Source organism: Ammospiza caudacuta, chromosome 1 (assembly GCF_027887145.1).
Source record: "Ammospiza caudacuta isolate bAmmCau1 chromosome 1, bAmmCau1.pri, whole genome shotgun sequence".
NCBI lineage: Eukaryota > Metazoa > Chordata > Aves > Passeriformes > Passerellidae > Ammospiza > Ammospiza caudacuta.
Genome location: NC_080593.1, coordinates 9363136 through 9602619, shown reverse-complemented (window position 1 = coordinate 9602619; position 239484 = coordinate 9363136). Strand labels below are relative to the sequence as shown.

The 239484-nt window shown below is 41.7% G+C and overlaps 3 protein-coding genes across 4 annotated transcripts; 1 reads left to right on the top strand and 2 right to left on the bottom strand.

The window, feature by feature from the left end:
* Positions 1-50216: 50216 nt before the first annotated feature.
* On the bottom strand, positions 50217-108932 carry DNAJB6 (DnaJ heat shock protein family (Hsp40) member B6). Of its 2 annotated transcripts, XM_058815370.1 has the most exons (10): positions 108817-108932; positions 99602-99710; positions 98796-98905; positions 96075-96134; positions 95601-95711; positions 84084-84218; positions 83175-83319; positions 81721-81791; positions 59754-59957; positions 50217-51824 (listed from the first exon to the last, which is right to left on the bottom strand). In XM_058815370.1, the coding sequence occupies exons 2-10, from the start codon at positions 99664-99666 to the stop codon at positions 51742-51744; spliced, it is 984 nt and encodes a 327-aa protein (XP_058671353.1). In that variant the 5' UTR covers positions 99667-99710; positions 108817-108932; the 3' UTR covers positions 50217-51741. The 2 variants fall into 2 exon arrangements, with proteins under 2 accessions (XP_058671353.1, XP_058671345.1); XM_058815362.1 differs by lacking the exon at positions 50217-51824 and having other exon boundaries at positions 59632-59957.
* A 9608-nt stretch (positions 108933-118540) lies between these two features.
* On the bottom strand, positions 118541-189179 carry UBE3C (ubiquitin protein ligase E3C). The gene is made up of 23 exons (XM_058805555.1): positions 188936-189179; positions 178221-178274; positions 175424-175498; positions 174634-174780; positions 173851-173966; positions 172267-172424; positions 170100-170253; positions 169105-169325; positions 168671-168825; positions 166710-166897; positions 159504-159590; positions 158727-158884; positions 157948-158180; positions 154086-154190; positions 152955-153042; positions 149586-149683; positions 146196-146328; positions 145161-145408; positions 132977-133189; positions 125215-125403; positions 125052-125118; positions 124088-124218; positions 118541-121016 (listed from the first exon to the last, which is right to left on the bottom strand). Exons 1-23 carry the CDS (start codon positions 188999-189001, stop codon positions 120846-120848), a joined length of 3255 nt encoding a protein of 1084 aa, XP_058661538.1. The 5' UTR covers positions 189002-189179; the 3' UTR covers positions 118541-120845.
* A 44715-nt stretch (positions 189180-233894) lies between these two features.
* On the top strand, positions 233895-237429 carry MNX1 (motor neuron and pancreas homeobox 1). Its single transcript, XM_058816657.1, has 3 exons — positions 233895-234532; positions 236418-236578; positions 236661-237429. Exons 1-3 carry the CDS (start codon positions 233929-233931, stop codon positions 236994-236996), a joined length of 1101 nt encoding a protein of 366 aa, XP_058672640.1. The 5' UTR covers positions 233895-233928; the 3' UTR covers positions 236997-237429.
* Positions 237430-239484: the final 2055 nt, after the last annotated feature.

Here is a 239484-nt window from a genome sequence, read left to right as displayed (position 1 = left end):
GAGTCTTGTCTGCCCACTCAGTGCCAGACTGAAAAACAACTAAAGAAAACATAAAAAGCAAACCAGACAACTGAGCATGTGCTCTCCACCATGTTCCCAGGAGTCTCAGTAACTGAGTATACACCACACATCTCAGGGAGGAGAGTGCCCGTCTACAGCATTCTTCTCCATGATGTACTTTTACAACACTAAAGTTGCTAACAGAAGAAACAGCAACGTGCGAAAGTAAAGTTTAGACACAATCAATGTGGATGAGTCACTTTTGGTTTTTTATTTCTGCTGCACTAGCTTTCAGAAAAAGTCTATGGTTTTTTTCTGGGTAGTGATTTCCTCTCTCATGCTGTGCTGGTGTACCCAGTGCTGTGCCATGGCTCTGCCTAAAGGCCCCAAGGTCTGTCCCTGTAGCACAAACCTCAGTCCTTGTCCTGTAATCAGCCCTGCCTGGGCAGAGCATCAGTACATGCAGAGCTCTGCTGAGTTTTGGGAGCTCTGCATGGATGAGACAATCTTCCCACACAGATCAAGGACTGAGAGTGGGGCTTAAGAGAGAAAATAATAAGCAAGAGGATAAAACCCACTGTGAAATACTGGGTAATTTTTTAAAATGTAATTTAGCAGGTGTTTAGTGATTACCCTGAAAATAAGGCACAAACACTTTCATGACTCATATTTGTGCTTCAGTTGAATTCTCTCTTCCATGCTACAGCTGTAATTTAAAACATTTGCTTCATCCTGAGAGGAAAAATGAAGATGTTTGAAACAAAGCACTGCTGCAGAACTTACACCCGTAGGGTACACACAGAAACTACACCACCAGCAAAGGTTGAATTCTAATCATGGCTCCTCCTTGGGGGAGAGCTGCATTCACCTTCTTATTTTGAATTCCTTTCTCCTTTTACACTAAATACTTAGACCTGGTCAGCTACAAATAGTGAATATTACAGTATAAATAGCTAATATTACAGATCAACATTTTGATGTTATGGGGACTGCATCACATTTTTGTCCTGATCTCGTGATGCTCTACAATGGCAAGTCTGTCCTAAGGTTTTCATCATGTGAAAGGTAAATGTTGATTATATAAATTAATAACTGGAGGGGTAGGGTGACCCACGACTTCTTGACAGCAAATTGGTAGTGAAATTATAACTGTTCCTTTGTGTTTAACATGACTTGCTAAATTAAGTGGTTGGGGTTTTCTGTGATTTCACAGTGACTCTGCAGAGCACCACACAGGTTATCCCTGCTTTAGCCAGTGTTCCTGAACCTAATCCATGTGCTTCTCTTTAAAGCACTTTCTACATACTCAAGTGCTATAAAGAGCAACAGGTCCCCAGAAAGTATCTGACCCCACTGCTGAAGGTTGGCTGGTTTATGCCAGTTGTGGTCTAGGACATGGCACTGCTTATCAGTATTGCAGAAATGAGTTGCAATCAAGAGAAAATGCCACTTCCAAGAAATTCCTTTTGAACCTCTCCTCTTCCCTTCTTAGATGATTACTTCATCTTTCCTCCTCTCTTATTAGAAGACAGCATTAGAAGACAGCATTTCTCACCATCCAGCACATAGTATGAAGAAATCCCTGGCAGGAAGGTGTGGGGAAAGCAAGTGTTGGGAAGTGATTTTTTAGAGGCAGAACGTCAGATAAGTTATACAATGAGTCTATCAGTTTATATAGGTATTCCCTGGTGGAAGAGATACCTAATAAAGGGCTTTCAATCTTTGTTGACAAAAGCTTGAACAAGATTGAATGGCTGGAAGTTAGACAAATCCAACCTTGAAACAAGATGTAACTTTCTGGCTGACAGGGTAATTAAACACTAAAAGATTACCAGTAAAGGTGAGGGTCTCATGACTGACTGGAGGTTGCAAGCAATACCACACACCTTCCTAAAAGATGTGGTTTCAATATAACCCAAGAGCAAGCCTGGGCTCAGAGGATCCCCTCCCCCTCTCCCTCTCGTGCTCAACTGATCAGAAGGAGATGACTGGGCATTTGGAGATTGGGGGTTTTTTTTATTTATTTGACTGTTTGGGGGTTGTGGTTTGCTTTCAAAATTACAAACTTGCTGTAACTGACACAAAGGCACCAAAGATCTGGCTTCTAACCAGACAGAGACAAATGTTCCTAGATAGTATGTATGTATTTCTGGCTTAAATGCACAGAACCATATTGATTAGAGCTGGAAATAATTTCTCAGGTCTCTCAAAGATGGGAGAAAGCACTACTTTTACTAATTGTGATCAATTAGGCATATCCCATTTAATAAACTTCCATCATCACTGAGGCTTCACAGATACCTGGCACTACAGCTTGTTCTATCTGTGTTATGCCGGTGGCATGCAACTGCTACCCCCAAAGACTTAAATTCTTTAATCTAACTAAAAACTTCATTTAAACCATGAAAATATTTGTGTATCAACTAAAGCTGAATAGACCATATTATACAGGAGATCAAACTACAGGATCTTATGGTGTTTTCCTAGTTTAGAAGAATTACTCTTAAAAAGTCAAGGATTGTTGTTTTCCTTTATCACAATACGAGTTTTGATACAATGCCAACAAAATTACTATATATGCACAGGGATATTCAAACCTGCCACCTTTGCCAGTGGCTTTAAGTTCAAGATCTGATTTAAAAGCTCAAACAATACACAATGTAGCAGCCCACTGCATCACACAGGGATTGCTGAAGGTAAACTGGAGCTTTTGCTTGCAAATAAGCTGAGTAATGTTTTAACTATTACACTCCAATTATCTATGCTGCTTTTATTCACACAACCTGTTACCATATCAACATCTCTGCAACACAGGCACTTATTCTCTATGAAACATCCATAATTCTGGTACCATAGTCCTTTCTCCAGGAGGAACCTATCCATCATGGTACCTTTTCTTCCCAGGCCATACATAACAGTGGCTGTTTTTAATCTAGTAGAATTATGGCATGCGGGATCCACATCCAAAGTGCTGTTACTCCTCTTATCTCACTGTTTTATTTCAGTTTTGGATAAATGGCAACATCTTGACTGATTCTATTTGATCACAGAGCATGGACAAAACAGTGGGACATGTCACTATGGTAATCATGGCAAACACACTGATTTCTGGAGATATATTAGACATCTCACTGCTGGCTGGCTGCAGTTTCACAACTCAGCTGCCAGCTGTCTTGGAAAGCTGAAGCAGCTACCAAGCTGCTGTTGAAGCAGATTCTGTGGCTCCACTTGCCATGATCCTACCAACAGCTGCTGCTCAAATAGTGGGGAGGCCAGTAACCAGTTGCTTTGGAGTACCTGTTCCTGGCTCATTCAGAAAAAGGCTCTTTCCAGTCTCGTAAACAAGTTTTGTGTGAAAGAGGATTGTGTGGCAGACAGCAGAGTAGCAGGGATGAGATGTTTCACAGAATCTTTTAGGCTGCAAAAGACCTTTAAGATCATTGAGTCCAACCCTTAACCCAGCACTGCCAAGTCCACCACTGAATCAGTCCTTAAGTGCCACATCTACACATCTTTTAAATACCTCTAGGGATGGTGATTCCACCACTTCCTTGCTTGTTCCAGTGCTTGACAACCCTTGAAGAGAAAATGTTTCTCTTAATACCTGGTCAAATCCTCCCCCGGTGCAAGTTGAGGCTGTGTCCTCCTGTCCTGTTGCTTATTCCTTAGGAGGACAGACTGACCCCACCTGGCTGCACCCTTCCTTCAGGCAGTTGTAAAGAGTGATAAGGTCTCTCCTGAGCTTCCATTTATCCAGGCTAAACAACCTCAGTACCCTCAGCTGCTACTCATAATATTTGTGCTCCAGACCCTTTTCCAGCTTTGTTGCCCTTCTCTGGACAATGTCTATCTTGTAGTGAGGAGCCCAAAACAGAATCCAGGGTTAGAAGTGCAGCCTCACCAGTGACCAGGACAGGGGGACAATCAGTGCCCTGGTCCTGCTGGCCACACCATTTCTGATTCAGGCCAGGATGCCTTTGGCTTTCTTGGCCACCTGGGCACACCTGGCTCATGTTCAGCTGCTGTCAACCAACCAGCACCCCCAGGTCCTTTCCCCAGGGCCACTTTCCAGCCACTCTGTCCCCAGCCTGTAGCACTGTCTGGGGTTGTTGTGACCCCAATGCAGGACCCAGGACTTGGCCTTGTTGAACCTCAAACCTCTGGTCTTTGTCCATCAGTCCAGTCTGTCCAGATCCCTCTGCAGACCCTTCCCGCCCTCCAGCAGATCAACTCTCACCCAACTTGGTGTCACCTGCAAATGGACTGAGGGCACACTTAATCCACTCACCTAGATCACTGATAAAGATATTAAGCAGAATTGACCCCAGTACTGAGCCCTGGGAGCACACTTGTGACCTGCCACCAGTTGGATGTAATTCCATTCCCCACCACTCTCTGGGCCTGGCCATCCAGCCAGTTTTTATCCCGTAAACAGAGCACCTATTCCAGATTTAAGCAGACAGTTTCTGGAGGAGAATGCTATCAGAAATGGTGTCAAAGGCTTTACTACAGTCCAGGCAAACATCTCCAGCCTTTCCCTCACCACTTAGGTCACCTTGTCATAGGAGGAGATGAGCTTGGTCAAGCTAGGCCTGCATTTCTCAAACCCTTACCAGCTGGACCTGATCCCTTGGCTGCTCTGTACAGAGATCTTTTGAAACAGATATAAAGTGAGTTTCCTGAAGAGCCTGGATTACCATAACACACTGACAAATTCCTCATTTTGGCCCTGTGAACCCAACACACCTACTCCCAGGACATGGGCTTGTCTCAGTCCAAGGAAGATAGAATTAAATAGATCAAGCAAATTATGTGCCAAATAATGTTTATCTCCAGTGCCTGGGCTCATTAGATCTGCTGTAAATTTCTCCTCTCTAAATATCTAACATATGATGAAATAAATGCTGTCACTGTGGAGAGAAGTGTTTGGATCCATGGTAGATTGCATCACATTGCCTGTTCTTTCTCACAGGACAATTACTCTGCAAACAGTACCAAATCTGACTGTCTGGCTCTAATAACCATAAAGTATTATGGCACCAGCAGCCTCTGAGTCACTCATCTGTTTCTTCCCAATCTCTATCTCCCAATATCCACTATTCAAACAATAAAATGTGAGAACATATTTGCATATTATGACAATTTCTAAATGAGGCCTTATCAGATTGACTAATGCTCTGGCTGAGCTTATATGCTTTGTACTGAAGAAGTTTTTCACCTAATGCTTTATCAAAAAGATGCACAAGTCATATCCCACAGAACATTTACAGTTTGCATGTTACAAAATACATTGCAGAGTTTTGTACAGGGATTTTTCCCTCTGGTCCAAAACACAGCCTTCAACGATGCATTTAAAGGATCGAACATCAGCAAGAAAAGAGTCATACTGTGCCATTAACCTGAACAATTCTGAACAATCACTGCAAAATTCCTTGTATTTTTGGTGCACATCCATGGGACATCTAGAGCAAAGTGCCTCTTATGGCTCTGAATTCCCAGAGCCAAGCTGCTTTGCTGTTCATTCCAGAGTGGCTGTCAACAGTGTTCTTATTTTGCTGGGGACATTTTCTCAAGTAGTATCAGCATATACAATGTTCATTCTCCCACACCAGCTCCTCTTCTTCCCAGTCACATGAAAGGGTGCCCCATTCTTCATGAAAGGGCTACCAATAGAGAGGTTCATCCAGTCATTACCCAGCCCACACTTTGGTCCTATTTCCTCAGATGTTCCACTGGTCAGCTTAGTGTTGTATCAAGAGGTAAAACTCCCTTAAGTGGTGATAAACAAGGTACACTCACAGGTACATGGCATAAAAAAACAGAGGTGAAGAAAATCCTTGCTGTCAAGACAAGTGAACAAAAAGAGCAGTTGCCCACAATTTTGTTCACTTTCAAGGTCTGGCAGTGAGCCCACAGATCTCCTAGGAGGGGGATTTTCACTGAAATCCTGGCCTTTAGCAAACCTGATGGGGAACATTAGAGAGAGCAAAGAGGTTATGTTTTGAAAAACTCCCAGCAATCCCACAGAGGTGAGCCCAAATGGGATGCATCCATGCCTGGGAAGCCAGAAGGAGGCCCAGGGGTAGATTAAAAAGAACTCACCATATCCTTGTTCATACTAATAACAAGAGCTGCCTGTCTTAGGGTTTGCTAACAGACTGTTCCCAGTGCCCTTGACCTGAAACTCACTTTACTTTTGACATTTCCTGAGCAGCTGGCATTAAACAGAGGGTTTCTTTATCTGGGCTGCAATACTCTACTTTATCCTTTGTTGATTCTCATCAACTTCATCACACTATACAATGTTTGTGGATTAATGTAAACTCTATGAAGATTACTGATAGCATAAACTGGTTGAAATTACTTCAGAAAAAAAATGTTTTAAATTACAGAAGGATCTTTGTGAAGAATATGTTTGTACTAAAGCACTATTTTAAAGCTATTATTGATAAAAATGCAAAGCTTTTTTGTTTATACAATCCAAACAGAAAAGGAGCATTAGAAAGTTTGCATTTTTTAAAGCAAATTGAAAGAAGCCTTTTGTTTCTAAAAGAAAGAAACTTCCACTGGAACAATAACAACAATAACATTTCAAATTTAGAGGAAAATATAACTTTGTTATTTTCCAATAAAATACAATTGATTTTTTTTTTCAATCAGATGCCACAGGAATGAAGAAAAAAAAAGTTTAATATTTTTCCTTTGTTTCTCCTAGCTGCTCCTGCTTTCTGAAGATTCCCTCTTGCTCAACCCTGGCCACACATCAACCTCCCTCTCATCATGCACCAAAATGTTCCCTTTCCTCATTCAGCTCTTTCTTTAAGAGCTGCTTCTTTTGTGAAAGCTTCCTGCATCATTTTTCTCCCTGTTGGTGACTCCAGACCTTCTCACACTTGAACTATTGTCCAGCATGTATTGTATTCATTTGAGTCAGGTTGTTAGGTCCATACCCCAAGGGCCTCCAGCCCCTCCTTCACCCCTCAGCGCACAAACACAGCAAAGGGAATTATAAAATCTTAATCAGGAGAACTCAGCAAGGTTCCTCCTGAGGAGCTGCCTGCAAAATGTCCTGGGGAAGGTGCAAAGCTTGCTGGAGTTGAGGTGCTTCTGCCCTGAAGGTTCAGGCACTGTTTTGGTGAAGTTTGGACCGATGGAGGAAGGCAAAAGCTGTGCTGCAAACATCATTACAAGAGCTCTCCACAACCTGACAGCACACTTACAGAAAGAGCTTGGCTGCTGCTGCTTGAATTTCTTGTGATTCCTCAATAGAAAGCATGGGAGAGATGCTAAGGCCATTTAAAGCACTAGAAATATGGATTTGTTTAAATTGCTTATGTGCTTAAGAAGTTGTTTGCAGGCTCTCTGCTGACTATTTAAGCTACCCCAAATCTCATGGTACGTGCAGCATGTATTTGAATGGGTGTGGGAAAAATCATCTTCCAATGCCTTAAAATATTGTATACAAAAACGAAGATCAATAAATGAACAGTGTAAGCCACAGTTATTTGGTTCACAAAAATCATGACCTACATTCCCTGCAAGTGCAAACTGTTAACATATCTTTTGTTTTAGTGCATGTTGCAGGGAACAACTGACACAAAAAAAAATTTAAAAATGAACAAAATTAATACATCCATATATACAAATTTTAGTACTGTGTTTTCAGTTAAACATACCTCAGATATTTCTCAACTTTAAACCCCATGGGTTCTCTAATTCTATAGTCTGGATTTTTTTTTTTAAATGGAATTTGATGAAAGCTCTTTCAAAACTGGGTGGGGTAGACAATGCTGTTTTGCCTTAATAATTTTCTTCAATAGAAAACATTTTAATAATAGAAAATAATAAAACATAAGGCCCCTTACAGCTGAAGCTCTTAGGGACTGCCTGATGGCCAGAGCTCACCATAACTGTTTTCTTCTTCTGTATGCAGTGTTTTATAGACTTTCTTATTTTTTAAGTGCTCATTGGTTTTTACACAACAGAACATTTTGTTTAACAGTCCTAGAAACAAGGCATCACTCTACTCTGAATCACAGGAGGGTTGGATACATTTTGTCTTCATCTCAGAGCTCTTACTGGAGAATTTACTTCGCCCAGAGGAAGAACCACGAACCAATCAGGATCTGAGGTACAAAAGGCATAAAATTCCACAATACAAAATACGTAGAAATTCATCTAATTGCTCAGTAATTTCCTTGCTGAGTAAACTGTTTAGTGTGGAATTCTCTGAAAAACAGGTCTCTGAGGAGAAGCAGGGGTATCTCATCTCTCACATCAGTGATAAACCTTCAAGGTACAAAGAGACCTCTGCTGAGGTCAATATTTGGACAGCTAAGGATGCCCACTCTCAGCTGAGTCTGGCCAAAATTACACAATGTGATTCAAAACAAGAATCAGGTTCATTATTTTTGCTAGAAGTAAGAATTCTTCAAGTCACATTTGTCCATGCAGGCTTGACACAGAAAAGGTTGAAATGATTTGTCACTAGCTTGAAAAAAAACCCCCAACCAAGACTAAACTCTGCATGAGCACAAGAGAGGTGTCTCTTCTGACATCAGTATTCATTAGGTAAAGGAAAATATTATCATTTCTGTAGCATAACACCCACTTTACTTGTTATTCAAAGAAGATTAGGGGAAATAAATGCTTTGTAGTAACCTGTGTGTTCAGGTATGAAGCACCAGAGGCTTTGTTCAAGCGGGGCCAGGGGGTTCCAGCTGGGGAGCAATCTGTGGGGAACAAGGTCCAGTTTTGCTGGAAGTGAAGCAGACATGTTACAGCTGTGGCACTCGCTGGGAATCTCCACAGCCAAGGGATCCTGGCACCATTTCCAGAGACCTGAGCCACTCAACCACAGCGATGGAAGGGCTTGGGTCACGTCTGGGCAAAGGCATCCTTCAGGAGGCCAGAAAAGCCAGCCTGGCAGCGGCGTTCATCACGCACCGAGGGGACAATTTCCTCTCCAAATGTCAGAAAATGCCACTTCTGGTGTTTGTATCCTATTTTGTCTCCGAACCAAAGAGGGGGGAAAAATAATACCCCAGCAGGTCATGGAGTTCAGTGAAAAATCCTACAAGCTTTTCCTGAACAAATAACAGATAGTGACCTCTGGCCCTGCCTTTGCATAAGAATTGCCATCGGCTTCGGGAGCCACTGCTGCGGCGGGGGACGCGCAAACGGCAGATTCTGATTTAAAACTGATTTCCCCCACACACCCGCCCCGATTTTTTTTAAACTAATTTTTTTTAAGACCCTAGAAGAAAAGGGGGGTGGGGGACGAGGTGGGGGGGGAGGCCTGGCAGCTCATCTGCATTACAGATCAGGCCCTCTTTGAGCAAACCAAGCATCCATAATTCATTACATGTTTCCTGCAGGGCCTGGAGACGGCAGAGCCTCCCTAGCAACAGAGCCATGGCAACAGCGCGTGCCACCCGGCCAATCCGCGCGTGCCTTACAGCCACTGCCGGGCCAATCAGGAAGCGCGACACAAAGGGAGGGCGGGTTGGGAGGGGATTGCGTGTTTGGGAAGTGTGTCCATGCAATCCTTGACTGTTGTGAGGGGATTGCGTGTTTGGGAAGTGTGTCCCTACAATCCTTGACTGTTGTGAGGGGATTGTGTGTTTGGGAAGTGTGTCCATGCAATCCTTGACTGTTGTGAGGGGATTGTGTGTTTGGGAAGTGTGTCCATACAATCCTTGACTGTTGTGAGGGGATTGCATGTTTGGGAAGTGTGTCCATGCAATCCTCGACTGTTGTGAAGGGATTGCGTGGTTTGGGAAGTGTGTCCATGCAATCCTCGACTGTTGTGAGGGGATTGTGTGTTTGGGAAGTGTGTCCATGCAATCCTAGACTGTTGTGAGGGGATTGTGTGTTTGGGAAGTGTGTCCATGCAATCCTTGACTGTTGTGAGGGGATTGCGTGGTTTGGGAAGTGTGTCCATGCAATCCTTGACTGTTGTGAGGGGATTGCGTGTTTGGGAAGTGTGTCCCTACAATCCTTGACTGTTGTGAGAGGATTGCGTGGTTTGGGAAGTGTGTCCATGCAATCCTTGACTGTTGTGAGGGAATTGTGTGTTTGGGAAGTGTGTCCATACAATCCTTGACTGTTGTCAGGGGATTGTGTAGTTTGGGAAGTGTGTCTCTACAATCCTTGACTGTTGTGAGGGAATTGTGTGTTTGGGAAGTGTGTCTGTACAATCCTGAACTGTTGTGAGGGGATTGTGTGGTTTGGGAATGTGTCTGTACAATCCTTGACTGTGAGTGCTGCATGACACTGAGGGAAACTTGAGGGGTTCGGGCACTAGGAAGCAGATTATTTATCTCCTTGTTTGTTTATTTTTAGGAATCTCAGGATTTTTTAATTTGGTCTTCGCGATGCAGAAATGCTGCTTGAGAGTGTGCTGTATTGCTCCGTGAATGACGCATCACTTTTAGAGAATCAGCTTAAAAATCAGATTATTTCTCCCTCCACTGCACCCTCCAGCAGTAATCATTGCGTTGCGGCTTTGCCCTTCCAAGCCCATGGCTTGTCTTATCACACGACACAGTCATTGCTCTCAGGTGACATACGGGAGAACAAAGCAGAAATACAAGTGACAGAACAGTGGCGGAAACAACCCAAAAATTTGCTGTAGTAGAAGTTGTACCTGGAAACAAAAAGTGCTGAAAGCATTGAGCCACATTGTGTGCAATTCCTTTGTGGAGTTCTGTGAACTCTTGTTGTACTACTGCCACACACGAAAAATGTGTAATTTCCCTTCTTTGAGGGGGAGGAAAGGGATTGAGCTTTGTTTCGATTAAATAAGAGCAGTGAAGGCAGAAAAGCTCACTGAAGGCACACGATGGTACCTTACTGCAACCATCCCGTTCTGTAAAGTATCATTTCTCTCAGAATGGCGTAAGGAAATCGTTGCCTTTGAATATTTGTATTTAACATACATTTTAAAAGAAACGCTTGATGTCCATGTGGGTAGAGAGGTTTGTAAATCCTGGTATAAAACTGTATCTTTTATCTTCAGGGAAAATGAAAAGCAATCATTTATCCAAACCTGAGCACTGCACTTGAAGCTGAGATACTGTGGGTTATCTAAGTAAGCGCTTCACCCCTCAACCTAAAAGCTGATCTCACATTCCACTCTAATGCATATGTTGCTCAGATAGTGAGAGCAGAGATCAGAAGATTTGCTATGGATGCTTCAAAGTACATTTTGGGACCCAGTGCCCTGTATTGAACTTCAAGAGATGATGCATAAATTGAATAAAGCCGTGAAGGCTGCCAGGGGAAGATTGAAAAATACATTCCAATCTCCCCTCATATATTTTATAAAATGTTGCAAACTACCTGCCTTTTCAAGGCCATGCCTTCTGAGATGCCAGAGATGAAAAAATACTGTATCACTAACTTTTTTGATCTAATAAATGGCTGAGAACTCTTCTTTATCTTTCCTTTCTTTCAACAAATTAGTATGACTAATTACTATTTTTTCTGTTCAGAAGTGGCAGCTTCCCCCTTGTTTGAAGAGAAGCTGTGTTAGGATTTTCACAGTAGCATTTTGCAGCAGACAAACCTGAGATCAAAATATTTATTTTAGCTTAAAAAACCCCAATAACAAATAGTCTGAAAACATAATTAATGACCATAATTTTTTTCTCATGTCAAGAACGATCAATTTACCAATTTTATATTTTGCTTGTAATTAGACACAAATGAAGATTTGAACATCAGGCCTGTGACTGTTCATTAAAATCATTTAATGAATCTTGTGGTCTGCATAGTTAAAAATCAGAAATTGCCTTCCAAGATGGTGAAGTTGTCCCATACCTTTATCCTTAACTTTGACAGGTTCTGTGTGGGACGGAAGGCATGCTCAGTGTGAAAGGCACAGTGCTCTCTAATGAGCTGTTACAATCACACAACTTAAGCTAATGAATTTCTTATCCTCTTATGTGGATAAAAGTTCCTTTTAGAAGTCAAAAGATCTCTGCATTTTAAGTGGATTTGTATTTGCATTTGAGGAGGGAGAGGAGGAAAGGATACTGCAATGAGGGAAATTCATTGTATTCTTCTTAACAAACAGCACTGTGTGGCAATAACGAAACCATCCCGATTCATAAAGAATCTTCACATGCTCCATTTGAAGTGTGGAATGCTGCAGGGCAGAGACATGGATCCACAGGCACAGGTGGAAATAGGAACTCACGCTTGAATGAGTCAAGTGAGTCCGTGCAGGAGAGAGGACCCTGTCCCCCTCACATCCTTGAATGACTCTGTGTGTGGGGAGGAAGGCTCAGTGCTGGCAGAGGACCCCCACCTGTGTCACTGCAGCACAGTGTGTGGAATAATCTGTCACTTCATGTGCAAAGGCTAAAATCTTCATTTGTAAAGAGGTTTTCTGATGCACCGATGAACAACATCAGTCCCGAGCTTCACAGTAGTGAGATGCTGTAAAGTAACAATACTGCACACTTAGACAGGGATCTGGAGGCATTTTGTAACCATTTACTGCTCACACCTCACAGCATCACAGAGATATTTCACCTAGACCATAAAAACTGTGTTGTTCCACATTTAAGTGCTGCTGCTCCTATAGAAACTCTGTGTAATGTCAAGAGCTGGAAGGAAAAGTCCTGAATTATTTCAGTGCAGACTCTGATGTGCAGGCTGCAGTCTGAAGGCCAGGGGTGCCTTAAGAAAGGAAGGCAGGAAGGAAGGCAGGCAAGGCAGGGAGGGAAGGAAGGGAGGAAATGAAGGGGAAGGGGAAGGGGAAGGGGAAGGGGGGAAAGAAAGAAGAAAGGAAAGAAAGCCTTGACTACAATTTTGTAGTCAAGGCTGTACATGGTCTTGGAGTGTTTCAAAAGGAATTTTCAATCTCGCCAATGAGTTCACATGGAGATTCTGCACATATGTTAACTCATGCTGCTGAATTAGTGTCTCTGCTCAGAAAGTGGAGAATTGTTTTCTCTACTCTTGTCTTAGGAGTACATAGAGAGCACATCTCTTTTGAGCAGTTTGCTGTTTGTGTAATTTAAAAGTAAAGGCTGAAATTGTAGGGTACCTTAACAAGGTAAAAGTATTTACTAGTTACATCTTAGGTCCAAATTCTTGTTCCAAAGTAAGCAGCTAAACCATGCTTATTTCCCTGGGATCTGCTTTGGAAGCAACAAAATCTTGCTCAGTGAGTTCAGTGGGAACTGCAATCCCTATCTGAACAAAATATGACCCAAAGACTTGAAAGAACAGATGATACCTATGAAAAGATAGCTCTCGACTCTAAATTCCGCATTAGCTCCTTAAAGATCTGTCCAGAGACTAATGTAAGGACAGAAGCCCAGTCATGGCCTGACCCAAAGCCCATAAAATTCAGCCAGAACATATAAGTTATTTCAAAAGATTGAGATCAGGCTCTGAAGGAGGCAACTACAACAATTCAAACCCCAAACAAGTAGGATAGGTGATTTCGTTTACTGTTTCCTGTCTGACAACACAGAACCTGAATTTTCCAGTGTATTTCATGTGATCCTTGCTTTCTTAAAGCACTTCATGGAAGCTCAGTGTTTCCCCAAATTTCAGGCTGATGTATAGGTAGAGGTCAGTGGATTTGCTGTGGATTTGCAAAGAGTGTCACCAAAACCTCCAAGTGGCACGAAACCTGTACTTCAGCACTTCACTTTTATTTGGATTTTAAAGCTTTGCTCAGCTAATCCTAATGTGTCCCAGGCAGCCTGGAAATCCCCAGGAAAAAAAAAACCCTAGGGACTCCCCTTTTGCTATTGTCTCTTTCCAAAAGGGGCCCAGGTAGTGACTTGTGAGTTCCCTGTACACAAAGCAGAGAGAGGAAAAAAGAACTAATCTCCCCTGCCCCCCGTGTGCGAGAGAAAGCCGGGGCTCAGCAGCATGTGTGCGTCCCAGCGAGAGCGGGGCTGGGGCACAGGATGACCTCCGGCTGCCTATCCGCCACAGAGGGACCATGGCATTGACACAGCCTGACTGCTCTCCTTCGGAGGGGACAGATTGAGAGGAAGTGACCCTTGGTGCCCCCCTTCTGCAGGGGACCTTGTGAAATAAGTGTTACTCTTCTCTTCCTTCCTTCCTTCCTCAGGCAGCTCAAAGAATTTAACGATGAGAAATCACTCCCTTTTACTTCATCATTCAAAGAGCAAGCAATGAAGAGACTTTTCCTTGAAAGGGATGAGGAGGAAGTGTAGAGGAGCTAGTCTTAACTATTTACTTCTGTCTTGGGAAATCCAAAACTGGTCCACAGGGTTCACGGATGACAGGGCAGCAGACAGCAGCAGCAGGAGCTCTGGGTGAGGCTGTGGGAGTCTGTCAGGGGTTGTTTTCTAAGGGGACTCATAAAATGATCCCTGCGGCCCCATTCCCAAGAACCAGGAACATCAGGATGTTCAGAGCTGTTTAACACAACTCCCCGATGGCATCTGGTTAATTCCAAGTGAAAGCCAGATCTGGGAGGACAAGAAGGATTCTGGGGACTGTGAAAAGGAAAAGACTGATTTGGGGGAAAGGAGGCAGAAATGGTTAGGCCCATGTCACAGCTGTGTGATCAATCTCTGCCCATTCTTCAGCACATGCCCATGTGCTGAAGTTCACAATGCCAAACTTAGAAACCAAGGCCAGTCCTGGGTAGGTTTGAGCATCAGGGTCCTCTGAGGGGCAGCTGGGAGTATTCAGCCTGAAGACTAGGGGGGCCTTATAGCTTTCTACAGCAGGAGAGCTTGTAGCCAGATGGGGGTTGGTCTCTCCTCCCAAGCAAAAAGTGGTAGGACAAGAGGAAATGGCCTCAAGTTGTGCCAGGGGAGGTTTAGATTGAATATTAGGAAAAATTTTCTTCAATGAAAGGGTTATCGGGCATTGGCACGGGCTGCCCAGGGATGTGGTGGAGTCATCATCCCTGTAGGTGTTTATAAGACATGTACATGGTTTAGTGGTGGACTTGGCAGTGCTGGGCAAATGGTTGGGCTTGATGGTGTGAGGGTCTTTTCCAACCTAAACAGTTCTGAGATTCTATGGTAAACATTTCATGTGCAGCTCTGGTACACATCTCCTGGCTGTTGAGGGACAGTAGGTAAAGCACATGGACTCGGTCTCTTCCCTCCCTCTTCAAAAGAGTTTTAAATGTCTCTCAGATGCACTTGGGGTAAGTTGGGGAGGGAGGGAATGACCTTTGGATTCTCCCTCCAGAGGGAACCTGAGAAAATGACCTTTTGGCCCTCAGCTCTGCAGGGGCTCGGGAGAGGTCGGGAGGAATGACTCTTGGTCCAATCTTGCTCACCACAGGGGCTAGGGGAAGGCAAAAGAGAAAGAACTCCAAGAATATGTGATCACGGGAATTTCTGTCGTCTTCTGAAAAAGAGGCATGTTTACTTCATAGCCCCTGCAAGAAAAATAACCTGACAGTGAGAAACAAGCAGGTCCATTTAAAGCAAGAAAAAGCCTCAACTTGGTGACCTAGAAATCAATGCCAAAAGTAAAAGCTGATAAATAAATAAATAAGTAAATAAAATAATCACGGATGTCGTGCAAAAATCAAGGGGTGCCCTCTGAAGAGGTGTAATCAAGGCTCTGAGCCTTCAGTTATAATGGTTTTGATTAAAGAAAGCTGTGCAGAAGTAATCCATTTTATTTTTAAATGGCCTGATTTTTCCTCACTACTCTCTTGGAGGCTGAACCTAGAACAATTTGGAGGAGGACATGAAGTGTTCAGTGAAAAACAAGAAAAAAGGTATGCATTTAATAAAAAAGAAAACTGACATCTGCTTAAGTTACTTTTGGGGTTTGATGGCACACATTAAAATTCACTGAAAATAGCAGTGCTCTAATAATATAAAAACATGAAATCATGGCTGATCAAGCCACACAGTTCTGCACTTTTTCCCCAAAATCTGCAATATAATTACAAGCACAATTGTCACCCAGAGCTGGGCATGGGGCTCATCATGTGCTGTGTACCTGGGGGTTTATTTACTCTTTTTACTCTTCCCAGCATAAAAAACTTTAAAACTTCCTTCCCACAAACTTTATATTTATTCACAATTTTGAACTCTTTGCTTGTTTCCATTATAGCTGAAAACTTCTTCAAGTTTGAAAATCTTCTGTTCTTATATAGGGTCAAACATATTTTCTTTGCTTGGTAAATAAAGACAAATAGTAGAAAAGAACGTCAGAAGAATCCCAGCTTGGGAGGGAGGGGAGGGAAGTTTACATTTTCTTCCTCAAGAAGGTCAGATGTTTATTCAAGCCTATCTGAGCCCTTTGAACAGAGCCTGGGCTGTGCTGGAAATCTCCTGAGAGCTGCTCTCCTTAGAGAATGGAAGGGAGGGCTGCCTTCAGAAGGGCTGGCCACAGAGTGCTCTGCTGGCTTCAGAGTCTGGCAGTGCCAAAGGTGCACTGAAACAAAGGGTGCAGAAACAAACTTTTGAAATACTGTCAATACTCAGCTCTTTCACACTTTATTTCTTTTATTGTTAAAATAAGCTGCATTAACTATTAAAGCCTGAAAAAGCAAAGGGAATCCAAAACTTCTACCAAGTGTGAAACTTTGGTTTGCTAAGTTACATGTTTTAGTGGAAACCCAGGCCACATCTTCATTTGCCTGTGGTCAAATTTTTGGGAAGATAAAGCAACTTTGATTACTGTTGGTTTTCTTTTGACACCTCTTAATGCTTCAGGCTTACAACAGTGTTATTTTCACATTGGAAGTTTGACATACAGACTAATGTACACAGAAAGAAAAACATCATTGTGTAACTTGGCCTATAAAAGCTTCAACAGCACGTTTACAGCACAGCAGAGCTGTTTAGAGCTGAAAATATTAATGGTCCTTCATGGGAGGATGACTGTAAACACAAGAACAGACAAGATGCTGATGTCCTCTTTGCAAAGGTGGGCAAGAGCATTAGACAGTGCCTGCAGCCTCAGCTTCCTCTGCCAGGACCAGGGGCTGGAAGTACTTCTCTCCTAATAAAATACAGGAGTCCAAACAGACCTGCAAAATACAATTTTTGTAGAGGCTTAGAAATTATCTTTGGCCACAATGAACGGGCAAAAGCTTATTGTGTCCTCCAATCCCCAGTCATAATTAACATTTGATTTCTAAAAGCAATCTTGTATGTTCTTTGCAGGAACAGCATGAGTTCTCTATTCAGAGGAAATCAAAGTTGTATGATGTTTACATTTCAGCAGCATGCTTCAGAGAACAAATTTAGTCATTCAAGCAGAGCTACTTTTAAATAATATTAAGATAACAAGGAAGTCATGGAACAGAGGACCAAATGAAGTTACATTTCTCACCTGTTAAAATTACTTTTATAATAGGCTGTCTGCTGCCTTAGCTTCTGAGGTCTGCAGGTAAAACAAGGGTCTAAACCAAAAGTTACAAAGCCAATTTGTGAGGAATAATGTCATGGCGCTCGTGGCCTTGCCTGTATGTGGACCATCCCTTTCCCAAAGTGAGACTCATCCTCTGCAGCTCTCTGGGAGCATCCAGTACAGCAGCCATGTAGCACTTTTTCTGCTGGGAGATCATTTTACATCTTGTAAAAAAGCCTTTTACCAGGTACTACTTATGCATTGGTGTGCTGCCCAGTCTGAGGGACAGTAATGGGAAGGCAAACCAGATGTCATTTGTAAAGCCTGTGGTACCCTAAGGTTGCCTTGGTTATCTCTACATAATGCAGAACCATCCTGTGTAGGCACATCTTTGTGTTGCTCTTCAGGAGAAAATTTACTCCATAATGATGAGGAAAAGCTGAACAAAACTTGATTTATCCAGAAATAATGTCCTTTTTTGTCCTCTTGAAGTCACAGTTTTTTATGTGGTAGCAAGAGACCTCTTTCACAAGGTGTAGCCAGGAGAAGAACAGTCGGCTCTAAGAAACAGTCACTTGAAATAAACTAGAATTCACCACATAATTTTCTACATCAATGTGGTGTACAAATGCACTGGACAGATCCCCATGTTCATTAAGCAGGGAGAAATTTCTTGGGGTGTCACCTACATAGCTCAGACTTGGCTTCAACAAATGGTTTTTCTCCTGGTTTGTGTCCCATGCTTGTTTAGTTCAACTTTACAGGTTATTCAGGAATCCCTGGAGCTCACATTCCCTGTGGATGAAATGTAAATCCACTGAGTTTTTGCTACTGATGATGAAAAATGTGTTTAGTACATTATTATTAAGTGATAAAAAGCAATGTGTGATGGAAATCCATGTCTTTTACACCATTAAGATTCTTCTGTTAATATTGTTGAGCAGTGGTTGTAAATCTGTGTGCATTTGTGTGAACAGGATGAAAAATAATAAAAAGATGACTGGAATCACAGAAGTGCAGGGATTCTAATACAATCAGAATTCTTGTAAAGGGATTGGCTGCCATGGCCCTGGCATGTGTTTTTTGCCAAAATACCACTGAGCAGTGCATGTTTGCTGGGTAGGTATTGTAACACATCCCAACACAAAGCAGGGAGGGGGCATTCCGTGACACATCCTGATTAATTGGTTAACAGCAGCCTCCTCGTACTCATTACAGCTATTCAGCCATATCAGTTTTGAAATCTGAAGGCACAATTTTATCTGAGAGTCCATATGGCTTATTAGGAAACTGTGCATATAGAAAACTACCACTATCCTGAACCAAGATAATATTTATCTAATAGACCATAACAACTCAGAGACAGTCAATATGGTCTCTCATTTGAGCATGCATTTTGATATGCATTCTACCTATGCAAACACAAGTCATTTACATTGCAAGCTATCTGTCTGGTAAATCCATGTTTAGGTAATTCTTATAGCAGTGGGCCTTTTCTACAAGAGAGATTATGAAGATGACTTGAATGTATTGTAGTCCATGGACTAATTTGGAAATTACTGAGTATTTGTCTGATAGATTGTAATGGACTCTGATGGAGCTGTTGGCTTTTATCAGCTAAACCCATATTTTGGTATGTAAGCAAATTTGAAAAAGCAAAATATTTGCAGAATAATCAACCAGGCTGCTCTGTTTGACTTGCAGCATCCTGCCTGCTTTGAGCCACCAGGTTGATGGAGAGAGGGACTATCTGCTACCAGGGTACAGACCTGGCAGAAATGAGCCATTACTGTAAATTCTCTTGTGTCCCTTCAACTCTGAGCAGCCTGAGAGTGTGGAGAGCAGATTGCTGCAGGCTAATGGCCGAGGAGAAAGTGAAGAGGTAACCCTGCTCACTTAATCCCATACAGCTCTGCAGAGAATATCCTATGGTGAAGCCATACTTGCCCTGAGAATCCTGAGCAGATCCCTGGCTGAATGTTTAGAAAGCCTTTAACAGGTTAATTAAATAGCCTTAATCATCCTCACACTCTCTGTTTTCTGTTCTACTTTCCTTCCATTGGAAAAGCAAAGGAAATAAAAAGAAAAATGGAGAGAAGGCAGAGGGTAGTGGAATATGGAAAATATTGTTTAGGTATTGTTTAGGTTTCATTTCAGTTTGGATACTGTTCAAAGTGAAGGATCAGAAAATTTTCAAAGAACACGGGGTTTTGTGAAAAATACACTCAAAGAGATTTTTTTCTTTTAAGACAGCATTTTTGGCAAATCCCAGCCAAGAAAATTAAGTCTTCCTGAGGAAGGATTGCTAAAATCACAGTGGCCCCTCAGCATAAGCTCTGAGAGGCCATAATAAGAGGGATGAAGGTGTCTCTCCTCTTCACTGAATGTAGAGGGACCCCACGTGGCTGGTGCAGACTATGTGCCTGCTTCCTAAATTACTCCAGTTCGGGGAGTTGCAACCTGCTTAAATTCTGCTTTTTCACCACATTGTCTCGTTGAAGAATAAAGGAGAAGCACTCAGGCAGCACCAGCCTTTCCCACAATTTTCTATAAGCTACCCCAGTGGCTCTCCTCATATATCAGTGGGCACAATCTCTTTGATTAAATTGATTTCAGTCATGTTTATACCATCTCCAAATCATTTGGTGGCATTTCCAGAAGAGGCAGGAGGTGCTGACATCAGATGGAGTAGAGAGGGAGTTACTCTGTGTTGGAGCCACACAGAGAATAAGTGATGCTGTGTGCTACAGCTTTGGTAGGTCTTCTTGCAACTGTGCAGAGAGTTGCAGTTATCATTATGAGACATTTATGAAGTCTTAACTAAAATTCTGATAAAAAATGTAAACTGAAATGCGAATTTTTATCAGATCTCATTTTTCTGGAGGAGTGTCAGTAAAATAGCCATTGACATGGTGCCAATAAGACAGTATAATGAGAGGTAGTATTTAATTTCCTTGAAAATTAATTTAGATTTGATTTTTGAGGCTGTGTCATCAGCTGTTAAGCTGCTAGAACAGGCTTCAAGACCTACTAGATTGACTACAAAACCCAAACCTTTCCTTTTAGCTAAATAAGTAATCTGTATTCCTCTGTAGCTATTAAAAAACAAGTTGCTGTGTGACAGAAATGAAGGTGTCGTGAAGAAATGAAGATTCTGAGCATAGAGCTTGCACAAATCACTGCACAGGTTTGTCTTAGTTTTTAAGAACAAAAGGATTAAAAGGAGATATACTGAAAAGGAATGTGCTGATTTCTGCCCTGCCAAGTCTTGCCCATCTTCCAAAGTGAATGAGGGGAGATGAGCCTTTCCCCAGTATCCCTCACTGCTGCTGATGCAGCACAAGGCTATCTGGGAAGCTCTAGGCTGGTCCCTGTGTACTCGGCATGGTAAATAAGCATGCTGCATTTCATTTCCATTGAAACAGCAACACAGATTCAACGGTGCATCTTCCTGAGGCTTCCTACATACTTTTGTATTTCATCTGTCACCTCCAGTCTCAGTTCTTGCTCTTCCTCACTTCCTACTGCCATCAAACCCCAGTGATGGTTGTGCCTGATGTTCTCAACAATATTTCTGTCTCAACCCATCTCTGACTCTCTCCTGGCCTTCAGCCATATGTGTAGCTTTTTACTCACCAAACTAAATTGATGCATACTTCTAACCATAGAATGATTCTAAGCACAACCATCACATCTCTTTTAAGGAGAAGGGATTTGAGACAAACAGTTACTGAGTTCAGGAAAATAATGTTTGTTGTCAGTGAGGATGTCCCATGTTTGAAGGATATCTTTAACTGCTTTGCAGAATCAGAGTTCCAGTCAGTCACCTATGTGCCTCAGTTTCCCCTCAGTTTCCTCAGAGGAGCTGCCATTTACTCACATTACTGATGTGTGGTGAGCTCCTACTGACTGTGTGTTCATGATGTGCTTGGAAAAATGCCACTCACTTTTCCAAAGGTCTGAATTGCCTCTCTTTCATTTTAGCTGGTTTTGTTTGTAGCCTCCAATGTTCTTTCCCTGTAGATTGTGTCTATGTGATTTCTTTATGGGTAAAAATTCAAATGCATCAGGAAAGTTCCTGAATAACAAAATGCAGCACTCCAGCCACCTGGAGTTTTACTCTATTTGTATGCCCACTCCTGCTCCAGTAACTCTTTCAGAGGTTCCCACTCACAGCTGCAGCTGAGTGGGCATGTCTAAAGGTGATAGATTGAGAATGTATGTTCAAGTACATGTATAAGTGTATATATATAGATTTCTATTCCTCCTTTGTTTCTTCCTCCTGTTCACTGACGTTAAAGTCACACACTTGCAATTTAAACCCCACCATACATTGTTGTTTTGTAAAATAATAAAAATATTGCTCACCTTCATCCCTTCCCTTTCACAGAATTTCACATCATCATTTCCCTCACTCCTGGTTGACAAGAGACTCTCACAAAGCCAGTGATCCTCTTCTTTGACCATATCCTTGTCATCCCTGCAGACGTATTATCTGCACCAGCGTTTCCATGTAGGTCTAAGCTGACAGTTGACTAGGAAGGCTTCAGATCCAAATCAGACTTTCTGACACAACTGATATGTTCCTCACAGGACTCTGTGGAGTGTCATGGCTTGTACTGCATTACATTTACCTGAAAAATTCAGAATCTGATCAATACTGTAAAGCTCTCAAAGTTGAAGGCACTCACAGTGGTGAGGGGGGGAACCGTGATTCTGGGCTTACGTTTTTACATCTGTTCACTTCAACCACCCTTGTGCTGCTTTTGTGTTCACTTTCTTTGAATATTCATGTGATTGAATTCTGTGTCCATTAACATTCACAGAAAGTGAACCTCAGAGCTGCACATATATTTGCAGAAGCAGTGGTTTACATTTGCACACTTAGGTATTCATAGCTAAAAGCACTCACTCGAGGAACAAAATCACTACCATTTACCCAGCCAGTCCCATGCAAAACTGTTTATTACTCACAAAGAACTGATTTTTGATCCTGCTATAGAATTTTTTTTGCTTGCTTTTAGAAAAAATTGTGAATGTAAATCACTACTTTCCATACATTTGTGCAAGTAGAAGAAAAGCTTAGACAGATTATGTATTAGGAACTATTTGTTTAGAATTTGGATACTCCTGCCACAAAAGCGTGACCTCTAGTAGATCTTGGTGGTATAGAAGCTATGACACACAGCTGAGCAGATACAGGCTTTTCAGTAGAGATGCTACACATCCACCTGACACAGTTAATTAAAATGTCACTTGTATAGGAGGAAAGGGAGATGAATGTGAGCCAAACAGCTGAGCAGAGAATTTTGTTTTGCCTTTGAGCAATTCACTGTAATTTTGTTTAAACACAGGATGCGGGGGGGGGGGGGGGGGGGGGGGCAGGGGGGGAGTTTTATTGTATTGATCAATAAAAAGCTACAAAATTTACCCTAAAAAAACACTGGCATATTCAAACTATTTTCTTCACAACTTAGACTTATTGGTCCCAAACTTTCCAGCTTGTTCTGCACAGTGGCCTGACACACTCTCATCCCTGCCAAGACCCCTTGTGATTTCAGTGGAAGTTATAACAATCTTGCCAATCTTGTTTAACATCCAAGGCTTCACTAAGTGACAGCATGGGGTTGAGCCATACTCCATCAGGGTACGGGAAGTACCATGTGGATTGTTGAAAATGTATCCTAAATGCAAACACTGAGTTGGCACAAATGCCAGGAGTATTTGATGTTCTCTGTTGATGGCAGAAAGCTGGAAGGTGTTCCCAACAGAGAAGAGCTGATACGGGGAACAAGGAGGGGTTGCATGGTGCATTGGACTGAAGTGATGGAAACAGGGTAAAATCCATTCAAGGTGCAAAATATTCAAAGATATATTTGAACTAACACCCAAAAAATAGCTCCCCATAAGATGGGAGCTCATCAATGGAAATGAGTGAAAGGTCATGAGCTGATTGTGTGCAGCTGTGAGCCACCAGCCCTAGGGCAGGTCTGAGAAGTAGCTCTGCCTTCAGCTGTACCAGGAGTGAAATTCCTAGGAGAGCTAAGGACATATCAAGGTAAGAGTCATGGTCTTCTGGGCTGGTCTAATGGCTCACTCCTGCCTTAAAAACAGATGTGAGTCTTGTGCCCTTTTCCTACACTCAGAGATAGCTCCCACTATCTCCTGTGCACCATCTCTGTTCTCCTCAATCCCTTCTCATGGTCTTCTGCTGCCTGTCAGTCCAATCTCCTGCAATTTTTTGGTAACCAAGGAACAAAAAATGGTGTTTTTCTGAGTGAATGAGCTGCATCCATTTGCAGAGGGATTCAGAGAGCCACACACCTACCACATGGTTAATGGCAAGAGTGTGTAACAGACAGCAGAGATGGGGGAAAGGGAAAGGAGTAGGCACTGATTCTACTGGGAAGTGGCTGTCAGGTCAGTTTATCCCATTTTGGGAAAACTCTTGCCGTAGTGGGTTTGAGTAAGGCTTTATCTGAGAGGAGGTCATCCAAAGCATTGCACATATGTGATGGTCACACCAAGATGGGTCTTTTGGTGGTGTCTTTGCAGCACAGCCAGAGAAAGGAGGTTCAGACTGCCTCACTGCCCTCCAGAAATACTCTTGGGACAGTCAGGGTTGGGAGTTGCCTGCCCAAGTTGGAAAATATATTGTGCCAGTTGGCAGCCTCAGTGAGAGGCTTTTTCCCAGATCTCCAGTTTGTGATAGCAATTTGTCAATGAAAAGCAGATTCCAGAGTGTGCCATGCCAGCACACAAGTGCTGCAAACACCATTACATGGTCCTCTTTGTAAGCCTGGTAGGGTTTTTTGCCCTCAGCTGAAAACCTGGTCCAGAACCTGCCTCCTCAACTCAGTAGAAATGTAGTGATTTTCAGCTAAGTGTATTTAAGACCAGGGTATGCAGGGGGATCAAGTAAACTCAATGGCAAAACAAGAGAAGGCAATTAGCAGGATATATGGCCAAGCTCTTAATTACCACATTGAAAGCAAATGGTCACAAGGATACAAATACAAAAGACAAATATGCTCAGGGATAGCAACGAGCCTCCAGCTCCTAGACACCCAAGAGCCTTTTCAGCTACCAGACCTGGGAATCAGGAGCTGCTGGAGACACCCTATCTTCCAAATTTCTCCCCCATTTCCATTTATCCTTCTATTCCTGGTGCTGCGCCAGTTTCAGGAGCAGGTGAGCTGTTTTCATCCAATAATCCTTTCCTGGACATTCCTTCAGCATCAGATACTTTCACCATACAGAATCTCACCTCTCTTTGTCACAGAGGCTTTGACACATATTGCACAAATGATGTCTGTCTCAGGATCCAGATCTGGACTATGAGAGGGATCCTTTCATCCTTTCCCATGCCAGCACTTTGCAGGAGCTGTGCCACGCAGTGCTCTCTCCTCCTGCAGATATTCCTTCACTGCTGTGCCCAGGAATGCAGGTCCCAGCATCCTGGAAGTGGTGTCTGAAAGGATCCAGCACAGTGATGAGGAGTGCCAGGGAACACATCCAACCAGTGCAGGAGCATGAGGAGGCTGGGGAAAACATGAAGGATGAGGTGTTTTCTGCTTTTCAGAAAGAGAACTGGGAAATAGGTCTGGGAAATAGAGCAGGAGGTGTGAGAACTGGATGATTTATGTGTATGTACACACGAGAAAATGAGAAGCAAAGTTTCAAACTGACAATTCATTTGGGTTTTTTATTGATTATAAATTGAATCTGCAAGCTATAATTAATAACCTGAGCCTGAACCATACCTGTTATAGAGAGTTGCTAACACATCTCTATAAAATGTCTAGCAAGGCAGTAGCTAAACATAAATTCTGTGAAGCTTATGATTCCCAGCATGTTACCAACTTCCTATAAAAGCAGTCTGTTTTTATAAAGCATGGCAGCAGGCATGGTCATGAAATGCTGCTTGGAAACATCTCTTCTAGCAACTATTTTCAGTGTTGCTACACTTTTTGTGTAGCCTTTGTAAGGTTTCTGTGGCCCATTTTACTTTTTTCCTCTTTGTTCTTGAATAAAATAAATGCAATAGTCATATAAGTAAGTATATTCAAAGATCAATAATGTTATTTTAATGCCTGTGTTTATGTCATAATTTACACTGTTTCCTTTGGACACAGCTATTTATACCCACAGCTGAAAATTCAGCTTTGGGCTTGGGGCTGTGTGATTTGGGCTGAAGGGGCATTGCAAATTTTGACTTTGTGGATGGGGCCTTTTTGTATATACATATATAGACAAAATTCTTTTGCCTTGACAGGCCTAAAAAGGGGGCAAAAGCACCCAAAGGCTTTTAGCTCTTCTCTTACACATGACTCCAACAATAATATAATAATTTTCATTTTAAAGTGCACTAATGCCATTTTAATCATTTTTTGAGCAACTAATGTAATACAAAGGAAAGGATGAAATGGAATATTTGTGGCTGCAGAGACAGATATCATTATTCAAGGGTAGAAGCATGTGAAAGGGTAAAGGGGGTTTAAAGAGATATTCTTTTGTTGTACTTAACACTGATAAATGACATACAAGTCAGGATAACAGGGCAGAGCTCCTGTCAGGGAGACAGTGATAAATGTGGAGGCTGGGACAGAAAGGTCCACTAAACAGAAATCTGTATATGACACGTTGTACATTTGATAGACTTGTCTGCATGGTCTGAGCCACAAAGTGTTCCTCTTGGCTCAAATTATGGCCCTTGAGCACATCTTATACAACCACTGAGCTCATGTTTGTTTTCCCATTTCTGTGTGGCAGCAAAGATCAATTCCCCTTCATCAGTGCAACACACGGGGCTAAAACCAGTGAGGGGAAAATGTTCTTATACAAATATAATTGATATCTCTTTCAGGCAAATCATTGTATAATATGAAACAAAAAGCAAACAGACCCTTTTATTATTTAAAAATAGCCCATCATCATCCTTTTAATCAAAAGATTTATTTAAGAGAAAACAAAATCTCCTCTTATTTGTTTATGAATGAAACAGAAGGTCTGTGATTTGTGCATTAGGCTTCCTACATCCCATGCAACATGACCTGCACTTCTTGAATGTCCTCAGCATCAAAAATGAAGACAGAGGAGTGGAAACATCAGAAAAGGCATTTATGTCCTCCTGAAGAAACTTTAACAGTTCACAAAGAAAAACAATCCAAGACTTCACTCATGTAACATTCACTGTGCCCTCCTAAGAGGTGACCAAGGCTTGTGCTTTCAATAGGACAAGCATGCATGAAGGACTCCATGTGATACCAGGTACAAAAACAAGGAAGATTGAATGAAAGCAATTCTGCAAGACTGGTGGAGGATTAGAGACCAATGGTCAGTCACTTTTGGGTCCCTTTAGGGACATTTTGACTGCCATGTTCTGCCAGTCCCGTTGAGCGCTGTGAGTCTGGTGGTGCAGTGGAGAATTGCCAGGTTCTAGGTGGGAACACTTGCTCTGTTACAGCAGGTTGAGGATGTATCATGGCTTGGGTGGCGCTGCCACAGCAGTTGTGGGGACCAGGATCACAGGAGCATAGAATGGTTTGAGCTGGAGGGGACCCTGAAGACCACCTAGTTCTGAAGCCCTTGCCATGGGCTGGGCCACCTTCCACTCAGACCAGGGTGTTCAGAGGCCCATACAACCCAGCCTCAAATACTCCCAGAGGTGGGGAATCCACACCTTCCCTGGGCAAGTTGTGCCAGTGCCTCACCACCATCACTGTAAAGAATTTCTTCCTATTACCTCTTTTTAACCTACTCTCTCAGTCTGAAGCTGTTCCCCCTTGTTCTGTCACTTCATGTCCTTGTCAGAAGTCCCTCTCCAGCTCTCTTGTAGCCCTTTAGGAACTGGAAGGTGCTCTGAGGACTCCCTGGAGTCTTCTTTTCTCCAGACTGATCAACCCCAGCTGTCTCAGCCTGTCTCCATGGGAGAGGTGCTCCAACCCTCTGATCATCTTCATCACCCTCCCCTGCACTTGCTCCATCAGGTCCATGTGCTGACACAGTTCAACAAAGATGAGTCACAAGGGCAGTGTTGAAACCTGAATTTCAAAGTTATCCTGCTCCATATCTGCAAGTGTCACCACTTTTGTCCCTTGCCATCTCCAGCAGTCCCAGGGAGTAGAGAGGCACATCTGTGCCCCAGGCCATGTTCACATCTTCCTTACTGAATTTAGGGCTGGAAAAAGAGATGGGAAAGAGCTCTCCTTTCCAGCACTGTGCAGAGGAAACAGGGACAGCAGCACAGGTATCTGTGTTCACTATTCTGCTGAGAACTCCCTTGTTCCAAAGTCTTCTGGGACTGTAGGAGGGATCAGCAACATTGCTGTCAAAAATGTTTTATAGGGAAAAAATATTGGAGGCCTTCCACTAAAGTGGCTTCACTTTCCAAGCACTCACTAAGTTCAGGAACAGGTTGTCCAAACTGTTCTGCAGAGCAGAGAGGGTAGAAACCATCTCTGCAGCCATACATTGAGTTGAAATTCCAGGGCAGGATTCCCATGAAGGTGGCCAATCTCAAGACCCTCTAATCAGTTTTTAGTGTGGGAGGTGTAAGAGCCACAGATTTTAACACAGTGAGGCCAGGCAGATGGGTGCCCACACAGAAACTGTGGGTTTGGGGGTAACCATAAGAAACAAGACCCTTTAATAAATCCTGCCATATTTCAGACCCCGGCTTTACAGGAGCTGTGTTTAAATTTAATCAGCTGCCCCTTCAAAGCATCCCTTTTCATAACACACTGCTCTGACACCACAGCTGGCACAGTCCAAACAGATTGACTTGGAGAGGGAAGAGGGAGAAAGGAGGAAAATAATGTGTTGTTCCCCACATGCTGTTTTCTGTCTTAATTTGCTACCTCTTGCAGTGTGGGTGAGAATTGGCATCCTCATACAGAAATCTCCTGTTAGTCCCTGGAATCAAAGAGAGCATTAAATAACAGACCTCACCTCCATGGTTTTAAAACTATATTACAAGAGTTTCTCTGTTTAAAATGTATTTCTACTACCGAGACTAAATATTTATTTCAGGCCAGAAAATTTTGCATGTTAGAATAGAAAGAGAGAATATGCTGCATTTTCCCATTTTTGACTATTACATTACTTTTTTTGTTATTAAAATAGTAAAAAAGGAAGAATTTGTCAACTGTTAGCTGTTGTATATCTTGTCTTTTTCCATTTTAATCCAGTAAATTTTTGACAGGAACTGAAATAAGCTCTTCAGGGATTTTTTGAAGAAGCAAAGTCTATTCAATCGTAATGTAAAATGCAAATTAAATATTTGTTCAGTGTTTAGTCATTCCTCAGAGACTAAAAGAAATTCTTCATCACGACCTCTATACTGACCTTCACATCAAATTAGAAAGTTATAGTGTTTATGTGGAACCATACACACTGTCCCTGTTTTAAAGAAGAAATGAATATTTTACAGCAATTGCAATTTGTTTCAAGGATCATTTTCTGAGATCTCTGCTTGCTGAAGACTACAATTTACCTTTTTACAATTTCATTTAATGATCTGACATTTGAGACACTTCCTAATTAATTCTGTCGCTGCCTAAGCCAGCTGTGATAAATATAACCTGTGCATACAGGATTACATTGTGGCTTTCAGAAAATACACCCAGTGAGAAAAGGTGAAGCTTCCATGATAGGACATTTGTGTTATCCACACTGGAAACAGTGAAACTCTGGAGTAGCCCCTGCACTGAGGAGCTGGTGTGAAAGGCTGCACAAAGTAAGGATGAGAGCAGAGACTGCTTTGTGCTTTCATGGTTTAAGTTGTTTTTTAGCACACAGAACCAGCTGTTTCAGAGTTCGGCATTTGTAAGATGCTTCTTTATCAGTAGTTCTGGAATGGAGCTCAGATGCAGTCAGCCTGAGGCAATCCAGCAGGAACATGGGGTGTGTAATCCCCTTGGAAAACCAGAGGGAATGTCCTGAGCTGGCCAGAGCGTGGGCTGCAGCTCATGGCTGGGTCAGCTGAGGGATGCTGTGGTTAAAGAAGTCAAGCTACAAAAATGGTCTTTGCAAGCCAGCAATGGAGTCATTTTTAAAATGGCTTTGCAAGCAGCAGCTGTGCCAGCTGATGACACAATCCAGAGTGACCACTGGGCCACCAGGCTGAGCAGATTCTTTGTTCTGTGTACCTTTGTTCTGTGTACCAAGTCATGGACCTTGCTTATCAATCAGAAAATAAAACAGCATTTTTAAATCTGACAAACGCTCCTGGATACTGCCCAAAAATTATGCACAGCATGTGCAAACTTCTTCTTTATATCTTTACTTCCAAGTAAATATTTCAAACATTTTTTCTATTTTTGATCAGTGAATTAAAGCAAGGATGTGAAAGGAAAGTTTTTCATGCCACAAAAGTTGGGAGTTTTCCATTAAAGAGCAAAAATAGCTAGAATAAGATTATAACAGATCTTGAGCTGTTCATTATTTGTAATATAACAGATCCTGCTGTGGAGGAAATAGTAATTGCAACAACTGGAATAAGTCTAATACTTCCAAATTTCTGTTTCTATGGTGACTTCAATAAATATTCTTTTCAAGATAAATTTAGGTACTCAGGAACATAAATGCTTCCTGCCTTCTGTTTCAGACAAAAATAGAATCATGTTTGCACAAAGATATGTTTTAGATACGTTTGGCATATTTTCACCAGATTGCCACTTTCTTGGTGACTATTATTTTTTTCTGGAAAAGTAGCAGATAGCCATAAATATTACTTCATTTAGATTCGAGAAACGTGATTGCAATAGCAGGAGTAGACCTGGTGTGGAAAAGGGAAAATCTGCAACTTCCAGGGCCCCAGAATGAGATAATTTCACTTCTGTTGTGGCTATCACTCACAAAACCCTCAGCAGCAGGAGGAGCAGCCTGGCCATCAGAGATTGTTTGGCTGCCTAAATGTGTCTGGTGGCTGCAGACTCGAGCTGTGGCTGTTCCCCAGTCAATCTTGGGTTCTTTTCTTGTGCCAGCACAGGTGCCTGCAAGCCGGGCTTTGCCAGAGCAGGAATTCCAGCATTGTTTCCCCATTGTTAAAGTTGAGAGCTTTAACTCTGGTCTAAAGTGACACAAACATTTTTCCTTTCTTCTTTTCCTCCTATGCCTATAGAACCAATAACTTTATGTCATGTTAGTTCTCTGATTTTAAACCAGAAGTAATCTGTAACTGGAAAAATAACAACCGTGTTTGGAGTGTTCCATCCGAGGGGGAGCAGGAGAGACGGGGCTGGAAGTGCTGGAGCAGGTTGCAGCTGAGTTTGGTTTTATAGTGGAGGTTTCCCTCCAGTGGCTTCTCCAAAAAGTGCAGCGTTGAAGAAGCAGCTGGGGTTTTATGCTGAAATAAGACTGAATGAAATGAGGTGCTCTCACATCTCCCAAAGCTCACCCCATGCTCTGTTACCCTAGGAAAAAGCCAATGAATGAGGTAAACTGATGTCTACATTCACGGGTCCTAGGGGAGGTCACAATATCCAACCTACAGGAAATTTAGGCCTGTGCTTCTGTTGAATGAAAAAGTTATTACCCTCCTTAATTTATCCTAATGATGTACTTTGGTTTTCTCTAATAACAAACTCCTGAATGTAGTTCATACCTCAAAGAGCTTATAATCAAAAATAAAAAAAATACACAGGAAATAAAAGAAATCATTCACAACTACATTTATCCTGTATAATAAAATATTTGTATAATGTACTATGTCAAAGATGAGGGGCTTTTTCTTAAACCTTATGGCAAAGTATAATTAAAGTAAGAGCTCTGAAGGCAGATGATGATGTCATGTTGTGGCTGTTTGCAAGATGTCTCTCCCAAGCCCTAGGGCCTATGGAAGAAAGTATCCAGGTTGTTGTTGGAAAGTGAACCAGGAATGATGGCACTCTGGCAGGGAGAAGGGCCTTGACAGGCAGAGGAAGCTGAGGCAGAAGGGTGGGAGCTGGCCAGGCTGTGCCCAGACAGCCAAGGCAAGAGGCTGATGTCCAGTGTCTGAGAAAGAGGTGTCAGTGTGGAAAAAGAAAGGTGAGAGGCAATCCAGGCTGGAGAATCACTGGAATTTTGTAGGCCATGGGTAGGAGCAGGGTAAGATTGAATTTCTCAGGGGTAACAGAAAGAAACCTGCAAGGATCTTAAAGTGTGCAAATGGGGTGCCTGGAGGAGTGGTTTACCTGTGGGCAGTGCTGGGAAGGGTTGGCTGATAGAGAAGTCAGAAATGAAGAAGCATTGAGATTTCAGTAATCACAGCTCAGCCAAATCCCAGCTCATACAATGGCTGGGCTGGGAGCCTGAGTGACAGGCACAACAGCCTTATCGCCTGCCATGATTAGGAAAGGATGTTGAAAGGAGGAAACACTGTGAGGAAAGATTAAAAACTGAACAAAAAGCAACTTACCAATCACAAAGGTGTGCCAGGGTTTTAGTCTGGACAGCAAAGGTAGGATCCAAATCCTGCTTAGGACACAGAATCCGAGGGATCTGCCAGGGTGGCTGTGCATAGGGCCCTGTTACATTCACTGTCAGGGTGAGCTCTGCAGCCCAGAGGGGATCATGTGGCCAAAGGCAGGTCAGAACTTCAGGATGGTCTCCAATATTCCTGAGTCAATAGATTGCCCTGACCAGAGCTCCACTGTCTGCTGTAGGTGCTCCAAGGACACAGCTACCTATGGGTACTTTCCACCCTAGGAACCCAGTAATCCAGATGTTGTCAGCATTGGGAGGACACTGGGATGAAAACCAGTGATGCCCCAGAGAAGATTGGAAAGAGAGCAAATGGAGGTAAAACAGGAGAATCAGTAAGGGACAATGTTTAGTTCTAAAATTTTATGTAGCCTGAGTGAGAAGGTTTTGAGTCCTAGGTGGAGTTCTTTGAAAGGCAGTTTTTGGGTTTTTTCTCACTTTTAATCTATTTATTAGATTTTAAATAGACACTTTAATCTAGAGACACTGTTTTCACATCACTGGCCAGGTGAGAGAAATTTTGACCACAGTTTAGCAAAGCACAGCACACTACATGCAACTTAAAGACTGGTCCCTCTGGAAGCCAGGAAACAATTCACACATTTGAATGCATCTAAAGACTTGTTTTTAATCATAATCAGAGAAAATTACTCATTTAAATACTACCAGGGATTATAAATCTCTTCTCTACGCTCACTGACTTTTACAGCACTTGATTTTTTATCATTTAACATTAAAATATAAGTGTTATGATTTTTATTTTTGGATGTGCTTTCACTTTGCTCTAGAGCTGCTTAATTCTCTGCCATATCTGGAATGACATTTGCCATTATTGGATGTCAGCCAATAAGTTTGTGAAAGTTTTTCTGGTTCCCTGGAAACCTTCCCTAACATCCCACCCTGCCCAGAGTTTAGACAATGACACATCTCAGTGTCACATACTTCCCATGCCTCAGTTCTGAAGGGATTTTTTCCCTTTGCATATGAAGAAGAGCTGACATAGCCTAGATTGGCTTTTGAGACATTCTTGGAATAGTCAAGATGCTCAGTGTTTAAGAGCAATATTTATTTTACAGTTCACAGCCAAGGGCAGCTGGCCTGGCTCAGAACCCGTTGACTCCACGGGGAATTGGCTCTGGCTGAAAGAAGCTGCTCCCTGCCTGCCAACAGATACATGGCCAACCAAAAGTGTAAACCTGAGAACTGGAGGATTTGTGCTACCACTTAATAAAAAATATGACTTTATACAGATTACACGAAGAGAACAGTGCTTGGGCTGCAATTTTAGGAGGATTTCCTTTCCCCAAGAATTAGAGAGTGTAAGAGCCCTGAAATGCAGATCTGAGCCCCAGTCTATTGCACCCTGGAAGGAGAGACACATATCAGTAGCATTGAGTACCAGACTCCAACCTGAGAGACCCAAGCAAGGGATAAGCAGCTTCTGTGGCAATATTTCCAGAGGAGCAGTCAGAACAAAAGGAATTAAAATCAGAATACGAGTTGGTGTACTTCAGGGAAAAAAAATCAACCCACAATATGATTACTGATCTATAATAATATTCCTCAGGTTTTCTCCACATAGTCAAGTCTTCCTGCACTTCCTCTGACTGTCAGAGAGATTTCCAGCAGAGTTCCCAATTCCCAGCAGATTTCCCAATTCCCAGCAGATTTCCCAATTTCTAAGCTTTTTGCTCTGTCTCCTGTTTGCAGAGCATCTGTTTCTTCCAAAATAAGGACTTTTTCCTGCTGCTGCTATCCCTTTTACACATCAAATAACCTGGGTAGAACAATAACAACCAGATGTGATATATGATATATCATAATCTGTAACAGCAACATCTCTCTCCAGCCCAGGAGGGTTATTTCATTCATCAGGTGCAACGAGTGTTCAAGCAGTTTATGACACATACTGCTTCACACAATCTAAATGCACCTATGTCATTATATCAGATAAATCTTCCTAAGCAAGGATCTGTGCTATCACACACACGCAAAAATGGTATCTGTGCTACTCCAAGGGCTCAAGTTTTGCCAAATGAATTCAATTGGGATTTAGGTTAATGGTTTTAAATACAATTATTCTACACTAAAAGTGAGTTTAGGCTTTCTAATATTAATTCTGCTCCTGTGCTGGGTCGGTAGGAAGGTTCTGAGGCCATGCAAAGAGTAAGTAACTCCCATGGGACCCCTGGCAGACAGACTTTGGGGGTGTCCTGCTAACAGCATGATTTTATTCCAAGTCTATGAAATCTGTAAAGTGTATTTAGTAATAAAACCTGCACAGATTAGAAGTAAAGAGAAGAGAAAACATGAGACTTAACAATATTGTGGTTTCCAGGCAGGGGTCAAGGTCAAAGAGCATTTTCATAGTGAAATTAGCAGCCATGATTTCCATGTGCCCATTTCGTGTTCCCAGCTATACATGATGCTGAAAGTGCCACATATACATCACCATCAGACTGGTGAGAGTTTCTGGCAACACTCCAAAAGTAGGCTATAATGAGCAAATGACTGCTGGGAACTTGCAAATTTCTGGTTTCCTTCTAAGATTTTAAAGTATGAATGGGTTTTCCAGGGAGGGAGGGAGCTACCAGTAAAATATTTCCCTGGCATCAAAATTATTAATCTGAAATAATTCAAGGATGACAGTAGTCGTCTGCAAAATCCCAGGTAGAAGAATTTTTAAAACAGGAAAACTAGGAGTAGTAGGGGTTAGAATCACTTTAATAACAATATGGAACAATACAGATATGTTTATTTTGAAAGGTTATCATTAGTGCCAGTCATAATAAATGCCTGGAGGTAAACATGTAAACTTGTAAAGATATGGAATCTATCGTAATCACATATTGAGCAATGAGCAATGGATTCTTTGATACAGTTTGCCTCAATCCAGCCCTATCTAGACCAATAGCATCCTTCAAAATTATTTGATAACATAATATTCATATCCTGAGGCAATTGTTTCTACAAGTGTTGAGGTTAAAAAGATGTGATGTAAATTCAAACCGGATTGATAGCTTCAGAATAAATTCCTATTTTAACTTGGACGAGTTACTTAGATTTATAAGCAGAACTTGAGCACTCCAATGCCTAAAAAGCACTGTTGCAAGTCAAACACCTTAAGGAAGGGCATCAGGATAAGGTAAACTGTCCTCACAAAGTGTTATAGGGGAAGGGGCTAAAACCACAACTTCCATATGAAGGTCTCCTATGGAGAGGACTCCACTGATGCCAGATGTTAAGGTCAAGATTTCCCACATTTATGAAATCGTGGAATTGCTGTCTGAGATATACCCAGTTACTCTTCTCCCTACAGCTGCAGAGCCTTGTGGGCAGCAGATGATGCTGCTGAAACCTTCAGGCAGCTGAGGGAGGTGAACTTGCAGCTACTCCACCCCAGCAGGAGGTTTCACCCCCTGAGCATAAATCCAGACCCCCTTCAGGCACGGGGCCTTTGCAGGGCTGGCTCTGAGGGTGAGAATGGGCACGGAGCACCTTGGTGGTGACCCCCAGCAGGAGCTCAGGCTGCTGCCCAGACTTGGTGGCTGTGTGAATGCAGAACACACAGTTTTCTTTAACACAGAGTGTTAAAGGAAATCTCCAAGGAGAACCTGGTGAGGCCCCAGGCTTTGGACACTGTCAGATTTAGCCAAGGAGGGTTGGTGGCTGAAGGCTAGGCAGGTAGACTTTGAGCTTTGGCTTTGGAATTACTTTTTTATCTCTTTCTTGCCCTGCCCATAGGAAGGAGATAACAGGTTTTTCTCCAGCTGTTGATAAAGTGGCAAAGAAAATTTAAAAAAAAAAAAAAAAGGAAAAAAGAAAGAGAAAGGGAGACAGTTATATAAAGCTAGACAGACAGAGACACATTACCTCAACAGCACCAGAATCTGGGCTGAAAAAGAGAGAGAAAATTGTGTTTGTCCTGGAATTAATAACTTTGAGAAGAGCAAGTTGAAAGCCCAGTAGACTACAAATTAAAACCCTATCTGTTCACTCTTTGGGGGAAAACTGATTAAAGGACTGACTCACAGAGGGACAGTGAAGGACCAGTCACTGAACACCCAGGTCTGAAGATGGGCAGGTGAAGATGCTCAGTAACACAGCCCTGGCACAGCTCACTGTCCAATGACAGCAGAAGCCATACAGCAAGAAAGACAAGGGATGCACCAACTTCTCTGTGTCCCTGGAAGGTGCCACCAGCCCAGCCTGAGAAGTTGCAGAGATGAAGAAAAGAGGGCTGGAGCTGGGCTGAGCCTAGAGGAGATGGTCCCTGGAAGCACCTTGTGAAGAAGGAGAGGACCAGAGCAAGGGGGGCATTTGTGCCAGAGCAGGAGTGCAGAGCAGCAATGTAACCAATGCCCTCCCCTCAACGCTTGGACCCAAGGACACACGTGAGCACAGGCACAGTCTCAAATTGAGGGCTTAGTGAAAAAGTGCTGGCTTTCAATAAGGAATAATTTCTATCACTGCAGTGATAATTTGCCCAATTTCTGCTGCTGTAAAGCAGTGATGGTGTCTGTGGGACACGGAGGTGCCCAGGGTTGAGCCTGGGGCTCTGCACAGAGCTCAGGTCATGTTCTCCCAGCAGAGCTGAGCCAGAGGGCTCTGCTCAGGCCATGCCTGGTGTCTGTGGAAGCCTGAGCAGGTTCAAATAGCTGAACACTGATGTGTCTGGGATCAGGAGCCCAGGTCAGAGAGGATTAGGAGGAAGGATTTGTGGCTGCTTCCAGTTCTCCTGCTGAAACAGCATCTGGGAGCCTTTGTCACCAACTGTGTCCTGTCCTCACAGCCAGGCCAGCTCACTCTGGTGTTCAGCAGCATGTAATGTAGGTCCTAAGAGATTTACCCAAAGATGTCAGATGTTTCACACTGCCTTTGGTCACTGTGCAAAGCACTTTTCAATGGTTAAAGTGGACCTGGAAGGACGACACAGGTGCTGGTCCTGCTGGAAAGACATCACTTTTGGGGTAATATTATGTATTTTTTTTCCTCCAGTCTTTGCAACTGCTGGAAATGATAAAAAAATCCAAACCCAAAACTCCACTTTCTGTTTAAGTTGCTGTAAAAATCCAGTCCCTGGGTGCTTTGATAGGAGATAGCCTAATCCTCTTCTTGCTTGAGTAGTCTCTCCAATTTCTGCTGTAGAGCTGACAAGTCCCTTTGGGGTTTATGGTGAGGGATTTTTTTTTTAGTCCATTTTTTTTCCTTCTTTTGCTCTACTGATTTTACCTCAAGGGAAATCACTGAGGTTTTGAGGTTTTTTACAAGCAATAGCTTGTTATTTATTTAGCTAAGATATCTAATTCCATTAAAGATAGCTGCTTTAAGGGTCTTTTTAAACATTCCTCCTTTTGCCCTGGATTCTTGAGATTTTGCAGCGTCTTTTTACCACACTAGTTGGCTTGGATAATTAGAGTTCCATTACATTTGTCTAATAAGAAGGAAAATGTATTTAAACCCTTAAGAGAGGAGAGTCCCAAGCTTTGTTTCACTCCAGTGGGACTCATCATGCTGGGGCGGGGCTGAGGAAGAGCCAGAAGACAGGTGGGTACTTTGCCTCTGCACTAACCCTTGCCCCCAAAATGCGTGTGCCTACAAAAGGGCAGGTCACAAATACAGAAGATAAACAACTGAAGGAGTTTAATAACTTAATTGGTAATGGATGTGCTGAAATTTTCCTATAAATCCTACAAAGATGGTGTTTTCCTGTAGCACTGCTCCGTGTCACATCCCAGAGTGGTGGACATCATGGCACAGGGACAGCTGGACAAAGAGCTACAGGCTCAATCATGCCAAAGGGCAGGAATGTGCTGCTCCTCCAAATACCATTTCAGCTGCTCAGTTTTGTTTTCTCTTGACAAACAAGGGATAAATTAATTACATTCTATTGCAGATAGCTGGGGATGGAAGTGAAATAAAGCCCCTTATCTCTGGGAAAGCCCTCGGATGTGACTGTGGCTGTACAAATACTTGCACTGCAAATACAATTACTCAGAATGAGAGGGGATGCCAGGAGAGCCACGGGCAGAGGGTGGAGCAGGGCACTTCGCAGACCTCACCCATCTCCCTCTCTGGTGTGTGTAGATTTCAGGGACAGGGAGAAATGTGCTGTCTCAATGTTGGCTCTAAGGAGAAATACCCTACAGAGCTTAATTTCATCTTTATAAGCTGAAACAAGGCTATTTATTGTGTATTATTCCACATTGTTTCCCTGTCTGTTTGCCTTGTGAAGCAGTATTTTTGGTTTCCTGGACTGAAAAATTAATGAGCTAAATGCACTGAATGAAGTGCAATAAATTTACAGGGGGAACAGAGAGGCTGACTGGAAACCACTCTAAGATTGGCTCAAGAAATCAGGAGCAGAGTCAGGAACTGCATGAAAATCCTCTGAGTCCCAGTCTCCTAACCCTGAACCCCACCTTGTAAAGGACAGGGTTCTGTTTGTAATGAGGCCATGCATCACACATTAAGCCACTTCCTGCCTCAGGTTTCATTTTCATATCTATACGGGCAAATTCCTCCAGAAAAAAAAAATGGTTCTCCCAAAATAATATGCTCAGCAACCCCAAATGCTCAGGAATTGCAGAAAACCAGAAAGACTCAAAAGAAAGAAACACTTTTTTTTAACAAAGCTGATAAATGAGGCTAATATGCTGGGAAATTCAGCTGTATCAAAAAGGAGGTTGAGGTAGCAGCTTACAAAGCAGAAAGCACTTGGCTGATGCCAAAAAGCTGTTTCAGTATCAGTTTCCTTTTGACAAGAGTCAGGAACAAGCAACCTCTTCCCAGGGGGAAGGCAGACCTCTGCTTTATTTATGAAATCAGGAACCTGACTAGAGTACTTCAAGCTTTGTGGAGCAAAGCTCCTTACAGGCTCATAAATGGTGTCAGGATTTGGGGGTTACCGTGGGGGTTGGAGTTCACTCATCACAGCAAAGTGCTCCACATTTGGGGCCATACAAATCAGCTGGTGAAGGCTGATTTAGGGTAAAGGGCCTTGATGGGATGGGATTTCTTCCCCACTGCACTTGGAATGATGCATCAAGATTTAATTCACTGAATATCAGCATATATTAGTGCAAATAGCACAGCAGCTGGCAGGACTAAATTAAGGAATGGTTAGCTCCATTCAGAAAAGCATTGTGCACTCCACAAGGTTTAATTTAAATAGGAAGACCTTTGGGGGATCTTTTATGAGGATACATCCTGATAATGTCATCAAATTATGACTGGATTCTGAGGTTGCAACATGGTATTTCTGTTACTTGGTTTCTCTATTTTCTGATCAAAATAAAATATCCCTTAAGAGTGAAATTCAGGGTAATGATGCACATAACAACACTTGATGTTACATGCATGAAGCCTTAAGTAATTCCAGAATCTGTGTTGGTATAATTAATGTTTAACACCTCTATAAGCTCACATGTCATTATTCCAGTAAAGGTCTTTATCACTAGAAATGCAGTGTTAAACACACAGTGCTGAGTCCTGCACCAGGTGAGCACACAAGTCCACACACAAATACATCCCCTCCAAAAAGGGGCAGCAAAGTGGGAAAAGCTGCACCTGCAGAAAATGCATCCATGTGACAGAAATCCCAGACAGAAGGCGAGGGTCTGATATAAAAAGCATGGTATTTATTTTAAATTAATCTTCAAAGTGTAAGAATACAGCTGTGTCCTGGGGCTCTAATTTCAGATAAGGAAACAAAACTGTACACTCCCTTTGACAGCTCTCTATCTCTTATCCAGCTCTTGCAAGTGGAAGAAATAAAATACACCAAAATCCCCTTAACAACAGTGTAATTATGTTTATCAAAGTCTGTGTAATTATAGCTACCCTGGAAGCTGTATTTATGCCATTTTCCCCACTAAAACCCATTCCTTGTAGCTAACTCAGGACAACCCCTGCATTTAGTCCTGGCCAGAGATGCTCCTACCTGTGCAAAGACCCTGCAGCCAGACAGGCAGATGTGTAGAAGCTGCTGTTTGAGGCACTGAGTGAACTGAAGTGCCTTCTGTATGGGATGATGCTTAAAAGAGATGAGTATTCCAGTTGTGGATGGGTGTTTCCCTATGAAATACACTCATGAGATCATAACTTAAATGCAGGCATCATTAAGTGAAATTACATGGTCCCATGTAATGTAGCAAATCAGATTTTCATCATATTCTCCTCTTGACCATAAAACCATAAACAAAGACCACAAAACAAAGGAGTTCCACTGAGAAATCCAAGATCAGGCTTAGATCCCTCCAATGTTTGGCACTGCCTGAACATAAACTCAGAGGCCTGAAAAATAAAAGCTCTGCCCAAAGATATTCAGAAAACTGCCAATTCCATTGCTTTAAGATTGATAAAGGCAATTCCAGTTTGCTTCAGCTCCCTAGCTGCTAGGACAGTATCCATCTTCTTGGCCTAATAAAAGTAGATAAAAACATCCCAAAAGATGCTTGAGGTCCATATACATGTGGATGTGTATGCTTGAATATTTATTTCTGTGAAGAAAGAAACAACTTTAAGGTATTCACTTCAGCTTGAGCAGAAATTGGCCCCAAAGCAGAGCAAGCAGGCTGGCAGGAAGGAGTAGAAAAACCAATCCAAAATACAACTTGACCTGACAGAAAATTGGCTTTTTAAAATTAATGGTCCAACTCTTCCTGTCTGACGTACCTGCTTCCTCTAGAAGCATTCATCTTTGTCAAAATACCTTAATGAAAATATCTTAAATGTTTTTCTGAACAGCTCAGTTCTGTATAGAGAAATAATTTGGTGCCTGTGTCATTAGTCCTTTGTGCAGCAGTATTAGGTGTATGTTCAGTTTTGAGCCTTTCCTTACAAATGTGCAGGTGAAACCTCTTTGGATGTGGAGATTTTTTACCAGTAATTTTACAAAAAAAATTTTTTGCAGGTAAAAAACTAGTAAAAAATTTTCCCCTTATGCATTGTAGGACAGAAGTTGTTGACTGATTTGTTGATTCCTGTAAGGTGAAAATTCCCACCCTACAGGAAGGGCTTCTGTAAGAAGCTTCTCCTGGGTCCAGCAGAGCCAATGCCCCATGGTTCCAGGATGGACATGCCACTGGCCAAGGCTGGAATTCCAGTTAGGAATCATAGCAATGCCTCTGGGATAGCATATTCTAGAAGAGAAAAAAGAGTTACTGGGCAGATGTAATTGTGCCCCGAGAAGAGTGGGGTGAGAATATGTAAGAACAACTCTGCAGACACCAAGGTCGCTGGAAAAGGAGAGTGGGGTGAGAATATATGAGAACAACTCTGCAGACACCAAGGTGGCTGGAAAAGGAGGGGCAGGAGGTGCTCCAGGCACCAATGGAGGTTCCTGTGCAGCCCTGGTGAGGCCATGGTGAGCACAGCCCCTGCATCCCACAGGGATTGAGCCCTGGTGAGGCCGTGGTGAGCGCAGCCCCTGCAGCCCTTGGGAATTTAGCCCTGGTGAGGCCATGGTGAGCACAGCCCCTGCAGCCCATGGGGATTTGGCCATGGTGAGGCCATGGTGAGCATGGTGAGCACAGCCCCTGCAGCCCACGGGGATTTAGGCCTGGTGAGGCCATGGTGAGCACAGCCCCTGCAGCCCATGGGGATTTGGCCATGGTGAGGCCATGGTGAGGATGGGCCCTGCATCCCATGGGGATTTGGCCATGGTGAGGCCATAGTGAGCACAGCCCCTGCAGCCCACGGGGATTTAGGCCTGGTGAGGCCATGGTGAGGATGGGCCCTGCAGCCCATGGGGATTTAGGCCTGGTGAGGCCATGGTGAGCACAGCCCCTGCAGCCCATGGGGATTTGGCCATGGTGAGGCCATGGTGAGCACAGCCCCTACAGCCCATGGGGATTTAGGCCTGGTGAGGCCATGGTGAGCACAGCCCCTGCAGCCCATGGTGATTTGGCCATGGTGAGGCCATGGTGAGCACAGCCCCTGCAGCCCATGGGGATTCAGGGGGTGCAGGGGTCCAGGGGAGACCCATGCCTGGAAAGAAGACTGTGAGCCCATGGAAGGCCCCTGCTGGACCAGGCTCCTGGCAGGACTTGTGACCTTGTGGGGGACCCACACTGGTGCAGGCTGTGCCTGAAGGAATGACCCCATGGAAGAGTGACCCCAGAGCTGGAGCAGTTTGTGGAAAAGTGTCTCCCTTGGGAGAGACCCCACAATGGAGCAGGGGAAGGACCTCTCTCCCTGAGCAGCAGCAGAAACCTTGTGGATGAAGGGACTGTAACCCCATTCCCCAACTCCTGAGAGCTGGCAGGGGGAAGAGAGAGCCCAGGAAGAAGGAGTGCAGGGGGGGAGGGCATTAAGGGAGGGAGGAGACCAGGTGTTTTTAAGATTTATTTGACTTCTCATTATCCTGCTCTAATTCTGATGCGTAAATTCAATTAACATCCTCAAGTCAAGCCTGTTCTGCCTGGCTGTTAATCTGTGTGTGATCTTTCCCTGTCCTTATCTCAACTCCTGAACCCTTCCTTGTATTTTCTCTCTGCTGTCCAGTGGAGGGATGGGACAGAGTGGCTTTGGTGCATGCCTGGCATCCAGCCAGGGTCAACCCACCACACCATGGCTATTTTTAATTTTTAAAATATCCAGACTGATGCAGGTGATTTCTTAGTTCATTTGCCCTATGAAAGGTAAAAAGTGTTCCCAAATAGGTGAGACCTTTATTTGTTTGTCCTTCAAGAAGGACAAGACATTTTCAGCATTGGCATTAGCAAGGAGAGGGCCCACTTCTGCTCTGGCTGGGGGAGAGCTGGCCCAGGACAGCCAAGGCCAACCAGCTGGCAGCAGAGATTGCTGAAAAGGAGCAAGAATGAAACAAAAAACAGAAACAGCCTCACTGATCTCCTCAGACATTTCTGGGTAATGTCTTGCACAGCTCTTAGGGAAGAGGTTCTCCCTCCCTCCCTACAGTTACATTGGCCCATTTTTGTTATCAGTACTGTGGGATTTTAGTAATAAATCCTCAGTGCTGACCATCATCTCTGCCATGATGAAGGGAAGTGACAGCAGGTCCCAGGTCAGCTTTCCCCTTTCCCCTCCTCCTTCCACCATTTCCAGCATCCACAACACTGGCAGTCCTTTCCCTGCCAGCCTGCTCAACTCCACACCTACACAACTGCTCCCTGCACAGGCACCAAGCCCTTAAAATGATAACAGATGTTTTCCTTAAACATCTGTTTAAAACATATTTTAAAACATTTTTAATGAAAGCTGAGGTTAAAAAAAAATATAAGTGCTCTGCAGCACTAGACACACAGCCTTCATGCTCCAAAGGTAAAAGTCTTATTTCAGGAAAGCAAGCACACTGATGGCAAAACACAGACCACTATCAATTGATGCTCCCATAAATCACATTTATTTTCCAAATAATAGGAAGATTCATTGTTTTCTGCCAAGAAGTGTCACCTGGTAATAGGAGCCAGTCAAAGCAACAGTAATTTTCATGCCATAAAAACAGTATCAAGACCATTCACTGAGTAGGATGAATGCTATTGACTGTGAGGAAAAAATACCCTATAAAAACAGGAGACAAAAGCAAAGAAATTAAGTAATGATGTATCAGATGTGTAATGAAAGGCCTGTTAACATTTCCATTATTCAATTTCCTTCCCTGGATCCCTCCTCTGAAGCATTTATGACCCCACTAGGAAACCTTCTCCTCAAACCAGGGCTGTAAGGGGTTAATGGTGTGAGATCAGCACTTAGAGAAGAGCAGTTCAAACCACAGTACAAAAATGAAGGGAAAGGTCCTGCCCTGGCCTCTGTTTATTGACACAGCAAAAGCCCCAGAGCATTTCACTGAATTGACTTTTTCTGCTGCAAAAAGACACAGGGCTGAAGGGAGGGGACTGCAGAAGAGCTGTGGGCAGGACAAGGCACAGGGCTCTCGGAGGGAAGGGATAACCCATGCTTATCCCAAATTTGTCCCCTGCATGAGGGGCTGGAAACTCCAGGGCCCCTCCACTGAGTCCACTTGTAGTCAAAACAAATAGCACAACAAGAAAAACTGAGCATACATATCAGTGTACATTCATTAATCTCGACATTTACCTAAACTTCTACCAAAAATTGCATTTCCACTATGACCAGATACTTCCAGACTGCCTGGCTGAGGGGCTGTTTGTTTGTGCAGCTTTGGCAAATTTATGGCCATTTCAGCTGGAAGCCAAGCACCTGGCTGAAGGTCTCACCAGACCAGTGGTGGAGAGGGACCAAGACCCACTGGTTTGCACCACTGCCATCATCCCCATTCCACAGGCATGATTCATACTCAGACTTCTGCAATGTCCTGCAGGAATGTCCTTTGTCCTTGTGAATGACCACACAGGGACAGAAATGCAAAGCCTACCTTGGGCACTTCTGCCTGGGTGCAGGTGTCTGTCCCTGTCTGGATTAAACTAAGAACATGGGCCTGTTCTGTAACCTCCTGGCTTTCCAAATGGTACCTTCATAGTCTCACTTCTCTGCAGCAACAGGTGATGGCAGCATCACCCCCTTCTAGTCAGTGCCAGCAGAAGGTACTCCTAAAATAAAGGCCATCTCAGAACCTTTCCCCTCTGCCAAGAGAGAGTCCCATCCTGATGATTGGAGTTTCTGAGCACATGTAACTCTTTCTAGCAAGAGACTTTTCTGGGTGGAAAATAGATTCTGAGGCAGCTCATTGTTAGCAACTTAACCACATTGTTAAATGACAGACCAAAACCTATCTGCTAAACTAGCCTAGGAAAAACTTACTAATTCCTGCATGAACCAGTGGTGGTTTCATAATTGGGCTGGTGGAAACACCTATAGCTCTCTGCCTTTCTCAGCTGACACATCACAATAAAACATGATATGAGGTGACTCATTACCATCATGTTCTATCACATCCATCTCATCATGCAACCTCAGACTTGCATTACATGAGCAGAATAATGTTTTCCTAAGAAACCATGATAGAAAAATCTGTGGTTCCAAGGGAAGTAATTTTACTGATTAAAGAAAATGCCACCACCAAACCTGAATCCTGCTGAGAAAAACAGGGGCTCAGGTGCACCCAAAAACCTCCTCCCTGTACATCCCAGCAGGGCTGTCTGCTGCAGCAGAGGCACAGCAGGCAGGGGTCACCCATCACCTGAGTCTGTGTCTGCACTCAGAGCAAAAACATATTGAGCAAAATTGCATTTACAGCAGACCTGGATCTGACCCAGAGCTGCAGAGCCAGACACACTCTGGGCTTTGACAGGTCCTGACACAACCTTTTGGGGGCTCAGCTCAATGAGCTGGTTTTGCCTTTGCACTTTAGCTATCACTGTTTGCTGTCCTGTGCCCTCCCATCTCTCTGGGTGTTCCTTCCCTGACGTTTCCTCATAACTATTTCCCCAGACATTTAAGATTTCCCAGATGACGTGGATGACCCAAAAACCCAGTAAGTGAACGCTTGCACACAGCTGTCCCTGCACAAAATATGCTGATGGGAACAGGGAAACTCACAGCCCAGATTGCTTGGAAGGAAGGAAATACCTTCTACATATTGAACAAGAAGGGGTTGGCAGTGCAAAAGCCATTGCATTGCCACGGGCAGTGCTGCAGAAATCGGGGACATGTGGAGTGGCACCACCCAGGACTCCCAGCACTGCCTGCAGGGATGTGTCACTCCAGGAGCACAGTGCCTTCCCAAGGTCACTGGAGCCATCTCCCTGGCTGGCAGGGATCCCTCAGGCAGTGCCAGCTTTGTGTGGGAGCAGGCAGCCTGGCAGTGGCCACAGACCCCAGCCTGGGCGCTGGCCGGGCAGAGGCACAGACAGCGAACGCTTGGAGGAGCAATGAGTGGAGGCAGGAGCTGAGCCTGAGCCAGGAGGAGCACGTCCCAAATGCTGCCAAGGAATGTCCCATGACGTGATTCCAGCTGAGGGGGAGGGAAGGTGTGTTGGGACCAGGCTCTGGAGATACCATCACTGCCATGAGCTCATGCATTCGCACCCAGAGCCTGTGAGAGCCTGGTGAGACTGAGGGCAGCAGAGCCTGGCCCCAGCTCTGCCCTTCCTGCATCCCAGGCTGTGCATGGCCCACTTCTCTTCCTGTCAGTGGAGTATTAGCAATCTGATAGCATGCTACTCGTGCTTGTCCAGATGGTCAGCACAATTTATGGAGCTGAGCCACTGTTTAACCATCTTTCCCCATTCTGAGAGGGTGACCAAAGGCAGGAAATGCTTTCTGCAAGGAATGGCTCAATGTGCTGAACCTCTTGAGCCATAAAAGAGTTAACCGAAGGCTGGCATGAGTGTAAAATCACGAGTGCCATGGAAAAGGTGAGTGAGGACAGGTGGTGGGCAGTGGCTCTTCCCATGAAGGGATGGAGGAGGGGGAGGAAGCCAAAGGAAGATGTAGGAGAGAATTTTAAAGCACAGCACCTATCTCATTACCCAGTGGAGTCACATGAGGAGTGCCTTGTCACAGGACAATGAGTGTTGAGCAGCTTTCTATGTTAATAAGTCAACGGGGGAAAAAAATACTGGGTAACAAAAAGGCCATTTCTGGATCCAGGAGCCTCTGCCCCCCAAAGTGCCACGGCTGGGAAAACACTTTGGTGAGGTATAACACGCTCAGCCTGTTCGTGTGCTTTCCCCTAAGCAGCCACCATTAGTCACTATCAAAGACAGGACAGTGGGCCAGGCAGCTGACAGACAGATCCTTTTCATGGGCACAAAGGGTGACTCACAGCCCAGGGAAGGCTCCAGCGCGGGCACCTCCTCCCCTGGCGTCCCGCAGCGTGAAACCCGCGCTGTCACAGCATGGCAGGTTGGAGCTTGTGTCTGCTGCCAGGATCAAGCCAACCACCTGTGGTGAATGTCCCTTCCAGGTAGTGTGGGAACTGTTTTTTTAGTGCTTCAAAACCTCTCCTCAGTGCTCCTTCCCCTCCTTGGCTCTGAGTGTGCAGTCTGTTACAGAGGCTGCAAACCCTCTCCTGGTCTGACCTGGCAATATGCAACAGCGCTGCTCATCTAAACATATTGAACTGTCCAAAAATGCCCCACATCTGAACTCAAAAAATCAGGCAGAAACACATATTTTATAGGTTTAACCCCATTACATTTGAGGGGTGTATGTGCATAAAAGCTTTGGTGTGATCCATGATTTTGCCATCTCGGTTTTCATCTCAAAAGCCTGGAAGTAAGCTTTGGTTTTTAAGTTAATTTTCCCAGCTGTAATCTCTAACACTAAAATAATGTAAAAAAAAACCATCTGCCATAGAAGACTTCATTAAATTTCAACCACCAGCAGCCTAAAGAACAAGCAAATTGCTCAGCATTGACCAAAGGATGAGCACTACCCAAACAAGGGATGGAAAAAATGACATCTGCTGTTTCAGTAGAAAGGTGCATGTGTGTGCCAATGGAAACAGACACTGAAGAGATGCAATCAGACATCCAACCACTGCAGTGAGGTCCCTTTCCCTCCTTGAAGACATCCTAGAAAATCCATGATTGCTTCCAGGCAGGTATTGAGGCGTTTCCCTGAAATCAAAGCATTCAGACTCATTATCAGCACAAGTGTTGTAATCTCCCTCTCACACTCACTTCTTACTTTTTGGGCTGGTTTTGCAGTGACAACAGGAGGCCTTCAGGAAGAGGCAGGATCCTGCCTATGTCAAGTCTGGGATACTTGAAACTGTAGTTCAGGATATGCCAAATGACATGGTCAGTCTCTTTTTGTCATGGTGAAAGCAGAACCTGCCCCATGCTTGGAAATGTCATCTCATGTCAGCTCAGCCACTTTGTAAATGCTTCACCCACTGTCAGGAGTTAACAGCTGGTGGCTAAGAGGGCACCAACAAGGTACATAACAAATCTGACACTTCCTAACACCCCACCTAATCCTTTTTGGCTACAAGAGCTTGTGAAGAGACAAAGTGTGCTGACACAGGGCAGGTCAGTCGATCATAGCTCCAAAGATGAACTTTTACTGAGATCTGTATGTGGCTCTAAGTGCCCTCTTAATTCTCATCAACGGGGAGAAAAGTTCCCTTGCCTAGAGTTTTTAGTGCAACAGGTAGCAATGAGAAAAATTTTGCAATGAGTGGTAAAAAATCTCTTAAGAACAACTTCCCCCTTGGAAAGAAGAGAATTAAATATAGCTAATCATGGGCAAATGTGCCACCCCCACCCTCCCATCAATGTGTGAGTTACAGAGCAGCAAGGTGTTCTGTGGGCAAGGAAACGTGAGAGAGCCCTAAAATGTAAGCTCAGTTTGGACATAAATGAGAACTCTACAAGATAACCAGGTTCTGAAATGCAGGAAGGACTAACCTGTGCATCCAGGGAATCCTGTGCAACTAGCACACAAAACAAAAGGGAAAAAATGGAAATTAATAGAATTCTTCACAGGTAGAAAAAAACAATGACATTTGATATAGTAACAAGCTAATCCCACCACTTGATAGGCACCAGTTTGGTGGCACATGGTGGGGAACATTCCTGAAGAGCAAGTGGGTACAGGTCACACATTTCAAATGTGGTTGGGAAAACATGCTTACCTGATGATTATTGCACATTTTCTAGATATTTGACTCATCACCTTTTCAGTGTGTTATTTCAAGAAATACATACAAAGGCTCATGAGGTAGTTTGAAAATTGGGGAAAAGTGAAGTCTCTGTAAATGCAGCCAAGCCGACAGAAGGAAACAGAGCTTTGTGTTACCTCTAGGAGCAGGATGTACAGGTCTGCAAGCTGCTCGTGAAGGTGGCACCAGCACGGAGTAGCTGAAAACTTGAAAAATACTTTTTTATCGTTCTGACACCTACACACTCTGAGAGCATTTATTTCAGGTCAAAGTCTTGCCAAATCTTGGTTCAAAGAGTAGACAGTGAACATCTCTGAAAGGTGTGGAAAAACAACTGAATTTAAACCATTTTCACAGTGGCAGCTTCCAAGTGAAGAGCAGGAACATTTATCTATTTGTTTGCAATTGTGTCCCCTCCATTGCAAAACTGGGGCTTTTCCAGTGTTATCTTTTTAAGGAACACCTTTCTGTGTATCCCTCCTGTTACTCAACTGTTATCTACCCTAGTAAATGTATTTTCTTATGGATATATTTCAGGTCTTGGAGCCCAGGTATCTGCTCCATAAAGAATCATTTTGCAATTCATCTTATACATCACATCAGGCTCTGTATTTAAACTAGCTCTGTTTCTGTTCTCACCTCTTCCACAGAAGTACTGTGGGATGGGCAGGAATCATTTCCCAACTTTCACAATACATTTATTCACAGCCATTCTTGGGCCAGCATCATCTGTTATCAGTTGTGGTGTCTCACACCCACCTGCATTTTTTCCTACCCTGACACATATTTAAGTGTCCACATCATCAGGCAGCCTTCACCTGTGGCAGATGGATGCACTGGGACACTGAACCATGTGCCTGCTCCTACAGACACAGCACAGCTCCAGGCTGTCCTGGAAGCAGCACAGCCATGAACACAGTGCTACAGCCACGCTACACTTGAGCAGCTCCCCTTCAGCTAAAATCCAGAAATAATTGGGCTGAGAAAGGAGGAATAAGGCTCAATGGCCATGGGCTCACATCTCTTAATTTCCAGGCAAGCTCGGACAGATTCTGGGTAGTTATGGGAGAGATGACGCGCGTGCTTCCCTCCTCTGGGGACTCTGTTTCCCAGGAGTTTCTCCCAGGGGTGTAGGAGGCCACCTGTGAGCAGGGCAGCACCCTTCCAGTGGGGTGAGGATGCCTCTGTTGAGACAGGCTTTTCCTCACTAATTCAGAGCCTGCCTGCAGCTCTCCTAATTAATGCTGTGCCTGCCTCCATCGAGCCTGACACAGAGATTGAGTCAGGGAAATATTTATGCACCAAACCCCTGTCTGCTCTAACTCTTCAAGGCACATTCCTGATCTGGAGCCACTCTGTCCCATTATGTGAGGCTGCTCCCAGCACAGGGACAGCCCTGGGGAGACCAGCCCTGTGCTGGTGTCACCTCTCCCTTCCTCCACCTCTGCTGCTTTTCCAAAGCATGCACTGTGTCCCCAACAAAAAATGAGCAATAACAGCTTTAAACTAACATCTGTATGGGGGCATTTCTCCTGGAATATGGAAAGCAACCTAACCAGGATGCAGTTCAATGTTGTGCATTATCCAGGATGAATATTCCTTGCATGGCAAATGTGCAAGCTCTGCTTGAAGTAACACACACTCCTCATAGTGATGTTTCCAGCCAGAATGAACCCTCATTTTCCAGTATCAGCCATTTGACACAGGGACTGTATTGACTTGCTCATGGATTTAACAAAAGGAATTACCTGGAATGCTTGTGGGCGTTGTGTGAATGAGGACTGTCCCCCTACGCTTACAGCCTGAACTTTAATGGGAGTGAACCAGACAACTGATGCCAGTCTACAGCACAGTGCAAGAGGACAAAGCATAAAGGCAGATTTTCTTTATTTTTAAATATTAGTAACACTGCACAAAAAAAAAAAAAGTGGTACTTAAGTGACAGAAAACCAGTACTCAGTCCTTATTTAATTTTAACCATAATTTACAGACCTTAAGAGAGTTCACAAATGGTTATTGTGTGTTATATGGTGCCTGCAGAGGGTTACATTGGGTAATTGAAGCTAAACCATTCAGATACCAGAGACACCAGAATTTGTTATATCAAACCATGCCAGAATGCAGACTTTGGCTTTTCTGTTTAGCTCCTCTCTTACACCATCATTATGTGCATTCCTGCATCTTTGAAACGTTAGGATGAGTGAGTTTCTCCAGGAACGGTGGACTTTCAATATTGCCAGGTTTAAGGCTATTACATCAACAACATATTGGCAAGAGGGAGACAAAAGAAACAAAACAAAACCATAAGCTGCTAACTCCTACCTGGAGGTTAAAAAAGGAGACAGCACACTGACAAGAAACATGCAGGTGAATGCTTAAGGCAACAACAGAGGGGCTCTGTACACACTAAAAGGTTAAGAGAAGCAATGTGTCATGCACATGAGACGAGTATGGGAAGCAAGGAAGTCATCTTGCCAGGAAATATGTATTTCTTTTAAATCTAAGACATCTTTTCAAGCCAAAAAATGAAATAGTCCTGCAATAAAACTGATGCAAAATGCTTTCATACATAAAGGTATAAGTTCTTTGCAGAACAAGTTGATAAAATCAAAAACGGATGCTGAAAAAATGTTTGTTATCTAAAACCTACTCAGGAGAAACAAAGAGCAGTTTTAAAGTAGCACTTGGATCATTTGTCTCTAGGTTCTGAAAATAAACTTTTAAAACAAGGAATGATTTCACTAAATGATTCATCAGGAGTCAACTAAGACTAAAGAAATCAGTAGGAGTGCTTACAGGAGACCATCATTACTTAAAATCAGAAAATATAACTTCATGATGCAATTTAATATGAGGGAACATTTTCATAGGGACAGAACTGCCCAGCCTGGGGGAAAAAACCCAAAAACCCAACCATAAAAGTCACTTATTAATCTTACATAAATTACCCTATAAGAGCTCATGTCTCAGTCCCACTCCCAACATGAGTGAACAGGACTCTTCTTTCAACAGGCCTGATTTGATGCCAGTGATCAAACAAGCAGGTATTTGCCTTTTATATCCTACAAGACAAATAACAAACACTAGACTAGAGTTGCCTTAGTCCAAGGGAAGGAAGAGGTAAGAAATTCTGTAACTCTTTCCAATCTTCCAACATGACACAGTCTAACCACGACCTGCCTCGTCTGAATTCCCCAACCTGAACGGGCAAGAAAGCCACTCCGTGAAACTAAAAGGAATAACATAGTGCAATTTTAGTACAGTTTTAAACATGAGTCACTTCCTTGGTAGCAGTGTGAACAATCAAAAAATATACACAAAAAAGAGGTGTGCTCGAAGGTACATGAAGTTGTTGTCATTATTTTAAAGGTATTGGCATAGCAGAGAAGTCCATTTTAGTAACTCGCTTTGGTTGACTTCTTCTTCTTCAGTTCCTCTCTCTGCTTCTGCTTCCTCCTCTTGCTGCCTTCTTTGTATCCTGAGGAAACATGGCTTGTAAAACACTTTTCACAGCATTCACAGACTTTTCTCTCTAGCAAAGCACATGTTCTCTGAATGGTTTAAAGAATATTAAAGAAAAGGTCTGGCTTCCTAATATGTTGTTTGTTTTTTTTTTTTAAATTGCCATTTCCACTATATCCCCCATTCTACTGTATCCCTTACATAGGATAGAAAGAAAATACTACCAATCTTTGAAGTTTTAAAAGATCTGGAGAACTTTCAAAATACTTCAAAGCCATTCAGGAAAAGCTTCAAAATTAGAGCACATGCAAAACCAGAATAATTTTCAAAAAGGAAGCAATAAATAAGACTTATGCAGCAGGAGCAATTTAAGTACTGGCATTTCCTGCTCACAGTAGTCAGAGTTACCACTATATTTGCATTTCCATTTTAAGACTAGGGAATGCCAAGAATCCTGAGTAAATAAGAAGGTGCTCAGTGTTTACCAATATATATTTTATATGCTGGTCATCAGCCTGCTCATGCTTAACTATGCACCACAGGTTATATTCAACTGCAGCCCCAATGGTGCATGAAAGCATTGAGTTCAAGCAACAATTATTTGCTACAGGTTCAGTAGGCACAAGCTTCCAGCCATGTGATCATCATTCCAATGGTTTATTACCCCCACAGAGATGTGTGTAAATCAGGTCTTGCTCAGCATCACACCTTTTCCTCCAAACTTGCAGTAAAATCAACTTGCTGGCAGACTTGCACGGGCAGTGAACTGTGTGAACCACCACATCTACCTGGGTGCACTCATAAATCTAAACTGAGAGCCAGTAAACATTTCCCTCAGACAATCACTCTGTGATGTTTTGAGGCAGCTGGAGGGATCTTTCAGCTCAGTGGTGCTCTGTCACTGGAAATCAGCACAGTCCAGTGGCCAGGGCAGGCACAGAGCAGAGCAGCCCCTGCAATCCGGCCGAGAGGCAGGGCTGGGAGTCAGAGGAATGGCTCTGTGGAAAGGCACAGCTCTGCCTCTATGGAAATCTATTTTTCTCCTCTGTCCTGTCAATAGGCAGGCAGAGATGGCCCCAAGGGAGCAGTTTCACCAGTGCACCTGGTTCTTCATCAATTTTTCAATAGCAAAATTAAGATAGGAAAAGGAAGTGGTGGGAGGCCGGGGGAGTACAAAGCCACACTGTGGCTGCAGTTTGCTCCTCACCAGAGCTCCTCCCAAGCACAGTTAGAGATGTGCCCACAGCAGAGCTGAAGTTCTTCAGTTTAAGTTTAAGACTTGGGGAGAAGCACAAGCTAAGTCTTTTGGCTAAAACCATTTGAGACATTACCAAAAGCTTAGAGGAAATACACTCATTGTAGCAACGGGAAACTGTTCTAGGTTATCACTCTAGCTCCTGTGCTGTACCCACAGTATGACTTCATCTTTTGTAATTACCTGAGTCAAGGGGTAGGATATTTATTTAGAAATTGTGCCATGAGCGATCAGCCTGCACAAAGTTAGAGTAGAAACCAATTTTCTTGCTTAAGGAAGAGAGGAACTGGTGGTGCTTAGCAGAATTGCAGATGACACTGGGTTTTCCCTGCACTCTGTCACCCCCTGAGCTAAACTCCTGTCCCTGTTCACTGTATGAACATCTCCTCACCAGGAACTCCATCCAGGAAGTTTCCTTCCACGTCAGCCCCTTGGTCACCTGCCCATCACCAAAAATAGGATCCTTTTGCATTCAGTTCACTGAGTAAGGCACCCATCCCTGAGGGACTCAAGCATTTCCCTGCTTTCCCACAAAGGAGGAGGAAAAGATGTCCTGATTCCTGAGAATCAATCATCTGGGGATGTTATTCAGAGGATTCCTCCCTTTACTGGAAGGAAAACCAGATTCATACCAGCTGATCAGAACTAGCTCACGTAATAACTATGAAACAATAACACAGATATTCGGGAAAGGATCATTAAACCCTAGCAGGTACTAGCTTCATAATTTGTTTCATTTTTCATTCTCAAAACAGTGTCAGTATTTCTAAAAGGTTTCCACAATCAGGCATGATAGCATTTGATGCTGCTATTTTATATCATAATACTATTTTTTTGTCCATTTCCTTCAAATGCTTGAGATTTTGAAAGCAATTCTAGCAACTGTTTCTTAAAAATACTGAGTCAATGTAAATTATGACTTGAAGTGAATACCACATAATTTATTGTCTTATAAATGAAACAACTCAAATGTTAAAATATCGTGGTATGAAGATATTTAGGCATTTGACAACATGGCCTCCTACCAGCCTCTGGCTTGATAAGGCTGAAAAGTGGAAATCTTTCAAGCGTTATCACTGACACACAGAAAGAGATTGCCCAAAGTAGGAGATAACACACAAACACAGAGTATTCCTCAAGAGAAAACTGCCAGGGCTTTTCTGTTTTGAGCCTGCTGTGATAAATAATTTCACTGTCTGCCATTTCCTTTTCTACCCCCACCTAAGAAGAGAGGATAGGTCAAACTTTGCCAGTCTGTTCCTCCAGTGATGCTGGGTGATAACAGCCAAAAACTTGATCCAAACAAGTGAAGCAGCTCCTAACATAAATAAGAATTGCACACTAAAGATGTAACCCTTCAGTGTCTATTTCACTCCAATACTTCAACCAGCACTAATTAAAAGTATATTTAGCTGCCTTGGTTACAAGACCAGCCCCAAAGTCATGAGACAATAAAATCTGAATTAGAAAGCAGCGGCCCCGTGACTGATCAGTCTGCAGTGAGCCTGGAGAGTCGCCAGCATCCCAAAGTGTCCATAGAAACTTCCCATAGTAAGTGCCAGGCTGAACTGGCTCCAGCCAAACTGTGCTGGCCTTGGAGAAGGCTGCTCACATTTCCACCCTCAGCAGCAATCTTTAGCCACCCAAACTCTAGAAATGCCTCACGGGGCAGAGGGAGAACAGGTCGCCAAGAGCTTCACCAAGCTGTGACGTTTGGAAAACAGAGTCACTCAAATGCAGATAGAAATCTCCCTAAGTTGGGATTTCTTGCTTTTGTCAGCTGCCAGGGGCAGAGATGGGTGAAGCAAGAATCCACACCATTTGGAATTACACCTGCTTTACTGCTTGGATAATTCTTGTCTAAAACAAACAGCATCAGCTAACCCACTCCTTCCATGTCATCCCCTTCTCTTCGGCTTCAGGAAGAGCCATGAGGAGCATATTCAGGAGCTATTCCAGCTTTCATGAAGCTGCTGAAGGCTGAAAACAACTTCCAGAAACACTTAGGTGCAACTCCTTCAACCATCACTCAGCAAGGACCCAAACAAACTGGGAAACTTCTCTGCTGTGTCCCAGATTGACTTTCCTTCTGGCTTTCTACTTCCCTGCCATCTGCACCTCCCAAAGTCACAAGTTGGTTCAGTCACTGGCTGTGAAACTCATCACATTCCTGGGTGGCAGCTGCAAGGGAGGCAAGCACATTGGGAGGCACAAGTGTCCTGGGCAAGACACTCCTACCCAGTGCATTTCTGGTATCCTGCTTCTTCCTGCCCTGCCCGACATCTGCCTGCCCTACCAGGATGCACAGAGTGGCCACGGGTCTGCCCCACCTTCCTTGTGCCAGCACAGAGCAGCGTAGGAGTGAGCAGAAGGAAACAAGGTGTTCAGTCACAGCTGACAATCAACACCCAGCATTGCTGCTGCTTGACCCACACCAGTGAGCAATAAAGGCACAATTTTTATAGATGATTTGCCAGGGTGAAGACTTTGGAGGAGCCTCCTTCCAATTTCAGAGTGAAACATTGAGGCTGGGGTTGGGAGAGATTCACAATTTCTGCTTAAGTTCCAAAGAAAATGTTCTCCAAGATCTACCAACTTTTTGCTAAGATTGTGGCCTCCTTTCAAAGCATGGAAGCAGCCAAAGCCCCAACACCCATAGAGCTTTAAAAGGGCAGTGAGGAACTTTCAAGCTGGGTTCTTGTAGTGCTCTTTCTAATTTTCTGATCTTAGAAATCTCTCTCTAGTCAAAACAATAAACTGCTATTTCAAAGGCAGCTGGCTTACTTCTGAATTGCAGCCACCCTCTGTTATTTTATACTGACCAGACTCACACAGGCCATTGTAAAAATTCACCCCAGATCAGAGCTTGAGTATAATTTCATGTGTGACTCAATTTGCAATTACAACTTTGCACTTTCACATCCCCTCCCCTCAGCCTGAGCCACTGCCCAGCACCCAGCACAACCTGACCTACTAATTCCTCTCCTCACCCACAGCTCCTGCCTGTGCCACTGAGCATCCTGGAGAGGGAGCCTTCAGTCAAGGCCTGGGGTGGCAAAACATCCCACCCTGTCTAGGTATGCTGCTCCACTGTTCAATTATCCACACTGTCAAATCCAAGGGGTGAGTTCTCCAGTTTCACTGGCCAACCTGGTGATGTAACCCCAGCTTTGATGTTTTAGGGGACTGAAAAGCTTTAGCAGCTTGCAGGGGCCTTCCTCTTCCTGCTTACTCACCACACCATTTTCTTTACCAATTCTGCCTAGAACTGCCACAAGAACAAACTAAGCCAGATACCACCTGTTTGACTCCTGTTAATTAGGGTAACACAGGCACTGAATGGATTTCCAAGGTTTTACTCCCAAATGGCAAGCAAAAGCTTGCAAGGCTCTGCAGCCATGGAAACCTTTCCACACACAGCCCAGCTGCCTTTGATGGGTAACAAGATAATGGATGGGTAACAAGATGATTTTGCACCAGCAGCCAAAACACCTTGAGTGAAGGCAGCTCTGGGCTAAACGTGGGGGCAGCCAGGCAGTCTCCAAATCCATCAGCCAGTCTCCAAATCCATCAGCCAGTCTCCAAATCCACCAGGCAGGCTCCAATTCCACCAGCCAGCCTTCCCAGCCCTGCCCCACACGGGTACAGCTGTTATCCCATCCCACTTGCACAGTTACAGCCAGGGGATGTGGGGCAAAGGGAGGGAAAACTCCATCTCTGCACCTCCTCATGTAATAGAATTCCACAAAAATCAGTGGCTTTGCTTTCCTTTCTCTTTCCTGTACATGCCCAAAAGGAAGTTTGTGATGGAATTATAAAGTAATTAGTTTGGATAACAAAGCACATCACTGTTACTGGTTAGTAAAGTGTAATTCAGGAAACTGCACATTGGTAAAAGGAAGAGAGACTGAATTAAAGATGAAATGAACTACAAACAGCTCAACTTTCCAGCAGAGGAAACCATGCCAGGAAAGGATCAAGATTAGTTAAGCTAGTTCTTTTAGAGTGGTTTCCTCTTCACAGATGCCAGCAGATGAAAATGTAGCAAAAAAAGAATTATTAATGTTGTAAGTTGTAGGTTAATGCAAGCTATTTCTTTGAAAAGGAAGAGCAAACCTTGCAATATTATCTTCCAAATAATGAAAGTTGTATCATATTTTTTTTGCTATTTAAACAATTAAACATTTCAATCATTCTTGCTGGATAAAGGTGAAAACTCTCAAATCCAAAGCAGTGGTTTTTAAGGGGTAGTTGCCACTACCTCTGGCATTAAGAGCTGGCATCCCCAGGTCTCTGCTGGCATTAGCACCACTTTGCACAGTCAGCTGTATATCACACTATCAAGGAGCACATCAATTGCAGTGTCTGAATTCTTATTTCAAAAATTCCTTTTTGGAGCTAGAGAACTGTTTGATATATGCAGCAACTTCAGAGCACGAGAGGTGAAGTTTTATTCTAAAAGGCCATTATGAAACCGAGAACAGTTTCCAGAGCAATTTCTACTAAAACACAAAGCATCCATGGTAGATAGAGAATTAAATTAAACCCTCAATTTTTTTGTTAAATACCCAGTGTGATAACTGGCAATCCTGACTAAGGAGAGGATTCATCTCACCTCTGGATATTGCCAGTCTAAAGGAGCTGGCCAGCCTTTCCTCTTGGGCACTAGAGAGATGCCACTTCCAGAGGGATTCCCACCACATAGTCAAGATTAAACCTATCCCCTTCTCCTTCATTTAAATTTCCTACAGACTTACAAATCAAAACTCAAACAGTCCCATTCTTAAAGCTGGGAAAAGAAAACCACTTCACTGCAGGTGAATCATCAATGACTGAGGGTCCACTTGAGATGCTCCAACTGGGACAACATCTAAAACTGCTGCGTGGCCCTGCTGTCAAGAACTCCACACTGGTGGTGGCAAAAACAACTGATCCAAGGTGGAACTGCACCTGGATTGAGGCCATTGAACTCAACTGTTCCCCAGTGAGCTGGGAGGGCTTTGGAGCAAGGCAGAAAGGATGCCATTCTCTCCCGCCGCCGGCCCGTGTAAGCACGGCAGTGATCGGTGAGGAGCCAAGCGAGCCGAGCGCTCTCTGGAATCACAGAGCTGTGCTGGTGAAGCTGCTGGCTGGGCAAGGCACTCTGCAGAGGTGAACACCCATGAAGGGAAATGGCATTTCTGGCCAGGGCTCGTGCACACACTCCCCAGGGAGGGATTGAGACACTCACGTAGGTTTTTATGACTGACTCGACCAGTCCTTCAGCAGCCCTGTCCATCAGAGGAACAGCAGGCAAAATATTTAAAGCAACAGTAAAATCTTAGTCTTACTGCAATCAAGTTTTCACCCTGAGTCTGTTTTGGCAACTCACAATCTACTGGTAAAAGAGAGCATTTTGTGATTGCACTAATACTTCTGGAAATTAATTTTAATTGCAAACTTGTGCGTCTTGGAGCATAAATAAATTCACAGCAGAAAGACCTAAGCAATCTTAAAAATTGCTCCAAAAATTGCACAGTGCGTGTCAAACTCAGCTGCTCCTTGGAATCCATTGCAAAATATTGTGATTGCAGAGACCCTTGTGTGTCCAAAGGCAGAGCCAAGGTTTTGTTTTGCCAGCCACAGACACAGGAGACCAAACCTGTAGCCCTGGCATGGGAGGCTTCAGCCCAGAGGTTATATTTGGGCCTCTGTAACTTTTTGCTTTTTTTAAAAAAAAAAAGAAAATACTCAACTTGGTCATCTTTAAAGACACAAACAGCAACTTGTCAGGAAGATATTAATCTAAATTGTTCTATTTTTTCAATGTGCCATCTATCATAATATCCTTAGGCCTTCCATACAAAAGACATTGTTGGGTTTAAAGGCTCATAAACACATTGGAAGTTGGTATAGCACTGGGAGTACATGAGCACCTGTTTTGAGATACAGTGCATATTTTTCATGTGCTGTGTTTACCCTGGGAAGCCTCATAGGCTCACACTTCCCAGCACTTCCCCTGATTTCACACTACTGAAAAGGGTCCTTGCTTTGGGCATCCAAGCAGAAAGGCATCTTTCACGTATCAGAAAAACCTGTGCTTGCAGTCCTGGATGATCTCTGACCACAGGTTCCAATTAAATCAAGTAATTACGAGGACTTCATTGTCCAAGATAGCCTCTGGACTACATTGCCAAAAAATTACAGACTGGAAATATATCAAAGGACTAATTACTTCCAAAAATAACCCGGACAATTGCCACGTTGCCACGTTTGCCTGAACCTTCTCAGCCTCCTCTATTAGGATCTAGTTGACTAAAACTGCAGCTTCCAGAAATAGTATCAACTTGCTGAACTTCTCCTTAGACAAGGAAGCCAAGCACAATTTAAGTAAATGAATGTGCAAAGTACTGTGATGAGTTAACCTCTAAAATGCCTTCACTTTTAACAACAAAGAGCACAGGCACTTCAGCAGCACAACAGTATTTGCCCTGGATCCTTAAATATCTCAGGGCGTTAGTGAATCTAGGCTAAATGGAAGATCAGAGCTAAAGCAGGATGAAGGCAAACAAGCTGCTGTTTATTATCTACCAGGGCACTAACATTAAGTCAACACACAGCACCAACTTCTTGCATGGCTTTTTGCATTTGGCTTTTGACTATGTGATGGGTCCTTCTCTGCACCTTGCTCACCAACATGCTTGTGCACACCTGATAAATAAATAGGGGTCTCGAAGCTGCTCATAACCCGGCTCTTGTCCTGCTCTTCCAGCTCATCACTACTGTAATGTGCGAAGCGGGCCGAGCTGCCAGACTTGTGGGGCTTCAGCAGGCGCAGGTTGCTGGGCTGGGAGGGCAGCGCGTGTTGTCCTCTCCGTCTGCACTCCTCGGCAAAGGCTTCTTCATCTGCCTCCCCTGCAAAAAGCAACAGAGGCAAGAAAGGTGAGCTGCACCCAGAGTGAATACATTTAGCCTGGAATAAAAGCCCTCAGAAATGGGCTGGGGTCACAAAGCTCATGTTTTTGATGTGGTTGGTCACGGACAATCCTGGGTGTCTGCGGACTGGGGAGTGTCTGGAGCAGAAAGCTCCATCAGTGGCACCCAAAAAAGTCCACTAGATATGGTGACTTGGGGGCCACTGTTCCCTTTTCCCAAAGGGCAGGGTGAGGGAGCTGAGCACATGGCCCTGGACAGGATTTCTGTGCAGAGCTTGTCATCCCATCCCACCTCACCTGGACTGTCCTGCTCAAGGAAAAGGTAAAAGGAAAGGAGAGATCAAGCTGGCTACAGGGGTGGTGGGACAAGAATTAAGCCAGCATGGGTTCAGAGGGGCCAGATGTTGGACATCACAGCTGGAAGGATGGTGGAGATGTGTGATGGAACACATGAGGACAAGAAATCATGTTGAAGCTGTGAGAGGTAAACACAGCCCAGGAGCAAGGCAGGCACACACAGCACAGGCCAATGCACACAATGGAAATAAAACCCAATGTTTGCAAAAAGTGGCATGAAAGATGAGATACTCCTGTCATACTCATGCTGTGTTGCAGATGATACTTTCCTTTGCTGCAGAAACTGTAACAGCACCACTGCTGCAAAGCAGAGAAATCAACTACATAACACACAAAAAACCCAGCAAAACCACACACTGGAAAACAAACAGATCCCAAAAAGTCAACAAAAGATGCTCAGCAGGGAAAATAAGGGGGCAGGGGAGAAAGACTTGGAACAAAGGTGTGTACCACATTTGTCTCTTAAAGGCTTTTTAAAGTTTCATTAGTTCAATTACTTAAGTACTTCTAATAGAGCTGATGAAATATGGCATCATTTTATTTTCATCAAAAGTGGTGTGTCATATTCTGGAAGTTTTTCCTGGGATGTGGCCGGCATCAGCTGCTCAGGGAGGGGCGTGTGCTCCCAGCTAATGCGTGTGCTCTTAGTTCATGGCTGGAAAATGCTTTGAAGATGAAGGAGGCTCCACGTACGCAGGACGGGACAGAGCAGGAACCCCCACTTTGAGTGTGCCCCTCCCAAACACAACGGGCTGCATTGTCTTTACCTTGTAATCCTACACCGGGAGATGCTTCTGAGGGCATGAGGAAAAGGAGACAAGGTGTGTTTAAAAAGTCATTTCACAGTGCATTTCACAGAGGCCCTGCAGCAGAGGAGGACTCGAGCACACCATGGGCTGCGCTGGGGTGTCAGCAGAGGAGGCTCCTTCCCGAGTGGTCAAATGCCCATCCCCACCCCAACACTGCTGCTTTTGTACCCTGGAGTCCCCCACACTCCAAAGGCACAAGCAAACACCACAGAAACACCAGTGATGGCAGGACAAGGATTCTGCATTTAGTCTCTGTCTGCCTGCATCAGGCCAGTGTAAAACCCTGTGTAAGGTTCTCCTTGCAGTAGGAGAGGGCTGTGTAAGGCTCTCCTTGAAGCAGGAGAGGCTGCCAGGGTGGCACCAGGACTTCAGCAATGAGAGGCAGGGAGCAAGGAAAAGCTCAAGGAAGGCCAGATGCAGAATTGCCATCATTACCCATAAGAGGTTACAGGATTTTACACACTGTACAAACAGCACTGAAGAAGGTATCAGGCTGATGATACCTATGAAGATAAGCCCATAAAATGCCAAGACTAAGAAAAGAAAGCACATGGAACCTGTTTACATCAGCTGCACATACAAAAGCCAGTCAAGAGAGTTCACTTCCTAACAAATTACAGTGCACCAGAAATAGGAGATCCCTCCTCTCCCATGGAAACACAGTGCATGGATTTCTTTTTCATGTGCAAAGTTCTGCTTAATGTATGTTTAAAATTTATATTCACAGATAGATGCAGGAATGGGAAACATGCTGAGGCCACCCTTGAGGCTCTGGGTGTGTTTGTGCATCACAGAGCCATCCCAGCCAGGCACACTCACACAGCTCCTCGGCTCTGGGCTCAGGGAACCAGCACAACCTCTGCAATCACAGAACTCTCCAGCTGGAAGGAGCCTTTAAAGCTCAGCTGGTCCAACCCTCCTGTAATAAACAGGGACATCTCCCACTAGATCAGGGTGTCTCAGGGCCCCATCCAACCTGACCTTGAATGTTTCCAGGGATGAGACACCTACCAGCTCCCTGGACAGCCTGTGCCAGTGTTTTACCACCCCCACTGTAAACATTTCATTGTTGTGTCTAAGTCAGCCCTCCTTCAGTTTAAAACCATTACCCTGGGTCCTGTCACTACAGGTCCTACTAAAAGGTCTGTTCTCATCTTTCTTATTAGCTCTCTTAAAGAAATTGAAAGGATTAAATCCATCCTGATCATCTAACAGAGTCCTTCAGTCTTCTATATCCCCCAAGCAAAGGCAAATTTTAGTTCAACAAAATTGCCCGAACTTTTCCCTCCTTATGAGTTGTGAGAGAGCAGGATGGCACCAGAAATTAGTTAAATAGTGCAACATCACATCAGCTGTGATTTAAACGCTGAATTGACTGCAGTGCTATGCATGGCATGAGCTGTCACATCTTCCTCTGATCATCCACCTTTAGCACACCTGGCACAGCAAAACTAAAGTGGGATTTGCATCACCTGTTCTCTCCTGTTCTACATACTTGAAACGTTGAGCCAGACAGAACCACTGCAAATAGAAAACTTGACCAGAATTTACTTGGGAGAAGTCAGCCACAAAGGACATCACCGCCAAAAAAGTGCTTAAATTCTGCAGGAGCTTTGTCAGCAGTGATGTTTGTCCTGGAAATGGCTTTTAGGAAGAGAGCAGGTATTGGGGATGGGGGCTGGGTGTGGAACTCCTGAGTTCTGATCAGGAATGTCCACCCAAGGAGCTGGGTGTGGAATTCCTGAGTTCTGATCAGGAATATCCACCCAAGGAGCACGAGAACCTTCCAGGAGTGCTCAGGTTTCAAACAGCCCTCAGCTCCCCCAGCACCTCCTTCTTGCCATCCCCTGCTCCTCCACACCCACGTGAGAGCCTGGGCAGCCGGGCTGTGACCCCAACAGGGACTCAGGTTAAAAATAACCCTTTTGCCAGCTTATTTTTAGCCCAGCTCAGGGCCTGCAGCCAGCTCAGTGCAGCTGCCCCAGCTGGGGCAGGGAAGGGGGAAATTGTTGAGGACAGCTGGAATCAGCATCCAGGTTACAGTGTTAAGCAAAGGATCTTATTCTACTAATGCAAATAATAATTAAAAACCTAGCAGTTGCTTCACTTGCAAAACCAGTTTGGAGAAGTTACATTTCTAAGAGTTAGTTCTGAAAATTACTGATTTGGCAGTACCAGTAACATTTAAAAACAATAATTAAGATTTGGGTTTGTGCTGCAGCAGAGAACTGCAGCTTCCAGGGAAGAAAAAACCAAACAGGAGCTGCAGCATCCTAAAAAGCTGTGTTGGGGCTAACAGCTAGCAAGAAGGGCTGGGGAATGACTCCTCACAGCAAAGAGGAGCAGTGGAAAACAGGGCTCCTTGGAGCTGGGATAAACCAGCAGAGGGCAATCTCGGCTGTCCCAGCGGAACAGGCGATGCCAGCCCGCACTTGGGCGGTCACACGGGGATTTTACAAACCTGTCACAAACCTGCACCAGGTGGGGGCCTAGGGGAGCCCCAGCTACACCAAAGGCTCTATGCGTGATCCTGGCCATTGTCTTAGCACAGTCTGGTGACTTATCTCAATAGAGCAGTGTCCTAGGGTGACTTTATGATGCTTGAATCCCCAATTGTCTGTTCTGTTTATGCTGTATTATATTCTATAATGCTATATTATATTCTATCTGCTATATTATATTCTGAGGATGACACACAGGAATATAAACAGTGGCAGAGACATGCAGATGAGTGTGACGGTGTTCACAGGGGTCTTAGGATGAGGGAAGAGATGAGCATCTGGCTCCATGTTTCAGAAGGTTTATTATTTTATGATATATATTATATTAAAACTATACTAAAGAATAGAAGAAAGGATTTCCTCAGAAGGCTGGCTAAGAATAGAATAAGAAAGAATGATAACAAAGGTTTGTGGCTCTGCTCTCTGTCTGAGCCAGCTGACTGTGATTGGCCATTAATTAAAAACAACCAACATAGGCCAATCACAGATGCACCTGTTGCATTCCACAGCAGCAGATAACCATTGTTTACATTTTGTTCCTGAGGCGTCTCAGCTTCTCAGGAGGAAAAATCCTAAGGAAAGGATTTTTCATAGAAGATGTCTGTGACAGGTGAGTTGGGACAAGTGAGTCCCAGAGCCCTTCACAGTCCTGCACAGGCCACCATTATTGTTTTGTGTTACATTTAAGTAATGTCCCTGTATGTCCAGGAATTGAACTGAAATCCTAGCAGTAATTAATGGCAAGACATTAATGACAGAAGTATGCTGAACAAACCAGGGTAAACATCCTGAGGAGATGGAGCTGCTGATTTGCATTTACCAGCTCACTTCCCACACTGCTGCCTGCTGTGCTCTTACACACCACACCACAGAAATACAATTGGAATTGGGGTTTTCCCCTCTGTTACGAAATAAAAAGCAGGTGCAGCAGTTGGCTCAGGAAAGGAACACTCCCCTGAGGCCACAGGCACCAGAGAGCCCCTGGTGCCCCAGGCAGCATCAGGAGATGCAGCTGGTGAGGGACATGGGGCTGTGTCCAGTGACACCACAGCTCCCAGCTGAGCTCCTGCCCCCGGGTATTGGCTTGCAGGAAGCTTCCTCCACCCAAATCTTCTTTAAAGGTTGGCCTGCAATGTGTCTTTCTAATCCTTCAAGACTCTAAAGTTAAGGGGCAGTGTAAACCCAGAGCAAGGCATCATATTGCTGCTTCAGCCAGTCTGAGGCTCCCCTGAGCTGGTCCTGATGCAAGCTGACACCACAAAGAGTGCAGAAAGCTGGGGAGGAAGCTTTTCTTGAATTTCTCTCCCCCTCTTGTTACAAGGGTTTGGAATTTACCCCGTGCTCACAGAGAACCTGGAGTTTCTGATGACTCAGCCACATCCGCTGCTGCTGCAGAGAGCTGAACTGCAATGGAAGGAGCAATCAAAAGTGAAAGGGAGAGATCCCCACTTAAACACATTTATCTGAAGTCGATTGCACTGTGATCTTTGTGATCTGTTGATAAGATTTTTCTGCCAATGTACTTTTCCATTGTTACAGCAGGTCTGGTATTAATATTTACCTTGGCAGAAGCTACCAGTGTTCTTCCTAGACTGAAGTCCACCAGTTGCTGGGAAATCTCAGGATTTAAGGAACCAGCTCAACCTGAGAACTCATCTAATAGATCTGTCCACAGGCCTGGATTACCCTGGGCTGAAAAAATCCTGGAGAACAACTGGATCTTCTGTTTCTTGTGAAATCTAATGTATGATAGCACAGAGAAGACAGAGGAGACCAAGTGACTCTACCAAAACACAGAATTTAGGGGACCACACCTTGAAAGTTGTTTTCATAAAGTTGCCAAATCATCAGGTTTTTTTAATTCCTGTTGGAAACTACAGATGCTCATTATAAAACACCCAGCCCAGGGTATTTTCCAAAACCACGTGCACACACACACCCCTCACCTCTCCTGAAACTGTAGACAACGTGCTCAGCCAAGAAAATACTCCCTCACCATTACTAGAGGCTATGTTGAGCAAGTTCTTCTGATTAATTGGTCTTAAACCTGTTTCTAAATGCCAGGAAACACGAACACAGTGACGCTCAGCAGGCGTTATAAAACCCTCCTTCAGCCTGGGCTCTCTTGGGTTTGTCAGATTCGACAGAAACCAAAATTTGCATTGAGCCCTCTTTGGTAAACGTCTGAGTTTGACAGTGACAGCCCTTAAAAATCTCCCTCGTGCTATTTGATGTGATGCTTCCAAGAAAAAGCAGCCATTTTAAAACCCTCTGATTTAAAAGATGCACATAGTTTTGAAAGCTGAAAGAGCCTGAAGTCACTCAGAAACTATCCAGGGAATGCTGGAGCAGCTGCCCCATCTGCACCATCACTTTTGTAAACTGTAGAGGGAGTTTATTTCAACAGTGACGTTTATCAGCCAAAGCACAGGGCAAACAACAAGGTTTTGAGTCAGCTCACAACAGATCAGTGTCTTTCACCAGTTATTGGCAATCATTTTCCTTCCAGAGCAAATGCACTGGGTGTTACAGAGAACACAAGGTGATTCAGGGTTTCCTGGTGTCTGTCTGAGACTCCTGTCCTGCAGAATTCATGGAAATATTTATCCAAAGTGGTGCCTGGAGTGCTCAGCTGGGTAGGAACTGAAGATGCCAGCAGCTCCCAATCCCTGCCCTGCAGAATCCTGCTCCAGTGTCCCACTCCCTTCTCTCACATCCTGCACTGGCTCTGACAGCTCAGCTCTCTCAGCAGCGATGGCACTGCACTCTGATGTGGGTTATGTCTCCCTGCTCCAACCCAAATACACTGCACTCTGATGTGGGTTATGTCTCCCTGCTCCAACCCAAAAACTCATATTAAATTTGTAATTAGGGGATTTGGGCTGGCCTTTCCCAGGCCAGGACCAGCACTGCTATCTCGCCTGCCATGCAAGCCAGGCATTTCCTGCCAGGGAGGAAGAAAATCCAGAAGTGGCAGGAGACAGCAGGGGAGGTGGTGGCAAAGTCCTGGGAAGTGCTGGAAAAACAAGGGTGTGGGATTTGGGAAAAGGAACAGGCTGATGGAGTGCTATTTCTGTGCTGGAGAGGCCTGGCTGCAGCACCTCCAGTGCCCAGGAAAGGGCAGGGCTCAGTGCAGATTTCTGCTCCATGCTCAGAGCCACCCTCTGCCCTCCTGGCTTTAACAGCTGGCAATGGACCTGCTCCTTTCATTTCTGCCCTCCTATTCATCTCCAGTGCCAGCTCCCACTGCTGCTGCCCAGCTGTGGCACAGACCAGAGCAGGGAAAGCCCCACACTGGTTCTCTCACCCTCCCTGCCCTGCAGCAGCTCCCTTAGACAGTTGCAACTTTAGATTTTCCTTTTTTTCTTTAGGTGGATTTCACCTGCCACCCCACCCACACCCAAGAACCCCATGATATCCTGCACCCAGCTCAGCATGTACCAACATGAATCCTGCATTCCCAGCACATCACAAGCTACTCAAGCCTCATTTCACCACAAAGATTCCCCAGTCTGCAACAAACTGGTAAAATAAAGTGAGTTTTCAGCACACACCAACAGTGCTGCTTTGGAAGGAAATGTGGTCATGCTGTTCCCCATGGTGGCCATCAGGGATCAATGGCTGCAGCCACTCCTGTTGGACCAGGAGCTCTGGAGCCTGGCCCAAAGAGAGGGAGCTGCTGGGAGAGCCTGGAGTTACCTCCTCCTGCCAAAACTTCCTCACCAGAACCTTTGAAAGCCCAATGAACTGGTCCTGCATTGTTTCTGAAGCAGGAGAGAAGGCACAGGCTGAGCACACCCAGCTTTCTGCAGCTATTTTCCTTCTGTTAAAGCACACCAGGGGCATCCATATGGATAATCCAGTTGCTCTTATCTTAAAGATCTGGGATGTTGGAAATGCAAATGGCAGGAGGTAACAACATGAATCCTCACGTTTCCAGCAAGCAGAGAGATAACCCAATTTGCATGCTCAAAGGGAATTTTATTAATTTTAAAAGACTTTATCAAGCAGGGGCCTTTTATTCAATTCTGCATGAATTTTGAAAGGAAGCAAAGAATGAGGAATGAGCTGCACAGCTTGACATATATAAATACAAATTAGCAAGATTTCAAGCTCAGAGCTTGACCAAATGGACCTGATTTTTAAACAGCAATCAAGATTACTTAAAAGATTATATTTTCTACACTCTTCAGGGTCATGTCAGAGGTCTACCCCAGTTTCCTGCAAGTCTCATTGCACAGCACTACAATGAAGTGCCCAAACCCCTTTAACATCCTGTACCAGGGGCTCCTGCTCTTGGGGTTTCTCTCTCCAACACAACTCATGGCTGAGGTGGATTTCAGAACACTGTACCTCTGTCTGTCTCTTACATGGCTCCTCTTCCTCCAGAATTGTATCACTGACATCAAGTTCTTTGATTTGGTTTGATACTGCAAGGGCAGACAGTGGGACAAGGGGGACATGGCTTTAAACCATTGAAAGGGGCAGGTTTGGATTAGATATTTGGAACAAATCTTTACTCTGGGGGTGGTGAGGCCCTGGCACAGGTTGCCCAGAAAAGCTGTGGATGCCCCATCCCTGGCAGTGTTCAAGGCAGGTTGCACAGGGCTCTGAGCACCCTGGGATGGTGGAAGGTGTCCCTGCCCACGGCAGGGGATCAGAACTGGCTGAACTTTAAGATCCCTTCCAACTCAAACTGTCCTGAAACAAAGAGGGGTTTTTTATCTCAGCTCTACTTCGACCTCAGACAAAAATCCCCGTGGGTTTCATCTCTGCCATGAGGAAGCCTCGCAGCCCAAGTTTCACTTTGAAATTGTATTTGAAGTGCAAACCAAAATCCTACTGAGGAAAAAAAAAAAAAAAAGAAACCAGTTCTCATAATGAAACTTAATATTCATTACTAGAGGAAAACAAAGAAATAAAAATTCCACAGTGCAACTGCATGCAGCCCTGCCAGGTCCTCCATGGTGCACCCAGACATGAGGTGCCTCCCACCAGTGTTTCCTCTGCCCCTGTGCCCAAGCAGAGCCCCTTGGACCTTCACATCTCTCACATTTGTTCTCCAGAACCTCCCAGTTCCACATGAAACAGCTCCTTCACTGCCCCCAAAGACAAAACTTTGCTTCTTGTCTTCAGCCCTTCTAGGAGTTTCCACCACCAGGTCAAGCAAAATTGGCTTCTAATTAAAAAGCTCTTCAAACAGCAAAAGCAGAGGAAAAGTACTCTTCTACTTTTGCAACAGATCTTTATAACTCTTAAAAACTAATGAGTTGAAGTGTCAAGACGTCATCTTATATTCCCATTAGTGGCCCTCACTAAAGGAGCAACTTCAGAACAGTTCTGAGCATGCCCTAATTTGCAAATTGTACAGCTGTGTTACATATTTTTCCATTGATTATCAGCTTTAAGCCTGTCTTCAAAACCTTAATGCACAGCAAACCCAGATTACCGTAAAAGAAAAAAAAGATACATCAAGAAAAAGCCATGCAGTTAAATTTAAAAAGAAAAGAATCTCATGAGTGACTTCAGAAAAATGTGATAAATGACTTCCCCAGCTGTTTTGTCAACACTTCCATAGTAATTTGGCAAAAGCACAAAATCACTGAGTTTATACTTTCATCAGATGGCTATTAGTGCTGTTGAAATATCACAGACACGAGACAGTGAGTGCAGCCCCACGTTTCATATTGCACTGTCCACACTCCCTTTGCAAGGTCTCATCCTTTCAGGTTCATCACTTGAAAAATATTCTCCCTTCTACCCCGAGGTTTAAATATGACACTGTGGCTCTGACACTAAGGGTTGCACGTATTAATTACAAAAAAATAAGAGATACCTGCCCTCTCCAATTATACCCCCAACATGCAATTTATTCCTCATCCATCTATCCCTGTATGACTACAGCAAGCAAATCCCATCTTCCAGTGTGAGCACACATCCCTGATTTACAGAGCTCCAGAGACCATCATCTTTTAAATGACCCTGAAAGCATCACATGCTCACAGTAACAGGACTTCTCTTCTGAGGCTCAGGAGGTTTCAAAGTACTTCATGAACTTTTGCCACAAAACCCAGTTCCCAATGACAGGAACACTAAGTTGTTAGCTGCTGTTCCACTTTTGATATAAAAATGACAAGCCTGAATTTTTTTAAAAAATAGTGTTTCAAGTTGACACTCAATGGTAGTTTTGATGAATACTATATTTAATTATGAAACCTGTACAACTGGCCTTAGAAGAGCCTCCCAGGCTTCACCAACTTGTGTTGTTTGGCATCTCCAATCCATCTCAAAAGTTTCCAAACATTCTTCTTTCCCACCCATAGTCAAGATCTATGCCTTAAACCCACCACAGTTTAGAAATATCATTTTTCAAATCCTATCAATAACAATGTTTATAAATGCAATGTATACACACATATACATGCAGGTATTTAAACAGATAAAAATATTGTTTCATGTACTGTAAAAAAAATTGTTCCATGTATGCTTCTCAAAATGAACTTCTGACCCAAACAACCAATAAACAGAGCACAGAAATGAAGATTTTCTCAACTGAAAAAAACCCAAACACCAACCAGGAACATGACTACCACCCAACACTAACAATACTTACAATTCTCTTTTGTGCCTGGAAACAGAATCATCAGTTTATACATTCCTTCTGCAGAGATCCAGGGGGAGCAGACAAGATTTCACCAAGAGAGCTTTGTGAGTTTTGGAAAGAGGAGAGTTTGAAGAGTGGCATTGGTACCTCTGGGTGCACCCAGCAAGGCCATGAACCTTCCAAGAAAGCCACCCCAGGGCTGCTCCCGTTCTGTGAGGCTGCAGTGGCACCATCCCACCTTCTCCTCTTCTCACACACCTCCAGAGCTGTGGGATGAAGCACCAACGACAGGAGCAACCACAATCTCTGGGGCCAAAGTAAAAAAGGGGGCTCCAGTATTTAAGAACTTTCCATAATGGCAGAGAGGCTGGAGTGCTCCACATTCCAGAAGGGTGGAATGCACACTGCAGAGCCCACTGGTTCTTGTGGAGATGTGGATGTCACCTGGGGAGGGCTGCACCCACCAAAACTGCACAACTCAACACCTGAAGTTGCCATAACCAGCTTCTGCTCAAAATCACCCAGCATAAAGATGTACCCTCATCTCCTGTAATTCTGTAATGGCACTGAAAGCTTTATGGAAGAATGTTTGAGTGACTATTTGTCAGTGGGATCGACATATCATGGTATAAATATTTGAAAAACTATAAAAACAAGTATCAAAGCTGCTGTGGTTTGAGCTGTGTAACTACAATTTTGTAGCAGCTCAAAGTGCAGCATCCAGCAAAGCTGCTCCACCTCCTCCCTGAACATCAGCAAACTCAGAATCTTCTCAGAAACATTTGCCAAGAGCTTTACTGAGTGTGAAGGTGTCAAACTCAATTTACACAAAAGCATTTCTGCTCAGCCTTGTGACCCAGGGTGGGTCCCTTTGCAGGGCTGAAATGTCCTGCAGACAGCACCGTGACAGAGAGAGCAACTCTGGAACAGATCCACAACAGGTAAGGCTGATGTTCACCTACATTTGGTATCATGCAAGTCAGTGACTGACAGAAATAGCCCCAGATTTTGCACATTTGAGAACACTTTGTCACTTTCCAATTGAAATTCTGACCTTGCTTGAACTGCTGGTATTGGATACAGCCTGGTATCTCTACAGAAACAATCTCCATTTACAGTAATATTTAAAAATACTAAATAAAAGAATCATGAACTGTTTTTCTAAGGAGAAAGTTGCTTAGACAAGACTGAATAGTGGACTGGAAACAGAATTGGAGCCAAAAGGGCAGCAAAGTTGCCTTCCAGGAGATGGAATCTGTTTGCAAAAGCCTTCAAAGCACTGAATTCAATTGAAAATAAATCAACAAATAAAACCACACTGTTGTGACAGCAATAAATAGACACTGATGACAGTTCAGTTAAGACCTGAGTGTCCACCTCTACTCCAGTTTTAACTGAAAATCTAGAGGACCTAGATTTTAAAAGATTAGCCAGAATAGTCACAAAAATAGAAAACCCAAGAGGCTTTGACCTCTGTTAACGATCTATCATCTAACCTCCATGAAAGCTGCACTCCAAGTTGCCAGCTTGGCTCTGAGCCCCTTCCAGGCCCAAACCCAACAGCAGAGACACTGACAATTTGGGTAATTTTGCCACCACACCCAGAAAACACAACAGCAATCTGAATCTAGAGCCCAGCATGAACCAAGGGCTCGTTTCTGGTTTCAGGAGGAGCTGGGAGGCGCAAGGCAAAATTCCCCCCCACAAACAGCTCTCATAAAAGAACTTTCCACTACTGGAAACTATTCTGTGCAGGGCAGCAAGCACCTCCCCTGAACAGAGCAGCACGGGCATGCACTTGGCTTTGTGATTTATTCCACAAAAAGGGTTACCAGGGATGGAGTCATCACCTTCTATAAACATTTTGAGGGCAAAACCACACATGTGATCCCAGAGCAAGTGCTAGAGGAGGGGGAAGAGTGGAAACCACGTAAGAGTAATCAGTTAATGTTATGTTCTCAACTTGGTTGATCAAGAAGAGCAGGGAGGTTTGAACACCTGTGTCTTCTCAGAAAAATGTTTTATTTCCCTGAGCTGAGTTTCTTGGTTTGAGGAGTGATTACAAGAAGCATCTTCTCAATTAGTCACTGCATTAGAAGCCACTTAAAAGTCACTTTCTGTTCTATGACACTTTTCGAGACAGAGTTATAGCTATTAATAAATAAATTATTAATGGCTACAAAACTGCCATGAGAAAGCTTCAGGACAAATTACTCTACTTTCTTTCAACCTTTAACCAAACAGATTTTCTTCCCATTCTTTCAGGCTAATACTTTCAATATAGATCAAAAGTAGGTCAATAGCAATAGATCCTCCAATTTAGATACTATATAGGAGCAGCTGACATTGATACGTAACACCTCTAAAATATGAATATGCATAGTAAAGTACACATAATTTTCTTTTTATTTAACAGTGGTAAAAACCAATCATCTACTTGTAATTTTCTATCTGCTTCTCAAAAGGGTGTTTAGTCTCCAAAGACCAGGCAGTGACTAACAGAGGACTTGATTTGTACAGTAAACAAAACTGCATTTTCCATCTCTGGAAAAGGTTCTACACAGAATACAACTCAAATCTTTGAAGGTCCTTGGAAAATACAGATAAAATTGATGGAATTGTTTTGCTTCGACAAGTTCCAGTTCTAGTACATTTAAAAACAGTTGCTTTAAACAATTTTTAACAGTTTAGAAGCTGTTTACTGCTAACAAACATTCAAGGTGTGCACTGGCTACACACTTTGCAAACTACAGAAATGTTTTTGTCTGCGCCTCCTTTTAGGCCAGAAGAAGGCAGAGCAGTACAGCACGTACACTTGTTTGCTTTTCCATTAACAAGATTCCTTGTGTCACTACAGCTGGCTCTGGCCATGCTGGTGACTAGAAAAAGTCTTACACTTTTTATTACTTGCTCAGAAAGGAGACTGCACAAGGGCTATTTTCAGGCCTGAATATTTACATCTCAAAATATGGTTCATTTGACCATTGAAGAGTAACATTCTGGAGTTGCAGTGCTCTTCAAGCAGGATACCTTTCCCAGAAAATTTGGGAGGACTTCAAGAGACACCAGGATTTTACCACAAAATAGCTTACCTTTCAGTTTTGTTACAAACTTGTTTGTTCCTTATGTGACCCAAATGCTGATGAATTTTAATTCTAGGAAGTTGCCTTTCCTCAAGTCCTCCTTAGAAATGAACCTAACAAATGCAGCTCTGGGTACATACAAAACCCAAAGTATCACCCACAGAGAGGTTTTTCACACACAGCCCTATAGGACACTTCCCTGGCTACTCTGTAGAAATATCTGTCTGACACAATGCAGTTTTAGGCATTGAGCACAATACCAAAGGTGATTCCATTAACAAAAAGCCAGCTCTTTTCATCACAGTCACTTAAAATTCAAAACACATGTATTGTTACCCACTTGAGATTTAACACACAGTAAAAACAAAAAACTTTAGATCATTAAAACATTGCCAGCATTCAAGAAAATGAACAGTTTACTCTGAAATGTGGATCTCTGCTGTATCATTACACAGATTAACAAGAGACATCCTGATCTTCAACTGAGGAGCTGGAATTAGGCTGCCTCAAGGTGTGCAGCCAGTAGCTGGTGAAAAGACAGGACATACACAAGTATTGCAAATTCATTGTATTGCAAATTCCAAATCTAACTCCCTGGCACAGTCATCACTGACCTGCCCTGGTTCCTCCTCCTCCTCCTCACTTAACATCCAATTCATCCACAACAATAAAGCCACTTACCTGAACAGATCCAGGATGTCTTCTCCCACACGAAGTCCACTCTTGGCACCTACACATCCCAAACTGGATGCTTTAGGGCAATAGTCATCAGGCTGCCCCAGGTGCACGTGGTGTTGGCTCCTCTCTCTCTTCCCAGCTCCCCGGCTTCCTCAGCACCTCCCAAGAGACAAAGCAGCCCCCACATCACAGAATCATCCCCCAGCCTGAAAACCACAGTAAGGGAACATGACCTGTGCATCAATGTCAGCCCACCAGGAGGGCAGGAGCCAAGTACAGCCCATGGAGGGGGGCTGGAAGGAGCGCTGTGCTCCAAGGGGCATCTCACTCTGTGCCCCAGGCTCCCAGAGCTTCCACTACTTCTCTGTAAAGCCCAAGCAATCTCTTCTCACTAGGAGATATTTTTCAGAAAGCTGGTCTTTAAGACATGAAAGCCAGAGAAACTACTGCTCTTGGCAGCTTCTTCCAACAGTTAATCATCCATGTGTTAAAAATGTGTGTTTATCTTCTCATTTGAATTTGTCTAGCCTGATACAAATATTTATACTCTTCTTCCAAACAAGGCGACCTTTGATATGCTCAGTTTTTTCTAACTGTTGTACACATTTTTTAGAATCAAAGTGGAATTTGGCACAGCATCCTCAGGCTGCAGAAGCAGCTCCCTTGCTTGTGCTGGCAGGGGAACAGCCTCCAGAGCAGGGCTGAGCCTGGGCAGCCAGAGAACAGGCAGGGTTCACTGGAGGAGGAGACACAGACAAACACCCACCACTTCTGCATTCACTGTGATAACTCGTGATCATGTTTTCCTGATGAGAAAGGCAAAAGCCAAATGAGGAGAAAAGTCCTTGAAATTTATGTCAACAGCACAAAACAAGCTACATTGTTTTCCTGCTTCTCCCTTACTGGTTTCAAGGACCTTAAGACTCATCTTCTCAGGGGTACACCATCCAATCCCAGAAAAGACAGAAGGAGCACTAGAGGTGTTTAATAAAAGAAACATCTTGGTGGTTGTCCTAACTCTCAAGGTGAATGTCCCCAAAAGGAAAATCTTCCACCTCTTTGCAATAACTCAGGAGCTCAGTCAAAAACCAAGGGCAGGAGGCTTGTGAATGCTACTCCTGCTTGCAGGCAGGACCAGATACAGCCAAAATAGCTCCAAGTGAATTTCTAGCTCTCTACTGCTCTCCTGGACAGCCAGCTCCCACCTGGTGTAGAAGAGATGAATAATGCCCTTTCATTATCCAAGTGCAGTACATTTGGTGATAAGGACCTGCCTGTATTTCCACAGGCACCCAGCAGTAAGAAACGAGATTAGCAGAGAAATTCTCAGGGGTGTCTGAGTGAATACTCAACAGCAGATGCCCAAGTAACTCAAAGCACCAAAGCGCCTTCTCACAAGAGGCAGTGATATTACACAAAGCCTGGCCAAAGTCCTCAGGAGACAGAAGACCTTGTCCTCTAGCCTTGGCCAGAAAAAGTGAGTTTTCTCCATTTTCCTTCAGAAATACTTACACAGAGAAGTTCAAACCAATTTTAAAACATCCACAGTCTAGCTCCCCCTGGAAGGAGAATGACAGTGACTGATACTGCAGAATGCTTTTACACAAAAGCAAAGCACAGTATTTCCATTGCTGAGTATGACAAATATCACAACAGGATGACAAATGCAGATTTAGTTTCTGTGAAGAGTAAAAGGCAGCCTCCAACTACATGTCTAGGAGAAAACTTTGCCAGAGGTGCTATGGTGACAGTTATGCAAATGTGTGATGAATTAGCAAGTTAATCTTACTCTATATATCAGTTACAAAGATTAACACAGGCTTGACATGTATTTCTGGAGGGAAACCAAAAGATGGATGAGGCTGCCCAGTTTCTCTATCAGATGTCTCAAAGCCTCTGCAGCCTTATGACTTTTTTTATTATTGGGAGGTAAATTCCCCTCCTGCACCACAATTCAATCAAGCTTGTGACTGGAACCAAGACAGAAGATTCCAGAGCTACTGCTTTGCATTTTCAGCTGGTTTAGTAACACCTTCGAGCAACTCCGTTACAGACACAGCCAAGTAATTCTCTTTTCTGGCTATCACTAATCTGTGTTCTTCAACATGAATACTCTGGCCAGTCACCAGGCTCTCTCATTCCAGTAACTTAAATAAATTCACAATTAAGAAACAATGCAGGAAATGTCAAATTTGACTTTTAACTTCAAAAAGAAGGAGGAACTGAAGCGTTCTCAATGTCCTGTAACAGAGCAGCAAGCTCACGTGAGCTTTTCCAAATGAGGTGTTACTATTTCATCTCTCTAACATTCAGGTGAATGAAAGGATTCAGCTTTACTTTCACTGCTGGTAAACTAGCAGGTACAGAGTTTTGTTTGTTTATATTTTCATGAAATTCACTTGAAGTTGGTTGCATTGCAAAGAAGAGCTAGACAAGCCCTCATTTGAGATTCAGAGGTAAAGATAAGCTATGGGCCAAAGCCAAATTTTAAGTTATTACCAGAAGCCTCTAAAAATATTTTTTCTTGACTGTCAGTTTTAAGTCAGGTTCAAAAATTACCTCTTTTTAGTGAGTTTAAAATTAACTCAATATGCTGCAAAGTTAATTTCATTGTAAAAGCCAGAGAAACTAAAGAGAATTTTATTTAATCGTGTCCTGATAAAATATTTTACTTATCTTCTCAATTAAACATACTTTAATCCCCACCACAGCATTTTGAATCTGACAACATCTGAAAGTCTTCCTTTATTCTTTCAGAAGGCAATTAGCAGTCAGGCCATCAGTGCAATCTACCTCACACCAGGACAGCCCAGCTTTCAGGCATGGGCACTATCACCTCCAAACTCCTCCTATCTTTTGGCCACAGCAGCATGACAGAGCATAAAGTACTCATGTGGGGTTTTGATTAACTTTCTACCAGCTGTTGTAAGTGAGATAACACCTAATGCAGCACTGAGTCTGCCACAACAGAGTATTCAGAGAAGTTTCAGTGAGTTTAAATCAGCACAGCTTGCAGAGGTTCATGGTTATGGCTCTGATCATCACAGGATTTTCATTCTTTAGTGATTTTTTTTAATCTGACAGCAGCATCTCAAACATAAGGTTTACTATTTTGTGAATGCATGACCTATATAGCAGAGAATGAACCAACCATCTTCAGCTTTAACCTTTCAGGAGTGCACTTCACTCAACAACCAACTCTAGCCAAGATATATTTTTCAAAACCAAGTAGGAAATCCACTAGAATTACAAACTCAAAGGTACAGTTTGTAACACTAACAAAGCCAACATTCTTCATTCCAGCCCTGGTGCAATGTAAGGACCATTTCAGCATTTCAGGTGGAAGGTAAGAAGTTCTGTACCACAACGACCACTTTAAGACAAACAATAACAAGAAAACCCAAACTGTCTTTGTTGAGGCAAATCAAGTCTGTGGTCATAGCTCAATCATAAACTAAACAAGCCCTGAGGGAACAGACAGTGCTAACAGACTTTCTTCTGTTAAAAAAGAGAAAGTTTCAAAGTTTGGTTACTGCTGACTGCCAGATTACTGATGTCCATATTGCCACTAGCCCATGAGAATACCATGACTTAAAAATAAGCCTTAATAACCAGAACATCCAAAAATCACAACCAAAGAGGCACATTTTCAAAAAATACTAAGAAACACTTCCACAAAAAGGTTAACAAGTATTATAGGTACTAGGCCCTTTTTTCAAAGGTTCTCTGACTACAAGCATCAAACAGCTGTAGCATTCATTATGCAGCACAACCATCTTCAGAAGCACTATCCTGTTACAGCCACAGATTAAACTCAGGCAAAGGAGCTCACTGCTCAAACAGAACAGAAGCAGATTCAGGAACTCACATTTCCAAAAATAAAAACTAAAATCTAACTTTATCACTGGACTATCCCACAGAGGGTCTGAACAGCTCAGTACAAAAGACAAATCTCCAGTTACACCTAATGCCAAAACACTGAAGGAGTCAAGGAAACAGGATAACCAAACACAAGCAGTGAGAAGAGATACAAACCCTCTGGGCTTAGAGATGATGGGTTTTTAAATCTTTTACAATCTTGTTTTCAGCATTCTAACTCAGCTCATCAATTATTCACAAGTTGATACAGGATCCACCTGACAAATGCTACGCACACACTCTCTGCAGAGCAGCTCTGTCACCTCCAGCACCAACCAAGCCCTCTGATCCCCAGCAGAGAAGGTCTTGTGAGAACTGAGCCCTGCAGGAGTGCAGCCACTGAACAGTGTGAAGCATTCCAACACAAAATCCCAAACTCCTTCAGGAAAGCCAAGTGGAAGGGGCAGGTGCCATGCAATCTCTAGAGAAACTGGGGTTAGTGTGCTGCACTGGGATTACTGCCATGCATGAGGGACTGCAAAGAGGGTGCACCAGGAGAAAGCATCACAAAGTTCTTGTATCCACCAATGAACTTTGAAGCAGAGCATGAAGGACTAAATGACTTAGCAGGTTCAAAAACTCCATCTTGGTTTTTCCAAACCACTGTTTTTCCAGGAAGCTTAATTTAAATGGGATGGTGTCCCTAAAAATTCAAAACTAATCCCTCATGTATGAAAAGATGGCACTTTTAATCCAATAGCACCTGGTTTTGAAAGCTACCTCATCCCACTGTATATTTGTACTTAGCATTTGCTATCGGGAACTTTTTCTGTTGTTAATTATTTTGTATTATTTTGGCCAAAATTGAAGTGTAAGGAAATGTGCTGCCCTTGATGATCTATCACTTCTAATAAACAGGTCTTGTACATCTATGCAAATTATGGATTAGAAAGGAACAACATTAAATTTTTTTCAAAGCAACCTAACAAGTGGGTTTTCAGGAGAAAACAACTAAATTCAACAAAAAAATTCTGAATAAAACATGGAATGTGAGTTTATTTTGTGGTTTAAAAAGGGAGCTGAATGCAAGAAGTTGCATTAAAAAATGTTGGATGTGACATTATTTCAAAAAACACTGAAAGAAATGGAGACCGTTAGGTTTAGGTCAAGTGAACAATGACAATTTTTTAAGCCTGGAACTGGAATTGCTGGTCCAATGATATAGTTGGATGAAGACCACACATCCAGTTCAACTACCAGCCCATGGAAATCCTGGTGTGTGGGTATCTCACTCCTGCAGGAATCTACTGCCAAATTCTGCCTTCTGCTGACTCATTCCCTGTGTTTTGCCAGTTTCTACCAAGGAAATGCAGCACTGCCACTTCAATGCTGCATTTTGGCCACCTCTGACAAGCAGCTTCAGGGATCTGAAGGCAGAACAGAGACTATCCAAAAAACTGGATCCTGAGCACATTTAGTGTTAAAAAATTCACTTCAGAACCCTGGTGTGACCTGTTGGTGTGTAACACTGTGAGAGGGATCACACTTTCCTAGGTAAGAAGATAAACTTGTGGGTACAAATCTGATACCCTAACTGTGTTCCTAACCTGAGCAAGGCAATTGAAATGTTAAAGATAACTTGGAATAAAACTAGAAGGCAAAGTTTGGCACTTTAATATAAAATCTATGGGTATCCAGAGGAAGGCATTCAAACTCAACTCCAGATTGTCCTAATTTTATTTAACTTGGTTAATCAATTTTAAAGCACTTTTTACAATTTACATAATTTAAAGGAGCACACTGCATCCTATAAATATAAATTAACATTTTTAATAACTCAAGACATCACAACAAAGCCAAATTTTGAAATAAATGTCATGTTTAGTTATCTGGATCAAGAAGTAACATACATGGGGAGGGGGGAAAAAACAGCATTAACAAGAAAACACTGTTTAGTTCTAAACTAAGTTTGTGCTTCTACATCAAAAACACAACACTGAAGTGACAGGAACTCTGCAAAGAACTTGAAAAGGTATATAACTGCTTTAGTCCCAAAACCAATATATATATTTATTTTTTCTTCTACATGTTATTTTTTTTCAGTTCTATCAAATTAGTATTAATGGTAGAGGGACAAAAGTACAATATACTAACTTAACTGCAAATACAAATTCTGTTGTAGCAGTTTGTTAGCTTGGTTTGGCTTAAGTTGAAATGGTTTTCCTGCATCAAAAACAAGAGCATATCTTTTCAATGTATTTAATAATCAACACATTTGTTAGTACAAAGCAGATGGTGTTCAGCAAGAAGGCATTAGGTGATCATTTGAAAACACCATGCTTTTTTTTTTTTTTTTTTTTCCTTTTTTTAAACCACTAAGCCACCCTGAAGAGTTTTGTGCAGGCCAGATGTTCACAGCTGGTGCACAGATGAAAGCTGCACATCCATGATCTATGCATGGAACTATCCAGAACCTGGCAGGTGTTAACATACACCATTAGTTACCTGCATGCTTTCTCTGTGACACACCAAAACCAAATCATCTTCCACTGAACTTTGAAAATCTGGTCTTAGCTACAAATGAACACTTTATTTCACTCCATTAATTTGACAAAGGGTATTAATCCATCTTTTGATTTTTGGTTGAGGACTAAAAATAAGAGTGAGATATCATAATCCTAACAATTTTGTCCAAATCTTCAAAGCAATTACTTGTTCTCAAAACAGAAAAAAAAATCATAATTCTCAGTCTTTTTGTAATTATTAAATGTCAAATAAATACATTTATCAAATGTATATTTATATTTACTACAGATTACTTTTTAAGCAAATCTCAGAATAACTTTAGAAAACTTTTTAAAACAGAACTGCTTTCGGCCTAGACTTAAAATAATTACATATTAGGGCAAAAGATGGAGTTAGAGTCAGCCTCTGAATGCTTCTTAAAAATAGGTGCTTCAAATACAGGTTTAGAAATTAAATTAAAAATAATGTTTTCAGTCACACTGAAGAAAACATCTGCAAAGAAAAAAGGCCCTCATCCTTAAGATTGAAGAAAAAGATGGTAAGGGGGAAAAAAAAAAAAAAAGCACCATTTTCCCAAGTTGCCCAAATCACACACAGACACAGGAAGGTTACAAATGCCATTCATGAAAGAATGCACCACAAACATCAGCATTTATTCATTTTGAATTTTTTTTTTAGCAAATGACAAAAGACTCAGCTCACTGGCTTCACTTTTGTTTACCTTTTGCTTACATTACACATTTAAACATTTGTCAAAACTTACTAAAGTTGTCTGCATTCATGCACAACTAGAAAACATCCTTAATTTATTTAAACCAGAAATGCATTACCAGAAATGTATTAACATTGTTCACTACTAAACATTAAAAAAAAAAAAAGTTGAAATTATTAAAAAGGTTATCCTGGAACTGTTAACTTCACAGCAGACTTGAACTACTAATTGGCTCACATTTCAAATTGGAAAAAGCAAGATTCATGCTAGTGTTAGTGTACATCTCGCCCTAGCACTACTGAAGGATCATGGTTCACCTTGATCACAGATAAGAAAAGAAAAGTGCATACAGAAGTTTACAACAATTTAAAGGACAAAAAATGGTCCAATTGATGTGGTCCCAACGATTAACTCAAAAGTCTATGACAAATACGAGCTTCTGTGAGCTACTTATACTACTTAAGATTGAGTACGGATATACAGAAAGTTGAATTCGTTTGAAATCTTCAAAAAATGTTCCTGTCAATCCTCAAATGGTGGCTGTTAGAGCTTAAAATTTCTGTTAAATGCGTGCGTTGAATTACTTGTTATCCAAGCGTAGCAGCTGCTCCTTACCATTTATTGTTAGCGACCTTAACTGGCCATCTTCTTCAACTTCTACTCTCTCATGTCCATTCTCAACAATCCTGCAGGACAAAAACACCATGAGCAGTTCAGAACACACACCAGACCTCAGGTTTAGATAACAAACTGTAAGGGAGCAGCACCTGCTTAATGCAACTGTACTTGGCAAGCTTTGGTATTTACCAGCACTGGAGCTGGCACCAGCACCCAGCTCATTTCCCCACTGCTTAGTCAGGAAAATTGCCTTCTGCAAGCTGGAATCCTCCAGGATGTGGAGTTCACACTTACAGCTGCCACCTCATACATTGTCACAGCTGTGCTCTCACTACACACTGTTATCTAGGCCTAAATGCCTTGAGAGATCAACTGCACAATCTTGACACTGCATTTAGGCCCTACCCATTTGTTAAATGTGTGTTATTCTAGACCAATCACAATTTTGTACACAAGACAGTCTAAAATCCATTTTTAATTTGATCAGAGCAAGTAATCTGTAGACTTACTATACATCAACTTTATGACCAGCCTGCATGTTACAAAATTCAAGTATCCCTGATTGAAAGAGAGATTATTAAACAGCTTTTGAGTTTTCAATTTTTCTGGCATGCACTCAGAAAAATATTATGACCACACCAGCATGTGATCCAGAGGCTGTTTGTGTTATTAAGTGGTCAAGATGATAGGAGCTCTCCAGTACAGGAGTTCATAGAAGAACCTTGCACTTACAAGTATGGGACCCAAGTTAACAAACAAAAACAATTTATCCTCCTTCACTTTTCTGTAATTTTATATTAAGTAATGAAATTACTTAATTGTTCAGTACTCCTACATTGATTATAATATTCCATGTAGGTTTTTCTATAGTTAACTAAGACTTGGGTTTGCAAAATGCAAGGATTTGCCCATCACAAGCACAACACTGTGTACAGAACTTGAAAATTCACTTTCCAACAAACAGGCACATTTTTTCTCCAAAGCAGGCTTCAGTTTCTTATTTCATTTAACAGACAGAAAAAAATTACTAGAAAGACTTCACTCAAACATTGCCTAGGAAAGCACACTAAGCAGATGCTAGAGAAAATTCTTTCATAACATCTGCAAAACTAAAATTCTTCCCAATTTCTAGTCTAGTCAAGAAAATTCTTTCATAACACCTGCAAAACTAAAATTCTTCCCAATTTCTAGAATAAAAGGTGCAGCCCTACACAGGAGGTTCTGAAGCCTAAAAGAGCTCCAACTACAGCATTAAGTAACTCAACAATGCCAAGAAGAGACAGAGAACCCAATAATCCAAGTAATATGATGAACATAACAACAAAAGTAAAACATAAAAACATGTATCACTATTTGTGTGTGTGCAAAGATACAATATATTTATATGAATGTAACTATAGGTATTTTAATCTCTACATATAGTTTCATATAAATATATTTACATCACTTACCTCTTTGTAGTAATTTTTCTGCCATTAACTATTTTAGTTGAGGTTGATACTGATTTGAAGTTTCCCATTCCACTGCCACCAAATGACGTAGAGGAGAATGATGAAGTAAGGCCTCCATGTCCCAGGGAGCCAAATGAAGTAAAACCTATTGAAAAGGAAGGCATTTGAATAAAATGTAATTTTGCATGGCTGTGGGATCCAAATTTACCATCCATTCAGACTTCATCCTACTTTCAGCTGGTTTCATCACACAGCATCAGTGACTAGATGGCATTAACACCAGCCTGAGAATAAAACCATGGCTCCAGCCCCATCCATTCTCTCATATGGACTCACAGTTCCAGTTCCAAATGCACAGCATTGTCCAAAAACCATATGCCAATTCCTCCCTGAAAAGGCATTCAACCTTTACCCACACTGCACTCAGGGGAAAGCCAGCAACCCTAATGAATGTGATCATCAGCTTTAGTGCAGATGCTGGGATGCCCCAAGCTGGCAGACAGAACAAGTCCTGTAGCAGCAGCACCCCAACCAATGCCCAGACTCCCAGCACTCTAAGCAGCACCACGGGGTTTAGGCACATGTTTTTCAGGACCTGTAATTGAAGCCATCACACCCCGAAAGCAAACAGAACAAAAGAATTCTAAAGCCATGAAGAAACTGTAGCACCAAAATAAAGAAAACAGAAAGTTCTACTTGTTAGAGATCTGTTCACTCTATATGAACTTTCAGGTAGCCCAAATACTCTAACAGTGGCTTAATTTTCATTTACACCTTACAGACACCATCTTAATTAAAAAAAAAAAAAAAAATTAGTCACAGAATTGCCTGAATGGAGAAGCCAGCTTGTTGTATTGCAATCCTTTGTGAGCCAAAATTGCATTCATTCTTAAATGTTATGATATTTACCTGTGTCAAATGGAGAGAAAGCACTTCCAAAAGCAGGGAATCCACCAAAGGCAGAGAAAAATGATCCACCACCACCTCTGCTTCTGTTTCCCCTCTGACCCCGCCTGCCACCAAAGAAGTCCTCAAAAGGGTCTTCTACAAAACAGAAGAAAACATTTAAGAGTCAATATTACTGAGTGATTCTGTATTTAATCATTAGGGATTATTTATTTTTAAAAAAATTGTTAACAGGTAAGATTCTTCCTTTGAAACATTTGAGGCTACTGAACTAAGACTCCCCCAATAATTGCTATGCTCCTTCTGGTCTAAATTCTGCTTGCTTCTGGACCTAAAAATAATTTTTATATATATAAAGTAGCTGACTTTCTTATTTTACCTGTTTTAACATTAAAAACTAGTAATCCTAATGAAAAATATAGCATTCAGGTACCTGAACTTTCTAGCTTCTTTGTATTCATGATTTATTGTGGATCACCATGATCTAAAAAGTAACTTCCAGGTAGGTTGTATTAATTATTGAAATCTAAAAACAGCAGCCAGGGATTGATGACTCATAACCCTAAAGTGTTCCAAGTGTTTAATTTAGCACTTGCCACATTAGATACTCCAAACACGAATTCTGCTGCACATTTAGCAGCAAAGCATGGAGGTTTACACACAGTGTCCCAAGGAGGCATTCAGTCTGTACCAAGCAGGAGGGAGAGGGCAAAAATAGAGAAAGGGGGTAATGGATAAAATGTTATTTTAAATTCTAGTTCCACTCTTATGTCATTGAGAACAGCTATTGTTCCATCCCCACCAGGAAGACAATAGTCTCTTTCCAAAAAGGGAAAAAAAAAATGGGGGAGGTGTCAGGCCATGGGGTACAACCAGCACCTATACAAGCAGTCTTTATTTACTAGAATTACCAGAAAACTGCTTTTCTCTAATTCTTTTGAGACAGAGAACAAAAGAAAAGAAATGAAATCATAAACCAAAAAGTCAATAAACATAATACTTGCATTAAAACCAGAAAAGTTTAGGAACTACTCTCTTCATCAATCACAACTCTTCCAGAATGAGTGTTATTGGGAACACCCATGATTTTACCAAGTTCTTCAGTATTGAAAGTTCAGAATAAACTTCTAATGAAAACTGCAGAACCTGGTGATAGCAGCAATAGAGGTATAAAAGCAAGGAAAGACTTGTGACTGCCTGACTGTTCAGAACTACAGCTGACAACATGAAGGTCAGAAATGCAGTATTTGTTCCACTTCTGGTACCTCCACAAAAATCCAAGCTGATTTATGATAAATCACCAAGTTAATACAATATGCATTATACATCATTAAGTAATCAGTATGATAATAAAAATATGTAAGTTACCATCTGTTTTTGTGCAATTACTTAAATATGAAACATCACAATGTATTTATGCTGAACAAGGGCAGCTGCTAAAAAAAAACCCTACCCCCTCCCAACCTCCACAGTTATTGAGTAAAACAACACAGGACCTAACATTTATCTCACATACACTGGCAAGCAAGTGGCAAGATTTTTTCTACCTCAGACATTTTTTGTTTTGTAGCTTCTTTTTTTCCATGTAAAGCAATTTTTCCTCAATATAAAGATGACTTATTAGTACCTTTATAGAAGTCAACCAACACTTAAGCATGGAAATATGGGAATTATTATCATTTCCAAAACAAGCACTATGTCCATACTTAAAACAGGCCAGTTTTGTCAGTCTAGCATATCAACCAGCAAGTACAAGCAGAGCAGTTAATTGTTCTGTAGCCCAATTTATTCTCACAGGAATGACTCATAGGTTAGTTATGAAGGTCATTCACTCACGTGCACAAATGATCTATACACTGTACTACTCCCACTGTTAAGCTTTCTATTTATAATCCAAATTTTCTCGTTACCTGGAGTTTGAATAAAAACAAAACAACCTATCATGTAAGCTCTGTGGTTTTAATCTCTCACAGTGTGAGAGAGATTCTGCAAGTTATTTAAGGGAAGATCGTGGACTCTCCTAGAGATCCCTGATATCAACCCAGCTGCTCAGTGGATTATTGCCACACCAAAGCCTAACCAAGACCTGGCCATGCCTTATCAGCCTGCCCAGCAAAGGAAGAGGTCAGACTTGGTATCAGCACGTGTTCAGACGCCAGGTGATTGCTGTCAGCAGCCTGGGAACAATTCTCCAGAGCTCTTCCTGTAATTCTCTCAAGTGAGACACAGCAAGCACTGCAGAATGCTCAGCAAGATGGATTATGCTGAGGCAGGAAAAGGGGCAGGACTTGTCAGAGAAACTACTCCTTATGATTCTGACAGCCAAGTACAGTAGGCAGAAGAAAAAAAATACCAAGAACACAGAGAGAAGGCAGCAGGAGGCTGCTGCACTATCATTTGTTGTATCTACCACAAACACACATTAATATAGCAAACTCACCCTGTTTATGCTTTTACTCCCCAAATCAGGATGATTAATGGCATCACTCAGCAAAATAGTAACATTTCAGCCCCCTAAGTCTATTTTAGCAGAGCTTTTCCATCCCTGATAACTGATAACCTTTTCACAAAAAAAGGCCTTTTCCAAACAGTTCAAATGCAGGGTGTTGGGGTTTTCTTAATGATTCCTCTTACTACAGTCACTTTGGTACTTCCAGTCCATTTTTTACTGAATGTGAGCAGTGTATCAGATTAAGAAAACTAAGCAGCAAAAAGAAAAGAAAAAAAAATACAAAAATAGAAGTCATGGCCTTTCTAAAAAGGGGAAAATACTATATAAATACAACTTCCAAGCTTCAGAAAATCAAAATGTTAAACCAGTGATACTTAAGAGTATTACCAACCACTGTCTGGAGATAAATTCAGTATATTATAATCTAGGTATTACCAGAAGCTTATGGGAGGACAGAGTATTACACTCAGTTTCCCTAAAAATGTTGGAGTATACTTCTAATGCAGAATTTGTGGTGCTGTAAGAACAGCAAAGATCAAGAGAGAACAAAAGGTGAGAAACTTCAAGGAAGTCAATGAGAAAGACTTCTTATCTATCAACAACAGCAGATGACATGAAACTTTTTGGAAAAAGGGAAATGGTTAAGCAAAGAACTCATGGTAGCCCATTACCAGAACACCAGGCAAAATGAAGGACTTCAGGACTCTTGCTATAACTAGGTAGTAAAACAGAAGTTACAGAGGCCAAAAAGTTAATGTGGAGATTGGAACCCCCGGCAACAGAAGATTGTACACTAACAAACCTGTCTGAAAATAACTGCATTGGAGGTAATGTTTTCAGGAAAATTTAATTTCTTTAGAAAAATCATTCCCAATTCAAATGCAACAACTGTCTTGATCCTCTGGGTAAAACATTAAACCTGCTCCCTGAAAACCATGGAATATTACCTTGCTTTTCTGTAGTCACAAGAAAAGCATTTCACCTCTAAACAGGTCAAATAGCAACAACTACTGTAACAAATATCACACTGCAGCTCAAAATAAGGCAGGTGGTGATCTCCACTCTGAGAGGTCCCCAGCTGTAACACAGAAACAGGATTTTTTTCCCTTTCAGCTCATGGCAGAATACTACTTAAAAGATGTGATTGTTTTCCCTTCCTGCCTTGTGATCATAGAACCAAATAAGTTGTACTAATTCACTGATCCAAAACACTGAGTTGTTACTTTCTGTTGCACCCATGAGCTAATCTCTTTCAGCACTGGAAACACTCATGTATTAGAAAAAAAATGGGCAGGAAAGCACCACACAACAGGGGAGGGGGGGAAGGAGTCAAACACCACACTTTGAAGCAGTCCACAATGCAGCTAAAACTCAAAATTCATTATATCAATCTAAGGCATTAGCTGCAATTACAATACATGATAAACTGCAAGTGTCACATTTCCTATGGCAGTCACCACTGCCAAGACCCCTGCATCCTGGCTGCTGCTTGGGGAACTGCACCAGGAATTGATCTGCTGAAAAGAGCATCTCCACATGAAAGCAAGTTCAGCCACATCAACTCTTTGCTAGAGTTCACATGTGGCTGTAAAAGCAACTGTGCTGGTTATGAGACAGGCAGCAGCACAAGTGCCCAAGGGTCACAGGCAGCACAGGAGGATTCTTTCAGGCACAGAACGATGGCACATTCCACTGCAATGCCATCATTCACCTCCAAAAATCAAAGGTGTTGAGATAAATGGTGAGCTGTCAGCAAATGCTCTCCCATGCATGTACTGTCACAGTCAGAGATGTTGATAATCCTCTCAGGACAGTGTGCAAAGGGAATTACCCTGTCCAAGCAGGGCCACTGCTCTGGCCTCACTCACTGCAGCACCTCCCCAGCCAGTGAACCTTCTTTGCTTTATTCTCCACCACTGCTCTGCCAAAACACAGCCCCTGAGCTGAGTGCTCCTGTGGCAGATGCAGGAGGGTGGCACTGGCAACAGAATTCCTGGAGTAGGTGTTTTCTACCTCGTATCCTACCTGAAAAAAGTTTCAAATATGCATATTTGCAGTAAACACACATAGAACCTCATGCTACAGCTCTGGAGAGCACTCAGGCACTAAAAAATACACTATGAGAACTGGAGGGGCCACCTGTAAGCACTTTGAGTGCTCCTGTGGCAGATGCAGGAGGGTGGCACTGGCACAACACAGGATAATGGAACAGAATAAAGGATGCTGTGCAGCCCCTATGGAAGGGCACAGCCAAACCCACTGGCATTGAGCATGGCTGCAGTGTTGCAGTAAGCAAAGGCTGCCTGCCCCGTCCTTTCCTTCTATCAAAAGCATCCTGTAATGGCTTTATACATCCTGCCAGAAGAGACTCTCAAATGCAGGGCTGAACAATGTTTACAGACACAATACCCAGAATACAACAGAATTCCTGGAGTAGGTGTTTTCTACCTTGTATCCTACCTGAAAAAAGTTTCAAATATGCATATTTGCAGTAAACACACATAGAACCTCATGCTACAGCTCTAGAGAGCACTCAGGCACTAAAAAATACACTATGAGAACTGGAGGGGCCACCTGTAAGCACTTTTGCATGGAAATATTTTCTTCCTTACAAAGTAAGCACACTGTTGATGCCCCTTACTAAGGAGAGACACCAAGATGTTGTTCCAAGCATGGTTGCTTCATGTTCCTCATGTTTCAGCATGATCTTTGTAAATTTGTCTTTGGTCTTTCCATAAATTAGATGTGAAACAGATGTTTGTCCCACTCATATAATAAATCACAGAAGAAGCATTTGGAAGTCCTTCTAGTGATTTATAGCAGAGATCTTGGGATTCACTGGTTTTTAGAAAAGGAGACCTAAACATCACCTTTGAATGCCATCTATATGGTAACTACAGAGATGCTGGAGTACGCTAATCAGCATTTCATACTTATCAAATGAATGCTCAAATGTTCAGGCACACCTTAAAAATGGAGGCAACTTCCATTACCTTCCATTCCTTATGACCTGCTCTCCTTAAGATATTCAGCATTTGTGCTCTGACCAATTTAACCAGCTACCTGTCCAAGAAAAGCAAATCAAAACATTTTCTTGGGGACTAACAACCTCTACTGGACTGGGATTCCCAAGACAAACTTTGGCTAGTATGCTATCAATCAGTTTCTCAATCTATCTAATGGGACTTTAGACAAAGATTAAAGTTTTAAGATACACATAAAAATTTGAAGTAAGGCCTCCTCCTTTCAGCAGGGCTAATTATGTATTAGTTTGGCCATGGAGCCACAGCACTACCTACTCCTGTCTGATAATACTGTCTGGGTGAGACAACTCCTGTGTTTCAAAAACCCTCTTTGAACCTATCAAGTTATTTCTGAAAAATTCATAGTGAGATATGGACCATTCAGTGGATAATTATGATCTAAGACTGGTGGTTATAAAATAAAACTGCACATTCATACCAAAGCAATGAATGCACATGCAAATCTGTGAGCACTTCAGAAATTGCACCAAAAGCAGCAAATTTACATCAACAAAAAGATTAATTACCAAAAAGACACTGCTGTTCAAGATAGCTTTAAATGAAAGCCACCTCCATTTTCAGTTTTAATAACCCATTTTACTAACAAATACATTTTGCATTAGAACATTTACACAATCAATTATCAGAAATGTGACAGCATGTGAATTAAAACCATGATCTGATTCTTATGTGAATATTTTGCCACAGCAGGACAACTTTCTGTCCTTGAGACAAGTACTTTGATGAAGCTGTCCCATTCAGGAAAAACATCCTGAAACACCTATAACAAAGAGTTTGCAATGATTACTGCACATAAAATTTCCTCTCTCTTGTCAAGTTAAGACTCTTTTGCCTGGATACTAAAAGTAACTCACTGTACTTTTCCAGAACAGTTCTGCTTTTCTTTATGTAATCAATATTACAGCAGTCAATCTGAAGTAATTCTGACCTTTGATGGAACCAAAGTACATACCAGAAAACCAGCTAGCTGACATTCTCTGTGACAAATATTTGTATCTAACTAGTTGTATGAAGCTTTTAAGTCTCATTTTATCTTTCATTTCCAAGAGTAATTTTAAAATATCACATAAACCAGGTAACCAGAACTCTCAAGGGAAAACTCCACAGAGTCCCTATGGGCATATAATGCATCAAAGTACATTGTGAATTCTACTTCACAATCTAAAAAAAAATTAATTTTATTACCATCTCCAAATGTATGTTTAGAAACCACAGCAAAACTGTCAAGACTACAGTGATGTTTAAAGAGATCCCACAAACAGACTTCTCTTGGGACATCAAAGTCCAGAGGGGAAATCCACCAGGACCAATTTATCATGTCACATTAGAAACACATTCTGCCAGGGAGAGAAGCCTGGCTCCTTGTGGGATTCATTTAACTACACACCCAGGCACTGGAAGCAGTTTGAAATGCCCCAAACAATCCTGTCAAGCTTGTAGACACTGCTGCTGGAGGATATTGTTCTGCTGTAGGCCCTGAGTTGTTTTTCCTAGCCCATACACAAATTACTCAGGCATCATTGATGCATCTGGAGTCAGCTGAGATGGTTTAGGGTGTGTATGCAGCTTCTAGTCTAGAAAAAAAAAAGAATTAACTCCTTAAGGAGTTTCTGTTGGGTAATGTTCTGATCTTGTTATATACCAATTCCATCTCCCACAGTAACTCCTCACTGGTAACACCTTCCAACACAGAACTTACTCTCAAAGTGCAAATCTGAGTGCACTTTGTGCAAAGCCTCTAAACCAAAACCAAATCAATTCTTTAACAGCCCAGAAACACAGCCCAGCCTACACCAAAGCACATCAATTTCTGTTTCTCAGCCTGAAGCAGCAGTCACTCATCAATACACTTCCATTACCAGTGGTAACACTGGGATCCTTCCCTCCTGTGAACTGTTAAATTACAGAAGAAAAAAGATCCTTGAAAATTTACAAGTAAAATACAAATAAAACACAACAAGGAACACAAACCAAATCAAGGCAAGCATCACATATAAATGGAGTAGGATATAGCTGAAATATAAAAGTTTAAGAATACTGACAGGAAAAACCAACCCTACATTAAGAGTAAACAGAGAGGCAGAGGTGTATGGCACAGACTGAACAGCAGATCACTGCTATACCAAGGCAGTACTTTGCAATGCAAAGTGTAGTGCTGCACAGGAAGCACCAACTTTTCTTCCTGTCACAAGGATCAGCATCCATCCATATGTCAGAGGCTAAAAACTATCCCTAGGACAGCTCACCAGGAATACACACTCTGCTGCAACCATGTGCCACAAAAAGCAAGCCCACAAATCTCAGAGTAAGAGCTCAGCATCTGTCATAGCACCAGATGAAGTTTTAAAACGTACTTGCCTTCATGCACCCCTAGATTTACAAAGAATTTGCCTGAGAAAAAACAATGAAAATAATCTGTGACTGTCTCCAGTGCAACACACAGCACATTAGCTCTGCTCCATTTGGAAGTGTTCAGAGCTGCCTCCAACAGCATTACAGATTTTCATTCGGAAAGTCTGAAGGGAGACATCATTTAAAAATCTACATTCTCCTTTTTCCTACAGATGAATAAAGATGTCTCTGTTTATAAAGAAAACTTTCTGTAACTGCAAGAGCAGTGCAGTATAGTTCAGTACAGTTTAACAGACTCAATTCATAGCACCATTTCAGAAATTTTTCACATCCATAAATTTACAGGAATTATGCATATGAATGCTGCTCTTTACATACTCAATGACAATCAGGATATAGAGAGTCCCACCTGCATTCTGTGGGCTTCACTACATGCCACTTCAAACTGCATAAAAAGTACAAATGTTTTAAAGTATTTATTCAATTTCATCTTTGATTCCAGCAGTACACATTTTTAGAAAACATGACCTCAGTACTTATTTAGTGGCTTAGAATATCAATTATAACCTGAGTAGCTCCTCCAGAAGTTACTAATTCCACAGAAAACTCATCAACAAGTTGGTAACTCCTCATTTTAAGAAGGTAAATTCTGTTATTATTCAGGACAGAACTGTTCCATTAGTGTTCCAACACAGCATCACCTGTAAGGGCTGCAGTTCACCAATACAAATATTTCTGCTATACATGCAATTCTACTGCTTGCTTTTGGAATTACAAAATGCACTACATTCAGATGAAAGCACACATATTTTTATGTTGTACTATCTTGAAATATTCATATATGTGCAAAGACCAATTCAAGTACTTTTTACAGAAATTTGTGAAAAAAAATGTTTGTAGTCACAATTACCCATGTTAGAGAATGTCTTAAACATCTTAAAGAAAAAAAAAAAAAAGTGCTCACTTTGAAACCTTCCAACTAGAAACATTTCAAGAGCTTATGCTCAAAATCCAAAGCTTAACTGAGGCTTTTAGGCCTCTGGTCACTGACACTGCAACTATCCACAAAAAGCAGAGAGGCAGCTTAGCAACAATTAGTTTCCATTAACTGGAGTGCACACAACACTGCTGCCACTGCCAGAACCTTGGCAAGAGGCAGAGCCTGTGCTCAGTGCTCTTCTCTTCCAGCTGACAAAAACAGTGATGAATACATGAAGTAGATAACCTGCTTCTGAATAAATAAATAAATAAACCTGTGTGGTAAGCAGGGGAGAATGTCCCTCTAGGTCACTAATGCAGAGGTATGTTGCTAAGCCCACTGGTGCCCAAGGGAAGATGGGGCAACAGAACATGCAGTTACCTCAAACAGATGCTGGAAGGTAAAATACTTCTGACTAACAGGAATTAAAATCCCAGCCTCTACAGGAGGGGCTCACTGCAGCTGCAGTACCCCATGGAACACTGGCAGCAGTGGTCCCTCCATTGGATAAGCTGGAGAGCTCTGTGCACTGTGCTCTACAGCCTTCCTTCCAAGGAACCCAAAAGGCAGGGCCTCAGCTTTCTTCAAGCCTATCATTTAACAGCAGAACTAAACTTCATGGCTTTAAGGTTAATCATGAATACTGACATTTTCAGAGACAGCAAGTGAAGAGTCTTTTGCTAGTGTTGATGAAGTAAATCTAATCAAAATCAAACAGAGCCTATGTCAGTCTCCCACTAGTAGCATCTCACCTGTACAATTTACTATAAAGATACTTGATTGAGAACCAACTGTTTTGTTTAATAGATCTTCAATCAAAAAATAAACAAAAGAACTGAACACTCTCTCCCAGCTCCTCCACAGTAGCTTCCTACTCAACATCTTGCTCAGATTTTTCCAGGTTTTCTACCACACAATCAAGTGAGTTTGACAAGGACCTCCAGAGCTCATCCAGTCCAACCCCCTGCTCAAACAGGATCACGTGCAGGGGGATTTCCAGGACTACTCCATATGCCTTCTGGCTATCTCCAAACATGGAGATTCTACAACCTCTCTGGACAATCTGCTCCAACACTGTTGCCCTCCCAGTACAGTTGTGCTACCTTAAGTTCAGGCAGAGACTCCTGGGCTTCCATTGGTGGTGATTGCCTCTGACCTCTCCATTCCCTTCCCAATGCACTGATGAGACTCTTACCCTGAGCTTTCTCTATAGTGAACAATTCCAGCAATTCCCCAACTTGCTCTTCAGGTGAGAGAAGCTCCTGTAATAATCTGGGTGGCCTTTCACTGGACTCTATCCAGTAGCTCTGTTTTTTTACTGTGGAGCCCAGAAGCGGACCCAATACTCCAGATGTGTCCTAACCAGTTGAGATCACACATCTAAATTGAAATGCTTGTCTTGTACTTCCTAAAATTCTTATTCTGCTGCAGACAGTGAAGAAGTTGCATCTACCCAGTTCAGAGCCCACTCCACTCATCAGTATTTTGCTAGAAGCTTCCTCCAATCTTCCCTTTCCTACTTTCAGCTGATTTCACACTGGATCCAACTGCCCAATTCAGCTGCCTGTCTTCCACCAGATCCTCCTCTAGCTGCTCATCTAATTCATCAACTACCATTCTACTGCATTCAACCTCAAGCCCTTCAACCCCCTTTCTAATCCTTCATTAGTCATCTAACAGCTGATGATCCTGAAATAGCAAACCAAAGAAAGATATAATTAAAATCTGAAAGGCACTACCCCCTTAATGCTGCCAAAGAAAATAAATTACTTTTAAAAATATTAAAACATTTACAAACATTATTACAGAGCTAAATCAATATCTACATACTGAACAGGAAGAAAGCCTGGTTTTTCAAGTACACTTCTTGCAGTTTTCAGTATGGAACTTTCTCACAGTAAATACTGAACACAGGATCAGTTCTGCTTTATAGGTCAGCATTTTGCTGAGCTGAACATACACAGAGAGATTGCATAAGAATCCCAGCACCTCTGAAAAGACCTTCACTAGAGCAAGCAAGAAGACCTTCAGCATGAGGGCAAAAAGATTCCTCTGACAACTTTTATCACATATTGCTTCCTTTAATGAATGCTTCCTAAATGAAGAATACAAACCTCAAGAACCATTTTATCTGAGTCTCTAAAGGCTCTATACCCCAAGCAAACAGGTGACATGAATTTGGGAGAATTTTTAGATTATGTATGCAACTGTTCCTATTCTGACAGAAGAAAATCAGTCCTGCTAGGACACAAGTTCACAGTGAGAGTTATGGTGTAACAGTTATAATTAAGCTGTCCCATTCAGAAGCTCTCAAAGTTTTAATTTATTTACCGACCAAAAGAGAGAAATAACAGACTAAGTTAGCCTGCTTAAATTCTTGAGAGGAAATTCCAGTAAGCACTTTTTCTGTTGAATATTATTTCAACTTAGAGACATTGCAGACATCATTTCATGTTTGGCAAACCAGGCCTTCCAGCAAAACATTAACTGGCAAGCCATACCTAGTTTTGTACAATAAAATTAACCAAGAAACAGGTATGAAACAAAAAGTTCAAATACAATACAAAATACCAGTTGTCTGCCCCATTTTCAGAACTATTTCTATTAAAACTACATTAGCTCTGTTTGTTTTTTAAGACTAAAGTTTAAGCCTCACTTTAGACACACGTTACTGAAACCAGGGGATCACTTACCAAAGAAGTCAAATGAAAAGGGGTCCCTTCCACCAAAAAACTCCCTGAAGACATCATCTGGGTTGCGGAATGTAAATCCAAAATCAAATGGACTATCATGATGATTTCCACCTGCAAATAAACAAAAAAAAAAAGAAAAAAAGTTAAATTTCAGTTATCTTCACATATTCTTACTAATAAGAAAGTTGAGGCCTATAGGGTATCATCTAAAGATATAAACAGTTTCCAAAATTTCTCTTTCAGATATAATTTAACTTAAATACACACGTTACTTCATCACTTTCCATAACAGTTTCTCTGTTTTCAAATAACAGCAATACCTTTTATAATAACCAGAAAAACTGTAAAACAATTGACATCTTGATTTTTTAAAGACTGAATTTTAGGCCCTAGTACAGGCATTTCCAGATTCCTGTCTTGCAAAGAAAGCTACAGAAAATAGAGAAAGCAAAAAACTGCTGATTGTCAACATACCTCCACCTCCATTTATTAGGCCTTCTTTTCCATATCTGTCATAGATGTCACGTTTTTTAGCTACAAAGAGAAGTTGTACATCATGTCAGTAAACAGGTTTGTTGGTTTTGTGAAAAAATAAAACCACTTAACCAGCATTCTCAGTTAAGCATCTTCTCAAAGCTAGTTTATTTAGGGAAGTTCTCATCTATAACTGCTGAGCATCTTCAATTTAGTTCAAAAAGAACAGCTACTGAACTTCAAAATTAAGACCAGTAAGCTGTAGAAGGTCCAGTCCTGATGTATGAGAAAAAGTTTGGTTTAAGGACAAACCTCATGCAGAAATTTGCCTTTAAGAAGAATATGGCAGATTTCTTCTTTGGACAGCTACCATGAAAAGCTTTAAGGCTGTGAAGGATCTCTGGACCTCAACCTGCTCCTCCACACAAGTCTAACTGTGAAGTTGGTCACATCTTGCCTGAATAAAGCTGTGATCACATCAATTTCTGAGATAAGATTCTACAGGCTCTCTGGAGAGCAGTCCCAGTGCTCAAGCACTCCCTTCCTCCTCTCCCACTTGCCAATCTTGAGCATTGCCTCTTTTCCTTTTCTTGCACAAGACCAAGCCCATTGTGGGGGAGTTAAGAGAACAAAGACCAGTGTTTATAAGAGTGACTGCAAAACCCCTAAAATTAATTATAACCATTTTTGCTGGCTTAATTGTGGGATATGGAATGGAGAATGATGTTCCAAAATGCCAAGGAAGGATGTGACTCAAACTGCTTGCTCTCTATTATTTCAGAAGGCATGGAATGACTATTAATTTCACTGTAAACCAGACAGTATTCATGAGAAAGGAGAGAAAAATGAACTCCACATTATTGCACAAGATCAGATGGCACTTTGGTACTGGAAGGGAACCTGAAGACCTTAAAGAGGCAGACAGACAGCTCACTTTGCCTGCACTGTTGTGGAAGTATCAGTCAAAAACCAATCAGGGCATTTGATTTTATTCTCTTAATATTATTATGCTTTTCCCAGTGGAATCTCTTCAGTGAAAGATGTTTTTAAAATTTAAACAGCATCACTGAAAGAACATGCAGTTACCTCAAACAGATATTGGAAAGTAAAATACTTCTGACTAACAGGAATTAAAATTTTATATAATGGTTATCATCTCAAATAATAGGAGCTTGCAATAGTTTCACAAATCCCTAAAGCTTGATACATTATCTGTACTGCCTTTCTAGACAGCAGTTTTTAAAGAAAGGAATTTAACCTACCCATCCAATTATGAAGAAGAAAGCAGCAAGGCAGATAAACTGTCATGGGCAGGAAACAGCAAGGGGGCCCTGAGGGCTCACAAAACCCAAAATTCATCTTGAAAAATGTTCCATTTTTGAAACCACAAGGTTTCCCACAAGGGAAGTGTGTTCAATGATCACCCAATTTCAGTATTTTTTTTGCTTATGTAATCCCTTACAAAACTATTCTTCTGCCAAAAATCTGTCATCATTCAAGCCTGTAATGGTGTCAGAAAATTTCATTAAGTTTGCAGAACATTTGACTGCCTCTCAACCACTGGGCTGAAGATTCTGCTATCCCTGCTGCACAAATGATTGTTAAGACATCAGTAACTTAAGATTTGGCATAGATCCAAAAACTGGCAGCACTTTTAGAAGCTGTTCTAAAATTCTAGCACTGTACTGTTTCCAAAGAACTTAGAGATCTGTTTAACAACCAGACCAGTATCCTATTTTTATCCTGCTCAAAAAAATTAGCTTAAGAAGGATAAAGCACTCTAAAAGACAAGCATACAATGAACTAATGATAAATTAAGTTCTTCTTCTCCCCTGTTAATTAACTATCAAAACCAAGCAAAGAAACACAGTGTACAAGACTGCAGCTCACTAAATCAGGCTGAACTCTGAGAGGTAATCTAGATGCTGCTAGAGCTTTAAATATAGCTTTCCCATGCTCACTGTCTCAGGTGAAATCAAGGACACTTCAGAAATAGCATATAGACAGCTGCAGTCAATTACAGAGGAAAATAATCAAAGTAGCTTAAATCACTTTGTTATGATTCAGGCTGCTTTTGTCAGAACACTGGCAAAAGTTAAGGATACTCTTCAAGCAAAAAGACATGGGTGAACTGTAAACTGCATTCCTGCACTACATGGGTCAGGCTAAACACCTCTTTCAGAACAATTCAAAATAAACATTATCTTTAGTATCACAGTTGACTGAAATTACAGAACTCACTCAAATGAAATCCAAACTTTCAGTAAGGTTTACAGTATGCTTGGGTTTTCTCAAGACTAGTTTACTGTTACAGAAACTAGAAGCTGTAGGCCCAACAGTGGATACTTCAGAGTTGGTCTGGCCTGATTTTAGAGGATAAACACAATATCCCTATACTGACTGTAACACTGGCCTCACCTGCTAAGACAAAGTTAATCTTGGGATTCACAGAAGGCTACAGAAATTTCTAGCAGACATTGAATTTCAGTTTCTAGTAGTTTGGTTATGTATTTAGGGAGATCCTGAAATTTTTGTTTCAAAATTTCTGCTTATTCTGTCTCATCTGCAAGCATCTTTCTCTTTCCTTGCCTTTGAAAAGGAAGCAGTCAAGTTGGCTGATGAACCAAAACTACAATATCCCTTCAAAGCACCATATATGAACATTTTCAGCCTGATCCCCAGAACAGACAGGCAGTTCAAGAGCCCTTGTGAGATACCTACCATCTGACAAGACTTCATAGGCCTCAGCTACTTGCTTAAACTGCCGTTCTGCCTCATCCTTATTGTCTGGGTTTTTATCAGGGTGCCACTTCAGTGCCAACTTACGGTACCTGAGTGGAAGGAAAACAAAGGATACTTTACTCTGAAATAACAGAATATGCTATACAAATAAACACAATGTTGTCAGGTTAAACAGGTTGTCAAGGATGAAAATAAGAAATTCCTGGTGCTTTGTATATTGCATCTAGATATTGGGAGCAAACTGCAGGTACACAAAGAACCACCTACTCAGATATGTTTTAAATTAGAAAGTAGGTTTGGGGTTTCTTACTTATTCTGAAATTATTCTTGTGCATTTCTGACGATCAACATCTGCGAGACCTAAGAAAAACATTCCAAAATATCTCTACTGTGGGCTTCTCCTTAGAGCTCTGCAATTACAACCAACCAAAGGAAACATCAAGAGGAATCTGGTACATTAGAAGTTGATAAAGCTCCAAGAACACATGGATTGTGACATCCTAACATCAATGCCTTCTTTGCCAGCTGCACACAATTCCTATCCTCAAATGAAACACTTTAGGCAAAGTGTTCATAACTTCTTACTTAGAGGGGCAAAGCTAAACTTGCCCCTAGGTTGATGTGCTTTGCAATTATCCAAGATCACAGTTCCAGAATTTGAGTTCATAAAGCAGCATGTGCAGGAATTTGCAAAAGAAATGGGAAGACAACAAAGTGTGACTACAAAAACCATGTAATTATATCTGTCCCTTAAAATCCAAAACATCCACACCAGTGACACTCACGCTTTTTTGATATCCTCTGCTGAGGCATGCTTCTGCACTCCCAGAACTTCATAATAATCCACCATGTTTCAGGAGTTCCTGTGGTAACAACAGCTGAGTCTTTCCAGTCCTGTAACAACAACAACAACTTGTAAATGAAGCTTGTCCAGTACTGCTACTCAATGAAAGTCAGGTAGGAGCCTGGGACTGCCTTGTATCAAACCTGACCCAAGAAAGACAAAGTTCAAATGTTCCAAATTGAAAATAAAACTGCTTTACTTTAGGTCAAGAAATCAAACAATGACTTTAATTCAGATTTTTATGTTCCTTAATCCCACTGAAACACAGTACACAAACACACAGAGATACAGCAGTTCCTGAAACAGATTAGACTGATAAGCTGAGTATTTTAAGAAGGGTATCTGGATTACAGTTTTGATGTAGATATTAATAACTCTGAATGCAAAAGTTCACCTGTTATCTGTGACACCTGTCATGTCTAAAGCACATATGGGCATAAACAAAGGCACCCATCTTTCACATCTGTTCTTCAGAACATTACTTCCACTGACATGCTCCCTCCAGAAAAGCAATGTTTGCGCAGGGCTTGGAAATTTAAAACTCAATCTCTTATTGAATCCAATAAGCCTTTCTTGTACTCAGGCTTTGACAAAAAATGTGCATGTTGCCAAAACTACTGAATATCATTTGCCTCCTTCACATTTCCCAAGACAAGCACATAACCAGGCAAGATTGCTCCAACTGCAAGGTAACCAACCAACTCAAGTGCAGAGGCACTGAGTGTTTGTTAGTATAAAAGAACAGTTATCACAAGAGTCCTGAGAAACCCAGAAGTTAAAAAAGCAGTTTAAATATTGACAGTTTCTTGTCAACACTGGAGAATAATTACAAGGAACAGTTTCACTGACCATTACTCCAACTAAATGACCACTAAGATGAAAGAACCTTCCTAAAAAGTTTCAAGAATGTTTCATGTCTTCGTGCAATGCTGTCTTTCTCTCTTCCATTAAAAAATCTCCATTCTGGCAAAACTTCCAAGCCCCCTTCCATCCTACCACTGCTGGCTTGTTTCAATTTAAGGAACAATAAACAGTGAGCCTTTTCCAGTAGTTATCAACTTGTTGCAGGGAAAATCACCCAAATACACTCAGAACATAATACAGCAATGTATTAGTCACATTTTCTTATCTTGTGCATCAAGAACAAAAATTCATTGAAATAACCTTTCCCCCCCTCAAGTCATTCAGTGTTTTTAATTTTAACCCAGGCAGTCTAAGTTTCCTTTTCTTTCCCAAGAAAACCAAGTATGATGTAGCCTAGTGAAATATTCTAAAATTAATTTATTGTACTACTTTTACATGTATCTTTCAACATCCTGGGATATAAACATTGAAAAAATACTTCCTTTCAAAATAAATTGGTACATCTTCAAAATATGTTCCTGCTGTAGGTTAAAGCTTAATTACCTTTAATTATGGATTATGGTTACACACACATTTCCTCAAATGTCAGAACCAGTTTAAGAGATACCCTGCCATGCTTCCTCCCCTCTCCAAACCACTTACAGAAGCAAATGTACTGGAGGACCCACGTGTTTAAAACTTGGATGGTTTTAGCAATCCCCTTAACCATACAGTCCCACAAACACAAAATTAAAGTGTAGCAAGTAAATAGCCCTTTGAAGAAATCTCCACATCAAAAAAACCATAAGGTTATAGTTAATACTGTGACCAACACCAAAGGAAGTTGGGGGACGTGCACTAAAATTAAGAATGCCAATGATAATAATAATGTACTGATGGCAGTGTTCAATATGTAAACATACAGATTACCAAAAATATCCCAGGATATTTGCTATCAACTGGCCTCTCTAGCTTTGCTGTTTCCCACACAACAATTGGAACAGCTGTGTGAACACAGAGGCGAGGAGCAGAGTCAGTGTGGGTAAGTTTGTTATCAAATCCCACAGCCAGCCTTCTGAGGAACAGCACATATGGAATGTATTTCTGCAAAGAAATCGGGGGAATCCAACATGAGTGAAGCTTAAGGCTAAAGGTCAGAGTCCCTCCTAACAAACCTAAAACTAGCAAGCAACCAGCAAAAAGCCTCAAGACAGGAGCACATACCATAATACTAAATGTCTTTCCATATTCTCCTTTTCTTATACAAGACCTTCATTAGCTCTCCTCTCAATTCTGGTACCTATCTTACAGGGAAAACTTAAAACTCAAACTTCTAACTAGAAAAAGCATGTAGGAAAAGCAACTTAGATGTAACAAATAAATCGTATCTTTCCCTGGAGAACTTTGTGCACACAGGTAGTCATATTGTTTTCAACACAGTATTTTTTTTAAAACTTTCCTGCTTGTTTAAAAGCAATGCTGCAGATCTGTGAAGTTCAGACTCAATATAAACACCATATATCCCAGATAACAGAAACCTGAAGTTGGGACAAAAAAACAAAGCTGAAGCAGCATGATCACCTTTTAACAGATGACTCTGACCCTGACCCTAAAAAGCTATTCCTTCAAGATGGAGAAATTATTTGTTTCAAAGAAATGTCTGGGGATTGCATATTCTGTCTTTAGTGAGTGTTATTGCTCAGTTTTTACTTGTCACTAGCATAAAGTCTGGAATTAAAACAGCCAGAAACCTTCTAAAGAAAACAAATTCTTAATATTCTCCTTCTCCTAATCAAAGTGTCACCAAAGTCAGGTGACAGGAAGCATTCATCTCTAATATCCTGTTATTTCTATCTGCTAGTTATCATAAAGCATAAACTGTACTGCTGAAACTTCAGTTATCATAGGAAGTTTTGTATGTAAAAAGGTTTTAAAAATATTTAGAAGAAAAAAGTCATCTGCAGCTACTTTTGTCCAGCTAAAGAAAAAAAAAGTCAGCTAGTATTTAGCCCCTCAACAGCCACCAAGACTGACCAAAAAAACACCATGCACACCCACAAAACCCCCCTCCCCTCAAAATATCCAACAATATTCACAAACTAGAAAAGACCTCTATCTGCAATCTTTTCAGGACAGAATTATTTAAAATACTCACTCAAGAAAACAACCACCATCAGCTTATAATAAAGCAGAATATGGATCACCATTGACTTAGAAAATAGAAGATGGCCAATTAAAAAAAAATAAATCAGTACTTCTAAGGCTAGTAGGAATGTGCATGGTGAAAATGCCTAAATGCCTAAAGATGCAAACCATATACCTCCCTGCAAGAAACCACCCAACTGTCCTAATCACAATGACATGACAAAAATCTTCTCCAAACACGCAATCTGTCAAATAATTTGTCTCCAAATATACAAGCAAGGCTCATTAATTAGGCACTTGAGTTTTTCTACAGCAAGGAAGAAGCCAGCCCACATTAGCTGATTTCCTGCCTCCATCCACAGAAAATCTTCAAAATTTCAGAAAATACAAGCCAAAAAAAAAAAAATAAACCAGCTGAAAGAAGATGTTTCATGGCCTTCGTGTTTGCTCACAAAAATCTGCAGTTCCCTGAGCTGGGAACTGCACTATATTTACAGTGTGCTATCAGCTACTCCAACTCCTCCTTTGGGGCATGAAAATCAAACAGGCCAATGTTTATGTGAACCAAAGGTTTCCATAGTCTATAGATTTCTCAGGCATCACAGGGAAGGCAGCTTTGTTCTGGTTTACAGTGGCCCTGAACTACATGGACACAGGACCAGGCTCAGGCCCTCCCCACACAGCTCAGCCTGAGTTACCCAGAACCTGGCCCATGAACTCTTCACAGCACAGTCCTCAGCTACATAAAAAGCACGAGAAGCATTACAGAAGACGGATATGTAGAGAACTCCAAACTTTCATAAGATCAGATGCCAGAGAAAAGCAAGTAATCGGACAAACAAGCAGCAGGGATGACAAAGCAGCACCCCAAACTAAATAGGGAATGGGGGAAAGCATCCAAACAAGAAATTCTTCAGAGCAGCCAGGAGGGAATTCAGACAGCAAGGGGCATGCGACCTTTGCAGTCAGCTCAGTCAGAAAAAGTTATCTATTTCTGGCCATGAAGCAGTGGGCAGCACAGAGAGTCCTCAAAGATGCCAGAATAGCTCGAGCTCAGTGACTCCAGCAGCCACCTGGAGAGCAGGATGGAGTTCCAAACTCCTGATTCAGAGTTCACAGAGCAGGCACTCAGCAACATCCTCTGCAGGCCCCAGAGCCACCCAGGTGCCAGCACCTGCTGCTTTCCATGGAGTTAACTAAAGGATTGCATCCTGCTGTCAGCTCTGCAGGAACAAACACCCTGCTCTGAAGGGTGAACTCACAAAAATCCACTGTGCTAACACAAAGTTTACCAGAACAGTTTACCAGAACAATTTTTAAGAGTAAGAATGCGAAGGAACAAATAAAGCTACCTATGAGTACAAGAACACAGAGTAAGAAAACCTGTGTAAGTTTTGTGATTAATAAACCTGACAAATACATTTAAACAAGGCACCAGCATTAATTTTTTCCTCCCACTTATACATACACAGTGCAGACTAAAGCACATTAACAACTTCAATACTTTTAGCTTTTACTTACCTAAGCTTAGAAAAACTGTCACAGTTTAACCTCACAGGCTCCTGAAATTTATTGTTTCATGGAAAAATGTCAATTTACCATATAATTTAAATTAATACAATGTACTTAAATAGCCATGTTTATGCTCATTATTTTAATACTCCCTCAGTATCCTCAGGAGATGAATTTAATAAAATGCACATTCCAAAAAGCTTAGTTTAATCTCATGTTTACAGCAAACATCCTGCCTGTATGTCAGACAGCAGAGTGGATTTGGATACAGTTGTTGTTATTATTATACCAGTTCATGCAGGAAGAAGGCAGCTGGGCTGGCTGCTTTACCCTGCAGCTCATGTTCCATTGTGGAAAAGCCAGCAACAATAAAACTCCACCACAGCCAGACAAGAGCACCTGACCAGGACACCCTCACCCCTCAAGGTGCTACGGAGAGTCCTGTCCACTGCTCTCCTCCCCAAGGACAGCAAGACAATTCTGGCAGGAATTACAGACCTGGTCTGCACTGCTGCCTGGCACGCGGAAAGCCTGAAGAGGGCAACAAGTGAAAAACCATTAAAAAAGAGTGAACCAACCAAAAATGGAAACAGAAGAAATCCAATATCTTCATCTGTGAAAGAAATGTAAGCTGGCTAACAAAAACCAGGAAAGGATGCTGATCAGTCAACAGGCCACCCTCTCTCCTGCTTATCCAGCTCATCTGTGATAAAGGGGCACTTATTCATGATCTTTCCTTAAAGCAAAGGAGCACTTTTCCAAAAAACTCAGGTGTCCAAATTTGGAATTGTGTCACAAATATCTGGAACACTGTCACTCTCCTAAAACTCACCATAAAAGGCTATTTTATACAAAGTAAAATAAAACCTTATTTTAAAATATATATGATCTGCCTATGAGTAAGCAATTAAAAACAGTGAAAGCCTCAACTGAAAGACATGGCCCAGAAAGTTTTAGGCAAATAATCATATCAAACAGATGATCCTTTAGGGAAAAGAAAATAGTTCAAAGTTTCTACACATTTCCCCTGAAGTGTTTTTGAGTCATGATAACTTTATTTAACCCAAAGAAAAAGGAAAAAAAAGGTTCATTAAAGCAAACAGCAACTTTTGATAGGCTGTCACAGATTCAGACTACATTTTAAGAGAGAAAAAAATTTCTAATCAGAAAAATTGAAGTTTTAATAAAAAATAGCTGCAATGTAGCTATGAATGGCTTCAGACTTACTATATGGCCTTTAAGGTCCTTGTTAAGTACTGAGTCCTCACTAATACCAGGGGATTTCAGTATTCAGAACAAAGAGAAAACATAAAATCTACAACTAGTAACTGTAGGAGTGAAATGCATATGCATGAATTATTTCTTCCCTAACAGTTAAATAAATAAAGCAGAACGATTTCATTAAGTCTAAAGTAAGGAAAACCTAACATGCATTCAAATGTATTTCATTCAAAAGAAAATAGAATTTAAGCTACTAGCACCCTCAAATATAATTTTATTTTAAATTTATCTTGAAAGAAACAATCATCATATGCAAGATCCAACAAGTTTTGACAAAGCTAAGTAATTTCTCACTAATCCTTCCATTACTTGAATAAGACAAAGGAAAAGCTTTGTCATTAAATGTTTCCAGGACACAACTGAGGTTCTTTTACAAATGCTATTAGAGAAATGGAGCACTTCCTACTTAAGGAGCACAATGCTTGAACATAAACCTCACACAGCTAAGTCGAAAATTACAGCAACGAGTTCCCTTCAAAGCCAGCCCTGACTGCACGGCTCAGGAGCGGTGGATGCGCTCTGGGAGGCTGGAGAGCCTCCTGTGCTGTGCTGCCCTGTGCTGTGCTGCCCTGTGCTGTGCTGCCCTGTGCTGCCCTGTGCTGTGCTGCCCTGTGCTGTGCTGCCCTGTGCTGTGCTGCCCTGTGCTGTGCTGTCCGGTGCTCTGCTGTCCTGTGCTGTCCTGCCCTGTGCTGCCCTGTGCTGTGCTGTCCTGCCCTGTGCTGTCCTGTGCTGTCCTGTCCTGTGCTGTGCTGCCCTGTGCTGTGCTGTGCTGTCCTGCCCTGTGCTGTCCTGTACTGTGCTGCCCTGTGCTGTCCTGTGCTGTGCTGCCCTGTGCTGTCCTGCCCTGTGCTGTGCTGTCCCGTACTGTGCTGCCCTGTGCTGTGCTGTGCTGCCCTGCCCTGTGCTGTGCTGCCCTGCCCTGTGCTGTGCTGCCCCGTCCTGTCCCGGCAGCAGCCCCGAGCGGCCCCGGCCCCCGCGCTGACACTGCCGCCCGTTCCAGGCCAGGCCGCGACACCTCCGGCCCGGGGACATCGCAGTCACCGCCCCCGGCCCACGCAAGCTCCGCTCACAGAGCTCACTGCGCCACCGAGCTCGGCACAGGGGCAGAACAAACCAAAAACCCGGTGTTTATATCTCATGTACTGTTAGAAACTCCTGTATCCTACATAAGATAATTATGATTTAACATAAGTTATTCCCTCTCCCCGCATACATTCCAAAACTTCTAATGGATAAAAGCAAGAAGACAGTCGGTAAAGAAATCTATTTATCTATTTAAAAACATCAGTCGCAAAACTCATTAACCCTCTAACTAAAACTTCACAAAAGTAAAGCCCTTACCTCCTTCTTCCCAAGCCCAGCCAAGATAAATGAGCAAACTGCATCGATCTGGGAAGGACAGAGAATATACCAGAGAGAGAAGCTGCCTGGGTAAGAATCTGCTGCAGTTTGAAAGCACAAGTACTTAAAAGACAAGCTCGATGGAACTCTGCAGTTTACAGATTTAGTTTCCATTATTAGTAGCACTGCAGTCTAAACAGTGCTGCCAATAAAAGCAGCAAGTTAAACTTCTACTCCAATAGAGATTCTTTAAGAAAATTTAATACTAATTTAACTTCCATTTTCAACACACTCTTATTTGCCACTGAGAAGTCAGCACAGGCGCCGAGGGGAGTATGCAAAGTTAGAATAGTGGTGTGCAATAGTTAAAATTCTGGTTGTTTGCAATGAAAAAGTAATCACAGAGACAACATCTGTAAATACATTTACTCATTGGTCCAAACAAATACATTTACTCATTGGTCTAAACAAATCTTCTTTGACAACATAATCCATCAAACTAAATGGTATTTTCGCTACTAGGCTCTTGATCACCAGCTGAACATAAAATCCCTAACTGGAGTACAAGGATCTCCAAAGAGTAAACAAAAATTAAGGTCAGCAGGCAGCAGTGAGTGCAACCTCTGCTGCAGGACCGGAGAGGCAGAGCATTGCTTCATCCCAGCTGTTCCCCTTGTGTCAGCACCTTGTTCTTATCACTTTTTGACACTTTATACCCTAAAAACTCTTGACTTTGATCACTGACTATGCAATGACACAAGCCTAACCATCTGAACATTATAAACGTAGCTTTCATGTTACCGTGTCTAAAAAAGTAGCAGTTTATAATTATTACAATTTAGAACTGATTTGTTCAGTATTTAGAATTATTTCTAACACCTTTTTTAGCACACCAAGGAGAGCTCAGGCAGCAACACAACACGAAGTGTTGGTGCAAACAAGAACGCGAGTTCTAAATCCAGCCCACAGCCCCCTCCGAGGCGCAACAAATACTGAGGACAAACAGCGTTCCTTACCTGGCAGTGTCAGCTTTCAACTCAGCTCGGAACCTGGCAACAGCGAACTCAAAACACCCGACCTCTGCCGACCTCACCCACAACAAACCTCCCTGCTGCCCCTATCCCGAGCAGTAAACACTGAGCGAACGTATCGGAACTGCTTCCGTCGGGGGGAAACACAGCGCGTTTGGCTTAGGATCATCAGGGCTGGAAAATGCCGCTGAGATCATCCAGCCCAAACATCCCCCAGCAGCGACCGCCACTGTCCCTTAATCACTAACCCAGCCAGCGCCACATCCAGGCGCTCCCGAACACCTCCGGGGATGGTGACTCCGCCGCCGCCCTAAGCAACCTATTCCAATGCCTGACCACCCTAAACGCGAAATATCTAACTCATTATCTAATCATATATCTAACACATTATCTAATCAAATATGTAATACATTATCTGGTCTGATCTCCCCCTACTCATCTCAAGGCCATTCCTCCGGTGCTCTCACTGCAGGCACGGCCCGCAGCTCACCCCCCTCTCCTTTCAGGCACTGTAGAGAAAGGAGAACGCAACACCGCTCGCAAGCCGCCAAGGCAGCACCCCGCGACAAAAAGCGCTTTAAGGACAAGGTCTGTTCAACGAAACGAGGCTCGCCCTCATCACCTGGGAACTGACACCACTGTGAGCAAGGAATGGAAAGCCGGAATTTATTTTCTGCCTCGCGGCGAGCAGGCGGCAGCGCGGGCTGGCACCGAACGTCCCGGGGTTTGTCCCGCTCCGAGTGCCGGGGGGAGCCCAGGGCAGCCGCTCCATCCCCGAGCTCGCTGCGATCCCCGAGTCCCGCCAAGGCCGGGCAGAGCCCGCACGGCAGCCGGGGCCGATCCAGCACTGCGGGGCCTGCGCCGGCCGCGCCGCGCCGCGAGGCCCCGCTACCAGGGACGCCGCTGCCGAGCACGGCAGCCCGGCCAAGCGCCCGCTCCCCTCTGCCCCTGCCTCCCGCACGGCCGCGGCCGGCGGCCCCGGGCCCGTCCGCCCCGCACTCACCCGCCGGTGTGTGCTGAGCGCGGCCGCCGCTCGCGCCGCTTCCCTCCCGCCGCTCCCGCCGGGACAAACGGCAGCGGCCACAAACAGGAAGCGCCGCCAGCGCGCGCCGTCACTTCCGCCCCGCCGCTTCCGGAAGCTTCTCGAACGGCCCCGCCGGGTGTCCCGTGCGAGCGGAGGGCGCCCCCTACCGGCCGCCGGCGGCGCTGCACGGGGCGGGGCCGAGGGAAGGGCGGGGCTGCCACTGGGGGCGGGGCTTCGTGAGGGCAGGGGCGGGGCTTCGTTAGGGCAGGGCTCCGGCGGAGCAGGGTCATCGCGCGTTTGTTTGTGCACCGCGCGTTTTAAACAGCGATGGCTGCTCCCGGCTCCACAGAATCACAGCGTGTCTGGTGGGCATGGTTGTGTTCGGTCACGGGCTGCAAACAGCCATGGCTGCTCCCGGCTCCACAGTCACAGCGTGTCTGCTGGGCATGGTTGTGTTCTGTCATGGGCTGCAAACAGCCATGGCTGCTCTCAGTTCCACAGAGTCACAGCGTGTCTGCTGGGCATAGTGCTGGTGTTCAGTCACGGGATGGACTCTCAGAGGTTTTTTCTGACAATGTGATTTTGTGAAGCAATGCTCGGGTGGGCAGCTGAGGGGAAAGGAGAAGGAAAAAGAATAATGTTAAGAAATATTCTTTGATTAGGGTAAGTTTGGCTGCTAGAAGTGAGATGACAAAATTTCTTCCCCTTCTGGGTCTTTACTCTCAAAAACTGGGATTGCCAAGAGGATGGGCCAGGCTCTGCTCGGTGGCTCCCAGCAACAGGAGATGAAGCAATGGGCAGAAACTGAGGCACAGAAACTACACCTGAATATGAGGAAGAACTTCTTTACTGTTTTCTTCTTCTACTTTAATTCTTTACTTCTTTACTGCACTGGAACAGATTGCCCAAAGAAGCTGTGGAGTCTCTCCCTTGCTGGATATTCCAGAACCATCTGAACACAGTTCTGTGCTTTGGGTGACCTTGCTTGAGCAGGAGGTTGGGCCAGATTGACCCTTCCAGCCTGACCCATTCTGTGGGGAGAAATGCAAAAAGTGATGCCTAGGTGTGGTGCTGTAGGAAAAGTTGAAAAACCAATAATTTTAAGGAACACTCTTTGAATAGGTGAGTTTGGGTGCTCAAGGTGAGATGACAAAATTTTTTCCCCCTTGTGGGTTTTAGCTGTAGTCTCAAATGTTATATAACTCTGGCACACAATTCCTTTGAGGTCAGATTCCTTTCCATGCATGTAGCACCTGGACAGAGCCCTGTGCTGGGTGAATGTATTGGAGCATCCTTTGTGTAATATTCAAGTATGTGGTCTTCTGAGTGCCATGGCTGACAGCAAAGTTATTATTCTGTTTTTAAAATGTGGACTTCATCCATGCTTTAAATTGCTGTAAAATTATATTTCTTGTTCCTTATTTAAAAAGTGGAGGCATTAATTTATACATCACCAAAGTGAAGTTAGAGAGTTTCCACGCCTAAAATGCATGCTTCCCAAATAAAGTCAATTAAAAGGCTTAGGAAGTTCATTATTTAGGAAGTGTTTGTGCGGGAATGGGGTCAGTTCAAAAAGACAAAAGCCAGCTTGGAATAAGGCAGAGGAAGAAAATCTAAAACAATCAGCAGGACAAGTAGTAGGACAACCCTAAGTATAGGTTTGGTGATTTGGGGAAATGCAAGCTTCAAAAGAAATATTGTTGATGCTAAGTTGTGGTTATGGAAACAATTCTTCAAAATTAGAGCAGAGGGACACCTCACTCCATTATTAGTTTCTCATCAGCAAGGAGCTGTGGAGTCCCAGTCATTGATCCACTTGGAAAGACAAAACCAAAGGATTTGTAGGTTAGACTGGCTCTTCCTATGGGTGAGGTTCACATCTCAGCATTCACAGCCTGGCAAAGGCAAAGCCAGGTCAGTACTGTGAGGTGTGGGAGGAGACCATAATAAAATTTTGATTTAATCCTTTAAGCATTTCTTGATGTGGAAATAACGTTTTTTTCCCCCAACCTTTCATAACTAATTACAGGGGAGAAAATGAAGTGTCCTGTTGCAGACATTTTTTATGAAAAATCCTTTCCTTAAGATTTTGCCTCCTGAGAAGACAAGAGGCCTCAGGAACAAAATGTAAACTTTGATTATCTGCTGCTGTGGAATGCAACAAGTAAATCTTTGATTAGCTCATGTTAAATGTTTGTAATTAATAACCAATCACAGCCCAGCTGGCTCAGGCTCTCTGTCTGAGCCACAAACCTTTGTTATCATTCCTTGCTATTCTATTCTCAGCTAGCCTTCTGATGAAACCATTTCTTCTATTCTTTTAATACAGCTTTAATGTAATATATATCATAAAATAATAAATCAGCCTTCTGAAACATGGAGTCAGATCCTCGTCTCTTCCCTCAACCTGAGACCCCTGTGAACACTGTCACAGGGTCCTAAAGCCTGAGCTACAGCAAACAAGACAGAAGTTGCACAAGGCAGTTTCTTTCCTTTAATAATTTAAAGAACAGATTTTATATTTACAGTTAAGTTATGATGGATGCCAACCATAAAACTTTCTGTTTACCCAAGCAAACAGAACATGGCAAAGAAGCATGATTCCACATGGAACTAGAGGGTTGGAATCCAAACACTGCCTGCATCAATGCAAAAGGACCATGGCTTCTTCAACACAATTGTTATCATTACATTAATCTGCCCAGAGATTTTCTAACACTGTTCTGACTCTAGACAGAATAGCCCTGATTCAGCATCCTTCTGATATAGGAATAATATTTGGGAAGGCTTACAGACCAATTTTGCATTTGGAGAAAGGAAGGTATGAGAAGGTAAAGTGCCTCAGCAAAACACTGAGAATGTAAATAAATGTTTCCTAACAAAGTTATAGATGAAAACAAAAGACTGTATAATTATTTTTAATAAATCAAAAATATATTTTAATTGGTTTATGCTTTTCTTTGAAGAAGATATGAAGGCATTTCCCAAGACTTCTCAGAATGGGCATTTTACAGAGCCACCAATTACAAATATAATTTAATAGGGCACCTCTTTTTTTAATTTATGATCATTGATAGCTCAGATTATCACTAATACTGAACAATAATAAGAATTATTTACTTTTTTAAGGTTTGCTCCAATTGTGCACATGATATTTAGTTTTCTGGTCTCTGTTACAGGGAAAGGCAGGTGATTTCAATTAAAATAGCCCATGGCAAAACCCAGCAGAAGAGGCACTGCAGGGGGTACTGAAGCACATCCATCCAGGACTGCCCTGGTTGAACTTCATGTGGTTGGTGATTGCCCAGCCCTCGGATTTGTCTGGGTCTCTGCAGGGCCTCTCTTCCCTCAAGGGAGGCAGCAACTCCTCCCAGTTTAGTGTCCCTGGCACACTTAGTGTCCCTTCCAGCTCTGCATCCAAGTCATTTGTGAGGATGTTTTTCCACAGGGCTGAGGCTGGGCCCTGTGGAAGCCCACTGGGGACAGGACACCAGCCTGGTGTGACTGTGACCCCCTCCACTGGAACCCTTGGTGCTGACCCTGAGCCCATTGCTCACCCAGCCCAGGCTGTGTTTATCCAGCTGTGTGCTGGACATTTTGTCCAGAAGGATCCTGGGAGAGACACTACTGAAAGTTTTGCTGAAATCCAAAAGGATTACATAACTGGCTCATTAACATTTTAAATTAGTTCTATTTATGGGACTAATAAAACTGAAAAGCTTTTAGATTCAGAAAACCTTCAAAGGTATTTGCAGAAGTATGAAGTCAAAGTGTCCTGTGTTTTTATGGCTTGCTGCTTGCAGCAGAAGCCTGGAGAACTGTGTTGAGGGACATTAAATCTGATGTTGCTGGCAGAGCATCAACATTCCAGTAACAAAAGTTCTGGTGGGTCTGTTAAAGCTGGTATCAGAGATCCAGGCTGGTATCCAAGTGCTGAGCCATTGAGTCAGGATAAACACTGCTGTCAAACAATCTTAATTGTTTGAGATCTTTCAACTCTCCTCTGGGAACATGAGGGAAAGGTCTGGTCACTTCACCCAACTTCAGCTGTCTCACACATCCAGTTTGAGGCATTGACTGTGAAGAGAGAGGAGAGGGCACTTCCAGGGCACAGTTCATCCCATCCTCTTTGGAAAGGGTGGAATTTTTGCTTTTGTGTCTCAGTACAGAAGGAGCCTCCTGCCAGAGCTCTGTCCTGGGGCTGCCTGTTCTCCCCAGGTGCCTCACAGCCACCCCACAGATGCCTGAAGCCCAGTGAGATGAATTCAGCCCTAACTGGTAGCTATAACCTAATGATGGAAATCATGTGGCAGCATTCCAGAAGGTATTGGCAATTCACATAGTTCCCAGATTCTTTTTTTAAACCATCTTTTATGATTTGTGGAGGTCAATTATATAAAGCCCATCAGAACACAAGAAATGCTTGAAAATGCTGCATTAGAGAGACATTAATATTAATCCTCCTGAGGTGGAAATGGCTGTAGCCTTCCCAGCCTGCTGCTCTGCCCTGCTGCTTAATGCAACTCGTTTTTCTATTTACAGATTCTATTTTTGGTGTTAACAAAGAATATGAGCATATGTATCAAAGACTGTTCTCATGTCATCTAATTATAGCATTGCTGGCAAAGTAATTCTGGAAAGTGGCACTTAATTAAATATAAGCATGAACTTTTTGCTGCTAGTTTATCAGAAACAATTAGACTTGAAATATGGGCGATACACCTTGAGTTTGAAACTTTCACTAGAAGCATTAAAAGCACAAAATAACCCATTTTCCCCAGCATTCTCCAGTGTTTGCCTGTCAAGCACAACCTCAGTTTTCATTGGTACAGTGTGTTTTAGGTAATCTAGAGGCTGCAAGTTTATCTGGACTCCTCTTTGTGTGCAGAAGCCTGAGCTAAGTGGATGCTTTTGAAAGTGGTTAAACAACTTCAGCAATGTTGATGTTTTTGCCAATTCCTCCTGAAATGTCAGGTGTATTCTGCTGATTATTTGGGATCTGCACACAACAACCCAGCAACAACTGGGGGCAGTCAGAGGATCTCACAGCTTATGCCAAGTGCTTATTCTTTGCAAGGACAGCTTGATCAGCATTTATGTTCATTACCTTGATCAGGGATATGCTTTTTTCTCCATATGACAATGTGAAATATCAGTTAATTCTATGTAATTTTTCATCAATAGCCAAATAGATCTACCAGATAATTATACCTGAAGTATCTCTGTAGAACTTTGAGCTCTGCTGCCTTTTGCCTGAAAAGTGAAAAGGGGAAAAAAGAAAAATAGAGCTTAATGAAAATAATTCTTAAGACACAAGGGCTAAAAGAAACAATTCCTTCAGCAGGTTTGTTTGACAACATACAGCAAAACTACATAGCAACTGAGGAGAGATGCTTGTCCCAGGTCTAACATTTGGGCAAGCAGCAGTAGCAGGAGGATCTGAAATAACACCATCTGGTGAATGCCTGCTTCTCTCTTCAGCAATCAAGAACTATGTGTAACTATAAACAAGGAATAAAATAGAAATAATGCAAAACTACTTTTCAGTTAAATGTTACACAGAATGAACAAACAGCTGCTCTGGGAATGCAGAAAAGAATGATGTTAAATATAGTAGGAAATTTGAGCACGCTGCTCCTATAAATACATGAAGCAACTCTGCAAACAGAACGTGATTCTGCAGAGCTGTGGACAGGGAGGCTTAGACTGAGACTGGAGAGCAATTCTGGCAATAAATGTGGCAATGATTTAACCATCACACAGGAAGAGCTCATCCCTTGACAGTGAAATCAAGCTGCAGGACATCTGTGCCTGCCTTTATGTACCATTTTTTGCCAGTCAGAATTCCCATGTTTCTCCTGTTTGTCTGATGTGCTTTGCTGAATTCTGGGCTACTTGACCTTCAGAAGAGTCAAAATACAGGGGTTTGCACAAGAGGTTGCACTTGGGTGTTTGACACTGCTGGTGGCAGAAGCAAATAGACATTTAGGTGTTTTAACATTAGTCCTATGGTTTTTATATCAATGTTTAGCATCCTATCTATAAAAATTTGTGAAAAAATAATTCAGAACTCAGTTTTTACCAAGTCTGTTATTTTACATTGATAAAAGATTTGCAAAATCCTTGGAAAGTCAAAGCAGCAGTGGAGGTTGAAAAAGCAAAGCCACAAAATCTTAAATCCAACCTTACCTGGTAAGTGCCACTGATTAACAACCACAGGAATGTGACAAGGAAGAGATTTACTGTCACTTAACTCAGTCCTCAGTCACATCAAAGTCCACAGAAGGAATTTTGAAGATGCTGCTGGGGTCACTAACAAGCAAGGCAGAGAAAGATGGTTACAGTCTTGGAAGCTGTGTCATAGGATAGGAGGAGAGGCTGAGAGAGCTGATGTTGTTCAGCCTGGAGAAGACTCAGATTCCTTAATATTGCCCCATAGAACAAGAGGCAATGGGCACAAACTGGAATACAAGAAATGTGTTTAAACCTGATTTAAAAGGTTTTATTGTGAAGTCAATTGAACACTGAAAACAAGTTGCCCAGAGAAATTGTGGATTCCCCATCCAAGAAGACATTCAGAACTCCACAGGTGAAGGTCTTGCCCACCCTGCTGTAGGTGACCCTGCTTTGAGCTGGGGTTGGAGTAGGTGATCTCCAGACATTCCCCTGACTTCAGCTACTCGGTGTTCTCTTTAATGGATTCAGCTTGTGTAACTTCAAGATCACTTCTTGCCTCTCTACACACATGAGAAATTTAATGCCCTTTCCAGACTACCAGATACATACTGAAAAACAGGTCAGATACATGGGCATTTGTGCTTTTATTAATGTTACAAATTAGGAAATGCCCTACAAGAGGAGTTTTCTGTAGTTTTATGTTCACCACATTTTTAGTAGCAGTAAGCTGAAGCATTTATGCTGCTATTTCTAAACATTCAAAAATAAATATGCACAATACTAACTTTATAAATGTTAAAGTAGAACTAAAAGTGTATTTAACAATGAAAATAATAAATGAGCAAAGGGAAGCAGGTAAGTCTAATTATCAAAGGGGATAAAAACTAAATTGCACCTTCAAAGGAGCCCACATGTGCCAGAGTTCCAGAAGCTGAAAGAGAAATTTTTGTGTTTGCTGACAGAGTAGCATTCCTCACTATCAATTACAGCTTCTCAGACTTCTATCCATGGAGTTTTATTCTTTCCAAAGATTCTGAAAGAAGTTTTTACAAAGCAGAGCAAGTGCATTGTTTGGAAGACACCCTGAACAAAGGTAACCCTCAGAGCTGCAGCTTCCTTGGCAGAGTGGGGAATCACAGCTCAAAAGCTGAAGGTAGGAACCATCCCAAAGCAGAACCATAGGAATGTTTGGAAAACAGTGGAGACTGAGGCCAGCCATTAACCCAGCCCTGCCAATCCCAGCACTGAACCAAGCCCCTCAGTGACACATCTCCAGGAATTTGAAATTCCTCCATGAATGTGACTCCATCACTGCCATGGGTGGCCAACTGGCAGTTAATATTAGATGTAGAAACTATTCAGAACCATCAGTTTTTAACAAGAGAATGCCCAATTTACTGCAAAAAAATGAAAGAGTGTTTCTGCAGAGTTTCAAGAAAACTCAAATTATTTTATTCACAAAAGCAGAAGTCAATAAAAATATAGATATCCTGATCAGTTTTACAGACCATGTTAATTTCTTCTCTCCTTCACTGACAGGCAAAAGCATCATGAAAAAAAAGTAACAAGCATTTACATCACAAACCATTATTAACACAGATTCATGTATATGAGCAAATATTACAGGTCCAACAAATATTTCTCTTTTTCCTTTTTTTCTGTGCTGTAGTGCTTTTCAGTGGTGGCAAAAGTATGTGCTGTCTCACTGGTATTTAACTAACACTTTTAGTAGAAACTGAAATGTATGAACTCACTGCACTCAGTTTTTTCTCTGAATTTCAAACCCCTTTATAGGATTTATTGAGACTTTTTGTGCTATATTATTCAAGTGATGCAAAAAAAAAAAAAGTCAACACTGCTACTAATAGCATCGGGAAGCTCATTTTTTATTATTTTTATGGAGCACCTCCCCAAAAAATACCTGAAGATATCCCCCTCATTCAAATCAAACTTCTGTCAGCTGTCAGCTCAGTGTTTATGCAGGGAACTGGAGGAAAATCTTCCCTCTTCTAAAGATATAGAAATGTTCCCTAGAAATCAGCTTTGTAACATTTATACACGTCTGGCTTTCAGGACCATGATGGAAGACAACAGAGATTAAGCACAAGGCCAATTACTCCTGGTTTGGTTTGCTGTGCTTTATTTTATTTTAATCCACCTAACAGGACTGAAACCCCATTTGGAAAAACTCTCACTGGAAGAAAGAGACCAAGTGTTAATTTTATTTCTTTATTCCACTTTTAACACCTTTGAAATCTGTAGAGGTGAAAAATTTGTGAACTCTTCTATCATGCAGACCTTGACAAAAACGTTTGTAGAACAGGTTGTAAAATTACAAACCCAAACCTAGTCGAAAACAAAAACCAATCAGAAAATGCTTGCTTTTTCAAAAGCAAGTACTGAACTAGGAGGAAGAAACACTGTAGTACAGAAATTTACTTTAAGGAAGGTTGTCTTGTACAGAAACCAACCCCAAACTCATAATTATTACTGCTGTAATTCTGATGATCAAATCTACAATAAAATTCCAGGTTGCTTGCATGCAGAGTGCTCCTGCCTCTGCCTACCCCAACCCTGGGAGCATCACCACTGGGGGACAGTTTGCTCTTTTTTTAAAATCCAGAAAACTCAGTTTCACATAGAAACAATTCTTGCTACGAGAGATCATTTCTACCCCCCTGCTCCCCAGGACGTGTCTGTTACCCTCTCACACCTTTACCTCCTTAAACATCCAGCAATAGATCATAAAAAAGCAGAACTTGTGCCTCACCCTGCCTGCCTGAGAGCAGCTGGCAGGGCTGCACGCACTGGCTGCCAGGGAAAGCCCCACTGTGCTCTCAGTGCAGCCTGGATCTGCAGGGGTGAAGCTGCACAGACCTGCAGCCTGGGCACGGTGACACAAACTGCTCTGATGGCTGCCTGTGCCAGTGTCACATCTGCAGGGCACAAACGTCACTGAGTGCTGCAGGACAAAGAAATGAAACACCAGAGTAGTGCCAGCAAACTCAAGTTCTCTCCTGGAGGTTTCTGCAGCTCTGTGCTTGCTGCCATTACAGCCCTGTGCAGTCACAGTCCCCCAGCCTACCCTCCCTGTGGCACCCCTGCTCTCCTGGCCACACACAGCAATAGTGGGCACTGGCTCCTTTTCAAAAGCACAAAGTGGACAGTACCAGTCACCAGTACTTGGCATGACTCCAACACAATCTTCAAAATACAAATATTTAATAGAAAAATTTAATTTAATTTTACAAAATACAGATACAACACTACTCGATGTAGCAAAATAATGGAATTGAAAAATAATTTCAAAATATTTAAAGCATTAGGTTCTAAAATAAATAATGCTATCTAAAAGAAGTGTTCAGGTTTTGCAATTAGGAGGAGGCAGTTTCACTATTACTGATCTCTTCAACTTCTTTACAAGTTTCATAATTTATGTAGAAAAATATACAAGAAAAGAATTTGGGATAAAGAATAAGTTGAGCATGTAACATTTAACATAAATAAAAAGCCTAAAGCAAAACCAAAAAGAAAACCAATCATTTTATTTCTGTACATCAAGACTACAAATAGAATTTTAACACTTCATTTATTACCCAAATTAAGAAATTATACATTTTTATATGGTTACTAGTAAACATCTTAAAACCACTCAGTTCCCCCACATTTAAAAGGATATTGCTGGTCACTGCTTATTAAATTGGAAATCCAGCAGAGTTTCCAGTAACAGCAAAATATTTTTTTTTGCATAAGAGATGAATACAAATTTGATTGTAATTTTTGATGATTTAAAATATAAAAGTAAAGTTCAGAGGGATGGACTGATGAATCTTACAGTCTGAACTATGACTCCTTTTCTAAACTCCCTGGAGTTTGCATACGAAACCCTACAATGTGCCTACTGTTAGAGGATCAGCTCCTTCCATGTGAGAGCAATTTTTCTGCCCAGATATCAAATTACATTAAGCAGCATATTCCCACTTACTTTTCTCAGCAGAAATACTGCAGGGAAATGGATATAAAAGCTGTTTAATCACAAAAAAAGTTAATTTGTTTAGTGTCTACGGCACAGATATGGCATTTAAGATGGAAAGAAATGATAGGGAAAAGGAATGTGAACACCACAGGCTTCAAATATAAAAGATAAAGCCTGATAACTTTGGTTCAAATAACTTTAATTATTATTACATGTATATTTTTCCAAAGTGGTGATTTCTATATGTACTGTATGCAATAGGAGACTGATTCATTTAAAACCAACCAACCATCAACAAACCTGTACAGGCACAAAAGACAGAACAGGACAGAGAACACCTGGAAAGTCACATCCATTCAGAACAGTGTCCAAGTGATAATGATGCAGCAAAGGTTGAACTTAAAATAACGCAAATCTGTTTTCTTCAAAGTGCTTCAGAAAGCACAACTGGAATATTACACCCATTTTATCTCAGTGTCTACCATCTTGAGGGAAGGTGGTATGAAACAAAATCAGTTCTGTCGGAGCATCATGGACTATGCTGAGTTGGAAGGGGTCAATCGGGATCATCCAGTCCAACTCCTGGTCCTGCACAGGACACCCCAAGAGTCACAAGTGTCTGAGAGCATTGTTCAAATGCTTCTTGAACTCTGGCAGACCTGGGGCTGTGACCACTGTCCTGGGGGAGCCTGTTCCAGAGCCCAACCGCCCTCTGGGTGAGAAACCATTTCATGACACCCAACCTGAACCTTCCCCAGTCCAGCTCCATGCTGTTTCCTCAGGTCTCATCACTGTCACACAGAGCAGAGATCAGTGCCTGCCTCTCCTCTTCCCCTCACAAGGTGGTGTTACTGCAGTGAGGTCTCCTCTCAATCTCCTCCAGGCTGAACAGGCCAAGTGCCCTTAGCCACTCCTCACACAGCTTCCCCTCCAGGCCCTTCACCACCCTCATGGCCTCCTCTGGATGCTCTCTAATGGCTCAATGTCTTCTTTATATTGTGGCACCAACACCTGCCCCCAGCACTCGAGGTGAGGCTGCCCCAGTGCACAGCAGAGGGGACAATCCCTCCCTTGCCCAGCTGGCAATGCTGTGCCTGATGCCCCCAGGACAGGGCTGGCCCTCCTGGCTGCCAGGGCACTGCTGGCTCATGTTCAAATTGCATTCAAGCAGGACCCCAAGGTCCCTTTCCACAGCTGCTCTCCAGCCTCTCATTGCCCAGCCTGTCCACACAGCCAGGGCTGCCCTGCCCCAGGTGCAGAACCCAGCACTTGTCCTGGTTGAATTTCATATGGCTGGTGATTGCCCATCTCTCCATGATTTGTAAACAACTCTACAATATAAGTTACAATGTCAGGTTGTCAGAAATGAGCATTTTCATCCTCTCAGTTCTGGGATATCTGCAAACAACTGCTTGCCTTCCTTCTACAAGATTAATTACAGGATGTTAGCCCTGTCTCATCCCAATGCACCGCACAGTACACAACTTTATTGCCAGTTTGCAAAATTATTTATGTTTGAACAGCACATAGCCAAAGCTTCATCTTTGGTTAATTTCACTGAGATGTCACTGTTCTTTAAATGTGCTCTTTCTCCACACCAACACAGAAATCAGCCACGCTGCACACAGCATTCATTGTTTTCAGTCATAAAGCAGTGTCAATGCAATATTCAGTAATGGAAGCTAACTAAGAAATCGTGTTTAGAAATGAAACCTATTTGAGGGCATTTGGTAAGACACAAGAGCTGCAGAAATGTAGACAGAATTCCCTTAAAACTGCTTGGGTATGGGGGCTGCTTATAGAGTAGGCACTGGTTCGTTCTTCTGCAGGTCATCCACACAAGCATGGGTTGGACTCAGCTGAGTTCAAATCCAGCAGCACATTCAATGGCATAGAGGAGCTTGCTTCGCATCAGGTTCTCATCATAAAACTCAGGAAGCTTCAGCAAGTTCATGCAGGTACTGGCAGTAGGCAGCCTGTCTAAATCTGATCCTCCATTGTGAATGCAAAATGCAGGATATAACTCCTGGAAGATGCAACCAAAACAAAAAAACAACCACATATCAAAAAATGTATACAAGCCACAACTATACTGTAGCAGCTGGCACACATTTCTACAAAGTAAATGACTGGATGAAAACCTGTCACAATGTCACTCAAGTGGCATTTCTTTCACTCCTCATACCACCAAAACCACTCTTGAACTGTGCAGTGTCTCCCTCTGCCTTGTCCCAACAAGATTCACTCATTTGGAACACACAGAGCAATTTATGTGATTCTAAGGAAAATACAATGATTTGTTGTTGTTCGTACAATCTATGGTAAAAATTTGCAGTGCTACACAAACATAAGATCAATGTGCATAGTGAGTCTGTAATGATAAAAATTTGTCAAACCCTGATTGTTCTTTGATGCATTAACTACTGATCTGAAGAACATGCTTTAAAGACATTTTGTATGTAGCATTTAATTGGTTTAATAATACCCCATTTATCATCTTCCAAAAAGTAGTATAGTGAAAAATATATTTATTTGTTACCTCCAAATCACTGCTTTTGCTGGCAACACAGTATTTATTTTATCAAAAGCTTGCCTGAGGTAAAAAAGTTCTGATTTCAGAAACTGGAAAAAAATTCCAGCTTCAAAGGCAAAAGGTCAATGAGATTCTAAGCTAAATTATTGTTCAAATGGAGGCCTTAAAAGTATTTCATGGCTAAAATGTTGCATTTTTAGTGTTCCTTTCAAAATGCTAATTGAATTCCCCTATTCTAGCTTTAAAAATGGAAAAATGGAGTTCTAAATTGAAACGTCATGCCAAGGGCACCATTTGTTGCATAATTAAATACTGTACAGCGGGAAACTGCAATAGTTTGGAAGGGAAAAGTATCATCAATTTATTATGTGACCTGATTGGAACTTAACAATTTTCAACCACAATTTAATGATTTTTTTTTTAATCTGTAACAATCACATTTATTAAGCTTATTAAACTTTAATTAGCTTTAGTAAATGTTATTCTGAACCTGACTCTAGCAATGAAAGTTAAACATTTTTAAATGATGCAAAGCTAAACTATGTTATCGATAAGCTATGACTGTCAAGATATTTCCTAATCTTAAATTAACATGCACTGACTTAAAGAAAACATTCTGGTCCCACAATATAATGCATACATAGAAAACTTCAGAGTGAGAACCAGAAATACACAGAAAACTTCAGAGTGAAAACCAGAAATTGTGTTTCTCTCAGAAAAATACAGCACACACACTTTGAAGATTTTGAAGATGGTTTGTCTTCATGTTTCCCATCAACATAAACACGTTCTCATGCTTACTTGGCTGGCAATACTCAGCACTCCTGTGGCTTCACACTCTGCACCTTCCAAGCTCCAAACAATGCCGTGTCAGGGGCTAGCAACACATTTCTGCTGATAACAAACACAGTCACCCACTGCCTTTCCAGGCAAGCCCCTGCTCTGGAGGCAAATCCTTGTTCACAGGTCCTGCTGCAGCCACCACAGCTGCAGAGCCAGCAGAGCAGCTCTAATGCCCTTTCAGCTGCTTTCCTCTGCCAACACTGCTGCATGTGGCTGAGCATGCAAGCCCCTTGTGCACTGAATCCATCTTTTAACTTACTGCTTTCATGCTGAAAGTCTGGTGACTAATTTTCATTTTTTCCTAGCCATGTCTGCTACAGGCAGTTTGGGGCCCATCTCCCAAGTGAACACACACACTGCAGTTTCCACATTTAGCTTTTGAGTGTGCCACTGTCAGCCTGAATATTTTTAGACTTTTGATTCACTTCCTCCATCTCTTCAAATGTCACACCGGATACCTCAAAGCTGGGTACCTACATCTGCATTTCCTCCTCTCCCCTTGTAATTAAAGAGGATGACAACCAATGGGAACTTCTGCTTACTTGGTTTCCCCAGCTGTTTCCCAGTTCTCCCTTCTGATGTGCACTGTTCCATCCTGGTCTCATCCCAAAGTTTTCCAATTGCTCTTCCTGCTGTCCTGTAAAATCCTATTCATTGCTAGTGTACTGCACAGTGATATCTGCATGGACTTGGGGGGTTTAAGAGAAAAGCCTGCAGATTTTTAAGTAAGGAATCACATAAATCAATAGATAAATACCAGAGACAGGATTCACGTGATTCAACAGCCATGTTCATTGTCTCCATATCCCTATCTATGGACACTCTTTACTGTTAAAGGGGATCTGGTTAGCATGTTTTGGGGAGTCTGAGACATGACTCATATCATCCTGAAGCTGACACATGAACAGTCAGACCAATCACCAACTGAAAGTGCCAGCTCCAATCCTAGATATCTATAAAAGGAGTGTAGCTGAGCTATAGATTACAGGAGGATGTTGCCCATCCATCCACATGGTAACACCACCACACAGCACTGAATGTTCCCACATTTTAGAGGAAATTATGTGATGGCTGGTTCTTAGCCAAAATTCTGAAGTCCACTGAAATTCATAGGTAGAACGACCCCAGAATTTAGTTTCAAAATGTCTTCACCTTGCCTTGGCCTCTCTTTAGTTTTATCAGCAATACAGCAGATTTTGATACTCAAGCTTCCCTGTAAATCTGGAGACTGCAGCTGAATATTTTGCTGCTAAGAGTAATGAGATGTGAGCTATAAGCAGATAAATGGCAATTACAAGAAAATACATGTCCTGCTTCAAATGGTTAATTTAAGAGGATCAAATTTCATAACTGCTTTCATATTTTAACTTCTCTTTTGCCTGACTTAGAAGACACTAGGCTTAACCCAACCTGTTGTGTGAAACTGGTAGCAACTCTCCTTCTGCACAACATGAAATGGCAGCAAGGACTTTCCATCACACACAGCAAGTGCTCTAATCAGTGATCTGCAGGCTTATCAAATTTCACAGTTAAAACAGAAAGCAAAAGAACACTTCATTACATATTTTAAAACTGTACTTATTATACATGCAAATGCAAACATTGAAGCTGTTTCTGTAGTCATGGATGAGAATTCTCAAATTGTAGATTCCTAGACAAGAAAAACTGGAACCAACATCTGCAGCATTTCTAAAAGCTTGCCAGGAAGTCAGAGGACATACCTTGAACCCCAGAAGAGGTGGTCGAGAACAGCTCGTTACAAATTTGAGTAGTTTGCGTTTCTCTTCATCAGTGAAGCTTTCTACAACCCTCCAAAATATTTTAATTACAGGATGGTCTGCTGTGTAGCCACCTACAATGAGATTTAAATGATTTACAGCTAGAACAGTTTTATGTAAGAAATAAATTCTTCAGAAAACCTAGCATCAATCTTGAAGGTTTGGAGAATATACTACAGCCAGCAGGCTTTTATTGCTAACTTCCAATACCTACAGATCTGTCATCACTGCAATTTCAGTTTCATTGCTTAGCTGTGGCTACTTTATCCTTCATCTTCTTAAATGCAGTTTTCTTCACTGAAGCCTATTTTAATTTAGTTTTATTTAATTTAGTATTTAGCTAGTAACTTCAGATTGTTGCCTTTCCCTCCAAGAGTGTGCAAAATCTGTAAGACCCAGGATGTTACTGATTAATCTGCTTACCCTGAGGTGAGCCCAGATGTGAACTGATGATTTGGTAGCTACTTTTTGATTACATTAATGGTAAGTGCAGGGGACAAATGAAGTAAGATACCTTGCATTTTTCACAAGGAAAATATATGATCTCTATTCAGACTGTCTGAGAAATGGTAAGTATCTAAATGAGGCAGTAGAAACTACTATCCCAAAGTAATTTGCAGACTTATTTTCAGATTGATCAGACACAGTCTAATTTTAATTTAGAAAATAAATGCCCTCAAATTATCTGGCTATAAACTTGCATTTAAGCATGTGAAAAAAATAAACTGTGTATCTTAATTTCCTACCATTTATAGAACTGGGTTGTAATTTTAGCCAGTTTTCTGAATTTGGCCAAAGGTAACAAGAATGACCCTGCAACTTTTTCTTAAAAGGCAGAATGAAAAGCAAGTTCAGTTATTCCCAAGTCAGTCATAACAGATTATTTATTTAAGTAAAATTTGCTTACCTGAATAGTTTGTGAAAGACTTAAGGTCATCCAAACTAATCGGAACTTGTGCACCAGAAGTCAGAACCTGAGGGCAAAGGAAATGAGAGCGTTCCATTAGAGGCAGAAGTGAGCAATGATTTCTGTCAGGGGCAGTTGCTCTGAGCAGCCTTAAGCACAGTACCTGTATTTCCTGCTGGTCAAACATGCGCAGCCACTCGAGGTTGACGACGTTGGCCAGCCCCTGGCGGAAGGCCAGGCAGTGCTGGCGGATCTGCTTGTTCAGCCGGTAGTCGGCCACCAGGTGGATGTACGCGATCCGGTTGGCGCTGGTGACGGGGATGTCCTTCCCACCTGGCTTCAGCTCAACCACCTAAAACACAGCCATTCTCATCACCTGGCAAACTGCACTTCTGTGCCCTAGCTGGGAAATGGGGCTGCAAAACATTCCAGTCAGTGATGTATCCCTTTGAAGTTAAAACATTCCAGTCAGTGATGTATCCCTTGGAAGTTAAAACATTCTAGTCAGTGACGTATCTGTTTGAAGGTGGCTATGATGACACATTCAGGAATATTCACCTCAAAGAAGACAGAAGATTAGGAGGAGCTACAAAGGTGTTTTCTCTGGTTATGTGTAAGAGCACATTCTGTGCACTCAGACCTCCACTGCCAATACAGCTCATCACACAGCCCTATGGTTTATCATCAGAAAGCTGGATTAGGCAAGCTGCGCTTGACTGGCTGGGCTCTTCCCGAGCTGCTGCTGGTGAATTCTGCAGGGTCACATTATGGTAAAGCAAGGGCCACTGGGCGGCCCCAGAGCCTGCAAGGGCTCCCCGGGGGTGAGGAGCCTAAGATAGAAAATGCCTAGTCATGATGACTGGACCTTAGAAGCCCCTCTCTTCCCCCTTTGGAGCCTTGCTTATCTCTCTGTAAGACTATAGGCCACTTTCCTTTGACCCTTACTACTGGACAATTTCTAAAACCCCTGTATCCTATAAAAACCTCTACTTTTGCCCAGCTCAGGAGAAGAGCTGTCACTGAGAACCTTCACAGAAGATTCAATAAAGACATCGCTGTGGAACCTCACACAGCCTTCTCTCTCTCCCTGCATCTGCTTACTGGCACCTAGCAAGCAAAGAGCCGAAATCACAATGCGCTGATAATCTCTAAAAGAGCTGATACCACTTAAGCTTGCTAAGGTTGCCTGAGGCTAAGAACTGCTTGGGAACTGGGACAGGTGGGCAGCCTGAGCAGGGCTGAGCTATCTGGATCCACTGCAGCCCGCTGGGGACACTCTGAAACCCGGCCAGAGGCTGCGTTACTGCCGAGTCAAAATTGCAAGCTCAGCATTCACAATTCATCCTGTGGAAAATGCACTGTTGTACATACTCAGTATATTCAATCAAAGTAAAAAACACAACCAAACAAATCAAGTCTTACTGGGAAGCTCAACTTTTGTCCTTCAAGTACACCAAGGTACCTCAGTATGGGAGAATTTTTAAAGAAAAATCCCAAAACTAAAGATGCTGTACTTGCATTAAGATATAAACCAGGTTCAAAGATAGCTGTAATTAGAACACTATAGGCCTTCACATATCCTACTCTTTCCTACATGGGGTTAATTCAGTCAAGCAGCAGTCCGATTGGAAGGTATTATTAGAGTACTTAAGAGAAGAATTAAAAAAACCCTAAAAACACCATAATACCATCACCTTCTGAACTCTTCCAAAAATGTTGATTTTTTTCCAACACTCTGGAGTCAGCAATTTCTTCATTTAAACCAACAGTGCACTTCAGTATGTGGTAATAATGGCATTTTTAGAGCACACAGAATTAAACACATGAATAGCTTCTTTTCTAACATGTTACCTAGTAATGCAGCTGCTCATGTACTAAGTAAAATGTGCAAAATGGTATGATTAAAAATTCACAGTACTTTTGAGCATTCAGACTTTTTCTTGATTCATAGCTCTTTAAGACAAAAGAAACCATTAAGATCTGTGAATTCTGACCTCCCAGATGACACAGGCCAGAGGATTCTGTCTAGAGATTCCTGTATTCAACTCCACAAATCCACAGATGAGTTAGAGCACATTTTTAGAGACGTGCAATCCTGTGATTCTGCATCTACCACTTTCTTTGATAAGCTACCACAACCTGAATTACAACAGGTGTTAAAAATATGTCTTACTTCCCACTTTAATCCTTCAGATGCAAGCTTCTGGCTTTTCTTAGCTCCTACAGTAAAAAAACTCATCAATACTCCACCATGTCTGTGTGCAGGTACTTAAACCCTACTCCTGGCAAGAATTAAGTAAAATTAAGGTGTCAGTGTAGGTGGCACCATTTCACACCCTATACAGATTACTTTGTTCCTTCCACAAGAGCCAGGAGGGCTCTCTCTGGGATCCACCCACACAGCACCAGGCCTGGGATACAGTCAGGGATCATTTCCAGAGGGTACAGGCCAGTGCCTGGGACCACTGGCTGGCCTGAGGGTATTTTTACTGGTAAAGTCCACATGGAGTATGAACAGAAGTGTGGGACATGCTCCATACCACAATGGAAACAGCTGATGGGAAGGGGCTCCTGCACTGCTGAGCTCTGTGTTTCATCCACTGTACTAATTTTACTACTACTGCTGAACAGTTAATCATCAGATTAATCCAATTATTGACAAGAAGCATTCTAATTTTCACTTCAAATCCAATGGGTAAAGTTTGTTCATACCTACTGCCCTTATTTCAGTGTTGAAGAGCTTAATCAACTCTTTTCTTCCTCCTCAAATATATCCATGATGTATTACTTAAGGGCAGGAACTTCATTCATCTTCCCAGAGACTTTTACATGGAACTAAAGACAGTTCTTTTAATTTCCTCTTATAAAATACCTTTTACAAAGCCTAACAAGACCAGAAAGTTTTCTCTTACTTCTTAAATTCTCATCCTCTTTAGCTTTACAAGATCAGAGCAACCAGAGATGTTCCACATGAACAGATCAGTGTTGTGACCTCAGTATTACTAACACTTCACTTACAAACCTTCTCTACTTGTTTTGCAGAACTGCAGAATCCCTTGGGTTTCTGACACCAATTAAAACACTGAGGTATGGACACACTGAATTAGGCCATATTAAAATGCATTAAAGCATATTTGTATCACCTAACTCATCAAGCATCTCTTAAGAATATGCACACCAACAATAAACTAACAGATATCACTCCATGTGCATACAACAATTTCTGTGAGCTCAGTATTTACACTAAAAATGCTTGAACTGACCTCTTTCCTAAAATAGCCCAAGGGAACTACTGGGAGGGTGTTCTAGAAAACTTCTGTATTTTAAGAGTCATCCCGGCACTAGGTGAAGTAAAATGTCTGACCTTCCCTGCAGGCCAGCAAACAGAAATCAGGACACAGATTAATTTACATTTGCATTGTAAGAGCACTGGCTCCACAGTGCTCTAGGCATGTCAGGAAAGCTGTATTCATTCTATAATAAAAAACTGTTCTCTTCCTATAAAGTTCTTCCTTCAAAGCAGAGAAAAAAAAAAGGTGAACTCTTTCTGACCACTATTTTTAGAAAACAGGACAAAGTTGTTTTGTTTTGTTTTTTAAATCCTATTATTCCATTCATTTTTATATTTTAAAGTAGCAAATATTAATTTCTGATCCAGCAACATTTCTGTAGCTGCCCTTCCTCCCCAGAGCCCTGCATTGCCACAAGAACAGGCACAGCACTCAGTTAAGGGCATTTGCTGGGGTCTTCCAGGGACCCAACTATCCATTTTCAGAGTTTGCCAGTGTGAGGTTAATTTTACCATTGTAAAAGTATCATCCAAGACCAAAGCAAAAGGGATAACAGACCACAAATAATAAATACATTATGCCAAAAAGGCCAAGAAGGATGTAAATCAGAAACCAGTAACATCTGGTAAGCATAAAACTGAAGTAAAGGTAGATCCACTCAGTGTGTTAATGGCATTAAAGGAACTATTGTAGAATTCTCACTTAATTCTAAAGTCAGCAATGATTGTTGAAGAGTTCCTTTTCAAAAAGGCCATAGCACAACTTAACAGGTCAAAAACACTTTATCAGCTTCATTTTTATTTTATCCACCCAGTCTTGGCCACTAGATGGGGCAAGCCAATAACCCAGGTTACCCAGGACGGCCACGCGAGGAAACCACAGCCCTGTGTCCTGTTTCTATTCTGCAGATCTAAGTTTAAACAAACAAACAAAAAGCCTTTTACCTTGGTTTGTAATCAAAATCGCATGTACTAAAGGCACTCAAACCATAGATATCCTTTAGGTGAGTATAAAGATTGTTCAGACAAATTTGATTCCCAACTCACAAAGTGCATCTTCAAAATGAAGGGGAAATACCAAAAGGGGACAGAAAAGTTCCATATGATGAAGACATAAGACACTTTATCTCTTCACAGAATCACAGAACCTCCAGTGCAATTTCCTACAGCTCTTACAGATAATCAAGAATTCCTACAAGATGAGAATCTTTTCTCTTAGACTCTCATCACTTTTGTTTACATCACCCCTACAGTTCTTCCCCCTTTTGAAAAGAAGTCGATGAAGTTTCTTTTCCCTTTCCCTGTCATCTGCCTACCAGATGTTCATGCAGGAGTTCCAGGTAGGAGATTGCATATGAATGCCTAAGAATGCATTTTCTGTAACTGTTATGAGTCTGCCTGAGAAGGCTCAGCCTCAGCTTAATTACTTTGCTGCTGAAAAACCTCTAAAATCATCCTTCTAAGCCACCACATCCTAGTAAAGAGGTTGTCAAGGCAAACTTTCAAAACTCTTTTTAGGGCTTCAAAATTTTCCCCCAAAGAAATTTAAAAGCAAAGAACTCCCCTTTGGTGAGTCAGCATATTTTCAGTGACAACAAGGGCATTCACACCTGCTTAAAAAGCCCAAGGTGTCCCAAAACCAAGTTCTGTACGATATGGATTTCATAGAAACTGAATATTTATTATAGTGCTTCTCTGTGGATTTGTGCCTTTACACTTTATTTATGCAATCTTCTGATCACACTCAGCTTGTGATCCATGTACTCTCAAGTACCAGTGTATTCTCAAGCAGATTTTTTAAGTACAGCATCCAACACTTCTGAAGGAAGAGGAATGAGTGCTTGCATCTCCCTCTTGCCCTGGGCAGCCACAAAACTTGCTTTCCTCACTGAAAGAAGGGGAGGGAGAAAGGTCTGAAAAGAGAAGGTATTTTCTTGAATTTGCTAACCTTATTCTTACAGACCTTTCATAACCATCTCATCTACAAGATAAAAGGAAAAACTAGATCAATATACAGACCTGTAACCACAGGCTGACCTCCTCTGAGACTTTGCTACTGGCCACCATTTTCTGCAGGAGAGCTGAAATGTGGGCTGGTATCACTGCATTAGATAGATCTTTATCAAAAGCTATTTGGGGTTGGAAGATAAGGTTGATGGCATAGCTCCCCTAATTAGCAGGTCTAATGTGCAAATTATTAAGTACCTTTTTCAACTTCTGGTGAATGCACTTTGACAATAGTTTAATGGGGTCTAAAAGCACATTACAGGATTGGAATCAATACACTGATAATAGAATCTGTACCTTCTACTAGTGACAGAGGCAATAGAGCCCCTTTTGAATGTGTCTTTCATTGCAGATAATGCTTTTGTGTCACAATTGGTGGATGGACACTGCCATGAGCAGAGCTATTTACAAGGATAGATTTATGATGCATTTATTGGGCACTAATTTATTAAACACTAAAGTGGTTGTTTAGCTGAAAACTACATATAATGTACATTCAACCTAAGGAGTGCAAATTAAGCTCTTTTCCTAAAGTGAATTAGCCTTACCTTGGCACAAGCAATTAGTATGCAATGGTTACAAGTCAAACAGCAGATAAAATGTATTTATCCATATGAGGTTTATTAAGGTAATGAAATGAAGTATAAAAAGAGACTTGTTGCATTGAAAGGCAGAAGACAGTGACAAGAACCAATGGGTTCTGTTGAACTACACTAACAGGCAGTGAGCCTCATAAAAAGATGGCTGATACTTTGTGGGTAAAATGTTCAAGTATAAAACCAGCAAACCATCATCAAAATATTTATTTTAACTGACATTTCATCTTGTTATTCAGCAACTCACTAATTCATTAAATCTTCCTTTTAAAGTTAGGCCAAACAACTACAAATCATAAGTCTTGAAAATAGCAGCCACAGCCCTCATTTTAGTTAGATACTAAACTGGATTTGTGTTAGCTATTAACACAAATAATACAAAGCTATTACTTTAATCAGAATTAAATAAATAGTTTTAGAACTCAGACTTTCCCCCCAGTATTAAAAATCTCAGATAATACTGGAAACTATTGGTGTTATAAACTAATAACTGGAACTATTAACTGTTAGAAACTAATAACTGGAAGCTATTTGGTGTGCTCTGCTTCCTAGAACCCAACCTCTGGGTGCTCAGTTCAGTACCAGCCACACAGAGCACTCAGAATGTGCTTTTGGGTACATCTATATCACATCTTTATCTCAAGTTTTTAAGTGTTTTTCTAAAGACAGTGCAGGTCAGATGTTTTCCTATAGGGAGTGTAATCCAGGGAGGAAAATGACACATGATACTTGTTTAATATTAAATGTTATTTATATCAGTCAACAGTTGCCTCTCCCCTTTAGTGTGCTTTAGAAATCCCAAATCTGAGGGTACTATTTTAAAATTTAATCCAATCCAGATTTTAGGATCTTCTACAATGACAGGAAATGGATGACAGTAGAATAAGATAAAATCCAAGCCTGACACTGTTCAAGCAGAAGTCTTGGCCAGCAAACTTGCCCTGACTTAAGGAGCCTCAGAGAGCTCCACTCCCAGTTTCCAGGACAGGTCAGTGCACCTCACTGGTGCTGCTGCACTGGAGATGTGCTCAGTCCTGGCCCCCTGAGCAGCAAAGCCCGAGCACTGCTCATCCCCTCCTGGAGTCTGTTCCTGCCTCACAACAGGAGCTGAATTCAGATGCTGCTGCTCATCACAGCGTGGTCAGGTCTACTTTTTTCATCCAATTATTTGCCATAATCGAGTGTAAGTTTGGAATCCTCAATTTTAAATCCTCAGAATTGAAAGAGGAAGCATGACAGAAGGCTTTACCTAGGAGGTTACCTGCATTAGCACACTAAGGCAGGCTTTTAGAGCTCTAGTGATATTTATTTTCTACTATGAGTGATCTTCAGTAGACACAACAGAGCAAATATAAGCTGTAATCAAATTATATGGTGCAACTGCTTAAAAACTCAGACGTAAGGACCTAAGTAACTGCTTTTCAGAAGCACTGAACACCATTCATCCCCTCTGACTAATCTGGTATCTCAAGCCTTAAAAAAAAAAGGGTGGGGGCTAATAAAAAAAATTGAGGTTGATCAAACTTCAGGCTCTCTTACTTTGTAAATTACAGATAAATGAGACAACGCTTATCTCACAATAACGGGTCTTTACTGTCAGTATCATTTAAAATCTCTCTAACTATTGCTAACTGCAACTCTAAAACTAGGCAGTACTTCTGTAGTTTACACATAATCTAAATTTTGCTACTATTACAAGTGCAATTGAAGAAACAACAGATTTTTTTCAGGAAACATTCTCAAGCAATAGAACTTTATATGTATGACTGTTAGAAAATCACTGCAGTTCACTCCTTAAAAGACCAGACCTTTAAGTAATCAAAAGTTATTTAAGTACACAGTTAGTTACTCTCTACTCCAAATATTGAACCACAATTCCAACTGATGACTTACAGCCCCTTTAACAGTTGTTTCCCATCATATTTAAATTAAAAAATTAATTAGCAGGGATAGTAAAGATTCATCAGTCATAGATGAAAAGAAAATACAATAAAAAAGAAACTAAAGAAAATAAAAATTCAAAGCATTCTTACCTGTGCTTCCCCAAGGTCATTATTTACCACGGTGAAGTTGAGTCCAAGTTCTTCCACATCCCCTTCATAGCTCTTTAGAAAAAGCAAATTTTTGTACATCTCTGGGTCTAGTGAAGCTAAATGATGGATGTCAACATCAGCACTTGTCCCTAATAATTTTGAGAGGAAAAAACTAGCAAATGGCAGCTCCACCAGCATATTTTCATAAAGAGCCTGAAAAATAAAGCAATTAAAAGCACATTAGATATAACTGTTTGTACATGCAAGAATTCAGAAGGTTTCTCAATTTTTGAGTAATTCTGTCCTAATTTGGTGCCTGATAATGTTCTTCTAGCATGGAAATAGCTCAAATATTGCATAAATTTAAGAATATTCATCCAAAATTTGAAATGCGAATATTCTTGTGAAATATCAAGGTCCCAAATCTCACAAATTAATTATGTCACGATTTAAAATGCAAGGTCATTGGTTACCTGCCATCACTCTTTATCCAAACTGCATTTATTTTCAGGAAAAGCAAGGTTTGCTAAAGGACAATGCAACTGCACAAGAATGTCTTACAAAAGAAGTTTACACCTCTACTTCCATTAGCACCATCACAAGCAGCATTATTCCATTCATATCAATCACTGCATGTAGAACTGTCATCCCCCTCACCCCCTTAGAGTAACTCTGCAAACCCAGCACATTTTAAACTAATAAAAACTATTTGGTGCATGTTACACAGATTCACCTTTGGTGAATTTCACTGCTCTAATGACACAGTCAAAATATCCTTCTTTCCAAGCCAAGAGCTGACCAGTTCTGTGTCACAGGTCCAATCCTGTCTGTTCATGATCCAAACCTGACCCAAATCTTTTGACTGCAACTTCAAATTATCCCCAAGAATTTTCACATACCATTCTAGGTTCTTCCACTGTATGAGCACATTTCCATGCAATGCAAAGTATCTTTGCATTGTTTTTTATAAGTCAGTAACAACTGCTTGCTTGGAAGAAAAATTTACTTATGGTAGCTCTCAGAAGAAGGAGAGGTGCACCCTTCAGGGCTATTCTGAATAAAGGACCACTGCTTTAAAAAGCCCATTCCTGGTACAGGCTGCCCTTCTCATTGTCCACTCTGTTTGCCACATCAGCATCTCTACCAGTGACAAGCAAATGTTTACAGAACATTAATAGCAATGCCAGGCTAATCAGACAAGGCATCACCAACATAACATCACTGTAACATCATTGTTTGCTCCCTTTTAAGTCTCCAAGAGCAGAGTTTTGGTGTTACTGAATTCCTCCATAATCTGCTGCAAACTTAGAAAAGGAATCCCACTGAGGGGAAAAAAAAACCAAAACTAAAAAAAGATGAATAGATGTAGCTCTAATCACTCAATGATATTGCAACAAAGACTTCAGGAATAATATACACAATTCCTTAAACTTCTGAAAGAACATTTTTCTATGAGGTGAGTTAGACCTTGCAAAAAAAACCTGAGAATAACGAGTTCAAAGCCAAAGGGTGCATTATATTTAGAGCCATATGATTTATTCAAGGTGTAGAAGTCAAAATCCTCATTTGTATAGCTGACTTTAAAAGCAAACTAGAGGGATAAATCATTAATTTGCAATGTGTAAGGTCAGTGTTTGCTGTTCCTGCATTAGTAACAATAAAGCTATTGTAATTCCTTAAATATATCAAAGCTACCCGAATTTAAAATGGAATTCCATCTGTGACTCATAAAATGTAAATGCAGAGGTGTAATTTTTTACACAAGGCAGGTTTAAGCCTTTAGAGCATTCAATATACAAGGACTAATAAATGATAGCACTAAAAACTATGATCACATCAGCTAAATGGATTATAAATTAAATTTCCATAATGTATGCAACTGAAATACAAATGTAGACATAAATCAAGGTATTTTCTAAACACAGGTTAATTACACAAATTCAAAACCTGTCTATTTTTTATGCAAAATAATCCACTTAGCATTTTTCAAACTGGTCTTAAGTCTTCACCACTTGCAACACTTGATCCTAGAAGCCTATCAATAATTCCTTGTCAGGAAGAAAACAGCAATAGGTATATTGAAGAAACTTGTACGTTATTTTTCAAGTGTCTGTCTTTTATGAGTGTTTATTGCAAGAAATTGTGCCAAAATGATTTGAAATAAAAAGGATTAATTATGGTAGAAGCTTTTTAATATAAGTGAGTGCAGCTGCAATGCAATTAATGCAAATTGTGATGCTATCAGGAAAATAAATGTGAACAACATCACTGGCTATTTCTGTTTGCTGCCAAATAACTTCAGTAATTTACTACATTAAGAATCAATAAAAAAATAATGCATTTCAAATGCATCACTATTAATCTTCAGGTAGTTCCAAAGTGAACATTTATAACTTCATCTAAAAACTATATAAAGCATTTTTAAATAAACTAAATTGTGCAACTTGAGAATATCTTTAATTACTCCCTCTCTTAGCTAAGTGATTGCAATATTCAAAATAAAGTATTTTTGGAAAGAAGACAAACAGTAGTGTTTTAATTAGTTTGAAAGTCAAACTATCCTAATAAAGTTTAATAAAAAATGCACTAAAACTCTGGTGAATAAAGTCACGATGAACTTTGGTTTTGTTTCAAAGAGGTGAAGGCCACCATTACAGCCCCAGCACCGCAGAGATGCTGAGAAGTACTGTGAACAATATGAGTAAATAACTGAAACTTTATTTTCTGGATTCCATCTAACTGTTTCTCAGTCAGCACAACTGATCAGACTACCTATTCTCGCTAAAAATGTGATTCCACACATTCCTGCCAGGGCAACAAAACCCTCAGCTGATTCCCCTGGGTTTGTTTGCAAGCAGAGCAGTTGTACAGTGGAGGCTACAGGGTCACTACAACCAGAATAAGGTTCACAACTTGCAGATTATTTGTGCTGCGCTTTGTTTGGGCTGTTGGATTTGGGGTTTGCAGGGTGGGTGTGTGTTGGTGGTCACAGCAGGGACACTGAAGTTTCTTCTAAATTACAGTAATATCCAGCTCACAGCTATGGCTGAAACAGGGTGGGAACTGCAGAACAATTTGTTTCCACCAGGAGCAAAACCTGCCAGCTGCCCATGGAAGCCCACCCTGATGGGGATTTTTCTAAAGCTAAATCTAAAGACCAAGAGGGAGACTCCCCTCCTTCCTTGTTTTTCCATACTGGACTCCCTTGGGAAGCTGTAAGTTACCCTGTTTTAAGCTTAGTTTTTTGCCTGTCTGAACTCTCTGAACTGGCTTTCTACAACATCAACATCAAGGAGGCAGGAGCCCAGATCAGCAACAGGCAAGGGAATGGTGACCACCTCTCTCAGAGGAAAGCAGCTCTGCCAGATTAATCAGCTGCAGTGTGAAGCTGCATCATTAGAGTGTACTAAAACAGTCCTTTAATACAATATATGGCCATGCTGTCCACACAGATCTTGTTCTCTTTCTTCCTCTCACAGCCAATGAGCAACAACACTGATGGCAGAAACTGGCTTGCTCTTGGACAGAGATGTCTTCTTCTGTTTGGCTAAATCAGAGCTTCCTGTTCATACACTGCTTCAGGAGCTCAAAGCCAGCAAGTTCACCCAGTTTAACCAATGTCTATTTTAAAACGAATGTTTAAAACTTCGAATACTCTCACCCTTTCAGAAGCTTCCTTTCATTATGCAGCAATCACCAATGGGACTGATGCCTTTCTATGCTGAGCTCTGACAGTTCCCATCCCCAGCTTTCCCACCTGAGCCCCTGACCCCACTGGCTCTGCCCTGCAGCCCATGAACTGCACAGGCCTATGGAAGGCAGAGAGTGCAGGTGGGAAGTCATGAAAGGAGCAAGTGGTGGCCATGGATGGCATCAGATTTCCACCTTCTCATGTACAGACATGGGGGTCAACACCAACAACCTCAACCCATCCTGCAGAGCTCTGTCTCCCTGCAAGGCTGGGATATTAACGCTCCAGCTGGACAGAAGGGCAATTTGAGGCACAAACTTGGGGTAAGAGGCTGGTCTGAAGCAGAGGCAGTGATGTTCACATCAAGGGCAATCCCAAAAGCACAGTGATGCTCACAGGGTGACACATTCCCAAGTAGCTAAAAGGTAATGTCTGTGAAAAGGCCAACTTGGATTTCCCAGCACTCTTTCAAACTCATGTAGATTAGGAATTTAGGTCCTTAGTTAAAAGTTGACATCTCTAGAGATCAAAAAAAAAAAAGTAATTTAAAAGCTTCTGAAATGACTAAAACAAAAAAAAATTTCTATTTCAGTAACAAATAATTTTCAGTACTCTCCAACCCAGTGTTCTAATTATGTCAAGTCTTTTCTATTTTCTGAAGAGATGGTTAAAATAAGGGGGTTTTTTTCTTGTTAAAAGGTCAAGAGCAATTATTTCACTATGGAAAAGGTAGTATTCAGTGAAAGGAACTTCACCTACCTATCTCCCCCTTTGTGAGAATGACTGCAGAACACACCAGAATATTAAAAACAACTAAAGTAAGAGAAAGCCTCCTGTGGTTAGGAAGTTTTCACTTCACATGCAGTCTGAAGTTGTTCCTCTTTTAAACAACCTCAGCCACCTGTGATTACAGTGCAGTTCCACAGTAATTGATTGCTACAGGGACTGGCCTTTACTCAGTTTGGTGACACAGATCACAATGTGGGCATTTGAAGTGATGAAAAATATGATCTTCAGACACAAATATACTGAATGCACTCACTACACATCTGTGATGTGGAGGAACAAGAACCAATTCGTCAAGCAAGCACCTTTCAGAACAGAGGCATGCAATTAATATCTGTAACACATTATGGAAGAAGGATCTGGGCTGAAGGACTGCTGTACATAGTGACAAAAAGAGAAGGATGACAGCTCTCTGGACAAGGAGGACTTCTGTTATTCCAACAAAATAACAATTGTGCCTGATAGAGACTACAGATGTAACTATCACAACACCATTTAAGTACTCCATAGGGTATTGTACTCCAATACAAGGCACTGTTCAAGTATGGCCCCAAGATTGGGGAATTGCTCTTCAAAAAGAGAAGATTCCACACCATGTTTTAAATTTGGACAAAATGTAAGCTGTTGGAGTCATTTCAGCCAGATTAGCCATACACAGCAGAAGTTACACAAGCACTACAACATGCTGAATAAGGTTCAACAAATTGCATAAACAAATTTACATATGAATTAATTAAACCTCCCTCCCTGTAAGGCAGTTTTAGTGCCTTCACTTACACTTTCAGATCTACAACTAATTCTCATTTATTATTTCAAGTAAAATCTTTCTTAAGAAAAATAATCAGTCACTGCTGCTACTTTCCATTAATCCCTCACAACTCAGAACTGTATTTTAAAGCATAAACAATGCTAAAGTCATATCCCTAGAAAGATGGGATAAAGCAGTAAATGACTGGACTTAAATTCAGTTATTTCCATAATCAGTCTCCAAGACCATAACCCTTTCTATTTCAGTAATTTTAAACAGTTACTATTAAATAATACTTAGCACTTACAGAGTGCAATAGATCTTCAAAGCTGTACAGAACCATTAATAAAAATGATCGAAAAATAGCAAAACCATTAGAACTTCCTTCTACCTTATTATTTATACCCTAGAAATGTTTCATCACACTCACAAAGCTATTGGGGGCAGCAGAGACTTTTCAACCCTAATAAAAAAGATTAAAAATTTATGTTAAATTAAAATCAACATGTACTCATATTTTGAAGCATTTTTAGAGCTAACATTTAGTAATCTCTAGATAAAATAAATTCTTAAAAATGTGCTTAATAATGTGTTTAAAATTGAGGAAACCCCAAAATATATTGTTTCTAATGCCAATACAGTAAAATAAAATTATTCCTCCCAGGTGTGTGTCCCAATGCAAGGTGTCCTGTTACCCTGGAGCTCTAAGCCACTGTTTCCAAGCCTCTGAGCAGTAGCAGATGTTTAGATGCATTTGTATCACCATAGTAATGGAAAATCTGGTGCATTATCTTGCCTGTATTACTGTGAAAATTCATTGCTTGCCTTTGTTCTGTCTTTTAAAAGAACAGGAGTCCAAAATTCCACAGCTTGATGCCTGTAATGAGGCTTCAGCAAGTTTTAACAGCCCTTGCAGCAGTGTGAATATCATTACATTTAAATTTTTTTTTTTTTTTTTTTTTTTTTAGAAAAAGCCTTTTAAAAATTGGTTTTACTTCAAATTTCCCACTCATTGTGAATTTGAAGGTCAGTAAGTACAAGTTTATAGAAGTCTCAGAGATTTGAGGTGGCAAGACTCAGGGATAAAGGATGGTACAAATCCCTGAAATGGATGGCAGGGGTGTGGCAGCACAGACCAAACTCCTGAACACAGGAACCTGGAAAATGTAAGGATCCACTCCCAAAGACTTCACTGGATCATATCAACTATAATGACCTTGAGTTAATTTTTAATTTAAAAATAGAAAGTCATGCTAGTGTTTTTATTCTAGGAATTTAGGATGCCCTTAATAACATTATTGTTTATTACTAAAACAGAGTACTTCAGAAATGCCAGCACGTGCAGAAAACTACAATTTCATCAGCTTGATACTTTCTCATTTAATAGGAACAGTTATCTCTGTAACTTATGCCATAAATATGATATAAATTGCTATCAATGTCATTTGGGGGTTTTGAATGATGAGAGAGAAAAGCACTGTGGATACCTGTAGATGCACTGGATAAGTGATAGTTATCATTCATTACTGAAGTTCAGTAAAGGCTTAATAGATTTTTTCTTGTCTCAAATTTAAACATAATTTAGGAAGAACTTGAAGATAAAAGGAAAACTTCTTATTTAAGCTTAATCTTCTGACATACTGAAACACTTAATACTATCTAACTAACCTTTGGATATGCTTCTAAGATAAATCTGTATTTTAAAAGCAGTGAAACAAGTAATTTCTAAAGTTCAAACCAATTTAAGAATTTCAGTAAATATTCCAAACCTAATTGATTGAAATGGATGTAGGTGTTCCCAACTGTGAACAAAGATCAGGATACCATTACCACACACTCTTAACTGTTTATTTATTCCCTGTCCAGGAACCTGATTTAGAGGCAATAAAATGCAATCAGTACACAAACCAGAAGCAGGAATCATCTGCTAATGGAACTTTTAATTGAGGAGTGACCACTGACATGAGGTAATTCTTTCCATGCAGAACTCCTTGCAGAGACCTCTATGCACTTTATCACGGTAAACAATCACTAACATATGCATTAAAGAAAATTTAAATACATTATGACCCAATAAATATCACAATCCATCAATAAACACTTTTCCTCCCTAAAGATTTAGAGTTAAAATACCACATTTCAGTAGTCTTTTAGCACTAGACATATATTTACAGGGTTACTACTAACATAGCTATTTGTAATCAAAAGATAATTGGTTTTGTTAAATGCACCAGTACACAAAGGAATTGTCAAGCTGAAGAACTGTGTCAGAAAGTAGATTCAAATTAGTTTACATCTGCATTCATAAATCATGAAATAGCTTCCATAAGGTACCAATTCTGCTCTCTTAGGATTGTGTTTCTGCACTGTAGGTACATCATTAAAGCACCATGCTACTTTCCATGGTAAATTCCTGCTTTGATTCCATATCAGATGATTCAGGATTTTCTGAGACAAATGATCATCAGCTAACTTGCTCTTAAGTAAAATGCTGAAGCTACAAAGTCATGTGAGAGCTAACTGAAATTAATAAAACCAAGAGTTTAATCAATGACCTCCTCTTTGCATCAGTATCACCAATCCCATACCTACCATTCCAGGTACCAGTAATACCAATTGTGGCTGCAGAACAAACTAATTAAGGGTGTACTGACTTAAATCAAGCCAAAGAGGGTCTAATTAAGAGAACAATAAGAAAATTGAAATAGGAGGCTAAAAATCAGAAGGAAAAAACCACCACCCTCCAAGTCAGAGTGGCAGCGCAATGCTTGACACCAAACAATCCAGTATATGAAAGCCAGTTCTCATTGTAATTTTCTTGCTTTGTTTTCCTTCCACAAGCTTTTGGTGCATGAATGGCACTCAAATACGTTATCAGAAGCATCTCCTTGAATGTTTTAATTCCATACATGCAGCTTATTTATAATTAAAGACTTTAGGATCTGATGCAGATCTTGCTGTGGGAAGACTCGCGTGAATCAATACTTCTTAGATAAGGCCCAAGAATGATTAAGAATTACTTTGTTTTTCTGCAGAATGGATTCTACAGACACTGCTCATGTCAGAATTGTACCTTCCAGAGGCACAATATTCAAAGTTACAAACAGAAACCATAAGGCATACTCTCTAATACACAGAAGAATAATCTAATCAAAAATTAGGTCCCATTCATTTATTTGTAGTGTAATAAATTCTGTAATTTGATCTACTATTATTCTTCTAAAGCTTCATTTTACTCAAGGACTTAGCATATATCTATTTTTTTCAATTATATATATTTGATAACATTTAGATGTGTGCTAAGAACAGTCTGTTAGATCTTAAATCAGTAAACTACAAAAACTCATAGGAAAATAAGCAACTTTGGCTTTCATCAATATAATATCCACAAGTCCATGCAAATTACTGACCTCCTATATGCCATTAAATATTAAAGATCAAATAACAAAACCAAGATTGTATCCACCATCAAAATAATGCTAAAATTTAAAATTAACACATTAGTTTTTCCTCAATCCTTGCTGCTTCCTCTATGAAACTTCTTTACTGGGTTCCACAAAAGAAGGACTCAGTTCAAAAACAACTCAAAAGACATTTTGTTCTCCATATTGCTTTCCCAATCACTTAAGGCAGAAGTTGGGTCTTGGCAAAACAAATCTAAATCTTTTCAGAAAACCTTAGTGTCTTCCAAGGACTGCAGGTTCTATTGTTTGGAAAAGGGGACTTCACATTTTATTTCAAAAATAGATGTTCCTCAGCAACATGAATGTGTGACTCACAAGTGCTATTTAATATTCTGGAATAAGAGAGGAGGTAGAATTCAGTAAATTCAAAGACACTGAGTGTATAATACAAAAATCTCTGTCAGAGTCAGTCTGCTTAACATGCAAAGACAGTCACTGTAAAACAAAATAAATGCAAGAACTAGCAGGTTTATGTCAAAAAGGAAGAAGAGAAAACCATAAAAATTATCATACTAATCTATCTATGGATTTCCTGTCATATTCTTAAACTAATGCAGATACTTCATGAAATTTAAGTAAATTATCCTAAGAATTTGCAGCTTGATGTCAAAGAATTCCAAATGCAAATAATGTCCTTTTCCACAACATCTGTCACAGTAACATGACTGAATAAATGTAAATGTGAACTGGAAATGGAGAAGTAGGTTGTGTACTAGACTGAGTTTAGGTCAGAACATGGTGAAGTTCAGATTTTAATTCTGTCACTGTTCTTCTACCTGGACACTGTTTCTGCCTGAATGGTTAACCAGTGTTTGCCTCTTCTCAGTCCCAGCTGTGCTTCCAGTGAACAACACTGAGAGGTTCAAGCCTCCAACCCCTCTGGCTGTAGGAGACTCTCACTGTGCACAACAAACTGAGCTTTAACTTGTAAGGAAGAGAAAGGAAAATGCTTAAAAGGCACCAGTGTTAAGGTAATATTTACATTTCAGAGTAAAGTCACTGACAGTTGAGAAATGTAAACTCTGGAAGTGTTTGAGTAGCTGCTGTTTAAGCAAACTCATTTCAGGTTTTTTTAAAGGATGATTTCAGACAACATATGCAATTACATGAGCACAAAGTATGATTTCCACAAGACCTTTTGCTCATCCAGTGACTACAAAAGCTGCATGAACAAGCTATTCATTTTGTACACAGATTTTCATTTCTTCATTAACTAGAAAGATATCCCAAAGTCAGTAATTTATTCAGGATTAAAATTATTTCTATTTTCAGATATACCATTTTTCAAGATATGTTTTATATTTTAAGATGCTTCGGCTTCTGAACTGACCAATTAACAAAGAAGATGCCAAGCTGTTAGAAACTCCTGATGAGAAGAAAATCTGAATTAGGTATAACTTCATGGAGCTGAAAGTTAAATGCATTTGGATATTAGTATGAAGTGGTTACCAAGAGACAGAGAATTTCTATAAATTATTATATTTTAATGTATTTGTTTTCTGATAACATTGAAGCCTCCTACGTGAGAGTTTTTGATGGCAGCACTCTTTGCACACTGATTTCCACAAATAAGAAATTGCTGTGGATGCCTCATTGCTTCCGTTGCATTTTATCTACTTTGTTTGCAAAGGGGCTTTTAATAATTCCCTATTGCTCACAAATAGCCCTGTGCAAAGCATAAAATGGGCACATTTTTGAAAATGGATGAGTGGGTATTCAATCACCTAACCAAGATCACAATACCAGCAGGTTTGGAATACTATGGTCGTGCCTTATCTTTCTGTTTAATTCATCAAGTCTCTAAACACACCACTAAAAAGGTGTCTGTGCACCTGGGCAAGGGTAATTATTAAGTAGCACTGTCAGTTCTTACCTTATCTACACATACTGCAAATACAAAAACAATTTATGCTTTTAAAGTGTTAAATAATAGATTTTCTGATTTAAAAAAAAAAAAAAAAAAAAAAAAAAAAAAAACTCTACTTGTAGCACTCTGTGAGATAAAACACATTTTGCAACTTCTCTCTCTATGCTAATATCTGAAATTCAGTTACAGAAGGCAATGTGTTGTTTTGACAGAGGAAACTGAAGACTCAAAATTTATTTTTTTTTTAAATAATGCTTCAAACTTTCCCTGACAGATGAGCCCTTCCTAGATATACACAGAACACTTTTGGGGTGAAGTAACCCCCTTAACAATACCACAAGTATTTGCTTTCCCACTCCAAAAATCAACACATGCAGAAAGAAAATGAAGCTTGGATATGTAGTATCAGACATAATTACCAACTGTTGTCTTTGTACTGAATCCATCTCGCAACAGGAGTGGGAACATCAGTCAAAGATTATTTATTGAAATGGCCAATCTGCAATTTCATTCTTTAGGAAATTTGGATATGGCAGTAGCTGGGATGCATTAGCAGGGCATTTGCTTACAAAGAAGCAGTTTGATCTAAATCACTTGACTGGCAACTCCCAAGCACAGCACTGGTTCAAAAATTCACTGTTTGCCAACAACATCCCTTGAAACCCACTTCCAGCTATACTACAAAGACATCAAACCTCATTGAAAGGCAGTAGCAAGATTTTAGCCTCCAAAATACTGCAGGCAATTAAATGGGACGTCTACATCTTAAATACCTTCAGTACTAGACAGCTAGGTAGCAGTTAATACTTTTTTTTCTGAAATGGAATTTGTATTCCAAATTTTGTTTTACAATTATTAGCTTTATAAAAATTATTTCGAGTGCTTAGAATGAAATAGCCTCAGTATTAAACCTGACCATAAAAGAAAATTGAATGTAATTAATGTTGGTAATGGTTTCTGTCTTTGTTCTTCTCCCTCCATTTTTCATCTAGCTCAACAAGCATCTATTAGCCTTTGAACATTCATATCACCGAATTATCAAGCACTAAAACTCAAGAAATATGCAAAATGTACAAAATCCCAAAGAGAATATGTGAAAAGTCACTGCATGTGCCTCTTAAGTATTTTAAATGCTGATGGCAAATTTTAAATGCTATCAAAAATGGTATACCTCATACAACTAGTAACTTTAAAACATTCATTTCATGTATTTCAAATGATGGAAATGTAAACTGCAGTCATAGTCCTAAAATCTCCAGGTTGAAAATCATTATATGCAGAGTAGAGCTGGTGAATTCAATCAACTTTACCTTAAGCATGAGGATATACACAGAAGCACACATATGTAAACTTCACCATCCTGAAGCAGGCCTAGATACAATTTATTAACTATTGTTACCTAACTCAACTGGCAGTCACGATAACACAAATGTCCTGTACTTCCCAAATATATAATTTATTAAAATCAATCAGAAATTTAGTAGTAATATTCATACCCAATATCTGAAAGTTACTCTCTTTCAAGTCTGGGAAAATCTGTTTTTCCCCATCCACTCCTAATTAGAAAAAACCATTACTGAATGATTTCAGTACTGCTATAGCTTTGTATTCCAGACCACAGGTTTTACCTTTCCAAGCATTCTCCCAAGGAAGTAGTAATGTCGGGCATACGAGTCTCCAACCAGCATCTGTGCAGCAGGGTTAGGGTAAAGCAGCCCCTCATTGGTGGTCTTAAAAAAACCCTGGTTAGGGTTAAATCCTGATTTGAGGAGTTCATTCAGAAATTCTCTGAAAATTCCACCACCATCAATGCCAGCTTCATCAAGACCGTGTGCATTAAGCAAGTGAACACGAATGCGCTTTTTTAGGTCAGGTTCTGCAGGGAAAGGAGAGAGACAAACTCAAATGCAATTGTCTGCTTCAGTTTTGTATGGATAAAACCACATGTATATCACACACACAAACTATATATGCTAGAATAAAATCTGACCTAGTAGCAAAATAGTAGCTAAATGCTTATTACTGGCTTGAATTTTGGAATATTCAGTTTGTGAAACGCTCAATTTGTAGAAAAGGTATTGTTTTAAGAGTCATCAAAAAAAGAAGTGGGTAATACCATAGGTAGGGGAAGAAAAAAAATCCTACAAAATATTAAGAGAGACCAAGGAATAATTTGAAAATTTTATTTATATAAAATATTGTGAGCACAAGATCACATAGATTCACACAAACGTGATTATTTCGATGTAGTGAAATTTATAGTACTACATGCCATCAATAAAAAGAGAAAAGAGCCCTGCATTATTATCAGACACATTGTACCAAGCAAATCCTTTTCAGTCCATATGTATTTCTTGGCCAAGACTACCAAAGCAGATAATATCTAATGAATTATACAGAAAAATATACAAATTACAATTATTTGGACAAGCAAATGGGAAGAAAAGCACCATAAGAAGAGGTTGTAAAGAGATCATTTAGACTGCAATAATTAGAAAGAATATGGGTGAGAATTACTTCTGTAAAAATAAGGAAATGTAATTTTTAAGAACTTTCACATCTCAGAGCTGATACACCTACAGCATACCAGTCAAATAAGCAAATATGAAACTACATAATAAGAACAATAAAGTGTTGTAACAAGCTGATAACTGCAAACCTACCATTCTCAGGAGAAAGTTTATCATAAGCATCCTCATAAATATAATTTCTTCTGATAGTGACATTAATTCCATCCAAAAATGGCCCATCTCCTTGAACTTCTTGTTTATCAGCATAGATCAGTCTTTGAAAAATCTGTTTAAATGAGTGAAAAGAGCAATCATGTCATTGTGCAGATCTAAATATTCAATGAGAGATGGTTATTCACTACTGTTACTGTCCTTTGAGCTGCCTCTGGCATTCACTTTTAAGTTATTTGTCTTCTCTCTCACTGAGCTGCAGAAACTTAATACAGGACCCATGGAAGAGGAGGAGGGGGACAGAAATGCAAAGAACTTTTCTGTGCTAAAATAACATCCACAGGGTTTTTTTCATAAAGAAGCACATCTACAGACACTGCACCAGTGCTTCCAGTTTCCTCTCCCTAACTTTTAGAGTTCTGAAATGCAAAGTACTCAAAAACAAATTTAAAAAGCCCCACGAGTATTTCACACAGACATTCACAATGCTGGTAAATAATTTTTTGTTGCTGTTTACAATAGTCAGGAACACTCTCAGCAATAAGAAAACAGGTACCACTTCCCCTTGTATAAGCAGTGAACAAATAATTCAGATTAAAATAATGGATATTACCACCATATTTTTAAAAAAAGAACCAGAGCATCATAAAAATTCAAAACAATTATGCCAGGTGAAGCACAAATTGAATTTCACACAGTCCATTTTCAAGTCTTCACAAGAGGAAACTGTTCCCCTGAAGAGTAACTGCAGCTCACTGTGTTTCTATACCAGGATGTAGCATGGGAGGGGGCTGCCTAATGTAAAATAATATTCCCTCTATCCATGGAGTGCAGGCTTACTATATTCTCTCTTGTCATCATTCCCATATTTAATAAATAGTCTAGCACATTATCCAAGGGATATAATCTCCCAGTAATATGTCAGACCATTTTTTAATTAAGAACATTAAGTAAGAGTCTGCAGGGATTTTTAAAAACAAAAAAAATTACCATGAAAGAGAAAATTTGACCACAGCAAACAAAGGTAGAATAAGGTCTCAAATCTACTGTTTTTATGTGCAACTGTTGCTAGTGGAGAAGATGCTTTCCAACCAGGAAGACTACAGTACAGACAAAGCAGGAATCTTTCCTAAGGTACACAGCAGGAAAACAAAAGAAAATAGTCCTAAGCTGCAGAAAGAGAAACAAGGGATGGGCATAAAGAAAAAAGTTCATAATGGGAGTGACTGGGTATTGAAAAAGGTTAGAGAGTGAGAGTTTGTGAAATCTCCATTTCTGGAGATAGTCAAAACTCATCTGGACAAGTCCTGGTGCATGCTGACCCAAGTCTGAAGTTATTCTCGTGTGAGGAAGGATGTGGACTAGAGCACCTCCAGAGGTTCCTTCTGGCCTTTTCTGGCCTACTTTTTCTACAGTTTTATAACATCCAGGCATGTAGTCACAGGCTCCTTTTTTATGTACAGAGCATGAGAATATGCTCACCACCACTCTCCTTCCAGAAGCAGCCCTAGATACAGTTTATTAATTATTGTTACCCAATTCTAGATGGAAAAAATCACCTGGTATTACATCTCATAGAAAAACTCATTTTGGTACTGACTCCCTACAGAACCCAATGTTCATGGATATGTTAGTCCTGAAAATGAGAACCCTAATGCACAACTGCAGAATTTGCAATGACTTCAGACAGAGAAAAACAAGCAAGGCTGACTGAAGCACACACCATGGAAGCAGCATCACTATAGGCAAGCTGACCAAAGCATGGCCTAAGGAGGTGAGAACCAAGGCACTGCTACAAATTGGATTCACTTCCTCCCACAGACTGGAAGGTGCATCCCAATGTGCCTTAAGGTTGAATGGGAAAACATTCCCTGGGGACAGAAAGCTCCAGAGCCCACCATGGAACTGGACTCTGCAATTGCTTGTTAGACTATCTGTTATCTCGTGAGTTAAGGTAAAAGTGGCATGAGGAAATCAGAAAATGAAAGGGCACATGGAACAGCCCCCACAGACAAGCAGCACTGAGCTTACATAATAAATTACAGAGCAATAGACAGCAACTGACCAAAAGGGAAAAAAAAACCTTATTATGATCATGGTATTTTCTTCCCTTATTGCTACTTGCTCTGTAGAGGCAGTGGGACACTCCAAGGAATGCTGACTCCCACTCTTATACAAAAAGGACTGTACACACTTGTTCCAAAACACAGTGTAACAGGATCTCCTCCATGAACTATGGAAGATCAGCAGTAGCTTTATCCTCATCTCCAAGCTCTCATGCCATTGTTACTTCAGTTTTTGTGATAAAAGCACACAAGGTTCTATGAATTCCACTTCCAAAACAGCTTTATGAATTCCAAAAAAGCTTTATGAATTCCAAAAACATAACATGTGTGCATCTCAACACAGCTTTAAGAAGTCCAGAGGCTGGAAGGTAGTGACTAAGTCATGACATAGAGACCCCTACTTGAGATCAGTTCCTATCATTCATTTCCCTGTAATCCTGGTGTGCCATTGCCATACAGTAATAAGATGTTTTGTTGGAACAACTGTTTAATAGAAGCCTGAGAAAAAAAACACACATTTTCTACCAAAGCTACCTCTGTGTTTTGACAAATAAAGACTGACTTTCCCTATTGATTTACTCTTAATTCCTTTGATGGTGTCTTTAAAAGGAACATTTCCAAGACAATTTGGGGAGCAGTTTTGAAATAATTGATATTGTTGAAAAGGAAGCCAGTTTTTAAAAAATGTGCTTAGCAGGAAAAAAAAGCTTTAATAATATTAATGATGCAAACTGAAATAGGTAATGGAACTAACAATTACATCTATAAAATCTCAAAACCATTCAAAAGCAAATCCAATCAATCAAGTACAAGAATCTTGCAAGTTTAAGGTATACACTCTAATAAAGTTCAGCTACTCAGCTATGAATGCAGGAACTCAATCTGTAGGTGTTAATTTCCCAGAATGGAGATCCATGATCTCATTTGGAGCACATGAGTGCTCCTGAGTCCCCAGCTGTGACCCTGCACTCTGGCACAGCACACAAGAGCCAGTGCTGTGCCACCACAAGAGGGTGCAATCAGGGAGAGCCATCTCTGAGCCAGGACTGCAAACTGCTCTCAGCTGGCTCAGAATAAATGTTCCTAACTTTAATGCAAATATTATTAAGGGCAACATAAGCAGGAAAGTAAAAGAGAAGTCAGTAACTTCAAATGTTCAGCTGCTGCATGAGTACTGCAGAAAAACAGAGCAGAATGCCATATCCTTCTGTAGGGAATCCATCCAGTTTCCACTTCACTAAGTGCTCTTTTTACACTTACTCAAAACAAAAAACACCAATTGCATATTAAATTAGAAATTAGGTACCTTTACTCTTTCTTCAAAAGGAACTACAAAAGGTAGCTCTGTCAGAATTGCAAGTTGTCGTTCTTCAGATACAGAAAGAGGTGCTGGCTCCAAACCCACTTAAAACAGAAATAATAATTTTTAAAATTTTGGAAAGAACATTTTTTTAAAACAATTTCTTTTGTATCAAGTGACTCAATCTACTTTGTATAAAAACACATACATTAAAACAGTTTATTTACTGCATACTCACTCAAAGCCTTACCTTTCCTTAAACATTAGTTGCTACAGGCAAACTGAAATATAAGTATTGAAAACATACAAAACCAAAATGCATATAAAAATATGTACTTCTGTACCTCTATTTTTACTCAGAATAAAAATCTCCTTAGGAAAAGCTTAGGAAAAAATGCATGACAGAAGACAATTAGTAACTGATGATTTAGAATTTTCATTGCAGGAATAGACAATATTCCTATTCTCATGTTCAGAATATTTTACAGTTACTGTGCTTTCAACTACATATTCTAATTCCAATCAAGTCATTTTTGGTAAAAACTTTAAGAATTAAACCAAATCTAAGGAAATCAACAGAAAGATAACATTTATTTCAGAGAGTTTTCTCCCCTAACAGTAAAGTCACAGAGACCACATTAAATCCCAGTGACTGCAGAAACAGTGAAAGCACCATCACGAACCTGTATAATGTATTTAAGACAAAAATCTTGGAGAAGAATCCAAGAAGCCACAGCAGAGAGACTAATTCATGCAGTTCCCAAACCACTGTGCAGCTCCTCTGAACTCACAGGGTATTTTTAGGAAACAACTGAACTTTTGGTGATGCACAGTAGAAATGACAATCCTGCTCTAACTTTATGGGAGGAAACTCAGCTGGTGAGCACACACCTGACTGTAAATTAATGAAGTGCAGTCAGTATTGCTCACTGATGAGCCACTGTGGCCAAAGGTGCACCTGACTCCAGTCTACAGAGGTAACAACACCCACAGTTCCTTGCTTGTTTCATTCTCATGTTTAATAGTCACCTCTGAAAAAAGACTCCAGAGTCTGAACACATACAATGTATTACAAAATAAGTAAATGCTTCATGTCACTACCCTGTCTATAAGTTTTTAATTACAGTTTCAAAGTTTTTTCTTTGACTTCTACCCATGGTGACAAGCATCTTCTGCAATCTTCTGGACTGAACACTTCAGTGTTCTTTTTTATTTCTTTTTTATATCCTCAAAGCACGTGAAGTAGGGATATTTTAAGGACCAATTTAATAGGATATGACCCTAAACATCACTAATCTTGATATATATTCATTGGGAGCAGGTTTCAACATTGCAAGCCTTTGGAATTTCTGACAAAATGCTGATTTGTGATTATCTTTAGTTTACTTAGTAAACATTTTTAATTAAAGTCAATGTATGAAGCCTATTAAGCTAACAGTTAAAATCATTTTAAATGAAAAGTGCATGTACAGCAAAGGTAAACTACTACATGACTTCGACAGTTCAATTATTTCAGTCAATTAGTCAATTTTATCTGCATTTCTCCATCACAGCTTCTTTCTTTAGAGAGAAATATGGGATGGAGTCATCAATACAGAGGGCATTTAGAACTCACAAGTCTGCCATTTAAGTAAATGAAAAAGCACAAATAAACATGGCCATATGTGATTCAGCAGTACTTTCATGCTAATTGGCTTTAACCCATATGGAGTCAAGAGGGATTTAACAAGTCATCAAGAGGGATTTAACAAGTCATGTGCACAAAGTTACCTGCTTGTTTTCACATATTCATGTTGACTGCACTCTCTTTTTAGCCTGACTTTGTATGAAAACAAGGTTTACATGAACACACTGTGCCATCTTTCCTCCAACACACCTCTTGAGTTCATCAGCTGAACTTCAACTTTGGCAGAGAATAGGAAATTCAAAAATAACAAATACTGTGAAAATTTTCACAGGCCAGAGAGGAGAAATTCCTTCAGCAACAGCCAGGAGAGCAGTGCTCAGTGTGCCAGCTCACCTGGAGCCAGCCAGGAACAGGAGGGCACACAGCTGCTCACACCTGCACAGCACAGGCATTCCTCATTCCCCAAGTGCCCACAGCAGGAGAAGCATGAAATGGAGAGAAGTGGAGGCAGCTGGAGAAGGAAAACCTCAATGTAGTGTAGGTGTGAGGGCAAGGAGAGCAGGAGAATGTGGAAGTGATAAATGTGGAATAGGTTTGGCAGTGGAGAACATCCAGACAGTATAAACAGCTGTGGAGAGTCATGTAGGTCAGTGAAAGAAACAAGGATTGCTGATGTTGAGAAGCAGTGACTTCCAAAGAAAGAAACCAACTGGAAAAATATATAATCAATAATTCTCAGCAGTACTTCAAGTGAGCCAACTAGTTATTATCTGGCAACTACACTAATAAGGTAATCAAAATTAACTTTTACCATTGTAGCTACTCAAATAAAAATTATCACTAGAAGTCTTTAGGCTTCCCCTCTGGCCAAAGCTTTTAATTCTGTACCCTACAGCAGCATTCAAAGGCTACAGTCCCTCCATGATCTACTGGATCTGGCTAAACTAACTCAAGCAGATTGCATCATCCTGAAAGAGAGCAAGGACTTCTTGTAGAGGAATCATTTTGCTGCTTAAAGGCCGCATTTTAAATTCATTATTAATTCTGTACAAGTGCCAGTGATCTAATGATTATTTTACCTGATCACAGAGAGGTAAAATTCTAGAACAGTGAAGCTGAAAAGGTTTCAAAAGCTGGAAGAAACCAACTGTCTACATGAGAAAGCATATTGGAACAATCTGGTGTAAATTTACCCTGATTGCTAAATTTGTCCCATTCTCTAATTTTTCTCTGCAAGTTCCATAAAATCCTGGTATTTTGAGTACTTCAGAGGTTTACATTTTTGCCTTATCTAATTAGATAAAATATTTATAAACAGTAATTAATATTTACCATACAAAGCCTGTTTGTAACAGTTTAATACATAACAAAAATGTTTCTTTAGAGTACACAGTAAAAGCAAAATCTCAATGCTTTACATCTTCTGTTCTATGCAACTGCCTTTTATACAAATTAATACATTATTTTAAGAACACATCATTTCTCCACCTCATCAATGCCAGTGGAAGCTTGGGCAAAGAAATTATTAAATTAAATAACATGACATATTCTAAAGATTTACACACATGCATACAAGTACACAATTTTTAAAAAATCTTAACCAAAATTATGAAAGATTGTCTTGCTTTTGGTTAGCAAGATTTTACTACAAAATGCTCAACTGCATTCTAGAGAAGACAGATTTCTTTGCATAAAGCAATCTCTTATTTTGACTTAGCAAAGCTGAAATTGCAAGGACAGTGTCTCACCATCCAGAGTGGACTGCAGGGGTCCTATTCTCCCCATCCTCCTGACTCTCCAGACGTGTCTGGCCGATGGCACATACAGCTGTGTGACCTCACAAATGAACAGGATTTCACAGTTAAACAGGACTAATTACACATTATCATTTACTGCTGCATACTAAATACACAGAGCTGTCACATGCAGGAGTGTGTCTGAATATCTTAATTCATGGAATTCACAGAATCACTGGGTTGGAAGAGACCTTCAAGATAATTGAGTCCAACGCAGCCCCAACACCTCAAACCCTGGCACCCAGTGCCACATCCAGGCTTTGTTAAACACACCCAGGGATGGTGACTCCACCACCACCCCAGGCAGCCATTCCAGAGCTTTATCACCCTTTCTGTGAAAAACTTTTTCCTAATATCCAACCTATATTTCCCTTGACACATCTTGAGACATCTTCATTTCTGCTGATCCCTCCTTACACTTGTGCCTTACAGGAGTGCTGCACAATTAACAACAGTACAATATAAATGCCCTGTATTTAAAAATACCACACAATGTTACATTCAGTTCTGGTATTTAGGACACTAGAGAAGCCAAATTTGAAGTTTGAGATATCAAATATTCTGTTTATTTTTTACTGAGCATGTGTCATGATTCACAGGAATCTAGTACACAGCAGGTATTAGCTTTTTCTTTTGCACACACATACACACTTTTTGACATCAATGTCATTTTTTTCAAAAGCTCTTAGAAAAATAAAGTCATTTCTAGGTGAAGTAAGTACAGAAAATGCTGCTGAATTCTCTTTTATTTTAAAAGAGAATTTTCCCCACTATAGAGCAATTATTTAATTTAGCATTTTTACTATGAGAAGATGCAACTATGTGCTCCTCTGCTATAAATGCCAATGATTTACACTCTTGCACTGTAGGGCAAGTTCCCCTTTACTGACTGGAAATGTGCTTTAACATACAAGTTTCTTAACAGAGGCAAGACTCCTACATTAGAGAAAAGCAACATTATTCCAAGTTCTAAATCATATAATCTGTGCAGCATCAACATCACCAATACTGTCAGAAATCACAGACTTTACCATTGAAAATTTGGCACCTGTAAGGCTTGGTGGAAAAGGACATGACTCTTACCTTATCTGCTTTAATGTTTTCTTGTTCTGACAGCCAGTGATTTGGTGGACAGAAATTTCTCCTTGTATCTCTAGATTTCAACATTTTCACTAAGTTTGTGATGACCTAGGTGTCAGAAACACACGCATTCAGAATACACTAAGCATTGTGAATGAAATTACATAATTCACAAAGCAAAAGTTTTTTTTAAAAAAATCAGTAACATATAAAATTGCCATTTATTTTTTTTTTAACTCACAAAAACTTGCTGTTAGAGTTAGATAGAATGAAATTAAGTAATCATGGTTCACCTGCAAGACATCAAAAAACTTGGCTTATTAACATGTCATTCCAAAATCTAGGAACCAGCAGTACATAGGATTTAGCAGTACTGCACACCTGAAGTGCTGCATGCCAGTTCAAGGAAGCCCAAACAAATCATTATCAACATTAAACTCCTTATTTAAAGAAAATAACACCAAATCAAGTATACACACAATTTATATTAGATATGTACATCATGTTCTTTTATCTTTCTAGCAAAATTGAGAAGCAAAATTGTTATAGTGATCACTAGGGTAATCTTTTCAATTTTAGTGTTTTTCCTGGAAGTTTCCTCCAATCCAGAAAAAAATGAAATAAGTAGAGAAACCAAGCTAACAAATTCTCCACCTCAAGCAGAGCTGCCATACTCAGCTGCATGCCTTCTGTCCAAAGCTGAATCAAGTTCACCCACCACTACATAAAACATAATTAAGTGGAATCAATACAATAGTAAATTACTAAGCTAAAAAGACATTATCACTGCTACAATGATCAGCCATCTGTTTGGCAAACTCAAAGTACAGCACTTGAAAAATGAGTAAGAAAAACGTGTACACAGAGTTTTTCATAGAAATAATCTTGCTAAAAGACAGTCTTAATAGACAGGTGCCAACAGTAACAAAGTTCAATGGGCCTTCTAAAAGATTCTGGGTCTAGATGCTACACAAAAGAGCTTTTAACATCCAGTCTTTAAGGTAATGTCTTTATTCAAGACAGAACAAAGAATGCTATTAAGTGAACTGTCTGATTACATGGGAATTTTCATCACCTTTCCCTTATAAAATTCAGTGCAGGTTACATGAATCACTGAAGCTCTATGGTCCCATTACCACTGTGAGGCAAATGTTTTTTAAAATGAAAATAAAATCAGAAAAGACTATCTACATGGAGGCAATGAAAATACAATATTTTACAAGCAGCTAAAGAAACCTTAAAGGAAGCTGAATCAGATTAGGTGAAATTGGAGTTTCTCCTGCAGAATGCATTGGTACTGAGAACACCAACCCAGCTGGCACCACAACTCAGCATTCCTTTGTAAAAACTTTCCTAAGTATGTATTCCATGGAAAGGGAAGATGTACTACAATAAAAATATTAAAATGGGGATTTCTTTCCAATAAAGTATCCAGTGCAAGCAGTATTTAAAATTAAAATTCAGCAAAATTAGAAACTTGATTTCACAGGATTAACTCAAGATGGTGAAATAATTCTTCTGTTTAACAAAGTTATGAGTATATGAAAATGGATTTAAGATTTTCTATGGAATCTGTATAGTTGACTATACTATCATTCTACCAAGCCAAAAATGGAGGAGTCTGTTGAAGACATTTTCACATGTAAATCTTACCAAAGACCTCCAATCTGTTAGCAAATATGCACACCATTATCAGCAGCCTCACTGTTTCCAGATTTATCATTATATATTAAATAATAATATATAACATATATATATTTATATATAATTTAATTCACTTCATGTATACACATATGTATTTTATTAGACACCAGAGGTATTGAAAATACACAAAAGAAGTGAGGAGTTAAAAGAAAAAAGAGAAATTAAAAGCACAGATTATAAGGAAAAAATATGCTTTTTTTCCACCAGCAGCTTGCAAAAGCTTTAGCAAAGATAAATCCCATATATTTGATAGATATATTTGACATAGTGCAAAAGAAAGAAAAAGCAGTTTCTACTTGAATTTATAATTAACTACTTTAGCTTTGTTTTAATGATTTAGAAGAAGGTACTGCTGCCTGCTTACTGGCAGGAAGCAATTTTTTGAAGCTGCTGTCAGGAAAGACTCAGAGCCATACACAGGAGTGTTCTTGAGGACATTAACTTTAGCCATGTTCAATTTTTATCTGTAACAACAAACATGCTTCTGAAGAAGAAAAGAAGGGAAGCTTTGCTATTATATTCTTTTCTGGGGTAGAACTGGAGCCTTCCAGATACCCTCAAGATTTATATTTCCAGTTCAGCTGATGGAAGACAACTCTGGCTCCTGAACATAGTAAGAGTACACCCAGTTTTGACAGTTCACTACAAGTTTAATTTCAGACTGCCAAAGTGGGACAAAGTAACTCAGAAATTTACAGCTCTCTGAATGACAGCAAAATATGATCAAATTCACCTGAAATCCACCAACTTACACAAAGATTGATTAAGCATAACAAACTAAAGCAAACAAAAATAAGGAGGCATGATACAAACTGCATGCATAAAAATACCCCTGGTCTGACATCTTTCTCAGAAAAAAACACATATTGGGGGTTTCATCAGTGACCTTTAAATCAAAAGTTTATTTGGCAATTTAAAGACAAGTAATTAAATTACATTGTGCAAACACCTATTAGATCAATCTGTGCAAATTACAGATTCAGTGGTGCATTAGGACTGTATTCAAAGCAATCAAAACATTATCAGTTACTCTCACTGCTATTAATGCTTATGCTCATAAGTGAAATGTGTTGTAAAATCAGGCAGAATAGGCTGGATAGAGGCTACCTTAGACTTGTAGAATGAATAAGCATTCCTTAATTAGCCCATCAGGTTAAGTGCAAGCCTTAATGGGCCTTTCCTAAAGTCTAGCATGACATCTTTCTCCAAACATGGCCAAGAAGAAAGTTCCATTAGCAATATTAATACAAGCTTAGTTGATCATTTTCATTCAATTAACTTCTTTCAATTAAATAGATAGCTTGACAAAAGCAGTGATAAAAGACCTGAAGGGACAGCTGATGACTCGAACTGAACATTAGTGTGCGAGAGGTCGCCAGTATTAAACAGACTGTAAATCTGGCATTCAATTTGGAAAATGCATTTCTTCTGCTCCCACTTCTTTAATGAGCAATTTTAGCTGACTAGATGTGTTTGCTGCAGAATTTTCATGACAAGTCAAGCGCTCCTTTTTCTCAGCAACAGTTATATCAGGGTTTTTTTTCTGCTAACGTTTTCAGCTTCTCTTAACTCATGTCTTCGCTAGGATGCCACGGATAAAGCCAGCAGAAAAACACTGGTAGATCCCCAGAAAGAACATACATTAGATTCACATTTGCTAAGCCAGATTCACCTTCCCTTTAGATTCCAGCAAACCCAAAATGAGGAATACCAACAGGTTTTAGAAGATTACAAAAAAACCAATACAGCATGGTACCAGTATAGTGAAGTCTCTAATACAGAGAGAAGTATCAGAAGTATCAGAACTATCTGATAATCATTAGATTTTGTTAGAATTTCACACCTATACAAAGTCATGATAACATGCTTAAGCACCTTGGTTAATGAGAGTCCAAGTTAAACCCCAAATTTTACACAGTAACTGTTTTATAAACAAGACAAGCAAGAAGAAAATTAAGAATTGTCAGAAGAAAAAAAAATTTTACAGTTATCAGAATTTAGTTACTTGAAGTTTAGCATATATGCCAAACAGCAATCCTCCCCAATCCATATTCCTTGTTGCAACAGCAATAAAATTACAGGGACAAAAACCTAATTTCCTATCTTCAGCAGAATCATTACAATTTTACTCAGCTATGTTCTGAAAATTGCCAGAATTTACCTTGAATAACTGAATCCACCTTTTCTGTTCTGTCTGTATGCACTGCTGCATTTCTGTGTTTTTTGTCACTCCAACACTTCGAAATGCTGCAATATATTCCTCCCGAACCTCGGGCTTGGTTTCTGGGTAAGCCAGCTTGATGATTCCCAGACAGGCATCTCGAAGGCAGCGGGACAGTATTACAAGCTCTTCTAGTGTAAAAGGCATCATTGATGATTGTCTTTGACCTACAACTACATGAAACACAAGCTTAAGTTTCCTTAAATTACTTTTTAAAACCCTAATTATTTAATTCAACTTTAATATTCACACAAGTAATCTAGAGAAAAGAAACATCATCCAAAAAAAGAATGAGTAAAAATTTAGAAAGGAGATCAAATATTATTGTGTGCAGTTACAATTATTTTAATTACAATATCCCCTTGATCTCTGTTGTGATTCCTGCTATGTTAAATTTATACATTAAACTGCAGGTTCAGTCCAGAAGAAGTTCACTCTCTTCACTAACTCATTAAAAATTATCATGATTAAGAACTTCCATATCAGACCCTGTGTAAAGCTAGGGTTCCCAAGGTGCAGCCCATTAATTTTTCTCTGTTTTTTCTAAGTGCAATCACCATAAAAGAGCCAGCTGACAGCTGAGTGCTCAGGGGACCATCAGCAACCCAGGCCAGAAGATCCTTCCTCCCAGATGTCAGCAAATCATTGCCCAGGGAGCCCTCCAGCCTCAGACAAAAACATTTTACAAAGCACTGCTATTTAGCATGTTTGAAACTCACCTTCTATTGGGTCACCAAAGAATTCATTATCATGAATAGAAATAAGTGAGTGACTAAACAAAGAACTGAAAAGGTAGAAGAGAGGGATAATTCGGCTGGAGTCCTCTAAGGACATTGGAGAGCCTCTTGAAATCACTTGGAGGAGTGGCACCATAGACCTTAAAATACAAAATGCAGTGTAAAAGAGAGGGTTAGTAAAACACTCTATGACAGTACTACCTTCAGCATTCTGGTAAAATAATGTGGTAGTAGCTCCAACAGCAGTGTAACAACAGTATTTTCTGTTGTTAAATAATTACTGTTTTCAATTTCTGAAAAATAAGGTTACTCCTCAGAAGTTCTTGTTATTGGTACCTCAGTGTCTGCATGGCAAATTAACTAATACAGACTGCAGATACTTTGGAGACACAAAGCAAAGAGAATAATTCTCTGCATGTCAGCACTGAACACACCTGTACTGCCTCAGCTCCCAGGAAAGTGCTTCTGCCACCATCTATTTATGGACTAGTCAGAGCATGTGAGATAAAACTCACACACTTGGCATGAACCACCTGGAGCTTCGGTGTTTGCTCCAGTGATGCTTGTAAGCACTGCAAGAACTACCAAATATTACACTCATTTTAAATAAGTCTCTTTATTCTGTCTGATTTCCAAGATTTTGCTCAGTTTTATGAAATCACAGGAGGTAAGTAACCACACCTCTAACTGTCCCATTTCCTCTTCACCAGACATTCTACTTTAACAAAGAATCAGCTCCAGAGATGGTACAATACATACCCTGTAATCATCCGTGTCGTCATTGAAGATATCAAATACCAAAGATGCCTCAGGAATCTGGCATTAAAGGCTAAACTATAAAGAAGCCTGCAAAAAGAAGTTAAATTAATTGGGTCTTCCAAAATACTAAAAATTCACAAAACACAATGCTTCAATAATTACTTTCCAGTCAAGCATTTCTCAGAAATAATTTAAATTTACTTTTTCCACATGAAAGGTCTTATTCTGATCAAATATGGTAAAAGCTCCAAAAACTGACAACTGAGTATATAAAACCTTATACTAAAAATAATAACTTTCATTATCTCAGCAACAAACCATACAATATAAATAACAGTTTTCATTATTTTAGCAACAAACCCTACAATATAAAACCACATTTCCAGTATTTTGCTGAATTCAACATATATTAATAAAAATCACTGAATTAATGATCTGAGACCTTTTAAATTCTAATACAGCAAGTTAAACCAAACTAGTTAATAGGCCAATTCTGTGGTTCTTCTGACAGTAACAAATATAGCAATTTTTTGCAGAAGGTAGATTAAAATACCTTCATTTATGTCAGAACTATAGCAATTTTACTGATATACTCAGCTTGGCAGAGAGAAATAGAACATCAATGGAACAATGTCAGGACTGCTACATGTGCACTAATCCACCTGTAAACTGAAAATTGCTTATTGTTTGAAAATTTCTTACTAGTTTGTAAATGTGTAATTTCACAAGCCAGTTATACACAGGACTGACTTTAACCATATTACTTCAGACATGATTACATTATCAAAAACTTCTTATAGAAAAGAGAAATAAAAGCTTCCTGAAACTAAAAAGTCATCCCTAGCATTTTCTTCCCCTTGTGGGAAACAATACATGAGACACAATCATTTAAAACTTCTAGGAACCAAAATGGATTTCGCTGACCAAACAGTCATTTTTTCAGGTATCAAAGAACAACACTCAGTTATTTTTTCTAGATGCTACTTTCCTAGGTCTCCTAATGTCTGTTAGGAAGTAAGTAAAACAAATACTGAGGTCAACATCTCTCAGTGGCCAACAGTTTTGTAACATCAAAATTCTCTTGTGACCAGGCATACAAGAGATGGGAGGCTGGGAAATAGCAGGCAGGGGAGGCTATCTGCTGCCAGAAAACAAAATATTATTGTGGACCACATGGAAATAAATATTTGCCAGATGGCAAAAGGAAAAGAAGCACACATTTCATTAGAGAAAAAAAGTAAAATATCATTAAAGGTTTTAAAACATTGGAGAATGGTTTAACTCCCACACAAGAACACCTACACACCCTCTCACAAACACCCCTGGCTCCTGCTGCCTTCCCACAAGCACAGCCTCAGTCCTGAGCTGGTCCCTTCCTCGGGCTCCCAGCTCACCTGAAGACAGATCTGGGATGCAGCAGCAGGAGGCAGCAGAACTCACTGAGCACAAAGGATCCTTTCACAGCTACAGGGAGTTCTGGAAACAGACTAAGGCCATGCAGGAAAATGGGAAATGAAACAAGCAGCCTTGAGTTTGTAGTGCGCCTCTTTGAATTTTAAATGCATAGATCATTACATTTAAAAAGAGTTGGGAGCTTCACTTATTTCAAAGAAATTGCACATTGGGAACATTACCAAGTCCAAGTCAATTTGAAGCAACTGCAGCTAATGCCAGTTTAAGATGTGCTTTGCTGTTACATTAAATTCTACTGTGTTTTTTTCAAAAAAATTCAACCTGAAATTGATACATGAGAATTCCATTCCCTTCTAAAGTCACATTATTTTGACATTTGGTGAAAATTATGCATTAACATGTAAGGACAGCCTTATCATACCTAGCTAATTTAGAATAAGGATTTGTATTTTACTGTTTAAATATCTGTATGATAGCTCAGATGTCTTGGTTTCTGAAATGAGAAATTTCCACAGTGACCTTCAGTTTTCAGCCTGACATTTAAAATGAAAAGTAATTTGGCACCTTGCCTTCAGGTCTCCCGCAGCTTCCAAGTAAAAACTTGTTAATTTCTCAATCATCCCTGGAAATTATGTACCAGTTTGAGCAGAAATGAACAAACATTATGGACAATGAACCTATCATAATGTAATTCATTTTTTCATTCCAGCAATATTCAGCAGTAATGAAGGGGAAAAAAGGACAAACCTTAAGAGCTTATAATAATAACCTTTGCCTAAGTTTAAGCCATTTTTATTCCATATCCGTGATTCAGGCAGTCAATTGTAGCAACTGCTCTGTTTCATGGCTCAGATCCAGAAATGCTGAATTAATTCAACTTTCACATTTCCCTTTCCTGAAAATCTGCTTAAGTACAAAAATGCACATTAGGTAGAAGATGGCACCAACAGCCTGTTTCATTAATATGAAATAACTGTAACTATGAAGCAAATGAATTCATCTGCTCTAAAGCTTCCACTCTAAAGTTTCTGTGCTGTGACCAGAAAACAAATACAGAACTGGAAATTGAACACAGAATGGTGAATTGGGCAGTGTGTTAAAAGGGATTTGCATTGCTAGATTCACCTGAAATTTAATCCATTGCAAAAGTAAAGATGGCAGAAAAAACCAACTACCTTCCCACTCCAAGTACAGAAACAGGCTTTTAAAGTTCAAAAGGACAACTGTAACCAAAAAATACAAAAAAGAAAATAAACAAAATGCAAGGATGACTTTGGAAAATTGTAGTTACACAAAATCAGCTATAATAAAGTTTCAAAATTTTTGGTTTCACACTGACAAAAAAAAAGCACTGTGAAAAGTAAAAAACAACTAAGTAAAAAAAAACCAACTTGGAGAATCAAAATAGGTCAAAATCTACCTTATTTGATCTTTTTCCTTGGCAGATAAAAGATGTTCATCTGTTTAAAAACGGCCTTTCCAAGTAGAGCTACATTAAAATGACACAGTGGAAAAATTCCTGATAAAATGAAAAAGAGTACAGGGATGGCTCATACATCCTGAGGAAAAAGCCTTAGGAATACACAAAGTTTCAAGATCAGCTAATATATATATATATATATATATATATATATATATATATATATATATATATATATATATATATATATATATATCTGGTTTTGAGTGTCAAAATAGTCTTGACCACTTTTTCCTTTTAAGAAAAAAAAAACAGAAAAAGAACTAGAAATAAAAAATATTACAGGCATTTTGATTTTTATGTTAACTTATAAAATCTAACTCAGAGGTTTCATTTTCAATATTTGCACTATTCTAAAAAAACTGAAGCAGCTAAAGTTGAAATTCCTTATATCTAGAGGTTTGAATTTTCTTGAAAATCTCACTGAATGCCACCAACTTCTTCACTATGAGATCATTATACATGTTTTATGCAATGGATTCATTAATAGATTTTCTGTAAAGTCCAATATTAAGATTTAGCACAACTGTTTGGAAGAAAGCAGCATTTCTCTGCTACCAGAAAGGATAAACTTTTTTCAAGTGCAAAAACACACACTGCCTCAACCTCAGGCTGTGATAGAGTTAAATTCACTTTAGTGATTCCTGTTAAGTATCAATTTTAATCATACCAAATTAAATTATCTGTTCCCAAAAGTAAGTACATAACGATCATTTATTTAGACCCTTGTTTCTCTCTCTAGGTATCTAATTGTCCACAAAGGCCACATGATTTATGTCTACTTGCCACATTAGCATTTTGAGCACCTCTGGTTTAAAAAAAGTGTCAAATTCCTCCTGTGCAATGGGACAGATTAAATGACCCATTAAGCTTAATTTAGCTGAGGCACCACTACAAGTTAATTAGTTAAAGGCAAGATTTTCAGTCTAGGTCATAAATTGGGCTCAGTTTCCCACTGAGACCATTTAAGTTAATGAAGAGAATCCAGCAGAATGAGAGGAGCTCATACAGCCTGCGACAGGTCACTGCTGCTGGGGCAGAGATTCTGTCACTGCTCAACTGAGAGGTGTCACAGGTATGAGACAGCAGCACAGCCACTGCTAAATGCACTCTCCTGATCTTTAGAGTGCATTTAGATGCACTTTAGAGATCTTTGTATTGGACCATGAACATAAAAGCAAAGCTTAAAAAAAGAAGATTAAAACTGCATATGCAATGATGTTGGCTTTAAGAAAAACACCGCAGTGTCAGAACGCTGCCTAAAGAATGACCATAACAGCCCGGTGTAAACCTGGGCATCTCAGCACACATGTGAACACAGCTGCTCACAGCACAGCACAGAGGTGCTGAGCCACAGGCTGAGATGAGCAGTTGCAGTGAGAACAGGGACTGTGCAGCTGTTCACCCAAGGCAGTGAACTCAGGGCACTGCTCAGGCTCTGCCAGCCACTGACATCCCAGCACCAGCACAGCTTCCACCACCATTGAACACCAGCTGGAATAAAGATGAAGTCTAAGGTATTAAATTACACCCCAAAATATCTTACAGAAATACAACTTACTTATTTAAAGCATTGGTTTGATAAAAAAGTCCTGCAAGTCTCTCCAGAAGAACTACAGTCCAAGAAAAAAATTCTCTCCTTTTTTTTTTAGAAACAGTATTCAATAATATGTAGCAACTTCATCCTGGAAAGATTACAGCCCATCCTTTTTGAAAACAAGCAGAACTCTTAATGGCTCCTTTACAATCAGGGTTTTATTTTACATCTCTAATGTTACTGAACACAGGGTACAGGGTTTTTTTTTGTATTTGTAGTTTTTACAGGTTTTTCTTGTATTGGGACCCTCTTCTTTAAGTTGGCTTGATTGCATATTTCCAGAATTATTTCAGAATTCATCAAAATGCCTAATAACTAACCCAAAGCAATGAGTTTTTCCAGTTATCCACCTCTGGATCCCACCACCCTGTCTACAGCATCAGAAAATAACTTTACAGGCTTGCTCCTTTCAAAACTACATTATTAAACTTGTGGGCATCTTGTTTTGGACGTGGTCTCTGTTACAAAATCAAGGAAAACACTGAGCTGATTCAGCAAAACCAATGTTCCTAACATCACACAATATCATCATCATCAGTCAAATTATAAAAGTATATTATAATCATCAGTCAAATTATAAAAGTATTGAGAAGCCTCAAGAAAAAAAAAGCATTCAGCAATAACAGTGACACAAGTCTATATTGTGAAATTCTCATCTTTGTCCAAGAGGGAAAAAAACCTCAGAACTATTAAAACAATACTGAGATATTTGTCATTTGTTCCCTTCAAAATCCTGTGTCGATCTTAGCTCAATTTTCTTGTTACTGAAAAATTATTTTCAATTATTACTGTATTTATCATCCCATTTTTCAGATTTGAAGCTTCTGTTTTTATAATTACTTTATATCACAGATATGCCATTAAATAAACTACAACTCCTATTTTAAACCCAGTATGATTTCAAACACAAAATAAAAGAGTACTCTTGGCTCTTAGTATATTAAAAACAATTTTAGATAAATTATTTTTGCTTAACTATTTCTACATGGTTTTATTAAGCATATATACTTCACTCTGGATATTAAGTAAAAGTTTCAAAGCAAGGGTCTTTCAAAAGACTAGAATTAAATTTGATAAAATTTGGGAATTAAAAAAAGTCACCAGACAAAAAAAGTGAAACTTAATGACAAAATGTCTTTTAATTATCTTTCTAAATTCCACAAATAAGTATCATCTGTCCTTCAAAAAACACTCAAAAATTATGTTTAGAATAGCTACTTGGTAACCTAGGCCACATCTAAAATGCACTGAGAACAGGACAAAAGACTGACAGCTGCTGAAACGATGATCCCGGGCAAACTCAGCACTTACACCTGACTTCTAAGTCAGAACCAGTAATTAAATGTCTACTTTAATTCACCAAATATCTGTGTAAATTAAGTTCATTTTGACCCCAAAAGTAATTGCACTGGCATCATTGAGAGAAATCTTCATATCTACTACTCATTTCTAAAATCCAGCTACTCAAAAGTCACAATTTGTAAATTATTTTCTACTAGAAGATGCTGAGTAGAACTTTCATAACTCCTGAATGTATCCAATGTGTAAATAGCTTGTTATCACAAATAATTGCCAAGACCCAACAGAGCTTTTCAGAGGAAATAGATGCCATACTCCTACAATTAAAGTTGGGTGACTTCTTTATTCATTAAACATCCTTTTCCACACAGTTCACCAGCAAGCCCCCAGTCAAAGCAGTGATGCATTTAAGCTCAGTAATTACTATCCAAGGCAATGTACTACTTGCAACAATAAAGCTGGCACACTAATTCAACTGCTGCTATGATCTTCAGGTCTCACATCCTGCTCTAATGCAATTAGTCTACAAAGAACTAATTACCCTAATCGAGCAATCACAGTTTCACTGACATCTCACTTCCTCTAGCAGCTATAAACACCATTGGGCTAAGATAGCACCTAATTAGTTTTCTGTATCACTGTTTACAATGCAGTTTGAATATGTTTACAACATTCCCTGAATACTTACTTTACTACCAGCAACTACACAGGTACTCCAAACTACTTGCACAAGAACAGTGTTAATACTTATGGGTCTCAGTCTGACAATAAAAAGGTCAAAAATCTTCTCCCACTGTTCTGACATTTGTGGTTTGCAATCTTTGTAAAAGAACACTGCACAAATGAACATGTCCTTTATTTTTATCTCAGGTGCCAAACCCTCCCCAAAAACCAGCAATTTTCAATAGTTAGGAATTAATTAACTGCACAAATGAACATGTCCTTTATTTTCATCTCAGGTGCCAAACCCTCCCCAAAAAACAACAATCTTCAATAGTTAGCTATTATTTTAATAGGCAGCAAGAGATTTTGGTATACACTAAAAAAGGGTGTGAATGAGTTGGTTTCAGTGCTCAGCTAGCCAGAGAGACTGGGGAATTCAGAGCACTGAATGTTTTAGAAACAAGGTAGTCCAATTTCTACTAGAATGACACTCAACACTGCCTCTGAGCAAGGGAAGAGATAAAATGCTTACAGGAATCCTGAGAGGGCATAGTGACCAGCAAGAAAAGTAAGAAACAAAAAATCCACTCTTTGGTTTGCCTGGAATTACTGTTTAAATTCTGAAATTCTAATTTATTTTGGTTAGTTATAAAAGAAAATACAGAAAAAACTCCACAAGGAATTTAAAACAAGTCTATCTAAGAAAATTTTAGATGTACTGCAGCAGCTGAAGATGACTATTATTTCTACTTGCCTGACTTTTGGCACCATCATTCGGTGTTGTACCATGAGTGTGTGGCAAATTGATGCCATCAGGGTAAAGACCTCTTCACTGGCTGAATCTCTCCACACCATGTTCAGCAGAGTGTTTGTCTGCTGCTTTGTGTCCAATTTCTTGAGGCACTCCTCAGTTATGTACTGGACTGATATTCTCCCATCACCCTACAAACACACCAAAGGAAAGTTTACTTTTAATTTTTTTTAATGATATCCCCATTTCTATTAAAAAATACTTCCAAATTTAACTAGAATGAAGTTTTCTTGTACAATAAATAAAACAGAAGCACAGATGTATATCCAAGTTTTAAAATTATCAGATCCAAGAACCAACTTAAAGTCCCAGGCAGGTAAGTGTTGAGCTTTGGTATCCACCCTTCACTGAGGCCAGTGGAAATACTGCCTTTACTATAAGTATGTTCTGTAATACTTACACACAATTAGGCAAAATCTCTAACTGGCATGAAACATGTGAATAATCACCTCTTCTCCACTGACATCAGTCAGCATTGGACATGAAACCCAGAAATGGATGTTGACTCTAAATCCCTTTATAAGGAGTATTTTCACATTCACAATTCTTGGGTTAACAAATGACAACAAAGTTCAGGGTGGTCAGTGCATGTCTGGGCAGTACCAGCAGTGTGTGAAGAGGAGTGCTTTCTCTTGACATGCAACTGAGTCCACCTTAACCTTTTCCTAACTTCCTCTGGGCAAAGCTCTCAGGCTCATTGAAGGACACAAGTGAACCAGTTACAAATTTTTAAGAAAGAGGGGTTGCCCACCAACTCATCTTTTTTTTTTGTATGATAGGCATGCATGAAAATACCAAATACATACACAAAAATCACAGGAGAAACACATAAAAAACATACTGCAATAAAGAGTATTATTTATATAAAGCCTTCTCAGAGCAGATATTTTTCTAATTTAAAGTTATCTGCGAACAGAAATTACTGCTTTGTTTTTACCTAATCACCTCTTAAGCATCACCCATCTCTGAGGCACAAGTAGAATCTGCCAATATTTACACTGGCAAAGAAAGTATTGTGTGCCTGGCAAAGAAAGTATTTTATTCACACTACACTGGTAAAGATTTTGGTGTGACAGTAATATGCAGCATCTAAAAACACTCAAGTAAAATGCTGCAAGTACTCCCTGGCACCATGGCTCTTCCTAAGTTTTGTTTTTTTTTAAATGGACTTTAAATATGGTGAAATTGCTCAAATTCTAGAAAGAAAGCATGCACACTTAAGTCCTTTGAATGACTGTGTCTTCTGAAACATTACATAAAAACCAGTAAGAAAATGCTGAATTTACATCTGTCCAACTTTGTTTAGTCAAAGTCTTGATATGAGTAACAGGAGGCTAAAGTCAGCACAGACTTATTTATTAAGTAAGTTTAAACTATAGTGAAGAAGTCCTATGTATAACAGTGTCTCTATGTATTATTACAGGAAGCAGGTGTTGGTTTCCCTTTGAGGACTTTTGAGTTAGTGGGTATGTACTGACCTATTCTACAGCATAAAAATTGTAGTTATTTCCATGAGGAAAAGAAAAAAAACACTAGGTCGGAGTATCACTGTATTTCATGATATCTCAACTACATTGTGGACCTACAGAATACAGAGAGTAAGAAAATCTCTGTAAAATACAAACATAAAAAGGCAATTTTAAGTCTCTTTTTAAATAAAAGCTTTGTACTTTCACAGACATGCTATCTGTAGTTTTGGATCTATTGTTATAGTAAGGAGTTTGCTTTAATATAAACAATCAGTTCCATTTGCTTGCAGGGAACAGACACCAATTTTTAAGAAGCAAACAGGCTCCCTTCTACACCTATAGAAAAATACTGGACTTAGAGTGATCATGTTTTTGCCTATCTCTGCTGCTGTTGCTGTAGCACAAATGCATTGACAGGAATTCTGCACTGCTTACTGGTGTAGTTGTCATTTTACTGATCTCTTCATCCTCATCTTCAGAATCACTGTTTGCATCTTGACAATCTGTACCAGCAGCAGACACAGGCAGCTGAGAGAGAAAAGTCTGGAGTACCCTCAAATATACAAGAAGTCCTTCCTCTGAAAGGGATCCTAGTACATACAGAGAAATAAATCATCATCAGGGAGAGCACAACGTGCTATAAAAAATATTTTACCAGAAATACCTGACCAAAACAAGTTATGCCAAATCTTATCAAATTAGTGCATTTTTATAATGAAAAGGGTAAGAATAGGTAACAGAACAGATCTCTCCAACACTTTTATCCACAAACTGTCCTTTTTACTTGGCAATGAACCATGCTGAGGAAATACCTAACATATTAACTCCAACATGAAAAAATCCATGAATTGTCCACTCAGCTTGCTCACCCAAATATGTTTCTCCAACTGTTAACACAAAGTAGAAAAGCCATGGGGCTTGATCACTTCTTCTTGAACATCCACTTTCTGCTAATAATAGTGCATTCAGAAAGAGTTCATAAGGGAAAATGGTCTGCACATCAGCAAGCGCTGGAATGATGAAATGGAATATCTGATCTGTAAAAGGTGCTGCCAGAAACTCCTCTGTGAAGGCTGCAAAAATCTGCTGCCTGAAAGGAAGAAAAATTGTTGCTATAGAAAATACAGGCAAAATTTCCCACAATTATACCAATAGAACAATAGATCATTTTACAAGTATGAACACATCCATCAAGAGGACTGCAAAGATGTGCTCCATTAATTCCATCCCAGTACATCAGATTTCTCAAAAATTAACTTCTTAGACTAAATCCTCTTCCTAATGATCTTACATGCAATTTTATCCTTTAAACTTTTCATGAACTGGAAGAAAACTATTCTGAAATAAAATACATTTTTATAATATTGAAGAAAAAAATACATCTTAAAAACCCTTTTACACAAAATCCTATTGCAACAAAAAACCCTACTGCATGTGATACAACCTGAATTCATGTTCTCTGTCTACACACCTGACTCTTTCTGCTTGCAAGCTGCCTTAGTAATTTCTCTCCATAAACCTCAGCTCATCTGTCACAAAGTTCTTTTGAACTCTGAAATTCTTTTCATCTACCCTTAGCTGCATCTCTGCTCTCATCTAAATTTTCCACGCCCTCATTCCTGTGTGCTGATACCTGCTATTCTCTACACTCTGTTTATTGCAGCATTCAGCATTTTATTGCCTTTTTCTTAAAAACACCTGAAACTACATTGCTTCAGTGATGTACAGTGCTACCAAAAAATCATTACTGTACAAATAAATCAACAAGCTGCACTGAACAAATGGCTGGACACTAGACAACAACAAACTGCACATGTGATTATAGCAAATGAGTACACAAATGTTTCATGTTATCTTTATTTACCTTGCACCTTCTGGACAGGAGCTATATGTAAAGTGCAATGGCTTCAGAACATTCTCCAGAAGTATTTTTGCAATAGGGACACGAGAAACATCAGAATACTCAATACTCGAGGGAAGCTTATTGTTAATTAACAAATAAAGCGACTTGTAGTAGCCTGCAAGCAAAAAACATCACTTTTAAACATAGCATTATTTTTCTTCTTTTCCATATAAAACAATAAATGAAGTTGAAAAATACTTTCTAATTCATTACATGAAGCTTGACTTAGGAAGACATTTTACAATAGTCCAAGTCACATTCACATAAATAACAGGCTGTATCAGCAATCTCTCTGGAAACATCACATTATAAAATCATTCATAGATAATCAAACTGTCTCTGAATATGGTTATGAAAGATCAATCAGCTCTTACTGATGAAGTGAATGAAGTGAATACTTTGATTTTTAAAATAATGATTTATGCAAGGATGTTCTCCTCTTCTTTGAGTGACTCTAGTCGTATTGTACTTTCACTGTTCCAGAAATGAAGAATTTTCTACTCTATTCCAAAACATGACTGCACCATAAGGCAAGAGGCCTGCTGGCAGAATGTCCCAATTCTGTGACCACCTTGCCTTAGCAGACTGAAGAATACAATCACTATTTCCAGAGCAGGGCCCTCTCAGACAGTAATAAAATGCATTATCACCCATGCCATAAAGACATGTATAGAGAAGAATTTATTTTTATCTCACTGAAGTACAAATGGAACCACATGATTTCATTCTTCTTAAAGCAACTTCCTTCATGCTCAATGAACTCCCAAACTAAGACACAAGTCCCACAATAACAGGAACACTGTAAATGCATAAACAGTGTCACACCACTGAGAGTCCAGTCTGAGAACCCTTCTCAGGGACCACCTAACTTGTTACAGTGGAAGTCCCATAAAGGAATGACTTAGCAATGCTGACCAGACACACATGGAAGGCCATTCTATCCAAAAACATACACTAATGAAAACTGTAACAGATTCTTTACAAGTTCAGCATCAAAACTTATTAGGAGACAGAACACTTGCAGTTGCACAAAACCACTTCTTTTTGTTTTCATTGTAAGTAATCAGAAAGCTAAATTTTAGTAAAAATGTATGACTCTATAATCTCAAACTTTCATGTATCAGTTGTGAAGACAGAATATTATACTAAAAGAATAAATACATGCATATTTATTATACAAAAACCAACGTGACAGAGTTTCTGTTAAGCCAAGGCAAGTAAAATAAATGTGCTACATTAAGAATGATTTTTTTTCCTCTTAGTGATTTCAACATACAGTCCTTAGTAACAAGGATTAGGTAATCAAGTCCACTGAACGTACTGTAAACATTATATAGAAATATTCCAATAACCAATGACTGGAAGATGGACTTCCTGCATTTTACACCAAAGAGGCTGGATCCAAGAGATTTATTTCAAAATGCTTTTGTCTTTCCTCACAATTCACAAGTTTTGCAAACTCAAGCCACCATATCAAAAAGGCAAAATAATTTATTTTGGACATTCCCAGAGCAATAAAGTTTCTTTGCAACTAAACATCATTTTGGTGCTAACTATCCAATTCATTAACCTTTGGTATGTTTGCACAGGTGTCACTGACTGCAGTTCAGCAAACAGTTTTGCTGATGATGGCAGGAGAGAAATAAAAGCCAGGCCACCATCCCTGCTAAGGTGTCTGAGTGCTGGCAGGATGAAAAGCTAATGCCAATCTAGAATAATAATGAAAATTAATATTTACAGAGAACAGTACTGCATCACAATTATCAACTTTTACACAACTGAGGCCTAGATCTGCAACAGTATGTGTGTCCATGAGAGTGTGTTAAACATCTTCTGGAATAAAATTTTGTTAGGCAATATCCACCCACTATCAAAAGTTGTGCTACAAGTCTCTGTAAATAACTCAGTAGAATATTCAATTTATAAAGAGAATTTCCAAAGAAATCAAGCAGCAATTTCTCAAGCCATGACCTCATTACAAGGACAATATCCACCTAAGGCATAGGTTAGCGTATGCAGCACTTTATTCATCCTGTCTGTGGTAAAGACAAAAATTTTATTAAACAATATGAGCTTCAGGTGTTCAATTTTTCATTACTTCCCAGATTTCTGGCTCCTAGCTACTCACCTTTTTGAACCATGTAGTGCAAAATTTGTTCAATTAATGATGTCACAAAGCTGACATCTTGTAAAACAGGCAAATACGTATTCTCAGATGAAAATACCTCAAGCATTCTCATAGGAAGTGCAACATTCAGACTGTCATCATTGCAATTTTGCAGTAGCCTAGAAATGAAATTAAAATTATTTAACAAGATATTTCTCATTTTTCACCACACATTCACCTTAAAGTAACTTATTTCTATCTACCTGGTTTCCAGGTGCTCTCAGTGGTTTAGCTACATCTTTTTGCTGGCATCTTTATAATAATAAGTCCTGATTTTCAGGTAGCTATGAATATGGCATTTTACCTTTAAATCCTATTAAATTCTTGCTCTTAGTAATTTGAAAATTTGGAGGTCTACTGCATAAACTAGGAGAGAAGCAAAGAATAATACATGTTTTACCAACATGTACCACTAACCACATTACAAATGAAACCATGAAAGCCCCAGAGCAGCACAAGCTGGGAACGGGTGTTAGGGAACATCATGTGCACAACTAACACAGTATGGCTTTGATTACAGACTGAAATATTAAAACTACAACCATTCCCTCCCTTTTAACAAGTTGCTTATGTAACAGCTATCAGTAACCACAGAAATTATGATGACTAAGAGCCTATTTAGAATTCAAAGTATTTTTTAGTGCAAGACAACTGACTTGTCCTAACAATGTGCTTTCTTCCCTGTCCATATTAAGAGCTGCATTTACAAAAACACAATTTCCACTGTAGTGAAATGTACAATTCCATGCAGTGGCACCACATCTGTGTCCCACTGCACAAGGACTTTAAAGTCCACCACCCAAGTCTTCTTTAGAATCTGGTGTCACCTTTTATCATACATGCAGTTTACACACTACACTTATAAGAACACGAGTTTTAGTGACTTAAATTAAACAACTTTCATAAAAACAAGTATTTTAAAGCTCTGCAGAGTGTAACTAGTCCCTATTATTGATAAGAACAAATATATTGTTTTCTAATAAAAGAATAACAATAGCTGCCAGATATTCAAGTCACCTTAAAAGATTTACCCTTCTGTGATTCTCCCACTACAAATAATAAATTTAATGCTGAAGCCAAAATGTGACTGCTCAATATGTCTTCAGTTCAAAATAAAGAGTGAGGAAAGCCATATTCAATTATATTAGCTTTGAAACAACATCTATCCAAAGCATATCCTTGGAACATTAATCTACTTCAGGTAATAACATCTAAACACTATCAGTTCCCAAGAAAACCTGGTTTCCACAAATATTGTCAATGATATCACTATACAAAAACAGTTAAGAACAGACTCAGGCCTATCCTAGGAGAGCATCCTTAAGTACAAGTTGAATTTGAAAGTCAACAGAGCTTCAGAACATTTGACTGTTCTACACAGGAACAGGTGTCCTATACCAGGGATGACACATATATAATATAAACAGTTCTCTACATAAAATAATGTACATTTAATACTTGACTTGCTACAAAAAAACAAACAAGTGCCCATCATAATTTCTGAACACTTTTTAAATAGTAGCACATAGAAAAAGAATAAATTACCTGCAACACAGCCCCAACAGTCTTTTTATTTGGAATAAGCAAGTAAGTCTGTCTGGACCATCCAACTGCTTAACAAACTGAGAACTCTGTTTAATTAAATTCTGACACATCCATACCTGCAACAAGATATGCACAAGTTTACAGTTTATAATGACAAGTTCTATCATCTATGACAACTCAGACAGTGATATTTCAATGCTGTTATGGATACCTTTGGAGGACTTACAAACTCAGACTGAATCATGTTCAGTTGAGGAAAAACAAATTGTTACTCATTATAAACTCCACAACCACTAGTACTAAATTTTCAGAGTTAAGACTGAGTTACACCATCTGGTAATTTTTTTCTTTTTAAATAGCTATAATTCTTTAATGTCCATTATTAACAGCCACTACAAATCACACTTACTCATACATTTGTGAAGCTGGCAGTGACTTTGCAATTGATATGCCAGCAATACTGACAGTGAGAAAAAAAATCACCACCCAAACACCTTGGGAATGACCACGGGGCTAAGTAGAAATACTGCCTAAAAATTAAAATCCTAATAGAAGTACAGTGTTTTTTAAAACTTACTATGAATAGTACACATAGGATTTTTCAAGGCTTCACTTGACATACTATAAATGTGTGTGGGCACACACGCTTGTAAAATACAATTTTAAGTTGTGACTAAATGAAAAAGAGCAGAGTGCAGTGAAAAGTGCACTCTGAAGTGAAACACCACTCTAAAAGTGCATGAAGTGCAAGTACCAGAGATAAAGGAATGTAACAGCACTCACCAAACGCTTGGAGTCCTCATTCTGTCTGTAGAAAAAGAGCAACTGGCGAACCAAGAGAGTCAAATTCGCCCCATTAGCAGTGGAAAAGGCTCCTCCAGACTGAGCCAAACTAGCACAGCGATCGAATTCACTTCTTTGGATAGAGTACTTAAAAACAAAACATGCATCAATACATCAGTAATGGCTGTGATTTACAACAGAGCAAAACCTCAGCTTCCCATGCAGTGAGGCTGCAAAGCAGTAAAACAGATACAGCACAGATTTGTACAGAGATCAAAACATACACATGATATCAGCTGAAGCCATAACTCCATTCTGTAACTCAGCACAGTTGCAACAAATCTGCTGCTTATCAAGCATTATCACATCAAATATTTTAGTCCAGTTTATTCCAATTAATGAACTTAAACAAAACTCTTTCTTAGGAGAATCTATCCAACAGCAACCTAAATCAACTTTTTGACTCAAACTACAACCTTAACCACACTGAAAAAAAATTTAAAAGCTCCACTGGTGTGTGAAAGTTCTTACTACTTAATTCTTTTTATCCAATTTATCAGCTAAAAAAACATTGCAGGATCCCAGCCAGGTCCAGTCACATCCATGCTTTGCAGAATACACATCTGTTTACTAAAATATTGAGTTTGAAATGAAAATGCCGAGAGGGAAAAAAGAACTTCCAATTTCTCAAATACTCAAAACAATTTTTCAATAAATTATTTATTACAAGAAAATCTCATTTTCAGCAAAACCATTCGGCGTCTTTCTAATTAAATAATCAGGTACTGACTTGATGTTTTCTGTCTCTGTACCCTCTCACAAATGACTGGATTATTATTGCATTTTTCAGCCTCCGCCTTTCTTCCTGTAAAACAAAGCAAGAAAACTGAAATCAGTATCACAGGACTGACTCTTAATTTCTACCACTTTATCCAATATATTTGTATTCAATATGGCTTTTTAATGAAAATTAAGCAGCAATCATTAGTCAAATAAATTTTAATGCTCATACCCAATACACATAAATCAGTGAGAATGCTTTTCATTTTTAAATGCAAATTTACCATTAAATATTGCGAAAGAGTATTTAATACACAGTAAGTATGTAATACTACAGAGATCAACAGAAATATTTTATTATTTTGCATCACTTTATTGTTAATGCATTTTATTAGACAAAGTCTTAACACTGTTGAAAAATTCTGAAGGATTCACCAAATTCAATTACATCATTCTTCTTTCTGCATAGAGCAGCAAACACTGACAATCCACTTATTTGTTTTCACTCAAATAATATAAAAGCATTATGATGCTGGCACAATTTAGATGTGGGGAAAACAATAAAAAATCAGTTATTTGGAGACAGTACTGCCATCAAAAGGAAAATGAGGCTTAAAGCTCACTGTGGCACAGAAGCAAAATAAAAAAATTAATAAAAATTCTAAGTCTCTTCTCCAAAACCAGACATAAGTAGTGAATCCTTTTATAACATCATCCTCAGAAAGTGGAAAGAGTAGCAAAAATCACCTTTTTACAAAGGCTCTGAGGAACTGAAAGCCAGTTTGCTTGAGATGCTGTGCAAAGAGCTCTTGGAGGGTTCCCTGACAACACCCTGGGCATATCCCATTACAATAAATATCTATGGGAAGTGGCTACTGTAATTATATTTCTAACAATGTCCATGTGGTTTCTTAGGGAATAAAAGAGGGGAAATAAAGATTTGCTCATGAACCTAGAGCTACAAAGCAGTGGCTGAAGGAAAAGTACAAAGATAAGAAGCCTGCTTAAAAAGAGGAATTTTAAACTAATCAATCCTTAAACGATACTGAACCTATAATTCTGAGGGTCACCAGACAAAACAAAACACCAAAATGTTTTCATAAATTTCATCAAAATACTTTTGGAAAGTTCACATAAACTTTCAAGTCCCAAATCCTTGATTTCCAATTTATTGTCCTATAAAGACATATCCAAGTTAAAAGCAGGACCTGAACTGACCAGAGAGAACATCAGACAAAATCACTATTCAAGGCCTATTTTATTTTTCTTGGAAAACCTTGGTTCTTAAAGTAACTTATCTGAATAAGCAAATTCTTGAAGACTAACTGCTTCTATATCATGGACCAAAATCAAAATTTTGATAGGCCTAAGGGTATTTCTCTCTCCAAAATACTGACAGTGAAAGTGCAATCACGAGAGTTTCAGAGAGGTGGTGTCTCTTCACAACCATAATGTAAGGCTCAACTGAAACACAGATAACTCCTCCTCCTCTCTAGGTACTGGTTTTATCTCAGAACACACAATTGTCAATTAGAGACTCCCAACTGCACAGGTTTTAAGTCTGAGGTCACTGCTAAGATTCTGCTACAGGCAGTTTTGAAAAGCCATAGCTGATTTTATTCTCAGAGGAGCCATTCATTTGGTGAAAATGTGCTCCATGCCACAGCAAATCACAAGTGTGCACATGTGTACCTGCACTGGGATGAGTGGTGGCTCTGCATCAGCTTTGCACAGGACAGAGACAAGCAACTGAATGGGTTTATGGACCACAAAGAATTTTTACATGTGTTGCTAAAGACTCATTGATCATAAATCTGATCCATAATATGGAATTCTGAACTAATGGATGAAATCCTGGTACTTTCATACTTGAACTTAGTCCATAACTACAGATCCATGTTGCAGAGAAAAAAAAAAAGCAGTAACTGTCCACAGAAACTGCAGAACTTGAGATTAATCTAGCATGGGTCAAACACACCTTTAAGGGCCAAAGAGTTTTTTTCTTTATGAACATGAAACCTGCATAGTTACATTTTTTAATGTACTTAATGTATTTTATCGGTATTTAACACTTTTTTTTTTCAACTTACATAGGAGGGGTGGGGGGAAAATGACAAAATTAACATATTGAGTCTAATTCCATTCTGCTAAATTTTGGGTTCTTCATTTCAGTGCCTATTCCTCCTTTGCACTATTCCAGCCTGAATTTTCCAGAGCAGTAAGTTCCCATCATAAACCAGTATTAAGGTTGCTTAAAGCCTCTCACATCAGCTTCTCACTGGTCCTTCATTATCAGGTGATTTCAAAGCACTTGAGGTTTCTTGAATTCTTTTCAAAGAATTCAAGAACCACTGTTCTGATTTTACCTTCACAGAAGTGAGGTACACACTGGGGAAGTGAAGTACTAAAGGTCAGCCAAGAAACCACAGCAGAACCAGGAGCCAAAGGAAGTTTGCTGAGACCAACCCATAGTAATAGACTATGAATAAGGTAAAGTTTCCAATTTACTAGCCAAATCCTTATCTTTTCTCAAAAAAGACTAGATCAAATAAACACCAAAATAAAAGGGAAATTTCCCTTTAAACCCAGTGCATGCTTATCTTTTGAGATGAAAAGCACTTCTAAGGAACAGTTAAAAGCACTTAAATTCTTTTGCCAATTAAAGCATACTTTAAGACTATACAGAACTCGCAAATTGGAAGAAAACATTCCTGAACTAAGTATGACAGCAGCAGAAGTATTTAGCACTGTAAATGTACCACCAAAGGAAATTCCAGCAGGCAGCAAACGCTTACAGGCTACTTTACCTCTCGTTTTCTCCTTTCTTCCTGAGTTCGATGAAGGAGAGAAGCCTTTTCTTCCTGGAAGACACAAAGAAAGATAACCCTGCATTTTCATTCAAACACACTTCAGCTGTGTTCAGGATATTTAATGCAGACTTCAGGGATTGCTCAAAATGCATAGCACATAAATCACAGAGCAAAGTGGGTGTTAATCATTTTCTGAGCTCGCAAACACATGGCAGGCAGCCCTCCCAGAAGAACAGCGATGGAGGGAAGTTTGTCCCTATGAAAAGGGAGCAGCAAAGAGCAGCAAACTGTACTGATCCCTGTCCATGTTTGTGCTCTCAGCATCCCAACCACCCTGGCAAACATCAGCCATTTAAAAATGGCAGAGCTGCAGCACAAAAAGGTCCCAGTCCCACCAGACCATACCAAAGTCTGAGTGTTTTCCTTGCCTGGAGGGTACATAAATCCCTGGCCCAGGTGCCCACAGCAAGCTGTGGCACGTTCAGAGCAATCCCATCCTGCTCCAAAGCCCCTTGCTTTTGTCTAACTTACAAAAATGCCAAAGCTCTTGTATTTACTTATTCCTTTTCTCAAAGCTTGTCCAGAAAAGATGTCAAGAGATACACAGCATAAATGGAAGGAATTTTTCCTTTAAAAATTTTGAACTCTTCACCCAAATTAAGGTTATGCATTAAAACTTTCAGGACAGTGATCTCACCAACACAGAAAAAGACAAGAATACTAAAGTGCTCATGAGGCCTCAAAACCCAGTATTATTCCAACAGAAAAACCATACATTAGCTTTTAAACCACAATTTTATAAAAGTACTCACAGATTATAATATATAAACAAAACTTTATTTGCAAGAGTCTCTTACTGGATGATTCTGGGTAATTTCCAAGGAAATATACAAAATAACTCAATTTTGATGCACAGTATTCAATTCCCACTGCAGGCAACAGGAGATGAAAACACCCAAGCACCTTCCCAAATCCAGTCCAAAACACACAGCAGATTTAAGAAAACTATTTTCATTTTTTGACACTATGACACAAATGACAACTTTGTTCTCCTATGTATGCTCATATTAGCCTAGAGAAGTTAAGAAATTAAAAAACACTCAAGCTGAAAATGTACTGTATTTTAATACAGAAAAATCAATTTGAAGTTGGCAAACAAATGTTTATAAAATATTTAAGTGCAGCTAAAACAACTGTGCTGGAATTGTTTCAGTGTCTATCAGCAGAAACAAAAAATGAGAGCAAAACTCTTCAGCACCTCTTTTTTGAAGATATAGAGGAAGCAAAGTCATGATTCTCTGGGTTTCTTTCATGATTCTCTGCTTTTCTTTAGGATAGAAAATACTCTTACAGACCACCAAGAGTGAAAAACAAAAAAAGGCCACAAGGAGGTTAACCATCTTTCCTCTAAAGACAGTATTTATGGCCAAAGACACCACTAACTACAGCTACTGCCCTCTAAAGACAGGGTTTGCTCCATGTGTTAAACACAGGACAAACAAACTCAAGGAAATCCATACATAGGGATGATGTATCCACACTCAAGCAGTACAGAAAGGCACACACAGACAAAACAAGGTACTAAATTAATAACCAACAAATGGCTTAAAGTTTCAGGACTTTTTCAACAGCTGATACCTGGTGCATTAAAGAAGGTGGTGAAATATCCCAGTTTAGAAATGACTGTGCTGCAGACAGCACCATGTAAAGTGCATTTCTGCTTAGAAAAAATGTTTTGTAATTTTTCCTTACAATTCAGAGAGAAAGCAGGAAGAAAAAGCAGAACAAAATACAGGAAAGGGAAAACAAATTGCTGCGTGTGAATAGAGAAGAGAATGGTATGAAAAAACACAAGCAAAGACAGACAGTACAAATTATTGTAAATACAGGAAAATACGTGGTCAGAGAACAAACAATCAGAAACAATCAATTTTAAATCATTTGACGAGGGAAGGAGATGTAAAAGGGCAGTGTATCCTTAGTGTATCACCAGCTTTTCACTGATGAAGAACTGGGTTTCTTTGTAGCCATCAGTCTCTAATTCAGTCCACTCTGAAACTAACAGAAGTTTTTAGTCAGCCACATACTTGCTCTGAGTACTTGTAAAGAAAAATGCCAATTTGTTAGAGTATAAATTAAACAAAATAGAAGATATATATATAAAATACTCAATATTCAAGATATAAAATACACAATAAAATACTCGGGTATAAGTACATCCCACCTTTACAAATTATTATGGGTAAAATAATACTGTTACTCATATTCACAAGATATACACAGATCATAACTATGACTAAAGAACACATTTAAATTAAACTCAATAAAAATATATCCCCTTAAAGAGTTATTAAACCAAGCTGGAATACACTGCCCCTTCAGAAATTAAAAAGTAACTATGCATGTGCAAAAGAAAACAAACCTGCAGTAGGAAAGAGATGAAAAGTAACATGAAATAATCTTCTTCCAATACAAAGGGCATAACAGCAAAATCATTTCTTAAAGAGAGTTCACTGAAGTCACCTCTGAAATCCTCCCTGAACTGGCCCTTGACAGCCAGCACTGTGAAAGGAGCTGAACTCAGCAGCTGCTGCTCTGTGGCTGGCTCGGAACTGCAGTGACACCCATTCGACAGCTCCCACCCAGAGCCTCCGACTGCCGCCAGCCACAGCCCGGGCACCTGGCTGCTGCCAGAGCTCTCACTGCAGGAGAGAGCCCAGAACCCCCAGAGATCACACCTGGCTGCTGCCAGAGCTCTCACTGCAGGAGAGAGCCCAGAACCCCCAGAGATCACACCTGGCTGCTGCCAGAGCTCTCACTGCAGGAGGGAGCCCAGAACCCCCAGAGATCACACCTGGCTGCTGCCAGAGCTCTCACTGCAGGACAGGGCCCAGGAACCCCCAGAGATCACACCTGGCTGCTGCCAGAGCTCTCACTGCAGGAGGGAGCCCAGAACCCCCAGAGATCACACCTGGCTCACTCCTGCTCCCCACCCTGCCCTGACCCTGCTCTGCTCACGCCATTGTCCTTCTCCTGCCAGACAGGAACACGTCTGGTGTTGAGTCTTTCTTTCAAGGTAGGCAGGCAGACAAGGTAGGAGGAACAAAGCCTAAGCTTGTCCTGACTCTGTTACACCCCTAAGGGTGAAAAAGGAGTGAAAGCCATATCCTGAATCACAGTCCTGACTTTTTATCAGCCCTTCTTCCTTCAGGGCTCGCCCTCCCAAGTGCAGAACATGGAATGCACCATCCATGAGTGTTCACACAGTGTAGGACACATCTGGCTGTCCCTTTCCTGCCTGATGCTTTCTCCAACAGAGAAAAGACAACCAACCTCCTGCTCAGCCCCGTGAAAAACCCCATTTGAGAAGTTTCCTGTGGGGCACAGCACAAAGAAACAAGAAAGCAGAGAAGTACGTGACAGCAAAACACAGAAGCAACACTACAGAAATGACTCTGAGGGTAAGACAGAGGAAATAGGTGAAAACAGAGAAGCAGAGGGAGGACAGCACACAGACAGGAAAATGTGTGACTGCCACCAAAGAAATGCTGAGTAACACCTGAAATGTTAATTTGTCCGTGGGATAACATCCATGTACTGTGCTGTTCATCACAGCCAAGCTCCTGGTGGCAGAACTGCTCTAAGGCAGCAGTTGGGAACAGCCACATCTGACAGTGGGACAATGGCAATGTCACTGCTTCAAAACCAGCAGCTCAACCCATCATACAAAAAGAAAGTTGAATTAAAGTTGTTTTCTTATCCCTGTTTTGCTGAAATACACTTTCTAGTTGCAGAAGTTCATTTGCAGAACTCCTAGCTGTCACACATCCTAGCCAAAGGCTGAACAAGGTACACTAATTTAGAAACTATCACTCTCTCCCTTCTGCATTTGAACACTTTGTCTTGAGAGAAATAAGCTTTCAGCACACTTGGCTCAAAATCCAGATTTATAAAAAACAAAATGTATACATAATTAAATCCTCTTCAACACTTCTAATATTTGTTGACTCCTAAAATCTGAAATTGAACACTCTTGGACAGCTATTTACTGGCTATCTCATAGCAAATAAATTTAAAACCTAAATATGCCCAGATGCAAAGATGAAACTGAATAATTATTTTCAGGTACTAGCTAAACACAGATTTTTTTTAATTAATAACAACACAATGAAGCAAAAATTTAATATTAATAAATATTTGATGCTTCTTTATAAATTAAGAGGGTTTATTTTGGTTAATAGCTGAGAATGCTTCGTATTTCACATTACAAGAGGTCACACAAAGTACAAGGCATGATTTTTTATGAAATTTTCTTTAAAAAACAAAAAAACACTTGACCTTTTTTTCATTTTTTTGTGGACAATTATAAAAACTTGTGTGGTTTTCATCTGCAAAATCCAGGAACTTGAATCTTTTTTTCTTTCCTTAAAATGAGGAACACAAGTTTACAGCCGAATTGAACTTGAACCACATAAAAATCAGTAACAACTCCCAAAATAAATGAAGTAACCTAAGCAATTTATAGAATAAAATTCCTTTCAACACAAGTATTCAGTAACTCCAGCCAATAAATGGAAGAATTTTTAACATTTATTTTTACAGAATAAATGTGGCCACTGGGAAATATCCCCCACCTTCTCAACAATGTTTCAATCTCCTGACATTATTTTAGACAAGACGAACTCCAAGTGGGTTTTTTAGTCTGAATAGCAGAAGAAATTTGCATTTTAAAAGGCTTACAATGCCTTGAACTGAACCTCAACAATTTAAATTCCATTGAACATGTCTGAGTATGTTCAGCAGCCTGTGATTGTTGTTAACAATAATGTAAATAATCAGGTAAGTTTATTGTAGAGCAGACAGAAGGGAGTGTGAGCTATGCCCAGGAGAGGCAGCTGGCCCTGCAAAGCCTGGCCTCACTGAGTCACTGCCACAGAAAACGCCTCAGCTCAATTCCAGCTGACATTTACTGTGGGATGTAGGGGGTCTGGAACCTCTTCCATCATGGTACCCACAAAACCACACAAGGGGGAGCCAGGATTTGATTGGAGGCTCTAGAGGCAACTGAAATGCAAGAAGCTGCTTTTGCATTTATGCTGTTTGTCCCTGTTATGATTTTTAGGATTTACATTATACACAGATCTCTAGGTGAGCTATTTCTAGTGGAAGGTGGCCCTGCCCAAGGCAAGGGGGTTGGAAAAGGATAATCTTCAAGGTCCCTTCCAACCCAAACCATTCTGTGACTCATCATTTCTCAGGAACAAGGGGAGAAAATGTATTTAGAAAAGCAGAAATTCTTGATTTGAATCTGAAAAAATAGCACATAACTGAAAAGAACAGTGCAATCACTGCTGTCAGCTAACTACAACTCCATCTTTTATAGCTTGCTTTCTAATGAGGAGAATTTCAAATGTTACAGAGAGAAAAAAAAGCCTAAGAATCAAGGATGCATTAACTGTGTAGTTTCCTACTAACAGGCAGCCATTATTTTACAACATGGCAGTCTCCTCATATTTTCACACCACAGATCTGAAAATCCAAGAGTATTTCAAGACTTGGGCTGTGACACTGCAAGATCCCAGCTGACCCAGGGTGAGGTGTGTACCTGCTACACCATGTGCATGACAGGACAAAGGTCTGCAGGGAGCAAAGCACTACAATTCTTTCCATTCAAAAATAAACACTCAATTTGTAATTCTAATCTAGAATTCCCCTACTATAAATCCTCACCATCATTTCACTTCCATTGTGGCATGGTGTAGGGTCAATAAGTTATAATAAAACAGAAATTATTCCTTCCTGAAAGTATTAACTATTCTCCTCAATCCATCAGTAAGAGAGAAACAAAACTGGTTTTTAACTGTCCCATCAATGCTTATCTCCTACAGACATCTGCCAATCCCAACATGGGCAGATCTCTCCATGCACTGGCAATTTTACAGCCTACTGTTTCTAAAATTTTAATTTTAATTCTAATTCCACAAGAAGTTATTTCATGTGTAGAATATGGACAACAAAGAGCAAACAAGGTGTCTCTGGAGTTCTACCTCTGCACTTCAGCTGAAAGCAGAGGGAATAGAAATAATAATCTAATGTTTAATGTCATGCTACTAATTTAAGAAAGCAAATCAGAAACTACTAAATTAAAATCTAAACTTTGCAAATTGAATATCTCTGATTAGTAAAAGGTTCATATTAAAAGAAATCACTAAGACTTGTTAAAATACAGATGGAGTCATCAATATTTGTTCATTAGTAAGCTTCTATGTCTTCCACAAAAAAAGCCAAAGGTCAAAAAGAAACCCAAACTCAATGAAGTTGTTTTCACTTTCACTTTTGTGACCCTGCTAACTCATCTGTATTACAAATTCTAAAAAAGGAGGGTTTTCTTAAATCATCTCATAATGCATTATAATTTAAAAATATTTTATTATAAACTGTCTTGGGATTTGTAAAAGCATGGTTTAGATAGCTCCAGTGATACTGAACATTTGACTTAATATTCTTTTACCCAGTTTTCCTGTTAGACTTCCAAGGTGTCACTCATACATTTCACAACTTAATCCAACAATGTGGGACTACAGAGCCCCTTGGACTTCCCAGCACTGGCCTGGGGATGCCCTGCATGGATGCACTAAAGCATTGCTACCTCAAATTTTCCTTAATATTACTGAAATCATTGAAGTAACACTAGGCCTGAGTGTCCAAGGCCAGGCTGACATGGTTAAACCAATTCTGTGCTGTGTTCAACTCATGCTAAACTCAGTGCCAGCTGCCAGCTGTCCCCAGAAGGGCAGGTGACACTGCACCTGGCAGACACATGTTCACTGCAGACACAGGGATGGAGCAGCCAGGTGAAGGCACCACCTGCTCCAGTCCCCTCCAGTGGGGTTGGGTGAGGCTCAATGCACAGCTCTGCATTTCCTGCCTGACAGCCCACAGGCTCTGCAGCCACAGCCTCCCAGGCACAATTACTGCCCATGAGCGATTCAAGACAACTCCAATATCAGCACTCAGTTTTGGAGGCTACTTTACCTAAGAAGCACAAAAATATGGTTTGCCAGTACAATTAAAATAAACTTGAAAATTTCTTCTGAAAAGCCTCATAAAGCAAAGAACCATGTTTTAAAGGTTCTTTGCTTTATGAGGCTCTTAGTGCTGCAACCCTCAGACCAGTTAGTCTGAGCAGACATCTTAAGAGACCATCAAATCTCCTAAATCAAGCATCAGATTGTTAATGTTTTTCTAGGAAAAGTCTGGGTTGTGTTGTCATAATACAATTGTCCAGAAATTGTATTACAGATGAACCATTTGAAAAGACAGCTTTATCAGGACTTGGCATCTTCCACACACACAAAGGTGTGTGTGGTTTTAAAGGTGATGATAAAACTACCCCAAAAATAAAAATAAATAAATAAAGCCCTCTAAAATTAGATTATCACATTGTAAATAAAACCTGTATCTACACACTCAAACACATACAACAGGGTCAACAGTCCAGATGAATCAGCTGATTCTTGAAAGTAGGTACAAAAGGAAAAGTTCAAGCACTGGCAATACCACCTACATTTTTGCACTTTTGTACAATGCATTATTATAAAGTTACAATAACATTCTGAAAGGATCAGCCACTGAGGTAGTAATTTTGAGAACATTAATTTGCAGCCTGTGACTAGAACAAAATCAAGTGATGCTTGATATGGGTGGACTGAAGTGCCTCCCAAGAGCATGCACAATTCAGACCATAACACACATGGATATAAGATATAAACAGCTCAAAAGCAGACCCAAAGCTCTCTGGTTTTGTAATTCAGAAATTCCATACAAGCTAGTGATGACAAGGCACACTAGATTCAATACCTAACTGCCACAATTATGCAAGCCCCCAATTTTACTTCTATCATTGTGCTCCTAATGATAGAACTTACTGAAGTCTGGCCCTGTGGGGCCTAAGGGAACATTACAGACACACAGGGCAGTGCCAGACAGGTGTCAGCACATGGCAGCTGTGACCAACACAGTCACTGTTTGAGCTGCAGTTCATCAGCAAAACCACATTTCTAATAGTGTTGCTGATCACTATTCTGGTGTAGCTGTATTCACATCAGGCCCCACTGGCACCTTTAGCACTGACTGGCTCCTCAAACAGGAGGTTTTTGTCATTGTTCTGCAGTGGTGCAACCACTCTGGGAAACTTCCCCAAACTGGGTACAGAGTTATTCTTAGCACTAAGCAGCCTGCATGGCCCCAGTGTTTCTGAATGATGCCTCCTTCCATCAAAGGAATCACAACAGGCAGCACTAAGTATGCAGCCAGCTGCCAAAAGCATGGCAGAGGTACAGCATTGACCCTTCTAAAGTTATACACCATTTGGGAGGGCAAGGGCATTTGTCAAAAAAAATAGGTTTTTTAGTATGTGCACCAAAAGCTGGAAGGAAATCATTTACAATTCAGCTTTCTGTAAAAATGAAGCCAATACATATGAGAACCATGATCCCAAGGAGCTTATGATATGAAATAATGAGAAACTCACATGATGACTAATGCAGGCTTATCTAGAAACAGAGACCAGACAAAGTTAAAAGATAAAAGCAGATATATTTAATGAAGGGCCTTCAGGTACATTAAGAGCAGATGAAGCCTCCCCAAGGGGCTACACCCAAAATGGACAATGGTCATGAGTTTTTCAGACAGATATCATTTTAGTCTGTTTATATATCAGAGGTTAATCCTCCAATTACAGCTTCAGGTAATGAAGTTCTATTCCCCCAGTTTGCTCCCCCCCAATCACTTCCGTTTATACTTTTCAGGGCCTGAGGCTGTAGGATGTCTTTGGATAACAGACCCAGACAGACTGTTTTGTCTACCCAAAATGTGAAGACAGTCAACTACAGTTTTTATGGAGTTTAGAGCTAATGCACTAATGCAGTATAGAATCTGAAAAATTCAAAAGCTAAAATCTTAAGGCATCACATGGTACCCACAGACACTTCCCACAGCAATCTCTGTTGCAGTACATTTTCACAGAAGTTCAGCTAAACTGCATTTAGAAGTAATTTTTATTACTGTTTAAATAAATTCTTTCTTTAGTACTGTACCCAGCTTCTGCAAACCAGCAGCTCTCCCAAGGACACTCTAGGATGTCTGTGTAACCACGCTGCCCAGAGCTGCATGTAACTGATTTGCACTGATGCAGCACAAGCACTTCAGTGAACCCATGTAGAATCATGAAATCTGTGCACCAGTCAGTATTAATCTCATCATGAACCACAACCTCTGCTGCACACAGTGAAGGTAATGCATCAATTTCAGTTTCCAGTCCTTTACATGCTAATATTTGCCCTTGGAAAATTATGCCTGCATAACATTAATAAATTTGTCCCATATAATTAAAATAGACATAATTCTGATACATTTTCATGAATTGCTAAGTGTAAAAGAAGATGTTATGGCAGTTCCTTACTTCTGTAGGAGGCAACACGTTCAGTAAGAAACACCATAAGTCAGGGTCAAAAGTTGCAAAGTACCTGAAGTGTACAGCTGAGGACCAGGACATGCTCTGCCAACTCCTACTTAAGCTGGGGAGTATTTATGGCATTTTGACTCATGTAATGCCAGTTTACGTGACCTAATGAACAGACATGCCTTAAGATAAACAGAAGATGAATCAGAGGAAATCTGCATAATCTAAGTACAGTTCTCTATACAATCTCTTCATATTAAGTCAATACACCCAAATGCAAACTTCACTGTGATTTTAGTATCACAGATTGCAGTATTTTTGTTCATTTCCTCACTGTACTGCCAAACCATAAAGGTTTCCAAGGATCAAACTTCCTTTTAGTGCACAGTGATAAAAACTGATTTTTTTACTCAATTAAAATTCAAAAATACTAATGGAAACACTCATTGGCTTCCCACACAGCCATCTCCAATGACAACAGGGAGACTCGGTATTTTCAGAGTGAATTAAAGTGACCCCTACAGATCAGGCCACTTCTAAAAACACTCTGTCCTTTCCGTCGCTCTTCCGAAGTCCTGTGCCCTTCAGTGCTCGACTAAACATTTGCTGACCGTGTGCAATGAGCAAGATCTGAATAAATCATTCTGCTTCTTTCCCCATCAACAAACATGAGGAAATCAAACAGCCTGGTGGAGCTGACAATTAACTGCGACTAACCCTGCGCACGACAAATTGACCGAACCTAAACTTGACAGAGACCAACGCGCTGGCCGCGGCCCACGTGGATGAACCTCCCCCGGCAATCGGGGTTGTGTGAGGCTGAGTGTGTCCCACATCCCCCGGCGAGGCAGCTCCACGCCAGGCATTCCCTCCGCAGGGAAATGACAGGAGGGCTCCGAGTCCTTTCCGGAGAGCGACAGCCGGGGAGGTGCCACGGGCCACGGCAGCCGGGATCGATCGCTCGCCTGCGGGGGGGACGAGCCAAGGAGACATTTCCTCGCTTCCCACAATTCTTACTACACTAAAAGACTGGGATGGTGTGGCCTGATTATACAAAAAAATAATAATAACAGCGAGGCAGGGAGATCAGAGATAAACACATCATCGGGAGGGGAGGGTTTTTCCCCTCTATTAAACCTTAGTCATCGCTGCTCCCATTTCTGAAGGCCCGACAGTAAAAGCACCGATAACAGGGCGGGGGGCGACAGAACCGACACACACACGGGCACGGCCGGGCGCCGCTCCTTACCTTCCTGCTCGCTCCTCCGAGGGACACCTTGGGCCTTGTTTTGAAATCCCCTTCAAAGCTGAACATGTTTACAGCTTATCCCATGGGGAGCGGGGCCCGGCCGGCCGGCAGGGCGAGCGGAGGGGCCGCACGAACCCCCCGGGCTGGCGCCCCGCGGCCCGCCCGCCCCCGCGGGGCTGCTCCACCGTCCCCCGCCTTTCCCGCGGCCTTCGCTATCCCGGTCGCCCCGTTCCTGACCGGCGGCGACGGAGGAGCGTAGTGGGAGGAGGGAGAAGGAGGAGGAGGGAGCGGAGGAGGGGGCAAAGGCAGCGCTCCCGCCGGCCGCGCAGAGAAGATGGCGGCCGCCCGCCGCCCGCCGGGCGCGCTCCCGACACACGGCCGCGCCCGCCGCCCCGCCCCGCGCCGGCTGTCCCGCCTGTCCCGGCGCTCCCGGCTGCGGGTGTTCCACGGAAACTTCCCTGCTCTGCGGGAAACTTCCGTGCTCCACGGGAAACTTCCCTGCCCCAGCCTCCACCGGAGCTCCCTGCGCGTGTGCAAGGGCCGGCTGGGGCTGCGCTGCCGCATCCTGCCCAGACGGGCCGCGCTGAGGGTTTTGGCATAGGGCTGCCCTCCTCAGCGTTGTTTGGTACGGGAACACAATTGCTACACACACACACATTTGTGTACGCATAATTTCTAGTTTTAGTAGCATATCACAGAATAAATAAGGTTGAAAAATACTTCTGAGATCATAGAGTCGAACTTTTTAACCAAACACCTCCATCCAATAAGTGCCATATCCAGTTCCTACACAACTCCAGTGATGGTGACTCCACTCCCCGCGCAGCCCGTTCCGATGGTTAGTCAAACTTTTCTGTGAAAAAAATCCTCCTATGGCCTACTTGAGCATCTCCTGGTGTAAATCAAGTCCAGTTCCTCTTGTCCTGTGCTGGGAAAAGAAACCGACCCCTACTTGACTATACCTTCCTTTCAGGGGGTTGTAGGGAAAGATAAGAATTCAGAGAATTTACAGAATCACTGGGTTGGAAGAGACCTTCAAGATCATCAAGTCCAACCCAGCCCCAACACCTCAACCAAACCCTGGCACCCAGTGCCACATCCAGTCTGTTTTTAAAGACATCCAGGGATGGTGACTCCACCACCTCCCTGGGCAGCCATTCCAGAACTTTATCACCCTTTCTGTGAAAAACTTTTTCCTAATATCCAACCTGTATTTCCCTCGACACTGCTTGAGACCATGTCCTCTGGTTCTGTCAGTGCTGCCTGGAGAAAGAGCCCAGCCCCAGCTGAGCACAGGCACCTTTCAGGAGCTGCAGAGAGTGATGGGGGCAGCCCTGAGTCTCCTTTTCTCCAGGCTGAGCACCCCCAGCTCCCTCAGTGGTTCCTCACAGGGTTTGTGTTCCCAGCCCCTCTCCAGCCTCGTTGCCTCCTCTGGATGCCCTCAAACATCTCAACATCCTTCCCAAACTGAGAGGCCAGAATTGGACACAGCGCTCAAGGTGGGACCTCATCAGTGCCAAGTACAGGGAAAGGATGAGCTCCCTGCTCCTGCTGGCCACACTATTCCTGATCCAGGTCAGGATGCCATTGGCCTTGGCCACCAGGTCATTCCTGAGCTGCTTTTTCTCCATGAAGAGACAGGCATGATCCTATTGCAAAGACTTCTTGTTTAGGGTGAAGACTAAACACACCAATACAGGCTTCTGTGTAGCCATGACAATACACTTGGGAAAATACACATTATAGAGGTGGGCTCAGGACCTCAGCTGATGAGGAGTGGAAAAAGAAAAAAGCCGTAATGTAAAAGTAGCAGACCCAAACATGAAACTACACCTGAGGCTGCTTTACATTTCTTAGCCCATTCTCCATTTTTTTCAGCGTGGTGACTGCATCCCTCCAGACACAGAGGTGGTGCAGACAACAACAGGAACAAAAAGCAGTTACTCAGTCTGCAGCTCAAGGTGGTAAATAAATATAGGTGGCCAAATCCAGCTCTCATTCCCTTCAGTGGAAATTTGATTTCATGAGCTGTAGCTCATGAATTCTCACATCGGCATATCACAACAAACAAATGGCAAGTACCCACGGCAGGAGAGGATGTATGTGCTTTGCAGCTGTTCATACCAAGAGTATAATGCTCTTTAACTGTTGTCAAGCTGACTGGCAAATGAAATATTTGTTCAGATTCCATTGGATTTGGATGATTCAGAAGAGTCAAAGTTTTAAAATTTCAGACTTTTCATAGGGGAATGAGGGCTTAGCAAGAGTAAGCATTAGCCTGGCATTTCCCTAGATAACATCGTCTCAGTATAACCAAGCCTGGCCTCTTAAATACTGTTTACAAATGCAGATGGGGTTTAGGATATTGTGAAATACCATGTCAAATGTTTGTCCATAGTTTCAACACATTGCATTGCTGATGAAATATCCCATCACTCTATATTGAAATGATAGTAAGTTTTTTTTCCAAACATGACAAGATTCTTTTCAATTTGACTTATTTGACTTTGGCCTTGATAAACTTTATAAGTCTCATACAAAAAAGGACTAGTCTAGGTGTCCCTAGCAGTTATTAAATTAATTTTCATTAGCACAGAAGCAATCTGTTAGGTTATGAGTTTGTGCCATCTTTATCAGTAGCAAAGACAGTTTAGGGATGCAATCTCTCCTTATGTAAGAAGCAAAAGAAACATGAAACTGCAGAGAGCAGAGTTTCTATGAAGTAGGGTTTTCACTAATACACATTTGACATGTTCCAGCTCCAGTATCAGAAAGACACAAGATCTTCTGCTGACCCAGGCTGTTACCTTCTGCAGAAGTGGTTGGCAAATGACACAGGCCCAAGTGATGAGTGTCTGAGAAGTCTTGCTTATTTCTGGCATCCCCAGCACAGGAAGAACATCAGCTTGTTGGGTTGAGTCCAGAGGAGGTCACCAAGAAGATTAGAAAGATGAAGTACCACCCATATGAGAAAAAAGTTGAGAGAATTGGGGTTTTTCAGCCTGGAGAAGAGAACATTGTAGAGTGACCTCATTGTGGCATTCCAGTACCTGCAATAAAGACAGAAAGAACATTTTTACCACAGAACATAGTGGCAAAATAAGGGGGAATGGCTTTAAACCAAAAAATAGTAGGTTCAGATTAGATACTAGAAAAAAAATCTTTTCATTGAGGACGGGGAGGTGCCACAGCACCTGTTGCAGTCAAGACAGCCACAATACACAGAGTGCCACTACACACTCTCACAAAGCTTCAACTCATACAAAGTAACAGCCTGTCACATCAGAAGGCTGCAAATGTCTGCCATTCTTACTTGCTAGCTCAACCTTTTATACCCTCCTGTTCATGCATTGCACCTGTGTGCCCTCTGTTCCTTTGGTGGTTGCTCAGTGCCCCTGGGCACTCCATGGCTCGTTGCTGTCAGTGCTGCTCACCTGCTGCTCACAGCTGTGCCCATTGGGGATGAGGCTGGGCCCAGCCCCACTCCCAATCCTACAAACTGTGTACCTGCATTGAGGTACTGGAGCAGACTGCCCAGAGAAGCTGTGGATGTCTGTCCCATCCCTGAAAGTGTTCAGGGACAGCTTGGATGGGACTCTGAGCAGCTTGGCCTGTCCCTATCCATGGAAGGGAGATTGGAACTGGGTGATCTTTAAGGCCCCTTCCAACCCAAGCCATTCTGTGATTTTATGATTTGCATAGGCCCCTCAAGACCAGGACTGGTTTAATATTCTCAGGAAGCAGCAAGAACACGTTGTTCCCTGAAGGAAGCAAAATGGATGCCCCCAGCACAGGCCCTCCCAGGTCAGAACATAATTCCACAGGAGCCAAAGAGAGAGGGCAGAGCCTGGCAGTGGAGACACAGGATTCAGCCCCAGGCAGTCCTGAGAGGCCAGACAGTGCTGTGATGTTGTCCAAGGAGCATCCAGGAGGAAGGGCTGGGGACAGGTACACCTGAGCTTAGAGCAGTGGGGTGAGTGAGTGAGTGGGGACCCCAAATGTGACTGCTCAGGGCAATCCAGGGCCCTCACAAACACACACTCAAGGATGTAGGAATGTTGCCCTTGTATATGTGCTGTGTTTACCCACCTGCCTTACCTGTTGCAATCTTTCCCATCTTTTTCATCTCTTTTTTGCCCATTCCACAAGACTTTTTGTGTACTTCTAGTCACAGTTCTCTGCCATGTGATGGTACCTTTTTGCACACATGTGTACATGTGGCTTGGTCCAGTTGTTTGTCAGATGCAGTCTATTAAAAGAATGTGATTCCTCAACATTTTCTTCACTCCCTGAAATCAAGTTTCCCAAGTGTGTACAAATACCATCTTTTTGTTGTAAATGCACACCATAGAAATTAAAACAGCAACACAAAGTTAGTGACAGTTGTAGAAAACATGGGTAAACTGTGTTTCAATCCACATTACAGAGAAACTTATTTATAGAGTGTCTCTAGGGTCTGCTTCTAGGTGCCAAGGGACAGCAAAAATCTGTGGTGCCCATATGGCTGTTGTGAGATCTTCCTTTTTTCACTGTGAGTGGCTCGGAGCAAAGCCATCTTCTGAAAGTCTCTTGTTGACACTTCTGAATGTCTCTTGTTGAGCAGAAGAAAAAGAGGAATGAAGATTTGGTGGGGAGCAATAATAACAAGAAAAATTATTCCTTCCCAACAGTGACAAAGATCTTGAGTTGTTGTGCTGGGTGCCAAGGATAACATTATGGAGGTGGCTTACAAACTTTTAAAATTATGAGCTCCTGGTACCTTAATGTAAGTAGCAGCACACTCTGCCTCTGCTGGGGAGATTTTTTTATGTTTGTAAATACTCTTTCTGCATATTGAAACAAATCAATGGCACTTAAATTTTAGAGGGAAAATAAATATTACTCATGTTTTACCCTTTTAATGAGCGCTGGTTTATATCTACAGTCTTTTTTCTATTCTCAGACTATCCCCAACCAATTTGAGTTGTGATGCATTGTCCTTCTGGCCTCATTCTGTACACACATTCCTGATTTAGACAGGGTAAACAATCAAGATTGTATTTGGCAATTGCTCAGTTCTGTAGGATATGATGGCCAAATTGTCACCACTTCACTATTACATTCCATTCCGTATGCAATTATAATAAAGTGTCCTAAACTTTTTTTGCTGACTTGCTGAAGTCAGATGAAAATCTAAGATGCACTGACAGGGCCTCATTATGTCCTACATTATTTCCCAAGGTACAGAAAGATTTTTTACAAGAGTGCATAAAAAATGAACAGTAAATAAGTTAGAAATGCTTTAATTTACAGGAGATGAGGCTTGAGATTAGTCCAAATGCTGTGATAGGCCAATATCTGATTTTTAGTAATGCTTTTAGTAAGGTTTGCTACCATATGGATTGACGGTGGGAGGTAATTTTTTTTTTAAATTTATTTACTCTGAGTAAAACACTGAAAATTAAATCTATTCTATCAAAGAAGATACTGGCAAGACTGTAATGTAAAAAGCACTTCACTTAAGCACTTCCTTTAGTTAAACCTGAGTGCCAATAGACACTGCCAAGGAATGAAGACATTTTATTTAAAATTACACTGGCAAGAGACCATCAAATTATCCTTAACATTTTCATTAAATTGAGATACAGATATAGTTAGGATAGTAAATCTTTTCAATACAAGGAGTTTATTCCTGAGCCAAGGCCAGATTCAGCAGTAATTGTAGGAACTATTAAGACCTAAAGGCTCATCTACATTACCAAAACAACTGTTCAAGGCTTTGGCCCAGTTTTGAAAAATGGACAGGCTCCATCCTGTACTACAGAGCTAATCACATCAGCAGACTACAGTGATGCCTTTGGATTCCAGTCTGGGGCCATCATTCCATGTTTTGTTGGCTTGGTTCAGTGAGATTTTGGGGGTTTCCATCAGAAATCAACAAATATCTATTGGTTGCCTGCTGTTCCTGCTCTTAAGGAAGCAAAAAAGTCAAACAAGTGGTTCCTTTCTCAGTATTGACACCTTACTCCTCTAAGGCATGTTGAGTTGATGAGATGAGGAACCTTATATCCACAGTTTCTAAGATGAAAAATTTCTTTGCCTATAGTCTCAGCTCCTTTATAATAGCTACATTGCAAAATTTCTCCCCCAGATGTGCCTACACTTCATTCACAGCTTCTGATGGTGCACATTTATTTTCAGAATCCAGTCTTCTGGGGAGCACTGGAGGTAAGGACTTTTTATAGTTTTAGAGCCGTAATTGTGGGACATTATAATGTTATTTGCCAAATGTTACTTAACCATAAATTCTGTTTGGTTTTCTAGGGTTTAAAAATATAAACATATTTAATCCCAATGCTATTGCTGCTAAATAGTAAAGATGAGGATCATATTTTTCAAGTCTGCCTAAAACCCAAACTATTTATTTTAATAGGAAGGGAGCATTCAGGATTCTTACATGCGATTGAAAATCCAGTTTTAAAGAATAATTACCCTCAAGTGAACACAAACATAACTTCATATTTACCTTACTATCTTTGGCTCACCTTTGATACACTTGGAAGCTTTCCCTAAACATAAGCATTAAAAAAATTGGCATTCCTAGCAATTCCAACATGTTGATTTTATCTTGAGAGAAACATGTGTGCTGTGGGTGAGCACACACCTAGCTGTTGTTAAAATGTGTTCCATTTAATTTCCTATTTAAATTGGTTGGAGTATTTTCACCTTCCCTTGGTGCCCATGTAAACAAGAACCTTGTCGAAGTCAAATCTTTCATGTGGTTTGAGAAAAAACCAGACCAGATTATTTCTTAAATTACGTCACCTGAGCTTCCCTGTGATCCAGAAAAGCACAGGCACACATGCGTACTTGTGTGTGCATGTATTGATGCAAGGATTTATGGGTGAGTTTTCATGCAGGAATCCACAAAAGAATTTAAAGAGGTCTTTCATAACAAATTACTCATAATTACAAATGTTAACAGAAGATCCCAGTACACTCCAACCTCTGTTCATTAAGTATGAACACTCAGATTGTTTGTTGCACAAGGCCTGGGCTCCTGTGAGTGAAAAAACAATGAAAACACCTGTTAATATCATGTCCATTCAGAAAGTGAAATTTCTCTGACCACTTTTTATGAGATGGAAGTGGCCTTCATCTGGAAGCAGCTTCAAATTAAAGGCAGGCAGTAAAATCATATTCTGAACACCCGTTCATAAAGAATTTAAGGGACACAAATTATAATCTGATGGGAAAAAATATGAGAAAGCAAAAAGAAAACACAGAAATCAGTTTAGATAACTAAGGGGAAACAATGGCATTCTGATATTTAAAATTACTCTGGAGAATTAACTACAGCTAGCCGTGGGATCCTGAACAATTGTTCTGATTTACATCTGTGTATTGTTCAAGTTATTCAGATTCATTTTCTGCATGGGTGTTTTAGCTTAATCCTATATGAGCTGTATAGGTTCTCCTCTAAGTTTAGATTTTGTATAGCTCAAATCCGTTCATTCAGGTTTGCCATTGATGAAAATGAGCATGGTGCACAGAACTCAGTAGGAACTGAGTAGAACTTTATGACAGTTTATGCTGCCTTAGAAAAAAGTTCCCAAATTTTACTCCGAACTACTCTTACATTTCAAGTGACATCAGTGTAATCTAATTTTAGCTGTTTAAATATTAGGCATCTGGTCTAACCTCTTCATCTAGACCTCTCCACACAGAGAGTTGCTTCCTTCCTCTTCTAAACTCCTCCCTTACAAGGGGTTCAGGATGTGCTGATTGACTGAAAGTTCATTATGGATTTGGGCACTTGCCATGTGCAAGGCTGAAGTTAGCTGGAGTCAGTTCACTTTCTATGTGACTGAAAACAAGCCAGTAAAAAATAATGAAGAAAGAAAGAAAATAAAACAATAAAGAAAAAAAATTCCTTTATCCGTAAAGTAGGAGCAATGATGCTGAGGCACTTCTAAACAGATTTTAAGACCTAAATGACAAATGAGCAATAAAATTATTCAGGATTGTTATTAATGTCACAGAAGGATGTTGTGAAAAGTATGAGACTGCTGAATAATTCCCATTTTACCAATTCTTAAGTCTGTAATTAACATCCACTCCAGAAAAAGACACAGAAATTATATTTTTCTTTTGATCTCTTCCAGTAAATTTGGATTTTCAAAGTGCCATTAGGAAGAGATGAAGGTGTCACAGGATTTGGGAGATGTAGTTTAAATGCCAAGCACTTCCACTAACTTCTGTATAATCATACCAAGTAAGGCAGCTGGAAAACACCTGTGCACAGAGGGGGCTGGGCTCCAGCTGGGCAAGAATTGGAACAGGAGTGGCCAATGTGCCCTTGCAGCACAGAAAATCAGCTGTGTAGCAGGTTGTACTAACCAGAGCATAGCCAGCAGCTTGATGGAACCTCTCTCTGCACTCTTTGCACTCTCTTCTCTCTGAGAGTGCATCTGGAGAGCTCCATGCAATTCTGGCCTCCTCAGGGCAAGAAAGGTTTTGGAACACTGGAGGAAATCATCAGAGGACCAACAGCACGATGAGGGACTGGACTGTATGATACAAAGAGAGGCTGGAAGGATTTGGTTTGTTCAGCCTTGAGAGCAGAAGCTGAAGGAAAGATCTCCCTGCATTTGGTTACCATCTAATCAGAGTGTATAGTGGGGGTGGAACCAAACTCATCTTGAGAACACAAGTTGCAAGGGACACAAGTTCCAGCAAGGGAAATTGGATTATTTTCAGCTAGATATTAGGAAAAAAATTTTTATTGCTGGTGATGGTGAAACACTCTGGATGGGACCTAGAGAAATACCTTGTGAAACCTCCATCCTTGGGGACATTCAAACCTGCACTGCACAGTGGGCTGAGCAATCTGTTGTCCTGCTTTGTCCGCAGGTCCCTTCCAGCCTCAGCCCTTCTCTGACTCTGTGACTCAGTTCACCAAACTGATGGCTGTGTGTGGCTGTCTGCATCTCCTCTGGATGCTCTGGGTTCCTTTTGGGGTCCCTGTTGTGACTCTTGCAGTGCCAGCCTCACCATGAGACTCTCCACTCTGTGGTCAGGATTATTGCTCTGTTGCTGAGATGCTCAGCATCTCATCATTTCTGTCTCCTCTAAGCCACAACTTGGTCATACCAGTCCTACACTCTTCAGCTCTTTCACACTTGCAAAGCAGAGAAACCCCTACCTTAATACTATTTTGGAGGAACATTTTTGTTAATATTTGATTCTCACTCAGGAACTTTGGTGTTGGCTGCTGTGTATGAAAAGAGAAGAAAGAAATAAGGCCTTCCAGATGATGACAGCACAGTGGCTCCCTCCTCCCCTAAGCAATGCCAACAATAATTTAAAATTAGCCTTCTATCTTCAAATGTATTTCAGAGCCACTTCAGAGTGAGAAGAGCTTCTTAACATATGAACTTTCAGATGGGTGGGTTGAAGAAAATATGGAGCTTTCCTTTAAACAATTAGAGACCATTTTGCTAATCAATTTTTGTCAGGCGCCTAGAAACATTTTTCATTATCAGATTCCAAATTGTCTCAAACAGTACAAACTAATGAACTTTTATCAGTCCAGTTTGGGGCACTCTGATACATCCCTGCTCAAATTAAATAAATCACAAACCTTAATTAACAAAGACTGGCATGGCTGCAAAAGCAATGAATTAGTTTGTACTCTATCTGAGAGATCACAAACGTACAGTAGTTACAATTAATGGATTTAATTTTAAATGCTAGGGCTCCAGCATGAAAGTGCCTGAGAAGTCCATCCTGGCATTCTTATTACACTTTAATTATAATTGATGTACCTGGGAAAGATGTCAGCAATGTACATTTTAGCACAGGTGCTGGTTTCCCTTAAGAACTCATAGTCCTTGCTTGAAACAGTCAATGATATGCAACAAGATTTTGATGAAATCTGAATTTATTAAGGTTATTAAAATTTATTAATTATTTGGCCCTGTAGAGATGTAATCTGGTACTATTTTTTAATGGACAACTTTATATATTTAAGTTTCAGAATTGAGGTTTATTTTTAGTTTAAAACATTCTGTCCCTCTTGGCCCCCTCCCATCATTCCCATTTCTTCAGATTTGCGGAGTTGGGGTTTTTTTTTCTCTTCTTAGGCTAAGCTCTTATCTTCCAAGCAGATATTTCCAGTTATTTTCCATGGTTTTTTTCCAGCCTCAAGAGAGGTCTTCGCAGCTCCACTATCACCACTCCTGTATGAAGCAGCTCCCTGGGATGAAGTCAGTCAAGTCTAAAAGATAAAGTCAGTGAACATTAGCAGAAGATAAATCCATCTTTTGTAAATTGCATCAATCTGCTGCCATTGTTTGAGGTGTCAAGCTTGAACTGAACATAAGTGGCCCCAGATTAAATATTTTCTAAGGGTAATCCTCTTCCTTTCTGTATTTTCTACATCTCAGCCTGGGATCTGCACCCCACTCTCCCTCCCAGCTTGGTCCTTCCACCTCCTCAGGGTTGTCTGGACCACACTCCCAGCCCTTAATTCCAGGGCACTCCTGTGCAATTCATCAAATCTCCCTGTGAGACACTACCCTTTTCCTGCAGGATGAGTTTAAAAGAAAAATTTGCTCTCCAATTGACTGGAGACATATAATTGGAGCACAAACCTGATGATAACTGGTCCTTCTCTTATTGCCTCAATTCCTGGACTTATTAGACTATGGGAAAACTCCATCAGTCAGTTAAGGAGGAAAATTAATTTTTTGATTACTGAGACTGGAAATGGCAAGTAGGTGAGTCCTGAAGGCTCATAAAAAACAAAAGGCAATTAAAACTAATCCCATATGGATTTCATCATTGACTTTACAAAAGGTTTGTCATTGACTTTAATGTAGTCAGAATTTTCTTGATTCCTTTTGAAATATAATTTTAAGAATGTGTCCTGATTATTGGGATCTCATTCATAACTTTTTAATATTTTGGCTTGGCAATATGGTATTTTGTAGAATTCTGTAAAGAGGTACAGCCATTTGCTATATTATGCATCTCTGGAACACAAACCTGTGATATGAAAATTAAATATTTTGAATCAAGTAATGAATATAAGATCTACACAACTGGATTTTGTGTTAATTAAATACTCACTTTCATCAGTTCTATTTTCTATGCTTACCAATTAGTTTCTACAGCGTTTGAAATCAATAACAGCAAAGTGATGGATGTTGGAGAATAAAAGTGAATTTTTTTTAACTGAGAAATTGAAAACTTGCCTACAAGCTGTGTTTGTTTTGCACTATCTAATACCCTAGTCTTAAGCAAGGAAATATTTTGGCCAGATGAGAATGCTCATTTGGTCTCTTGTGAAATGCAGCGCATGGAATTTTTTTCATTTGCCTCTGCAGTGATCCATACATTTTGGATCTAGCACTTGGAAAGGCATCCTGCACCATGCACTCTGGTCCCCTGCTACCTCACATTCCTCGCATACAATCCTTTGCACAAGTTTATGGAGCTTCATCCTGGGAACACTTAGACTGTTTGAGGCAGAGACTGATGCGTTTCCCCTTCAGGAGTTTGGCCATTCCCTGTTTGAGCCCATTTATCCTTGCAGCCTCTGTGACATCCTCCAACAGCAGAATCCTGTTGCTGCATGGTTATAAATGTGGGTGAAAAAGTGATGCCCTCTGTTCTTTTTACTTGAATGTTTATTGGGTGTCCCTCAGTGTTTATGTCTTTCTCATTTTCTTGGCTAATCCCATTGGAAACTGCAGAATCTGGCTGGTATGGAGCCTAAAACCACTCTTCTAACTTGCAGCCCAGCTCTGTTCATGGCCTGTTTATGTTCATTTATTCTTGCAACAGCACTGGCTTCTGTCTTATCTGGTTCAATGTTGGTAGACCAAATCTCCCTTCTGCCCTGTCGAGTTTTTCTAGGCTGAGCAAGCCTTGCTCTGCTGAGTTAGGTGAGGTTGCCAGGAACAGGCTGAGTCAATCTATCAGCTTCTTGCCATTGAAAGGGATGATCCCTGATGTTCTTCTCCTCCTCCTCTTCCTCCTCTTCTCTCTCCTATCCATGTGTATATTTCCTGTGCAACTGCTTTTGGCTCTTGTCTGACTATTCAATGTAGGTGATTAAATCAATAAATAACCTAGCAGAAAATATGAAGAGTTTTCTGCTGGTTTAGGGAGCAGGATCAGTTTGACAGGTGGTCAAAACTGGGCTTCTTCAGGCCACTGTTAGGAACCAATGTGTCTTCTTGTAAGATCAGTTCCCCACTCCCAGCATCATCTCATTAACCCTTCACATTTTTTGTCAGGATATCTGACCAGAGCTGGGTGACAAGTTGCAGAGCAGGTTTGCCTCCTCAAATTAAAAATTTCCTTGTGCTCTTTGAAGTATTTCTGTGAAAGCATTTCCATTCACTTTTCTCATTTCTGCATAACATTGTTGTCTCCTAATGGTCATGGTATTCAGTGATACTTCCTGATCTTCCTTTTCCTCAGATATTCTCAGCTGGTGAGTTCAATTTACAGCTGAAGTTCCTCTGATGGCTCCCCTAAAGCAGGACACTTTTGCACAATGGAATTTGGAGCCAGTTTTTGAATCCAGCACTTTTGGTTATTCAGTACTTTCTTTGTCCTGGATATTCAGATCCCTTTCAGCATCAACAGTGCCTCTCAACTTTTTACTTTTGGCAAATTCCTGATGTGTGTGTCACGGTCATTGAAAGAAAAATTGTAGAAGACAAGCCCCAGGCTGGACAGGTGCTAGAGAACATCTCTGGTGACCCCTCAGCTCAGACAATTTCTGCTTGACTCAAGTTTTTCTTCACTAAACTCTGATTACAGTAATCTTAAGGAAAATGCAATGTTGCAAAGCAGACAGATTATGTCAGACAATTTTATCTTGATTTTTTTCCTCACCATCCAAAATACTGTAAAGCCTAAACATGAGGGAAAGTTTGAAAAACCAAATAGAGTAAAAATATACAGGTTAAGTGCAGTCAATTACTGTACTGCTTTTGCTATTTTCATTTGTTTGTGTGAAGCTTTTTTAAATCAGGTTTGTTTCCAGGGTAGATTGCCTTTGGAAGGCTTCCTGGAAAAAGTATATTTAAAAGTTAACTTTTAGTGAAGAGAAGGTCATGAATTTGTTTCAGAAGCAGACTGGCCCATGGAGCTGATCTCCTTATTGCTTACAATTGGTGTTAATAATTTTCAGGTGAGTATGCTATTTATTGTTATTTATTTGGCAGCCAGCTAAATCCCCTGCCTCCACTTTATTCTTAAGTCACAATGACATGGCTTGTTTAACATGGTTGGGAGTCACCAGGTACTACACCACAGATAATCTTCAGATATTTACTTGCCTGATTACAGAGATAGAATAATGAGGTCTTGAATATTAGCTAGTTGCTAGCTGTAATTACGTTATTTTTAGAAACTGCCATGATGATTTTTCTTCCTGACTCTGCACCAAACTGACACAATTCCTCGGTGAATCTCCTGCCCTCGGGAGCCACAGAAGCAAACAAAACACCCTGGGATGCAAAAAATTATACAGCCTTTGAGATGCATTTGTTGGCCCTGCACTGTACACTATCTATCTAGTATGTAAAACTGACAAGGGAATCACATTTTTAGGGATATGTTTAACTTTTGAACTCAAGAAAAACTCTTTATTCAGTTTCAGACTGTTCCTGCTCAAATGACAGTTCTGCAGAGAAGTCTTATGCTGTACTTGATATGCTACAGCAAAGTGTCACTGCTGATTACTAATTTACTAAATAAAGTATCTCTGGCAACAATTTTCCAAGACATGACATCTTCTATAGATTGTGTTTTGATTTTGAGAACATTAATCTCAAGAAGTCCAATACCAAGGCCTGATGGAGAATAACATTTTCCATAGCATAACCTTGGTCTCTAGGAAAAGAAAATAGCTGAGTGAATACAAGGAACATATAATTATATTCAAAGAGCAATTATTGCTGTACTTGCATTAACCTTGCAAGTCTCCTGCCTACAATGCCTATATAATGTATTTTACATGGCATTTGATAATGAAATATGATGAACAGATCTCTGTAGCAAAGGGTGATCAGGAAATGCTCAGGGATGACCAGCACTGCTGCAATATGGAAACAAAAAGTAAAAACATACAAAGTGACAGGTAAGGAAAAACAAGGCAAGAGGGAGAAATGTCAAGAATTCAAGTTATTTTGATTGTGGTAGATCATCTAGAGGCTTCCTGAAATTGGTGTTTTGTTTTTCAATGAAAAAAAAGCTTCAAAAAAGCTCTGATTATTGGTGTCCAGGCAGCCAAGTGGCAAACACTTTGGAATTAAAAGAAAATAGGCATGTGGCTGGTATTTACAGCAAAGCTAGGTGATGGTATCATTGAAATTTAGTTTCTAGTCATAGTCAAATCCACGCACAGAAACTTTTAATTTAGAGGGGAAATTGAGTCTTGAACTCAACTTTATTAGGCCACTGGGGTAAAGAGGCCAAAGTAGCTCAGTCCATTGAGTGTGGACTGGGCTACTTTGGTCTCTTTGGACCTTCACTCACAAGGCAAAGTGAGCCCAGAGCAGCTCTCTTCAGCCAGGGCCCCCTTACAAATCCTCCAGGAGTCCAAACTGCTTCCAGGCTCACTAGGAATGAAGTTGCTCAACAGATCAACTATTACAAATGCCATGAAACACAAAACTTGTCTCTGTTGGAGAAATTAATAAATGCAGAATATGGACACAATTTGAAGGTTAGTTCACAGAATAACTCAAGTGAAGCTAACTAAAAAAACCCAAACCTATTGTTTATAATAAAATCTGTTGCCTCTGTAGTGATGACAGTACTAAGATAAAATTAATTCAAAGCTGTTATGAACATTGGCCCCTCCTATTATCAGACCATAGCTGGCAAATGATACAATTTTTCATCATCCAAAAGAAGTACAATGTTCATCTTCAATATTTAACATTAAAACTGGATTAATTCATTTAGCTATTCAAATTTCATTCCTTTACAGTTGATATTCTTCTTGTGCTGAAAAAAAATCAAAGACTTTTCATATTATTTGTCTTGTAAAATTGATTTCTATGACAAGATTACAAATGGAGTTTTGGAGGCAGCATTTAATTGTGAAACCACCAAGATGTTTCTCCACTGACAGCTGAATTGAGATATGCCCTTAAAACAGGAACTTAGTTTTTTTTATGCTACAGAAAGTTGTAGCTAACTACAGTAAGTTTGCTGAAAATTTACAAATGCGTTTGTCTAGCAGCTTGTGTAATATAAGAAAATCAAAATTTTCTTCTGGGGGTTTCATTATTTTTCTTTTTATTTTTAGATGATTTGTATATAAAAATAGTTTTTTAAGAAGAGGGTTTGGACATGTTTACCCTGTACTGAAGCATCCATATGAAAAGGACTGTTAAAGGTACAAAAATATATTTCAGAGATTTACTGCTGTGAAATCTGGCTACTGTTCTGTAGCAAAACAAAGACTGAAGGTACATACTGGTTGTGTGAATCTGCTAATGTAGCATCTCCAATTCCATGGATTTATTGTTCCTTTTTAATTTTGTTCATGGCAATGGCAGTATGCTATTTTTAAATGTTGGCAGTTTAAAAATCTTATAAATTTGGAGAAAGATTGAAAATTCATTCACTAATATCCTTTTGGGCCTTGCCTCTGCAATCTGCAGATCATCATGTGGATGTTGTCACTTAATGTTCCACTGATTACTATCTTAGAAAAGATGCTGTCTAATGTGACAGATTAATCACAAATGGACTCAGGGTCTGGAGGATTAATGGATTTGATGACAAATATTTAAAAGGCAGCCCAGCAGTTGGGTTTATATGGACATTTGTTTTTAAAATAGGAATGAAATTGTTTTCTAATACATGAATAATAAGATGTCACTGTCCCAAACTCTTAGTCATAGGAAACTAAAAGCATTAGATGAAAATGTTAGATAAAGCCATTACATTATGTTCTAGCCATTTTTGAAACAGCTCCTTTGGAAAATTTTATTGGCAAATAAAATTCTTCTTTGGATCTGTCTAAAGGACAGTTTCTGAAGTCTGTAGGTTGAAAAATGATCCATTTGTAAATTATTCTAAAGTTTAGGACAGAGACTATTTTAAGGTTTACTAATGTGTGCATTTTGGCTTTCACAGAGTCACCACAGTTTCACATTCCAGACCTTGCCATATAACAGCCTTCCCAAAATGTATCTGCTAAAAATTACTTCCAAAATTAGTTTGTAATAAAGCTTTTCACGACAAATACTGCATCACAAAATTAGTTTTGTATTCATTACTTGTGAAGGATAAGCTATGAACTGTATTCTTCCAGGACAAGCCACACAGAGAACAGCAGAGCTAACAGATTTTATCAACTTGAGCTTTGCCAGTTGAGTGATTCAGCATTTCACTGAGTTTTAAACTCTTGGCCAAAGCAGCCCCTCTGCTACAGCCCCATCACTGAGTCTGAGCCCCAGACTTGCCCTTTTTCTGTCTCCCTGCCCTGTCCTAGAGTGGATGGCTCTGTGTGATTCCCATCTTTCAAAATCACAGCTCCCCCAGCACTGGAGAAAACTTGAAATTCAAATCAACCAAGGATGATCATTTTTTAGCAATAAGAAGTTCTCAACAGTTCATGGATTTTGTTAGAATTTTTAAGCCATGCAAGGTCTTTCAAGAGATCTTTCTGAGTCACTCAGAGGAACATCTTCCTCTGTTTCCATGGGGGGATCCTCCCACTGGGATTTGAGCCCATCATTGCTACAGCAACCTCATATAGCAGCTCCAGGGCCATGGTGAAGATGCTCAGCCACAGGTCTGAAGAAATGGATTTGACACCATGGAAATAAACCCAAGGAAATCCACCAGCAATCCCACTCCTTTCCATGAACAATCACTCCATGGTACAGAGGGGCTGGTGCCAAAAATTCACATGGTCCCATCGTGTCTTCTTCCAGTTAAGCTATTTTAGCTGTATTTGATATCTGACTATTGTACAAATCATTCTGTGGATGTGATTACCTGGCACACATGGAGGAAAAAAAGGAGGAAATGGGATAAAACAGTCTCAGTAAAGGCCAAGAATTATCCCTTTACACAAAGATTTCCTGAAATTTTCTCTTTTAAAACTGAACTTGCAACCTTTTTCATGAAAAGGAAGGAAATCTCAGGCATTTATGCAGTCTGAAAAAATTTTTTAGGGTATGCTATTATTTCTTTTTTTCAGACTACTTCAGCCAGCTCCAGGCTGGGTCAGCAATCTGTGGTGCCTCGCAGGTGGTGAGTCAGGACATCCCCAGCTGTGAAAATGATCTATCAGATGGCTCCAGGGACCCTTGGTGGGTTTGGTTTTCACAGTTGCTTCATTGCAGTTTTAGGTGTTCGGTATTGAAACATCAACTGTCCCTCTTGGAGACAGATTACTCCCACCCTGGCACCTGTGATCAGAGAAATCACAGCACCCACCTTCCAAATTAGCCAGCCCCATCTAGGAAAACCAGAAATGACCAATGATCTCTGCTAATTTTGAGGCAATGATGAAGTGGAAGGAACCTTTTATTAAAGAAACAAGACAAATTCTCTCAGTGCTCTTTAGCTGTTCTTAAGAGTAATTTTCATGTTGCTTCTAAAGCACAAGATGGAGTAATTGGGTGTTCTGGAAGCAGAGAAAACCCTGGAGAAATTATAGAGGTCATTTTAACAATCAAATTAGTTGTGATTAATACTCCATACTTTTATGATTTCTAATCCTCATAGAGGAAACTTCAAGTGACAGAAATATCTGATGAAAGATGGCCATCAGCTGGAGTTTCCTTCTCATCTACAAGATTTTACATGGAGGAGATTAAATTGGCTGGCTTCACAGCTCTATTTCCTCTCGAGCTCATTGCCCCATTCACTCACTCACTGCCCACCATTTGCTGCTGCCACAGCTGGGAAATTCCCTGCAAATTAACCAAAGATGGCATAGGAGAAACCCCCCAAGAGCCTTTCCTAAAAAAACCCCAACACCTAAGGTGTCACCCTGATTTTTTAAGATTTTCTAAGCCTTCTGATGTTGACATTCTTGTAGCGAATTTTCTCACACACTTTCTGTAAATAACTCATAGATTTGCATTCCTTTATAGAGGAGGAGAAAATTGATGGACTGTTGGTCTGTCCAGTGTCATTGGAGAGGTGGCACTGTCACCCTGCAATCCACTGTCACTCTTGGAAAACCATAAATGTTAGAAAATAAACTTCCCTTTTTTCTTCACCTTGAGAACAGCGGTGTGTGCTTGTGTTCTTTCGTGTCCTATAGCGACACTAAAATACTTTTAAAAAGCTTTAACTGTGTTCCTCACTGATTCAAAGACATCAAAAACCAGCAGTGAATGTCAGCATTTGCCCAGAGCCCTCTGGCACTCTGGTGCTGAGCCCAGGAGCAGAATTACACTGTAGTCTTGAATTACACAAGTGCTCTTGTGTTCCACTCAGTATCTACACCATGAAGCAGCAAAATGTGGGGCTTGGCCAGCATGGGGAGGAGATGTTCTGTCCTTCCAGACCTCAGATGTTCATGAGATGAGATCCCCCTGTCCTTCAGGTCCCCATCCCCTGTATTCTCACTCCCCTGTGTTTAAAAACACCTATGGCTAATCTGCACCCATGGGCATTTGCCCTGCATTTGCTGAGAAAAACTCATGCTAAGATCTGTGGCCTTCCTCTCCCTATTTTATTTTGCCTTTCCAGGACCTGTCTCCAAAATCCTACAGAACTCAGCTGCTCCCTGTGTTGTCCTTGGGATCATGGGAAGCTGTAATAAGGAGCCAAAAGGAATATTCCTGTTGCTTATGCTGGGTCTTGATAAGTTTGGTGGTTTTCCAGTTGTTTTGGATTCCTTTTAATCAATTTTGTGATAAAACAAGGCTTCTCAAGTTTGGAGACTCTGTTTGAGGCAATAGAGTCCCTTACAATGTAACACTGTCAAACGCAATAAGCAGGCTAAAGTTTACAAAATCTAAATTCATGGTTACAGAATTATGGTGGCCGGAACTTCTTTTTTTCTCTTTCTTTCAGATCACATCTGGTACAGTTTCAAAATTTTTTTCACCTGCAAACTATATGTGGAATTAGAATGATAATAAAGCTGCAGCTACAGAACTTGGGCTGATAATGAATAAACCAGAACAAGAATCCAAGAACCTGGGATGGAAAGCATTGTAACTTTGTTAGATGGGTTTTCTTCCGACTTAGTTCCCAAAAGTTTAGAAGTTGGGCCTCAGCTTAATCCAGCAGGATTTGGGTCCTTTATTATTTTTATTTCTTTTTAGAGTTGTTGGGGTTTTTTTTAAGGTTTTCACAGCTTGAAGCTGCCACTCAAGTCTCTGAGCAGTTTGCACAACTCACACAGGAAGGGTGGAGGTATTTTGTCTGTCAGAAACCATCCCCAGCTCCCCCAGCTTCAAAGAAGGCCTGTCTGGATCCTGATGGTCTGCTCTGCTTCTTTGTCAGAAAACCCTGTTTTTCTCAAGGTTAAAGCACCACTTCACAAATCCTGTTGGTACATGATGATAGTACAAGAGGGCTGGATTAGCCAGCCAGGCTGGACTGTACTCAGAGTGCAGAAGGAAGGAGAACAAAGGAGACCTGGACACGCTCATCCTAATCCTGGGGCACTCCGCTGCTCATGAATCCCAGCTGCCTGTGGCCCCCAGGATTTATGATTCACCATAACCCTGGGATTTTGGGCTCAGTCCCTTTTCCTAGGAATGTATACAAAGGTCAGGCTAAAGCTGACTTCCAGGGTCTTTGTGATGTTGAATTGCTAGAAAATAATTGCAAAAATTGCAAGATAAAATTAAATGTCTCCTCACAACTCCCATTTGCTTTGATGCCTGGCAAAAACTTTGTGAAACTTCTCATCTCTGGAACTGGTATTTTTTGTGGTTCTTCATCATTATTTTGTGCTTACCTACTTCTCCATATTCTCCTTCAAGTTTTGGGCTTAAAACTGTCTTGTCTTGGGTTTGTGAAACACCCAGCACCTTGGGACTCAATAGACAATAAATAGCATTGCAACGATAATTAAAATCAGAGGCCAGTATCCAGTACAGATAGGGGGCAATATCAGGTGTTCCCATCCAAAGAATTCCTGAGAGAAAGCAAAAGCAAGGTCTTCTCCTTTCTTGGCACTGAGTCACTGATGTGGCTTCAATTAGACTTTTCAGAAGCAAAAAAGATCATGATATGAATGCAGTTTAATCAGTCATTTTACAGCAGCAACAGTGGCAATTAGAAGTGGTTTAGTTCTTTTAGGTCAAGATTAAAAAGGATAGAATTTATTGCTGCTGATTTAGATATAAGTGTGCCAATTAATCAATTACTCAACATGAAGAATTTACAATTCATTGACATTCTTTTTTCCAAAATGGCAAACTACTGTTTGATAGTTGAGAATTCAAAAATATATGGATCTGGTACAACAAGTCTTTTGGAAGAAGTGCAGGTGGGTAAAAATAGGCTAAATAAAAATAAAATTGAGAACCTTGGCAGTTTTCATCAACCTCTGTGGCCACAGGGTTATTGCAGAATGAAAAATGAGATGCAGTGTTTGATTTTTGTGTAGGACACAAACATACTCTGCAGCAAACAGAGCTGTGGTTCATAGGCAGCACAGGAGTCACCTCCTCCCAGACCTGGTTCTGCTGTTGCCTTTCTTAAACAGCTGTCAGAAGGCATTTGGGGAAAGTGGGATGAATGAATAAGATGCTAGGCAATCCCCCTTCAGTTTTCTCCTTGGTTTGCCCATAGTTACCGTTCTTGTTTCTGAATAATCCAGCATGCCTGCTAAAGCTGGACTCCAAAACCAGCAGATGCCCTGTTGTGATGCCAGCAGTCAGAATTGCCTGGAGAGATATTTCTGTTCTGCACAAAAGCAGAGTCAAGCTTTGAATGGAGCCTCCAAATTGGTGTTTGTGTTGGTGTTAGAGGAAATAGCACCAAGGAGTTAGTGAGCCTTGGAATTTGTGTGAGAGGAATCTGCCCCTAAGTGCCAGTGTGATTCCCACCTCGCCCAGGAGGGATAGAGGTTGCAGTTTCCAAGGTGCTCAGAAATCACTGCCCTGTGGGCTTATGGGTTCACTCTGCTTTCTCTTGCCAGAAAATCCTGTCTCAGTAATCAGAACAATGGGGCTGCACAGTACTGTGCTACTCAGCCAGAAGAGTTCTCTTGGTTTGGAAAGACAGGAGTCTGCTAAGGAAGGCAGGAGCCTCCCCCGAAATGGAGAATGTAAACCTTCCCCACCCCTCAGAATTGCTATAAATTTTAAATTTAGGGGCTCTCAGGCAAAAAATATGGGAGCAGGAAATAACAGTTAATTAATAGGGAAAAGGAAAAAGAAAAAAAGATAAAATAAACAATGCAATACACTAGAACAACACTGACAGAGTCAGAACCCAACCTGATACCCTGTGGGTCAGGGTGTTGGCAGCAGTCCCATTGGAATTGTGGCTCAGCCCTCCTGCAGTGTCAGGGGTGGTTCTGTTGGAGCAGGGATCCTGTAGAAGGATGTATTCTTCCTCTGAAGATCCAGTGGAAGAGGCAGCTGCTGTTCCTCTGGGAACTCCAGTGGAGAAGCCGTGCTGGTGTTCCAGAATCTCCAGACTATATCTGGGTAGCAATGCTTGGCTCCTCCCTCCGGGCTCACATCTCCCAATGGGATGCTGTAGTTCTTATCAGCCATGCAGTGACATTCAATAGCCTGTTATCAGCAATGTCCCCTCCCGAGGGAGGTGTGATTATGGTCACTCAAAGAGAGAGATAAAGCAAACTGCCCACTTGACAAAGGTAATCTGCCATACAGATGGTAATGGAAAGCAACTTGCATTGCAATCTTCAATAAGAGTATACACCTGCATGTAAGGTGTAAATATTTGCATCTCTTTGTGTTGCAGGAAGGAGAGAAAAAGTCAAAGATCCTAAATATCCAAATTCTTTTTGATATGAGTGTTCCTACACACAGAGAAATTGTATAAATGCAACATGTTGGAGGGTTTTTTTTGTTATTTGAATCAAATCTGCCTGTAGGAAATGGATGAGCAAGAGAGAACTTTTGCATTTAAATAACTTGTTAATGTCTAGAAACCAAAACAGTCACAGAACAGCAATAAAGAACCTCTTCAATTGTTGCTGGAGGATGTCCATAAAGAGGATATAATGAAAAAGACTGCCCAAATGTGCAAGGATAATATAGTTAATGTATTACTTCTTTTATTATTTTATCATCTTTCATTAATTGCTGGCATCTTTCCTGCAGAAGCTGGTTCCATGAAAAGGGCTTTTAGTCAAATGTCCTAAATGAAACAACCACTTAGAAACCAAGAACAAGGTTGAAATAAGGTTCACCTGACTTCTCTAAATCACACTGGAGGGGTGAGGGCAAGCCTCATCCTCATGGGTTTCATTTTTGGCATCCAAATGTCAAGACTGAACAGACCCCACAGAAAGGTGTCCCCAGGAGTTCAGGTGTATCTGGATCCTGAAGTAAAGACCAGGTCTGAGAGCATTAAGAGATGTTTCTACCCACCTGTGCTTGGGCTTAGTGACTGTCTTTACTGAATTCTCACAGAACCAAGCCTGGGGTAGATGCTGGCCGGGTGGGCTGTAACATTTTTTACTCTTCCTAGCTCAATGGCCAGGCCAGCACTGAGGCACTGAACAAGCTTGCTCTCTCCCCTGCAGCTCAGTTTTGAACAAACAAGAACAAGCTTTGCTCAATGCAAACACTTCCTCTCAGTCAAAAGCTACCAAAAGTCAACAGCTTTTCCAGAAACCCTCTGAGAACTTCACCAGGACAGGGGAAGCAGCCAGGAGGAGTGTCCCTGTTCATGCACAACTATAGCAGCAGGTAAATGGATCTCCAGGTGAAACCTGGGGAGCAGAGGCTGCTGCTCACACTGGGAACATTCACTGAGGTCCCTCCTCCACCTCTCCCACTTTTCCCCAAAGACAGCAGAGGCTGCTGTGCAAGGGTGCCCATGATGAGCACAGGGCCTGGAATAAACCAGAGGCTCAGGTAACATTTGGAAAGGCCCATTCCAGTTCTGTGCTAAGTTTCCATGTGTGAGCACTTCAGAAATAGAGCCCAAGGAAGGGCATGTCCTGCCTGCTCTGAGCTCTGGGCCAGGTCCAGGGAGGTCTACAGAAACATTCCCAGGCCAGCTCAATGGGCTTTGAGTCAATACTTTGTGCAGGAGGGTTTGGATAATTCTCTTCAGAAGCTGCAGTCACCACTCCTCTCCATAGTTTTTGAGATCCACAAATACACTTCCAAGTCCAATGGTTACCCCCGTTTCCTCACTAGAGAAAGGTCGTGGACTTGACTACATCAGGGATACAGGAGTCACTGATCACATACAGATGTCACCATTTCTGACTGACTGATTTTTATTAAAACTCAGTGAGAATCAGAGATTTCCCAGTGTTAAGCAAGGGTGCTTCCTCAATCACAAGCTGGCCATTTTTTGTTCCCATTGCAATTGTTTACTGTTCTTCTGCAGCAGAGACTTTTTTTCCAGCTACCAAATGTCCAGTTCGCATTAAAAACATAAACCAGTAAGAATATTCTGAAATTTATGGAGAAAATGTCTAGAAAGAAACCTATTCACTGATACTGGAGTAGGCACCACAGAGACAACCCAGCAAATCAGAAGCAGCCAGGGACAAAAGAAATGCTTTCTTTGTCATACCAAATTTTATAAAAGTCCTGAGCTTTTGACCTTTACACCATAACAACTGATTTTAGTGGAATTGCTCCCAGGTTGCTTGACAATAGTTGGGAGGAGAATGAATCCATATGTCTTCACTTTATATTAATTTCTAACACTTTTAGGAGGACTAAGGGGCTGCTTTACCCCAGGCAGTGTGAGCAGAACAAAAGAACAGCCCCTGACTCTTGCACAGGTTATGTTGCTGCTTTTGCTCAGTGACTCTGATTAGGCTATACTCAGTTAACTGAATTTAACTACACAGCTAAACTGATATAATTCATAAGGGAATTGATTATAATAATTGGGACTGCACCAATTTGTAACCTTCTGGTTTGGGTCTGTGCATGCCCTAATTCTTGCTGAGTTTGGGGTCAGGATGCACCAGAACCAAACAGGAACTTTTCAATTAAATCCTTTCCAGTTAGTGAAGTATTTGGCAGAAACACATCAGTTTAAAAGAAAATGTTTCCTTGCTGCTGGTTGGAATTTTTGGCCAGAAAGAGGAACAAAAAAGATTAATTTCAGGACTCACTTGCCCCAAGAGAAAAGGGTCCTGGTCTCTCACCCAAGCAAGTGCTGGCAGCTGCCAGGTTTGTTTAACAAGGGCTGTGGAGAAGACCTGGGGCTTGTATCTCAGGCAACTGCTGTGCATAAATCACTGGTAAAGCAATTGCAATGTCACCTGAGATAGCATGAGGAACATCAGGCATGTTAAGTTCATGGGATTCCATCCAAACCCATTGAAATACAGGAAAGTTAACTCAAGTCCCTTCAAATCATGAAGTTGCTGTTGATCCACAGATAAGGCAAGTGAGATTTGCCTGCCACAGTCACAGGTAATATCCACTGTGCTTATAGAGGGTATTTCTGCAGAAGATAGAGGATTTGTAGACACCCTTTGCTGAACAAATTTGACTTTCTGTTTTAGTCTTTTGCAAGATCATTCAGAAATTACCTGGGAGCTGTCACTTCATAGTTAGGTCAGCAGTTTCAGCTCATGTTCACAAATTAGAAAGTAATTTTTCACGGAGTATTTGCTGTCTGTGACATGTGCCGCATGGCTGACCGATAGGCGAGGTGAAATTTTGAGCAGGACAAATGTAATGATTTGCAGGAAAGGCCAGTTTTGGTAAAGAAAATGAGGCAAAAGTTGACCATTGTGTGGTGACTCTGAACAAGGGCAGGAATCACACTTCCTCCTCACAGACCCAAGCCACACACCATCCTGAAGAGCAAATTAAAAGTTTAGGTTGTTGAGATCAGAGATCCAGAAGAAGGTGCTCTGATTCCTCTTGCTCATTGACAGCAGCAATTCCCACTGTTAATCTCATCAAACTGAAGCTTTTTCAATTCATCCTTTGGACTTGGTAAACAGGACCATGCAACCATCCCCTCCAGGGATTTGATTTCAAATCTTTTGCAGTTTTCTTCTTTCATGCATATTTTCAGTCATTGACAACTTTTCCTTCTTTTTCTTTCCACCCTTCCCATGTTTAAGCCTGATGGGACACCAGACCTTCTTCACTGTTTTAGGGTTTGGCAAAGAGCCCCCATCTTGGTCCCTGTGGTTCCAGAGTAAATTCAGTGATCCTCCTCTGCCACAGCTTCTCTGTGAGGGTGTTCACAGGGGTCTTAAGTTGAGGAAAGAGATGAGGATCTGACTCCATGTTTCAGACGGCCTGATTTATTATTTTATGATATATATTACATTAAAACTATACTAAAAGAATAGAAGAAAAGCTTTCATCAGAAGGCTGAGCCAGCTGACTGTGATTGGCCATTAATTAGAAACAACCACATGAGACCAATCACAGATGCACCTGTTGCATTCCACAGCAGCAGATAATCAATGTTTACATTTCGTTCCTGAGGCCTCTCAGCTTCTCAGGAGGAAAAAATCTGAAGGAAAGAATTTTTCATAAAAGTTGTCTACGACACTTCTCTTCAGGAGTGGCTCCTTTTCACTGCTACTTTTTGCTGACTGCGTTGCTTGCTTTCTTAAGAGTTTAATAATAGTAGGGTTTGATGATTCTCTTTCCCTGCTTGCCAAAACCCAAAACATTTAAATGCTTACCTTGCCTCACACAATGGAAAGAACCTAATGTGCTTAAACATGGGTTTGGGAGTTTGTAGGCAAGAGGAGATTGCCAATGTTTTAAAGTCATTCATTTCCGAAACAGAGGGGAAAGCAATTCTGTCATGATCTGTATTTTATTATCTAGCTTATGATTTGTAAGCCAGGAGGACAGAAGGGACATTTTCTCTCTCTTGGATTGGCCAGAATAACTCATAGCTCATTTTAAAATCAATTATATTACATAGCAGATTTTCAGCAGTTCAGCCTGGAACTGCTCTCAGATCTTAGAAAATGGGATTGTCAAAGACCTTGAGAAGCCCTTGATTCAGCCCCCAGGATGTCATCAAAAATATCTACATAATCTCTGATTGAACATTTGTTAGCCAGATCTACTAAAAAATATTTTACTGCATTAGACTTCAAGCCCCTCCTGTTTCTGGATATATCCTGTATATATCATGCAGGAGAACTGACCTTCCTTATACAGCCCAGTCCAGGATCAGAGTTTGGATTTATCCATCACCTTCACTTCCCACTTTACTGTATGCCTGGTGCAGAAGGTTTATTCTTAAGGTTTTGGTTTCATTCAATAAAAGTGCAAGTCCCTGAAATATCTTTATTTGATGCTATGTAATTGTCTTTCCCCTATGGTTCAGTATTGGTGCTGGAGGATTCTGAATGTTTAAAGACTAGAGCTACTCTTAAATATTATTTAAACTTTTTTCAAACTTTTTTTAATCAGAACAGATGATTTTGTTGAATCTGAAAGAGCAACAGGCAACAAACCAATAACCTTTTCAAAGACAAAATATCTGAACTCCTGGGTAAGCCTCCAGATCATTGCAACACTGCAGATGGAAAGTGGGGTCTGTTTTGCTCCCAGCCTGGGTGTCTGCAAGCAGATCCCATTCCCAGGAGCCACCTACCAAAGTTCTGACTGCAGGTTTAAGAAAAGGGCTGGCCTTGGTGATTATGACCTTTCCTGACCCTTTCATTCATATGGGTGGCATAGAAAGAGATGACAGCAGAGACTGGAGAGGCATTGGCTGTCTGTCCCAAGTGAGGAGATTTGTTTGGGGTGAACAGTGAGGCGCTGGGAAATGAACCTAAAACCAGACATTTGGGCAGGAGGCAGTATTTCTGTAGGAATGAGACAAGGGATATATAACCTCTACAGACTAACAGCTCCCCTAAATAAAACTTCACCAGAAGCTTTGAATGGCCATCTTTTTTTTTTTCCTATTCCTTGTACAAGGCTTAAAATTCCTGTGTTTAGTTAAATCAGGGTTCATTCAATTCCAGTGGGGAATGGCAGCAAAGGTGAAAATCTCAGCAGTGCCACTAAATGAAAACCAATCCTGCTCCAGGAGAGCTGTTCCCTTCAGCAGCCCCATCTCTCAGTGTCCTGCAGAGGCAGCTAAAAACAGTGGTGGGGAGTTTTGCACAGGTGACTCTTCAGCCACATCCACCTGCACTCAAAAGTGGTTTGGTCACCAAGCCCAAAATACCTGTGTCTGTTTGTGTGTGAAATGGTCATTGCATTCCAGCCAGCAGTGCTGATAAAGGTTAATTACTTAGATAAATTGAAAAATCTATGTTCATTTACAAATGGACATAAAATGAAGTCTCAATTATTATAATTTATTTACACTGTCAGCTTAGATGACAACATATTCAAAAATATTGCTGAAAGCTGGGGCCCTGGGGCCTGGTTCTTCAGTCTTACCCTCTGAGTAGCACCACTGGAGTCAAAATAGTTAAGAGAGAATAAGGTTTGTGTTTTGTGGAGAAATAGAATTTAACTTGTATAAGAGTGCATCAAGAATTTCTTCCTTGCCCAAAAGTCATGCATATTTGATTTGGATAGTCTGGAGCATTTTTGTGCTACAGTAAATTCACAGCAAATATAAAAAGACACTTCCATGTATTTATTACTCCAGAGAGACTTGTAGATGGATTTCACCTCACTTACCATACCACAAGCAAATTATGTTGAAATCCTTCCAAGATCTGAAATGATATGTTTATAAATTCTCCTTATTGAACTCTTGGCCTCAAGTAACTTTATTATAATAAAACATTTAGGTGTTTATTTTATTTATTTATTTTTTAAATGTTTTCTGTTTACTGTGAGAGAGGTGGAAGCAGTTTGTAACTTCACATCCATCAGCTGAATTTTATGCTGCAAAACAATCATAAAGCAGAATGAACCAAATTAAAAAAAAAAAAACACTCCAGCATATCAGATATGTAATGAATTTCTGTATGTGCTGTTGTTTTCATTATGCTGATTTACAGCCACTTTAATGTACCCAGCCTTCTTAAACAACTTAGAGTTGATTGTTCTGGAACTAGACTGTGATTCAAGATAGCACAGTGGCTCTTTGCCATCTTTTAGGAAAATTCTAAACCCCTCTGGGAGCAAACAGCCTTGTATTAAACACTTTGAGCTATTCAACATACAAATTATGTCCTAGCCACTAAAACTAATTGCTCAAATGAGGCGGAAGCAAAATCAACACCCCTGGAGGTGGAGACAAGCAAGCAGTGGAGGATTGGTGTCTGCAAATCACACATCAGTCCCTGGGTACTGAGAGTTCCCGGTGCACTCACAGTAATTTCACTGCAGGATTTGCCTTTAATGGCGCAGGGCAGTTCTGGCACTGCTGTGTGTTATTTGTGTTCCCCTGCAGCAGCCTGGCAGAGTCTTTTTTGCCAGTGGCACTCTGGCTGGTGTGTGCAGGCAGGGAAATGCAGTGAGAGCCTCTCTGCAGAGGACAGAGCTCTCCAGCAAGGTCAGCATTTCAGCCACTGCCCCCATCTCCAGAGGCTGCAGGAAGGAGATCCTCTCTGGAATACAGCATCAATGTACTGCTACACTTCCAGGAAATACTTGCATCCTTCAAACAGCAGAGGAAAGAAGGCAAGTCTGAATGTCCCAGAGACAAATTAATGTCACTACAAATGCTGCAGCTCTGTTAGAGGAAAGCATCATCCTGAGTTTTAATCTTCTGACCACTGCCAGTGGTTTAGCCCAAGGATGGCTTTCAGTGTTGTTTTTCCATTTCCCATCCACCCCACCACAATGAGGTGTTGTAGATCCCCAGCTTTCCTGCTGGGGATGGGCTTTGCCAGCCCCAGCTCCTCCCTGCGTGCCTGGAGCCCAGGCTGACACAGCTGGAGCCTTCCTGCCCCACCAAGAGGCCCCTGCCCAGCCCCTGAGGAGGCAGGGAACAACACAATTCCAGGTTACAGGAATGCTCCTCCAGGGGCTGTACCTCCTCACCCAGATCAGCAAAGGCTGAGCCAAGACCTGCTGGTCACCACTGAGATTGAACCAAATTTGCTGGTTAATGGAAGGCCTGGGAAGCCAGCTGTGAAACTTAACTAGACAACAAAACAGAGACTTAGCTGGACCCCACAAAACCTTGTGAACCTTACACTTGCAGGAGACCATGCCAGGAGGGGACTCTGTGTTTCCTTCTTGAGCATTTCCCCCCATCATTGCTGTCACTGAGTTCCTCTCCATCTCCCTCTGCTTTGTCAAGACAGCCACCGATGTCACCAGCAGCAAAATCTCTCTGGTTCATTCCTAAATCTGACTTTTCTTGCTCAGCACCCTCTGTTCCCCTTTACCATCCAACACCCTTGTGGGATCAGGCCCTGAAGCCACAGAGCCATAAATGCCAGCAGTGGCTGTAGCAGGAGTTGAACAAGAGCTGCACCAGAGCCTGCTGCCAGAAATGTCACTGAAATTACTACTACTCCTCTCTCTTTTAATCTTATCTCTTTTACAGGCTCTCTCATCAGCTTCTCGGTGAGCTATAAGCATTGTAAGAACATTAATTAGGTGTCCATTAGTATCACAGATATGACTTTTCATGCAGCATTACGGAGATACAGATTTATAAAATGTCAATATTTTCTTTCCGTGCATTATGTTAATCATGCAGTGGGTTGCCACATGAGCAGGCCTCATGGAGGCTGGGATATTTATGCTGATTTAACATTTACAAGCCGCCAGCCTGCCTGGGCACTGTGCTCTGCACAAACACATGTGAAAGGCTAATGGGCTGCACTGAAATATATGCCTGACTTCAGTAATTTTATAAACACTTTAGGCACATTAGGACACTTACACTGCTCTGCAGACACAGGGCCTGGTCCTATTCCCTGTCACACTGGTGGCAAAATTCCCACTGAATTCCCTGAGACCCAGGTCACTGGGCCTCCACTAAACAAATGTGTAATAAATGTGCAATAAATGTACAGTAAATGTACAGTAAGTGTGCACTAAATGTGTAAAATGCAGACTCACCTCCACCCAGAGCAGAGACCACCTGGAGTCCAAGATACAAAGGGAATGTGCTGGGAGATGGGACCATGCACAGGCTGGGCTGAGCCTGCCATGTTGAGGAGGTGTTTACACAAGTGCAGTGTTTGAGCAGGGTTTATTCCTGCCCAAATTCCTGCCCAGGGTAGGTGCCTGCAGCAGCTGTGTCAGGTGAGAGCTGCCTCACAAATATTTGTGAGTTCTGCCATCCAGTTCCACATTTTGTGGTGCCTTTCTGGCTGGACTGAGTGGACATGGACAGAGCTCCTCGGCTGGGCTGCAGTGTTGGATGGACAGCTGGATCAGGACACAGCCAAAATACTCCCCAAATGTCACACTGCCAGGAGGAAAGATGATGGGATGTAGCAACTCACCTCCTTTAAACATATTGATTACCTTCTTAAACACACACCTAGTTAGCAAAGGTCTTGGGTGACTCCAACATCAGCTTTTCCTTCCCCTCAGCATCACCTTGCCAACTCCCACTCCAGTCTCCAGACCCCTCCCCTTATTCCCTGTGACCCCACGAGTCCCCAGAGCATCACCCTCCTCATCCTTCACCTCTCTCCTTGGCACAGAGAAAATTCAGCAAAGCAGAGGCTGCTGCCCCCATGTTGCCCATGTATCACTGTGATATTTTCTGAAAAATCCCTTTGCTGGGATTTTTCTCCTGAGAGGCTGAGAAACCTCAGAAAAGAATTGTAAACAACAATTATCTGATTGCTTGGAATGTAACTTGAAAGTTGCTTACCAACAGGTGTATCTTTGATTAATAATAATAAAATAATAAAAATATTTCCATGTGAATTATTTTTACTTAATGACCAATCTCAGTCCATCTGTGTCAGACTCTCTGGTCAGTCACGGGTTTTTATTATTCATTCTTGTCTACCTTCTGATGTATCCTTTCTCATTCTTTAGAATAGTTTTAGTATATCATTATAACATAACATAACATAACATAACATAACATAACATAACATAACATAACATAATAATATATCAGCCTTCTGAGAACTTGGAGTCAGATTCTCATCTCTCCCCTTGTCCTGGGGACCCTCACAGCACCACAACACCCATGTTGTCCTTTGGACTCTCCTTGCCATGTCCCCCTTACAGACACCTGTTGTCCCCCTCTGTGGCAGCTTTCTGAGCCAGGAGGGGTTGTGCAGGTCTGGGTTTGCTCAGCCCCAAATGCTGCAGGGCTTGATGCACCCCAGGAGCTCCCAGGCCTGATGGAGCAGGAGCTGCTCCTGCTGCTGTCAGGGTTTGTGCTGGAGGAGCCTTTCTTTCTTTCTTTGTTTCTTTTCATGAGAGCAGTTGCTGTTGGCATTGGTTGTTCTGAATGTCAGCATCACAGTATCCTCATCTTGCAGCACTTATTTCATGTAGTCCTGATATGATAACTATATCCACTTAATCTTGCATGGAAATTTCTTTTCAGTGTCCATTGGCCTGCACTGATTTATGCAGCCACTGCTTTCTTGTGTCACTGTGAACTGCTCTCCATAGATTTTCTGTGTCATTGATTTGCCATCATCTCCACAATCCAATACAATTTTCCTCCACTTGCATTTGATATTCTTATGTTGACACCAAAGACCTGCATCACTAATATTGTATTAACATCATTTTGACACGGGAAGAAACCCTCACTCTAATAACATTTACTGATATTAACTCACCATAATGCAGTTACCAGCAATTTGCTTCCAGAGGGTTGAGTCTTTGGACTTGATGTTCACCCATCCTCTTCAAAGTGCTCCTCATGATTGTACCCTGCAATGCACTTTCCTCCCTAAATTAGTATTAATAATGCAACAGCAATGATCTGATCAGATTTTCAAAGACACTGCAAGCATTTAATTCTCACAACAACCTAGGCAAGAAATACTCTTCCTGATGCATACAGCAACAAGCTGGAGAGGTTTTAAAGTTTGCTTTATGAAAACCCAGTAGATGATTGTTGGGTTAAGGAATAGCCCAAGGGCTTTGTGAGTTGTGTGAGAGACTCACAGCCCTTCAGCTCCTCTACCTGACCCAGACAGGCTCCAGATGGCTGCCCTGACCTGCTGGCCATTCCCCATCCAAAGATTTCATTTTTTGTTACAGTCAGAGATTCTGGCTCAGGCCCTAGCAATCTCTCTCAACAAAATTTAATCAGTGCTGATATGTTCCCATGAAAAGTTTCAGTTTTAATAAATCAGCATTTTCCAAGAGAAAAACATCTGGTTGGAAAACTCCCAGTCCACTCACATCTCTGCTATCAGCTACAGAAAGTCAATATTATTCTCCATCATCAGGACCACCTCTACACTCCAATTTTTTAAGAAAGTTAAACTAAGGTCCTAATAAAGAATATGATTTTTTAAAGGTGCCCAAATGATGGAAGACCTCAGCAATTTCATAGGACTCCTGTTCCAAAATCACTCTAAGCTTTTGAAAATCCCAGTTTAAATCTATCATTTTGAAGTGCAGCTTGATTTTTACAGTGTGGGGTTCAAAGGCATGGCAAAAGCTAAACCAAGCTTTTTTGAGAGCACAAAGATGACACTGTGCACAGAGTGGTGAGAAGGGGAAGTTTTGAGCACTCCTCTCTCTCACGTGTGGATAGGGCAGCAAACCTGGGCTCTTTGCAGGTGTAGACAGCTCTTTTTTCTTTTTAATAGCCATGTTTGTCACCTGGCCTCAGTTCCACTCATTCACCAATATCATTTGAACTGTCAAAAAAAAAGCCAGAGCAGGGCCCCTGGCAAAAGGGGATATTGGAGCCATGACCCACAGGTACCTTTTTGAAAACCACACTGAGCTCAGCCAGCAGAAGCTGTGGATGAAACCATGTCAGAACCCAGCACATCCCTCTGGCTGTCCTGAGCAGCCCAGACCCTGCCAGGGGGCTCAGAGACCCTGGCACAGAGCCCAAGATGCCCCTGTGGGTTTGATGATGACCCATGGAGCAAATTACCAACCTTAGATGAAGATCTGCAAGCCACGACAGCTGAGTAGAATGACAGTGAATTTATCACAGGGTGGGAAAGTAGATTTTGGGGTTTTTAGAATGGGGGTTCAGGGGGCAAGATGGAGGGACCTGGGCATGTCCAGCCTTTCTCCTTCTTCTTCTTCTTGGCCTCCATCTTCTGCAGTGATGTTGGCACTTTTAGATTGGTTTAGAGTAGCAGCTCACTGTCTAACACAGGTGATAGGTATTGGGAGGTAATTGTAAACATTGTACATGTAATTTTTAGTATAAAGACATAACACTGCCCCAGGGCAGGCAGAGTGCCTGGAACTGTCCTGCTGAGCAGACCTCAGCTGGACAGGAGAAAGAATTTTTTAGATAAGGAACAACAAACAACCTTGAGATCAAGAACTGAAGAGCTCTGACTCCTCCTTTGAGCACCGGGGAAAAGAGACTTTCTCACCTTTCTCGGGGTCACTGTGACCAGCGAGAGGCCCCGAGACAAAACCACTCCTCTGTGTGTTATCCATTGGCAGAGTCATGGAATCACAGAATCACTGAATGATTTGTGTTGGAAGGGACCTTAAAGATCATCCAGTTCCAGCCCCTCAGCCACTGGCAGGGATTCCACCCCCTATCTCAGGTTGCCCAGGGCCCCATCCACCCCACACTTGAGCACACAAAGCAGCCCAGTAGTAACTCCCAGTAGCAATCCTGAGGCACTCACAGCCCACTGAGAAACTTTGAGGGAAACAAAAGGATTTTCCAAGTCGCCCACAGCCCCTCTTCTACTTGCTGAAACAATCTATTCAGCAGAGAGCTTCAGGAGAGCTCAGTATTAAATTGTCATTTTGTCAATAAAATGTCATTTCATCAATAGTATGTCCAGGTGGCCAAATGTTTCTGCATAATTAATTCAACTGATGCATTAAGGAATGTTATACACAATATTAATCAAAAACTACTATCAATATAAGGACCATATATAAACCCAGCTAAGAAAACTGCAAACGTGTTTGAAAGCTGAGCTTTTTTTCCCAAGGTGATCCTTCAACCTACAGAGATGTGGATTCTGCTGTTGAAAATACCTTTAAGAAAATAGCATGATAGTCCATGGAAATATATTATTTTATTTCTCAACTGTTTGTCATCAGAAGGGCATTACTGGGATCTGAATTTATTTGTACCATATGATATCCAGGGATCACAGAGACCAGAGCCTTCAAGGAAGCAGCATTTGTAGTCCTTGGGAAACTATAATTTTGGCGTTTGTGTTTGTTCTGAATAAAAGCAAACTGCAAATGTTGTATAGCTTTCTGAGAAAACAGAGCTTTGAGAATACTCTGTCAAGCCAAGTAAAAGCATTTTCTTGCAGTGTGGATTGAAAAGGTTTTGCCATGTCAAATTTTTTTGCAAAGTCGGTTCTGCAGTGAAAATGAGGTTATTTAATCCCAGGACTGTCAGGAATTCACTCCTCTGTGAGCAGCTGCTGAGCACAGGGGTGGCTGATTGCAGAGAGCACTGACCATCACTGACCACCACTGACCACTGCTGACCATCTCTGACCACTGCTGACCATTACTGGTCATCACTGACCACCACTAACTACTGCTGACCACCACTGACCACCACTGACCACTGCCAACCACTGCCGACCACCACTGACAATTGCTGACCATCACTGACCACTGCCAACCACTGCTGACCATCAGCAACCACTGCTGACTGCTGCTGACAACCACTGACCATCCCTGATCACCACTGACCATTGCTGACCATCGCTGGCCACCACTGACCACTACTGACTATCACTGACCATCACTGACCACTGCCAACTATCACTGACTACCACTGACCATCACTGCTGACCATTGCTGTCCACTACTGACCGTCACTGACCACTGCTGACCATCACTGACCATCACTGACCACTGGCAACCATCACTGACCACCACTCACCATCCCTGACCATCCCTGACCATCACTGACCACTACTGACCATCACTGACCACTGCTGACCATCACTGACCACCACTGACCACTGGCAACCATCACTGACCATCACTGCCCATCGCTGACCTCTCCCTCTTTGCCTGGAGCTCTGTGGGCGCTGCCTCTCCCTGCCCTGCCACCCCTGCTGTCCCTCCTCACCTGCCACCACCTGTCCCTTTGTTCCCCCAGCTCCAGCACCTCCGTCTCTGGTGTCCCCCAGCTCTGTCTCTGGTGTCCCCCATCTCCAGCCCCTCTGTCTCTGGTGTCCCCCAGCTCTGTGCCTGGTGTCCCCCAGCTCCAGCACCTCCGTCTCTGGTGTCCCCCAGCTCTGTCTCTGGTGTCCCCAGCTCTGTCCCTGGTGTCCCCCATCTCCAGCCCCTCTGTCTCTGGTGTCCCCCAGCCCCAGCAGCTCTGTCTCTGGTGTCCCCCAGCTCTGTGCCTGGTGTCCCCCATCTCCAGCCCCTCCATCTCTGTGTCCCCCATCTCCAGCCCCTCTGTCTCTGGTGTCCCCAGCTCTGTCCCTGGTGTCCCCCATCTCCAGCCCCTCTGTCTCTGGTGTCCCCAGCCCTGCATTCCCAGCCAGCCCCGCAGGTACCGCAGCGCTCCAGGAGCATCCCTGCCCCGGCTCCGCTGTCCCCGCTGTCCCCGCTGTCCCTCAGTGCCACGGGAGGCACGAAACCCAGCGGCAAGGAGGGAAATCCTGCTCGGAGCCGGGCCGGCAGCGAGGGCAGCCCCTGGAGCCGCTTTGGGAAGTTCTGTGGTCCGGCCAAGGGCTGGGTTTGTGCCGTCGGTGGCCGGGGCTGTGCCCGGTGCCAGGGGCCGATCCCGGCCGGTCCCGCTGTAAATCAGGGCTCAGTGCGAGCGCAAGCATCCTCACCGGGAGACCTTCACCCGGCTGGAAAAACGAGATTATTTCTTAAAATGGGTCTCTGAAATGGCTGAGGCATTTTTGTTTAAAAAAAAATAATGCAGGCAGATATTTCAGATATTCGGGGATTTCAGTCCACTCTGATCAAATGTGTGTAAACGGGAGCAAGAAAAAACAGGTCTTAGAAAGGGTATTTTAGGCATATTTATTTACAGACAAAGTCAGCAGCTCTGTTAACGTCCATAATAATTCAGACAGGGAAAATACAGCATTGTTCTCACTCCTAAGAGAGTCACTCCTATGAGGCTCAATGAACAATGCAGCAGCATCTATGTGAGCTCTGTTGGATTTTATGTTGACAATAAATATGAATATTTTCAGAAAATTTTCAATTATTTTGTTTGCATCAGTCATTCTACTACAAAAATAGCTCCACTGTAATCAGCTGCAGAAGCAAAGCAATTTAATTCTGCTCTTAAAATTAAACACTTTATTCTGAAGTTAATAGTATGAACTTCAAATAATTTTCTTGCCTTCTATAAACATGATCATGTTCTAGAAAATTTCATCAGAGCTGTTTTTAATTTCATTAGCTCCTTGTAATTATTTCCTATCCTTAACATGGGAAAATTTATTCTAGGTTGTTATCTGTCCCCAGAAAATTTTAGGTGTCACAAGTTGAACAGTTCTGCACAAATAAGCCACTTAAGCAAAGAAACCACTTAGATTTATCTATTTTATTTGTGTCTGATATTCTCAGTGTGTCTGCATTTTAAATGTATTTTAATGTAAAGGTTAATGGAGTTTTAATAAAGGGCAGATGGCTACTCTAATTGCAGAACACACAGCATACTCTCTTAAAAACCTCTTTAGCTGGCTAGACAGATATTAATAATTCTGAATGCCATTAAAAAAGCAGAGGTTTGAATCAAATTATTCTTCAAAATTACATTTATTATTAAACCAAAACTGCAATCATTGCATACATTTTGCAAAGAAAAAATTGTATTATCAATATATTTCCCATCAAGTAATCCTGTGAACTCTCTATTGTCTATTAAAATTATTTCTATTAAAACACCAAGTGTTCAGCTTCCTATTACATATTGGTTTTTATCCAGATGTCAATTTTCAGCTTTTTTTCCTTTAATTCTCTAAACATTTTGCTAGTTTCTCAGTCTGCTTCCCACTCCACTAATTTGATTTTTTTTTCTTTGCAAGAGCATGATTCCTGGCTCAAATACCATTATGCATGCACATCGCAATCCCTGGTATGTGTCTTAAAAAAGAGAAGAGAAAAGGAAATAAAAAGCATGAGCTATTTTGTACTAGGCCCTGCGCCAAGGAGAGCCTCCTACCTCCAGAAAAAAACAGTGAAAGCAAACTGGATCTATGAATATCTTCAGAGCAGCCAGTTCACTGGGAGAGGAAGGTGGCCAAATGCTATGCAGAAATCAAGAAGCCACAGGTAAAGATACTGTGGAGGTTATCACCAAAATAATTTGATTTTTTGAGCATTTAGAGACAGGCATTTCAAAGGGCCGATTAAATCCTCAGGAGCTCTGATATGAATCTGAAGGCACAGCAGAATGGTCATGTAACACCTAAAATAATTTAAACCGGACAGCAATTTTCTGCTTTGGAAATAATTCCTCTAACCTCTTCCTGCCCCTCCTGCAGACCCCTCAGCACAGGCCCATGTACACCATAACCAACCCCATCACCCTCTGAAATTAGCAGTTACATTAACAAGGTTTTGAATTATTGGCTGGGATGTGGTTTGGGGCTCTCCAATGGAAGAGAAGTAAGTTTTATATCATTTTATGAACGGGCATTAATCAATGCTAAATCACAATGAGAGTCTTATGGAATCACATATTGCAATCTCCTGAATCACAGGAGGAGCTCGCTGTGATTGATGTGACTACAGTGGCATTTGGTGCCATCAATAGTGAGAGCAGCTCACGTTCAGGTTTTACCACATTAAGGGCTGTTTTGAGCCCACCAGGGATGGGAGGGACCCTTGGAGCCCTGGCCAGGAAACAACAGTATTTGCCACATTATTAATCTACCCTTATGATTCATCTTTTATCCTTCCTGGCACTTGTGTTGCTCCTCTGGATGCCCAAAGAGTGCCAGAGCTGAACAGCCTGAAGGTGAAGTGAGGCTTTGTGTGTACCCTGGAGAGGTGGCAGGTGTCCCATCTCCATCCACATGGATCTCTTATTTCTCCAAATAATTCCTCTAAAATAATTACAAGAGGCTTTGCCTGGTTGGAGAGAGGGTGCCCTGGAGGCAGGGCTGGAGATGGAGATGGGAACCACCTAAACATGGAAATCCAGGCAGCCTCCAAGATCTATGGAATCTGTCACATTCCCTTTTGGAGAGTGCAGTGACACCAGTGACAGCAAAGCCCAGCTCTGCCTGCTGCAGGAGGGACTCTGTGCACAGCTTTTCTTTGCCCAAGAGAGAGAGGAGAGGTCCAGAATCACCCCAGATGTGGGTGGGAGGCAACTTCTCTGTGATGGTGTTCAAGCACAGGTCAGTGAAGGACCACGCAGGATGTCCCAGTCACTGAGTGCGGGTGCCTGACACACTCAGCCCCACTGTGGCCCTCAGGGGCTGGAGGGTGGGATGGGATGGGATGGCATGGCATGGCATGGAAGGGGAGCAGGAAACAAAGCGTGTCCTCCACAGTCCCACATTGTCACAGCCCAGCCACGCTCACCTGCCCGTGCAGTGTTCCTGGCAGACTCCCTGCACCCACTCCCTGCTCCTGGGGGCTGCTCCCTTGGCCTTGTGCCCCCATGGGCTCGTGGGGTCCCCTCAAGTGTCACAGCGTGGGGACAGAGCCAGCCCAGCCCATGGAGAAGGTGGGACTGCAGAGAGCCTTGGCTGTTCAGGGAAGGGGGAGGACTGCACCGGGGTAGGATGACCCTGGGAAGGAATTAAGATCACCCATGTGGCCCAGCCTGTGTTTTAGGGCAGCTTTTAGAGTTTTTTTCCTACGCAGGAGAGGGAGCAGAGAAGGTGAAAGCACCAGCCCCTCTCCAGCTGCTTCTGCCACAGGAGGGACACACATCCCCCTCCATGCCCATGCCCATCCCACCCCTTGGGCAGTGTTTGGGGCAGGACCCTGCAGGTCACCCCAGCCAGGAGAGGGCTGGTTATTTAATACCCCATTACACACATTCGATACATATTTAATTCCCACTGTAGCTCTCAGTGTTAGCGTTCAAAAACACATAATCACGGGGGATTATATGTGGTGCTTTTTATTAAGAGTTCTGGGAATCAGGGTATATTCAACCCAAATCTGACTCCGACCATACATCCGAAATGATCATGCTTTATACTCTATCGTTACATAACTTTCATGTTAATTATTAAACTTATATTGTTCTATTGTATACATAAATTTAGCCCCTCTCTGAATTTCCAACATAGTTTCTCATTATTCTTCTTATGGTTATATAATAATTACATTTAATTACTAAACAATCATCACATCTAACAATTATATCATTTGTCATACTGCTTACGCAGGTGCAGTTGATCTGGGAAAGCACAAAGCCTAACATTTTAGATTCCATCTTTAACTTTTTCCGGTGCTCCACTATCATCAGGACAGGAGCAGGGGAAGGAGGTGTCCCTGCACATCCCCTCAGCTGCCAGAGATGGGGGGACGGGGGGGAGCCCCAAACGTGTTCTGCAGCCCCTGGAACTGCGCCGGAAAACAAAGCAAAACAAAGCAAAAAAGAGCAAAACAGAACAAACCCTCAGCTTTCCCCCTCACAGCCCGGTTTGCCCCAGCGGCGGCGGAAGGAGCAGCGCAATTTTAAGCGATTTTCAGAGCCCCCGCGGCCACGGGCGGAGCGCGGAAGGGGCCGCGGGGCCGCCGCTCCCCGGCGCGCAAAACACGCGCGGTGTTTCCCAGCGATGCGCTCGGCCAGATGTTTAAGACGTATGAGAGAAGAGTAGTTAAAACGCACATTATATAGTTCTGCCTGGTCTAAAATCGCACGCGCTGACCCATATATTTTAAACTGCAAACGGACTCCAGTCACTTAAAATATTGCAACGTCGATAGGACTAATTAATTGGAAATAAGAAACGAAAGAATACAATTAAACGAGGAGAGAATCATTTTCTAATTTAATAGCGGCACATTTATAAAGATCACAAGCTAAAAGGCATGGAGTGATCCTATCGACGCGGTGTTAAATCAGCGCGGCTGGAGGCGGGGAGCGGCCCCGGCCCCGCTCCCGCGCAGAGCCGCGCCCCGGCCCGCGGAACCCCGCGCGGTGCCCTCAAACACGCGGTGATGTTTTATTAGCCCCCATTTCCTAACGATAATTTATTGCGATAAAACAGACACCCGAGGTCCTCTTAAATTGTCTTTTTATAATGAATAAATTTAAACAGGCTAATTAATATATAAACTAAGCCGATTTGTCAGGTTGATTTGTATTTTAGTTAATTGTGAAAGTAATTACCACACGGGCAAATTAACAGCTTTCTGGAAATGACCAAGGCAGGGTTTTTATTTCCTTCCTGGGTGAAGAAAATTCATTTTTCCCAGCTCTTGATGTGATGAATAAAAGTCATAAATCTGGGTGATTGGTGCAGGCAGAGTCTAAATGGCTTCATATTTCATTTTAGGTTTAATAGAAATATTCATGCTCTGTTTTAATGAAATTAAATTGAAGGGGGGTGGACTGAGAGGCTGTCGGTCGGGCTTAAAGGGGCAGCGCACTCTGGGTGGGCTTTTTGTTGTTTTCCTGTGGATGAGCAAAACCTGTCCAGCGTTCGTTATTCCAGACAAACCGCGACTGATGCGGGAATTGCAGCGGTAGCAGGAATAAATTTAAAATTTTTGTTTCACATTATCTGAAGAGCAAGTCTAAAGCAATCCAGGCAAAACTTTGGAAAATGGCTTGTAGGGAATAAAAAAAAAAAAGAAAACAACCAAAAAACATCTAGGTAAAGTACCCCGGGCTCCTAAGGCATGGCCAGGTTTTTTGTCCAGATATGGGGTCTGAGGTGAAGGCAGGGCTTTGCAGACCGGCCCCTCTCTGCAGCTCGGAGATTTTGGAGTGCGTGGAATGCCCTTTCCCCGGGAGGGACGGGCGGACACGATCGCCCCCCGAGACCCCAGGAGGGGAACGTGCTGCTGGAGACCCAGAGCCTTTGGGACCTGCCCGGAGCTCTCCCGGTAACCCAACTTCTTTGCCGGACGAAAGGAACAAGTTTGCTAAGGCAGAGGCATTTTCCAAGTGTCCGAGGATGCTGGTCCAGCTGGTCCCAGCCCATTTCCCCCAGCAGGGCCCGGGGCAGCCCCGGCGCGGGAGCCGCCGGCAGCCGGGGCCGCTCCGTAATGGATCTGATCTGTGACTTGTTGATTTCCCCTGAGCAAATACGGCTTTGATGCAGTCCCGGCGAGAGTGGTTAGCTGATGAATTGACAAAAACTAATCAGCTTTATTGGGAAACAGGTTAAGGGCAGCAGAGTGTCAATAATTCTCCGCCTGACCCCCTCATCCATTAGGAGAGGCAGCTGATTAGACCGAGAAGACCCTGTGCTTTTTGCACTGAAATTGCTTTCATAAACTCACCATTATTAGCAGTCAATGCAAGCGGCTAATTTAGAGGAGACATCCCGAGGATGTCACATTTATCAGGGAGGTTTATGTATCATTATCTCATTTACAGAATGTCGCAGTGTAATATGTGTTTTTGGCAATAACGCTGGCCCGCGCCTGCCGTTTGTAGCGGATCTGGGGAAATCGGGGGGAGTTAATTCGGAAAAATTTGAGACACCCCCATGGCAGGGTCCGCTGTTCCCACCGGGATTTACCCCAGAGCCCCACGCCGCCCCCTGCGTGCACCGCCCCGGCTTTTCAAAAGGCGAGATAGGATCTGTTTGCCCTCGGCCGGGCAGCGGGGGCTCTGCTGAAAGGGACCACCCGGAGGTGTCGGGGAGCGCGCTCCTTGCGCTATCTCCGAGATAACCGCGCATTGTTGGCTCCCGGGCAATACACTGGATCAACACAGGTGCGGGAGCCGCGGGGAGTTCAGCGGGCCCGGATGCCCTGCGGCACCTGTGGGGACAAACACACGGAACGGAACGGTGCGGGGGAAGGAAAAAAAAGGCTTTAAAAATTGCGAAAGGAAAGGAAAGGAAAGGAAAGGAAAGGAAAGGAAAGGAAAGGAAAGGAAAGGAAAGGAAAGGAAAGGAAAGGAAAGGAAAGGAAAGGAAAGGAAAGGAAAGGAAAGGAAAGGAAAGGAAAGGAAAGGAAAGGAAAGGAAAGGAAAGGAAAGGAAAGGAAAGGAAAGGAAAGGAAAGGAAAGGAAAGGAAAGGAGTTTTTAAAAATTTTACTGTTAAAAAAAAAAAAAAAAAAAAAAAACAAGTCTGAAAATCGAAATTCCTCTCCAAACACTAAATATCCATCAGCCAAAACATGCGACACCCGGGCCGAAGGCGCGGGGTGTCCAGACGGTGCGGCCGCCCTGAGCCGCCCCCGGTCGGTGATGTACCGGGGTCAGGGGACCGTGCGACCCCGGTGCTCGTTCCCCACCAGCCGGCTTCGCCTTCTGCCCCATCGTCGCCTGGAGAAGCGCTCACGGCACCGCCCACCCTCCAGCGCCGCCAGCCGCGCATCCCTCCGGGACCCCCGAGCGCAGCGCTGCGCCCATGGCTCCCTGCTGGCACCGGCTGGCTTCCCCTGCAGCTCGGTCCCTCGTCCCCAAAACTGCCCCGAGAAGGGGCCGCACGCTGTGCCCAGAGCAGTGTTCCTGCGTGCGGGACAATCCGCAGCCTCCACGGGCCCGACAACACCGACCCGGGCATCGGGAACCGGCACCGGCCCTGCCCGGGGCGCCCGCCGGTGACAGCCGCGCCCCCGTGCCCAGAGGGGACATTGGAGGGGGTGGCCCTCATCCTTGCGGGGCCGGGGCGCAGGGAAGGAGGGGGTGCGGCTCCACCACCCTCCTCCTCCTCCGGAATCTGTCACAGGGACGGGGGCCGGGCACTCCCTGCTCTGGGGCTGCCCGTGCGTGGGGCCAAAGTGACGCTCAATGGGAAACGCGGGGCCGGTGGGGATGCCAGAGGCCACCGCCCTCCTCAGCCCCTCGGCGCCCGAACAAAACCGAAGCGGCTCATTAAACCATCCTGCGACTCGACGTCCCCTCTCCATCCCAGCGAGCGGAGGGCACTGGGGTTTTGTGCGGCTGCGGGGCTCGGCCCCAGCCCCCGCGGTGTGTGCGGGCTGTGCCCGGTCCGTGCTGGGCTCTCCCGGGCGGCGGCGGCTCTGCGGGAGCATCCCCGGGGCCCGTGGGCTCTGTGTGTGCGTGTGGCTCTGCTGTGCCACGCGTGTGCATCGTGCCAGGCCCGTGCACGGGTGTGCCCGTGTGGCCGCTGCAGTCGTGTCCGCATGTCTGTCCCGCTTGCGCCTGTGTGTCTGTCTGTCGTGCGAGTGTGTCCGGAGGCTCTAGCGAGGTCAAGGTGGGGGGGAAAGTGCAGGGAAAAGGGGAACACGAGGGCGCTGAGCAAAGGGTTCCTTGTCTCTAGGTGTGCACGCCCCTCAGATGTGCTCCGGGCCTCCCTCCCACGGAGTAGTGGCAAGGAGACAGAGCCAAAGTTGTCAGATATTTTGTTGGTTGTGTTGGACTCCGTTTCTCTTCTCCATTTTCCCCTTTCCCCTTTTCCTCTCCTCTTTTCGTTGCTTTTACTTTTCCCACCCCAGGGGCAGGGGCCGGGAGGGACGGGGCACCCTTGCTGTGGTGTCCCCGGCCCCCCTGGGGCACAGCCCCGCTGCCCCCGGTGCGGAGCGGCCCCTCCCGGGGATGGAGCCGCGATTTGGGCATTTCCCGCGGCCGAGACCCTTCTCCACGGGGGAGAACTTTGAAAGGAGAACGTGTTTGTCTTGGCAGCGCTTCGTGCCGTGGCCTGACCTTTCGCTCACACTGCCGGGCCCCCCCGGGGAAGCGGGACCCGGGTAAGGAGAGACCCCTCGCCCGCTCTTTCCCTTTTCTGTCCCAGGCTGTTTGCCTTAGATAAGCAGGTGTAATAAGGCTGTTGACAGACCCGGGATTTGGTGGCAGGGTGACTCCCTGACCCGCAGGTGTTTATTCTTTCCGACTCGTTAAAAAGCGGCCGGCGGCGCGTTTACGGCAAATATTTACCGGGTGCGGGAACGGTGGGAAACTCTCATTGGACACACGGCGGAGCCAGCGGAGAGCCGCACACTGCCGTGCCCGGGAGGGTTCTCTCGCGGGGAGCAGCCGGTTCCCCTCGGGTATCCCGGGCTGCTCCCCAATGGGTGTCCCAGGTTATTCCCTCGGGTATCCCGGGCTGTGCCCCTCAGGTGTCGCGGGCTGTCCCCCATGGTTATCCCAGGTTATCCGCACGGGTGTCCCGGGCTGTGCCCCTCGGGTATTTCGGGTTATCCCCTCGGCTGTGCCGGGTTGTTCCCCATGACTATTCGCACAGGTGTCCCGGGCTGTGCCCCTCGGGTATCCCGGGTTATCCCTCTCAGTTGTCCCGGGCTGTTCCCCATGAGTATCCCGGGCTATTCCCCTCGGCTGTCCCGGACTGTTCCCCAAGGGTATCTCGGGTTATCCCCTCGGGTATCCCATGCTGTCCCCCACGGCTGTCCCGGGTTATCCCCTCGGTTGTCCCGGGCTGTTCCCCTCGGGTATCCCGGGCTGTGCCCCTCGGGTATCCCGGGCTGTGCCCCTCGGGTGTACCGGGTTATCCCTATGGGTGTCCCGGGTTATCCCCTCGGGTATCCCGGGCTGTTCCCCGGTGCCGCCGCCCGCAGCGCGGTTCTCGCGGAGGGGGCGGGCTCTCGGCGGTGACGGGTGTGCGGCGCAGCCAATGGCGAGCGAGGCCGCAGCGGCGCGGGGCCAATGGGAGCCGCCTGCGGCCCTTGAAGGGGCGCGCCGCGGAGCGCGGCCGCACTGCCGCCCGCCGCCGCCGGGAGACGCGGCCGGCCCGGGGCAGCCGCACGCTCCCATGGAAAAATCCAAAAATTTCCGCATCGACGCGCTGCTGGCTGTCGACCCCCCCAAGGCGGCGGCGGGGCAGAGCGCGCCGCTGGCCCTGGTCACCTCGCTGGGCGGCAGCGGTAGTAGCAGCAGCGGGAGCGGCAGCCCTCCGTCCTCGTCCTCCTCCTCCTCGTCCTCTTCATCCTCCTCCGAGCACCCCTCCGGCGGCCCCGCCGACTGCCTGCGCACCGACAGCCCCTCTCCGCCGCGCCTCCTGGCCGCGCACTGCGCCCTGGTCCCCAAGCCCGGCTTCCTGCCCGGGGCGGGCTCGGGCTCGCACCCGCACCACCCCGCCTCGGCGGCCGGCATGGCCCTGGGACTGCACCCCGCGGCGCCCGGCGGGCCGGGCATGCCGGCGCAGGCGGCCCTCTACGGGCACCCGGTGTACGGCTACTCGGCGCTGGGCGGGCAGCACCCGGCCCTCTCGTACCCCTACTCGCAGGTGCAGGGGGCGCACCCCTCCCACCCCGCCGCCGACCCCATCAAGCTCAGCGCCGGCACCTTCCAGCTGGACCAGTGGCTGCGGGCCTCCACCGCGGGCATGATCCTGCCCAAGATGCCCGACTTCAACTGTGAGTACCTGCCTCCCTCCGTGCCGCATCCCTCCATCCCCTGCCCTGCCGGCAGCTGCCTCCTTCCGAGGGCGTAGAAGCCCCTCCTGCCCCCCTAAACAAGCTGCAGATTTAAACTGGAAGAGACGCTTTTATTTTTTTGGCAAAATTTATGTTAGAAGGAAGAAATAGCGCTCGGCGATGGGAAACGGGGGTGTGCGGTCACATCGCCATTCCCCGCCCTTGAGGAGCCCCGGACAGCCTGGCAGGTTAAATGGGAAGGTGATAAATTGCTCCCTGCCTTTGCAAATGCCCTTTCCCGCTGTTCCCGGAGGGTAGAAGCCGCCGGGGAGGGGAGGTGGGAGTTGGTCAGGGGCCAGGGCAGGGGCAGGAGTCCTTACGGTGTCCCTAAAACCCCAGTCTCAATGTAACCCCCCAAAAGAGAGGTGGCAGGTCGCGCCACTCACTCACCGTTCTTAATTCTATTTCTCCTTTATCAGAAATGGGAGTATAATAATGATGACAGGCTTCCCAGGCAAAGGGATGTTGGGATCGGCCAAAAACTTGGGGTTCTGCGTTCCCTGGGGATAACGAATAGGAAAGAGGGGCAGTGGGAAGGGTTTAGGTGTGGGCCCAGGAAAGGCCGGGAATGCTGGATGGAGCCCCGGAGTCCCAGCAAAGCGCCGTGCGCAGCTCTAGGCCTCGCGGCGATGGGGAACTTGCATCTGGTTTAAGCAAAGATCATTTTCGGAGGTGTGAGCTCTCGGTGGGAATGGCCGGTTTAACAATACCGGAGGTGTAGTTTTACGAAAATCATGCCAGGAAAAGAATTGCGATTTTTTTTTTTTTTTTTCCTCCCCTTCTCCTGCTCGGCACACACATTCGCAGACAAAAAAGTCCATTGTTTTCTCTCGGATTGGGATTGTTTAGACTGGAACATTCAAGAAGAAAAAATAATTAGGAAAGCTGTTAGAGTCCTGCCTCTCAAACAAGGGGCAGAGGGGAATAAATAACCAAGCAAAACGAGTCTCGGAAAATCGCACCGCGGTGACAAAATCTCCCGGGTGCTGCGGCCGGGAGCGGACACTGTCCTATTCTTTCTGCCGCTTTAGCGAGCTGTCTCCAACCGTGGCCGGGGAGCAGAAGCCGCCCTTTCCCAGGTTTATTTTATTTTTCTAAGCCTAATAAGCCAAAATATCTAAATAATTTGAGAAATGGACAGTAGCGCTGCCGAGTCGCATGCCCAGGGCTGTCAGGGCCTTGGAAGAGGCTCAGTTCCCGCTTTCTCGTGGATGAAATTTTTTGTTTTGTTTTGCTATTTCCCCCCCTCTCTAATAAATCCTCAGTTTTAGTTATTTTTTTAATGCGGAAAACACGCCTTTTTAAATTTTTTTCTTCCCCCCGCCCCCGTTTCCAATACGGTTTTCTAGTCCTCGCTGGTGATTTACGCTTCGAGGGGCAGCCGGTGCAGGGCACGGAGCGGCCCCGGTCTCGGTCCCGGTTCCGGCCTGCAATCCCGCTAATTAAACGGATATGGGCGGGCAGGGAGTGCGGCAGGTTTAACTAAAACATTAAATGGAGCAAATTGCCGCTCCCCGGAGAGCCCCGTGCCCCTGCGCCGCGATCCCTGCCTTGGGTTTATTGTCTCGGGTTTGTTGGGCTCTTGGGAAATCAAGAGACATATTTTCCTTTATTTAAAAGATTTAATTTAATTCCTTTTTTTTTTGGTCCCTGTGGGCGATTCCCCTGACACGGCGGAAGCCGAGAAGCCCCGGAGTCAGGGAGGCGATCCCCGCTGGATGTTCCAGCCTTGCTCAGCCTTTCCCGCTTCCCAGGGGGGTGCGCGGCCGGGGCTGGGCGGCTCCGCGCTCACCTCCCGCTCCCCCTTCTCCTTGTCCTTCCCCAGCCCAGGCGCAGTCCAACCTCCTGGGGAAGTGCCGCCGGCCCCGCACGGCCTTCACCAGCCAGCAGCTGCTGGAGCTGGAGCACCAGTTCAAGCTCAACAAGTACCTCTCCCGGCCCAAGCGCTTCGAGGTGGCCACGTCGCTCATGCTGACCGAGACGCAGGTGAGTGAGTGTCCCCGGCCCCGGGCGGGGCAGCCCCGACGGGCGGTGGATGAAGGGGCGTTTTGTGTCCCGTGTCCCCCAGGTGAAGATCTGGTTCCAGAACCGGCGCATGAAGTGGAAGCGCAGCAAGAAGGCGAAGGAGCAGGCGGCGCAGGAGGCCGAGAAGCCCAAGGCGGGCGGCGGCGAGGACAAGGGCGATGAGGAGCTGCTGCTGCCCGCCCCCGAGAAAAGCGCCGGCAGGAGGATGCGGGAGCTGCCCGACAGCGAACCTGAGGACGAGGAAGACGAGGAGGAGGAAGAGGAGGCGGCGGCGGCGGCCGGGAGATGCTGCCCGTACCACTCCTCCGACTGCTCCGAGGCGGACGAGGAGGACACGCAGCCCCGGGGCCGGCACGGAGCCCCGGCGCAGCCCCAGTGAGCCCCCGCGGGTCCGGCTCCTCCGGCCGAGCCGCCGCTCCCGGCTGGCACCGGTCCCGCTCCCGCCTTGTTCTGATTTCTCCCTGCTTGGAAGAGGGATGGAGAAGAGGATCCTCGGCATGCCGGGCGGGGAAGAGGATTTATCGTGAATACAGTGTTATTATTGACTGAAAACCAGACAAGACTTGAGCTCCCTCACCCCCCACCCCTGCCCCCTGGAAGCGCGTTCCTTTCGCTGAGTATTGGAAATGTTTTGTTCTTACTATATATCGGGAAATCTGTTTATGTCATGAACGTTAAAACTGCTGGAAATCTCAATACTGTCTTTATTTTTGTATATCATATTTATAAAAAAAATACCTCTACTTATGCATGCTAAATTATTCCCCAGGTCCTCCCACCCGTGCGACGGTGGGGAGAAAATAAACGGCGTTTTTTACTGGAGGTGTCCGAGCGCTGTGTGAGGGGAGGATGCTCACAGATCAGGGTATCCTGGTGCTTTGGGAGGTGTCGAAGCGTTGGGGAGGGAGCCGGGAACCGCTTCCTAATCGGAATTTAGCCCGGTGCCACAGCTGCCGTGTAATGCCTGATATTTAGAGGGTATTTCCGAGAGGAGTCCCTCAGTACAGGGTGAGCTGCCCCGGTTACAGCGCTCCTGCCCTGCGGTGCTTTGGGAGCTCGGGGAATGGCCTAGGCATCCCCTCCCAAGGGAATGGGGCCTAGGGACGGAGGGAGCAGCGCTGCTTTCCCGGGGAAGCTCGGTTCCCAAAGGAGCGATGCTCTCCCGTGCCCGCCCCGCTACCGAGGACGGGACCCCCGGCTCCCCGCCCCGCCGCCGCTGGAGCGCGGGGGTTTCAATGCCCGCGCCGTTTATCTCGCCAATAAATTCGCAGATCAATTAATTCCTGTCACCGCGGCTCTTCCCCAAATCAATTATAGCGAATTTAAATAGAATCACTGGCTCATCCCCACCAGCTCAGGGCCACGGCTGGCAATTCATCCCCGTGAATGAATTACAGGGAGGCTCCGCTCCCGCGTAGGGCCGCGCAGGGAAAGACACGGATCCCGCATCCCACCGCTCCTACTCCAGCCCCGGAGCATGAGAATGAGGAGCTGTGAAACACAGAGTTTTCCCACTCCCGTGCGCTTTAAAAATAATAATAATAATAATAATTTAAATCAATATATTTTCTACAAATTCGCGTTAACCTGTCCTGTGAGGCCACAGCGTGGCCTCTATTAACGTCTTCTGTAAAAATCCGCCCAGTGACACACAGGCTGGCGGATGCATGAGATTATGGGATGACATTCAGGAAGGAAAATTGTTATCCCTCACGGAGAGCTTCAGGTGCCTCGGCTGGAGGTGGCATCCAGGCATAACCAGTTCACGGGCCCCGCACACCCCGTGCCCCGGGGCAACACGTCAAAAATGTGAACATATCCCATGTGTCAAAAGACTCGATCGGGATAATCTCGATTTGGGCTTGACCGATACCTAACCCCTTGAAACGATCGCGTCGGAGGCTCTGCTTTAAATTTCTAAACGATTTGCTTTTGGTCACAGGCTGTGGAGACTTGAAGGCGATAGAAAAATAAAGGTGTTAGTGTCTCTGTGGTTTTTCACGGCGCTGGCTGAGCCTGCATCCCCGTGGGTGAGCGGCCGGGCAGGAGCGCGCAAAACCCGCGCAGGGCCGCGGTGGCTCCTCCGCCCTAATCCCGGCCACACGTCCGAGTTACGGTCAGCAGGATTTACCTCTTGCTTGTACCTTAAAACGTCTGAACCGTATCAGTCTGGACGACACCTTGTTAACTCAAAAAAAAATCAATAAATTAAATATAATGCATAGTTTTTATAACAGCACCAATAAAAACAACAACAATAATAATAATAACAATAATAATAATAAAATGCTACCCGAGATCACACCCCCACCAAACAATAAAGATCCTCCCCCAGTCATTAATTTCCAATTAAACACCCACTAATTAAGCTGGCAGACGTGCCCCACCGGGCCAGAAATATCCTGTATGCTCAAGAGGTGTGTGTCCAAACTCGCCCCAGCCCCACGGAAACCAGCCTTGCGGGTACAGGCAGCTATTCACGGCCCCGGTATCAAAGTCCTACCGGTGCATTGTGTCTGTCTCAATAAAATTAATCTCTTTAAAGCCCAGCGTCTCACAAGAATACCTTCAGTGTTCCAGACTAAAAGGGCAAATATGTTTTTCAGATTCTGTTTTTATGGACGGATTAAAGTTTATTTTCCATAATAGGGCACCTAATAAAACTCATAAAGCTCTGTCAGTCTTACAGCTGGTGGCCTCATTTAACACTTTCACTTCGTAAATCATTTTACAGCTTACCAGGTGTTTCCAAAACTGAAAGGAAAGGAGGGGGAGAGAGAGAAAGAGGGGTGGGGGGAAGAGAAATTAAAGTCATTTAAAATATAGATACGCTCCTTTGGCGCTGGGTGCGTTTGCATTGTCGTTTG

Bases quoted from the DNA above. Each gene is read 5' to 3' on its own strand.
- UBE3C (XM_058805555.1), bottom strand. From the start codon at position 189,001: ATGTTCAGCTTTGAAGGGGATTTCAAAACAAGGCCCAAGGTGTCCCTC. The intron at 170,254-172,266 runs GTGAGTAGCTAG...TTTTGCTTGCAG, and splicing joins GCACTACATGGTTCAAAAAG to GCTACTACAAGTCGCTTTAT. The intron at 159,591-166,709 runs GCAAGTAGAAAT...TTCTTTTTGCAG, and splicing joins ATGATGGTGCCAAAAGTCAG to GCTTCTTTATAGTTTAGCCT.
- DNAJB6 (XM_058815362.1), bottom strand. From the start codon at position 99,666: ATGGTGGATTATTATGAAGTTCTGGGAGTGCAGAAGCATGCCTCAGCA. The intron at 95,712-96,074 runs GTATGTTGACAA...GTTTATTTGCAG, and splicing joins CCTAATAAATGGAGGTGGAG to GTGGAAATCATCATGATAGT. The intron at 59,958-81,720 runs GTAAGGAGCAGC...TGCTTTTTGCAG, and splicing joins AAGGTCGCTAACAATAAATG to GGGAGGCAGATGAAGAAGCC.
- MNX1 (XM_058816657.1), top strand. From the start codon at position 233,929: ATGGAAAAATCCAAAAATTTCCGCATCGACGCGCTGCTGGCTGTCGAC. The intron at 234,533-236,417 runs GTGAGTACCTGC...GTCCTTCCCCAG, and splicing joins CAAGATGCCCGACTTCAACT to CCCAGGCGCAGTCCAACCTC. The intron at 236,579-236,660 runs GTGAGTGAGTGT...CGTGTCCCCCAG, and splicing joins TCATGCTGACCGAGACGCAG to GTGAAGATCTGGTTCCAGAA.